The sequence below is a fragment of the Mustelus asterias genome, chromosome 4 (assembly GCF_964213995.1).
Source record: "Mustelus asterias chromosome 4, sMusAst1.hap1.1, whole genome shotgun sequence".
NCBI classification, from domain to species: domain Eukaryota; kingdom Metazoa; phylum Chordata; class Chondrichthyes; order Carcharhiniformes; family Triakidae; genus Mustelus; species Mustelus asterias.
Window position 1 is genome coordinate 56,710,182 of NC_135804.1, and position 256,378 is coordinate 56,966,559.

The 256,378-nt window shown below is 42.3% G+C and overlaps 2 protein-coding genes across 5 annotated transcripts; both read right to left on the reverse strand.

Annotated features, from left to right (window-relative positions):
* Window positions 1-8,512: 8,512 nt before the first annotated feature.
* On the reverse strand, window positions 8,513-70,497 carry pdpr (pyruvate dehydrogenase phosphatase regulatory subunit). 2 transcript variants are annotated; one of them, XM_078211075.1, is made up of 18 exons: window positions 70,367-70,497; window positions 68,097-68,400; window positions 65,314-65,447; window positions 63,137-63,218; window positions 52,180-52,343; window positions 48,156-48,277; window positions 47,112-47,229; window positions 45,316-45,465; window positions 44,091-44,283; window positions 41,039-41,163; window positions 39,879-40,034; window positions 37,353-37,486; window positions 25,635-25,783; window positions 22,581-22,693; window positions 15,580-15,674; window positions 12,594-12,683; window positions 11,555-11,737; window positions 8,513-11,195 (listed from the first exon to the last, which is right to left on the reverse strand). In XM_078211075.1, exons 2-18 carry the CDS (start codon window positions 68,357-68,359, stop codon window positions 10,791-10,793), a joined length of 2,676 nt encoding a protein of 891 aa, XP_078067201.1. In that variant the 5' UTR covers window positions 68,360-68,400; window positions 70,367-70,497; the 3' UTR covers window positions 8,513-10,790. The 2 variants fall into 2 exon arrangements, with proteins under 2 accessions (XP_078067201.1, XP_078067200.1); XM_078211074.1 differs by having other exon boundaries at window positions 8,518-11,195; window positions 11,543-11,737.
* A 29,766-nt stretch (window positions 70,498-100,263) lies between these two features.
* On the reverse strand, window positions 100,264-229,494 carry LOC144492725 (Golgi apparatus protein 1-like). 3 transcript variants are annotated; one of them, XM_078211083.1, is made up of 27 exons: window positions 229,085-229,494; window positions 162,717-162,749; window positions 160,631-160,717; window positions 159,436-159,651; window positions 154,141-154,326; window positions 149,539-149,610; window positions 142,283-142,466; window positions 141,201-141,415; window positions 140,212-140,333; window positions 138,875-138,976; window positions 136,501-136,654; window positions 132,441-132,578; window positions 131,815-131,901; window positions 128,501-128,563; window positions 128,160-128,273; window positions 127,089-127,177; window positions 125,963-126,080; window positions 120,414-120,506; window positions 116,026-116,163; window positions 111,789-111,912; window positions 109,940-110,082; window positions 108,509-108,610; window positions 108,270-108,377; window positions 106,147-106,267; window positions 104,572-104,678; window positions 102,714-102,877; window positions 100,264-102,603 (listed from the first exon to the last, which is right to left on the reverse strand). In XM_078211083.1, the coding sequence occupies exons 1-27, from the start codon at window positions 229,484-229,486 to the stop codon at window positions 102,534-102,536; spliced, it is 3,552 nt and encodes a 1,183-aa protein (XP_078067209.1). In that variant the 5' UTR covers window positions 229,487-229,494; the 3' UTR covers window positions 100,264-102,533. The 3 variants fall into 3 exon arrangements, with proteins under 3 accessions (XP_078067209.1, XP_078067208.1, XP_078067210.1); XM_078211082.1 differs by having other exon boundaries at window positions 109,889-110,082; XM_078211084.1 differs by having other exon boundaries at window positions 102,572-102,877; window positions 109,925-110,082.
* Window positions 229,495-256,378: the final 26,884 nt, after the last annotated feature.

Here is a 256,378-nt window from a genome sequence, read left to right on the forward strand (position 1 = left end):
GATAGGACAAACAAAAGTCTACCGCCTTTCCCCTCCCTTTTCTGCCCTTGATCCAAAAATGAAACGCAGGACAACCTTCATTCAGTTCCATGGTGAGACATAATTCTCTAACAGGTCATTTCCTCATATCAAACCAAAAATATTTCAGCCTCTGGCCCTTAACCAAGGTCACTGGGAATAATTATCTGGTTCTTGTCTCATTGCTGTTTGCAGGGACTTGCTGTGTGCAAGTTGGCTGCTGTAGTGACTACATTTCAAGCAGCATTTTGTTGGCTGTTGGCTCTGGGACATTCAGAGCTCACATTTGGATGAGACATCTGTCTGTTTGGATTGTGTTAATATCTGCAGGAGATACCGGATTGCTGAGGAGCTGATTGCCAGCGGTGAGCTGGGTTATCAATTCTGAGGCATGATATTTCCAGAGTCCTTCAGGCAGTACATGTTAGTTGCACTCTAAATAGATATTGCATTTACTTATTTCCATGCAAATCATGGGTTTGGTGGATTCAAATGCCAGAATAAACTGCTCAAGAATTATTTTCAAACAAATCCAATGTTTACACAACCTAAAAATAACCTTGAGAATTAAACATCTTCAAGTTCTCAGTCCAATCCAAATGCAGGATCTTGTTTGGCTTTGAAAAATGGGATTATTTAGCCCTCTTCACCTTTAATCCCCCCCCCCTCCCCCCCACCAGGATACTTTGAATACTCATTTTCTATGAACAGGAGAAAATAGAATGCAATTAAAACATGTATTGGGTCCCAACCTACTCAGATGACACGACCATCTTCTTCTACTTTTATCCTGCTCCTTCAAGAAATGGGGGAGAAAGTGGCGACTGCAAACCTGTCAACCTGACATCAGGAGTGGGGAAAATGCTAGAATCTAATATAAAGGTGTGATAATCAAACAATAAAAGTAGGCTTGGCCAGAATCAACATGGATTTAAAATATGAAGTTGTCCACTTTGGTAGGAAAAACATAAATGCAGGACATTTCTTAAATGGTGGAAGATTGGGTAGTGTTGATGTCCAAATGGACCTGGGTCACTGAAAGCTAACATGAAAGTGCAGCAAGCAATTAGAAAGGCAAATAGTACATTTGCCTTTTTTGCAAGAGGATTTGAGTAGAGAGTAAAGATATCTTGCTGCAACTGTACAGACTGCACCTGGAGTACTATGTAGTTTTGGTCTCCTTACTGTTCAAACTTAGATTCATTGGGGGTGGCATGGTGGCACAATGGTTAGTATTGCTGCCTCTCAGTGCCAGAGATCTGGGTTCAATTGTGAATTTGGGTGACTGTGTGTAGAGTACATTCTTCCCATGTCTGCGTGGGTTTCCTCCCACAGTCCAAAGATGTGCAGGTTAGGTGAATTGCCCCTTAGTGCCCCATGTGTAGATGAATTAGTCATGGTAAATGTGCAGTTACGAGGTGGAGGAGAGGGCCTGGGTAAGACACGGTCAGACTTGGTGCAGACTCGATGGGCCGAATGGCACTGTAGGGATTTTATGATTGATTGAAACATACAAAATTCTTAAAGGCTTAGAGCAGATGCCCCCTGACTGGGAGATCCACAACTCGGGAACACAATCTCAGAACAAGGGGTAGGTCATTTAGAACTGAGGAATGTTTTCATCTTTAGAATTCTCTGCCCTAGATGGCTGTCGAGTATGTTCAACACAGTAAGAAGTCTAACAACACCAGGTTAAAGTCCAACAGGTTTATTTGGTAGCAAATGCCATAGCTTTCGGAGCGTGCTGCTCCGTCGTCAGGTGGAGTGGGAGATGTGCTCACAAACGGGGCATACAGAGACACAAACTCAATTTACAGAATAATGATTGGAATGCTAATCGAGCAAATCAATGCTAATACAGCTAATCAAGTCTTAAAGGTACAGACAATGTGAGTGGAGAGAGCATTAAGCACAGATTAAAGAGATGTGTATCGTCTCCAGACAGGACAGCTAGTGAGAGTTTGCAAGTCCAGGCAAGTTGTGGGGGTTACAGATAGTGTGACATGAACCCAAGATCCCGGTTGAGGCTGTCCTCGTGTGCGGAACTTGGCTATCAGTTTCTGCTCAGCGACCCTGCGGTGTCGTGTGTCTGCGCTACAACATCGGCTGAATGAACACCGCTCGACAATCACCAGGCAAGAGTGTTCTCTTCCTGTTGGGGAGCACTTCAGAGGTCACGGGCATTCAGCCTCTGATCTTCGGGTAAGCGTTCTCCAAGGCGGCCTTCACGACACACGACAGCGCCGGGTCGCTGAGCAGAAACTGATAGCCAAGTTCCACACACATGAGGACGGCCTCAACCGGGATCTTGGGTTCATGTCACACTATCTGTAACCCCCACAACTTGCCTGAACTTGCAAAATCTCACTAGCTGTCCCGTCTGGAGACAATACACATCTCTTTAACCTGTGCTTAATGCTCTCTCCACTCACATTGTCTGTCTGTACCTTTAAGACTTAATTAGCTGTATTAGCATTGATTAGCTTGATTAGCATTCCAATCATTATTCTGTAAATTGAGTTTGTGTCTCTGTATGCCCTGTTTGTGAGCACATCTCCCACTCCACCTGACGAAGGAGCAACACGCTCCAAAAGCTAGTGGCACTTGCTACCAAATAAACCTGTTGGACTTTAACCTGTTGTTAGACTTCTTACTGTGTTTACCCCAGTCCAATGCCGGCATCTCCACATCATGAGTATGTTCAAGGCAGAGATTTCTACACATTAAACGTCAAGGGATTAGGAGGACAATATAGAAAAACGGTGTTGAGGTAGAAGATCAGCCATAATTTAACTGAATACAGAGTCAAATGGCCTTCAGTTCCTACCAGTGGTTTCTTTGTTTACCCTTTTCAAGATGAGACCTTTGTCACATTGTCCACGGAGCTGCTCCTCCAAATAGATCACCTGCAGTCTGCATTAAGTGGGCTCCTTTCAACATAGTGAATATCAACAGGTGTTACCAACTCAGATTGGGTACTCATCACCCTCAAATCACTGCATGTAATAGGACAGAAAGAGAATCCACACAAGAGGTCAGTGTTCTTTTGAAAATATTCTCTACTTTGAAGTCAGACAAAAGAGTAGAGGTACAGTTGTTGTTTCACATTCACTTCATAGAAATATGACAAAATGTGTCACTGCAGTAACCAACACTACATTAATGTAAATATTATGCATGTTTTTAAAACATTTACATTTTAATCACTTTGTACACACTTGCATGATTAGCTGATTCATTGCTCTTGCTTCAAATCGCTTGCATTACAGCACCAATGTTCAGAATTCAACTATATGTACATGAAGAAAGACCATTGCACCCTTGCAAAAATAGTGTTAAAAGGTACAGGCAGGTTAAGTCCATTTCTCACGCGAGATTGTCAATGTGTCTTTCTCCTGAAGTTTACTTAACTGGCCAAACTCTCTCTTCATCTGAAGTTAAACTGTACAGTACTTTGATGTACTATTTACACTGCACTGCAAGACTTTACACACAATTTATCAATACTAGTTGGATTCATCACCTGAACAAAGGGTTTAAGGAATTGCTTAGTTAGAGGGTCACCTAGTTGATACCTAGAAACAAGGAACACACCCCCACCCACTCTCTCTCTGATGGCAGGAAAAATATTAAGTAATCTTTGAAACTACTTTTCCTCCTTGTGATCTGGAATTTAACTGAGAGAAGAAAGAGTTAGTAAGTTCCATGGCACAGAGCAAAGTAAGTTGTCTAATTTTTCTATAGTACCGGTTGCTGCACAGTCACATCTTTACCAGCACACAGGTGCAGACGGATTTACTGCCAAGCAAAATAAGCCCATAATAATGTATGTATTTTTGTAAATTCCCTCTATTGGGAGCAGTTAAGTTAGCAACACATTACTCCGAGATATAAACATAGACACTGCATTGTAGCAAGTTATTCAGTAATCAAGATGTCAAAACTCAGATGCTTTGTTCTCGCCCACTATCTACACATCTCTTTCCAACAGGAGTCCTGGGTCAGGGTAAGCAGAGTTTAGGAATTCTTAGGACAACTGTAACTTGACTCTCAGTTGGCTAAGTCAACATAGCACAGCACAATCTGAGAGCTTCCTGGTCAGTATGACCTGGTTCCTTGCTCAGCAGTACATTTATGCACTTGTCCATTGGAGGACTTTAACAAGTACGTTAATACAATAGAAAGAATCCAGACTCTGTGTGCACAGTATTCCAATAATGTGCACTGCTTCCTAAATTCCACATTAATGTAGTGGAGTCCTCCATGTGTGTGCGCACTTAGAACCTCAGAGGTGTTGGTATCATGTCCTCGAGCATTGTCTCATGATTATGACAGGTTTACTGTAGATTCACATAGTGAATTAATTGTCCATCTCAGTAATGCCAAAGGAATGGTACACAAAGCAGATGACAGGCATTTGCTTGCACCACAAAGGAAGAGAAAAATCAACAACTAGGATTGGATTACATACCTCATAGGTGGGTAACAACTATTTCAGTAGCTCCAAAAATAATTAAAATTAGACGGGACTTTTCCATTTCCTGCCTCTCAACTATATTTCATATTTTGCAGTTTTCATAAGACCAATTGGGACATTGCATTTCCTAATCTCTTGTAACATCCACTGACAAAATCAGAACTATCATTTTACTTACAGATAGAGCTGAACATCATACAGTTCAATATTATTTGATCAGTTAGAATAACAACCAGCAAGTTGCAAAGGCTTAATTCTGTTCACAAGTAAAATGTTCCTTTGAATCACGAGATCAACCTGTTCATTTCATCAAGCTGCATTAGGGGGAACAAAATATGAGACCTCCTGAGATAAAATTAGCATTTGTAAAGTTGGAATGGCAACTAATTTGACACTGGATCTATGAGCAATTCTGCAAAATGTCCTTCCAATGAATGTCGCTCCCCACTATGAGTTCAAGCCCATCAAAAATGCCTGCAAGTCTGAATCACACAACCACAGTAAACACTTGCACATTGCAGTGAATGAACATGCAAGCATGACTCTTTCAGTTTTATACATGGGCATTAGCTGATCATTTTCTTTTAATCTCTGTAATGCTATTAACCATGCCTGTGGAAAGTTTTCCACCTGATATCAAGCTACCTGTGACTCATTACAAGAATAGCCATCATGTTAATTGAAAATCCTGGTAATATTTTCCTCTAAGACTTTGTACCCTTACTAGAGGCACACAGGCTCTACAATCTCTCACAACTTGCACTTCTTTTTCACTTGCACTGTACTCTTGACAAGGGCAGCAGCACAAATGTAGACAGAATTAGCAACGAAATTAGAAGTGAACCAGATGGAAGATGGCATCAGTCCTCAAGTATTCTTTATCAGATGTCCAAACAGATACTGTAATATCTACTTGGCTTGAGCAAGATAGGGCTGGCAGTGAAGTAACGGTCAGTGTTGGTCAGGATCATTGCCATTTACACAAATGAAACAAGTTAACAGAAGAGCTTCACAACCAAAAATGTAATGCAAGGTGAACTCATGAGATACCAGATCACTGATGACTACAGATTAAGTCCTTTATTTCAAGAAAGTTTCAAAAGCAGGTTAATGACTGAGCTGTAAGCATACAGATGTTCAATCCTGAAACAAGTAACTAGGCATGACTACACTGCAATTTGAGGAGTACTTTTCAAGACCTGCAACATGCTTCCTGAAAGGTTGGTGGAAGCAGGTTCATTGTTAATTTTCAGAAGAAAATTTGATAAATACTTGAGGGAAAACATTTGCAGAGGCAATTGGAAAAAGCAAGGAAACAGAACTGCTTCTGTATTCTATGATCTGACAATATGTACAGGAACTATACAAAACCAAACCAATAAGGGCATTGGCTCAGCCAACAGCTCTACAAACTCAAGGCACCTTTAACAGAAGAGTAAACAGTGAGGTCGGTGTTCTTTACTGGACAATGGGCCGACATTAGGCAACATAAACCATGAAATCTACTGGATTGTTGTAAAAATCTCACGAATATCAAGGGAATCTGCTAACCTTACAGGGCCTGGCCCACACATACTCCAGTACACGTTGCGTAGCTGGCTTTTCGTGGTCAGAAACCAAATATCTGCGTTTGTAGAAGCCTTGAAAAGTGCTTTAATTTGACCCTTCACCTTGAAAAGTCCTTGAATTTCAATTTTTCGGCCTTGAAAATGCTTCTCAAACATTGGCAGGATCTTAAAAATGAAAACAAAACTTGGCCTAAAATTATGTTTTGATTTGATGCATTGAAATTGTCACCAGCCGCTTAAGGCATCACATACATTGCACGCTTTCAACTGTAGGTTGAATTTTGATCAAAAGCTCATATAATACTGTCTTCATGGCTGACTAAAATCTCTCAATAAAATGCATGCCAGAAGGGCTGTACTCCCCAATCACCACTATGCAAAAATGCAATGCAAGGTACGCATACATGTTATGTAAAAGATCACATACATGCAACCTTTGCTTCTCTTTTTTGATTACATGAGCACTTATCCGTTTGTTTAAGTAAACTTGGGACGAATGCTACTGCCTATTGAAAATTATTAGTTGAAATATCTTTGTTTGATGCCATCAATATATTCCCACATGCTGCGAGATGAGGATTTACAATTAGAAAATCAAATGGGAACTGGGTGAGAGGGAACAATAGCATAAAAAAGTGGAGCAGGACTAACATTAGTCAACAAAACTGACTTGGAGAATCTGGATAGGAATAATGACAGAAAAAAATGAGAATAAGGAAATTATGAATAGGAGGAATGGGAATGAGACAAATGAATTGAGAGATGGAGGAAGTGTGATACAAATCGGATCGGGACAGGGCAGGAGTGGCATGAACAGGTAAAATAATAGGAAGGAGTGTGCTTACTAAAATGGGACAGGACCAGAAAGTCACTTGCAGATAGGGTTCCATGCTGCAGTTTGTAAGAAGAGTTATTACAACTTTTAAGGTTATTACGCCATACCAGCATTTGAATGACAGTAATTATGGACATTAACGCAATTGATGTGGTTTGTGCCCACATCTTGCACTTCTAGTTAACCATGCATCGTGTGATGGGAAAGGGACTTTCATTCTGCTGACACCGTATGACAAAACAGTAATGTTGCTACATTTAATCTAAAGTGGGTGGAATTTCCTTAAAGCGATGAAGCACGTTGTATGATGTAGGGATGAAAATTCAGGGTGTATTTCATACTTTTTCCCCCACCCTCTCAAAACAAATGTACAAGATTTGAAAAGAGAGACATGTTGCAGAAACTTTTCATCTTGCACTCATCAGGAAAAATGCAAGCGTGCCAATTTCAAGTGACCTTAACATATAATACTACAAGAGAAAAAGAGATTGGTAGGTAAGTAAACTCTGATTGACTGAGACATTGCCTTGAAAGCAATGAGGATCTATAGGTTTCCCAAGCTCCTGAGTAATTCAAAAAAGGTGCAAGGCTTGAACAAATTCCTTTTGTTTGCAAGGTCCCTGCATGTGAAAGATGTAATTTCTAGCAAGCGTAAATGAGTCACATTACGAGTTCAATTAATTATATTAAATTGTTTGTGCAGTTATTAGCACTTTTTCAGACACCTTAACAGTAGGAGTTTTGTTTTGGGTTTTACAAGCATGATCTGTTGAGTACATTCTGTAAACTGCCTATTACGAGCAAGCAAATGAACCATTCTGCCTACCATACAATTGAGCAATATTGTGTATGGATTTTAGTGCCGTGCGATACCAGATATAAAATCTATATATCCCAGCAACTGGCTGATCAAATCAAATAGCACGTTCATTCACTTAAATGAGCTAGATATTGGACTCAAAGGGCAGAACCTGACAATATTTGAGGTCCAGAACAAAATTGAGGCCATGATTAAAAGCTGGAATTTTGAACTTGTTGTGTGGCGGAAAACAACACCAGAATATTTCCAAGTCGACATAGGTAAAGTCGCCATAGTCCCGAATGAGCACAGACTTGACTGGTGCTGAGGATCACCACACCTCAGGCAAGGAACGAGATTGAGAAGGTGGGCCTTCATGGATAACCTCAGGCAGTACGGGAATTGAACCCACATTGTTAGCACCATTCTGCATCACTAACCAACTGTGCTAAGCCACTGCTGTAAGGAAGAGTTGAAGTACTTTTCAGAGTACATGGCAGATCAGGCATGCACAAAGCTGTTTGACATTGTCAAGTCACTCCTTGTGTTATCACATGGCCAAGTTAACATGGAAAGAGGATTTTCAGTCTTAGAGGTTGCAGCAGGAAACTTGAAAGAAAGATCCATTGTAGCATAACTGTGTGATCATGTGAATTTTTTAGATTTGACCAATGTAAAAAATTAGCAAGAAACTACTGGCTTCTGTGGTGTCTACAAGAGCAGGCTAGATGAACCTTTGGAGCAAAGCTGAAAAGAAAATCCCAAGTGGAAGGAATTGCATAATTTAAAGAAGAAAGAGTTCATACGATAAAAATGCTTTGATTATGTAAACAGAGTTTTAATGAGAAGGCTGAGTGTACTGGCAAGTTAACATTCACCAGTCATTAAAACTCCTCAAGGAGAACCTCCAAGAAGAAACAGCAGGAGCTAGACAAGTTGGAGCAAGAATTAAACGACAAACTGCAAGAACAGAAAATGTAATCTAACTTGATAAGTTTATGTTTTAGTATGTTTAGTTCATTGCAAAGGCAATGCAGAGGGGCTTAAAAAATGGGCAGAGGTTTAGCTATTAGGTTATGATAACATTTCAATCCAAGACATTGCAATGGCACTGAAAAGGTAAAAATCTACACTAAAAAAGGGAAAAATAAAATGGGAATAAATAACAGCTAACTGCCAGGTGAATATGCATACATCACTGTTTCATCTATTTCTGTCTTGTATGTCACTGTGAATAAACAATTAAACATAGCTTAAATATATGTTTCATCACAATTATTGGAAACGGATAATATGTAGGTTGTTTGAACATATTGTCTCATGACTGAAATTTTGCAAGGGAAAGAACATTTTCGCACTTGGCCATTCTTTTAGCAAAACAAGTCTGGACAATACAGCTCTGTACCCATTGCATAAGTTGAATTGGCCAGTAGTGGTTTCCATGGTTCTAGTAAAAAGTAAAGGCTCTGTTAATCATCAAGGGAGGAGGTTGGCCATTTTAAGTGTACGACTGTTTTAAAGGATCTTGAAAAAGGAAATGTGAATTTTCTACAAGATCACCCCAGGATAGCTGAATACTTATGTTCCATGTTGTGTAATTTTGCCCTGAAGAAGTCGATGAGAATGAAAGATTTAACTTGAAACGGCCTTGAATTTCAACAGATTGTACGAACCCTAAAATATGGATGGCCAATAAATGCAGTCTTGCCAGTGTCACCCACAACCCACAAACACATTGGGAGGATCCCAATTTTCTCAAATTACACCTGACATAGCCCATGGACAACGTAACCTCCAGTAGCACCTCTGCCACAGCCACAAATTGGATTAGCTAACATGTTTCAGACAAGAGATGCTCTTAGAATGCATTGCAATATACCGTGCAGTGACCCACTTGAAGCACGAGTACAAATTCATTATAAGCAGTCTAAACGCAGATGGGATTATTGTTACAAGCAACTTGAACCCCACAAATGGCACATGCTCGATGGATCAGCTTTTTCTTCCTGTTCTCTACTGCATATTTTGAAGGAATTTTCTAATTTTAGAAATATCATTGAGCTTTGTTAAACAACAGCCTGTCTCTACCTTACAAAACAGCTGCATAACTTCGGGAATTTGGAGGAGGAGGAAGTAGATGGAAAAAGACTCGGGAAAAGTCTTTTTCCATCTACTTCCTCCTCCTCCAAAATCATCAGAAAACTGTTATTCAAGTTCATCTTGAATCTGTTATACAAGTAATTTTTAAAATTACCTTTATATTTATTGCCCTTTTCACTTCAGTGTCAATATAATCACAAATATTCCACTCTGAATGGGTGGATTATATCGACAGGGTTACTATACATCAGTTAAATATTACTGGTTAAATATTACTGGTGTGCTCCTAGAATTTCCCTTTAAAATTACCCTTGTAATTGAGTTCTCGGACAAAAAATTACAAAGACACACTGCAGACTTGGCAGGATCTTATCCTAGAGTTTCAGATTGCTTGCACACATTTGGCTCCTGGAAGCTGGATAAAGATGATTCTGCTGGCACTATTCTCCAGGGAAAACGAGCAAAGAAAAGAACATTTCAATCAGGGTACTTAATTCAGTGAATCACTTGCAAATTGGAGGGGTGGTTAAGTGCCCCTCAACCTGTGCCTACTGTTTCAGAGGCCTGCACCATCAATACAATAGGTCTGTGCCCATGTGCCATCTGGGTGCTAGAAGCAGAGGTCAGCACCTACTTCCCAAACTCAAAGTTCATCAGTGTGAGAGAGAGAGAGATATATATAAGATGTAGACAATTCTGAATTCCACTCTCATAATAATACTCTCCTTTTCTCAGGAGAGCAGCGTTTTCCACTGGACCTTAAACCAAGAAAACCCAGGAGTGATGCCTGCACGTGACACTGGATGTGATACAGAACAATTCTTTTATCTGTGCAGATACACACACACACACACACACACGCACGCACACACACAGAGTGTCTGAGAGGGGTAGGAAAAATTAGCTTTGCAAGCCAACACCAGTATAATGGTCTCCCTTCTGGGGAGTGCATGGCTGACCCATTGTCACCTTGAACTGATGCTGCTGTGGCTCTTATTTCCCTTGAAAGCTGCTCAGTTCCATCTCATCTTTCCTCCTCCTCTGTGTAAACAGCGAACTAAATGGGTAAAGTTTGGCCTTCGCCCGGAAGCGCTGTCCAGCAATCTCAATCTCATAGTCTCCACGATTGATGAAGTCTGGGGTCACCACCAGTTTGGCTCCAGTGTCTTCATCATACTGGTGAACAAAGCCCAAGCAGACATGGCGGGCCAACGTGTAACTGTAAGCACTACTGGTTGTCATGCCAACATAGTGGCTATTCCTGTATATAGGCTCTCCCCACCAAGGCCAAAGGTCAAGGTCAGTGTCATGATCATCCAGGATAAACATAGTGAACCGACGGCAAACTCCCTCCTGTCTTTGTTGCAACAAGGCCTCACGTCCAATAAAATCAGTCCCCTACAATTAAACAAAGAGGAGGTTAACCCCAGAGACACAGACACAAAATGAATAGCACCGCTCTGCTCCACGCTAGAACATGCGCAACTTTACAAATAGATTTCAGAACCATCTGTGTTTTCTTGCCCTTGCAAATCAATTCAGATGAGTCTGACAAGTAGGTCACATTCACAGTTGATCTCAGATCCCTTTCCACTGGGTCATTCCATTGTTGTGCCCTCTCTCCTTGCCAGTAGAGAGGAAAGAAGAGGTCTTGTGTGACACTCACAGAACGTTACATTCTCTTCCATCCCACTCGACCTCGCAAAATTAAGAATATATTCTGATATCTTCCCAGTTAAACTCACATGGTTAAGTACCTTGTCAAACTTGACTCGGAATTCACGACCACACTCCAGAGGTGTTGAAAACGTATCCAGATCCTGACCCCAAAACGCAAAAAACTTTTCAATCCGCAGGCTGCGCAGTGCATAGTACCCAGCATTTCGGATTCCATACTTCTGTCCCACATTCATGATTTCATTGTAGACGTGAAGTGCATACTGAAAAATGGAACAGAAGAGTCCGAGACATGACTACTCAACCACCAGACGGGCTACTGCCAAGTCGAAAGATGCCAACATGCCTGAACCTGGACAAGTTATTCAACCTGTCACGCATACTCTCTTCCCCCTTCTTCCGTAGGAAAAAAAAAGTACAAAAAATCTGAGATCATGAACCAAACGAACTCAAGAACAGCTTCTTCCCTGCTGCCATCAGACTTCTGAATGGATCTGCAATTTATTAAGCTGATCTTTCTCTACATTCTAGCTGTGATTATATTCTGCACTCTCTCCTTTGCTTCCCCCCTATGTATTCTTTGAAGAGTATGTTTTGTCTGCATAGCACATAAAAAGCAATACTTTTCACTGTACCCCAATACGTGATAATAAATCAAATCAAAACCTGTGGAATCTAATCCCGAGGGTCCCTAATGAAAACATGGATCTATTTACCAGTAATATTCAGTGGAAATCAGTCAGGTACATGAGTCCTGGCTGATTTTTACCCTGTCTTTAGCCAAAGGTACTGAATCCAAGGGCAGCCGTGCCACTATTGCCCGTTCAGTGGAGATTAACAGCTCAGGCTGGGATTGAACTGCTCCACATGGTTCAATGTTTTGTCAACTAAACCATCACATTGTAATATTTGAAATTTGCTAAACATAAATCTGTGTTCTCGTTATGTCCACACCGAGGTAGTTCCAAACATCTTCTAGTCTCCCTGAACAAATCCAACTGAAAAGTTACACTTAGGCAGTTATTAGATATTTATTATAATGGAGAATTTCAGGCTACTAATACAAAAAGCAACATAAGCGTTTGTCACCCAACTTATTAACTAAACTTCAGTGCTCACCTCAATGGGGATATACAGCATGAAGCCAGGCTCTCCCGTATGTGTCATACTCATCACCCGGATTCCATTAGCATAACCAACACTCATCTCCTGTTAATTAGAGGCACACAGTAAATATCAGCCCACCCGGCTTAGAACATAGAACAGTACAGCACAGAACAGGCCCTTCAGCCCACGATGTTGTGCCGAGCTTTATCTGAAACCAAGATCCAGCTATCCCACTCCCTATCATCCTGGTGTGCTCCATGTGCCTATCCAATAACCGCTTAAATGTTCCTAAAGTGTCTGACTCCACTATCACTGCAGGCAGTCCATTCCACACCCCAACCACTCTCTGCGTAAAGAACCTACCTCTGATGTCCTTCCTATATCTCCCACCATGAACCCTATAGTTAAGCCCCCTTGTAATAGCTCCATCCACCCGAGGAAATAGTCTTTGAATGTTCACTCTATCTATCCCCTTCATCATTTTATAAACCTCTATTAAGTCTCCCCTCAGTCTCCTCCGCTCCAGAGAGAACAGCCCTAGCTCCCTCAACCTTTCTTCATAAGACCTACCCTCCAAACCAGGCAGCATCCTGGTAAATCTCCTCTGCACTCTTTCCAGCGCTTCCACATCCTTCTTATAGTGAGGTGACCAGAACTGCACACAATATTCCAAATGTGCTCTCACCAAGGTCCTGTACAGTTGCAGCATAACCCCACGGCTCTTAAACTCCAACCCCCTGTTAATAAAAGCTAACACACTATAGGCCTTCTTCACAGCTCTATCCACTTGAGTGGCAACCTTTAGAGATCTGTGGATATGGACCCCAAGATCTCTCTGTTCTTCCACAGTCTTCAGAACCCTACCTTTGACCCTGTAATCCACATTTAAATTAGTCCTACCAAAATGAATCACCTCACATTTATCAGGGTTAAACTCCATTTGCCATTTTTCAGCCCAGCTTTGCATCCTATCTATGTCTCTTTGCAGCCTACAACAGCCCTCCACCTCATCCACTACTCCACCAATCTTGGTGTCATCAGCAAATTTACTGATCCACCCTTCAGCCCCCTCCTCTAAGTCATTAATAAAAATCACAAAGAGCTGAGGACCAAGCACTGATCCCTGTGGCATTCCGCTAGCAAACTGCCTCCAATCTGAAAATTTTCCATCCACCCTCTGTCTTCGATCAGACAGCCAGTTACCTATCCAATCTGCCAACTTTCCCTCTATCCCACACCTCCTCACTTTCATCATAAGCCGACCATGGGGGACCTTATCAAATGCCTTACTAAAATCCATGTATATGACATCAACTGCCCTACCTTCATCAACACACTTAGTTACCTCCTCAAAAAATTCTATCAAATTTGTGAGGCACGACTTGCCCTTCACGAATCCGTGCTGACTATCCCGGATTAATCCGCATCTTTCTAAATGGTCGTAAATCCCATCCCTAAGGACCTTTTCCATCAATTTACCAACCACCGAAGTAAGACTAACCAGTCTATAATTACCAGGGTTATTTCTATTCCCTTTCTTAAACAGAGGAACAACATTCGCCATTCTCCAGTCCTCTGGCACCATCCCTGTGGACAGCGAGGACCCAAAGGCTTGTGTGAATCCCTCTCATTAAAAACAGAATTACTAAAGGTGCAGTACATGCTACCCCCTCTCCACTGTAAACACATACATCCACTCAATAAACGATCGTAAATACATGCCCTCCCACCCCGCTAGGTATCTTCACCTACACCCACCCCATATCAGTAATATTGCTTTTCATTCTAATACAGTAGATTCAAATGCTGCAGGACTTGTGCAACTATTTGATGAGTATATAACTTCCACCCACTAAAGGGATTAATGTAGCTGTTTCTATATACAGGAGTCGATGGGACAGACTGATTTCTAGTACCACCTTTCTCTCAATGGAAACAAAGAAATGGCTGTTCGTGTGTGTTAATTGAAGAGACAGAAAAAGGGGATGTGGCAGGAGTGGAGAATGGAAGGTAGAGAAAATTGGGAAGAAGCTGTCCCTCATCCAACTGCTACCTTCTGGTTGAGACAATAGGTTTTGCCACCATCAAGTTGGGCTTTGCAGTCCTGTTTATGTTGCAAGTAACTGAGACCCAGCACTACACTGCATGATAAGACAGCTGCTGTTCTAGCCAACCTTAGTTTCTGATCCCGAGATGTAGAATTGCCAATTTTGCTGTACTTAGCAGGAACAGGAATCCATAACAAAAAAAGGGAGATTATTCTCTCCTCCCCAATGCAATAGGCAAGCAGCATTCCCTCCTTGTGCTGGGTTGGTGCGGGGAGGTTTGGACCAACACAACAAATGCCAGACGGCAAGATCAAGCTGGATACAAACATGATATCTGCAGCTGCCTTGGGGAAAGAGTACGGAGGTAAACTTAGGAAGATACTGTGCTATTTCGATTGAGATAAGCTTCCACAATATAACAGAACAAGAGTGAAGACTCCTCTTTTTCAAATCATCATTGAATCAAGGAGAAAGTTGATGGGTATTGGCATAATCAGCTGAAATTTCTGGCTGTCAATATATTAAGGTGGTGTCTAGCAAGATGACAGCACAGTGGTTAACATTGCTGCATCACAGCACCAGGGACCCAGGTTTAATTCCAGCCTTGGGCAACTGTGTTCTCTCTATGTCTGCGTGGGTTTCCTCCCACAGTCCAAAAATGTGCAAGATAGGTGGGCTGGCCATGATAAATTGTCCCTTAGTGTCCAACGATGTGTAGGTTAGTGGGATTAGTAGGGCAAATATGTGGGATTACAGGGATAGGTTCTGGATGGGATGCTCTGTCAGAGGGTCAGTGCAGACAAATGGGCAGAATGGCCTTCTTCTGCACTGCAGCGATTCTGTGATCATTTGTAATTAGCATCAATTTCATTCCAAATGCACAAGTTACACAGCTATTAGACTGTTCTGTGCTGACACACATGTACCGACAATAAAATTCTATAACCCACCTTACAGAATAACGAGGGGAAATGATCTGGAGTCATTGGCACATAAGACAATTCAGAAAGGACATCCATTGCACGGGGACCAATCAAATTCAATGCTAAAGTGAAAGAAAAACAAAGGGTTTTAAAACATTAAATTGTTCAATTCTCACAAACCAACACCCCAAAATCTACATCATAGAACATAGAACATAGAACATAGAACATTACAGCGCAGAACAGGCCCTTCGGCCCACGATGTTGCACCGACCAGTTAAAAAAAAACTGTGACCCTCCAACCTAAACCAATTTCTTTTCGTCCATGAACCTATCTACGGATCTCTTAAACGCCCCCAAACTAGGCGCATTTACTACTGATGCTGGCAGGGCATTCCAATCCCTCACCACCCTCTGGGTAAAGAACCTACCCCTGACATCGGTTCTATAACTACCCCCCCTCAATTTAAAGCCATGCCCCCTCGTGCTGGATTTCTCCATCAGAGGAAAAAGGCTATCACTATCCACCCTATCTAAACCTCTAATCATCTTATATGTTTCAATAAGATCCCCTCTTAGCCGCCGCCTTTCCAGCGAAAACAATCCCAAATCCCTCAGCCTCTCCTCATAGGATCTCCCCTCCATACCAGGCAACATCCTGGTAAACCTCCTCTGCACCCTCTCCAAAGCCTCCACATCCTTCCTGTAATGTGGGGACCAGAACTGCACACAGTACTCCAAGTGCGGCCGCACCAGAGTTGTGTACAGTTGCAACATAACGCTACGACTCCTAAATTCAATCCCCCTACCAATAAACGCCAAGACACCATATGCCTTCTTAACAACCTTATCTACTTGATTCCCAACTTTCATAGATCTATGACTTCTAATTCACCCCTCAATCTATGAAAGCAAGGTTAATTACCTGCAGCATTACATATACCTGACAAATATATTTGTGCAATTTATACCTTGATGGGTCTTTGACATCAGCATTTCATTCAATGCAGAATAAATGAAGAAATACCAATACTTTTGGAAACCAATCATCTCAGTCCCAGAATATTTTGATTTGATCTGGTCATGAACAAAGCCCAGTCCATCATGCAAACCAGCCTCCCATCCTGTTATAATTCAGGTCAGAAACTCCTAAATGTTTTATGAAGCCCGCCTGGATCGTAAGTTTTGTGATATGTTTTTGGCTAGGGTGGGAATGAGATGCTTTACTTCAGGTATTGATTCAACTGACCCGCTACGGAGCTTTTATCAAACAAAGTTTTTTTAAGTATACAGTTAACATGTATAGAAAGAAAATTAGCAATAACTTTTACCAATTACAAACAAAAAAAATTGTATAACCCTTAACAAGTATACAAAATGTTCCAAACAAACAAACTTCCTCATAGAAAACCCTTGCCACAGGTTTAGCACAGGAAATACGCACGCTCACGTGACGTTGGAACTTAGTCCTTTGGGTGGAGAATTGAAACTCTGACTTCCCAGCCTAACTTCTAGCAGCCCTATTGATATACACATAGACTAGCTTGAAGTCAGAACAGCTTCCCAAAATACCACGGAGACTGCCTCTAGGCATGCCAACCACCAACAGCAGGTTTTTTTTTTCACTGCAGGAAGACAAAAAGCCTTGCTTTCTGGTAGCCAGCAGAACTTTGAATACCAGAGAGAGAAAAAGAAACACTGCTTTTCAGTCTGATGTCCACCCCCTTCTAAACTAAAACTTAAAATTAATCCTTAGATTCTTCTAGGGAGGAAACACTTGACTTTGTCAATCTATTTTCCCTCTCACAATCCAGGGGCATAAAAGATTCCAGAAAGTACCTGAGGCCCAGAGTAAAACTAAACAAAACCCCATTTAAACTACTGAAGCAGCAATAAAAGGACTTCAAACCAGACAGCCAGGCAACAATAAAAAGCAAAGCTGTTTAACTGCAGAGGACACGATTTTTAAAAATAAATTTCTTGAAGGTACTCTCTTCCACCTTCTTCATTGGGAAAAACATACAAAAGTCTGAGGTCACATACCAACCGATTCAAGAACAGCTTCTTCCCTGCTGCCATCAGGCTTTTGAATGGACCTACCTTGCATTAAGTTGATCTTTCTCTACACCCTAGCTAACACTACATTTTGTACCCTCTCCTTTCCTTCTCTATGTACAATATGCTCTGTCTGTATAGCGCAAGAAACAATACTTTTCACTGTATACTAATACATGTGACAATAATAAATCAAATCAAATCACACAAAAAGCGATGCATGTGGACAACAGGCTGTCCAGGGACATGGTAGAAGTCAATGATGTTGGCAACTTCAAGGGAGAAATTGCTAATGAAGGAAGTCAATAAAGTATGATATTTTTGAACTTTCTCAGCAGCTAACTGTAATTTTTAATCCTACATGTTCCAAACTTCAAATCCAACATGATGATCACATGGATGTGGCCCAAGGACAAGTAGATAACAACTGCCTAACAGTAAATTCAACAAAGCTGCAGTTATATAAACTCAGAGCCCCACTGAAGTTTCCAACCGTTTCATAAATAATCTCACAGCTGTTGTCTTCACTATATGGAGATGCCGGCGTTGGACTGGGGTAAACACAGTAAGAAGTTTAACAACACCAGGTTAAAGTCCAACAGGTTTATTTCGTAGCAAAAGCCACACAAGCTTTCGAAGCTCTAAGCCCCTTCTTCAGGTGAGTGAAGAACTTCTCACCTGAAGAAGGGGCTTAGAGCTTCGAAAGCTTGTGTGGCTTTTGCTACCAAATAAACCTGTTGGACTTTAACCTGGTGTTGTTAAACTTCTTACTGTCTTCACTATATTCAGAGGTTAGTTTCGCAAACATTGAAAAAGAGCTTCCTAATACGTGCCATAAATTAGACTTTTACCAGTTAGTACCAGGAAATCTTTGGCCTTCTGTGAAGGGTTTAGGGTCTATTGGGTAGATACTCTCTACAGTGGATGATACGGATCACTCCTGTAACCAATCTGAATACACTGCGTCTAGGGATGTGCTCACACTGCCCAATATATAATCATGCAAAAGCATAACCCAGCGTTACAACCTCATGATCTGAACTAGACATCTGTGTATTTCACATTTCTGCTTAATAAAAATTTTCAAAGGTAGACTTAGCAAAAAAAACAAGGAGACTGGACAGATAACTGAGTTGTGCATTGGGACCCAGTGTAAGTACCAACATGCAGGAATTCTGCTGGAAGTTTCAACTTCTGATGGGCAATTCCCTGCTCTTCAAGACTCTGAGAAACCTATAGAGGACAACAATGGAATTGACTGGATTCCTATAGAGGACAACCTATAGAGGACAACCTATAGAGGACAACCTATAGAGGACAACCTATAGAGGACAACCTATAGAGGACAACCTATAGAGGACAACCTATAGAGGACAACCTATAGAGGACAACCTATAGAGGACAACCTATAGAGGACAACCTATAGAGGACAACCTATAGAGGACAACAATGGAACTGACTGGAATCCTATAGAGGACAACCTATAGAGGACAACAATGGAATTGACTGGAATCCTATAGAGGACAACCTATAGAGGACAACAATGGAATTGACTCTCCAGAGAGCCAACATGGATTTGATGGGCCAAACAGCCTCAGTCTTTGCCATAATCACCCACCCATGTTAACTCACCAACATTTGGATACTTAAACTAGTCACATAACAGCTAATGCTGTAAAGAAGGGTTGCATTTTCCTCTGACTCATGATTCAAAATGATTATGATCCTCTGAGGACACTGCGCTTTGCATTTCTTGGATGGCTGGGTTCTGAAGACCTTGGAAAAAGTGTGCAGCAACATTTGGTTAGGTAACTGTCTGGATGCAGCGGCAATCCGACGATGACTGCCACTCCTTGGAAAATCCAGGCCATGATAAAATGAGACCAGGTACTAATCACTCAGCGGTTCATTTCACAAGAAATAAGGGTAGAAATTCCAGGGATACTGGATATTGAGAGTTTGGGCACAGAACTGGAGAATGACAAATGTTATACATGTGCTGAAATAAAATGGGTGCAAGCATAAACCCAGCAACTACAAGTCACTCAATTTAACCTCCACGATAGGAAAGTTTTTGGAAGCAATAATCTGGGACAACTTTGACAGTCACTTGGATAAGTGCGGATTGATTAAAAAAAGCCAACGGAAATTTGTTGAAGGCAAATTGTGTTTAACCAACTTGACTGAGTTTTTTGATGAGGTAACAGAGAGGATTGAGGAGGGTAATGTAGTTGATATGGTGAACATGGCCTTCTAGCAAAGTTGAAGCTCATGGAATAAAAGGTACAGTGGCGCCATGGATATGAAATTGTTTGAGTTGCAAGAAATACAGTGTAGTTGTGAACAGTTTTTTTTAGACAGGAGAAAGGTGTATTGTGGGTTCCTCAAGAGTTAGCATTCGGACTGCTACTTTTCTTGATCTATATAAGTGATCTAGACTTGGATGTGTAGGATACAATTTCAAAAACTGCTGATTGCAAATTGCGAGGAGGATATTTTAGGACTTGAAGAGAATATAGACAATGTGTGGACCAGCAGCAGATAAAACTTTAATGCAGGAAAGTGTGCAGTGATACATTTTGGTAGGAAGATTAGGGAAAGGTAATATAAAGAACACAATTCTAAAATAGATGCAAGAACAGAGATCTGAGTTCGATGTGCTCAAATTGCTGAAGGTGGCAGGGCAGGTTAAGAAAGCATTCAAAAAGTTATTCGGGATCCAGGACTTTACAAACAGAGGCATAGAGCACAAAAGCTAGAAAGTTATAATACTGGTTTGGCCTCGACTACTGTGCCCAATTTTGGGCACTGCACTTTTTGAAGGTTTGATGACTCAATAGGGGGTGCAGAAAGACTTAAAAATGTTTCTAGGGTTGAGAGACTTCAGTTAAGTGGGTAGAATGGAGAAGCTAGGATTGGTCTGTAGAAGGTTGAGAGTGTTCAAAATCATGATGGGTCTAGACAGAGTACACAGAGGGAAACTGTCCTATTAGAGGAAAGGTTGAGAACCAGAGAACACAGATTTAAGGTGATTGACAAAAGACCTAAAGGTGAAATGAGGAAAACTTTTTAAACGCAGCAATTAGTTACAATCTCGAATGCAGTCAGAAAATGCAGTGGAGGCAGATTCAACCATGGTTTCCAAAAGTGAATTGGATACACACCTGAAAGAAAAACAATTACAGGGTTCCAGGGAAATGGAAGGAGAGTGGGACTAATTAAATTGCTCTTGCAAAGAGCCTGCACAAATGGCTTCCTTCTGTGCCAGAACAGTTTGATGAAATGAAATAGCAACTGGTTTGACAAAACCCATTTAGTTCAATCAATACGTAATACCACAAAACAACGAGGACAACATTTTTCAAGTAGGTCTTCAACTTTTTAAAAACCTGCTTTCTCCCTCTGAATCTGTCCAAAGCCTGCTCTTGTCGGTTTCGGAGTTAAAATCCTGACTGGCTTTACTGCCTTTACAGACTTGTCAAATTATTCATGTCTTTGTCTCTATTTGCCTCTGCTCACAGATAGAATGGGTGGGTACAAGATGCTTATTGACTACCAAGAAAGGCTGAGGAATTGCTTTTTATTTGAAGAAATGATGCAACGACACCAATGTTTAGTATTTAATCATCGAGCATCTGAATTCATTAAAAACCCAATACTTAAAAGTGAAACTCCACCTCAAATCATTCCTGTGGCAATATGTTTTTTTAAAATCCTAAGATGTGGCAATTACTCTTGACCTTCAGTCTGAAGTTTTCGGTTTTAAATTCTCCGTATCTTTTAATATTTTACATAGATCTATAAAATCACTTTGCAGGCACCACCCCTAAAACTTCTGATCTATGACCCTAAGGATTGACTTACATGATCTTTCTGTGAGCCATACTCAACTCAACTCCAAACTGCATCTAGTTCTGTGTCCAGCACTGTACTTCCAGGTCATGTCCTCCAGCTGTAGCTGACTGTCTTTGGGCATCTAGTGTGTCTCTGTGTCCAGCACTGGACGTAGCACTGGAAATGAGTCATATTTGAGTACTGTTTTAAACATAACTTCCTCCCTGCCAAATTCATCCACATAATTCAGCATTCTCTTCGATCCGCTGATTATTGTTCTGTTCTTTGCACACAAATGTGAAAAAGTGGGGAACTCTACGATAGCAAGCAGCCTGCAATTAAACCTACTTCTGTAGACAAACCTAAAGTACAAGCTGAAGCCTATAGTGTCCATGCAGTAAGTAATCCTGCTGTTCCGATGACAGCAGCAGGTTCTCAACACTTTCCGAAAAGCAAGGTCAAAAATAAAAAGTCAGAAGGGAGTCTTCCAATGGATTTGGTCATCTAGTAGTCAGCAAGGGCAGGTCAATCATTAGCTATGACAAAAGATGTTATGTAATAGATCCTGGATACTTGGTGGAATCTGGAACTCTGCCACCTTATGGGACAGTGTCAATTTAACATTTTATTACTACAGAATACAAGTGGAACAAGGAATTATCCACATTCTGAAAAATCTAGATCAATGCCTAATAACTGGGGCTGACTGTGATTCACTGCTGCTAAAACACTAAGTATAACAATTGTGTAAGTCCACCTCTGGCTCAAGTGAAGCTATTGAGGTCACAGAATATTAAATCACTCACTCCAGCTTCAAATGCATTTCATTTTATTTCAAAGGGTTCTAGTAGGAAAGGCACGTAATTAACTGGAAAAAAGAGATCTTCAAAGTTTCTGCTATTTCTTTTTCCTTACACTGCTTTGGTTAACTCTCTGTCCATATGTAGTCAGCACAATGCTGTGAAGTTACTGAAAACATTTCTTCCAACATGGCAAGATTCAACAATTTTTTTTAAAAAGGGAGCCCTCCATTCTGAAAGAGCAAGTGCTCTGGCCTGAAAGTAGCACTAGGTTAAAATATGAGTTACGCCTCTTAGAACAGCCAAGTTAGGTGTGGCAAGTAACTTCAAGTACAATACCTGTGTACTTCCAGGTCACGTCCTCCAGCTGTAGCTGACTGTCTTTGGGCATATGCAGTTTGAGCCAAGACCAACAGTGTACCTGCTGGTCTGTGGGAGAGATGATAAAGAAGCTGAGAATTGAACAAAAGCACATATTAATTCCAACACAATTTACTCACCTTGCAGCGTATAGAAGATTCAACATTACTGCAGAGAGGAATGTTAACACCTTCGCTGCCCCATTCACTCAACACAAAAGGTGTGGCGAACAGTGCCAGAACAAGGAGGATTACATTTTAATGAACGCAATTACTTCCATCTCTGAGGGCCCTTTTATCTGAGACCTCTCCTCTGTTGACATTTGATTGTCCAGTCTCCATGAATATCCTTTAAAGCAGCCCTCCTTACTGTTCAGTGATACAGTGTTCCCTCTATTTATGCAAGTCAGCAACAAACAGGGAACAAATTATTTTTATTGCAATACACTGCAATTCTTTACAAGACTTTTCAAAGCCAACAGGCACAATCTTAGCACGGGTGGCAAAAAATTAATGACTTAATTAAGTTTGTTTAGCATGCATCAACAAAGCAAAATATAATGAAGCACATTTAAATATAATATATTTTACTGCTTTATGGAGAGAGGTCTCAACTCTCTCAAATGAGTTCAGCATCTCAGTGTCAAACATCACCATATAATGGACTGAAATGGGACAAAATGGCAAAGTGAATCTGAAGGTGCCAGCAACAGATGAGCTCAGCTCAGCACAACAGTCTCCACAGACATTGTCATCCAGCAGGCACCCAGGTTCTGCTCAAGTGCATAAATGAAATTTGGGGATGGACTTGCATTTTTCAACTACACCACCATTCCAACTTGTGGCCCATCTCTTTAAATTGATTGGACCTCGTTGAATTTCCCATTCTTGTGCATGGAGTGTCCTGTGCCAACATTTTACTTCACAAATCAAAAAACTGTATTTATAAAGCACCTTTAATGTAGTAAAACATCCCAAAGCAAGATAAGAACATTATCAAACCAAATTCGACACCGAGACATTAGATAGTCAGGTAGTGGACCCAAGGTTTGGCTAAAGATGTAGGTTCAAGGAGTATTTTAAGAGAAAAGAGAGTTACATGGACAGAGTTTTATGGAGGGAATTCCAGAGTCTGGGACCTTGGCAGCTGAAAGCACAGACAACAGTGGTGGAGCAATTCCAAATTGGGAATGCTAAAAATGCCAGAATTAGGAGAATGCTGACACTCGAGGGCTGGAGTAGATTAGAGAGATCATGCAAGGCCATGAAGGGATTTGAAAACATAATGGAGAATTTTAAAATCATGACGTTGCTCAACCAGGAGCTAATATACACCAGTGAATAAAAGGGTGATGGGTGAATGGGACTGGGTGTGAGTAAAGAAATGGGCAGCAGAGTTTTAAATAGCTTCAAGTTTATGAAAGCATAATATGAGAGGCTTGCCAGAAATGTCTTGGAGATAGTCAAGAGACATGGATGAGGGTTTCAGCGGCAGGTGAACTGAGGCAGGAGTGGAACCAGGTGATATTATGGAAATGGAAAGAGATGGTGTCAGCAATGACAGATGCATGGTCGGAAGCTCAACGCATGGTCACATATGATTCTGAAGAAGGGGATTCCTAACCAGCTAATAAGATTTATAGGCAGTACGCAGTCTTTAAGAGGACATGAGATCAGTAAGGAGTTAAATGATTATTAGATAAGCTAACACAAACAGTTTATACATACATGAATGCAGTAAGAGAATCAAAACAAGTAGTTGTAATTTTAAAAGATATATGCTGATATTTTAAATGTATTGTTCACTTTAGCCAAGCAAAGTTACAGAAATGCATGGTGGTAAATGTCAATAGTTTAAATCCAAAGGTTTGGGAACCGGCTAGTCAGCAGTAGTCATATTGGGAGGATTCCTATGAGGGGACTTACTTTGCAACATTAATGAATAGGTACATTCACTGCCTAGACCCAAGGATAGATATGCCTCTGGACGCAGGAAAATATGTCTATTCAACTTGGCAATGAGCCGGTGGGAATGTTCACTTTGACCTTACGGTAGCATCTGCCACTACCAGGCAACAGGGAAATAGTTAGAGCCAAGAAGGGAGGCAATGTCCGGACTTGATAGACAAATAAAATATCATGTTATGAAGTATCATATGGTTGGCTGAGGTACCTGACAGAGATTTGTATTGATGTATGATTACTAAATAAAACCGATTTTAAGCTAATGGAAGGTGGAATTATTGATTAAGAAAAACTATAATTGATCTGTATTTGACTATGTATGTCAGATCTTTTGGAGTGGTTTTGTTGCTTTATTCCCAGAGCCATTTAACTCTGAGTGTCTTTGGTTGGCTGTATGTTTGTTCTATGTAAAATAAATTTGTTATATCTTTGCACAGAGATTTTTGCCTTGCGAGTTTTGAATTGTCTAAGTTGAGACACAATTGGCCACCTTCAAATTTCTCCACAATAATTCCAAGGTTACAAACTGTCTGGTTCAGCCTCAGACTGCTGCCAAGGAGTGGCATCAGTGTTAGGGAACAGAGCCTGTGGCAACAACAAATACTTTGATCTTTCTAATATTTACTTGGAGGAAATTTTTGCTCATCTAGTATGGGATGTCCGATAAGAAGTCTGACAATTTAGAGACGGTAGAATCAAGAGGGTTGGTGGTGGCATAGCTGGGTGTTGTCAACATACATCAGACATTGAGCTCTCGAAAAGATGGACACAGATTTGGGAGCTGACAGCATGCTCGAGGAATTTGAAGGGGAAAGCAGGTAGAAGATGGTAATTTGCAAGGACAGAAGAGTTAAGGGTGATTGTTCTTTTTGAGAAGTGGGATGATGATAGAAGATTTGAAGGAGAAGCAGTCACACCTTCTGCTGAACATTCCTTCAATAAAAACTGTTGCAGGCATTGTACGTTAAGGAAGCTATAATGATATTCTGATGGCAGGTGTCAATTTATAACATTTGTATTCCCTGTTGAGGGCCTTTAGTGGCTTCTGGGCAAACATGTGGACAAGTACCTGCGTTTGTTGAGTCGCACTACACTGCAGTCATTCTGGTAGCCACCCCGTTCATTCAGCATTCCTGTGTGCACAATGTGTCCCACAGGAACATCCAAGTCATTGGAGCAGAGGTGCTGCAGAATCTCGAGTGCCTGGCCACCTGAGGACTTGAGCAGAAAGTCTGATCAGCACACAATGCATACACTGGAGAACAAACTGATTTTTAAACAGATTTTCACTGATAAGTTCCAAGATATTTAAATTGAGAATCTGATCTCTGCCCAAAATTTTCCAAACTTGTCAATGGGTCTTGATGTTACAAAATCAGACCTAGTTAGTGGATCTGACCAACATTCCCTCTAATTTCCTTACGCTGTGTGCAGCCTGCTCGTTGTACTATTGCATGGTCCCTTTAAGATTGCTGTACAACTTAAAGAAGTGGCTTTCCGTGCATCTAGGCTTCTGCGCAAGCATGAACCTACACAGCTCAGAGGAAATGTTGGTCCTGATCAATATTTGCCACGCAACCATCAACTCCAGAGATAGGTTAACACAGTCTCCTCTACATCAGGAAGAGTAACTGGGAACTTGTGCTATGGAATCTTCCTATTCACACAACAACTGCTGCTTTTACTCACATAACAGTCACTTCAAAGCAATTCAATGCACATTAAGAACATTCGCACACTGCTGAAACATAGTAAGGCACTAAAGAAATACAAGACATTCTTTCTCAGTTATGAGATTTGGGTCTGCACATCATCACTTGCTCCTGGAGATGGCAGCTGGTGTCGTCTGAAAAGGTCACTTCAGCAGATCAAAAAAACAATATGTTGGCATGACATCAATAAAGCCATTGCATAACCAGCAAACAGGATTACATAAAAACGTACTCAAAGACTTCAACCTAGATCTTTTTTTTTTAAAAGAGTGAATTTTCATCCCTCGGATTTTTGTCTGGATTTAATCTTTTAAAACAAGGTTGACAGTGAAGAATTCCAATTCCACTGCATGTCCCTTGGGCAAATCCACTTAACCAAACTTACCTCAGTGATGGAAAATTAATGATACCGATGAGATGAAATGAACAAACACTAAAAAAGGCTAGCATGGATTTCTAAAGGGCAGGCTGTGTGTAAATAAGTTAATTAATTCTCAAAGAAAATCCCAGAGTGTATAGCTAAAAGGAATATGATGGCTGGTGCACAGGTGGATTTTCAGAAGGCATTTGATAAAATCCCACCTTAAAAGAAATGAAGGCACAGGATATTAAAGGGAATGCAGCTGCAGGGATTAAGGTAGCTTAATCTAAAATAAATTCCTGATTAGCCACACGTGATGGCTACAAATACATTGTTTTAGTCACATGCATGAATACTGGTTCAAAACAACTTAGATACATTCTCACATCCAGATAAACATACTTCACATGTAGGCTTATTTAGTAACACCATTCTGTATATCAGATGCTAAAGACTCAATCAAAATGCTTGCACTTTCCATTTTATTTTTATAAAGTTTATTTTATTAGTATCACAAGTCGGATTACATTAACACTGAAATGAAGTTGCTGTGAAAATTCCCGAGTGGCCACACTCCAGTGCCTGTTCAGGTACACTGAGGGAGAATTTAGCATGGCCAATGCACCTAACCAGCACGACTTTCGGACTGTGGGAGGAAACTGGAGCACCCGGAGGAAACTCACGCAGATACGGAAAGAATGTGCAAACTCCATGCAGACAGCCAGCCAAGCCAGGAATCGAACCTGGGTCTCTGGCTCTGTGAGGCAGCAGTGTTAACCACTGTGCTGCCCCATTTTACCAATAAACATGCACAAAAAAAACTAATAAACATTCATACATCATGTCGATATGGTGACAATTGCTCATTCTTGTATTTTAATAATCACAAATGCAATTAGCAATATCTGGATTCTCTGCTGACCCGGTATATTGGACATCACTGCATTAAGAGATGTATAAAGACAGCTCAGAAAGTAGTGTGTGGGTGTATGTAGATGTTTTTCAGATTGGTGAGACAGGGTCGTGCTGTGCAGTAGAAACTCTTTTGTTCCCATTTATCCAAATGATTTTGACAGACACAAAAGGAAGGATATTTGCTACTGACATCAGATTGCAAGCATGTCAAACTCACGAGGACTGCAGTCCGGCAGACAATTTAGTTCAGTGGGCCAAAGGTTTGCAAATGCAGTTCAGTTTTACACAACAAAAATCAGTCAAAAGAAACATGCCAATAACAGCAAAAATTAAAAGAATGAAGGAAGATGGCGATCTAAGACCGCTGGTGCATTTGTCTCTGATGTTCAACGAGGGTGGTGAAACAACAAACAGGTTTCTGGTTTATACAGAGGAATAGTGAAAGATTGAAGGAAAATAGAGGCAGGTTGTTTCCTCATTACTGAATCTATAAAGGAGCAAAATTCTGTGTCATTTATAAGTGTTTTTACACCGGGTTATTAAAACGATGAATCATTTAGCACAAGTATTTGCTGGGATAGACACTATGGGCGGAATTTTACAAGATTGATTTTATGTGTCCAGCTAGCATGAAAATGGGAGAGTTCCTGATCTGTTTTTTGGACGAGTTTTCACTCCCAATTTTATGCACTTGGTCTCTGAAAAGATGGGCTGGTCAGTTTCTAGCCACTAGAGGCTGTGAGCTGGAGTTAACTTGCCAGCCAGCCTGTGTAGGGAGGTATTGCGCACGTGCAGAGTTCTGATGCTGCACATGTGCATTAGCAGCAGCAGGGATCTGACAGACAGAGAGAGCGCCGTCAGGCCCCTGCTACTGCAGGCTGCCTCAACCGTCCCCCCCCCAACCCCGCAATCGTCGGGGCCCTCAGCCCAAGACGCAGCCCCCCCTGCTCAGACCGATCGCGGCCCCCGTTCCCTCCCCCCCCCCCCCAATCGCAGGCAGCGTGCCCCTCTCCCTCCACCAGCGATCGCAGGCAGAGTTGCAGCAGGCTTCCCCATCCCCCATTGGCCCCACCCCTGTTTCCAACCCCCCATTGGCCTCACCCCGGCACTGCCCCCACAGACCCCACCCCCTGCACTGCCGGGTGGACAGTGCCAAGGTGCCCAGTGGGCATTGCCCAGGTGCCAATCTGGTGCTGCCCAAGGGGCACCTCCGCCTTGCCCCAACCTCCCTGGGGGGGGGCCTCAATGGCCTCCGGTTCCACTGGTGAGGTCAACATGACTGTTCCCCGTTCATAGGGAGCAAGTTTTTCCTTGCCGGAGAGAACCTCTCCCGGCGAGACCATAAAGGCAAGTTAGCCCAAACAGTTGATTGCCGGGCTTGCTAAGCAGATGTAAAACAGCATTTAAATAAATTATTCAGCCTCTCGCCCATTTCCAGCGAGAGAGTGACCACACCGGAAATCTGGGTCTCGTAAAATCACGAGAACTGAGAAATCGGGTGTGATCCTGATTTCTCGACTCTCACGTGATTTTACTGGCTCGCTCTGCCCATCAATGCACGGGATGAGCCGGTAGAATTCCGCCCTATATCATTTAAAAGGAGCTGGATAAACATTTGAAAAGGAAGAATACCAAAAAAATGGGTATTAGAATTGGATTGTTAAGGAGCTTGAATGAGAAAAGGCCTGAAAGGCCAAATGGCCACCAACCTTTGCTAAAACCTCTCAGGTTCTAGGTCCTGGAACCCCAGTCCCTTCCCACTGTGTATCACAAAGGACACTATACAGATGCAAACTCCAGCACCTCTCATTCATGAGGTCACTCAACCCATTTAGTTCATGCCAGCTCCAAGTGGAGCAATCCAGTCAGTCCCATTCCCCAGAGCCCTTCAAGTTTGTTTCCTTCAAATGCCCATCCAATTTCCTTTTGAAATCATTGATCATTTCCATTTCCATCACTTCTAGAATCATAGAATGATCACAGCACACAAAGACCACTCGGTCCATAAGCTGCATCTCCATTCAGAAGAGAATTTTATTTTACAATTAAATATGATTGAACTGTTGATGACAATTATTGACTGAGAAATTGCATCAATTTTGAATTCCAATAACGTAAGATCCTCAGTTGTCAAATGAACACTTGGTCTTAAATACCCGATGGTTCCAGAATGTGTCACTGTAGTTTTTTTCCTACTGAAAGCCTCCTCCCACAAAGTTTACTTCTCAAAAGGACCAGTTATGCATTTACAATAATGGCAGAAAGAAGGCACTCAACCTATCAAGCCTGTTCAGGCTCTTTGAAATAGCAGGATAGTGAGATTAATTGGTTTTCAGTGCCCTATCATTTTTTTCCTTTCAAGTATTTATCCAACTTTCTTTTGAGTGTTGCGATTGAATCTGCTTCTTTCACTCTTTCAGTCATTCCAGGTCACTGCAACTCTTATTTTTTTTTAAATGTTTTATTCACTCTTTTGCCAATAAACTTTAATCTCTGTTCTCTAGTTGCCAACCTTTCTGCCAATGGCAACAATTGCTCCTTAGTTAATCCTATCCAAATCATTAAATTTCATCTATTTCTTTTAATGGTCACTATTACAAGACTCTAACAGTCTATCCTTCTCAATGTTTATTACATTTCTGAGTTCTATCATCTGTGAAGTTTGAAACTATGCTCTACACATGAAAAAAAGCTGCAGTCCTGATACCAATCTCTCAGGACCATTACATAACATCCCACCAGGCTGAAAAACAACCATTCACTGCTACTTTCTGCTTTCCACCCATGCTGCTCCTGACCCTTGAAGTCCCATGGGTTTTAATTTTGGTAACAATTCTAACCGGTATGTCATCAAAAATCTTTACGTCCATACACATAACATCAACCACACTACCCTCATTAACCTTCTTAATTCAAAGAATATGCTTCATTGGAGGCAGCACAGTGAAGATTCACTAATTTGGGAAAATGTGAATGAATAAAAAAAACGCTAAATATTAAAGCACTATAAAACTCAAACTCATTGCCTGCTGCATTTTAAGTTCGTCAAACACAATTTGCAATTTAACAAATCCAAGCTGACTTTCATTAATTAGCCCATACTTTTTCAAATGCCAATTAATTTTATCCCGAATTATTGCCTCTAAAGGCATCCCCACCATCACAGTTAGGTTGACGGGCCCACAGTTTCCAGGTTTACCCCCTTCCCCTTTTTAAAAAAAATTTCACAAGTAGTAGGAGGAGACGACCATAAGGTCCGACAAGCTTGCTCCACCACTCAATATGATTGTGTCCGATTCTGGGCTTCCTGTGTGCTTCCCATATTCTTTCATTCTCAAACACCACAAATTGGTCTATCCGAGCCTTAAATATATTCAACGACAAGAGCATCCACACAACCCTCTGGAGTAGAGAATTACAAAAATTCATAACCCTTTGAGTGAAGTGATTTCTCCTTGTTTGTAAATGACTAACCTCTTATCTTGAGACAGTGCCCCGGTGTTTTAGATCCCACAGCCAGAGAAAAGAATCTCTCGGCGTCTACCCTATCAAGCTCTTCAGAATTTTGTAGGTTGCATTGACATCTCGCTCTTCTCAACTTAAAAGAATATAAACTCAATTTACTTAGCCTCTCATCCTAGGTGAACTCCTCTTCCCAAATTAGTGAATCTTCACTGTGCTGCCTCCAATGAAGCATATTCTTTCTTAAATGTGAAAACCAAAACTGCATAGTGTTCTAGATGTAGTCTCACCAAAACCCTGTACAATTGTAGCAAGACCTCTGTATTATTGTACTCCAATCCCTTTGCAATAAAGGTCAACGTGCCATTTGCCTTCCTAATTGCTTGCTGTACCACATACTAACTTTGTGTTTCTTTTATGAGCATGCCCAATTTTCTTTGAACATCAACAAAGTTTCACATTTTTTAAAACACACACGAGATAGAAGCACAGGCTCTTCAAGCCTGCCCTGCCATTCAATACAATCATGGCTGATCTATGCCACCTTCAACTCCTTTCCTGTGCCATTTCTCCATGGCCCTCCATTCCTTGATCTATCAAATATTTTATCCACCTCCACTTTAAGGTCACCCCTCACTCTCTAAACTCCAAGGAAATCAGACCAGATTATTTAGTGTCTCTTAGAGTCATAGAGGTTTACAGCATGGAAACATGCCCTTTGGCCCAACTTTTCCATGCCGCCCAGTTTTTACCACTAAGTTTTGCGTTTGATAAGGTGCTCCATGCAAGGCTTATTGAGAAAGTGAAGGGGCACGGGATACAAGAGGACATTGCTTTGTGGATTCAGAACTGGCTTGCCCACAGAAGGCAAAGAGTGGTTGTAGATGGGTCTTTTTCAGCATGGAGGTCGGTCACCAGTGGAGTGCCCCAGGGATCTGTTCTGGGACCCTTGCTCTTTGTGATTTTTATAAATGACCTGGATGAGGAAGTGGAAGGTTGGGTTGGCAAGTTTGCTGATGACACAAAGGTTGGTGGTATTGTGATAGTGTAGAGGGATGTCAGCAGTTGCAACGATACATAGATAAGATGCAAGACTGGGCAGAGAAGTGGCAGATGGACTTCAACCCAGATAAGTGTGTGGTGGCTCATTTTGGCAGGTCAAATAGGATGAAAGAATATAATATTAAGGGTAAGACGCTTGGCAGTGTGGAAGATCAGAAGGATCTTGGAGTCCGGGTTCATAGGACGCTCAAAGCAGCGTCGCAGGTAGAGGCTGTGGTTAAGAAGGCGTATGGAATACTGGCCTTCATCAATAGAGGAATTGAATTTAGAAATCGGGAGATAATGCTGCAGCTGTATAGGACCCTGGTCAGACCCCACCTGGAGTACTGTGCCCAGTTATAGTCGCCTCATTACAGAAAGGATGTGGAAGCCATAGAAAGGGTGCAGAGGAGATTTACAAGGATGTTGCCTGGATTAGGTGGCATGCCTTATGAGGATAGGTTGAGAGAGCTAGGTCTTTTCTCCTTGGAGGGGCGAAGGATGAGAGGTGACCTGATAGAGGTGTACAAGATGTTGAGAGGTATTGATAGAGTGGATTCTCAGAGGCTTTTACCCAAGACTGAAATGGTTGCCACAAGAGGTCACAGGTTTAGGGTGCTGGGGAGTAGGTACAGAGGAGATGTTAGGGCTAAGTTTTTCACTCAGAGGGTGGTGGGTGCATGGAATCGGCTGCCGGTAGTGGTGGTGGAGACGGATTCGATAGGGTCTTTTAAGAGACATTTGGATAAGTTCATGGAAGTTAGTAAGATAGAGGGTTATAGGTAAGCCTAGTAGGTAGGGACATGTTTGGCGCAACTTGTGGGCCGAAAGGCCTGTCTGTGCTGCAGCTTTTCTATGTTAGTCCCAATTGCTCGTATTATAATAAGATCCTTTCTATAACAGGGTGACCAGAACTGTACACAGTATTCCAGGTGTGGCCTTACTTATGTCTTGTACAACTTCAACAAGACATCCCAACTCCTGTATTCAATGTTCTGACCAATGAAACCAAGCATGCTGAATGTCTTCTTCACCACTCTGTCCACCTGGGACTTCACTTTCAAGGACCTATGAACCTGTACCCCTAGATCTCTTTGTTCTATAACTCTCCCCAATGCCCGACCACTAATTGAGTAGGTCATGCCCCGATTCGATCTACCACAATGCATCACCTCACATTTATCTAAATTAAACTCCATCTGCCATTCATCAGCCCACTGTCCCAATTGATCAAGATCCTATTGCAATCCTAGATAACCTTCTTCACTGTCTACTATGCCACAAATCTTGGTGTCATCTGCAAACTTACTAACCATGCCCCATAAATTCTCATCCAAATCATTAATATAAATAACAAATAACAGTAGACCCAGCTCCAATCCCTGAGGCACACCACTGGTCACAGGCCTACAGTTTGAAAAGCAACCCTCTACAACCATCCTCTGCCTTCTGTCATCAAGCCAATTTTGTATCCAATTGGCTACCTCACCCTAGATCCCGTGAGATTTAACCTTACGCAATAACCTACCATGCGGTACCTTGTCAAAGGCCTTGCTAAAGTCCATATAGACAACGTCGACTGCACTGCCCTCATCTACCTTCTTGGTTACCCCTTCAAAAAACTCAATTAAATTTGTGAGACATGATTTTCCACTCACAAAGCCATGCTGACTGTCCCTAATCAGTCCTTGCCTCTCCAAATGCCTGGAGATCCTGTCTCTCAGAATACCTTCTAACAACTTACCCACTACAGATGTTAGGCTCACATATCTGTAGTTCCCAGGCTTTTTCCTGCAGCCCTTCTTAAACCAAGGCACAACATTTGCTATCCTCCAATCTTCAGGCACCTCACCTGTGGCTGTCAATGATTCAAATATCTCTGTTAGAGGATCTGTAATTTCCTCCCTCGCCTCCCACAACGTCCTGAGATACATTTCATCAGGTCCCGGGGATTTATCTACCTTGATGCGCTTTAAGACTTCAGCACCTACTTCTTTGTAATATGTACACGCCTCAAGACATCACTATTTGCTTCCCCAAGCTCCCTAACATCCATGCCTTTCTCAACAGTAAATACCAATTGAGAAATATTCATTTAGGATCTCATCCATCTCGTGTGGATTAGCATATAGATGACCTTGTTAATCCTTAACAGGCCCTACTCTCTCCCTAGTTACTCTTTTGTATTTGTAGAAGCTCTTTAGATTCTCCTTTGCCTTAGCTGCCAAAGCAATCTCATGTCCCCTTTTTGCCCTCCTGATTTCCCTCTTAACTCTATTCTGACAACCTCTACACTCTTCAAGGGATCCATTTGATCCCAACTGCTTTTGCATGTCATATGTGTACTCCTTCCTTTTGACCAAGGCCTCAATACCCCAAGTCATCAGGGTTCCTTACTCCTACCAGCCTTGCCCTTCACTCTAAAAGGAATGCGCTAACCCTGATTAATGCACTTTTGAAAGCCTCCCACTTATCAGACGTCCCTTTGACTGCCAACAGACTCCCCCAATCAACTTTTGAAAGTTCCTGTCTATTACCATCAAAATTGGCCTTACCCCAATTTAGAATTTATCTTTTGGGCCAGACCTATCATTCTCCATAGCTATCTTAAAACTAATGGAATTATGGTCACTGGTCCAAAGTGATCCTTCACTAACACTTCTGTCACCTGCCCTTCCTTATTTCCCAAGAAGTGGTCAAGTTTTGCCCCCTCTCTAGTCGGGCCATCCACATACTGAATGAGAAATTCCTCCCGAATACATTCAACAAATTTCTCTCCATCCGAGCCCCTAATACTATGGCTGTCCCAGTTAATGTTGGGAAAGTTAAAGTCCCCTACTATTACCACCCTATTGTTTTTGGAGCTATCTGTAATCTCCTTTTAGATATTTGCTCCTCAATATCCCGCTGACCACTTGGGGGTCTGTAGTACAATCCTATCAAAGTGATCTCTCCCTTCTTATTTCAGTTCTACCCATTTAGACTCAGCGGCCGAATGCTTGGATATATCCCCTCTCAGTACTGTTGTGATGTCCTCCCTAATCAAAAGCGCCTCCTCTCCTGCCTCCTGTTCTATCTTCCCTATAGCATCTGTACCCTATTCCAGGTTTCAGTATTAATAATCTCTTGATAGGACAACCCCCCCCATCCCAGGAATTAGCCTGGTGAAACTCCTTTGGACCGCCTCCAATGTTACTATATCCTTTTTAAGATCAGGGGACCAAAACTGTATGCAGTATTCCAGGTGAGGCCTCAACACCTCATACAATTACAACAAAACCTCCCTATTTTTAAACTCCAACCCCTTTGTAAAGGCCAAAATGACATTTGCCTTCTTAACTACTTGTTGGAACTGCTTGCTAGTTTTTTGTGTTCATGCACTGGAACACCCTAGTCCCTCTGTACTTCACTTACCTGCAGTCTCTCTCCATTCAGATAATAATCTGCCTTTTGATTCCTCCTACCAAAGTGCATGACCTTACACTTACGCACACTAAACTCCATTTGCCAGGTTTTCACCCAGTCACCTAACCTATTTGTATCCCGTCGCAGAAGCACAATATCCTCATCACAACCTGCAGGTTTGCTAACTCCCAATCTATGAGACCATCTCAGAATCCAATGGGACAATTTCTTAACCTAAGAAATCTCATGTCCCTTAATCTAAGAAATTGTGCAAAATCACAGCCAGAACATCCGCTGCCTCCTTCAGAACCCTAGGGTGTACACCATCAGGTCTCAAGGATTTGTCAGGTTCACCACTATTTGTTCTCTGCTGATATTAATTCCCATAATTTCCTCAATAATATTTGCAACCCTCCAGGCCCCCGGGACGATCCCTATATTCAAGGAGAATCGGAACATTGTGGTCAGAGCCTCCACAATTTCCCCTTTACTTCACTCACATGCTAGCATTGCATTTATTTGCAAACCATATTTCACTTTCTTTGAACAACTTCTGAAATGCTTTTCATTGAAGCTGTGTAGGCTTCTCATTTCCTGAAATCTCTCAATTTATGTCAACTTTGTAACATTTGGCTCCATGTTCTTTTGCAACTGCAGGGTGCGAAATGCAACCTATTCTTCTCCCGTACAATAGCAAATTAATTAATGTGACTGTGGTCCTTTCAACTTTGCATTGCCTCAGTGACTGACAGCCTGTTTCTGCGCAACACTGGAATTCCCAGGGAGATTATTCTAGACACGTTCAATCTTACTGGCTCATATTCAGGACAGGTTCATCTCCTTGGGATGCTTTATCTCAGGATTACACCAAGTAAAACCAGTGAAACACCTGTTTGAAAAGTCCCTTTGGACTGTCTGCTCAACGGTATGAAGCTGAATCCCCATTTGTAACAGTTACTTTATTTAAGCATTAGTGAGACCTGATACACTCAGTATTTGAGCTTCACAGAGCCAGCACAGACAAGATGGACCAAAGGGTCTATTTCTGAGCTGTAAACATTCTATGACTACTTATTGCCCACGAGCATAGTGAAAGAAAACAATGATATTCAAAAAGATAGGCACTTGGAAGGAACCAAACTTATAGGGCTACGGGAATTGAACAGGGGAATGGGACTGACTGGACTGCTTTGCAAGGGGGAGGAATGAACTTGATGAGCCAAATCATCTCTTTCTGTGCTGTAAATGACTATATGATTCCACAACCTTCTTCAACTTGCACTAGAAGCAGTTCAGAGAAGGTACACTAGCTTGATTCCTGGGACGAAGAGATTGCCTTTAGCTAAGATTCAGCAGGTTGGGCCTATGCTCATTGAAATTTAGAAGCACAAGATGTCATCTTATTGAAACAAGATTCTGAGGGGGCATGACAGTGTAAAAACCCTCTTGCAGGAATCTAGAACTCGGGGCAGAATTTCAAAATAAGGGATCTCTAAATTAAGACGGAGGTGAAGAGGAATTTATTTTCTCAGAGAGCAGTGGAGGCTGTGTCATTTGACTTGGACAGATTTTCCATCAACAAGGTTAGATACTCCTGATCCTATTTTATGTTTTAATGTTCTCTTTTTCCCCACAATCTGTGTGACCATTTTGATGGATTTGAGCTGCACAGAAGTAGTGGAGAAGGGATCCACAATACAGGTTTGGAACTTCCAGTTGCTCAGGTCTTCAGCTTCAAATTCATGCTCCAAAGTCTACAGAAAAGTATTGCTATACTTCACTTGCCTTAATTACACGCTGCCCTCTTGTAATTTTTCAGCCACTGACATTTTTTGAGGGGATCAGTATTGATCCAGCTGTAGCACGCATTCCAGCTTCAGCAGAAACTTACACTGAGTTCAAACTTGGTGAAAGATGACATGTCAATGACACAAACAGCTTCTTTACAGCACTTGACCTCTGCTCCTACAATGTCAAACCAGTCTGGTTTGTAGAACGTCTTACTCTGGTCTAATTCCAACAAATCTGGAAGACAAAAATAAGTAGTTCAGAGATTGAAATTTCAGATCAACATGGGGCAGACAATTACAGAAAATGCACAAGACACTATAGATAAATGTGGGACAGACAAGGGGAGAAGATACACACACAAAACCACAGACCAATTGTGGGACACACAACAGATGTTGGACATCACAATCATGTCCAAAGGGTTGAAAATTGGTATACCTTAGGGGACAATAATGGCTCCCATTTTTGCTCATATGTATGAGCTGTACGTACAGATGACTTACATTTGGGTATAGACAGCACCACCTTGATATTTTCTAACAAGATAAAAATAGGAGGTTCGACAAACAACAAGGGGACAGAGAAAGAGAGACATTTTAGCTAGTTGGGCAGACAGAAAGCAGATGCAATTTAATGTAGATCATTTGAGAGAAAAGCAGAGGTATGAATAAACAGAATAGAGGGGTTCCCAAAAGCAGTGAGAGCAAGTACAGAAAACCATTAAAAATGGCCAGTTGTGAAGTGGGTTTTATAAAGAAGGGAATAGAATACAAGAGTAAAAAAGTAATGATAATTTGTACAAATCATTGGTTAGCCCACAGTTAGAGGATGCAGTTTTGGGCACTGCATAATAGAAGACATTGAACCCATAGAAAAAGTAGATTCACAGAATACTATAGTGAAGAGGCTGTTCGGCGCATGAAGGTCCTGACCTGCCCACCTAATCCCACTTGCCAGCACTTGGTCCATAGCCTTGAATGTTATGGCATGCCAAGTACTCATCCAGGTACTTTTTAAAGGATGTGAGGCATTCACCACTCTCCCAGGCAGTGCTTCCAGACTGTCACCACACTCTGGGTGAAAAGGTTTTTCCTCAAATCCTCCCTAAACCTCTCACCCCTCACTTTTAACTTATATCCCCTCGTAACTGACCCTTTAACTAAGGGGAACAGCTGTTTCTTTTCCACCCTGCCCATGCCCCTCACAATCTTGAACACCTCAATCAGGTCACATCTCAGCCTTCTCTGCTCCTGAGAAAACAACCCAAGCCTATCCAACCTCTCTGTATAACTTAAATGTTCCACCCCAGGCAATATCACTGAATCTCCTCTGCACCCCTTCCAGTGTGATCACATCCTTCCTACAATGTGATGACTAGAACTGCACACAGTACTCCAGCTGTGGCCTCACCAAAGTTCTATACAACTCCATCATGACCTCTCTGCTTTTGGAATCTACACCCCAATTGATAAAGGGGAGTGTGCCCATATGCCTTTTTCACCACCCTATTATCCTGCCTTTCAGCCTTCAGAGATCTATGGACAAAGATGCTAAAGTCCCTTTGTTGTTCGGAACTTGCAGGTGTCAGCCTTTCATAGTAAACTTCCTTGTCAAATTACTACTTTCAAAGTGTATCACCTCACACTTTTCAGGGTTAAATTCCATCTGCCATTTATTCGCCCATTTGACCATCTTGTCTATATCTTCCTTTAACCAAAGACACTCAACCTCACTGTTAACCACCCAGCCAATCTCTGCATCATTGGCAAACTTACTGATCCTATCCCCCACAGTCATCTACGTCATTTATATAAATGACGAACAATGGGGGGCCCAGCACGGATCCCTGTGATACGCCAGTGGTCACTGGCCTCCAATCACTGAAGCAACCGTCTGTCATCACCCTATGTCTCCTACCGCTAAGTCAATTCTGAATCCAGCTTATCAGATCACCCTGTATCCAATATGCATTTGCCTTCTTAATCAGCATCCTATGTGGGACTTTGTCAAAGGCTTTGCTGAAATCTATGTAAACTACATCAACTGCACTACCCTCATCCACACACTTGGTTACAAGTTCAAAAAATTCAATCAAATTTGTTAGGCATGACCTCCCTTTGACAAAACCATGCTGACTATCGCTGATCAAATCTTGACTCTCCAAATGGAAATAGATTCTCTCCTTCAGAATCTTCTCCAATAGTTTCCCAAGATTCACCAGGATAATGACAGAAAGTACCAAAGATGGGAACCTGTAATTATGAGAGGAGCCTTTGGACTTAGAACAGGAATGGATGTGAAGATTTGACTTACTTAAGAGTCCTCCATTACAACAGTAATTACACTTCAAAAGTACTTCACTGGTTGCAAACCATTTTTAAATGCCCTGAGTTATGATTTAACCACGTTACTTAGTTCCTCTCTGTAGTCAGTTACCATTATTTATCGTTGTACAGATCACCATCTCTGAAGTCATCCTGCTCGCCCAGTAACCTGCACCATTAGTGGTGTATATCCAGGTTCAAAATTTCATACAACCTCCCAAAACCACATCTGACAGCCACAATACCAACATCAGGAAGGAGTGTTGCTTTGCACATTGATGAATTGCAAAAGATATACTCACCCTTTCCAGGCGGGACAAAGTGCTTGACTCTCTCAAAGCCGTGCTTTTCCATCCAACGTGCACCTTGTGCATCCAGGCGATCATACAGGGGAGAAGTCCTGAGCTGTCGGCCAGTCTGGAAATCCCAACGAGGAACTTTCAGTTCATACATGAGAGCTGCGATCAGAGAGGGCAACAAAAAGTGAGCTTATTTTCTGCGTCACCCTCAACTTCTCCCTAGCTGTAACCCAGGTCAGTCACAATGCACAAAGAATAAAGGGTTCTGTGAAATGATCAGACAACACAAGTTACAGCTGCTCATTTAAGTGGTTTTAAGAAGTGAACTAAGCAAAAAGACTTCAAAACAGTATATAACAACAACTGCTTAGATAAAACATATCAACAATTATTGAATGAAGAAAATCAAATTAACAGGTCAAATTAAACAATATTGCATTGCATTATTGTGGGAAAAAACATTGGAATGCTCTTTGCATTCATTTTCTTTCATTTCTCCCTCTTCACTGTCAAAACCACTCGTCATCCCGGATGATAGGATGGAATCCCCTTATATTGTATGCAGCTGGACACAGAGCCATGTGGGAGTCAAAAAGGACAACTTGGTTTGTGGGGTTAGTATAAGGTGACTGACCCAATAAGCTCCTGTCCTTTCTCCTGGGGCTAAAGTTAGACAAGTCTCCTGGCCCTGATGGAATGCATCACAGGGTGCTAAAAGAGATGGCAGGGGAAATAGCAAATGCACAAGTGGAAATTTACCAAAATTCGCTGGACTCTGGCCTGTTTCCTGCAGATCGGAAAACAGAAAATGTGAAACCGCTCTTTAAAAAAGGAGGTAGCCAAAAGACGATGGGGCCCTGGCTGGATTTAGAAATTCATTCTGTGGAGAGCAACAGTCAAGAATCCCACTGAACCATTTCCCTTACACCTGGTAATTCCATAAACACATCCCCAAGCCTCCAATCAACAGAACCTCTGCCAACACCCCCACCCTAAAGGAACTTCAGCGAAGACTGGAGTTTCAGTGAACAATACTGCCGGATCCTTCATGCAGCCAGCTACATCTGATATATTCATAGATAACGGTCTCTTCAAAACAGCATCAGGCCCAACTCCTGCACCCAGTCACTGTTCCTTTGCATATCAATTCCTTGGAAACCTACGCATCACTTCCATGACACGATGGCGGAGGAACGTGCGGCTGCTCTGTAGCACCCCAAAGCGTTTGATATCCAATGGCCAGACATTTACCGAGGGATATCCATGCACCATCCATTCAGCCAAATATCTGAAAATGGAAAGAAGACAAAGTCAAAGCAACAAAGAGCTTTTCTGAAATGAACATAAAAAGTAAACCATCGAACTACTGGACCTGCAGAATCACAAGGAACAGAAATCTAACATGAAAATAAATTAGTTAAGCAAGGAAACAACTATGTTCAAGCAATCAGTGGTAATAGCATCCTCATATCTTGTCAGTGAACATCAGATCAAAACCAACTAATCAAAAACTCTCTTCCACGATAGTCTGGGCTAACATTATGACCATTTTTACCAGATACACCAGTTAAGATCCCTATTGCAACAGAACAACCTGAACATAGAGCAACACCTCTATCAAGCCAATGCACACATACCATAGGTGACTAGAGGACTCTCTAACCCCACCTTCATACACTCAGTGAAAGATCAGTACAGTTGTCAGGACTGTGGGACACTAATCCCACCTGTATGTTCAGAGAGGAACAACAATATGTCTCACAGCCAAGCAGGTCTCTGCAATCCTAACACATAATGCCCAGTCATGCTTGAACATTTCACATCACGTCCATCTCAGGTCACAATAAAATTGGTAACCAACAGCTAAGTCTGAGTTAATCTAACACCATGCATCTCAGACTTTCTCCATTTGAAAGAACTTTGCTGAATTCACCAAAAAGCCATATTATGACACTACTGTGTCTTTAAGAAGTGTATTTTTTTATAAACATGATCTCTACAGTTATCAGCTGGCACCAAGATGCCTAAGCAGATGTTGTTTTATTGCTGCTTAAATGGTGTAAATGGTGTTTTGTATATTTTTACTCTGGGCCTAATGCACTTTCTGGAAGTTTACGATCTTTTGAATTGTTAGGGGGAAGAATGATTGACAGGTCAAGTGACAGGAGTTCTTTTGCTTTCAGTTTGGTTCAGTTTCAGAGGCTGTTCTGGTTTTCAAGCTGCAAGCAGGTTTGTCTCTCTCTCACTGGTGTTCTGAGAAGCTGTTGGACTCCAGAATGAAAAGCAGTATTGCTGTGCCCCTCACCCTGGTATTGGGAATTCTGCTGGCTGTTGTTTAGTTAGGTGTTTGGACATCAGGCTGGATGCAATGTTCTGTCTCTCTCTCTCTCCCCCCCTGGTGTTTTCGGAAGCTGTTCCGACTTCAAGCTTACCTTGGTAAGTGTCAAGAAAGCTGCAGAATCCAACAGTGTCATGTGAGCATTCTTATTTTTTGTGCTAAACCTGTGGCAGGTTTATTTTTAAAAGGAGGTTTTGTTGTATTGGAACAGTGTATTTTGTTGTTAAGGTTTATACTATATCATAGTTGCTTTTTCCTGTTTGTAATTGGTAGAAGTTACTGCTTTTGTGTGTTAACTGTATTCTTAAATAAACTTTGTTTGATAAAAGCTCCCGAGTGGATCATTTGAATCATACCCGAGGTGAAACATCTCATGCTTACCCTAGCCAAATTCAAGTGCAAAATGTATGGTCTAGGCTGACTTCATAAAATACCTTGGAATTTCTGTCCTGGGTTCTAACAATATGCTTTAGGTTCTTTTAATTTAGCAAACCTTGGATTGGAGGGTCTGGTGACACAGATAGCCAAAAGGTATCTGCTTGATAAGGTCTGTGAAACTAAAAACAGATCATGTGTTCTCCTCCTCTGTCCAGTTCCCTCCTAATCTCAGCATGCTGCTATCATACGCTTCAACAAAATATTCTGCAGAGTTGGTAAGAGGGAAAAATATTCATCAAGGACTGAAGATTTGACAATTAAAATGCAAATTCCCAATAGCATTTAGGAAAATTTGAAGTAGTGGCACGAGGGGTGGGATGTGTGCAATGAGTAATGTTACTTTCACCAAGGTCCTCACTGCATACTACATACAATTCTCTGACATAGGCATATATACTGGTTTCCAAACTCTGCCAAAGAAGCACATGGCCAGTTTAGAGATAGAGAAGAAAAAAATCAATTAACTTTTCCCTCTTAAGAACACAGCTGATAGCAAATGTCAGTTTATTCCAAATCCCAGAAGGGACACTTGAAACAACTGTATTTTGCAATTTGATACAATGCGAGGAAACGTTTGAAATCCAAAGAATGATGGCCCAGACATTGTGAGGATTTTAAATAAATGTTTAGTAAGCAATAAAATAAATGAGAAGTACCTTTAACTAAGACAATAGCTACACACCATATCGCTAATTTCACCCAGTTCCAAATACCTTTATTTCACTACCTTCAGAACTAATTCTGCCCAAGTGTTCCACAACATCTTACAGATTTTAAAGAACTATTTTATTTTAATCCAGTGACAGTTACTACACCAGGCAGTTATATCTCCTTGGGGTTTACTTCTGAGGTAAAACAAATACTGGTTTCTCAGGACAGGCTTTCTTCAGAGACTGCTATTCCTTCTGTGGCTGAGGTCTGAAGCAGCTACCCTTGCAGAGGTTTAATCATCTCCTGATGTACAGCTTTTCCTTTTTGATCTTCGCTTATCTGAACTAGGCACTTCAGAAGTCAAACTTAATTACCTTCATTCATTTACCTTTTAGAGTGCAAGTTCAAAGTTCACACCTTGTCTCCACCTTATTCAAAACACTATTCTTCTGTTTCCCATTGTTAACAGCTTGTCTTAGATAAACATCTGCTTGCAGTGTTGCTAGGATTCAATATATCAAAAGCATAGGTTTCATTAGCCTAACCAATTTGTCCCTGCCTTGAGCACCTTACATTTTCCCATTATTTTTAAAAATATATAACCAGCAGAAAACATTCCAATTTATCGGAGTTCCCTGACATTTTCATGTCATCACTATTTTTCCTGATACCTCTCAATGAATTCATGACCCATCGTATCTGCTCTATGGGCACGCTTGCTATGAAACGTTTCACCCATTCATGTAAATTCATTGTAACTGTAGCACAGTGGTCAATGAACCACTCACTTTCCAGCTCCGCCTGCGAAAGATGAGCCACTGGAGTTCATTCCCGCCAAAACAAAGTAGTTCCGCACAGCTGCTGACTCTCCCATGATGCACCTCATGTCAGCAGTGAAGGATTCTGGACAGTTCACCAGCTGCAGGATCTCAGTTGACTCCAGAGTTGGCATCCGTCGTAGCAACGCACTAAGCAGCGGCTCTGGCAACACAATACAGTTAAACAATAAATTGGAGCATTCAACCATATTCATCCTTCAACATCATGTCTCTGGGGTCTGATAGCTCAGGCCTCCAGAGTATTTGTATTCAGTAATCATCATATTCACTTCTCCCAGGCTCGTTTCTGGCACACCTGCACTCCATATCCATGTTGAATGTGCTGGGGTACAACTGTAATGACACATCTACCTCTCCCAAAAAGCCATTGTCAAGCTATCCACCACACAGTCACTGGTGGGTGATGAGGGGCAGGACTCCCCAAATGACCTTTACCTTCCAAGGCAATATAGATTGGTCAACATGGAATCCGGACTAGTTTTGATCATGATCTGAGACGAACTGGCATTGCATCGAGTTTTTATTTTTTGCCTGCCCGGGTTACATGGTAGGGAGATGTCCAAACACAATTCTAAGCTTCATGACTGTATAGGTCAGGTTTGATGGAACAAATGGTCTACCATGCTTGTCATTTCTGAATGCTCACAGCACTGACAATGCCAACACCATGTGGGATAATTAGTCCAAAGACGGATGTGATATTGTGTCAAGTCCATGGCACCATCTCTACCAGCTGCATAAAATTATACAATTTTATGCAGCCCTTTAACAATCTTTGAGATAATGCACGCTCTACAAAGCAAAGAAGAAAAGTTGCAGCCGGAAGTGATGGGGGAGGAGGCATGTTAATGTCTTGTCTATTTAGAGAAAAATCAGGTGGTGTCAGTAGCAGTTAATCCCATCTCTAAGGGAATGAAAATAAAAGATTCAGCTACTAGTTAATGGCTGTCGCAACTTGCTATTTTTACATGACTTTTCAACCTTACCTTTGTCTTTCATCTTCCATTCAGTAGGCTCAGACATGTATATGCATACACAGAATTATCACCTGGCTGAGAGACATATACACTGAGGTGTCATGCACTGAATCAGCCACATCCAAGCTATATTTTCCAATCCTTGCACTTGCCTGTCTGAAGTCCAAACGCTGCACAATTCCCCCCCATCCACATACCATAGTGATCCCAGTCCTCAAGCATGCTTTGGAACTCCAGCTGGTTCCTGCCCTCTGTGAAGATAGGTTTTGGGTTCTTTTCAAAGCCACCAGAGAGCACGCCACCCTGCCAGTTGCGGACATAGATCCTACCATCCAGATCCACGATTACTGGGAAAGGAAGGAACACAGTTCATCAGAAAGGACACAGCCCTGTGAAAGATGTGGGGAGGAGAAGATTAAAGGCTATGCAGATAAGATTTAAGACACAAGATACATCAGTGTAAACCACAGCCTGATAAAGACTATTTATGTTCTCTAAAGATCAATTCCTACTATTCAGGTTTTTGAGACAGTCAAATCATCAGTAAGAGATGAGTAGGTTGGTCAATATATGTCGCCAACATGTAGACCACCTCACTCTCCAATGGGGACTCACCCCACCTCACCTACTTCTCTGCAGAGGGACTAGCCCTGCGGCAGGAATCAGCCACCCCATCACCCCCCAACCCTCTGCAGAAGGGACTCACAACCACATCCTTCTCCTGAGCAAATGTCTGAAGCTGAAATAGACTGTTTGGACTCTGGTGCCATATCCAACTGTTGCTTCCACGAACTTTTATCACATATCCATGCTGTAATTAAGAATGCTTATTTCCACCTCTGCAAGATCAATCAACTCCATCCCTTGTCCATTCCTTTGCTGCTGAAACTCTCATTCATGCTTTTGATACCCTTGGACCTGATTATTCTAACACACTCCAGGCCAGCCTCCCACATTCTACCCTTCATTAACTCGAGGTTATCCAAATCTCAAATGTTAAACAGCTCATTTTTGTTTTCAGTCTCCACCATGACCTTGCCCTCCCTGTCTCATCTCCTCCAGCCTCACAACCCTGAGCTATCTGCAATCCACTAACTCCAGCCTCTTGAGCATCCCTAATTTTAATCACTCCATCATTGCTGGCTGTGCCTTCGGCCTAAGCTCTGGAATACCCTTCCAAACCTCTCCACCTCTCCTTCCTACTGTAGAAAGCTCCTCAAAACCTCTTTGACCAAGATTTTGGTCACAGGGCCTATTTATTGCCTTTTGTGGTTTGGTGCATTACTTGGTTTTGCAATGCCTATGTGATGCCTCTATGTTGTTTTATTGCACTGAAAGTGCAATAAAACAATAAGCTGTTGTTGTTCTAATGTTGCCCATTAGCCAGCATGGACAGAGTACTGGTGTGTATTTCACCAATGCATTATATGGTTAATGTTGTGATTAATGTTTAATCTTCACATACCTAAAGTTAGCTTCATAAACTAAAGGACACAGTATTTGAGCCTCAACTCTGCCAAACACTCCAGCAATGTGGACACAGAAGTCAGGAGTGTTCTGGCCTGGATGGTCCAGGTAACAATCCTCAGGTTCTCTCACCAGGTGAGGGCTGAGCACTTGAAACACAATAGCTACTGCCTTAGCTGACTAAGTAGCAAAGGTTGTGTGCATACAAGAATTCCACTAGAGGACGCAAAGCGGAATTCGCAGGGGAAATCAACAAAGGAAGGTCCCCATTGCCTTCAATCCTATTCTTAATGAGATGTGTCCAGGTCAGCCTTAGAGCCTTTAATTGATCCCGCATTAACCGCAGTTTGAGTCTCATTGTTTGAGCTAATATACAAGTTCCAACAGATTGAAAGCAAAAATCATTGTTTTCTGAAAATGTCATCAACCTGCTCTGGGAAGTACACATTGATTCATATTTTAAAACTATTTTGATGTAAATAAGCTGTTGCTTCCAGCCAGGCATGTGTAAAGTTAGCCTCCTTACCTGGCGTGTCAGGACGCAGACCCTGCTTGAGTGGCCGTGTCACCAGGTAAAAGTGTTCACATGGATGCAGTGGAACAGTTACAGGCTCCTCACTCATTAAACCAAGTTCATAGGCCCACTGGGTGAGGGAAGAGAGAGAGAACAGTGTTGGCATCATATACGAAACCCAAGCATATTATACGCACTGTAGCACTTCAATTCTACAAGAGTTCAACTATAAGAACCTTGCCCAACTTACTCTACAGATGTTAATTCCTCTCAGAGCAGTTGATGCTGAATAGTATGAAGTTAAAGTGGGAAGTGGAAAAAAGAAAACTGCTTCAATATAAAGCAATTTTTATAACAACCCATGAAAATGCAAGTCATCGAATTCAAAGTTTGGAACATGGAATTGTGAAGTTTAGGCACGAGGTGAAAGAGTCCAGTTTATGACTGCCTATTAAAATGAATCACCATGAAGCTGTCAGTCTTGTTTTGCAGTAGGCATCTCTGTGGGCAGGAGAGTCAAACTTAATAGGGGAGGCATACTGCATCATCCACCCGAGTTACACCAGCCTTCAGCTTCTCCTGGAGTGCCTGCCCTTACATATAATGTGTGTGTGTGTGTGTGTTTGTTTCTTTGTGGGGAGGGGGGAAAAGAGGGCAAAGGGGCATAAGCTCAGGGAGGCCTCCCAGAACTGCCACAGAAGCTAGCTACCATGCTGACATTTTAAGTCGAGGCTATACCACAAAGGAACAGTATTACAGTAGAGGTCAAAATTGTAAACGTGGAGTCAGTCAAAGATCATGGAACATCATTGCTTGTTGCTCATGAAATGTAGAATATTTTCCACTGTACTCCACTTGAAATTAAAGAGCAACTTCCAATAGCTTTTCACAACTCAAACATATTATTTGTGATAGAGCTCTCAATATTTCATTTTGTTTGCAAATTGGGTTGTGTTCTGCTTCTCTGAATGGTAAGAAGGGAGGTCAGTAGCTTCATAATTAGTACAAATGACAGAATACACAGTTCCACTGATTCATGGTCTGTGAGTTGTTTACCTGGCCTGCACAGTTCACAAAGTATTCGCATTCTATGTGCCCTCTGTCAGTTTCAATTCCAGTCACATGACCCTTGTCGACCATCACATGACTGACACTGGTCCCTTCATATATCTGGACACCTGCCGTAAACAACATTTAAATAGGTGTCAGAATTCAAAACATTACATTAATAACTTTCATATGACCTTAACATAGTAAAAAATGTCCAAGGTGCTTTACAGGAGTGTTATCAAATCAAATTTGACATTGCAGCACAGAGTTAGAGATATTAGAACATCAAAAGTTTGATTAAATCAGTACACTTGAAGAAGTAACTTAGAGGAGGAGAGACAGGTGGAGAAGTAAAGAAGGTTTGACTAGACATTCCAAAGTTTACTCTGGTATAATCACTGTAGGCGTTTAGAGTGCTTTTAACGTAGAAAACTATCTCTAAGTGCGTCAGTGAGGCGCGAGGAAAATAGACCCTTAGCTCAAGAGGAAGAGATTCAGCAAGGTGACCAAAAGACTTGTTCAAAGAAGTGGATCTTAAGGAGCCATAAAAGGAGGTTCAGGAAAGAAATTAAGTTTGAGAGCAACATTCTTGAGCTAACAAGAATGGAGCAACATTCTTCAAGACAAAAATCTTAAACAAATAAATTTTCTAGATAGGAGGTGAGGTAAATAAACAAAAAATGTTAAGTGTTTCCAACTGTTTAAAGTAGTTATTACAAATTTAATAAAAATACATTCCATTAAAAACAAAAGTTCACCAAAAATGACCCATCTTCTGTTAAGGTTGCTACTAGATTGAAAAAAGGATGTTGAAAAGAATACTAGTTAACCTGAAGACTGAACTTTAAAACATGATTAAAAAGAGGGGGAAAAAAATCAGTAAATAGCCAGATAAATTTTTAAAAATAGATTACAAGAGCTTTTAGAAGTAAATAAAAGCAAGGAGAGAAGCTAAAGTAAATGTTGACCTCAGAGACCAACACAGGACATCATCATGGGGAAGGAGGAAAAGGCAGAAACGTCAAATAATATTTTGATTCTGTCCTCACAGCAGAAGACACAAGTTACATATCAGAAATACAGGGTAACCAAGAGCGAGAAACTTAGGGTAATTAATATCAGCAGAGAAAAAGAGAAATAAGGAATTAAAGTTGACAAATCCCCAGAATCTGATGATCTACATTTTAAGGTTCTGAAAGAGGTAGCTGCAGAGATGGAGGATGCAGTGGTTATTTTTCATAAGTTCCCAGAATTCTAGGTCCCAGCGGATTGGAAGCTAATAATGGAAAGCGAGCGCAAACAGGGAACCATAGGCCAGTTAGCCTGACAAAAATCATCGGGAAAATGCTGGAACGTATTAAGGAGCAGAAATAGGCTATTTGGTCCCTCAAGCCTGCCAAGCCACTTAATAAGACCCTGACTAATTGGATTTTGGCCTTATCTCCACTTTCCTGCTTGCTCAGCCTTTCCTCAAAAAAAAACAACTCCTTCACCCCAGGAATCAGTCGAATGAGCCTCCTCTGAACTGTTTTTTTGCCTTGAATAAGGAGACCAAAACTTTACAGTATTCCAGACATGGCCTCACCAAAGCCCTACACAAATGTAACATGACTTCCCTACTTTTGTATTCCAGCCCTCTTGCAACAAAGACCAACATTTCACTTTCCTTGCTAATTATTTGCTGTACCTGCATGTAAACTTTGTAATTCATATATTCAGACAACCATATTCCTCAGGACAGCAGCATTCTGCAGTCTCTCGCCATTTAAAATTTAAATACCATTTTGCTTTCCTACTATTCCTACCAAAGTAGACAATGTCACATTTTACCACATTATATCCCATCTGCCAAATTTCTGCCCACTCAACTTATCTACATTAATTTTGCAGAATCTTAGTGTCCTCCTCACAACTTGTTTTCCTACCTATCTTTGTACTGCAGAAAATTTGGCTACAGTACATTCTGTCCTTTCATCTAAGTAATTAATATAGATATTAAAATGATCAGAATGATTTGGTTTTATGAGAGACAAATCGTGCTTCACAAGTTTATTAGAATATTTTTGAGGATGTAACTAGCAGGGTAGATAAAGGGAGCTGGAAGGTGTAGCATACTTTGATTTCCAAAAGGCATTCAATAATGTGCCATGTATAAAGGGTTGACTCACAACATAAGAGCTCGTGGGAGTTGGGGATAATATATTAGCATAGATGGAGGATTGGTTAATTTCCAGAAAGCAGAAAATAGGGATAAGCCGATTCAAGCTTATTCAAGCATCCTTTTCAAGCTGCAGGCCACAACTAGTGGAGTGCCACCATAATCAGTTCAAGGCTCTTAGCTATTACAATCAAAATTAATGACTTAGATTGAAAGACCAAGTAATATATCCAGGTTTGCTGACGATACAAATCGAAGTGGCAATATAAACTGAGGGGTTACAAATAGGCTGCCAAGATAAACAGGTTACGTGCATGAGGCAACAGGTGGCAATGGAGCATTATACAGGGAAGTGCAAGGTTATTCACATTGAAATTAACAGTAATAAAAAAAGCGATTTTTTTTTTAAAAGCGTGTAATTTCTAAACTTCAATGATGAGAGAAGATTGGGTATACCCATACAAGGAACACAGAAAACTAGCATGTACGTGCAGCAATAAATTAGCTTTGCAAATGGCATGTTGGTCTTTGTTGCAAGGGGATAGGAGGATAAGAATAAGGAAATTTCATCACAATTTGCTTTGATGACACCATGCCGAGGGCACTTTGCAGTTTTGCTCTCCAAATATAAGGATGTACTTGACAAAGGTGGCATAATAAGCTTGCTAAATTCTTTCCTGGAGTGAAAGTGTTGTCCTATAAGGAGTTGAGTAAATTTGGCCTACGCTCTCGAGTTCAGAAAAATGAGTGGTGATCTCATTGAAACGTACAAGATTTTGAAGGGGCTCGAGTGGATACAGAGGCCGTTTCCCCTAACTGGGGAACCTAGAACACACAATGGCAGTGTCTCTGGAATAGGAATCAATCATTTAGGACTGAGATGAGGAGAATTTTCTTCCTTCAAAGGGTTATGAATCAGAGGGTTGTAAATGATCCACCATTGAATATTTCAAGGCTGGAAAAGATTCTTTTTCATCTCTCAAGGAATCAAGGGGTATTGGGGTAGAGTTGAGACAGACCCAAAATCGCATTGAATGGCAAAACAGACTCAAGGAGCTGTCTGATCTTTGATTTGATTTATCATTGTCACATGTAATAACAGTGAGAAGTATTGTTTCTTGCGCGCTATACAGACAAAACATACCATTTATAGAGAAGGAAACGAGAGAGTGCAGAATGTAATGTTACAGTCTACTATGATCTACTATGTTCCTACTTCTTTGGTTCACCATAGTGGCAAACCAATAGTGGGACAAGGAACACCGGACTCAACAGACCCTCCACAAATCCAGCATTACATCATGTAGCCAGCCTACTGAACTCACCACCCAGTAGAGTGATAAAGGTAGGTCAAAGTGTTGTAAATGGCATGATGATGAGCTTCATTTTCACCTACACTTGGAGAATCCCTCTCGAAATCCTCTCAGAGGTATACAAAGTACACTGAAGTTTGACTAGGGAAAAGATTGTGAATACCCTAGGTTTTGTATGTGAAAACCTGCTATGTCCTTCTCTTTGATGCCAACATACTAATCATATACAAGGATTGGTAAGACAATAATGCGTGTGAATTATTTGAAGTAAGACTGCATACAAATAGATTTACTCAAAGGCTAAGAATCTGATCTTATCCTGCTGCTTGCCAACTGTCTACCAGTTATGGGAATATTACTTAACTACCTGTGTATTGAATGACAATCGTTTTAAGATACAACTTGCCTCAAAGATGTTATGTACATCATGTCACTAAGTGAGCCAAATATCAGGATAGATCATATAAACTAGTGTATACGAAACAGAATTCTTCTATGGAAGTATCATTTGATTGCTCACCATTCAAAAATTATCAGACTGAAATGGGTGGAAACTCACCATTGTGCACAGCAGCTGTCACAAGCGCCTGAACAACATCTGGTGGTGAAATGACTGCATCTCCTGGGACGTGCATTGCTCCAACCAGGTCATGGATATTTACCAAAGGATGCAGCTGTGCTACCTGTTTCGGACTGATGATGTCACAAGGGATTCCCATAACCCTGATAACACACGTGGAACATCACATTTAATACTTTGTGTAATACATATCTTACAAAACACATACTTCCAAGTGGGAAAGTGAGCAAGTTGGTGTGCACTGATGGACGCTATCAATACAACTTGACAGCAGTGATGATCACAGGAGCCAGCACTATGGACCATCATATCTCATTGTGAAGACTTCCAAATACATTTCGCAGATATACAATTCATGCAAAATTACCCTTACACATTTTCACAACAAACTGGGTTTACTTAAGCGAAGCCTGTGATCTCAAAGCAGCTCAAACAAAATCCAAGGTGTCAGTTAGTGCCAGAACATCATCAAGACTGCTATAGAGATCACATATTCATAAACTGAACAGCTTAATGTGACTTCATGGTTGGTCCCTTGAGCCACTGCGTACTGTTTTATTTTTGTACATTGTTGCCCGGTGGAAGTTAAACACCCCTTTCTACTCCATCAGCTCCTCCAAAAATCCACATATTTCTATAGTTATGAGTGAAGATATGTGATTTGCCATTCCATCCATCACCCACAAGTACATGCATTGGAATCATGTGTCTATAACTCTCCTCTCTATGGGGAAATGTCCAGGCTCAGCCAAGATCAAGGAGAGAAAACGCTGGAAAATCTCAACAGGTCTGGCAGTATCTGCAAGGAGAGAAAAGAGCTAACGTTTCAAGTCCAGATGACCCTTTATCAAAGGCTCATCTGGACTTGAAACGTTAGCTCTTTTCTCTCCTTACAGATGCTGCCAGACCTGCTGAGATTTTCCAGTGTTTTCTCTTTTGGTTTCAGATTCCAGCATCCGCAGTAATTTGCTTTTATCCAAGATTAAGGAGTGTAGGTCTTGAACCTGCATGTTTGGTACTGTGCATTGCAGATGCTTCCAACATAAAGTATCATTACACCACAATATGAGTCTTCAGAAATTTGTACCTGTATTCAGCACAAATTCGGGTAAGAGTCACACATTCAAAATTAATAACCTATGAATGCAGAGAAACATGACTGGAATGTGAACTTTAGAACCTACATTCAATAAGAACAAGGGAGTCATCCCAAGGGTCCTGGCCAATATTTAACCCTCAATCAACATCACACAAAAAAAAGGGTTCATCTGGTCATAATCACATTGCTGTTCATGGGAGTTTGCTGAGCACAAATTGGCTTCTCAGTTTCCCTTATTATAATAGTGACTGCGTTTCCTATATTACAATAGTGACTACACTCAAAAAAAAAACATCATTGGTTGTAACGCACTTCAAGACGTCTGGCAATTGTGAAAAACACTATATAAATACAAGTATTTTTGCTTTAATAGCAGGTTACACATACATTTCTTCTGACCTGCGTTGTATGGCCAGAAGGACAAAGATTCAAATATATTAACCAGTTAATACTTCTGCACCAACTAAGTCAAGTTTGCATGTTGCAATGTAAACAATTTATGTACCATTTTCAGACTGAGCCCTGAAATTCTGATGACCTAAAACATTGAATACACGGCCGTATGGAGGTGCTAATCAATAGCTACCGACAACCCCACACATGCACTCTGTAGGTCACTTTAACCTACATCTCCCTCAAGAGGTCTGAAAGAATAAGAGCTTGAGCTTATTTTAGAACATAGAACATAGAACATTACAGCGCAGAACAGGCCCTTCGGCCCACGATGTTGCACCGACCAGTTAAAAAAAAAACTGTGACCCTCCAACCTAAACCAATTTCTTTTCGTCCATGAACCTATCTACGGATCTCTTAAACGCCCCCAAACTAGGCGCATTTACTACTGATGCTGGCAGGGCATTCCAATCCCTCACCACCCTCTGGGTAAAGAACCTACCCCTGACATCGGTTCTATAACTACCCCCCCTCAATTTAAAGCCATGCCCCCTCGTGCTGGATTTCTCCATCAGAGGAAAAAGGCTATCACTATCCACCCTATCTAAACCTCTAATCATCTTATATGTTTCAATAAGATCCCCTCTTAGCCGCCGCCTTTCCAGCGAAAACAATCCCAAATCCCTCAGCCTCTCCTCATAGGATCTCCCCTCCATACCAGGCAACATCCTGGTAAACCTCCTCTGCACCCTCTCCAAAGCCTCCACATCCTTCCTGTAATGTGGGGACCAGAACTGCACACAGTACTCCAAGTGCGGCCGCACCAGAGTTGTGTACAGTTGCAACATAACGCTACGACTCCTAAATTCAATCCCCCTACCAATAAACGCCAAGACACCATATGCCTTCTTAACAACCTTATCTACTTGATTCCCAACTTTCAGGGATCTATGCACACATACACCTAGATCCCTCTGCTCCTCCACACTATTTTGGGGGATTAGTCACATATTAGTCGCAATGCCTAAGATTTCTTCTGAAAAGCTTCTGTGAAAAACGCACTACCATGGATATACTACTGACTTAAGGTTCTAGGTGTGAAAGAAGGGGCATTGATGCTACAAAAACATACTTATCACTGGGAAAAAGAATCCTCTTTTCTGAATGTAGAAATACACAAAACCTTCTGTATACAATTGAAATATAGTCAATTCCAAATGCTTTTTACCCTAATTTCCATGCATTAAGCTTTGATAGTTTCAAGATCTTAGGTGTGTCACTACCATTGAAATAGAAACAAAGAACAGGAACAGCTTGTGCTAAAGGAATCCCGATGCCTATGCCTGGAAACAGAAATACCCAACCACATAACTGGGTAGAACGAGAGTATTGAAGATACATGACGGGATGAAGTTTTCTGTAGTGTCTGTTCTTAGAGTATATCAGAAGGTTTGCAACATTCTCAGTAGGGCCAAGAGAGAACTGGTCTGAACAGATGTAAACACAAATGCAAGTAAGAGAAATAAGAATATGGTTATGTCCACAACCCAAGGGACAACAATGTGCAGTACAAATCTCACTTAAACTTAAATAACATATGGGGTCAGCTACGAACTTTGAACAGAAAAAAAGGTACTTCAAATCAATGGACCTGAAATATAGTGGCCAACCAGGAGCTGACCAACTCCAGCCCTGTTCAGAGGGCAGTCAGAATAGCCTAGTATGCCAGGCCACCTATTAAAGATTGCATGAAGTTCCCTTATTGTTGCTCCACTATACCTGCTGCCATTGTATTATTCAAGTTAGAATTCTCTCTCCTCCCCCATCCTGGTACAATTCAGATGTCCACATCTAGTGCCCCTTGTTGGAGAAGGGTTACAAAGGGAAAACCAGGGAACTATAAAGCAGTTAGCATAACATTTATTGTTGGGAAGTTGCTAGTATTTACAATTGAGGGGGCAACTGAACTCCTAGACAATTGTCAGCAAATCGGTGTGTGTCAGCATGGATAGGTAAATGGTATGTCATGCCTGCTGAATTTGATTGAATTTTCCAAAGGGAATCTAAAGTAGTGGACCAGTAATGTATAAGGATGTTATTTATATGGACTACCAAAAGATATTTATTAAAGTTTCTCATAAGTGACTATTAGCTGAAATTGGTTAAGAAATTTGTTGAGCGACAGGAGATAGAATGTACAGAAAATGGGTAAGTGCTCTCACTGGCATGATGTGACTAGAGGTGTCCCGCAAGGATCTGTAAAGGGGCCTTAATTATTCAGTATATTTACTCATTTCTTAGATATTGGAATAAAAAGCCACCGAACCAACTTGTCAATGACACAGAGATAAGTAGTATTTTAAGAGGTGTAGCTAGAAGTGCAAAGTGGCAAGGAGATGTTGACAGATTAAGTAAATAGTTAAAAGTGTGGCAAACGGATTTCCATGCCCGCAAATGTGAAGTCACCCACTTTGGAGCTAAAAAGGAAAGAACAGCAGTACTTTTTAAATGGTAAACAGGTAAAAAAAGTGGAGGGCCAAAAGAGACTTGAAGGTTCAGGCACACAGGTTATTAAAATGTCATTGACAGGTACAAAAAATAATCAACAAGGCTAATGGAACGTTGGCCTTTATAGCTCAAGCACTGGAATACAAGAGGGTACAAGCCATGCTTCAGCTATAAAACGCCCTGGTCACAATACACTTGGGAGTAGCGTGAGCTGTTCCATGCCCCACAGTGCAGGAAGCACGTTTTGGAGTTGGAGATAGTGCAGTATAAGTTTACCAAATCCAAGGTTGAGAGGAAAGAGATTGCACAAATTTGGGTTACATTCTCTGCAATTTAGAAGATTTGAATAAAGTTTAAGATATTAGTGGCAATCTAAGGGCAAGAGAAATTTGCAGACAGATTACACCAGCTCTTTTCACAGGACTCTGAAAGGTAACCAAAAATAGAATAGGTAAGGGTGGAACAGTGGATGTGGTGTATTTGGATTTTCAGAAAGCTTCTGATAAAGTCTCACATAAGAGGTTAGTGTGCAAAATTAAAGTGCATGGGACTGAGAGATGGCTAGCAGACAGGAAACAGAGCCAGAATAAATGGTGTGGCCAGGGGGCCAATGGCCTGAGCAATGAGGGCCAACACAAAACTGGACGATCTAAATTAAACAGCAATCAACAGCCTCCGCAGCCAGGCCTGATGGGAATTTGGAAGGCCAAGTTTAAACACAAACATAGGTCAAAGGCAAGCAAGGGCATGCCTGGACTTGCCTTGGAGGCTGGAACCGGAGGTGCTCAGCCCTGACCAAATAAGGATGGTAACTGTATATTTTCCATTTTCAGCCAGACTTTCCGATGACTTGGATTCCCTGTTACCTTATATGAAAAGGGGCTACATGCACCCCACGCATCTGAGGATGGACACCGAGGAGGCCCTGGTGTCTTGCACATATGGAATCGGCAATCCCTTTGGGAGCTGCGACCCCCACCCGGTAACCTCATTGACTGGAAGCCAAAGAACCTTCCAGAAGGGCTTGAAGAGAGGGATAAGAAAAGACATCTGGAGGCTACTCCCAGTGAAGATTCGACCTACAGCGAAGACTAGGCAGAGACCCAGTGACGACAGAAGAGGACATGTGGGACCAACCTTCACGAACAAGATCCTGAGTTTGAGAGACAGCAGAGCTCAGCAAACCAGACTCGGCAGCTCGGTCAAGTTCATCGACATGGATAGTAACAGAAATCTCATTAGAAAGCATTCAGTTATTGTGGGAATTGAGAGTTATTTTTGCACAGAGTTTGAGAGATAAAATTAACGAATCAACTCTTGTCCTTTGTTCGTCTCATGAGTAAGAGCATCTGGGGAAACAAGTTTTAGTATAAACTGGTCTAAGTGCCTAATTTCCAGACAACAATGGGTATTTTTTGAAGTGGCAGGCAGTGGCTAGTGCTTGGGCCCCAACTATTCACAATATACATCAATGATTTGGATGAGGAAACCAAAAGTAGTATTTCCAAGTTCGCTGATGACATGAAACTTTGTGGGAATGTAAGTGGTGAGAAGGATACCAAGAGTTTTCAAGGTGATTTAGATAAGTTTAATGAGTGGGGAAATATATGGCAGATGAATATATTGTGAACAAATGTGAAGTTATCCATTTTGAATGGAAGTATAGTATTTAAATGGTGAAACATTGGGAAATGTTGACATACAAAGAGGACCTGGGTATCCAAATACACCAGTCACTGAAAGAAAACATGCAGGTGCAGTAAGCAGTTAGGAAGGCAAATGTACGTTGCCCTTCACTACAAGAGGACTCGAGTACAGGAGCAAGAATGTCTTATTGCAGCTATACAGGGTCTTGATGAGACCACATCTGGAATAGTGTGCACAGTTTGCGTCTCCTTATCTAAGAAAGGATTAGCTTGCCACGGAGGGAGTGTAGCGAAGGTTTACCAGACTGATACCTGGGATGGCAGGATTGTCGCATGAAGGGAGACTAAGCCTGTATATCCTGGAATGAGAGGGGATCTCATTGAATCGTATAAAATTCTGACAGGGTTGGACAGACTGGATGCAGGGATGCTGTTTCCTCTGGCTGAGTCGAGAACAAGGGGTCGCAGGCTCAGGATATGATGCAGGCCATATAGGACTGAGATGCCGAGAAATTTCTTCACTCAGGATGGTGAACCTGAGGCCACATCACTGAGTATATTTAAGCAGGAAATAGATTTCTCAGCCCCAAAGGTGTCACGGGTATGGGGAGAGCACTAGAAAATGGTGCTGAGATCAAGGAACAGCTATAATCATGTTGAATGACGGAGCAGGCTCAAAAGGGATGAATGGTCTACTCCTGCACCTATTTTCTAATGTTTCTATGTAACATGTCTTGGTTATGACTGACTTTTTCTAAATGAGATTAGGCAGCAAACAGCTGACATTGAAAATCAGTTTGAGAGAAAAGGGATAAATTAGTTTGATGCAAGAGAGAAGGAGAAACATTACACAATGCAGTGTCTTAAACATGGCTGCATAAACATTGAACTTATCTGAAAACCAAACATTTTTATAATGCATCATGTGTCAATTTTAATGAAAAAAAACAACATGCCTGGACAATTCAGCTCGATGCTGTATTGGAGCGGTGTGGGACCCGACTGGTTATCAGCTTTGCCACTTTGTATGCCACAGTATTCTCTCGCTCAGCGACGTTTGATCCCACCTGAACTAACATGACCCAAATTGCTCATGACCCAAACCAGCTGACTGGAAATCTAGCAAGATCAGAAATCCAGCTTCCGTCCCAAGGTCGCCAGTTTTGAGATGCTACTTGTATCTCTTTACTTCTGTTATAAGCTGCAAGATTTCAGTGTACTGTTTTCTTAAAACATTTGTGTGAATGTTTCAATACTGTTGGCTGTTCCCTTCAGTGTAAGGATGTTACAAAAGTTTTGTTGAGCTGTAAAAGCAAACCTTTTCTTCAGTCACTTAGCTCCGAGTTAAACTGGAATTAGAGATTAATTAATTTATTAAATTGTAAAAAAACAGACTCTTAGGGCTGCAATGAAGTTCTGGTTACTGTAAATTGTATAAGAGTCTCTAATTCCAGACACAAAATCATCAAAGAAATTAGTGGCAATTTTGGATTTCTGATGAATGCCAAGAACTCAATAATTTAAGGCGATTCTGACCATCTATTCATTTCAGTGATATTGAAACGCACTAAAAATGATAATGCTACTGCTATCCAACAGGACAATAACGAGCTGAAAAAAGTTAATAATGGTGCTGCTAACACTTCCTGTTTTTAAAGCTGATTTTTACTTCATAGTGGTAAGAACATGGTAACATTTTTGTGCCTTTGTGGTTTACGTTTTGAAAACAGTACATAAAAGTTCTGAAATTTTAAAAAGGTACAAATGTTGGGAAAAAAGATAAATTAGCATATTTTTAGACTGCTAAGGTTTCTTAAATTTACATTAAGTGGTGCAATGCCATTTCACATGGCAGCTTTTAAAAAATATATCTATGTTAAGTTCATTTTTGGGAGACTCTTATGTTCTTGATACAAAGCCAAACACCAACCGTTGTCCGATTCAAAAGTTCTTTATTTGTCTTACATATATGCAAGCTGGCAAACCTTTGCTATGTAACTTCCGCTCAGTGCTGGGAGTCAGTTAGCAAAAGTTTGCCAGCTTGCACATATGCAAGACAAATAAAGAACTTTTGAATCGGACAACGGTTGGTGTTTGCCTTTGTATCAAGAACGCAAGATTCTCCCAAAAACGAATTTAACATTTGGAGGCACCGCTGGGATTCCAACATATACAGATTTCCTCCGAGGTGGACTGAATAAGTGATTGTCTGAGTGTCGGTAATGTGAGACAGACGGGCCCACAAGGTAAGATTAACCTTGGTCTCTCTCACTGAACTACTACTCAGTCAACCCCTCATCCCCCGAGGTTCTGTATTGACAGAATCCGGAGACGACTTACGTCCTTGAACACTGACTAGTCTTAAACTGGGAGGTTCGAGTCCCCCGGTGGACCTGGTGGTTAGAGTCGCCAGGTGGATGGGCGGTTAGAGTCCCCCATATGTATTTGGAGGTTAGAGTCTCCAAGGTTTTGATATATTAAATAAGGGTGGTTAGAGTCCCCTGGTTTGGGGTTAGAGTCCTCAGGAAAAGGGTGGTTAGGATCCCCCGTTTAGAGTCTTTCGGTGGCCGGGGTTCGAGTCCCTAGGTCAGTAGTAATTGAGGTTCAAGTCCTCGGAAATATTATAAATTAATTGGCAAGATGGGAAATTGAAGAGAGAAAATCTAAGGTCGACCTAATAATTTGAGTAGTTTTTGTATTTCAATGTGTTTGTGTGGTCTGGTTACTTGTCGAATGTAGGTGGTTGTTGTTGCATTAAATTGAGAGCAGGAGTTGTTAAAGCCTGTTTGCCTTTGTGGAGTATTTATTAAATTGTTTTCAGAAAAAAAAGTAAAGGGTGGGAATTAGGTGAAGTTGGAGACGTGGCTACTTATGCCGATCGAAAGAAAGCGCCTGTCTCAAACGCGCAGCCTTAGACCGGTTGTCAAGAGGGGAAATCCCCCACACGAAGGTCAGGACACTGAAGTGTGCATAGAGGCAACACGGCACTGAAGATCGTGAAGCACAAGCGGTCAAAAAATCTCTTAACAATGGGTCAAATTTTGGATCAGTCAGGGGATGGGACCCCTTTATATAAAATGTGTCGGGAAAACCCAAAGGACGAGGAGCGACTCAGATGCTTGTCAGGGTGTTTAAACAAAAAATTGGGAAATGAAAATTGGCCATTAGGGGGAACTTGGGATTTGGATAAGTGTATTAAAACAGAAGAGGCTATTAGAGAGCCGATGAATTAACTGAAAAATCAAAGCTGGCCAGCTGGGGGTGGATAATGCACGTAGGAGAGGGATCAGTGAATGTGATGAAGAAGGGAAACCCAAAACTTGGGAAATGTTGACAAGAGAGATTGGGAAGGGAAAGGCGAGACCGAGACAAAGGATTAGAACAGCAAGCCGAACAAAAAAAAACAGAGGTACCTCCTGACATATCTGGCTTGCCAATGTTGTTCCAAAGTACTGACACTGAGGAACAGCAAGAGTAGGAGGATTGGGGAAGTCAGCCTAGCGCTCCGACCGCTCCCCAACTTCAAGTCTAACCTGTCCAGGTCCAACCAACTCCACCTCCCCCACCTTATTCCCCAAAATCCGAAGTTCCCACTCAACCTCCTGTTTTGCCGACCCCGGCAACAATTGGTGTCCCCGACCAACAAACTCCCTCGGGACCTGGCACGGGACAATCCACTTCTCCGATAGCCTGTAGAACCCAATCCCGTGCTACCCAAACGAAAGATCGGACTGAGGAAAAGCCGCACCCCTTTAAGACCCATCGGCACTGACGAGATAATTACTCTAGTGATTCGGAAGACAGTGAGGATTATGATAGTCCCGAACAGCAGCTGCTAATATTACCCTCCACCAGCCCCTCACCCCACCACCTCATGTATCACATTTCTCCAGTTTAATTCCAGAGAAATCTATGTTCTCTGGACACTTTCCATTATATAAATTGGAAGCTATGTACTTCATCTAAAATCTAATTAAGCTAAGTTGGAGAAGCGTTTGCGTGATTAACCACACACGGTTTCAATGATACATACAGATATTCATTCATCACTGTCATTTGCTTTGTGCCCACAATAGATAATGCTAGGTTATTTTTGAATATTTGTAACTTTTTTTTTTAAAAAGTGCCAACAGTTTACTCATGGTTTCGGTTCCTCTTTTTCTTAAGCTAAGCAGACCTCAAAGTCTGTTTTCTTTTGTCTGTGCTGGAGTTTTTTTCTATACACTGGTTAACCACATTTTTTGAGCCAAGAATAACCATGCCTGCTTCATACTATGTTGCAAAGCCAGCTTAAGCCTGCAAATTTTGCAAGACCCTCAGAGTCTGCCTGCGATATTAACCCTTTAATATCCCACCTACAAGTACTTTTTCATCCATTTATGGGCTGTGGATGTAGCTGGCTCGGCCAGCATTTATTACTCATCCTCAATTGCCCTTGATAAGGTAGGTGGTGGTGTTATTACAATTATATCCCACAGTGCTATCAGGGAGGGAGTTCCAGGGTTTTGACGCAGTGATAGTGAGGAAACGTATTACTGAATCTAAATTCTATATGTCATTTAGTTTCTTAATTTAATTGGCTTTTCTTCATGGTGAAAATCATCAACTGAAAAACAAACACTTGGACTCGAGTCGCACATAACAGATTCTCTGCTTCTCTTTCCGTATAAACAGGGGCCCAGGGCTTCTCAGGTCACTTAGAGGTTGATGAACCATCATCAGTTTTAAGAATTGAAGAAATAAACTGTGGACGTTGGCAGACAATATCACCGCATGAAGATTTGAAGTCAAGGCTCTGCCATTCAAAGACCTGGCTTAACCCACATCTATCTTCTAAAACAGAATGCTCAAGAAGGGAAGATATGAAGCTACTTCCAAAATAATCTCTAATGTAAAACCACCAAGCCTCGCATGATAGGTGGAGTTATAGTCATTTACAGCATAGCAGCAGACCATTCAGCCCATTGAGTCCATACCGGCTCCCTGTGGAACAATCTGTCAGTCTCATTTCCCCGCTCTGCAAGTTTGCTTCTTCAGATGACCACCCAATTTCCTTTTGAAATTATTGACCATTTCCATTATCGTAGAATGGTTACAGTACACAAATAGACCAGTCAGTCCATCTCGTCCGTGCTAGCTCTGTGAAGCTCAAATACAGGGTACTAAGTGTATCAAGTCTTACTTATGTTAAAATAAAGTAACTGCGACAAATGTGGAGTAACATGGAATCACTGAACACTACAAAGTGACTCCAGATTATTTATTTCAGGCCTGCTTTGGTTTTACTTACTGTAATCGTGAGACGAGACGACGCAGGGAAATGAGCCTGTCTTGTGTATGAGCCAGTGAGATTGAACCAGTCTGAATGTAACCTGATAAGTGCAAAGAGACAGAGATTAAGCGGCATTTCTGTGCTGTCACTTCAACTATGCACAACTTGCAAATGTTATAACAACCCCTATGTACACATGTAAATAAAAACACGTAACCTCGCCCCATTGAAAGGAAAAACTGTAATAATTTAGCAGCTTTCATGACTATAGCAAGTCCCAAAGCACATTGGGGCCAAAATACTTTGAGATGTAGTCATCACTGTAATGTAGGAAAACCGGCATCCAATTTACGCACAAGCTTCACAAACATTAGTGTGATGATGACCTGTATCTGTTTTTGTAATGTTGATTGAGGGATACATATTGGACAGAATAATGGGGAGAACTCACTTGCTCTTCTTTAAAATAGTTCTATGGGATACTTGCTGTTCTCCTTAGAAAACACAGTACCTCAATTTTTCTTTTCATCCTGAAGAGGTAACACCAGAAGCAGAGCACACCCTCACTATTGCACTCGAGTGTTAATTCAACTTTTTGCTCAAGTTCTTGGAGTGGAACAGAACCCTTAAACCTTGTGACTCAGAGGCTATCATTGAGCCATAGCTGACACTGTGGAAAGGACTGTAAGAAATGAATGAGTCCCTTTAGACTCTATGGTTCCAAGCTGACTTCATTATTCCCCACATTAAAAAAAACAGGTACAGTATTAACCTCCCTGTGCAAGTAGAAACACTAACTGCTCACAACACAAACAGAAACAATGGGGCAATTCTCCTATTCCAACCCGCTAACTTTTTTGGCGGATTCAGTCGAGAGATGCGCACGTGCGCCGATTCGCAGGATTCAGGCATGCATCGTCTCCCACCTCCGGAAAGTAGGTGCGGTCAGGACCACGCAGGAAACTGGCAGGAAGACCAGGTAAGTACTTTAAATCTATTCTTAATGTTATTTGCATGTGATTATCGGGCCCGGGACTGAATTCTCCAGGCCCGATAGCATCTCCCACCCTGTCAGTGCAATTTCGCTTCGGTGGGATTTAGAGTAGCTCCCCATTTTCGGGGAACTAGCAGGACGACCCCGCTGGAATGAAGGGGGGGCAACTTGGGCTTCCCAAGGGGTCGGGCGGCAGGGATGTGGTGCCCCCTGGGCATGGGCACCCTGGCAGTGCCCAAGGGACACCTTGGCACTGTCCATCAGGCGGGGCCTAGAGGGCGATCAGTGGGAGTGAGGGGGTCCCATTGCCACACTGCCATTGGGATTGTTCGGGGCTGGTTTCGGGGGGGGGTGGTGGTCTGCCTCCCGAGTGGGGTGGGGGGGTCATCACTGCTGGGGAGGGCTGGAGATCGGAGAGCTCCAGGACTGGGAGGGATGGGGTCGTATGTGGTGTGTGTGTGTGTGTGTGTGTTGGTTGCACGCGCGCGCTGGAGTGGCAGCACTGCGGGGGTCCCGGGCTGGCCAGCAAACAGGAGGCTGACAGTTCGGGGCCACTGCGCATGGACAGAGTTCCAGAACTGTCAGACTCCATTGTGAATAGGCCCCGCCCCCCCTAGCTTTCAATGAGATTCACCATTGTGACCTCTGCATTGCACAGAGTGGGGAGATTCGAGTCTGAGCTCCCACTCAAAAAACAATTGTGATTTACACCTTTTTTCCTGTGAATTCAGCATTTAAAACTTTTTTGGGAGAATCGTCCCCAATGTAACTGCTCGTCACACAAACAGAAACACTGCAACCGCTTGCCACAGAAACTGAAAACACTGTAATTACTTCCTAAATAGACCATAAATAAACAGTATAAACAGAAATATTGTAATGATGTACTGTGTAAAAAGAAGCACTCTAAATGTGACCTTTACATGAATCATCTCTCAACAATGCGTGCCAGTTCTCCCCAGCTCCAAACACCAAACCAACAGTTTATTATTCTCCGTCATATCTTAACTACATACTTGCATAAAAATCCCAAAATATGATTTATGTATCCCAATTACAAAAATAATTGAAGTACTCCGATCAGCGAACAGATAGCCCTGCTCATCGAATATGATCTACCAAAACACCCCTCCACTCTCCCACCCACTGAAAATGATGGTGCCAAAGAAAATACCAAGCAATACCAAATGAAAGTCTTTACCTGTCTGGACACCAGTTTCTTGTGCCAAATGCTGATAAAGTTTGTTTGAATAATCAGCCATCTTGGTTTCTATGCTGATGTGCTTGACCGTGCTTACAATCCCTCCACAGAGTCGCGTGGTTCCTGCAGCCAACCTATCAACATTAACAAGAGGCACACAGGTTGGAATTAGATCATCTATCACAACCACCCTCCCCAACTCCCATGAATTAAGAGGCTCAATAATTAGTGCTACAGTTTGGAACAACTGCGGCGGGGTGGCTGGACGCCAGACTCTCTCACGCCCGATGAATTTAACCAAAAAAATCATTGTGCAGCCATGACATCACTTTACTGCATACCATAAAGCTTGTAATTTATATTCTTTAAAAGAAAATTTGCCTTGTGAGTTGATAAATAAATGACACGGTATGACTGAACCATACAAACCATGAAGGTTTGACACCTCATGCGTGGTCAATTGGATTACCTCAGCCACGAGTAATAGAAATGACCTCTCAAGTGGCACTGGACGAAGGGAGGTCAACGACAAAAACTGGAGGGAGAGGGAAGAGAAGGTTGGTGGAAAAGGAATTGGCCAGTAAACCCATTCGTCACTGTGATACACCACAACAGCGCCAACTGAATAAGAGCAGGGTCCTTGTGTGGTGAATTACAATATTTATCCTCGCACATGGAAGAATTGTGCTCAAAAACGGAAAATGCTGGAAAAACTCAGCAGGTCTGGCAGCATCTGTGTAGAGAAACAAAGTTAATGCTTCAAGTCCGCATGACCTTTCTTCAGAGCTAAAGAGAGGTAGAAATGTGATGGATTTTATACAGGAGAGGGGTGCAGCAGCTGGAGAATAGTAGAAAGTCAGCGATTGGGAGGAGTGAGGAGAGATTGCAACAAAGATGCATAGGCTCGTGAGAGAGGAAGCAGTAATGGCAGGAAAAGGTGCAAGTCATTGCACAAAGGTAAGGGCCAGAATTCTCCCATCCCACCCGCCACTGGAATTCAAGTGGGTGGGGGGTGCAAACCACATAAAGGTCCATTGAAGTTAGGCGGGAATCTCCGGTTTTCAGGCAAGCACGGTCGGAGAATCCCGCCCAAGATATCAGAATGCGTTAACGGGAGAATAAAAGTCAGTGCTCAGTGAAAACAAAACTTAATCAGTGGCAAATGGCCCAGTGGGGGAGAGGGAAGGGGTTGAATTTTGCATCACGGCAAGTAATATTTTGAATATATAAAAAACAATTTAAAATTTAAATAAAGGATAGAGGAGAAAAGTCACAGTCTAAAGTTGTTGAATTCAACATACGAGGGATTGCATTGGGAGCAGTGAAAACAATAGACCAAACTGAAGCTGCAAGTGAAATGTTGTTTCACCTGAAAGGAGTGTTTTGGGCCTTGAACACTGAGGACGAAGAGGGGCAGCTGTTGTACTTTCTTCAATTGCAAGGGAAGGTGGCGTGGGGAGGCGATGAGGAGTTGGGGAGTGATAAAGGAGTAGACCAGGGTGTCACAGGGGCAATGGTCCCTGCAGAATGCTTACGAAAAGATGTGTTTCATTGTGGCATCATGCTGGAGGTGGCAGAAATGGCAGAGGATGATCCTTTGAACATAGGGGCTATAGTGGGGTGGAAATTGAGGACAAGAGGGACTCTATCATGGTTCTGGAAGAGAGGGGAAAGCGCAAGGGCAGAGGTACAGGAAATGGGTTGAACCCATTGAGTGTCCTGTCAACCACAGGGTAGGAGAACCCTGGATACGGAAAAAGACAGACAAGTCAAAAGTGCCATTTTCCAAGGTGGCATCATCAGAACAGATGTGACAGAGGTAGAGAAACTGGGAGAATGGAATGGAGTTTTTACAGGAAGCAGGGTGTGAGGAGCTGTAGTTGAGGTAGCTTGAACTGTAACTGAGGCATTTGCGACTGTGGAACAAAATCACATTCAAAATCACAAGGCAAATCGGGGAGGAGATTAGAAATTAAAATTCACTTAGAAAACTATATCGACAGCATTCCCAGATGGCAATTCCAGACACAGACAGGACAGGTCTGCACTTAAAATCCTACCCTCATGTTAATTCATCTACACTGTGGAAAAACGATATTAAAATTCTGCCATTATTAATCGAGTGTACAATGGACAGAGATTCCTCTGAATATCTGCTTTACTTCCAGTGTTGTTCCCTCCACGCCAGAAATATAGTTCCCATAAGCACTGAAAGACTTCACACTCTTCATGCAAATGATTATTTTTCATGTGCGAGTCTAGACCTGGAATGATTTTCCCACATCAACAGACAGCCTCTTTCAGACGTCACCTAATGTCCACACACAGTTTCCACTGAAGATCACGGGATACAGTACAAGAATGGGTAACCAGGCTAATATTTTACCTCGCTGGCAGAAGCATAGAGACTGTAGTACCCCCATTGTCTGAAGTTTTCCTGGTCAATGTACCACTATGTATCTATTTATATACGAGAGGCAAGCTTTGACTAATGTCCATTGTGCTATGTTAGGTATGCTTTAAAATTGCAGGACTGACTTTCTTGTGACACAAGTTGGCATAACTACTAAGAGCAGCCTGAGGTGATGACAAAATTGAACGCGCTCTTATAGAAACACTGGTATAACCACACTAAAATACCAAATTGCAGGTTTAAATAGCCTTTTTTTTCCTCCTTTTAAAGGTATCTGAATTTATTACAGTAGTATGAAATACAATACAGAACTAGACAACAAAAATATTTCCTCCACACACTTTGAAAGCTGTACTCTATCAGTGCTTACCGTCCTTGCTCCAGTAACACAACATCATTCCAGCCCAGTTTGGAGAGGTGATATGCCACTGAGGAACCTACGATCCCTCCTCCACAAATCACAACATGGGCCTGGGAAGGCAACGGGCTCACGTTTGACACAAGCGCCGTTGAGCTTCCCCTCCGACAGCTACTGGACAAATGGCGTCGCAAAGGGCAGACAACATCAGACAATAGCCGAGGAAACATCTCAGCCCGAAGACAGCTCCATACAGGCACAGGGCAGCTCCTCATTGTTCACCATGAAATAAACAGAATAGATCGGGCAGTAATACCTGAAACAGCAAGAAGCAAAATTTCACAAATGGAAATTCAGAACAACTTGCATTTCTACAATTTTAACTTAACAAAACAACCCAAGGCACTTCACAGGAGCATTATCAGACAACTATTGACACTGAGTCAAAGAAAACAGAGAGGTGACTAAAGCCCTGGCCAAAGAGGCAGATTTTAAGAAGAGTTTTAAAAGGATCGAGGCAGAGAGGTTTCAGGAAGCAACTGCAGACCTTAGGCTGAGGCATGGCCACACTTGATGGGCCAAAGTTGTACAACAGGCCAGAATTGGAGGAACACATTCCCTGCAGTTTGTAAAGCGGTGACACGGATAGAGAGGGGTGAGGAGATTGCAGGGTTTGAACAACTAAAACAATTCTGTGTAGTGCTCCAGATGAAGCTATTCATCTAACGAAACTCACTGTACCTTTTAATATAATGCAAACTCAGCTCTGACATATTATCTAATTCCATAAAAACCCTGTGAAGTGAAACATGTGTCAGCCTCGTTTTGTGTATGTTACACAGTATTAGAAATACACAAACTTGCAATTGTACAACAAATTTTACAGCTAATCAATTTTGCAGCAAAATATATGCATGATTTTCAAACTGGAGAAAGGTTTATAGTTCCTCAGGGATCACTGTTAGGACCCCTGCTTTTCCTGATATATATTAACAACCATGATGCACAGGGCACAAATTCAAAATTTGCGGACGATGGAAAACTTGGAAATGTTATGAACCATGAGAAAGATAGTGTAGAACTTAAAAATAACATAGGTTGGTGGAATGGGCAGACGTGGATTCATTTTGGTAGGAATACAAGGACAATATAAAATAAAGGGTACAATTCTAAAGGGAGTTCAGGAACAGAGGGACTTGGTTGTATATGTGCAATAATCATTTACGATGGTAAGAGAAATTACAATCAAGGTTTAAAAAAATTGACATCCTGGGATATATAAATTGATGTAGGGAGCACAAAAGCAAGGAATGACGGTACACTTGTATAAAACTTGTTCACTCTCAACTGGAGTACTGGGCATCATATGTTAATAAGGATATGAAGGCATTAGAGCGGGTGTAGAAAAGATTCATGGGAATTGTTCTAGGGATGAGGAACTTCAGTTACATAGAAAGATTGGGGAGGCCGGCGTTGTTCTCCTTGGAGAACAGTAAGTGGAGATTTGATTGAGGTATTCAAAATCATGAGGTTGCCTGGACAGAGTAGTTAGGGAAAAACTTCCCATTGTTGGAAAGCCATGATGTGGAGATGCCGGCATTGGACTGAGCTGGGCACAGTAAGAAGTCTCACAACACCAGGTTAAAGTCCAACAGGTTTATTTGGTAGCACAAGCTTTCGGAGCGTTGCGCTTTCGGAGCGTTGCTCTTTCACCAGATGATGGCCCCGAGTGGTTCACTCACCTGATGAAGGAGCAGCGCTCCAAAAGCTCGTGCTACCAAATGAACCTGTTGGACTTCAACCTGGTGTTGTGAGACTTTTTACTTTGTCAGAAAGTCCTTGAACCAGAGAACATAGATTTAATTAGCAAAATAAATATGGTGATATGAGAAAAAAAAATCATGCGCAACAAATGGTTGGGATCAGGAGTGCAATGGAAGCAAATTCAACCAAGTCTTTCAAACGGGAATGGAATCAAAGGAAATAAAATGGTAGCACTACCAGAAAAGGACAGGGGAAATAACACTAGGTGAAATGCTCCTTCAAGAGCACCGGGCTAGCACAGAGAAGATGGGCACAAAGGCGTCCTACAGCTCTCCAATTAGCATGGGCTGAACGGCCAGTCAGCTGCTCTCCAGGACCCAAAGCCCCGGAGCTGCCATGGCGACAGAGAGCTGGGCCCGGCCCTCATGCCCGGTGCCCTTCACACTGACCCTGGTCTCCTCCCCTCCCGGGCCGGGCTCACGGTGCCTCCCCAGCCCTTTGGCCGGTCTCTCACTCACCAGGGCCACTCCGACTCCTGACGGTGTGGGTCTAGGAAACTCGGCACAAAGCCGCCAACCACAACACAGCAACAACTCCACCCGGGGGCTCCGGCAACCCGCTCCCCCTCTCCGCACAGCCCCCCCGCCGTGCAACGTCATCACGCACCAGCACCGGCCCCGCCCATGGAGGGGGTGGGCGCGGTCTCAATGGCCAAAGACCACGCCCCCCTCCATTCACTGGGTGCAGATGATTGGCAGGACAACAAGGAGCAGACTTTGTTGTGCTGTCACCTCTGAAACTTGGGGACTCAACAACAATCACCTCAAATTACATTTATATTGCGCCTTTAGCATTGTAAAACCACCCAACATAGAACATAGAACATTACAGCGCAGTGCAGGCCCTTCGGCCCTCGATGTTGCGCCGACCAGTGGTACCAATCTAAAGCCCCTCTAATCTACACTATTCCAATATCATCCATATGTTTATCCAATAACCACTTGAACGCTCTCAACGTTGACGAGTCCACCACTGCTGCAGGCAGGGCATTCCACGCCCTTACTACTCTCTGAGTAAAGAACCTACCTCTAACATCTGTCCTATATCTCTCACCCCTCAATTTAAAGCTATGTCCCCTCGTGCTAGCCAATACCATCCGAGGAAAAAGGCTCTCACTATCCACCCTATCTAATCCTCTGATCATCTTGTATGCCTCTATTAAGTCACCTCTTAACCTTCTTCTCTCTAACGAAAACAACCTCAAGCCCCTCAGCCTTTCCTCATACGATGTTCCCACCATACCAGGCAACATCCTGGTAAATCTCCTCTGCACCCTTTCCAACACTTCCACATCTTTCCTATAATACGGCGACCAGAACTGTACACAATACTCCAAATGCGGCCGCACCAGAGTTTTGTACAGTTGCAGCATGACCTCCTGACTCTGAAACTCAATCCCTCTACCAATAAAAGCTAACACACCGTACGCCTTCTTAACAACCCTATCAACCTGGGTGCCAACTTTCAGGGATCTATGCACATGGACACCCAGATCCCTCTGTTCATCCACACTACCAAGTATCTTACCATTAGCCCAGTACTCTGTATTCCTGTTACTCCTTCCAAAGTGAATCACCTCACATTTTTCCGCATTAAACTCCATTTGCCACCTCTCAGCCCAGCTCTGCAGCTTATCTATGTCCCTCTGTAACCTGCCACTTCCCTTCGCACTGTCTACAACTCCACCGAATTTAGTGTCATCCGCAAATTTACTAATCCATCCTTCCACGCCCTCATCCAAGCCATTAATAAAATGACAAACAGCAGTGGCCCCAAAACAGATCCTTGCGGTACACCACTAGTAACTGAACTCCAGGATGAATATTTCCCATCAACCACCACCCTTTGTTTTCTTACAGCTAGCCAATTCCTGATCCAAACCACTAAATCACCCTCAATCCCATGTGTCCGTATTTTCTGCAAAAGCTTACCATGGGGAACCTTATCAAACGCTTTGCTGAAATCCATATACACCACATCAACCACTTTACCCTCATCCACCTCTTTGGTCACCTTCTCAAAGAACTCAATAAGGTTTGTGAGGCACGACCTACCCTTCACAAAACCGTGCTGACTATCCCTAATCAAATTATTCCTTTCTAGGTGATTATAAATCTTATCTCTTATAATCCTTTCCAATACTTTGCCCACAACAGAAGTAAGGCTCACCGGTCTATGATTACCAGGATTGTCCCTACTCCCCTTCTTGAACAAGGGGACAACATTTGCTATCCTCCAGTCTTCTGGCACTGTTCCTGTAGACAATGACGACACAAAGATCAAAGCCAAAGGCTCTGCAATCTCCTCTCTAGCCTCCCAGAGAATCCTAGGATAAATCCCATCCGGCCCAGGGGACTTGTCTATTTTTACCCTTTCCAGAATTGCTAACACCTCCTCCTTATGAACATCAATCCCATCCAGTCCAACAACCTGCATCTCAGTACTCCCCTCAACAACACTGTCCCTCTCCAGTGTGAATACCGACGAAAAATATTCATTTAGTGCCTCTCCTATCTCTTCAGACTCCACGCACAACTTCCCACTACTGTCCTTGACTGGCCCTAATCTTACCCTAGTCATTCTTTTACTCCTGACATACCTATAGAAAGCTATCAGTGGAGTGTTTGTGTTATTCCACAGCAGATGGTAAGTGCCCACTGCCCAAATCTGAAAAGGAAATTCGAATAGCTACCTGACCAGTTTTGCAATTTGTGTGTAATGAGGAAGTTTTCTGAAATCAGAAGTCACTTCGCTGACCAATTATGATGATTTTATATTAACGATAAACATTTATTAAAAGTGATGAAAAAAAGTTACACTGAAAATACAAGAATACCTTAACACAGTTAACAGTACTTTTAAAAATCTTTTCAAACAGATCTTGGTTTAAATAACTCAGAACGAAACCCCCCCTTTAGATGACAACAGTCCTTATAGGTTTTTTAATCTATAAAATTCCAGTAACTTTACAACACAATGCCCTGCTACTCTTAGAGTGTTCTTTGAGGGTGACAGCAAACTGGTACTCCCAGTCTGGTTTCGTCCACACCTCTGTCTTCTTTGCGATCTCACCAGCTACCCCACGCACATAGTCTTACTTGTTTTCTTTAATCTGTTTTCCTCTTTTCATCTTACCCTCTATGGTTTCCTACAATCTCTTAGAAGTTCCCAAAATTGATCAATTTTTTTACTTTATGGTGACTATATTTTAAAAGTACACTTACCCTATCTTTCTTCATCGATTTACAATCTTTCAATTTGTATATGTTCCCCATTGAAATACAACAATCATTTTCAAATTACTTCTTTCATTGCATTGTGTAAATTTTTATTTAAGCGCTCCAGGTTTTCTCTGTTCATTGTCATATCAAACCAACTACCTTCACACCTTCTCATTGATCTTTGACCTTTGCAGTCTTTTGCTCCAATACAATTCTCATTTTTTTGTTTTTTTGCTATTTTATGCTGCTTCCTTTCTTCAGATTTCTTTACAAAATAAGCTACTTTGAAAAGCACAATCATGTCATTGTCCTTGTATTTCAGACCCGGCATTTCTACAAATTTTGTGGCAGAATCTGTACTGTCAAAGATCACAAATACTGATCCCTTAAATTGTCTCTGCAATGTCCTTCTCATCTGTATGTTTTACACAGGCCCAGTTTCATCAAACCAGTCCTTAATTTCATTAAGAACAAAGAACAAATAACAATACAGCACAGGAACAGGCCCTTCGGCCCTCCAAGCCCGCGCCGCTCCCTGGTCCAAACTAGACCATTCTTTTGTATCCCTCCATTCCCACTCCGTTCATATGGCTATCTAGATAAGTCTCAAACGTTCCCAGTGTGTCCGCCTCCACCACCTTGCCTGGCAGCGCATTCCAGGCCCCCACCACCCTCTGTGTAAAATATGTCCGTCTGATATCCTCCCTACATTATTTCTACCAAAATGCATCACTTCGCATTTATCAGGATTGAACTCCACCCATCTAGCCACCGCCCCCTTTATCCCATGAGATCCAACCTTTTTCACCAACCTGCCATGAGGGACTTTGTCAAACGCTTTACTAAAGTCCATATAGACGACATCCACGGCCCTTCCCTCGTCAACCATTTTGGTCACTTCTTCAAAAAACTCCACCAGGTTAGTGAGGCATGACCTCCCTCTCACAAAACCATGCTGACTATCGTTAATGAGTTTATTCCTTTCTAAATGCGCATACATCCTATCTCTAAGAATCTTCTCCAACAACTTCCCGACCACGGACGTCAAGCTCACCGGCCTATAATTTCCCGGGTTATCCTTCCTACCCTTCTTAAATAACGGGACCACATTAGCTATCCTCCAATCCTCTGGGACCTCACCTGCGTCCAGTGACGAGACAAAGATTTGCGTCAGAGGCCCAGCGATTTCATCTCTCGTCTCCCTGAGCAGCCTTGGATAGATTCCATCAGGCCCTGGGGATTTGTCAGTCTTTATATTCTCTAACAAACCTAACACTTCCTCCTTTGTAATGGAGATTTTCTCCAACGGTTCAACACTCCTCTCCGAGACACTCCCAGTCAACACATCCCTCTCCTTTGTGAATACCGACGCAAAGTATTCATTTAGGATCTCCCCTACTTCTTTGGGCTCCAAGCATAATTCCCCACTTTTGTCCCTGAGAGGTCCGATTTTTTCCCTGACAACCCTTTTGTTCCTAACGTATGAATAAAATGCCTTGGGATTCTCCTTAATCCTGTCTGCCAAGAACATTTCGTGACCCCTTTTTGCTCTTCTAATTCCCCGTTTGAGTTCTTTCCTACTTTCTTTGTACTCCTCCAGAGCTCCCTCCGTTTTTAGCTGCCTGGACCTAACATACGCCTCTCTTTTCTTTTTGACCAGTCCCTCAATTTCCCTGGTTATCCACGGTTCTTGAATCCTACCCTTCCTATCCTTCTTTTTTACAGGCACATGCCTGTCCTGTAGCCCTAACAACTGTTCCTTAAAAGACTCCCACATGCCAGATGTGGATTTACCCTCAAACAGCCTCTCCCAATCAAGAGCTGCCAATTTCTGCCTAATCCCACTAAAGTTAGCCTTCCCCCAATCCAACACCTTACCCTTGGGACACCACTCATCCTCTTCCATCACTATCCTAAAGCTAACAGAATTGTGGTCACTATTTGTCACATGTTCCCCTACCGAAACTTTGAAGACCTGACCGGGCTCATTCCCCAGTACGAGGTCCAGTATAGCCCCTCTCTAGTCGGGCTATCTACATATTGTTCCAAAGAACCCTCCTGAATGCATTTTACAAATTCCTCCCCATTCAGAGTCCCTGCTCTCAGCGATTTCCAGTCTATACCAGGGAAATTGAAGTCTCCCACTACAACAACCCTATTTTTCCTGCACCTATCTAGTATCTCCTGACATATCCGCTCTTCCACTTCCTTTGGGCTGTTGGGGGGCCTGTAGTACACCCCCAACATAGTGACTGCGCCCTTCCTGTTTCTAAGCTCCACCCAGAGTGACTCATTACACGACCCCTCTGAATTGTCCTCCCTCTGCACCGCTGTAATATGCTCTCCAACTAATACTGCTACTCCCCCACCTCTTTTGGCCCCTCCTCTGTCTCGCCTTAAACTCTTGTACCCCGGAATATTCAGCTGCCAGTCCTGTCCCTCTTTCAACCAAGTCTCTGTCACCGCAACCACATCCAAATTCCTCGTGAGCATTAAGGCCCTAAGTTCGTCTGTCTTACCTGCTACGCTCCTTGCATTGAAGTAGAAGCACTCCAGACCTCCAGGCCCAGTGAGGTCATCCTCCCCCAGAGTGCTCTTCTTCTTTGCCAGCCTTGTCCCAGTCCCAAGCTCGTCCCCAGCCTCTACACTTCGTATGGCACTTGTGGGAAAGCCTTTAACATATACAGATTTCACAGAGTTTTTGTACTCCTCAAATTCAGGAAGAGGCTTGCTTGGGGAACGACAAATTTTGGTTTTATCTTCACTTATTTCCAGAAGTCCACTTTTTGATTTCTTGAGTCCTTCAACTATTACAGTGAAATCTGTTGTCAGACAATTTAACCTGTTAAATTTAATATCGTTTCCAGAGGTACCCAACTATCATCCAACCTGATCTGTTCTTTGAGAAATTTATCGCGTGGCAAGTTGTGATCACCAAAGTAATATTCAATCTGTTCACATATTTTCTTCTCCAACTGAGTTATTTCTTGAGCCACTCCATTCTCTGCCATCTTAGCAACCTACTGCGAGACAGTTCGGTGCCACCTTCACCATAGGTTTAAGGTGAGCGGGGAGAGATACAAAAGGGTCCAGAGGGGCAATTTTTTCACACAAAGGGTGGTGAGTGTCTGGAACAAACTGCCAGAGGTAGTAATAGAGGTGGGTACAATTTTGTCTTTTAAAAAGCGTTTAAACAGTTACATGGGGAAAATGGGTATAGAGGGATATGGGCCAAATGCGGGCAATTGGGATTAGCTTAGGGGTTTAAAAAAAAAGGATGGCATGGACAAGTTCGGCCGAAGAGCCTGTTTCCATGCTGTAAACCTCTATGACTCTACAATTAAACCAGTCACACCCCCACAAGCTTGTTTCCTAGTATATGAGAAAATGAGAGTGATTTACAAGAGAAAAAAATTATCATTTTCTGGACACCTCTATCTTTTTTGGAAAACTAACCATCATAATTATAAAACAGCTTCATTTCCTTAACCCCTTTTGCATGAATTACTAATTATCTCTATAAACCAACCTATTAGATTATAAAATGCATGCATTAATTTGATAATATACACAGGTTTGCTTGCTGTGTTCATAATAAAGTTCATTTCAGTCCCTTCTTCAAGTTTCAGATGTTCAATCTACCTTGAATTTTAATCTCTTGACAATGCAGTGCCCCGTATATTGTTTGAATCCTAGTTGATATTGGAATAGTTAAAGTTTCCTTCTATGCCCTCTTTTGACTTAATTTGATTTATTATTGTCACATGTATTGGTATACAGTGAAAAGTGTTGTTTCTTACATGCTATACAGACAAAGCATACCGTTCAAAGTGAATGAAAGGAGAAAGTGCAGAATGTAGTGTTACAGTCATAACTAGGGTGTAAAGAAAGATCAACTTAATATAAGGTAGGTCCATTCAAAGGATCTTAAGGAGTCGGCTGGTACGTGACCTCAGACTTTGCCTACATATTTGTTCTTCTCTCTCCCTTTCACTATTTGGGCATCTGTAGTATACTCCCAGCGGTGTGCCTGCCCCTTTTTTTATTTTTAAGTTCAATCCATCAAGCCTCAATTTGTTGACCGGTTTAGTATATCACCCTTCTCACATTGGGATTTAGTTAGGAACATTGTTTCTTACCAAACACTTCCATTACCTACCTCAGTATTTAACAATTAATTACTTTAATGGATTGAAAATACTCACCACAACTTACTCACCAATCAACTACTTTGGTTGGTCCCAAGTCACTTTCTAAACTGGCGTTTGTTGACTGCTCTTCCTCCAGTTGAGTATGAGGTCCTCTGCAATCACTTCCATCCGCAGTTACGGTGACCAGGCTGAGTTTTCCCAAATGCTCCTCAGTGACTCCTCACCAATGGCGCTCTTATATCCGCTCTCAGTCTCGCTCTTTTATCTCCCGGCTCCACTCTCAGTCTCACGCTTTCTCTTGCTCTTTTTCCTCTCCGGCTTTGCTCACTCTCACTTCTGGTCAGGACCAAGAGATTGAGAACTCCTAAGCCAGTTGGGTGGCACTCCGTACTATTGTGACTTGTCTTCTCCTGACCAGACAATGGAAAGTCTCTTCAGCGTTCCATCTTCCTTGAGGAGCATTCCTCTCACACGGGAATTCATGTTTTTAAAGTTTATTTATTAATGCTACAAAGTAGGCTTACATCAACACTGCAATGAAGTTACTGTGAAAATTCCTAGCTGCCATTCTCCAGTGACTGTTCGGGCACACTGAGGCATGGCATTTAGCATGGCCAATGCACCTAACCAGCACATCTTTTGGACTGTGGAAGGAAACTGGAGTACCTGGAGGAAACCCACGTAGACATGGGGAGAATGTACAGACTCCACACAGTCAATGACCCAAGCCGGGAATCAAACCCGAATCCCTGCATTGTGAGGCTACAGTGCTGACCACTGTGCCAAGTGGGCCATTTCACTGTGGCAAACCTCCCCCCTCCAATGCACTGTGGTCTCTTGTGTTGACAGTTCAGCCTTGGCAGGGCAGACTTCAGTGCCAGTTGACACCATCATTAAGACACCTGAATGCATGGGGGAATGGACACCTGACTACTCTTTCCATCAAAGGTCGATGCCATTGCTGCACTTACCCTTGCCAAACACAGGAGATTATTGAACCTTTTGTGGCACTGCAGTAAAATTATTGATCTTCAGCAACACAGCTCCTTAGTCTCCCTGACAACTTCTGGCAGCATTCAGGGAGCTGCCTCCTCTGGTTTCAACCGCTCCCCCCCAACCAGGCCCTCATTGGATGTTTTCCTGCTGCCGCCTGCACAGAGACCAAACTGACAGATGCATTACACACTGGGTGGGCCTTAACTGGCTACTTGTCTAATATTATATTAACAATGTCATCTCGAGATAGAGGGAGTTTCACATCCACTCCCTCCTGCACTGAATTTGGGCATGCCCCAGGGGTAAAATTCAGGCCATGGAAAGACTATCTCCTCACTTATAAAATCCTTGTACATTTCTGTAGCCTGCCTTTCAACATTCCATTGGGTAGCTTGTGACATATTTTCAGCATAATACCTGCCCTTTCTTTCCCCTTGCACAAAACTCACTGGTTTGCCTTGCCCTAAAGCCCCTGAACTCACAACTTTTCCTGCATATAACCCGCCAGCACATTAATTTTATGTACCAACCTTATCACAATGAAAACATTTCAGCTTTCTCATGTCACTTCCAACATCAGCACCTTCCTTTCTAGTCTGAGGTGAAATTTCCCTCAAATCTCTAACTGTTCCTTCTCTTCCTCAACTATCTGCCTTCCTTTCACCTCCCCATTTTTGCATTTAAAAGGGTGTCAAAACAGTTTCTGGTCTATGGACCAGCTCATAATCATCTGCCATCTCTGCTGCTTCGGCCGGTGGCTCTGACATCCATCATTATGAAGTGCTTCGAAAGGTTAGTCATGGCACAAATTCCAGCCTCCCAGACTATCTGGATCCACTACAGTTTGCCTACAGCTGCAACAGGTCCACAGCAGATGCCATTTCCCTGGCCCTGCACTTAACCCTGGACGCCTAGATAACAAGGACACATATGTCAGACTCCTATTTATTGACTACAGCTCAGCCTTCAACACCATTATTCCCACGAAACTCACCTCCAAACTCAGTGCCTGGGCCTCGGCACCTTCCTCTGTGACTGGATCCTGAACTTCCTAACTCACAGACTACAATCAGTAAGGATAGGCAACAACACCTCCTCCACAATCATCTTCAATACCTGTGCCCCACCAGGCTGTGTTCTCAGCCCCCTACTATACTCCTGATACAACTATGACTGTGTGGCCAAATTTCCCTTCAATTCGATTTTCAAGTTTGCTAACGACACCACCATAGTGGGTCGGATCTCAAACAATGACGAGACAGAATACAGATAGAGAATCTGGTGAACTGATGCGGCAACAATAATCTCTCCCTCAATGTCAACAAAACGAAGGGGATTGTCATCGACTTCAGGAAGCGTAAAGGAGAACATGCCCCTGTCTACATCAATGGGGACAAAGCAGAAAGGATCGACAGCTTCAAGTTTTTAGGTGTCCAGTTCACCAACAACCTGTCCTGGTCCCCCTATGCCATGCCAAACGATAGTTAAGAAAGCCCACCAACGCCACTACTTTCTCAGAAGACTGAGGAAATTTGACATGTCAGCTACAACTCTCACCAACGTTTACAGATGCACCATAGAAAGCATTCTTTCTGGTTGTATCACAGCTTGGTATGGCTCCTGCTCTGCCCAAGACCGCAAGGAACTACAAAAGGTCGTGAATGTAGCCCAATCCATCACGCAAATCAGCCTCTCATCCATTGACTCTGTCTACACTTCCCGCTGCCTCAGCAAAGCGGCCAACATAATTAAGGACTCCACGCACCCCAGACATTTTTTCTTCAGTTGGGAAAAAGATACAAAGTCTGAGGTCACGTACAAACCGACACAAGAAAAGCTTCTTCCCTGCTGCTGTCAGACTTTTGAATGGACTTACCTTGCATTAAGTTGATCTTTCTCTACACCCTAGCTATGACTGTAACACTACATTCTGCACTCTCTCGTTTCCTTCTCTATGAACGGTATGTTTTGGCTGTATAGCGCGCAAAAAACAATACTTTTCACTGCATGTTAATACATGTGACAATAATAAATCAAATCAAATCAAATTGTCCAGCTGTTTTACCCCTCTGTTTCTCCACATGGGTTCTTACTACTGAAGAAGTGAATCTTTAATTTCTTCCAAAAGAATTATTTCTCTAAGAGCTTCATATATTACCTCTATTGTAATGCCCTCATCTACCAGTCAAAATGATTTTGTTTGCATTTCTCAAATTCAATATAAATTTATCAGACTGTTCTCTGGAGCCAACTCATATGCACTCAGAATAGCCTGTTTTACTGCATCATATTCCCCAAATGTCTCTTCTGATACAGATACCTATACCTCATGAGCTCTATCCACTAATTTATCTTGGCTATTTCATCTGTTTAGCTATCTTCTCAAACGAAATAAAGAGTGCTTCCACATCACTTTCCTTAAAGTTTGGAAGAGCATGTACAAATTTAAACATCTCCCACTGGGCTCTGATCTGGAAATAAGTCCTTCCCCATCTTCTGATGTCTCTCCTTTAATTGTCAGCCTTCTCAGTTAGAATTCTCTGTCTCTCTTCTTTTCTCTTTCCTCTTTTTCTAACTTCACTCTTTCCAATTTCATTTCCCGACATTTTTCTGTCTCTTGTCTTTCTGCTTTTTCACTTTGAAAGGCACATTCTCTCTCCTTTTCTTTTTTGCTTGCCTCCCTTTCTTGCTTTCTCATTGCTCTACCTTTGTCTCTTTTCTTTTCTGCCGATTCAAGTTTTTTTCATTTGCAATTGAATCTTAGCTGATTCAAGTGCCTCCTTTGAGAACTTGGTCTTTTGGGTATTTTGTTACATTTCAAATTCTGTGCTATTCTTTCAATTATGTCTGTTTTCCTTACCCCTGCAGGTAACTCTAACATATCCGCTAATTCTGTTAATTTAACTTGATTCACCTTTGTAATCCACCTACAGTTATATCTTCTACTCTCAAAAAGTCTTAGCAATTGTCAAAACCATTTTGCAGTCTCCCACTTTAAAATCTCACAATACCACTCCTGGTTCAGTATTTTCCTCACTCTTATTGCCTTTAACTCATCAATTCCAAGGAATTTTAAATCCCACAAAGAGCTTCCAATTTTGTTATGGCACAGCAGTGCCAGCTGCCCAAATCCCAAAGGGAAACTTGAAACAGCTGCCAGACTGCTTTTGCAATTTGTGTATTTTGAGGATGTCTTCTGAAATCAGGAAGTAACTTCTCAGACCAATTGTAGTGATTTTATATTAAAATTAAACATCTATTAAAAATAAAGAAAAGAAAAATATGTTTAAAACACGGGAATATTTTGACACAGCTAACAGTAGGTTTTATTTTTAAAAAACCTTTCCAAAACGCTAAAGTCCCCTTTGGATGACTACAGTCCTTATCTATAAAACTCCAGTAACTTTACCACTCAATGCCCTGCTATTCTTAGGGTGTTATCTGAGAGTACTTTGCCTTCTTTGAGATCTCACCAGCTATTCCCCCCCCACCCCCAGCTCCCCGCCACACCACACACACACAGAACATTAATGTTTTCTTAAATCTGTTTCCCCCTTTTGATCTTACTCTCTATTGTTTCCTACAATCCTTTAGAAGTTCCCTTTTCCCCAATTTTTTTAACTTTATGGCTAAGAGTACATTTACCTCATCTTTCTTCATCTATTTACAATCTTTCGATTGGTATATGTTCCTCTTTGAAATACAATGGCCACCTTCTTTTGTTGCCTTGTGCAATATTTTTATTTAGGTGCTCCAGGTTTCCTTTGTTCATCACCATATCAACTACCTTTACACCTTCTCATTGATATTTGACCTTTGCAGTTTTTCTGCCTCTAATCTAATTAAACCGGTCACATCCCTACAAGCCAGTTTTTTGGTTTATGAGAATATGAGATATTACAAAAGAAAAAAAAACAAACTCTTGTTTTCCTGACAGTAATCATACAAAATAAAGCACTTGAGCCTAATGAGAAGGACAGGTGGCCAAAGGGACAGGTGTTAAGAAGCATCTGAAAATACCAGAGTGAAATGAAAAGGTTTTATGGAGGAAATGCTGGAGTTTAGGTTTAGCTGAAGGCATGATTTCCAGTGGTGGAATGATTAAAATCAGTGACATTGAGGAACCCAGAACTGGAGAACTTCAGATATCTCAGAGGATAGTGGGGTAGGAGAAGGTTACAGACATTGGGAGGGGCCAGGCCATGAAGGAATTTAAAAACAAAAGTGAACATTTTAAGGTTGACTTATTGCCAGACTGGGAACCAATAATATAGGTCAGCGAGTAGATAGCTGACAAGAAAACAAAACTTGGTGCAAGTTAGGATACAGACAGCAGAGCTTCAGGTGAGCTCAAGTCTATGGAGGGTGAAAGATAGGACCACTGCTCTGTTTGACACATAATAATCTGATCAGAGCATCATTTCAAAATTTGCAGAGGACATAAAGCACAGAAATGTTGTAAACCGTGGAAATAGTGACAGACTTCAAGGGAACATAGAAAGACTGGTAAAATGTTGAGACATGGCAAATTAAATTTTACACAGAAGCGTAAAGTGTTTAATTTTAGTAAGATGAAAGACAGGACTCGCATTCCAACCATTATTTTGTAAATTGAGTTTGTGTCTTTATATGCCTTGTTTGTGAACAGAACTCCCACTTACCTGATGAAGGAGCAGCGCTCCGAAAGCTAGTGGCTTGCGCTACCAAATAAACCTGTTGGACTTTAACCTGGTGTTGTGAGACTTCTTACAGAAATAGTCATTCAGGATGAAGCCTTGGCTAGAAGATTATTTTGTTTAATTTATCTGTGACAGAAGTAGGTAGTTCAGTTTGGGTATTATGAGGAAAAATAGTTGGAAGTTTTGGTCTGGCTTGCGGCTAGTAGAAGAAATTTACAGTGGTCTTCATAGAACCTTGTGGCAAAAAGCAGTCAGCTTGATTGGCTGGCTTGGAAGGAGCTGCACAGAAGCTGTAGGAACAGACTGGGGAAAATCAATCTACATCTGCACAAAGCCCAGACAAGGAGCTGAAGAATCCCTAGTTATGAGGTCTGGAAAGAAAAATTGGAGTATTGCCTATCTAAAAGCTAATGGAAGGATTCCCATAATTTATGCCTCCAGGAATAGCTGGAATACCAAGGAGAATGAAAGTAAATTCCAGAGGACTGTGACGTATCTTTGGATTGTTCCTAAGAAAATTAATGAACCCTCAAGATCGTGAATGATAAGGAAACTCTTGGGGTTGCTAAGTAAAAAGGAGTGCTGAGTTTACAGCATATGTCTTTATAAGCTACAGTGCTAAGTTAGTAGTGCTTGCTTTGTTTAATTTCACTTTATGTACATTATTTTTGGTTAAAATGTGAATTTCTCTGTCTATTAATTGTTGGGGGTTTGTATTTCTTCTTAGAACATTTTAAAAAATTCATCAGTGGCTAGGCCACCATTCATTGCCCGTTGATTTTGATTTGATTTATTATTGTCACATGCATTAGTATACAGTGAAAAGTATTGTTTCTTGCGTGCGATACAAAGCATACCGTTCATAAAGAAGGAAACGAGAGAGTACAGAATGTAGTGTTACAGTCATAGCTAAGGTGTAGAGAAAGATCAGCTTAATGCAAGGTAGGTCCATTCAAAAGTCTGATGGCAGCAGGAAAAAAGCTGTTTTTGAGTCGGTTGGTACTTCTCCTCAGACTTTAGTATCTTTTTCCTGACAGAAGAAAGTAGAAGAATGTCCAGGGTGTGTGGGGTCCTTAATTATGCTAATTAATTGCCCTTGAGAAAATGGTGGTAAGCTGTCGTCTTGAACAGCTGCAGTCAAGATCAAGGAAGCTGTTGATTTAGCTATACAATGTTTCACACAAACAAACAGAAGGGTTATATGGAAATCAGCATGGAAACTAGAGACATAGGAAACCTGGTGAGGGTAAAAATGTTAGTACCAAGGAACAAGCCAAAGGATGCCAGTTTCCTAAAGTTGGAAAGGTAGAACATAAAGCTGAAGGAAAGAAAGTAATATGTTACCTTTGTAATAAGACTGGACACATGAGGTAAAATTGTTGGAGGCTAAATGGAAGTCCTATTGTAGTAATAGGGAGTCAGAAATTTCTGAGAGTAGGAGTACTGTGGGCTCTGAGACTTTGTTACAACACAAGCCAATAGCTTTTTCACAAGTGGACAGGAAGGGATTAGTAATAGAGAAGTGGGAATGTGTTCACAATCTACCCAAGGGAAATTTGAAGGGTAGGTTACAGAGATATTTTCAGATTTAAAATGCAAAGGGAAAGTATATTGACGTGTATAGGGAAGAGCAGGAAAAAAATGTTTGAATTTGGAGGGACACGGCGATTGGTCAGTCCTTAATGTTATGGGATAGTGCTATCTGCTGTCCAGAAGGGGTATTGTAGGAAAGAGTATTAATCAGTGGAATTCATAGAGATGCCAAACCTATTCCATTGTGTAACGTAAATTTAAGAAATAATCTGAAAACAGGAGAAGTGATTTTTGAGGTAATGGAAAATAGCCCATTGCAGGAGTTCAGTTTATCATAGGAAATTATATTGCTGGGTTACAAGTGTTGATGATGCCTACAGTAGTAGAGCAGCCCATTGTGACACAACTAACAGATTTTGCAGAAAGAGCATCCTGGGTTGTTTCCAGATGGTGCTGTGATAAGGTGACACGCTCACAAGTCTAAACAGGAAGAAGAAGAATTTAAATGACAGGGGGCATAGTGGCACAGTGCTTAGCACTGCTGCCTCACAGTGCTAGAGACCCGGATTCAATTCCTGGCTTGGGTCACTGTTTGTGCGGAGAATGCACGTTCTCCCAGTGTCTGCATGGGTTTCCTCCAGGTGCTCCGGTTTCCACCCACAGTCCGAAAGATGTACTGGTTAGGTGCATTGGCCATGCTAAATTCTTGCTCAGTGTATCCAAACAGGCATCAGAGTGTGGTGACTAGGAGATTTTCACAGTAACTTAATTGCAGTGTAAATGTAAGCCTAATTGTGACAATAATAAATAAACTCTGAAAAGGGGAGGATACTGAAATTCAGTTAGCTGGATCTGTCTTTGAGAAGATTACTCAGAAAGAAATGATTGGAGAGAATAAGACTGAAGTATTCAGTTCAGTGAAATTAGTAGAGTTTACAGCAGCAAGATCCAGACATCAGGCACTTATTCCAGTCAGCTTAATCTTAAACTGAGGCAGAATGCATTCCAGAGTGTTACTAACTTAAAAATAATGAGTTGATGGAGACTGCCTCATATTCTGGCCAATGAAAAGTGAGCAGTAGTGCACCAATAGTGATACTACCTGGGTACCAAAATAAAACATTGGGGTGGCTAATGAAATTCCAATGGCTGGGCAATTACGAATTAGGAAAACTCAAGCTATAATACCAAAACATTTCTATTGGCCCCTAGATATAGTCAAAGATATAGTCAAATGTTGTAAAACACGTCACACATCACGTGACAGGAAAACTTCAAGCAGTAATGAAACCTGCACCTTTAATTCCAATTCAAGTGTTTGAGGAATCTTTTAACAGGGTCCTGATTGATTTTGTAGGATCCCTTCCTTCGAGTGGAAACCAATATTTGCCGACAATCATGGATACATCCAACAGATTTCCAGAAGTGATACCTTTAGGAAGTATTCAGCAAAGGGAATTGTAGAGGAGTTGGCCAAATTCTTTGCAAGATATGGATCACTACAATACATAGCCAGATGAGGGTTTGAATTTCACGTCACAGCTATTTAAAGTAATGAAAAGCTTGGGAATAAAACAGTTTAAGGCTTCAGCCTATCACCCTGAATCACAAGGTGCCTTAGAGAGGTCGAATCAGACTATGGTGAGAGCATATAGTCAATGCTACCCTCAGAACTGAGATCCAGGGACCCCATTCTTGTTGTTTGCTTTTAGAGATGCTCCTATAGAGAAAACAGGATTCAGTCCATTTTAGTTGGTTTATCATCATGAAATAAGGGACCACTCGAGTTGATTCAGGAGAAATTAGTAAGTCAAACTTCTGAAACTACACTCCTGGATTATGTGACAAAATTCAGAGAATAATTGAGTAGACCAGATGAGTTAGCTGGGGAACATTTAAATATATCACAAACAGTGATGAAGGCAAATATGGGTAGAAGGGCAAAGGATCATAGTTTTGTGGCTGGGGAAAACCTGTTAGCATTGTTGCCAGAGTCAGGCAAACCATTCAAGGTAAGGTTTAGTGGACATAACCAGATAGAAGAGACTGAGTGACGTATAAACTATTTAGTATATACCCCAGATAGGAAAAAGAATCAGAGAACGTAATATGCTTTAAAAATACTTTTGTCAGGGAGAAAAACCAGGAGAAGATACTGGTATTTATAAATAAGGGAAGGAGGGTTGGAATGAAGGATTCTGAAATTGACTTTCCTCTAATTAAGTTGGACAATGAGGAAATGCTTAGTAATCTAACTGTGTTACCAAGTTACCTGCAGAAATGTGTCAGTGATTTGAAAGAGCTAATGTGGAAATAAGCTGAGGAAAACAGACTTAGCTGTACATTATCTGAAAGTGAGGAACTCAGTATCAATATGGTAACACCCCTATATATTAAATCCAATAATATTAGGTCAACTGCAAAAGAAAATTGAATTTATGTTTCAGGATGACATCATAGAGCCCAGTTGCAGTAATTGGAGTTAACCCATCGTGATGGTGCTGAAACCAGATAGATCAGAAAGACTGTGCATCGATTACCACTAAGTGCGCCCAATAACAAAAGTGGATTCAGATCCTATTCCATAGTTAGAGGATTATATTGAGAATGTGAGACAGCCAGTGTTTATCACAAAAACCGATTTGCTGCAAGGATATTGGCAAGTACCATTATTAGAAAGAGCGAAAGATATATCAGCTTTTGTATTTGGTTGCGCCAGCAACTTTTCAGAGATTAAGAGAATAATTCAAGGACCGAGTAATTGTGCTGTTTATATTGATATCTTTGTAGTATTCAGTGAAATGAGGGAGGCGCATTTGCAACATTTAAAGTAATTGTTTGATCGCCTGCAGGAAGCCAATGTAAACTTGGTTAAAAGTGAATTTGCGAAAGGGCAAAAAGAGTGATTTTATTTTTCAGTTAAACAGGAAACCGGAAGTAGGCCGCGGGGAGGCCTGGGAAGGTTTTTTTTTCTTTAAAAGTTACTTACCTTAGAGGATCGACCTCATTGTTCCACCGGAGCAGAGTAGAGAGGGAGTGATTCGTGTCAGTAGTGGCTGAGGACAAGAGTGATTTTTTTTTTACCTTACTTTTTAGCGGAGTTTTTTTTTCAGTTAAACAGGAAACCGGAAGTAGGCCGCGGGGAGGCCTGGGAAGGTTTTTTTTTTGCCCAATAAATTTGAACGGGGAGGTAACCCGAGACTCTACACCTGTAGAGTGTCCCCCCCCCCCCCCCCCCCAACCTAAAAAAAAGACTCGGAGTGAGAGCAGGTAAGCTTTTTTTCTCTCTCTCTTTCGTTTCTTAGTAAGGGAAGTAGCAGGGATGTCAGTGCAGGCAGTGCAATGTTCCTCCTGTAGGATGTTTGAGGTGAGGGACACCAGTGTCCCAGCTGAATACACCTGCAGGAAGTGCACCCAATTCCAGCTCCTTGAAGACCGTGTTAGGGATCTGGAGCTGGAACTGGATGAACTCAGGATCATTCGGGAGGCAGAGGCAGCTATAGATAGAAGCTACAGGGAGGTAGCTACTGCTAGAAATTATGATATGTGGGTGACGGCTAGAAGGGGTAAGAAGCAGTCAGAGCAGCGATTCCCTGGATCCCCTGTTCCTCTGTATAACAAGTATTCCATTTTGGATACTGTTGAGGGGGGGGACTTAACAGGGGTAAGCTATGGGGTACAGGTCTCTGGGACAGAGTCTGTCCTTGTTGCTGAGGAGGGAAGGGGGGAGAGGAGTAGAGCATTAGTCATTGGGGACTCCATAGTTAGGGGGACAGATAGGAGATTCTATGGGAACGAGAGAGACTCGCGGTTGGTGTGTTGCCTCCCAGGTGCCAGAGTCCGTGATGTCTCGGATCGTGTTTTCGGGATCCTTAAGGGGGAGGGGGACCAGCCCTAAGTCGTGGTTCACATAGGCACCCAATACATAGGTAGGAAAAGGGATGGGGATGTAAGGCAGAAATTCAGGGAGTTAGGGTGGAAGCTGAGGGCGAGAACAAACAGAGTTGTTATCTCTGGTTTGTTACCCGTGCCTCGTGATAGTGAGGAGAGGAATAGGGAGAGAGAGCAATTGAACACATGGCTAAAGGGATGGTGCAGGAGGGAGGGATTCAGATACCTGGACAATTGGGGCTCATTCTGGGGTAGGTGGGACCTCTACAAACGGGATGGTCTACACCTGAACCAGAGGGATACCAATATCCTGGGGGGGGGAAATTTGCTAATGCTCTTCGGGAGGGTTTAAACTAATTCAGCAGGGGGATGGGAACCTGAACTGTAGATCCAGTGTACAGGAGGTTGAGAGTAGTGAGGTCATGGATAAGGTTTCAGCATCGCAGGAGTGTACTGGCAGGCAGGAAGATGGTTTGAAATGTGTATACTTCAATGCCAGGAACATCCGGAATAAGGTGGGTGAACTTGCAGCATGGGTTGGTACCTGGGACTTTGATGTTGTGGCCATCTCAGAGACATGGATAGAGCAGGGACAGGAATGGTTGTTGCAGGTTCCGGGGTTTAGATGTTTCAGTGAGAGCACGGAAGGTGATAAAAGAGGGTGGAGGTGTGGCATTGTTAGTCAAGGACAGTATTACGGTGGCAGAAAGGACGTTTGATGAGGACTAGTCTACTGAGGTAGTATGGGTTGAGGTTAGAAACAGGAAAGGAGAGGTCACCCTGTTGGGAGTTTTCTATAGGCCTCCAAAAAGTTCCAGAGATGTAGAGGAAAGGATTGCAAAGATGATTCTGGATAGGAGCGAAAGTAACAGGGCAGTTGTTATTGGGGACTTTAACTTTGCAAATATTGACTGGGAACGCTATAGTTCGAGTACTTTAGATGGGTCAGTTTTTGTCCAATGTGTGCAGGAGGGTTTCCTGACACAGTATGTAGATAGGCCAACAAGAGGCGAGGCCACATTGAATTTGGTACTGGGTAATGAACCAGACCAGGTGTTAGATTTGGAGGTAGGGGAGCACTTTGGTGATAGTGACCACAATTCGGTTACGTTTACTTTAGCGATGGAAAGGAATAGGTATATACCAAAGGGCAAGAGTTATAGCTGGGGGAAAGGAAATTATGATGCGATTAGGCGAGATTTAGGATGCATAGGTTGGGGAAGGAAACTGCAGGGGATGGGCACAATTGAAATGTGGAGCTTGTTCAAGGAACAGCTACTGGGTGTCTTTGATAAGTATGTACCTGTCAGGCAGGGAGGAAGTGGTCGAGTGAGGGAACCGTGGTTTACTAAAGAAGTTGAATCCCTTGTGAAAAGGAAGAAGGAGACTTATGTAAAGATGAGACGTGAAGGCTCAGTTAGGGCGCTTGAGAGTTACAAGTTAGCCAGGAAGGACCTAAAGAGAGAGTTAAGAAGAGCCAGGAGGGGACATGAGAAGTCTTTGGCAGGTAGGATCAAGGAAAACCCTAAAGCCTTCTATAGGTATGTCAGGAATAAAAGAATGACTAGGGTAAGATTAGGGGCAGTCAAGGACAGTAGTGGGAAGTTGTGCGTGGAGCCTGAAGAGATAGGAGAGGCGCTAAATGAATATTTTTCATCAGTATTCACGCAGGAAAAAGACAATGTTGTCGAGGAGAATACTGAGACACGGGCTATTGGACTAGACGGGATTGAGGCTAATAAGGAGGAGGTGTTAGCAATTCTGGAAAGTGTGAAAATAGATAAGTCCCCTGGGCTGGATGGGATTTATCCCAGGATTCTCTGGGAGGCTAGGGAGGAGATTGCAGAGCCTTTGGCTTTGATCTTTATGTCATCATTGTCTACAGGAATAGTGCCAGAAGACTGGAGGATAGCAAATGTTGTCCCCTTGTTCAAGAAGAGGAGTAGAGACAACCCTGGTAATTATAGACCAGTGAACCTTACTTCTGTTGTGGGCAAAGTTTTGGAAAGGATTATAAGAGATAGGATTTATAATCATCTAGAAAGGAATAATTTGATTAGGGATAGTCAACACGGTTTTGTGAAGGGTAAGTCGTGCCTCACAAACCTTATTGAGTTCTTTGAGAAGGTGACCAAAGAGATGGATGAGGGTAAAGCAGTTGATGTGGTGTATATGGATTTCAGCAAAGCGTTTGATAAGGTTCCCCACGGTAAGCTATTGCAGAAGATACGGAGGCATGGGATTGAGGGTGATGTAGCGGTTTGGATCAGGAATTGGCTAGCTGTAAGAAGACAGACGGTGGTGGTTGATGGGAAATGTTCGTCCTGGAGTTCAGTTACTAGTGGTGTACCGCAAGGATCTGTTTTGGGGCCACTGCTGTTTGTCATTTTTATAAATGACCTGGATGAGGGCATAGAAGGATGGGTTAGTAAATTTGCGGATGACACTAAAGTCGGTGGAGTTGTGGACAGTGCGGAAGGTTGTTGCAGGTTACAGAGGGGCATAGATAAGCTGCAGTGCTGGGCTGAGAGGTGGCAAATGGAGTTCAATGCAGAAAAGTGATTCACTTTGGAAGGAGTAACAGGATTACAGAGTACTGGGCTAATGGAAAGATACTTGGTAGTGTGGATGAACAGAGAGATCTCGGTGTCCATGTGCATAGATCCCTGAAAGTTGGCATCCAGATTGGTAGAGGGATTGAGTTTCGGAGCCAGGAGGTCATGTTGCAGCTGTACAAAGCTCTGGTGCAGCCGCACTTGGAGTATTGTGTACAGTTCTGGTCACCACATTATAGGAAGGATGTGGAAGCATTGGAAAGGGTGCAGAGGATGTTGCCTGGTATGGTGGGAAGGTCTTATGAGGAAAGGCTGAGGGACTTGAGGTTGTTTTCGTTAGAGAGAAGAAGGTTAAGAGGTGACTTAATAGAGGCATACAAGATGATCAGAGGATTAGATAGGGTGGATAGTGAGAGCCTTTTTCCTCGGATGGTGATGGTTAGCACAAGGGGACATAGCTTTAAATTGAGGGGTGAGAGATATAGGACAGATGTCAGAGGTAGGTTCTTCACTCAGAGAGTAGTAAGGGCGTGGAATGCCCTGCCTGCAGCAGTAGTGGACTCGCCAACATTAAGGGCATTTAAATGGTCATTGGATAAACATATGGATGATATTGGAAGAGTGTAGGTTAGATGGGCTTTAGATTGGTTTCACTGGTCGGCGCAACATCGAGGGCCGAAGGGCCTGTACTGCGCTGTAATGTTCTATGTTCTACAGCAAGTTACATATTTAGGCCATATTGTTGACTGGTCAAGTGGCCCCACGAGATGCAAAAGTAAAAGTGGAATTCCCAATGGCTACACCAAAACAGACGTTTTGAGATTTCCAGGCATGGGTGGATTTTATTGGAAGTTTGTACCAGATTTTATGTGACTGCTCAATTGACTGAATTATTTAAAAAGAACAGGAAATTCCAATGGTTATAGGGAAGTTAGAATGCATTTGACAGCTTTAAAGCTGTACTAACTACTACATCTGTTCTGGCCACACCTAATTATGCAAAACATTTCAAGTTGGCTATTGATACCAGTGATGTGGGCGATGGTGCTGTGTTATTTCAAGAAATAGAGAAAATAGGAGGAGTAGGCCATTTGGCCCCTCGAGTCTGCTTCACCATTCATTGTGATCATGGCCGATCATCCAACTCAGTAGCTTAATCCTCTCCCCCCCCTGCCCCTTCCTCCATATCCTTTGACACCCTTCGCCTCAAGAGCTATATCTAACTGCTTCTTGAAAACATACAATATTTTGGCCTCAACTACTTTCTGTGGTAGTGAATTCCATAGGCTGACCACTCTCTGGGTGAAGAAATTTCTCCTCTTCTCTGTCCTAAATGGTCTACCCTGTATCCTATGACTGTGACCCCTGGTTCTGGACACCCCCATCATCAGGAACTTCCTTCTCACATCTACTCTGTCTAGTTCTGTTAGTATTCATAGGTTTCGATGAGATTCCCCCCTCATTCTTCTGAACTCCAGCAAATACAATCCTAATCAACTCAATCTCTCCTCAAATGTCAGTCCCGCCATCACAGGAATCAATCCAGAAAACGTACTCTGCACTCCTTCTACAGCAAGAACATCCTTCCTTAGATAAGGAGACCAAAACTGCACACAGTATTCCAGGTGTGGACTCATAGAGGCCCTGTATAATTGCATCAAGACGTCCTTGCTCCTGTACTCGAATCCTCTCGCTTTGAATGCTGACATACTATTTGCCTTTTTTACTGCCTTCAGCACAGTGACTAACGTACAAGGATACCCCAGGTCTTGTTACACATTCCCCTCTCCTAATTTATGGCCATTCAGATAGTAATCTGCCTTCTTTTTTTGCTACCGAAGTGGATAACTTCACATTTGTCTAACCAAGTAGGGGGAATGTTCTGTAAGACAGGTTTTAATGTGTAAATGTAACCTTGTGTATTTAAGTTTTTTGTTAATAAATCCCCAAATTGTTACTGGAATTTGTGGCTTCTGAATTCAATACATGTATCTTCTTGTGATCGCAATACACAAAGAGTTATGATAGCCAATAAAGTACCACGTCCCACCTCCGTAGGCAATTTACATGCTTCAGGAAATCCCATCACCATGTGTGGAGGCATTTAGGTGAAACCTGGTGCCCTCCCAGTGCCTACCAACCCAGTGGGGTGGTAATGGGGCAGGAGCTGAGAGTGATAGGGGCATGGGTGACCCTTCTTTATGGGCATTCCCATGGCCCATGGAGAAGAACCCATGGTGACAGAAAGCATGCAGGTACAGCAGGCAGTAAAAAAGGCAAATGGTATGTTGGCCTTCCTGGAAGAAGATTTGAGTATAGGAATAGGGATGTTTTGCTACAATTGTATAGGGCGTTAGTGAGACCACACCTGGAGTATTGTGTGCAGTTGAGGTGTCTTTATCTGAGGAAGGATGTCCTTGCTATACAGCGAAGGTCTACCAGGCTGATTCCTGGGATGGCATGTCTGTCGTATGAGGAGAGACTAAGTCAGTTAGGATTATATTCATTGATATTTAGAAGAGTGAAGGGTGTCAAAGGATATGGAGGAAGGGGCGGGGGGGGGGGGGAGAGGATTAAGCTACTGAGTTGGATGATCGGCCATGATCACAATGAATGGTGAAGCAGAAGAGTGAAAAGGGATCTCATAGAATCTTATAAAATTCTAACAGGGTTAAACAGGGTAGATTCCAAAAAATGTTCCTGATGGTGGGGAGTCTAGAACTAGAGATCATAGTTTGAGGATAAGGGGTAAACCTTTTAGGACTGGGGTGAGGAGAAATTCTTTCACCCACTGTGTGGAATTCACTGCCACAGAAAGTGGTTGAGGCCAGAACGTTGTCTGATTTCAAGAAATTAGACATAGCTCTGGGGGCTAAAGAGATCAAGGGATATGGGGGTAAGGGGGGGAATCAGGATATTGAATTCCATGATCAGCCATGATCAAAATGAATGGCAGAGCAGGCTCGAAGGGCCAAATGACCTACTCCTACTTTTAGTTTCTACGTTTTCTATAAACTCGTCAAGTTTCCCTTTGAGATTTGATTTGCATGGCAATTGCCACCTGCTGGATCAACATGACGTAGATACACTCTCCGTGCTGTTAGAGTGGGAGTTCCAAGATTTTGACCCAGTGACAGTGAAGGAACAGCAATACATTTCCAAGTCAGGATGGTGTGTAGCTTTAGAGAATTTCCAGATGGTGGTGTTCCCATGCATATGCTGCTCTTGTCATTCAGATGGCAACAATTGTGGGTTTGGAAGCTGTTGTCTATGGAGTATTGGATATTTCCTGCAGTGCATCTTCTGGATGGTGTACACTCCCGCCACTGTACATCAGAGATGAAAGGAGTGAATGTTTGTGGAAGGGATGCCACGTCCTGGATGTGCACTCATCCAAGCAGGAGAGTATTCCATTGCACTCCTGACTTGTGCCTTTGGGGAGTCAGGAGACGTGCTTCTCTCTGCAGAGTTCCTAACCTCTGACCAGCTCTTGTAGCCACAGTTTATATGGCTGGTCCAATTCAGTTTCTGGCCAATGCTAACCCCCAGATGTTGATGGTGGAGAGCAGGGTGATGTGTTGAAATGGCAAACGATCTTCCTAAATCGTGGTTTTCCATCCACTGTGGTTGACAGGGCTCTCAAATATGTCCAACCCATCTCCCGGGCCACTGCTCTCACCCCCTCCCCAGAACCAGAATAAGATTCCCGCTTGTCCTCACTTTTCACTGCACCAGCCTCTGCATTCAAAGGATCATCCTCCGCTATTTCCACCAACTCCAGCATGATGTAACGACTCAACACATCTTCCCCTCACTCCCCATATCAGCATTCTGCAGGGACTGGTCCCTCTGGGACCCCCTGGTCCACTCCTCCATCACACCCAACACCTTACCCACTTTCCTATGCCATCATAGAAGGTACAACACCTGCCCCTTCACCTCCTCTCTGCTCACCATCCCAGAGCCCAAACACTCCTTTCAGGTAAAGCAGTGCTTCACGTGCACCTCCTTCAATCTGGTTTATTGTATTCACTGCTCCCAATGCGGTCTACATCAGAAAGACCAAATACAGACTGGGTGACCACTTTGCAGAACACCTTTGGTCCATCCACAAGGAGAATGCAGATCTTCCTATCACTTGTTATTTCAACACACCACCTTGCTCTCCTGTCCACATGTCCATCCTTGGCCTTTTGCAATGTTCCAGTGAAGCCCAATGCAAACTGGAGGAACAGCAACGCATCTTCCAATTAGGTACTTTACAAACTTCCTGACTGAAATGGAGTTCAACAACTTCAGAGCATGAAGTCCCTCCTCCACCCTATTATTTTATTTCATTTCTTTTCATCTTATTCATCCATTTTTATTGCTTTATATTCTTATTTTTCCACTTCTACAATCTTGCTTTCCACCTTGTGTCCCCACCCCCTCAGCCAACTGCCACATTCCTACACTGTGCACCTTTGTTCTGCTATTTGCACATTCCAATCTCTTAATGGATGCTCTTAGCACCATTCTCAGCCTTTATCATTCCCATTTGCACTTTTGTCTTTTTGTCTATGCCATTTCTATCAATTACAGCCACCCTCCACCCCCCTTCAATGTAAATCTTGTCCAATTTTCAGAAGGGTCATCCAGACTCGAAACGCTGGCTCTATTCTCTCCACAGATGCTGTCAGACCTGCTGAGATTTTCCAGCATTTCCTCTTTTTGTTTCAGATTTCACCATCCGCAGTATTTTGCTTATATTTTAATATCTAGACTTGGACTGTCAAATGGCAAGTAACATTGTGCCTCAAGCCTGCCAAGCAACAACCATCAGCACTTGATATTCAAGGGCATTACCAACAATGAATCCCTCATTAACGTGCTGGGGGTTAGCATTGACCAGAAACTGAACTGGGCTAACCATATAAACACTGTGGCTGCAAGAGTAGGTCTGCGCCGAGGAAACCTGTGGCAAGTAATTGGCCTCCAGACTCCCTTAAAGCCTGTACACCATCTACAAGGCCGATGTCAGGAGTGCAATGGAATACTTTCATGGAGAAGTGCAGCTCCAGCAACACAAGAAGCTCGACATCAAGGACAAAGCTGTCTGCTTGATTGGCACTCAATCCACAAACATACACTCCCTCCACCACTGATGCACTGGCAGCAGTGTATACCATCTACAAGGTGCACTGCAGGAATTTACCAACGAGACAGCAACTTCTAAACCCGCAACCACCACCAACACTTTGAAGTTCCCCTCCAAGCCAAACACCATCCTGACTTGGAAATGCTTGTTGCTTCATGGTCACTGGGTGAAAATCCTGGAACTTCTTCCCTAACAGCACTGTGGGTGTACATGCACTACGTGGACTACAGCGGTTCCAGGCAACGCACCACCATCTGCTGAATGGCAGTTAGGGATGGGCAATAAATGCTGACTAGCCTGCAACACCCCCATCCCATGAAAAAAGGACAGCTTCTTGACTAACAAGGCAATTAAAGGAAATCGGGTGTAGGCAGGAATGTGGATTTGAGGCCACAACCAGATCAGCCATGGTTCAGGCTTCCAATTCATATGTTCATATGTAAAATGTCTGTAAACATACTTCATCAGTACTTGGTAAATTAGTACAGCTAATTAACATTTTCACAATCACAAATGTGTGGACCATACCAATAAAGGGAGTTAAGTTCATTATAATTTTAATTGTAATTTATGATTGCCTTCACCCACTTATTGACCTTGTGGGACCATCACACCATCTGAAGTAGAAATTGCAATTCCTCACCATAAGCTCCTGTGCATGTATGCAATTCAGCAACTTCAGAGTGAGCATGGCCATCACAAACTTTTTCACATGGCGGCACAGTAGCACTGCAGCTTCACAGCTCCAGGGACCTGGGTTCGATTCCCAGCTTGGGTCACTGTCTGTGTGGAGTTTGCACATTCTCCTCGTGTCTGCGTGGGTTTCCTCCGGGTGCTCCGGTTTCCTCCCACAGTCCAAAGATGTGCGGGTTAGGTCGATTGGCTATGCTAGAATTGCCCCTTAGTGTTCTGGGATGCATAGATTAGAGGGATTAGCGGGTAAAATATGTAGGGATATGGGGGTAGGGCCTGGGTGGGATTGTGGTCAGTGCAGACTCGATGGGCCGAATGGCTTCTTTCTGTACTGTAGGGTTTCTATGATTTCTATTACAAGGGTAACAGTAGAATGCAAACGCAGCAGTATCTGTTAGCAATAACAGAACAAAAAAGTGTGGATTCTGGAAGTCTGAAACAGGAACAAAAAATGCTAGAAATCATCAGGTCAGGCATCACCTGGGGAGGGAAACGTTTCTAGACAATTACCCTTCCTAAAAACACTGATGGATGAAAAACAAAAGACTTAATTTGAGTTATAAACTAACAAGTTTGGATCAGTTTGTGCATCACTTCGGGTGGACACATTTGTACTAGGTGTTCTGCTTGCATCATATGCCTGAGAGTGTACGGCGACAACAAAACATTTAAACTTTAAGGGAGCTTAGAAGACAGACAATATACCTTGACAAAATGGAGTCCTGAACAGTGGGTGGCTGGCGGTCAGTTTACTTTTATGGTTTCCGTACAGACAGGGGCAAACATGTCTGGACATGCCTCTGGAATATCATTAAAATGTAAATGATCTTTTGGAGGACTTTACATTGAAGAGACATCAGAATGCAAGTGATCATTCGTGAAATTAACCGTTACCACTGTCTGGCTATACCTGTTTGCTGTTTATGAGCAGAACTTCCACTCACCTGACAAAAGAGCAGCGCTCTGAAAGCTAGTGGCGTTTGCTACCAAATAAACCTGTTGGACTTTAACCTGGTGTTGTTAGACTTCTTACTGTGTTTACCCCAGTCCAACGCCAGCATCTCCACATCATATTTAAAGAAGCTCAGATACAATAGTCACCTTCGATTTTTGTGCCTGTAAACTATTTAAACAGAGGGGTGTGAAGGAACCACTTTATCACAAGGTGCAAACGGCCATCATTCATTCACCTGTGTGTGACAATGGCTTATGCCATTTGTGTAGACAATGAGTGCATTGATTCGGTGGTCACATGACAGAAACTGGCCTAAGATTGCAGGTATTTAATATTTTAACAGCCCAGAGAAGTCAGTCTGGGACAAGGAAGTCAGAGGGAAGACTCTTGCTCAAAAACAAAAAGTCATGTTTAAGCAGAGAGGTGGAACATTTCTTACACCTGTAAGATCAACCAGTTTTGACTGGAAATCCTAGAAACCTGCTATTTTGAGTATTATAAATCCATCAGCAGAAAGCTCCAACTTTAATTTTTCCTTCAGTGAACCAAAATTGAATTTTCAGGCCTGCAATGACTAAACTGTAGAAATAACAGTGAGTTTGGAATTCTATTCTGAAAAGCCATCAGTGCATGCTATCTTCTTTTTGCAATTACATGCGGTTGTTTGTGACTGCATTCCAAATATTGTGCAAATCAATGTTGATCTCTTAGATTTAAACTTTCCAGAAAACATGTGTTTGTTCTTTAAAATCACAAGTGCCTAATGGGGTTAAATCACTTCTCTAAAATACATCTAGTTGTGATTAATTGAGAGGTGGGAAAAAGGGGGAAATTATCCTCCTTCAGTCGCTCCAATGTCTCAAGGGTATTAAAAACCTTTAATAGTTTAGCTTAGTTGTTAATAAGGAACCAAACTCAGTGCAGGGCACTCCAAGTCTAGGTATGGGGCAACAATAAAGCTGTTTCCTGTACACTAGTCTCAACTGTAGAATAACATCGCGATTACAGCCCTATTAGCTGCATCTATAGAGAGAAGGTGGTTAAGAGGTGACTTAATAGAGGCATACAAGATGATCAGAGGATTAGATAGAGTGGACAGTGAGAGCCTTTTTCCTCGGATGGTGATGGCTAGCACGAGGGGACATAGCTTTAAATTGAGGGGTGATAGATATAGGACAGATGTCAGAGGTAGGTTCTTCACTCAGTAGTAAGGGCGTGGAATGCCCTGCCTGCAACAGTAGTGGACTCGTCAACATTAAGGGCATTTAAAGGGTCATTGGATAAACATATGGATGGTATTGGAATAGTGTAGGTTAGATGGGTTTTAGATTGGTTTCACAGGTCAGCGCAACATTGAGGGCCGAAGGGCCTGTACTGCGCTGTAATGGTCTATGTTCTACATCACTTTCACCAAATCAGTTTACTAATCATTGACAAATAGGAACAGATGTGTTCTGGCCCCATGTTTACTTCAAAATGGATCAAGATTGTCTAATGGTTAGGGAATTCAAACAGCAGTCCATCTTGGCCAGATTTGAATCCCACTATGTACTCATTCCCTGCAAGAGGCCAGACTACATGTCCATTGATGCAAGTTTTGTTCACTGAAGACTTGTAGCAACAATTTTCAGATTTTCCTTAATGGCTTCAGAAATAACTGTAGATCTACCATAGGATGTAGATAATGGAAAAATAAATTTGCTATAATCATGTAAATAATTTAGAAGAAAGTGGACAGGTCTTGGGAGAGAGAGAAATACTTGAATATTAAGCAAATAATAACTGGGAGTTAAGTTCTGGGGAGGGAAAAGCAAAGATATTGTTTTGTAAAGTGAGACAGGTAGTCTCGATGTTTCAGCAATGCAGAGTAGTACTTTTACTTTTTCTATTGCTTCAATAAATTTGCCGTGTAGAGCAATAGATGAACTGCTCTCACATCAAGTTTGCAGTGGAATCATGATAGACATCAGACTCTTTACTGCAGGTCCAGGATTCATATCCAAGCATCAAACAGAATTTTAAAAATTATTTTCAGGTGTAGGTTAGTTTTAAAGACTATTTTGTATTAATTGCAAAGCAAAACCAATAGCAATCATCAAAAGCATGAACAGGTGACTTCCCGAGGGGTGAGTGAAAGCGAGAGCGAGAGAGAGTGAGAGAGTGAGTGAGAGCGACAGACAGAGAGAGAGACAAGAACTACCACGGAAAAGGCGCATACCTGTGGGCTTGCAAACTAAAAGAAACACAATGCTGAACCTTTAATAGTTTAGCTTAGTTGGTTGGCTGGCTGGCTAGTGATGCAGAATGACGCCAACAGTGTAGGTTCAATTCCCGTATTGGTTGAGGTTATTCATGAAGGCCCGACCTTCTGAACTTTGCCCCTTGCGTGAGGTGTGGTGATCCTCAGGTTAAATCACCACCAGTCACAACCTATGGCAACTCTACTTTTAGTACAAGAATATTTACATAGAAAACTGGTCAAAATCCACAAAGGTTGAACTTAAACAAGAAAAATGCAGGAATGAACAACTCAAAAGGAAAGGACAAAGTTTAAAAACCTGCAGACCTTTTTATTAATAAATTCTGCCATTTCATCTGTACAGAACAAAGAGCCTGTATGTTAGGATTTCATTAACATCTTGAATTACACAGCATGATCGGGAACAAGTATCTTGTACGTTCATGAAGCGGATTTTATACACAAAAAATTTACAAAACCCTACAGTTTGTAAATTTTACTTCAAAGTGACATCAACACCTATAGCAGTACAACGCACGACTTTTCGCGTCTTGTCTGTGCAACAGGGCGACGCCAAAGAGTCTCACTGTACACAATTTCACTACAGATATTCTGTATTAAAAAATTTTAAACACCCCTAATACAAAGGAAATTTAAAAAAAAACAGATCATCCCAAGTCTGCAACATGCAGGCCACCCCTTCACCATGATGGCAGTCACCAAAGTAACCAGGCAAATCCACACGAGAACTTAAAACAGAAGGCAACAGAAAAGAGTCGACAATTACAGGCTGTGACCCTGCTAGAATTTATTAGTAAACAATAAATAAGGCTGAAGATTTAACACAAAAGGAGAAAATAAAGTGTGTGTGATACTTCTGTTAGCAGTCAAGAGATCAGTATTTAAAATGTACATTTCCTGATTAGAGTGTTGCAAATTGTTCAGAAGCATTTGTATAGAGGACTATGGCCGAAGGGATTTACAACACAGTCTAGTGGAATGGTGTCGATCACTGGTAGCACCCCCAGGTGCATCCAACAGAGATCCTGTCAATGACTGAGGCTGATTAAAACAGCCAGCTCACTTTGTGCAAATTAACCTTGCAATAATGACCACACTGTATACTCGCAGTTTAAAAAAAAGACTTCACACTGGTGGGGTTTGGCAATTATTCAAACAGAATTTTTAAAACCAGCAAAAATACTGCCACAGTTTTACTTCTCTCCAGATTTATTTTTATTCCAAATCAGTGTTACTTTCATACAACATACTGATGTGCAAAAGTTTAATGCTATACACCTTACGTCACCTAGTATGTACCAATGTGACTGCATAATTCTGTGTGCATGTGAAAATGCACCTCATATGAAATTACTTTACTCTCCTAAACTTCAACTAAATAACTGGAGGCTGCTTTGCTTCCTACGAGTCAGCCTTTACCCCAGAGTACCATAATCAGAATGCAGCTGTGAAAAAAAGTGCACCCATGTAGAGAAATACACAAACATCTTAATGAACTATGGCTTAACTCAAATAAAGGTCAGTTCCTAGCCTCACCCAAAATATAAAAAGTGACTTTAATATATTTAATAGGCACGGTGGCACAGTGGCGAGCACTGCTGCCTCTCAGCGTCAGGGACTCTGGTTCAATTCCGGCCTAGGGTCACTGTCTGTGTGGAGTTTGCACATTCTCCCCATGTCTGCGTGGGTTTTCCCTGGGTGCTCCAGTTTCCTCCCACAGTCCAAAGCTGTGCGGGTTAGGTTGATTGGCCATGATAAATTGACCCTCATGTCAGGGGGATTAGCAGGGCAAATATGTGGGGTTACGGGAATAGGGCCTGGGTTGGATTGTTGTCGGTGCAGACTTGATGAGCTGAATGGCCTCCTTCTGCACTGTAGGGATTCTATGGATTTGCAGGGTAAACCATTCTTAAAAGATTCAGTGGTGAACTTTTTCCTAATTTGTACTTCAATTGAGCAAGAAAAAAAAAATCTATAACAGACCTCTGAATGAGTGCCATCAGCCCATCATCTGAAGCTGACAGTCCAAGTAGCCCAACCATCAAAGCATAGGATGTAGATGAAAACAGCTACCACAATTGTATGTAACGTCAGACATTTCAAATATACTGCGAGTTAATGTTGGCCTGAATACCTTTAGGCACCTTAAAGGGTGGCTCAAACCTCTCAATCTGCACAAATAGGTCCTTTTGAACCACCACTCAGTATTTAATTTATAACATGGGCTAGTGGGTGGAACTATAGCCCGCTTTTCTCCTCCTCCTCCCTACCATCACCAAAAGAAAGTGTGAAAAGAATATAATCTCCAAAAAAAAAGAGAGCAAGACCAGTAGGTTTTGTACAATCAAAAAAGGACAAAATAAGAGGCTGAAGTAACTGTGACTGGATCCTACAATCTACATGTACTGATATAAATCTTTGGAGTCATTCCATTTGTGGCAGTTACCTTTCCTACAGCTGAGAATCTCTGTTGGATGAGACTGCTACCAGTAAGACTCGTTTGATCTGGGCGAACGTGATTCAGATACACAATGGGAACCATGTCTACAGGAAACTAAAGAGAGGAGTCCGGCTGGAGCTGAGGCAGCAGCTGTTGGCTCGCACATTTGTTCTGCAGGTAAAATCTGTGCAGAACAAACAGAGAGAAAGTGTAAAGGATTGGATTGCATCTGCTGCTCTTATTTAAGGAGACTATACAGAAGCTGTACAAAGGCAGGCTTGGGCCATGCTCTACCTATCCTTCAGTTCCCGTGTCACTCGTTTGGTGATCCGGCCGCACGTCATACCCAGTAGAAACAGGATGCAGACTCCAAGTGCCAACAAGCCCATAAGGTAATTTTTGGATGGAGACGTCATAACTTGATAGGCCAAGTCTGAAAATCCCTCAGCTGGAGCAACCTACAAGAAAAACAGCAATGCTACATTAACGGAGGAGCTTTTAGCCTATATTGTAAAGCAAGATTATACACCATGGAAACCAGGCAACAGATGCTTGTTGAGCATTTAAAAGTTTTATGGACATGAATTCCACTGGCCACACAGAAATTTTCACCCAACCCTTGCAGAGCACCATTTTCCAAATAGGCAGAAATCACACTGAATTCCCCATGACTTAAATTGACTTGTCACAATTCTATTACTCTCCTCCCAACACCTATTTGCCAGCCTTGCCAAAAAAAACTGTTTGCTCCCTGACAATATTGTTCACATCAGAAATTTACTGCAAGAAATCAAATTTGTGGCCAACATCTCAATCAATTTTGAAAGTCAAGGCTTGCTGAAGTACAGGGCTGTTAATAAGCTTCACCCTTCCATACTCTCACAGTTGGAAAATAATCCAGTGCTAGCAACAAACAGCAGAGTGGAGGGGGAAAAAAAAAAATCAGTAATGGCTTTATGGCCTCCCTCCACAAGGAGAATGGTTCACTGTTCATTCTTAGCCCAACTACCCAGAATTGGTATGACACAAGTAGAGATCCATGTCCCCAAACAGTGCTTTGGACATGACTGCTGTTTCTCCTCAACCGAGGTTCCACCCCCACAGGGTCCTCAACCATTTCCAACCCATCTCCCGGACCTCTGCCCTCGCCCCTTCCCCTCCTTCCCAGAACCAGAACACGGTCCCTCTTGTTCTCTTTTAAACATAAACAGCCTCTGCTTTCAGAGGATCACCCCCATCATTTCTACCATGATGCCACAACTAAACACATTTTCCCCTCACACCCCATCAGCATTCTGCAGGGATCACTCCCTCTGTGACACACTGATCCACTCATCGCGCCCAACCCTTCAGCCTCTTCCCACAGCTACTACCCATGCAATCACAGAAGGTACAACACCTGCCCCTTTACCTCCTCACTGTCTAAGAGGCCAAACACTCCTTTCAGATGAAGCAGCATTTCACTTGCATCTCCATCAACTTGGTCTACTGTATTTGCTGCTTCCAATGTGGTCTCCTCCACATCGGGAAGACTAAACGCAGACGGGGTGACTACTTTGTGGAACACCTTCGCTCTGACCGCAAGAATGACCCCAGCCTTCTGGTCACTTGCCATTTCAATTCAGTATCTTGCTCCCATGCTCACTTGTCCATCTTAGACCGGCTGCAATGATCCAGTGAAGTCCCACGTAAATTGGAAGAACACCATCTTTTGATTAGGCATGTTACAGCCTCTGACTCACTGAGTTCAACAACTTTAGACTGTGAACTTTCCCCTCCATCCTGACACCCTGCTTTTGTCCCCTGGCTTGTCTCAACACAACCCCAACTTGGACACTGTTCAGTTTTGTTGCCACTGAGCACTGACCTCTGTTCTCCTATTAACACATTCTACTATCCTAAATTTGCCATTTTTAACACACTTCAGTTCCTAATGGCACCATTAGCAGCCCCTCTGTCTCATTTGTTAATCTCTACTAAACTCCAACTTTCCATACTGCCCCACCCTCCTCTTCAAGTATATAATTCATTGCATTCATATTCTTTTTTATTCTATAGAAGGGTCAAATGGACGGGAAACATTAATTATGTTTCTCTCTCCACAGATGCTGCCAGGCCTTTCCCAGCATTTTCTCTTTTTACTTCACATTACCTTGGCTGCGTAACTCCACATTTCCAAGCGATCTTGTAATCTCTTCTTACAGTCTGGCTGCAACCTAATCGTTTTATCTTCCAGTGCCTCCAGCAAACATGACATTTCTGAGGAAAGATGAGAAATATATTCAATAAATGACAAACCTTTCCCATGAGTTCACTATTTGAAGCTGGTGCCAGGAAGCAGACTCCACAAAGGAGGCCCAACAACACTGCTGCTAAATTATGTGCTTGGATTATCCTCAAATATACAGAAAAAATTGAAGGAAATATGAATTTATTAGGATGAGTTGGAGGATATTTTTTTAAAAAATATAATTCCAGAGACTGAAATAGCGTTCCTTATACCAGCTAGAGCAAGGACAGTCAGGACCTCTTGCATTGGAGCTATCATCAAAAGGGAAGTGGACACCTGGAGTCCCACTGGTGCTGGAAATACTAGAACAGACAAATCTTTTGAGAGGCTATGTATATCAACAAAGGAGATTACTAATGCATGATCAAAGGTTAAAGCCCACTTTTTAAACGATTCTTGAACTTGTAAAACACCTTTTAGCATCTCAGGACATCCAAAAGTACTTCATAGCCAATGAAATGCTTTTTAAGTGTACAGAAAAACATTGTGGATGCTGGATACAATATACTGAATTTAAAGGAGAACAATATTTTTAATTCCTTCAAGGGATGTGGGCATTGCTGCAGCATTTATGACCCATCCCCAATTCCCTTCAGAAGGTGGCCTTCTTGAACTACTGCAATCCATGTGGTGTAGGTACACCCATGGTGCTGTTAGGGAGTTCCAGGATATTGAACCAGCCACAGTGAAGGAATGACAATATAGTTTCAAGTCAGGATGGTATCTTGACCAGGTGCTGGTGTCCCCATGCATCCGTTGCCTTAGTCCTTCTATGTGGTAGAGGTCATGGGTTTGGAAGGTGCTGTCAAAGGAGCCTTGATGAGTTGCTGCAGTGCATCTTGTAGATGGTACACACTGCTGCACTGACCATCGGTGGTGGTGGTGGATTTTGATAGTAGTGGATGGGGTGCCAATCAAGCAGGCTGCTTTGTCCTTGATGGTGTTGAGCTTCTTGTGTATTGTCGGAGCTGCACTCATCCAGGTAAGTGGAGTATATTTCATCACTCCTGACTTGTGCCTTGTAGATGGTGGGCAGGCGTGCGTGCGTGGAAATGAGGGAGACAGATTTGGTAGGTGGCGGCGGAAATGGAACAGGATTATTTGTTGAATGTGGAGACTTGTAGAGGGCATTCATTCAATTTCCTGCACTACTGCATAGCGGGATCTTTGGAACCTCCTTTACGGCTCTGAAAATTCATACTGTACTTGAAATGTTAATACTCGATTCTGCCAGACTTGCTAAGTTTTTCCAGCATTTTCTGTTTCTATACCCTTTCCATGCCTGCTGCATGACAGAAATACATTATTATGGTTAAGTAGCAGAATTGAGGTAACCTTACTGACGTACCAAATTATCAGTTTGGATAGCAGATAAAACAATCTTTTCCATTTATCCCCCCCCACCCTCCATTTACAGCTCCAGTCTGATTCACTTACGGCGTCCCTTGCCAGGTAGGATTGAAGCACACTGGTGTTTGATATCTAGGCCACAGGCTGCATGTAGCACTGGGTCCACAAAGATGTCAGCTTTACTCTCTTGCAGCATATTCAACACCTCCTACAGAGGAATGAAAATTCCATTAAACAAAACCAAAGCAATCTCTGCTTTCTAGTCACATCCTGAAACTGATTCACAGCCTTGCGCTCTTCTGTTGGGTCGGACAATGTGATGATGAGCTATACGTACTAGAACAAACCTCATCTGTCACTTCCAAAACTGGGAAGGACATTTATATCAACTATATGGTGGATGCAGTGCCATAAGTTACCACAGAACCATAGAATTCCCACAGTGCAGAAGGAGGCCGTTCAGCCCAGAGTATCCACTGACTTTCCGAAAGAGCATTTTACCCAGTGCCACCCCCACCCCCATAATCCCGCCAATGTAAAGTTGTAGTTATATCCTTTCACACTAGTACAAACATATACACAATGACAGACAATATCCTCTGAGCCATCCAGTTTGTCCCACGTAATTAAATATATACACATATCCTATATATATATATATATATCTTACACATATCTTATATATATCCTACCCCATGTGCAATACATAGCATTATTTAGTGTAATAGCCTGCTCAATCTTTCCTGATCGGTGTCATTCTTCTGAATTTTTTTTGCAACGTCTCCGGTACCTCTGTATCCTTTTTGTAATTATGGAGACCAAATTCTTCAAGTGTAGTTTAACCAAAGATCCACGAAAGTTTCACATAACTTCTCCGCTTTTTGAATTCTATTCCTTTGGAAATGGACCGATGTGTATTGATTGCATTTTTCATGGCTTTGCTAACATGTGTTGCCACTTCTAATAATTTGTCAATCTGCTCTTAGATTCATTCACACCTCTTTCCTTGAAGTACTTGCTTTGATCTGACACCAAATTCTAAGTTGTTGCAAGATCGGATTAGGGACCAATAAATGTTTTGTTAAAAGGAGACAAAGTTTGCAATTCTAAAGAGAAAATGCTGGAAAATCTCAGCAGGTCTGGCAGCATCTGTAAGGAGAGAAAAGAGCTGACGTTTTGAATTCTGATGACCCTTTGTCAAAGCTCGGAGCTTTGACAAAGGGTCATCTGGACTCGAAACGTCAACTCTTTTCTCTCCTTACAGATGCTGCCAGACCTGCTGAGATTTTCCAGCATTTTCTCTTTTGGTTGCAATTCAAAACACTTGCTCAATGGATATAGCCACAAGATTCCATCAGCTTTGAACAAGCAAAAATAAACTATTATACAAGGTCAGAAAGAGAAAACAATTTACAATATCTATATTATACTCAGTTAATAAACACAGTACGTGTTAATTAACAGGCAAACTGTGGTCAAACACACAATGCTGCACACTAAATCGCAAATGTGACCAAAACAAAGTCCACGGAATTCTCAACAATCCGCACAGTCATCCATAACATTGAGTTAACCAATTTCACTGAAACTCTGTCTTACTCAAGGGATTTCAATATTTACTGAAGATCTAACCTGAGAATTCCCTGCAAAAGTTGCTCCAACTTGAAGGCAACAATGATGGCCCACCTTAGAGGGTTCCAATCTTGCCTCCCGAGATTCCATTCGCCTGGATTCTAAAGAATTCATTCAAGCACCAACTCGAGTAGAACTTCAGCTCTCCGGCCACGCCAAGCAGGTCACTACTGCTCCAAAGAACTTTTGCCTCAACGACCTGCAGCACAGTCACCAAACTTTGGCTGCCTTCTTTGAACTTTAGGGCTTCGCCTGAGTCCTCTGCAATTACCCACAGCCTATCTGCTAATTTGAAGTCTGCTAACTACTTTTTAAACTTAACAGGGATCTCTTCCTGCACCAGCCACAACCCACCCCCCACCTCCCCCCCAAAGTTTTCACGTCATTTTCTATCTCTATGCAGGCACACTGGGTCCAAAAGACTTACAGATTTTGATCTGCACATGTGCAAACATTCTTGTGGTTTGTCAGGATTTAAAGTCCCAAATTTCAGGTGTCGCTCTTTAGGAAAATTGGACTTCCAAACACCTGAATAATTAACTTTTAAAACCTACAATTCATTATGAAAATAGACTTACCTTTTTGCAAGATTCTCCTGTAATCTTCAGCAGGTTGATTTTCAGGCACTCCTCCACCTGCCCAGTCTGTTCCTGTGCTGCTGCTTCCTCTGCACATAGCATAGTAATCTGCAATTGTAAAGGGAGGACACAGTATGATCCCACTTGCAATCTCACTCCAAGCTACACTTCATTATCCCAGACATTATTCCCCATGATATACAACCCCCCCACCTTCACGTCACCACGGTCTGGCTCACCTCTTTAGTGCAGTGTATCTGCAGTTGAGGGTCCAGCCTGTAGTCCAGGGCTGACTCCTGGATAATCACACGGATCTGATCTTCACAGTCAGAAGACAAGCGCTGCCAAGAAATGAGAACACAGTCAGCTGGAGCTCAGTTACTAACATAAGGTACTGCTAAATTCATGCTCTCAGCACATTCTTAAAGGAAAATTGAAGATTCACAATAGCTCAGATCAGGTCACTGCCAGGCAGACTAAATATAGCTTAGAAATAAAGAAAAAAATGCCGATCAGTGGAATCAGCCTATTATTTCTACTCACTGCAGGGCAAGTAGAAAGGATGTGTGCACAATAAGTACAGGCAGAGCCTCAGTGGAAACAAAATCTGTCCATCTGCACAACTCTAAAAGGCAAGTCAGTACACCAAGGTGTGATGAAGCTGGCTGATATCCAAAAAAAAAATCTAGGCCCTAACCAACTTCCGTTTTACACACTTTGCTTATTCATCCAACCCACCAGGGCTTCCACTTACTATTGCATTCTCCAATCACTCTGGAAACATTAGTTGCCTTCAGTCACCAATCTCCGGTTAATAAGGGGCTGTGTTAAACAATTTGGAAATAGAGTTCTGTGCAGTTTTTTGTAAATCCTGTCAGGAAGAGGTGGCCATTAGCACACAGAAAGCTCCTTTGCTGCTTCACTGCTGACAAGAACTGCAGTTCATAAAATGTCACATTACGGGATTATCTGCTATCTCACTAAATGTAGCTTCTGCAAATAAACGATCTGTCAAAATAGTGGGAAGCCTGCCTCTAATTAACAGTTAGCTTTTGCTCAGTTCTTGAATATGTGTTCCTACAAAGCAAGGCTGGAGATGGTCAGTAGGACCATACTCACGATGCAGGTCAGTGAAGTAACTTCTTGGGGAAGTTATTGTCCTACAAACTTGCATTAAGCAGGATATGAAGGCTCAGTGAAATTTTTTTAAAGTATCAGAATTTTTCTAAACAAATGGAAAGGCTAATATAAAATATGACAATGGTTTCTGGTACGTCTACTAAATGGCAAAAGAAAAACAGATGGACTTCTCGGACAGGCCTGCTGATACTCAATGATGAGCAAATTCTGCGCACGGAACAGAATCATACAGAAAGGAAACAGACATTTGACCCATCAGGCCTATATTAGTTCTGTGAACGTGTTTTCCATTTTATCCAATCCTTTTTTAAGTCTTTTTCCAACTAGTGTGTCCAAATTCCTCCTCATTAATAATCCTTAAAGAATCTAGTTACTAAGCAGTGAAATTAGTTTCAGTTCCTGATTTACTTATCAAAGCTTCATTTCTTAGTTATGTAACAATGAGCAAAGGAGGATAGGGAGTAAGAGAAATGACCAACATGTCGTTCAGGAAAACGGTCTCCTTCGTGGCCCACCTGTCCTGTCAGTACCTGGTCAGCATATTTCAGTTTCAGACAGGAGACGACCTGACCCTCCAGCTCTTTGCCATCCTTTACATTATTCAAAACAGACTGGCAGAACTTGGGGATGTCAGCCTTGCAGGCTTTCCTCAGAACTGGATTTAAACGGTAATCTGAAACAAGCACACAAAACTTAAATGAAAAATGCACAATAATATGTGGAGGAAGAACTGATTTAAGGCGTAAACTCCAGTTGTACGGCTGTGCTTGCAGTCAGCTTGAAAGCTTTGACGTGGATCATGTGCAAGTTAACATTTCAGCTAAGTTGGCATGAAAGGTTGTCTGAGACCAAGTGACCTTCCATTGGGAGGAAAAGGAAAGGTGAAATTACCCTGGACTCTGCCCCATTTCGCCCTTTGGTTGAAGTTGGTCTGCCGAAAGAGCTCCAAGAAAGAAATGAAAGAAAATGCACTATAAACCCAGGAAAGAAAATGCCCTAAATAACCAAGGCTATATTTATTAATACAACATCTGGTAAATTGGTCAGGCATTTAAAATCAAGGTTTCATTGACATCTTCATTTAGACTTGCATGAATTTTTAGGAGTTGAATTAAAATAAATTGTCAGGGGATATTGGAAATTCCTCCCACACAAAGCTATTGAGAATATGAGTTGAATGAAAATTTCCAAAACAGAGATTGATTTTTGTTAGGGAAGGGTGTTACAAGATATGGAACACGTTGGTGGGTGAATGGAATTTAGATACAAATCAGCCATGACCAAACTGAATGATAGAACAGACCTATTGTTCCTAGATCTCCAGGGACAGCCTATCTGTAAAAGGAGTTGCAACATTCCCCTCATGGCCAACTATGAATAACTGGAGTCATTTTCAGGCAACTCTTTCATTCATTCTGTTGCAAGCAAGATCAGAGGATAATATACTCCAACTTAATGAAGCAAAAGTGTGAACCCCACTGCAGATTAATAAACTCTGCTCACTTCAGAACAAAAAGAAACTTGGGACAGCATTAACAGTCCTTGGAGTTTCAATGTGGAATCAGATCATTCCTAAAGCAGAGAACCAAAACACCAACACTGAAAAGCCATGAAAAGCCTTGTTAAACAATCATGCACTAAAATTACCTTGCTACACATGGAGAATTGAATGCTACACGATTGCACATCTGTCCATGAAGGAACTAATCCAAAGGCAATGTTCAACTCACCACTTATGCTTCCTATGTTTCTTTTCTTTCCTACAAAAAATCCCCTGCAGATTGGAAGCAGTGTGTTCAGGACTGAGCTTGGGCACCCTGAAACCACCATGCATTGAGAGATAAATGTTCCCTCTTGGCTGATTGCAACTGTCATAGAAACCCTACAGCACAGAAAGAGGCCATTCGGCCCATCGAGTTTGCACTGACCACAATCCCACCCAGGCCCTACCCCCATATATTTTACCCACTAATCCCTTTAACCTACGCATCTCAGGACACTAAGGGCAATTTTAGCATGGCCAATCAACCTAACCCGCACATCTTTGGACTGTGGGAGGAAACCGGAGCACCCGGGAGGAAACCCACGCAGACACGAGGAGAATGTGCAAACTCCACACAGACAGTGACCCAAGCCGGGAATCGAACCCAGGTCCCTGGAGCTGTGAAGCTGCAGTGCTAACCACTGTGCTACCGTGCCGCCCACGGTTTCCTGCGGAAATTAATCTGGGCTATGTCAATTCTTGCTCCTGACAGGTGGGCCTACAGTACAGAACTGTCATAATTCCACATAAATTTGGCAGACAAGGCTGCAGTTCCTGACATGGAGTTTTCCAATCCTACGAATGTTGCCAGATTTCCTGGCATCAACAACACGTACCAGTGTTCTGTGTGATCTGCCGCTTGGTTATCATCTGCTTGCACTTAGGGTCCATCAGTTCAGCATTCTTATTCTGCTTCAGGCACTGCAATACATTCTTCGAGTCAGCATCAGCACAATAACGCTGCAAATAAAAGGGAACATGCAACTGTCAGTCAACTCACCTCGACCACCTTCTGAAATCCCTACCGCCCCATATGCTGTTCTTCAGCCAATTCAATTCACTCCACATGCTATCAAGAAATGGTTGAAGCCACTGGATAGTGAAGGCTGTGGGCCCTGACAACATGTCAGCTATAGTAAAAACTTGTGCTCCACAAGGAGCTGCATCCTTGGTGAAATTGCTCCTACTATTCAGTTACAACACTGGCCATCCAGCCAACAATGGAAAATGGCCTAGGTATGTCCTGCCCACAAAAACAGGACAAATACCATCCCAGTCTATTCTTGATTATTAAATTGATGGAAGATGATGTTGACCGTATTCTGCCAGACCCTCAGCTCCCGACCTCATTGCAGCTTTGGTGCAAACTTGGACAAAATAATTGAATTTCAAATCCAATGACGTGGAGCATGTGATCATGTGTGACATCAAGCAGCCCTGCAAAATTTAAGTCAATGGGAATTGGGGGAAAACTACTTCCACTGGTTGGAGTCACATCCACCACACAAGTTGCGGGTGTTGGGCCCAATCATTTCAGCCCCAGATCATATCCTAGGCCATAATATTTTCAACTGCTTCATCAATAACCTTCCCTCCACATGATAGGCTCAGATGTGGGAATTTTCATTATTCAGTTCCATTTGCACTTTCAAGTGGACTGAAGCTGTCCATATTCAATTCAACTTTGTCATTGTATAATGCACAAAGAAAGAAAAGTGAGCTTGCAGGCTCCCAAGATACAAAGGAAAAAAAAGTAAATGCAGTAGTCATTATAAAATAGTGCCAATAGTCATTAAGTGTATACACGCATATTGCACAATGTCCATCGCCTGGGAATATATTAAAGATGTGGAGATGCCGGCGTTGGACTGGGGTAAACACAGTAAGAAGTCCAACGGGTTTATTTGGGAGCAAAAGCCACGAGCTTGTTCCGAAAGCTCGTGGCTTTTGCTACCAAATAAACCTGTTGGACTTTAACCTGGTGTTGTTAGGCTTCTTACTGAATATATTAAAGGACAGAATTCAGCTGGGTAATAGCTCTGGGGAAGAAGCTGTTCCTGAGCTTAGTTGTGCAGGCTTAAATGCATCTCTAGCACCTCCTAGATGGCAGGGGGGGCAAAGAGTCTGTGGGTGGGATCTCTGGTGATGCTAAGAGATCTGCACAGACAGTGTTTGAGATAAATGTCCTGGATGGCTGGTAGCTGGGTGCCGATAAAGTATTGGGCAGTTTTGACTACCCGCTGCAAAGCTTTCCGGTCAGAAATGGAGCAACTGCCGTCCCACACCGTAATGTAGTTTGACAATATGCTCTTTATTGTGCGCCAGTACAAGTTTGAGAGAAGCTTGGGGGTACAGACTGGCTCTCTTTAGCCTCCTCGGGAAGGATAGGCACTGCTGAGCCTTCTTCACTAGGGAGAGGAGTTGAGGGGCGATGAGAGGTCCTGCGAGATGTGGACACCCAGGAATTTGAAGCTGCAGACCCTTTCCACCTCTACCCCATTGATGTAAATGGGGCTGTGCGTGCTGCCTCTGGACTTCCTGAAGTCCACAATGAGTTCTTTGGTCTTCTTATTGTTGAGGGCCAAGTTGTTTCCAGCATTCCATATCACCAGATGTTGGACCTCCTCCCTGTAGGCTGACTTGTTATTAGTGATCAAGCCTACCACCGTAGTGTCGTCCACAAACTTGATGATGGTATTGGTGTCACAGACAGGCACACAGTCATAGGTGAAGCAGAAGGAGAATGGGGCTCGGTACGCATCCTTGTGGAGCTCTGGGTTAAGGTGGGGGAAGTGAGGTTATCTAACCTAACAGACTGGGGCCTGTTGGTTAGGAAGTCCAGGATCCAATTAGAGGGAGATGTTGACTCCTCGGGTATGGAGTTTATGGACAAGCTTGGTAGGGGTGATGGTGTTAAATGCTGAGCTGTAGGAGCTGGACAACATTTAAGCTTGGGATGATAGGTGACAAGTAACATTTATGCTAGACAAGTGCAAGGCAATGGCTATCAATCTTCAACAAATGAATTTAACCACCATCAATAGCATTACCATTGTAAAATGCTCCACCATCAACAAGAAACTTAACCGGACCAACCACACAAACATTTTGGCTGCAAGGTCAGAGGTTGTGCATTTTGTGGCAACTTACCTCCAAACTCCCCAAAGCCTGACTGCCATTTACATAACATGGACTCTAGCAGTTCAAGAGTTCATCACCACCTTCTGAAGGGCAATTAGGGAGGGCAATAAATGCTGGCCTAGCCAACAAAGCCCAAGTTCCACGAATTAAAATATATATTTGGATATTAGAAAACAAACTTACGTGCAATAATAGCAGCAAAGGGCCCAATCGCCTGACTACAATATGCTCCCAAAAGCAACGCCTGTAGTCAGTCTCTTGATCAATGCTCTAAAGTGACTTTAGGTTTAAATTAATTGGAATATCCTTGCTTTCACAGATCATTTTTTCCTCTTGCAGACTCAAACCACAGGCTTAAACAATCCATTGGACTTTGAAAGCGACACATTCCCTAGTGGCGCTGCTGCACGAGTGGATAGGTTGTCAAGTGAACAGAAACAGAACAGACTTTGATTTTGAATAAATTAATATATTGTGCCTGTATAAAGATCAAGCTAAGACAGGCAAAGCTTCCCAATCCCAGCATGTCTGGCTTCCAGAAGGCGGCTTTTGTCTTTGGCTTCCAAACAGCATGAATGTGCTCATTAGGCCAGTAAGACTACTTTTGGGGATCCAAACACTTATCATCTAGTGGATCATGCAACCTGGAAATAGTTAGAACTCCTCTCTGCATTAGTTCATGCCTGCATGCATATTCATGGACTCTGCAATTTAACCTCCAGACAGAAACAGGTAACGTGAGCCAAACTGGCATATCCCCAGCAAGATTTAACTGAAAACATGCTGACTGTTAAAGAATATACCTATACTGCTGACAACAGAGCAGTTCAGTTTGAAAAGATAAGGCCATTATCCAGCTTGTGGTATTCTGTAACGATTTATTTGTCTAATGTACAAATAAATCTAGTTAGTTAACTTGGAAACTGAACCCAAGTGTGTGTTAATAATCACGAGGGGCTCAAAAATAAATCACAGGTGGCAATGAAGGACTCAATACAAGAACTCTACAGCCATCAAAAACTGCAGCAGCTGCTTTTCATTCATAAAGGGTACAAGATTGGCTGCACAAGTGCAATGAGACCACATCAGAATACCTCAAAAGTACATCGCACTTGGGTAAATGCCCACCTTCCATCTTGAGGATGTGGCCGAGTCAATGAAACAGCTTCTGTTTTAGGAGTTGTAACAAACTTGGAAGCTCTGTCTTTTGAGAGGACTGCCACATTCGTGATTTTGTTCTCCCAAGATATACCCAGAATGTGGCACAGGCAGCAAAGATAGAAACTTCAGCTTCTTTTCTTGATAGCTGTAATTTGTTCATGTTTCACAACCATACAACAAGGTGCTGAGAACACTGATCTTATAAATTATCAGCTTAGCCACAAGTCAGCTCGATTCCTAGTGGGGCATTATTTAGAGCAATCAGAGGCTGAGATGCAACACCTTATCCCATGATCATGGTTTTCTTGATGCTAATAGCCAGGGATAAGCAGTTAGAGACATGGGAGACAATCCATGAGTTTCATGTAGGCACAATCTACTCCATGTGCCTGCTACAGCAGAAGTGTAACAAATAGGCTACACATCTTTACCTTACTTTCATAGATCTCACTAAAGCACCCAAAACCATTTGAAGGGTAGGAGTCCGCAAGAATTTTGGGAAGAGAAGTTGTCCAAAGCTCCTCAGTTTCATCTGTTCCTTCCATTTCCAGACAAACTCGGAATTTCTCCACTCACTATATAAAGTAAAACACTGCCTTCAATAACATAGCAGTGCCCTTCAAATCCAAACCACACTTCTCTCTGGTGACAAGTTCAGGATCACATTATAAACAAGCCCAACCTTCTGTACAGTTTTTATTATATAATCTTTAAGGGTATAAACAATGAAGTCTCCAGACTGAATATTTCTCTGAAGTTCTGACCACTTACCTTAATCATCTGCTTGCAGACCCTCATGAGGGTATAGTCCAATTCAGGGTCACTCATTTCTGTCTCCTGTAGTTTGAAAATTTTGTCATGACAGCGGGTGGACAGAAGCTTCTTAACATCTTTAAGACACTCAACCACCTAGCAAGAGGAAGAGCACACACAGGGCTACTCAGTCAGACAGACCCAAGAAAGTCTCCATTCTAACTCAAAACTAAATGTATTTCTTAAATTGTATCATTGTTTTTCATAAAAATTAAACAACAGGGTCCAAGACACAACAATGCAACTAGGACGTGGGGCAAGAGAGATAGAGAAAGGTCAAATGGATAGAGGTATTGTCTCATAATGAACAATCTCAGTACCGAGACAATGCTGAATTTCGGAAGGGTGGTTCAGAGCATGGGCAGACCAAGCTGAGGTCAAGGGTCATTTGGAGCACAGGACTAGACTGGCATGCAAGCAGCAAAGTGGACAACTAGTCCGGTACCATATCGTGCCAATGCAGCACCCAGCCTAATTGTCCAGGTTAATTAATTATTTTTTATTTCACTCAATTAAAATTGATGCATGGCACATTCTTAAAAAATGCCCGTTTTTGAACAGCCAGATCGGAGACACTGCATCTGTACTAGATGCAAAATACATTTAACGGCTAGAGCACAAAGCAAAGCCATGATGATGCATCCTAGACCTTCAGTTTATCATTAAACAGGTAACTGAGCAGATTATTTATTTAGATTCAGAATAACTAACCATCTCTCCTTAACATTCCCATCACCATCGCTAATTCTGCAGGTTATCACTGTCTAGAAAGTGAACCAGCCCTATAAATACTGTGGCTACAAGAGCAGGTCAGAGGCTGGGAATTCTGTGGTGAGTAACTCACCTTCTGATTTCCCGAAGCCTGTCCACCATTGACAAGGCACAAGTCAGGAGTGTGATGGCCTAACCTGGATGAGAGAAGGTCCAACAAGACTCCAGACGCTTAACACCTTCGAGCACAGAGCAGTCTGCTTGATCAGGACCCAATCCACCACCCTAAACATTCACTCCCTGCCACACCGATGCACAGTGGCAACAGTCTACGAGATGCATTGCAGCAACTACCAAGGTGCCTTCAATAGCACCTTCCAAACTGCAGCCTCTATTACCTAGAAGGACAAGGGCAGCAGGTTCCCTCCAAGCCACACATCATTCTGACTTGGAACTATATCGCTGTTCATTCACGATTGCAGGATCAAAATCCTGGAACTCCCTTCCCAGCAGCACTGTGATGTACCTGCACCAAGTGGACTGCAGCAATGCAAGGCAGCCATTCACCACCAACTTTAAGGGCAATTAGAATGGGCAACAAATGCTGGCCTTGCCAATGATACCTGCATCATATTAAAGAATCAAACACTAGAGAAAGAGGTTGATTTTGGGGTGCTAAGAGAAACAGCAGCTCTTAGAGGCACAGCTAGGTGAATTTACAATATTCTTTGTTGTACAAATTTATGAGTAAATGATGTTGAGTGATACAAGAGCACTGGAGGCTCATGTGACAATACTGCGCCTTTAAGAAATGTACTTATATAATGTTTCTTGAGGGGTGTGTTTAAAATTCAGCTCTGGTTGACCTGGAGCAGATCTGTCTGCAAGCCAGGTAGCTCCATGCTGAGAATACAGGAGAATAACTGATCCTAGATAATGGGCTGTTTACTTTGACCTGAGCTAATGCATTTTGGGGTTCAGAGTAAGATTTAATTAGGTCAATTGACAAGAGACAGTCACATGAACGAGTGTAGTTAAGCTTACTGGGGAAAACAATTTAGTTTTCTGCTTAGTTTTGAAAAGAGCAAGAGGCATCTCTCTCTCTTTCTCTATGAAGTCTGCTGTTTGGGGCCTGCTAGGAGAAAAAGGTCTCTCTCTCTAGAGGTGTTCTGGAAGCTTGAGGACTGGCAGCCCATGTACCAGCATGTAAGCCTGTGTTTGCCAACTGATTTTGAAGAGGGGTCTAAGTTATGAGTTATATTGCTCAAATTGGAACGAGAGATCAGTTAGCAGTTAAGAACTGTATCTGGTCATGTTTAAGTATTTTAATTGGTAAAGTTAGGCTAGCTATAGTTAAAATGCATTGTTAAATAAAGTTGGTTTTGATAAAAGCAAAGCTTCCTAGTGTGTCAGTAGAAGCACACCTCGAGCAAAACACCTTATCCTCACACTAATGCCAAAAAAAAAGTAAGGGTCTAGTCTAACTTCATAACATACCTTGGAGTTTCTGATCTGGTCCCTGACACTCAACATTCTCATGCTAACTGCTCTTTACATGGTACTCTGTTGTCCGCAACTCCAAATACTTCTCTTGTCTGGAATATTTTTCAATTCTTAAACACATCAATCATAGTGCTACAATCACCCTGGACTTACTGGATTGATGTCACCCACAGGGATAGGTAACAAATGCAAGGAACACTTTAAGCTTTGAAAACACGTCTAACAATGAATGCCAAGTGGTCCGGGATGACTGAGAGCTGACTTGGCACAGGTAAGTGTAACTTGCAGAATAACATGCCTGGAGTGTGGAAAAAAAACAGGGAAGCCATGCAGCTGAGCTCAGATCCTAAACTCTGGAATACCTGCCATGCAACTCTCCGCCTTTCTAGCTCACTTTCCTCCTTTAAGACACTCCTTAAAACCTATGTCTTTGACGGAGTCTTTGGTCGTTTGATGCAACACCGCCTTCTGTGGCTCAGTGCTATATGTTCTTTGCTAATGCTCTGTGCAGTATCTTGAAACATTTCATTATGTTAAAGGCATTATATAAATATAAGTTGCATATATACACACACCAGGTCTGTTTCTGCACCATCTTTAAAACTGTCTCATTTCCTCTCCACATTCTTTTAACCAAAACACATCACTTTACACTTCTCTGCATTCTGCTATGTGACTGCCCATTTCACCAGTGTATGCTCATCTGATATTTGTTACTCTCCTCCTCATTGTTAGCTGCATTTCTTGGCTTCAGGCCATCTCCAAACTTTGACAGTGTACACCCAAGTCTTGATCATTAAGATTAACCAGTAAGGGCAGTGGTTCTAATACAGGCTCCTGGGGAACCCTATTTTATGCAGAAATCCCCATTAATGATTCATTTTGAATTGCAGCTTTGGGTGCATCCAGACTTCATCTATGAGCAAAGCCCAATATGATAATGTCAACCGAGTGCGAGGAAATATTTTGGGTTGGTGTTCAAACACTTTCCAGGCCAAATTTTGTATTGGCAGGTCAATCTTCAACATATTGATTTATCCCTTTTGCAATTTAAATTTCTTGTTTAAAGGCATTTCTAATTTGTCTTCAGCACTTTACATATTTAGAAACGTTTCAGTTCCGCAATTTGTTCTTTGTTAACCTTCTATTGCTCCAAATTTAAATTCTGCTCCAAGCTCATGAACTTGCATAGATACGTGAAATTTACATTTCATAACCTCAAAAGTGTGTAGATGAAGAAATCTGTCGAAAATGTGAACAGATGTTGCTGAAGGAGTTGAAGCCCCACACATATTATCTACAAGATCTAAAGGATTGCACTAACAGATCTAAAGGCAAAACACAATCAAAATAGCAAGAGAGAAATCCATCATATTGGACACTACTTTCTGGCTCAAAAGCATCGTCGGCAGACAAAGGCCCAAAAGGATTTGATGCTGACTCTCTGTAGGTCTCTAAAGGTATTCATTCTATATTTCTGGCTGCACCAATGGCTCTCATCTGATAGCGAGATGCCAGGTGTATCAACAAATATCAGTTCATAAATTCCAAGTTTTATCCAAAATTAAAATTCAAAGGGTATGCTCGAGATAAAATCAACAAGAGCTGATTTGAACAAAATGAATGATCTGAAATTAATCAGATCCAGATTCCTGTCAGAAATATAATTAGGTCGAGAAACATCCAATTTCCCAACGTGGAATGACTCAATGTATCCAGCTTCAGAATGGCTAAATAACTAATTATTGAAAGTTAAAGAGCAATCCACCTCACTACTCATGCTACTTTTTTGAAATGTCTTACAAGAGGCAATACTTTCAGAAACAGTCAATTCATCTGTAAAGTGTAGACTTCAGTTTTGAAAAGCCATTTGCCAAGGGAGCTAATTGTGCTGTTGACCAACATTCCCTCCAAGCTTTGCAACAACCCGAATGTCAGCCATGCAGGCCACACACAAATCAGCTACTGTAATCTACAATGCAAGCACTGCAGAGCAAAAAAAGGGCCTGTGCACATTCAAGGAATTAGAACATTGCTCTTAACATTTGAAAATATTTCCCCTCTCCCATATTGGCTTTAAAACCCTCAAAACAGTTTTCCAGGTGAAGATCCTGGGTTCCTCAGTTGCTTGCCTGTGCATTCCCAAATGGTACGTTCTGACAGTACTTATCAATATCTGCTTTGCAAGATACATAGAGCTCAGGCTCCAAACGGATGTCCTCAGTCTGTGGAGAGATAAAAGAAGTGTGCATAAAAATACATGACTTTCCTTTATATGTTATATTTTAGAGTGGCACAGTGATTAGTACTGCTGCCTACAACGCCAGGGACCCAGGTTCATTCCAAGCTTCAGGTGACTGTGTGTGGAGTTTGCATATTCTCGCTGTGTACGCGTGGGTTTCCTCCGGGTGCTCCGGTTTCCTTCCACAGTCCAAAGACATGCAGGTTAAGTTGACTGGCCATGCTCAATTGCCACTTAGTGTCAGGGAGATTAACAAAGTAAATATGTTAGGGTATACATGGGGATCGGGCCTGGGTGGGATTGTGCAGGCTTGATGGGCCAAAGGGCTTCTTTCTGCACTGTAAGGAGTCCATGATTCTATTCTATGATAAGCAAGTTTGTTGTACACTTAGCAAGGGTCCACTTTCCTTTGAATTCCCTAGTTCTTCTTCCCAAAAAATTAGAAATTCTAGTCAACACCCTGGAATTTCTCAGACAAATTTACCATTTGTTGTGTCTTCTCAACACACACTTGAGAATTTTTAGCAAATTTCTGACTAAGAGTAAAATCACACTCAATTAGGACCTCTATATTTCTTGCAATGCTCCCCCAATGGCCTATCAGCTTCCCAAATGAAGGGTTCAGGAAGGTACTATTTTCAGAAACAATGTCTCACAAAGAGAGACTCGCATACTGTTAAAGGTTTAGACGGGGTAGAGTTTGTAAAATGTGTTCAGGAGAATTTTCTACATCAGTATATAGAGGTGCCAACTAGAGAGGATGCAATATTGGATGTCCTATTGGGAAATGAGTTAGGGCAGGTGATGGATGTGAGTGTGAGGGAACACTTTGGATCCAGTGATCATAATGCCATTAGTTTCAACCTGATCATGGATAAGGATAGATCTGGTCCTTGGGTTGAAGTTCTGAACTGGAAAAAGGCCAAATTTGATGAAATGAGAAGGGATCTGGGAAGTGTGGATTGGCACAGGCTGTTCTCTCGTAAGGATGCAAATGGAAAGTGGGAGGCCTTCAAAGGAGAAATTTTGAGAGTGCAGAGTTTGTATGTTCCTGTCAGGATTAAAGGCAAAGTAAATAGGAATAAGGAACCTTGGTTCTCGAGGGAGATTGTAACACTGATTAAGAGGCAGAGAGAGTTGTATGAAATGTACAGGCAGCAAGGAACAGATCAGATGCTCGAGGAGTATAAAAAGTGCAAGAAGCTACTTAAGAGGGAAATCAGGAGGGCGAAAAGAAGACATGAGGTTGCTTTGGCAGACAGAGTGAAGGAAAATCCAAAGAGCTTCTATAGGTATGTTAGGAGCAAAAGAATAGTGAGGGGTAAAATTGGTCCTCTTGAAGACCAGAGTGGTAGACTGTGTATGGAACCAAAAGAGATGGGGGAGATACTAAATGGCTTTTTTGCATCCGTATTTACTGAGGAAACGGGCATGGAGTCTACGGAAATAGGGCAAACAGGTAGGGAGGTCATGGAACCTTTACAGATTAAAGGGGAGGAGGTGCTTGCTGTCTTGAGGCAAATCAGAGTGGATAAATCCCCAGGATCAGACAGGGTATTCTCACGAACCTTGAGGGAAGCTAGTGTTGAACTTGCAGGGGCCCTGGCAGACATATTTAAAATGTCAGTATTCACAGGGGAGGTGCCGGATGATTGGAGGGTGGCTCATGTTGTTCCGTTGTTTAAAAAAAGGTTCCAAAAGAAATCCGGGAAATTATAGGCCAGTAAGTTTGACATTGGTGGTGGGCAAGTTATTGGAAGGTGTGATAAGGGATAGGATCTACAAATATTTGGATAGACAGGGACTTATTAGGGAGAGTCAACATGGCTTTGTGCGTGGTAGGTCATGTTTGACCAATCTATTAGAGTTTTTCGAGGAGGTTACCAGAAAAGTGGATGAAGGGAAGGCGGTGGATGTTGTCTATCTGGATTTCAGCAAGGCCTTTGACAAGGTCCCGCATGGGAGGTTAGTTAGGAAGGTTCAGTCGCTAGGTATACATGGGGAGGTTGTAAATTGGATTAGAAACTGGCTCAATGGAAGAAGCCAGAGAGTGGTTGTGGAGGATTGCTTCTCTGAGTGGAGGCCTGTGACTAGTGGTGTGCCGCAGGGATCGGTGTTGGGTCCATTGTTGTTTGTCATCTATATCAATGATCTGGATGATAATGTGGTAAATTGGATCAGCAAGTTTGCTGATGATACAAAGATTGGTGGTGTAGTGGACAGTGAAGAAGGTTTTCAAAGCTTGCAGAGGGATTTGGACCAACTAGAAAAATGGGCTAAAAAATGGCAAATGGAATTTAATGCAGACAAGTGTGAGATATTGCACATTGGAAGGGCACACCAAAGTAGAACGTACAGGGTAAATGGCTCAGGGCACATTGCCCATCCATCCCCATTCAGTTGGATGTACTCAATCCAAGCTGCTGGAGAGACTTTAGATTTACACCCAGGTTATGATTTTATGAGTCAATTTTCTTTTAATTTGTCATTATCTTATGCAACTTGGCCCTGTCAAAGACACTAGATGAAATTCTTTAAAGTTTTTCATTTATTCATGCCACAAGTGGGCTTACATTAACCCTGCAATGAAGGTACTGTGAAAATCCCCTCGTCGCCACACTCCAGCGCCTGTTCGAGTACACTGAGGGAGAATTTAGCACCGTCAATGCACCGAACCAGCATGTCTTTGTGGACTGGAGGAGGAAACTGGAGCACCGGAGGAAACCCATGCAGACGCGGGGAGAACTTGAAAACTCCGCACAAATCACCCAAGTCAGGAATCAAACCTGACCTCTGGACAAATTCTCCAGTCCTCTGGCACCATCCCCGTCGACAGCGAGGACCCAAAGATCAAAGCCAAAGGCTCTGCAATCTCATCCCTTGCCTCCCAAAGAATCCTAGGATACATTTCATCAGGCCCAGGGGACTTATCGACCTTCAGTTTATTCAATATCTGACACAATATGTGGATAGGCCAACAAGAGGTGAGGCCACATTGGATTTGGTACTGGGAAATGAACCGGGCCAAGTGTTAGATTTGGTTGTGGGAGAGCACTTTGGAGATAGTGACCACAATTCGGTGTCTTTTGTTATTGCAATGGAGAGGGATAGGGCCGTATGGCAGGGCAAGGTTTACAATTGGGGGAGAGGCAATTATGATGCGATTAGGCAAGAATTAGGGGGCATAAGTTGGGAACAGAAACTGTCAGGGAAAGGAACTAATGAAAAGTGGAACTTTTTCAAGGAACAAATACTGGATGTCCTTGATAGGTATGTCCCTGTCAGGAAGGGAGGAAATGGCCGAGTGAGGGAACCATGGTTCACGAAAGAGGTGAAATGTCTTGTGAAAAGGAAGAGGGAAGCTTATGTAGGGATGAGGAAACAAGGTTCAGATGGCTCGATTGAGGGTTACAAGTTAGCAAGGAATGAGCTGAAAAATGGGCTTAGGAGAGCTGGGAGGGGACATGAGAAGTCCTTGGCGGGTCGGATGAAGGAAAACCCCAAGGCTTTTTACTCTTATGTGAGGAATAAAAGAATGACCAGGGTGAGGTTAGGGCTGGTCAAGGACAGTAGCGGGAACTTATGTATGGAGTCAGTAGAGATAGGCGAGGTGATGAATGAATACTTTTCTTCAGTGTTCACCAAGGAGAGGGGCCATGTTTTTGAGGAAGAGAAGGTGTTACAGGCTAATAGGCTGGAGGAAATAGATGTTCGGAGGGAGGATGTCCTGGCAGTTTTGAATAAACTGAAGGTCGATAAGTCCCCTGGGCCTGATGAAATGTATCCTAGGATTCTTTGGGAGGCAAGGGATGAGATTGCAGAGCCTTTGGCTTTGATCTTTGGGTCCTCGCTGTCGACGGGGATGGTGCCAGAGGACTGGAGAATGGCGAATGTTGTTCCTCTGTTTAAGAAAGGGAATAGAAATGACCCTGGTAATTATAGACCGGTTAGTCTTACTTCGGTGGTTGGTAAATTGATGGAAAAGGTCCTTAGAGATGGGATTTACGACCATTTAGAAAGATGCAGATTAATCCGGGATAGTCAGCATGGATTCGCGAAGGGCAAGTCGTGCCTCACAAATTTGATAGAATTTTTTGAGGAGGTAACTAAGTGTGTTGAAGAAGGCAGGGCAGTTGATGTCATATACATGGATTTTAGTAAGGTGTTTGATAAGGTCCCCCATGGTTGGCTTATGATGAAAGTGAGGAGGTGTGGGATAGAGGGAAAGTTGGCCGATTGGATAGGTAACTGGCTGTCTGATCGAAGACAGAGGGTGGTGGTGGATGGAAAATTTTCGGATTGGAGGCAGGTTGCTAGCAGAGTGCCGCAGGGATCAGTGCTTGGTCCTCTGCTCTTTGTGATTTTTATTAATGACTTAGAGGAGGGGGCTGAAGGGTGGATCAGTAAATTTGCTGATGACACCAAGATTGGTGGAGTAGTGGATGAGGTGGAGGGCTGTTGTAGGCTGCAAAGAGACATAGATAGGATGCAAAGCTGGGCTGAAAAATGTCAAATGGAGTTTAACCCTGATAAATGTGAGGTGATTCATTTTGGTAGGACTAATTTAAATGTGGATTACAGGGTCAAAGGTAGGGTTCTGAAGACTGTGGAGGGACAGAGAGATCTTGGGGTTCATATCCACAGATCTCTAAAGGTTGCCACTCAAGTGGATAGAGCTGTGAAGAAGGCCTATAGTGTGTTAGCTTTTATTAACAGGGGGTTGGAGTTTAAGAGCCGTGGGGTTATGCTGCAAATGTACAGGACCTTGGTGAGACCACATTTGGAGTATTGTGTGCAGTTCTGGTCACCTCACTATAGGAAGGATGTGGAAGCGCTGGAAAGAGTGCAGAGGAGATTTACCAGGATGCTGCCTGGTTTGGAGGGTAGGTCTTATGAGGAAAGGTTGCGGGAGCTAGGGCTGTTCTCTCTGGAGCGGAGGAGGCTGAGGGGAGACTTAATAGAGGTTTATAAAATGATGAAGGGGATAGATAGAGTGAACGTTCAAAGACTATTTCCTCGGGTGGATGGAGCTATTACAAGGGGGCATAACTATAGGGTTCGTGGTGGGAGATACAGGAAGGATATCAGAGGTAGGTTCTTTACGCAGAGAGTGGTTGGGGTGTGGAATGGACTGCCTGCAGTGATAGTGGAGTTAGACACTTTAGGAACATTTAAGCGGTTATTGGATAGGCACATGGAGCACACCAGGATGATAGGGAGTGGGATAGCTTGATCTTGGTTTCAGATAAAGCTCGGCACAACATCGTGGGCCGAAGGGCCTGTTATGTGCTGTACTGTTCTATGTTCTAAACAAAAATCATCTTTATACAAAATGCAAGTATGCCAATCATTTCTCTATTTAACAGACTATTTCATTAGAAATGCATGACAAGGAAGGAGCAATGGTACTGACATAGCAGCACAGTGAGTGGCACCCACCATTTCTAGTTCCTCCACACGAAGCTGTTTGCGACATTTTATGGAGACACGCTGTTCCTTGTTGTCCTGAAGTGTGTCATTCCGAACTGTGGTACTCAGACAGATCACTACATCCACCCTGTGCATAAAGAGGGTGAAGGGTCAGAATTATTTTACCCAAGGTTCCTTTCACCACTCTTGTTTGTTAAGTTTCTCAGTCAGAACTATGTAGCGTGTGGTTCCAGAAACATCCTTTGATATCTCAAGTGGCTATTAGTCATTTGTGCACTTCAATAGCGATTGTCAAAAGGCTATTTGCCTATGGGCACATCACAGTTGAACTGTATCCTTGCTTGACTTACCCACAATTAGGGATTGTTTCATGTTGGAGTTGGGTTTCTGACCACTTTTTCCTTCCTAACTAAGGTACTTATCGAGCATAGTGTAACAGTTATGAAATTGGATTAGTAATTCAGAGGCTTGGACTAATAATCCAGAGAACATCGGAACATAGAAGCAAGAGTCAGTCATTCTGCCTCTCAAGTCTGCTGTGCCATTAATTTACATCATGGCTGCTGTTCTACCTCAAAGCCATCTTCCCACATTATCCCTATAGCCCTTAATGTCATTGGTATCTAGAAATCTATTGAACATGTGCAATGACTATGCCTCCACAGCCCTCTGCGGTATAGAATTCCAAAGATTCACCACCCTCTCACTGAATAAATTCCTCTTCATTTCAGTCTTAAACAGCTTACTTCTTATTCTAAGATTGTGGACCCTCCATCATCCTCCCCTCACCAATCAGACGAAACATCCTTCCTGCATACACCCTCTTGAGCCTTGTAAGAATTTTGTACATTTCAACAAGATCACTTCTTATTCTTCCAAACTCTAGAAAATACAGCCCAGTCTTTAATCCTAGGACAATCCTGCCGTCCCAGGAATTAGTCTGGTGAACCTATGTTGCACTTCCTCTATGGCCAGTATATCCTTCCTTGGGTAAGGAGACCAAAACTGTAAGCAATAATCCAGGTGTGGTCTCACCAAGGCTCTATCAATTTCAGTTAGAAAAAGGATTTAAATCAGTCCTTTAAATTACGTTGAAACCAGAATCAGTGTCCAGATAATAAAGGCATGAACTTACTTCTTCTTAATATTTGGACACAATTTCAACACATCTTCTTTACACGCCATCTTAAACTTATAGGAGAAACGGAAATCTTTCATTTGGATCTGTAACAGTAGGCAGAATTAATGTGTGCAGCAAAACAAAAGGAGTCAGATTTTCTCAGCTTTGAACATCAACTGGATTATATATACTGAAGGGAAAGTTTGGGTCAAGTGGCTAACAATTATCTTCTCGAAGCCTATGGATGATTGAACAGTGCTGCCCTCCCAGAATTCTTCACATGATTGAGCAAATATGATCACTTTCCTTTGATCTCAGGAAGCACAGGGAAAAGATATTGCAGCACCATTCATTATAAGTCATATATCTCACCTTCATTAATGTTTTCCCACAGTTTCATTTTCGAATGAAAACCATTTTCTGTAAAGATTCTGACTTTGTCATTGTGTTGCCGAATCTACCCTCACAACAGAGCTGCATTTCATATAGCACTCTCAAACTGTGACTCATGTTGATTATGTTACCTGTGTATAACTACAGAAGATGTATTGCCACATATAGCATGTCAAACTTCAGGGAAACCAAGAATATAATAACCAGCTGCACTTGCATTAAAGGAAAAGTAATGGCAGAACGGAAGAGGACAGATGAGCGCAAAAGAGAATTTAAGGTTAAAAAATGTCCAGTGAAAGCACTTAAGAATTTGGAACATTGGTAGATAAACAAATATATTGGATCATTTGCATCATGTGTTAAAAGACTACTCAATGGCATTCCTACCAAGGGTTCACATCATGATGGGTGCTGGATCCACATGACAAAAATACATTACTAGATGAATTCAGATTCACCAACTGGTAGTGGAGCACTTACGTGCAAGATGGCCAACAAACTTAAGAGACTTTGCCAAGGGAGTGGAAAAATCACACCAGCAGGCAAGAAGAAAGTTTTTGCAAGTACACAATCTGCATGGATGGAAATTAATAAGCTACGAGTTTTAGCAATAACGTACACCACCTTTTAAAGGAGAAAAACTTCAGATGACTCATCGATTCTCCCACTAGTCTAATAAGAATTATCTCTTACCAACTGGAAGTGCGTGACTCCAACGACACACTTCTCGTTCATCTCCTTCTGATGCTTATTTTGAACCAGGCACTCCATCAGGTCCCCACTATCAATCTGATTATCTGCTAACTCCTGCAAGAGGAGAAACACAATGAGACCACTGTTTAAAATTAACAAGGAAAATGCATACTGATACCATTGTTGCTGCCCAGGGAACAACAGATCACCACATTTTAACATTGTTACTTTCACTGCTAAGATGTATGAGGTTTAGGAATTCCACTTTAAATATAAACTATAGACTATTTGAAATCTTTTGGCTTCTGGCAAATATCAGGAAGCATGTCTCAGTTACTCACGTGACAATATGTCTGAATGACAGGATCACAGGCCCTCATCAGTAAGGCCTCAATCTGAATATCCTAGAAAAGGGATGGGGAAAACAAGATCAGTTCACTTATTGTCACACTCGCATTAACAGATTAGAGAAAAAAATGTTGAGTGAACATGATTCTCGTTTTTAAAACAAAGACAGACAGACCTGTTAGCTAATTTATAAGAGATGAGAAAGATCTACAGCTGCTCAAGAAGGGGGCTGAAGGTCAAGTACAAAGAGAATCAACAGTTGTTTGTACAGCTCCCACTGTGCAGGGACCATGGAAACATTAAGGAAAGTGCTTGACCAAGGTCTAACGTGCAAGTTCTATTGTAATGCTAGTATCCTGGGATATTCTTGTTCAACTACCTTCAGGAGTTGGGGAGCAGTTTCTCTCTGCTCTCATAATTTACGTGATTATTGAGGTTCTTAAAAGAGAAGGAAAATCCTACCCGATACTTGTAATTCCAAGTAAAAGTTGTGTGAGAAATGTCAACTTCCTCATCCTTAAATGAGGCCTGCTTAAATGAATCTGCTCCAGTGACATCAACAAGGAATAAAATTCACCCGAGTCCATGATTTTGATGTCAACACAAAATGGGTGAACAAGAGTGCTCATTTGAGATTGAGTTGGTGTACACCATTCACTTGAAACAGGTGCAATGGACTGAATGATCCTCTCATTGAATGTTTTATAAACTTCACAACAGTTGCACAAAACAATGGAACATTTCAAGTCACAGCTGATGTACCGTAAATATTCAAAAATCTTAACTCAAATTTTACAATATTCCTCTGCCCAATTGGATGGCAACAGAAAATAACAAAATGAGGATTGGTGTAATTCCTTGCACAGAGTACAGAACATGTGAAAAGGACTTATGAATAAAGGTAGCAGTGGGGAACAAGTCTTGACTGTTTGAGCACTAGAGGTGGGTGAGCCAAGAGGGACTGAACGGCTTCCCTACTCATGATCTGAGGAAGGGTGACAATTCTTTGTGCAGTCACGGTTTAAGTGCTTTCCTTAGTGCAACACAGAAATACCCTGCATGGCATATGGGTATGGAAGTATCACTGACACAAAAAGGTGAAGCATTCAGTCTCAGTATGAACAAGTGAAAAAACTACTACTGCATTAGTCAGATTCAATATACAGACAACGAATTACAGAAAGACAAATTTGCAGAATGGCAATTACTTGGCAAATAAAGTTCAACACAGATAAATAGGAGTACATTTGGGGGGGAAAAAAGGGCAGTCACTTATTGCTTACAGGATGAAAGCCGAGGTGGAGTAGAAGAGCAAGAGATCCAAATAAGTCAATCACTAAAAGCTGTACCACAGGTTTAGCGAAGTCCACATAAAAAAAGCACACCCAAGCACTAGGTTTCATTGCTAGAGGGATGGAGTTGACAAGTAGTGAAGTTATGCCAACCTGTATCGAACCTTCGTTCGACTACACTTGGTTTACTGCGTGCAGATCTGGTCACCCTATTATAAAAAGAGCCACTGGAGATGGTGCAGAGAACACTTACAAGGATGATTACAGAAACACATGGGTATACATATCAGAAAATAATTGACAGGCTGAGTCAGGTTTTCTTCTTGGAAAATAATCTGAAGGGCAATCTAATGGAGGTCTTTAAAATTATTTAGGTTTTAATTTGAATGGAGAGAGAGAAATGCTTTGTCTTGTGGGGAAGGACATAATGAGAGGCCATCAATATAGGATAGCCACCAAGAATGCATGAATCCAATGAATTAAAGACGGTTAAAGTCACATTGAATCTTTACCCAAATTGTGGAGAGAATGTGAAACTTGCTACCACAGGAAGTGATTAAAGGGAATAGCATTTAAGGGGAAATTAGGCAAGTATATGAGGGAAAAGGGAACAGAGGGTCACAATGATAAATTTAGATGAGAAAAGATGGGAGAAGGCTCTTATGGACCAGTTAGGTGAATGGCCCATTTCTGTGGTGAAATCCTATCCAAGGCTATGTAATCCAACACTATGCAACACAATCCTATGCATGAATGGATGTCTTTGGACTGAGTAGCAATTATAAAATTGCTAAATAACTATTGATCTAACTGATATCGTGATGTATTACAAATGCAGCAAATGAAACAGATCAATACGAAGTACAAACTGCACATGATATGTAGGATGTTAAGAGTGCTGGTAAGTGCACAACAGATTCCATGACTCCAAACATCTTAAAAGGAGGGGCAAATCTGAGGAGAACGCAGCGAGATGCTATTCTTATCTGAAGTGCTCTCTTCCTTCATAGTATATCATTTCAGTGATTTCTCATGGGATGCCGCAAAACAGGCAGGGAGCAGAATCTACTTTCGCAATCACATGGCACTGACAGCACTTCAGCTGTTCTGTTTGAAGTCACAGTCTCCATGGTTTAATACAGAACCACTCTGGGAAGCAGAGACTCACTCAGTGACACCAGATAAGCACCATCACATGGTTAGAGACTTCATTGAACATTGCAGGAATTTCTTGTACACCAATTATAATTTCTTTTGATAAATCAAGAAGTACTATGGAAAAAAATGTCTCCTTTTACAATGTATGGAGGATGCTAGGATCCAATGAATTAATGACAGTTAAAGTCAGATTGGGTCTTTAAAACTCTCAGAGCAGGGGGAGAAAAAAGGGTCACAAACCATTATACGAGATTCTCCCTGGGTTCTCTCAAAGGATTTGAAGCACCGAGGGATACAACTGCAATTTAGAAGCAAGAGCTGACCTAAAGTAATTGAATGTGCGGTCAACAGTACCACAATACTAATCTGTTCAAGTGGATAAGCTGAATAAATTGAAAATCAAGTTATCAGATTATGGATTCAGTGCTTAAGGAAGGCTTCTTGGTTAAGGAAGAGCCTGTCCAAGCAGTCAAACAACATTCCAGAGAGAAGCAATTATCACAGGAGACAGAGAAAAACAGTTAATAGCACAGCCTATATCTTAGGAATGAGTCACAGCCACTGAAGTGGAGGGAAGCAAGCAAGGACGCCAAGGTGGGGGGTGGGAAGGGAAGAGGGAGGGGAGAAAACGAGGATCACCAGCCCACTGTAGAATCCAAGGGAGATCTCAGAAATTCGCAACCACTCAATATAAATATTGTGGGCGAATATCTGACATCCAAAAAAATCTAATCCCAGTAATGAGTTCAACAATACCTCTTGCACGTTGTTAAAGTCTCTGAGAATAGTGTTTTCATTAAAATTAGATAAATCTGGTGACCCACTTTGTGAAGTTACTTGCTGATGTTCTAACTTACCTCCGACTCCAGCTCTGTCAGATTACCCACAACGTCTCTACAATCTACTGCCAAATCATCAAGATGATCCTGGAGACACTCCAGTTCCTATAAACATAGCAATGCAACCAGGAATGAACATCAAGAATGCACCGTTGAATCATTAATTTGAAACAAACACTGGTCTTGCTCCCATTCCAGATTCAGCAGCAATGCTGGGGAAAAGGCCTGCAACAATCCAACAGGGAACCATCACGAGGACCACTTTCTAATGAAATCACATACAAGTGTTGAGGAAGAGTTATAAACTGTATAAATACTCATTTTCATTTTGGACGTAACACATGACAACCCAAGTCCAAAGTGAGGTGCTCATCACACCATCACCATGCCCCCAGGGTTGTCCAGACACATTCTTCACATGTGACTTAAATTCAGAGGGCAAGGGACAGTAGGTTTTCCACACCAGATACTTTCGTCAAGTGGACACAGTAGTTCCTCTGAGAAACCAGATCGAATCCAGTTATCAGATTAGCTGTAAACGCCTCCCTGCAGAATGCATACACGTCTCGTTTGACCTTCCCACTTTTCACCCTCGAGGACAACCCCAGCAATACTGCAGATAAGTACATCCAGTTTGGCGTTACCTGTCCAGGATCTGTCTTTTCACTGCACCATTTCCCGAGGTCTATTATGCATCGCTCTTGTAATGCAGGTTCCAACTTCACGTCCAAGGCTCGCTGATGAAGAATTCGCTGAATCTCTGCTCGGCAGTCTCTGGATAACTAGATGGAAAAAAAAATCTTCGTCAGTTTGCTTTTTGTCATTTCTAAACAATGTTTTACCTAGCCCAACAGGTACGTGCTGGTGTTTATGCTGCACACAAACCTCCATCCACTACAAGTATCCTTCTCTGTTCCTTTCTGCCTCATGTACTTAATTAGGTTCCACTTATGTGCCTTAATGCTATTCACATCAACCACTCAATCAATCTCTACATTGGTAATATAGAAAAAAATCAGCAGTGACTTAAACATGATTTTGAACAGTTACACAAAACATGAACAAATTGATTCCTTAAAAGGAGGTTCATAATTCAGTGCACTGAGGTCCAACCACACATTGGGGCAGCATGGTGGCACAGTGGTTAGCACTACTGCCTCACAGCTCCAGGGACCTGGGTTTGATTCCCAGCTTGGGTCACTGTGTGAAGTTTGCATGTTCTCCTCATGTATGTATGGTTTCCTTCAGGTGCTCCGGTTTCCTTCCACAGTCCAAAGATGTGGGGGTTAGGTTGATTGGCCAGGCTAAATTGCCCCTTAGTGAACCAGGAAGTGTAGGTTAGAGGGATTAGCAGGGTGAATGTGTGGGGATACAGGGATAGGGCCTGTGTGGGAATGTTGACGGTGCAGGCTCGATAGGCCGAATGGCCTTCTTCTGCACTGTAGGGATTCTATGATCAAATTAGCATCGTGACAATAGTACTTACTTTAAATGTACACCAAGTCCATAATACCAAACTAACATAATCCTCAAAATGAAGCCTCAAGACTGATTGTTTGCAAGTGTACCGTTACAAAACCCAGCCAGCAGCTGAGGGACTTTATTACTACAAGTTAAACACAATGGATTTTTGTTATAAAATGAAAAGGATACGAACTGAATGTATTGGCTATTAAATACATGTATTCCAAAACAAAACAGTGATTTCAGCTTTAGTAAGGGGTTGAGGACAGTTTCCACATGTTGAGGATTCCAACAAAGAAACATATTACACGGTATGATATAAATACTGAAAGAATACACGGAGCCAGTACAGATTATAACACTGCAGCACATCAGTTTATTTCCCTTATGTTCACTAGGAGAACTGCACTGTATCCACATTGAGATTATTGAAGTCTTCAGCTGTCATCAGTAATAGAGGAGCAGAGACAAGGCACTGCTCAACTCTCATAAGCTTAGTGGTGCAAACAGAAATCAGCGTGTGAACACTTGCATTGATTCTGGAAGGTATAATCATCTGCAATTGGCTTACTGAAAGCAACATGAAAAAACATCTGAGCATTCTATCACTGCTTTTAACATATTGAAAAATTTAACATTCACAGAATCATAGAATCGCTACAGTGCAGGAGGCCATTTGCATCGACAACAATCCCACCCAGGCCTGCTCCCCCTAGCCCCACGTATTTACCCCGCTAATCCCCCGAACACAGTCAATTTAGCATGGCCAATCAGCCTAACTTGAACATCTTTGGAGTGTGGGAGGAAAGCGGAGTACCTGGAGGAAACCCACGCTGACACGGGGAGAATGTGCAAACTCCACTCAGACAGTCACCAGAGGCCAGAATTGAACCTGGGTCTCTGGTGCCGTAAGGTAGCAGTGCTAGGCCACCGTGCTGAAGGGCAAGTGACGTAATTTTGCAGCTTTTATTGTTGGCGATCATTTCAACCTATCCAGCTCTGGAAGGGTCAGGTCACATTGGAATGCATCACTTTCCATCACCAATAACCTCTCCAAGTTGCAAGCACAAATCTACAAACAATGTCAGGCATGGAAAATCAGATAAATATCAGAGTAATTTAAAAAAAAATACAGCTAATAAAAGGTAGCTTTCAATTTCATTTATCATGTTGGATGGGGGAAGTAGGTTACCCTCCCCCAAGACACCCCTTTTGGGGAGTTATGGACTGCTCTCGTTCCTGGGACTTGGCTCCCCTGGGGATGTAGTGTTGTTTGCAGAGCCTGAGGGCTTTGGTTCAACGTTAGAGTCTTTCTTTGGTTGGAGATTAGGTTGGTTGGTTAGTTAGGTTAGGTTGCCTCCTCCAGTCTGCCGTGTTCTAGTATGTTGTTCTGTTCCGGGTATCCTTTGTATGTGTACGTGGAAAAAATAACAAGTGGTGTCTATAATTCTGACGCTCCTCTCTTTTGGGACTTCCTTTCTTCATCTATGTATGTGGGTTGTTGATATAGGCTCTGATTTGTTCTAGTTTATCCTTGAAGATTTCCCTTATCTTGTCGGAAGGAGGGTGGTATCTCTCATGGAGGGTGGTACCTCCCGAGATAGCCTGTTGATGGGCGTCTTGACGATTTTTTTCATTGTTAGTGGAGTTTCCTTGGTAGAAACAATTTCAATTTTCCCAGTGATTGGGAGCCTAACCAGTGCCTCTGATATGGCTGTTGAGGAGGGAGGTTTGTTGCGCTGCGAGCCTAAGCGAGGTGTACAATCCTTGCCTTACTGGTTCCTGTATACAAGAGTCACATGCCACATCCTGTACGATGGCAGTATCCTGAGGTTCACCTTTTCCTGGGATGTCCTTTCATTGCTTGGGCATCCTGGGATATTGAGTTAGTCCCACTTGGTTGCATATTACTCCACAAAGGATCTCATTGTGCACTTCAGTCTTCGTTATCCTGTGGAGGGGGGTATCGGGCCACAATTGTATCCTGTTATCCTGAGATCCCCGTTCTTCTTTGTATCCTTTCTTTAGCCGTATGAGAGGAGCAGAGTACAATGATTGCAATGACTGATAATTGGAATAATTTATATGAATATTCGTTGGTCTTCTCTGTATATTTGTGTGGAATAATGGTCATTGAAAAGTACTAGATTTTGGGGATTTGTTGCATTTTGTGGCAAATGTATAATGAAAACTTCAAAAACATTTTTAAAAAATTCACTCCCTCTATCACCAGAGTGGCAGCATTGTGTACCATCTATTGGACGCACTACAACAACTCACCAAGGCTCATTCAACAGCACTTTCAAAACCCCTGACCCCCCATCACTGAGGAAGACAAAGGCAGCCGCTGCATGGGAATACCACCACCTGAGAGTTCCACTCCAAGCCACACACCATCTTAACTTGGTACTATACCACCGTTCTGTCACTAGGTCAAAATTCTGAAACCCCCTTTCTAACAGCACTGTGGGTGCAACTACACATCACATGGACTGCAGAGCTTCAAGAAGGTGGCTCACCACCGCCTTCTCAAGGATGGCCATTAAATGCTGGCCGAGCTAGGAGAACACATATCCTATAAATGAAAAAAAACAAAACCCAGTGCATTAACTGGACACCTTTCAGACCACACTCTAGACTTCAAGGTCAGCATTTACCCAAAAAAACCAAATGCAGACACCACTAACACCTTGAAAGATCATCTACAGAGATCAAGGTGGATTTTGGATTTCAGTATCAAAACCAACATACGTTGATGGGTGAATTTATTAGTGGGGATATCTTTTGACCTTCAGCAATGCAGGACTGAGCTGTTCAATTCAAGTGACTTAAATTTCCAAGATGGAAAACTTCATACCATAATGAGGTAGGTCAGTGCAACCTGATGATGAAATACTTTTTAGCTTTTTAGAGCTAGGCAAGTTCAGTTGGCTCTTGGAAGTGGCTACTTAAGACACTACTCAACCATGCCCGTGACTTACACCAAGTATCCTATGCCAAATGAAAACTTTCACCACCCTTTGAAATAAAGACAAGTCTTTGTTGGAAATGACACCTGGATAACCCATGGCCAAGCTCAACTGTCCACATGCTCTCAAATAAAATAACCCTGGGCTGCAGACATCTTCAGCTTAAGGGGGTGTGAGGGCTGCATGGAAAATTTGCTGAATCGATACTCCCCTTCAAAACAATCAAAACATGTTTAACATCACACAGAAATGGACGATGTGTCATTCTCACCCTGCGTCCTTGTTCTTCTGTACGATAAGCATGACGATATAGACAAGAAAACACTGCTCCAGGGGGCAGCATCTCACTGGTTTGATTCCAACCCTGAGTGTGGCAAAGTCTGGAAGCATCACCCTGGCACTTGCGATAAAGTACAGGATCCAGCCTGAAAATGGATGCCAGGAGGTATTGTTAGAAACCGCGACAATTCTATTTTATAATCAAGATTCCCAATAAAGTTACTACCCACTCTAACAGCACTTGGATCGCTCATGCAAAGACAAGTTTACAACCAGGAAACTTTGCACTGTACAGAACTCTTAACATACAAGATATCTCAAGGCATCTTACAAAGAGTGTCAGCTGCAACATTTCACTGAAATCTCAGTGACAACATAATCCTAAGTGACCTATACACGCATTTTACAAGGGTGAGATTAACGTTTGGTTTGTGTCATTTATTGAAGTTAAGAATTATACTATTCCTCACACAATGAGAGAGAGGATCATTCCATCCCTACTAGTTCTTGGCATTTTCAGCATAAGTTCGCACCTTGAGAGAAGCAATGAAAATTGGTGGAAGCTCACTCCTCTCAAAATGAAGTCATGGTCTTGCTTAATGTCACACTAAAATGGACAACATTATCCAGCTGTCATTTTCTGTACAGCAGGCATGCCCACATTCGTATGACTGCGAAACAGACAATTTAAGTTCCAATCTAATTTTCTATTACATGAAGCATTCAAAATATTTCAAGCCGATGCTTTTATTTAAAATATGAACAAAAACGGAGTTGATGCAAGAATCGTGATCAGTGAATCTGAAACACCGGGCCCAATTCTCCCAACCCGACACCAAGATTTTTGGCACTTTGGGTTGGGAGATGCGCTTGTCGGCCATTTCCCGGGATTCGTGCATGCTCGTCTCCCACAGCCAGAGAGCAGGCGCAATCAGGACCGCACTGGAAACTGGCAGGAAGACAGGTCAGTGATTTAAATCTATTTTTAATGTTAATTAAATGTCATTATGGGGCCCGGCACGGAATTCTCTGAGCCCGATAGCATCTCCCCACCCCGCCAGGAATATTTCACTCAGGCGGGCTTTCATAGAAATCATAGAAACCCTACAGTGCAGCAGGAGGCCATTTGGCCCATTGAGTCTGCACCGACCACAATCCCACCCAGACCCTACCTCCACATATTTACCCGCTAATCCCTCTAACCTACGCATCTCAGGACTCTAAGGGGCAATTTTTAACCTGGCCAATCAACCTAACCCGCACATCTTTGGACTGTGGGAGGAAACTGGAGCACCCGGAGGAAACCCACGCAGACACAAGGAGGATGTGCAAACTCCACACAGACAGTGACCCGAGCCGGGAATCGAACCCAGATCCCTGGAGTGTGAAACAGCAGTGCTAACCACTGTGCTACCGTGCCGCCCTAGAGTAGCTCCCTACTTATGGGGAACTGGTTGGAGATCCCGCCGGAGTGAAAGGTGGGGGCAATCAGGGTCCCCCAGGGGGTCCAGCAGTGCCCCGGGGGGGGGGGGGGGGGGGGGGGATATTCACGATTGTGACCTCTGCATTGCACAGAGTGCGGGAGAATCGAGTTTGAACTGTCACTGAAAAAAACAATCGTGATTTACACCATTTCTCCTGCCAATTCAGCACTTAGAATGTTTTTGGGAGATTCGGGCCCACCAACTGTAGAGTACTTATTCATCAGGTATTGGTTTAGTAACTGTATGGAGTTCTTGTTTGTTCTTCAGGGAAAGGAGTAATCACTGCATGAAGCTGCCCTTTATTCAGCATTTACAATCTATTTTAATATGTTCAAATTACTACATCATAGAATGGGTTCACAAGCTACTGGACAAGAAAAATGCCTATTTACGGTTTTCTTTGTGAAAGTGGTCAATATTGTCACTATGTTTCACCAGTACTGTTCCCCAGATCTCTCTTGTAATGATCAACCTTTCCCTCCCGATGCTGGTGTCAAACAAATGGAAGGTAAATGGGCCGTAAGGAAGTGCTCTCAGTCACCACTGTCACCTGGTGCTACTTGCTTGCTGTAAACAGCAATTTCCCCAACCCTCCTAACATCTGCCAGATTATGTGATTGCACAGAGGTGATGGCACAAAGTTGACACCATGCCAGGAGGGGACAGGTTAAATTGACCAGGTAGTCTTCCAGACATTTTCCATACATTTATCTAGTCATTAAATGTTTACCTTTCTTTTTCACAAGCCGTTGATATTTAGCGCATTCTTTGTTTTGACTTCAGATTTCCAGCAGTTAATGTTTGATTGTAAACTGTTCATGGTTTGGTTACCACATACTTAACATTAGGTTACAAATGATAATAACAGATGGCAATGCTTACTTCCAGTCACGGGAGATGAAGTACTGCAGCTCAAGCAGGCGACGCTCACACTCCTCCACCATTTTTTCTGTGTAAAGGTGTTCCATCAGACATGAGAGGATCCTGCCAATAGAAAATACAGCCAGTATTAGCACAACAGACCCATTCTCAAATACAGGACCTTCACTGATGAAGCGCAAACCATGTCAAATCAGCAGATTGCCTCAGTAAGCTCAAAAGACAGTAGCAAAGTTCGAGTTACAATCCCACAATGTTAATCTATGTATGCAGTTTTCAGCTTAACAAAATGCACTTTGCATGTCAATGGTTCCACAGGCAATAGTAGCTTTTTCATAAAGACACTCAGGACTAGAAAGAGAAAGCATAAGTTGAATCCAATGCAATCTTCTGTCAACATGCACATTTTCCATTGGGAACCATTGGATAGTGAATAGGAACAGTGACGCCAAATTGTTAACAGTACTAAAGCATTCTAATTAGTTCCCTGGTTGTGCTTCAATATTTGTCACAAATTGAACCTAGGACACCAGGCGTGTGTGGCTTCATGTTTCTCTGGATGATGCCAGATCACAGGAGAAGGTTATTCAACCATTCAAGCCTGTTCCATCAATCCACTAAATCAGTACCTCACACCATTTACCCATCTTTGTTCAATATCCCTTTATGTACCAAAAATCTAGCAACCTTAGCCTTTTTGACCCAGTACCCACAAGTCTTGTGGACAATGACTTCCATATTCCCAATGTGACTAATGTGGAAAAGCGCTTCCGGAATTCATTCCAAAATTGCTGTACTGTAATTTTAGGACTGTGCCTTCTTGCGCATTTTTTAAACTGGACTCGAGATTCCCAAATTTGCTGCAAAGGAGTAGAAATACATAAAGAAGCCCAAGTCCAGTCTTGTACATGGACTCTATATACCCATGATTAGAGCATATGAACTAGGAGTAGTAGACCAGTTGGCCCTTCAATAAGATCATGGTTCTAACTGTAACAACCTACTTCCTCCAAGTCACCTTACAGCACCTTTTTTAAAAATCAAGAACTTATCTACTTCTGCCTTGAAAACATTCAAAGACTCTGCTTCCACTGCCTTGAGGCACGAGGTCCAAAGACGCTCTACCCTTCGAAAAAATTCTTCACATCTGTCTTAAATGGGCGAATTCATGTTTTTAAACAGTGACCCCTAGTTTTAGATTATCCCAGGAAACATCTTCTCCACATCCACCCTGTCAAGACCCCTCAAGATCTTATATGTTTCAATCAAGTTGCCCCTTACTCTTCTAAACTCCAGCAGATACAAGCCTTGCAACGAATACCATACTTTATCTTACTTACATTGGATCTCCATTGCGGATGTGTTTACAGGCTGTTTGGATAACAGACTCGCAAGCTTCATTCAGTGCTCGATCAATACGGTAGTCTGCACCAGGGTCTGTTTCTTGAATTAGGGACTGAAGCTGGAATAGGAGTAGAAGGGGCAATAAGCATGCATAGACTAACTAGAAATCTTGTCCAACATAATGAAGTACTGTTTACAGGTTATCAATTCCTTCCAGCTCATGAATCTTTGTGTGGAAAGTGGACACAAAAGTTCTTTGTGTCTCCTTTCCACTTACTACCACTTATCTTGAATCCATGTCCCCGGTTCTAGAATTCTAAACTTCATATGTCCATGTTAAAATCTGCCACTTTACTGCCCGCCCCACCAACCCATCAATATCATTTGAGATTTGAATTACTTCTATTAATGATCAAATTACATCAATACACCCCTGGCTGTACCCTCTGCACAAATGAGAAACTTTTGAGCGGTATTGTTTTTGTGGCGCACATGGTATCCAGGTCATGACACTAATTTGCACTGCAGTCAAACATCTACTTCCTTATTCATTAAGAGATGGCATTCCATTCGCTGATATTAAGACAACATTTCTGCTGGGTTTTTTTAAAAATTTAAAATGGTCCAGAATAGGCACACACACACATATCCCCACACACACATTATGTTTAGCCACTGGTGGAAAACCAAACGCCTCATTAGAAGTACACCCTCCTGTGCTGACATTTAGCTTCCCAATGTAATCTCAATAGGAGCAATGCACTGTCTTCCAATGAAAAAGGCCAACATCTGCAGAACTGTCAACATCTGCTCTTGGTGTGCTGGAAATGCTCCCTTTGAAGCTGCTTTCCTGTGCTGTGCAGTTGCTCGCTTCAAGCAGAAAATGATCTAACATCACTCCCCAACTGTCAAATGATATGCCATGACTCAAAAACACCCATTCCACATAATAAAAGATCATTTTTCATTCCATCAAAACACTCACCGACTGCTGGCAGTTCTGTCCTAGACTACCCTTATCACCTCGACCCATTCTCATCAAGCAGTGTAACGTTCGACCTTTCCGGTGCAGGCCTGAACAGTGGAGTTCGATTTCACTGCGACAGTTGAGGACAATTTCAGGGCTTAGTGAGAAATCTTCCATCAGCATTCTACGATAATCCAACATCTCACCTTGACATTCGCCGCTCACCTGTCGACCTTTCCGGTCAGAGAGATAACCAGTGAAACATCAGCACCGTTGCACATTACACAAACCCAAGAGAGGAATTATCAGAGGCACACCCCATTCCCTAGAATCCTCTTATAGATTGCAAGCTGACTATCCCCTCCTCCTTCTCCATGGGATGCACACAGAATGAAACTTGGCAGCTCATGCACTGTGACTTTTCTCTGTGGTCAAAGGGCAAACACCAAGTTCCAATTACTTCTCAAAATAACTTGAATTTGGTTTCCAGAAGGTACAGAACAATGATCAAATTACACACCTATTACTCTATGCATTTCGCAATACAGTCTGGATTAGAAACTAGAGGAATCACACATTCTGCAAATGTTTTATGACAGCTCGGACTAGGCCACCTGTTTTGATTATGAATCTGTCAGCCTGGTTTTTTATTGGGCTGTTCATAACCTTTTAAAATGTCACTGCGGATTGCCTGAAGTCCCCCCCTTTTTGGTTAGGTGTGCAAGTGTCAATAGACAAAGAACACATGAGAATGTAACTATGGTTCCACCCCTGCCCTGCTCCCATTTTCCCTCTCTTCAGTTTTAACCTTTTTTTAAAAAAAAATGGGAGCCCTCCCCCTTCAGTCAGTTGCTACTTCCCGATTCAGAAAACTCAAGTTTCTGCTCAGGAAAAACCTAAGCAATGCAACGCTCCAACTTCCTAGTGCATGCACCATCCCAGGGCAAAGTCCAGAATCACACTTGTTAGATTAGATATCTCTTAAAAATCCATTGCAACCGACAGATATAATCAATACTTAATTAACTGAAATATTCAATGCCCTGGGCTCAGACTAAATGCCTGATTTGAGACCAGTGCCAGTAAACATTAAAACTTACCTCTATGCACTGAAGATTCCAGACAGAGCAATAAGTAGGAAAGTCGAGCCTCGCGGGCACGCGGCAAGTTCTCTGCATTGCACCGATATTTCCTGAGATCATTTTTACATGCTTTGGCCAGGGAGTAACTCACTTTGTAATCCTGAACAATCAGCTTCTGTCGTGTTGTGAGTGCCTCGCGACACTGGATAGAGAATAGAAATTATCATACTCTAGAAGTCCTTAAAGTGAAAATACAGTTTTACAGAACAGTAATACTTTTAACAAGATCAAGCAGCAGCTGCAGAAAGGATGCACTTCAGATTTAAACAGGAAAAAAGTTCCAGGATCCAAAACTTGTATTTAATACACACAATACTCCTTGAGTATCTGCATTACCCAAATTCCATTTAATTTTGTAAATAAAACTTTCCATTTACTGTTGCAGCATTTCAAACTGGTAAAAGTAGAAATATTAAACTAGTAACATGTTCAAAAGCCTCCATCTTGATATCAAAATCGCTCTCATTTACAAAATTCCTCAATGATCTGACTTCACACTACTCATTTAGTCTGACAATCCAGTTCACAGAAACCTGCCTCTCCAACTCTTTTGAACCCACTCCCATCTAGCCACATCTCTTGTCACTACCATTACACTTGGCTACTTCCTTATGGTGGTCCTCCTGATCAGTGCCTGTTCCCTTCTTTTTATTATGCAGTGCTGTGGGACCTTCTGCTTTGTTAGAGGTGTACTCAAGTTTAGCTGTTAATGTTGAAACTACAAGCGCAACTTAGAGCAGTGAATTTCAGGTACTCATGTTGTGAAAACAACATTCAGGACCAGAAGGGCTGAAATCAAAGTATCCATTAGCGCACACATGATCTCTCTGGTTAATAAACAAAGAAAGATGGGTCTTCAGCTTTGAAAGCTTATAACTTCATGCTGCATCTTCCAACCCTAAAAAAAGTGATGACTGTTAAATTTTTAACAGCCTTGCTGAAGGAAGTGACCAGAAGTTAATCTGGATTCAAATTTAGATTTATTCAGTGTTTAGCTCCTGCCTTACTCACCATCCCAATGTCAATGAGTGTCTTTGTGCATGCTCAACTAATGAATGCCCTTGACCAGCTTATTCTTACTCTTAATGTATACAATTAACAACAATTCTTGCTGCTAAGCATTATAATTCCATGAAGATCTATAATTTCATGCATCTTACAGGCAAAATATTTCATAATTGTAATTCTTAAGGCAACGGCAAGGCAACTTCCACTCAATAGCCTGCTGCTGGATTGATACAAGTCTGGTCTAAGGAAAGATCTACCACACAATTGATTGCCAAAGGGCAAGACTTCAGAAAGGGTCTAAGGGGGTGCATGAGAATTTCTTAGCCTAACCAGGTTTAGTTGGAGTAACTGCAACAAGGACAGATATTGCATTAAAAGGGGTAGACACTTGGAGGATCTGCACAGGACTTTGGTCAGGCTACTCAGCCAGAATTGGTGATGAGACAATCTGGGGCATTGACTTTTGGGTATAATTCGGAGAATATGACAGTCAAGCTGTTGCTTGATGAGTCTGAGACAGCATCACAATTTTTGCAGGTTCTCAGATATTAGGACTTTGCAGGGTTGACTGGGCTGGAAGTGCTTTTTTGTATTTGCTGCAGAGGCTGATGCTGGATATATTGTTCATTTGATTTATTCATAGCAGTTTAATACAACTGAATGGATTGCTAGAAAATTTATATGGAAGGTTGAAGAGTGTGGAGTCACATATAGGCCAGCTGGGTAAGGATGGCAGGTTTATTTCCCTAAAGGACACGTGGATTCCTGCAACAACCCAACAGTTTCATGGTCACCATTACTGATATAGTATTAGCTTTTTGTTCCAGATGTTATGCTAATTAATTGAATTTTAATTGTCTTATTGCCATGGTGGGATTTGAACTCATCTCCAGATTACAGTCCAGGTGTCTGGATTATTAGTCTATTAACATAACCATTATGCCACCGCACAAACATTGATACGATTACTGAAATTAGTGTGCGCATCAATAATCTGTTAATGAATGCATTAATAGCCTCACAAAAATTGAATTTTGTGACCTGCTGCTGAATGTTGATTTGCAAAATGCAGTTCATTGAAAAAATTAGATCCCCAACAATTATTGTCTCTCCTGAAGCTGATCTCACTCTGCATGTTGGAACCTGTTGTAGGTATATTTTAGTTTTCTGAATTTTACAATGCTTTACTGTAAAATTGCAGCATTTTTGTTTAAAATCTGTACATTTTCAGTCAGCTTCATATCATTGATAGGCACTACTTTTTAAAATATATTTTATTCAAGATTTTTCCCATTTTTACAAATAAACTCTAGTACTGCTTGGTCATTTTTCCACATATATAATAGACAGAAAAAAATCAGAACACAGTTTGTTCGGATTATTCATTGCAACTGGTGCCTTCTACCATAGAAACAATGAAAGGATATTTCTGAGAATGGGGAAAATAACAGGATAAAGCCATGAGTATATAGTGTAGTGGTGCACACCCTCGCTTACAGGATAACAGAGACAGAGCTCTACATAACCTATTTGAGAGAAGGGCCCCTATCTTCCGGACTGTATCTGATTTGGCTTGAAGTGTACAAGTCAGGTATTCCATTGGGACACTTTCTGTATTAATTTCATGCCAATTCTGAATTGGAGATTTATCACTAATCCATGAGCAAAGGATGTTTCTCCATGTTGTAAATGTCAGGATACTGTACAGACCCAGAATTAAGAATAAAGGATCAAACTCTAAGGCTGTATCAAAAAGCTTCAAGCTCTTTAAGGATATTAAACCAATAGGATTTAAATTCGACACAGGGCCAGAAGCAATGCACGTAGTTCCCCCGTGCCCACCTTGAACTTCTGGCATAATGAGGATGTAGTAGGATCAAATTGTGTCTTAAGCGTGGAGTAATATGCAGCCAGTGTAATATTTTAATTGAGCCCTTGTTCTATTACAATCTGAGATTTTATTGGCACATTCCCAAATATTACCCCCTTATCACTGTCAATTCCAGGAGCAAATTTTTAAACTAGCTACTGCCATTGCTTTTTCAGCTGAAGAGAATACAGGATATTGACAGGTATAAGAAAAGCCGATTAGCCAGAGATTCTCTCACCACACTTGGACATGCACCAGAATATACTTCCCCATCCCCAACGACACTGGAGGTGCCACTGAAACAAAATGTATTTTCCCAGGAGATGTGATGTCTGTACCTTTACAGAAGTCAGGGATTCTTTTGTCCCCAAAATAACAAATGCAAAAAATATGCAACACTATTAGGGCTGGGTGGGTGGGGGGTCTTCCTCACCAACTGAGGACTCCATCTTAGCCCTTCTGCAATTCACATCATGTTCCAGCCACATAAATACTGTGGCTACAAGCATAAGCCAAAGGTCAATTATTTTGTAGCAAGTGGCTCACCCCCATGACTCCCAATGCCTTTCCACTATCTAAAAAGGCACAAGTCCAGAGTTTGATGGAATATTCTCTACCTACCTGGATGACTCCAACTCCAACAATATTCAAGAAACTTGACATCATCCAGGACACTTGATTAGTACCCCATCCGCCATCTTAAACATTCACTCCTCCACCAATGTGAGCTGTAGCCATTTTTGATTTATTGTCACATGTATTAGTAAGCAGTTAAAAGGATTGTTTCTTGCACGCTCTACAGACAAATTACACCATTCATAGAGAAGGAAAGGAGAGAATGCAGAATGTAGTGTTACAGTCGTAGCTAGGGTATAGAGAAAGATCAAATTAGTGCGAGGTAGGTCCATTCAAAAGCTGATGGCAGCAGAGAAGCAGCTGTTCTTGAGTCGGTTGGTACATGACCTCAGAAGTTTGTATCCTTTTCCTGATGGAAGGTGGAGGAAGAGAGTATGTCTGGGGTGCGTGGGGTCCTTGATTATGCTGGCTGCTTTTCTGAGGCAGTGGGAAGGGTAGAGTGTCAATGGATGGGAGGCTGATTTGAGTGATGGACTGGGCTTCATTCATAATTTTTGTAGTTTCTTGCGGTCTTGGGCAGAGCAGGAGCCATACCAAGCTGTGATACAACCAGAAAGAATTCTATGGTGCATCTGTAAAAGTTGGGAGTCGTAGCTGCCATGCCAAATTTCCTTAGTCTTCTGAGAAAGTAGAGGCGTTGGTGAGCTTTCTTAACTATAGAGTTGGCATGGGGGAACCAGGACAGGTTGTTGGTGATTTGGACACCTAAAAACTTGAAGCTCTCGACCATTTCTTTTTTGTCCCCATTGATGTAGACAGGGACATGTTCCCCACTACGCTTCCTTAAGTTGATGACTATCTCCTTTGTTTTGTTGACATTGAGGGAGAGATTATTGTTGTCGCAACAGTTCACCAAATTCTCTATCTCATTCCTGTACTTTGTCTTGTCATTGTTTGAGATCCAATCCACTACGGTGCTGTCATCAGCAAACTTGAAAATCTAGATGGAGGGGAATTTGGCCACACAGTTAGAAGTGTATAAGGACTACAGTAGGGGGATGAGGACACAGCCTTGTGGGGCACTGGTGTTGAGGATGATCGTGGAGGTGGTGTTGTTGCCTATCCTTACTGATTGTGGTCTGTGGGTTAGAAGCTCAGGATCCACTTGCAGAGGGAGGAGCCGGGCTCCAGGCCACAGCGTTTGGAGATGAGTTTCATAGGAATAATGTTGAAGGCTGGGCTGTAGTCAATAAATAAGAGTCTAATATAGATGTCATTGTTATCTAGGTGTTCCAGGGTCGAGTGCAGGGCCAGGGAACTGGCGTCTGCTGTGGATCTGTTGCAGTGGTAGACGAACTGTAGTGGATCTAGGCAATCCAGGAGGCTGGAATTGATTCGTGCCATGACTAACCTTTCGAAGCACTTCATAACGATGGATATCAGTCACCGGACGACGCCACAGCTCCTTTTGACAGCACCTTCCAAACTTGCAACAAGTTTGAAGGACAAGGGCAGCAAGTGCACGGGAAGGGCACTGCTTGCAAGTTCCCCAAGTCACACTCCATCCTGGCTTGGAACTAAATCACTGTTGCTTCATTGCTGCTGAATTAAAATCCTGGAACTCCCTCACTAACAGCACATGGGCGCACCCACACCACATGGGCGCACCCACACCACATGGGCTGAAGCGGCTCAGGAAACCAGCTCACCACCACCTACTCAAGGTTAATTAGGGATGGACAAAGAATGCTGGCTTTGCCATAACATGCACATCCAATAAACAAAGAAAGAGCAGTGACCTCAATTTTAAGAAGTTTCACACCTGGTGATCTATGGTTTAGCATCCAAAATTCTCTTCATGTAGAAGATTTGCATCTCAAAAACAAAGACCGTGCGCACGCATTTTAGCAAAGCAACAGATTCACTAAGTAACACCATGTGGCAGGATGGCCTATGATATTTGTTTTCTTTTTGTCGTGGTGAGTGAATTCCAGTGAATGAGGTGAATTTTTATGCAGACAATATGTACATTTCTGCCAGCAACTGATACAAAATATTTGAGTGATTCAAGGGTCCGAATTTGTTCCATAATGGAAGAATGTGAAATGGGAGAGGGAATGTTAGGTTGCTGCCTCTTTTATTTGGCTCCAGTAGCAGTCTTTAATTTACTTTCCATCCTTCAAGACATTGCACTGAACTGACAGAGGACAATTATAAAAGTAACTAGATACCATTTTCGTTTATCATGCATGCCTGTTTAAACAATTTAAAATGGTATGTCAGAAAATTGTCAGGCTGATCCTGCTTGCCATTTTGTAAATATACGCTTGGTGCTGCTCCTTAACCATGTATTCAATTTAGTTCTATAATTCGGAGAGCCTGTACTTAAGCAACGCTCACTCTGGAGAAACACTGCTAATGATTTCCAGCATCGAAAACGTGGCACATATAAAACTGCAAGAAACAGTTAGGCAATTTAACAGACATATTGCAAACAAAACCCATCTGTTTTTCATTTCCTTTAACAACTTGGCCACATTTAGAATGGTATGAATTTAATCTTTCTGTAACTCAGTGGTCGCTTCATTACCAATCAACCTCGATTTTGGGGACGTAGGTTTTATTTCTACAAAGAATTTCAGGCTGGTAGATACTGTACCCATCTTTAAGCATACAACAAAGAGAAGCACTTATATACGCATTTGAATTAATCCAACTCACTTTTATAAATGTAAGCAAGCATTGCTGCCTCACAGTGCCAGGGACCCGGGTTCAATTCCGGCCTCCGGTGACTGTGTGGAGTTTGCACGTTCTCCACGTTGGTTTCCTCTGGGTGCTCCGTTTCCACCCAGAGTCTGAAAGACATGCTGATTAGGTTGGTCGGCCATGATAAATTGCCCGTGTGTCAGGGGAATTAGCAGGATAAAAACGTGGGGTTACAGGGATAGGATCTAGGTGGGATTGTCATTGGTACAGGCTCAATGGGCCGAAGCAGTAAAAATAAATAAGACCCAGTTATCCAAGTCAAGGTTATGGGCATTGATTCTTGTACAGAAACTGTGGGCAAATACCTGTGCCTTAAAGACTGGCTAGGGCAAGATTCAGGTATTGACTCCTTACTCTTCACTCATCTTTGTTGAAGGCTGTACAAAGATACAAAAATATTCATATTGTGAAAACTAACAATGAATGTGCAACCTGTTAACTTGTGAAAGCTAACATGTTGAGTTTTGTAAGGAGCACCTGCCCTGCTCAACTTTGTCAAAATAAAAGAATAATTTGAGAGGGTGGAACATTCTAATCCAGGTGACTTGTAAGTGGATGGATTTACATACACAAGTGTACAATACCAGGGTCACTTTGCAGTCAGTTATTGTTTAGTCAGCTGCACAGGTGTACATCTGAGCAAAAGGTAACAAACATTCAATAAAGATACAAAACAAACATTACTCTTCAAAGTGCAACTTGGAAACCAAATACAAAAAAGGACTCCGCTGAAAAGATCAGCTTGACACAGTTAAATGTCATAATTCAAATCAAAATATTAACAGGAGTAACGCTAAACAAATGAGAACATCTAATTTGGGCCATATGTACAGAAACAGTGGTTACGATCTCTGCAGAATGAAACGTCAGTGGGAAGTGACTATTGGAACACCTTGAACCAGCAACTCAAAACTTGCACTTATCATTTCAGATGAGGTCAAGCATACAAGTGGATAAGAGGACAATAATACCCTTAAACCAACTGGCTGCTTACCTTATCACTCATGGCTTCTTCGAATTTGTGGTTGAAAAGGCACTTGTACACACGGCCCTCTCCACCCTGAATCTATGGAGTTAACAAAAAGGCAGAAGATTAATGATCTATTATAAGGCATAGTAGTTAAAGCTGATTACATTCTGCCAGTCCCTCAAGAATTAAAGGACAGCTTCGTAATTTTGGCTTCAGTTTTAACAAACAATTTTAAGTGTTACCAGAAACCCCGAAGGCCCCATTACCACCAGGTTAACATTGTAGGGTTTCTCGGGTGGAGGGGACTAAAATTTCCAATGCCAACCACTCAGGTTGAATAACCAACACAACACTGCACAACGTTACGTTAGGAGCCATTATTCCTATTTCTAATCACCCACTACAGATCAAGGGAGACTGAATGGAGATTCCTCCAACACCACAAAATGATAAATCAAGTCAATGCTCTTCTCTCTACGACTTCCCACTTCAGAGGAACATAGGAATTAGGAGCAGAAGGTGGCAAATTCAGTCCTTTGGGTCTGCTCAGTCATTCAACCAGATCATGGCTGATCTCTCCCTGGTCTCAAATCCACCTCCCCACCTGTCCTCCATATCCCTTTTTTATCAGAAGCATATCTATCTCCTTCTTGAAACCATTCAACAATTCAGACTCTGCCATGCTATGGGTCAGCGAATTCCACAATTCATCACCCTCTGTGAGAAGTAGTTCCTCCTTATCTCAATTTTAAATCTACCACCTCTCAACCTATACCTATGACTTGTTGTGCGAGATAGCCCCATAAGAGGAAACATTTGATCCACGTTTACTTTATCAATCCCTTTTAAAATTTTATTTACCTCGATCGGATACCCTCATTCTTCTAAACTCCAGCAAGTATAAGCCCAAACGGTTTAATATCTCCTCATACATCAACCCTTTCATCCCTGGAATCAATCTGGTGAACCTCCTCTAAATTGCCTCCATTGCCACCACACCCTTCTTCAAATAAGGAGATCAAAACTGGATACAATACTCCAGATGTGGTCTCACCAACACCCCGTACAATTGCACCAACGCTCATCTACTTTTATTCTCCAGTCCATTTGCAATAAATGTCAACATCTCATTTGCCATTTTCATTACATGCTGCATCGGCATACTGACTTTCTGCAATTCATGAACAGACACCCAGAGCCCTCTGCCCAGACACTTTTGAATCTGCTTTCCATTTAGGTAATTTTCTTTTCTATTTTTTTCCTGCCAAAATGGATAACCTCACACTTATCCACATTAAACTCCACCTGGCAAATTTTGGCCCATTCTCCTAGCCTACCTATACCCGTCTGTAAAATCTTTACTATCTGCTTTCCCAGCTATTTCAGTATCATCTGCAAATTTTGCTATGTTACACTTTGTCTGTGCTTGCAGAACATTTATACAGATTGTAAACAGTTGAGGTCCGAGGACTGACCCCTACGGCACCCCGCGAGTAGGATTCATTTATCCTGACCCTCTGCTTTCAGTCAGCCAATCCTCAATTCAATCTAGGAACCTATTTGCAATCCCCTGCTATCTCACTGTCAAAAGCCTTCTCGAAGTTTAGATATACCACATCCAATGGTTCCCCAATATCCACCTTGCAGGTTAGGTCCTCAAAAAACTCAAGCAAGTTTGTCAAGCATGACTTAGCCTTCATAAAACCATGCTGACAATGGTGGATGGAGCGAGAGAGAGAGAGGGGGGGGTCAGGGAGCAGCGAGAGAGAGAGGGGGGGGGGGGGGTCAGGGAGGAGCGAGAGAGAGAGAGGGGGGGTCAGGGAGGAGCGAGAGAGAGGGGGTTCAGGGAGGAGCGAGAGAGAGGGGGGGTCAGGGAGGAGCGAGAGAGAGGGGGGGTCAGGGAGGAGCGAGAGAGAGGGGGGGTCAGGGAGGAGCGAGAGAGAGGGGGGGTCAGGGAGGAGCGAGAGAGAGGGGGGGTCAGGGAGGAGCGAGAGAGAGGGGGGGTCAGGGAGGAGCGAGAGAGAGGGGGGGTCAGGGAGGAGCGAGAGAGAGGGGGGGTCAGGGAGGAGCGAGAGAGAGGGGGGGTCAGGGAGGAGCGAGAGAGTGGGGGGGTCAGGGAGGAGCGAGAGAGAGGGGGGTCAGGGAGGAGCGAGAGAGAGGGGGGTCAGGGAGGAGCGAGAGAGAGGGGGGTCAGGGAGGAGCGAGAGAGTGGGGGTCAGGGAGGAGCGAGGGAGAGTGGGGGGGGGGGGGGGGGGGGGGGGGGGGGAGGAGAGAGAGAAAAGAAAATTGGGCTAGCACTGCTGCCTCACAGCTCCAGGGAACAGAATCAATTCTGGCCTTGGGTCACTGTCTGTGTGGAGGTTGTACATTCTCCCAGTGTCTGCGCAGGTTTCTTCCAGCTACTCCAGTTTCCTCCCACAGTCCAAAGATATGCAGATTAGGTAGATTGGCCATTCTAAGTATCCCCCTAGTGTCCCAGATGTGTCGGTTAAATAGATTAGCCATGGTAATGGTGGATTGAGCGAGAGAGGGAGGACAAGAAAGGGGAAGAGGGCCTGGGTCAGATTCACAGAGAGTCGGTGCAGATTCAATGGGCTGAATGGTTTTGCACTCTAAGGGTTCTATTGATTGATGAATCCAATGAGGAATTAAACTGAACATCTTTCTCCAAAGAGTAATTTCAATGTGTAATTTGCTGCCACAAGAAGTTGTGAATAGCATGGAAGTATTTATTAGGAAGGTAGAGAAATACATGAGGCATAAAGGAATAGAAGGATATGCTAACATAATTTGATGGAAAGAGGCAGGAGTTTTTTGTGGAGCATTAACACCAACATGGGCCAACTGGGCTGAAGGGCCGGTTTCTGTGCTGTATATTTAATGCCAATAGGAAGCCACTTTCCAGTTCTGAACTTCGTTACAATGCCATTATAGAATTTCTTCATCTGAATGCCTCTGAAGATTAAATGTGCTGCAGTCCTGCAATTCCAAGAGCAAACATTAAACCACTGAAAATCTCCAAACATTATCAAATTCCCATGTCTATGAGCAACCTCCCAAAAAGTCCGAATTATTACAGGTACTCGCTCTTAAAGTATTATCATTGAACAGGCAGGTTACATCATCTTCTGCTGAGTGAGACATGCAGTCTCCAGCAAGTTAATTGCCCCATCAGGTAAGCTGGTCTTTATTTGGTGACCATCCATTTTCCTCACGCTGCAGGTGTGATCATGCTTACACAAAAATATTTAGATACTGAAAATAGAAGATCTCCTAATCTTGCAGATATAAACCCCAGAAACAATACATGTTTCATAACTGCTCCAAGGACAATCCTTCACCGTTACATGCTGATGTTCAATTATTTTTGCCAACTTTATTTGTTCTCTATATCTATTTGGAAAACACGGGATTGGTTGCTGTGATACCATATGAAGCCAAGAGTGTCTTTTTGCAATACTCCCAAGGTGTCAGACATGTACTATTTTCTGCTGGCTCATGTTCAGGAACCAACTTGGGTTTGATAAATATTTGAAGATAGATCAAAACCCTAATAGGCCAGATAAAGCAGGCTTGATACCATGCCCTACTTACTTAAGCTCTCCTGTCAGCAAAAAGTAGTTAACTATGGAAAAACCAACTGTCAATTTATGAGACATGGAAATCAGGCATGAGCTTCATTGCCATGACACCATTTTTAGCTGCATGCTCAGTGCATGGATTCCAGTTCCAAAATTTACCACGGTGGAATTACATTCCTATAAGGTGACACTGATGAGATGAAATCATTGTTTTCACACTCTTTCATATTCATGATCCCTTCAAACATCCTCGAATGTGAAGTAACATCCAAAATATTTCTTCAACGGCTTTCAATACTGGGACAAGTTTCATATTCCATTTGACAATAAATGCTACTGCAAACTGAAAGCAAAGGGTTACCTTACACAGGCACTTTGGATTCTTCTCCTTTATTCCTTTCTTCTTTCCCTCCCACCCTCACTTCAAACCCTTCATCATTTTGTTCCAGCAAAGTAAATTCTACAACATATATAAAATCTATTATTAAACATTACCCTTAGTGGATAACACATTTATAGATGTAGTCACCCTGCTACTTAAGGCTATGTAGCTAGAGAGGGAATGGGTGACCACCATGCAATTTAGAAGGGAGGAATTGAAGGAGTTTCCAAGTGCATGTCACTCTCAACCCGCATTCAGTTCTGGGATGTGCAGTCAGAATCCATGGCACAAGGCTGGCTTGGCCATAGAGGGGCAAAAGGAAGAATGGAAAAACAACAGTGATGGTGATTTGGTAATTGGGGAACAGACGGGCATTTAATTGGCTTTGGACATGAATCCAAGCTGGCATGTGGTCTGTCTGATGCCAGGGTCAAGAATGTCATTACACAGTTGCAGAGCATTCTGAAGGGAGTGGGTGAACAGCCAATGGTCATTGTCCATATTGGTACCAACAACATAGGTAGAAAGAGGGGTGAGGTCCTGCAAGCAGAGTTGAGTGAGCTTGGAGAGAATAGTTAACTACCTGACTCGAGCAGTTTTAAATTTCAATCAGAACACCATGGCATTAATGTATAAAATCCATCAATTAAAACAACAACTTACATCTTCACAGAAGCGCTCTCGATCATCTCTGCAGGCAAAGTACAGATGTCTGTCAAGGTGGAAATCATCTGAAGAGAGTTCAGCTACACGCAAAATGGCCTTCTTACAGTTATCAGAAATCATTTTGTCTTCGCTCACCAAAGCCTTTTCCAAACAGGATACCACTTCTCCCTGTGAGTGTACATCCTGTTTGGAGAGAACAAATAGTTTAAAAATGTTCCACACCACTCCAGGACAGCCAATCTGTCTTAGTTAATTGCAGATCTTAATCTACTGGCCAGTTGCTAGAAGCATATGGGGAGATTCTCATTGTACACGATACTCTTTACTTTCATTCAAAATTCTTTGACAGCAGATTTTGTGAAGGAAGATCTGCTCAAATAGCCTCCCTGCCTGGTTCAATAATATCTGCACCCTTAAGAGTCTAATTTCCAAAGATAACAGTACTAGGAGAGATATAAAATAAGATGTCACTTTCAACAACAGCCATACAGAATAGTTTCATGATTGTGAGATCTACTCAAAAGGATTTTAATTTTGTTAGTATAATCTGCATGCTGCTTGGCTAGCACATTCACACACTATTTCCTCGAATTCAACTCATCAACTTTCATATCTAGATACTTGTAGCTGGTAGCTATTTTTCAGTGGAACAATATCATTAAATGGCATTTCCCTAAAGCCTATAACTAGTTATTTTGCCTTGTTTCCATTCCATCAAGAGAACTCTTACTGGATCATTTTACGAACTTAGAGTCCTTGTAGTTTTTGTTATTTCTTACAAGGCCCGCAAGTACCATATCATCTGCATATTTCAGGATTATGTTGCGTATTCAGATCAACAATCATTTGTTTAGAGGATGAAAAACAAAGGTGAAAGTATACAGCTCCAAGGGAATTCAGTGTTCATTAACGTGGGCTCCAAATAAATCCCAGAAACTAACATCCGCTGGGTCCTGTTATGAAATAACTGATCCAAAAGTCGGGGAGTGTGAGACTGACGCCAAGGTTTTTCAATTTCTCAATAAGCTTGAATGGTTGCATGGCATCAAAGCTGAAGAGAAATCAACAAAGTTAGGGCAAACATAGTTGTCTAATCGGTGAACTGTTGGATCAAATGAACCAAGGTCAGAACAGCATCGTCCATTGACTTACGGGGTTGATAAGCAAAGTATAACCGATCAGTGTGTGGAACAAGAGGATCTAAAAGACATTTTCACAGTCACGTGGCAAAATGAGATGAAAACCTAAAACTGGCAGCATTCCCTGGTGGGTTTCCCCTTGAAGATAATGAAATTAGTTATTTATAGAGACTTGAAAAAATCAAGTACTTAATTTCAAACACAGTTCTGTGAACTCCTGCACTCAACTGGGCTAAATTTTAGTTCATCTTCAGTATCTACATAGTGTGATATTAATAGATTTGTGCACAGTTAATCTCATTTTTGTACTGCCTGTGCTTTAACACTGTTGACACATCCAATAGTTCAGTCAGTAAAAAATACCGGCCAGCAAGAAATGGAGCCATAGGAACTAGGAACTTCCAGAGTTCAATTCTTACTCTGTATTGAGGGAATTCAATGGTCCCCCTCTGTGTCCTCTGAAAAAAGATAGAAAAGTACAGAACTAAAGATGGAGTTGTCACTCCTTAGTAAAATCAAGGAGGAATAGAAGTTACACTGCACTTTAGGAAGGATGTGAAAGCTTTGGAAAGGGTGCAGTAAAGATTTATGAGAATGGCCCCAGAAATACATAAATAGATATGTGAAGCTAAGGCTGTTCTCCATGAGGAGATCAAGATAAGGCATGCTGGAGGTGTTGGAGAAACTATTTCCAGAGGACACAGGTTTAAGATGATTAGCAGAAGAACCAATGGCAACATGATGTTAGGAATGCACTGTGTGTCATGGAAGCAGATTGAATCGTAGCTTTCAAAATAGAATTGTATAAGCCTCTGAAGAGAAAAGATTTGCAGGGCTATATAGAAAAGATGGGGGAGGGGGACTAGCTCAGTTACTCCTGCAGAGAACTGGCATGGAGACAACAGCCCAAATAGTCTTCGCCTGTGCTGTAAAACCATTCTGTGATTCTATACTGCAGGAAGAGATCTATTTAGTTCTGATCCTCAGAGACTATTAAAAGTACCTCCATTTGTTTTCTGACAAAAATAAACATTGCAAAAACAAACTGATATATCTTTGAATGTTTCCAACCTATTTTTTGATAAAACTGCAGTTGTGTCCAGGGACAATTGCCAACATAGAAAATAATTCAATTTGGAGGAAACAGATGTCATCAATGCCTTTAATCTTTTTGCACCATCAGGGACAATGTTTCCTCACCTCTGTAAAGATTTGAGGCTTTAAAGCATCATATCACCACTGCTGAGCACAGCAGGACTTCTTAAATAATGACTACACATATGCAATCACTTAAGATGAGCAGGAAATCCAATGCACACCCAACTGCCTTCGACCAAGATTTGCTCAAGTCAATTGTCACTGCCAACAATACATTTGAACAATGACATCTGGATCTGCACTTCTTCCAACTTTTCTTGGGCTAGGCCTGCAAAACAAAAGCTCAGCCTCTCACATCCCAATAGCTCCGATTATCAGAAGTGGCCAGCCTGTAAATTTTGTGTCCCAGATGCTTGCACCCGTCACTATTAACTTTCATTTTTCTGTCCCCAACACCTTCCCTTTTGTTCCTGTTTTAAACAAAGCAGGGGAAGCTGATCATTGGGAAACCAACAAGCCCGAACTTTAAAAAAATACACAGTAGAAAGTAGACAATTGCCTCCTTCCCGAATGTCTGAAGCATTCTGGGAATGGCTGTCAACATTCAGTTATTGCTATTTTGGTGAATTTGCCCTCAATGGGACAATGCTAAATGAGATCAGAGAAGCAGACTTCAGATCAACTTGGATCAAGTGAAGGCAATGGCATCTCAGGTCAGATCAATAAATGCTCATTTATTACAGTCTATCAAGGAATGGCCAAGTGCAACATACCCAAGTTTGTTGACAATTCAAAGTTAGGTCTGAAAGTGAGCTGTGATGAGGACAAATGTCTGCAAATGGATTCAGTTAAGTTGAGAGAGGCTAAAGTGACAGATGTAGTATAACACAAGGAAATGAGGTTATTCAGTTTTGTTGGAAGAACAGAAAAACTGAATTTTTTTTTAAAACAGTGAGAAACTATTACATGTTGGTGTTCAAAGGGATTTGGGTACCCTTGCACAAGGAACAAAGTTAAAATGCAAGGTACAGTAAATAATTGGGAAACAAATAGTATGTTAACCTTTATTACTGAATAATATTGCCAATGTGGGTGGAATGAAGGCTCACCAGGTTGATTCCAGGATGAAAGGTTGTGTGTTGAGGAGATATCCAGCAGAATGGGTCTATATTCTCTGGAGGTCAGAAGCAAGCAAGCTGATCTCTGAAACATGCAAGATTCTGAGGGGGATTGACATGGTTAATGCCGAGAGACTGATTCTCATGGCTGAAAGAATCTAAAACTAGGGGCTGTAGCCTCATGATAACAGGACAGACATTTAGGACGGTGGTGAAGAGAAACTTTTTCCAGAGTTGTGAAGCTTTGGAATTCTTTACCCCGAAAAGAGTTATAAATGCTCAGTTGTTGAGTGTCTTCAAGGCAGAGATCAATATGCCTTTTTTGACACTGATGTAATCAAGGGATGTGAGTATCAGACAGGAAAATAGAATGGAGGTAGAATATCGGTCATGATCTTATTAACTGAGTGGGACCAAGGAGCTGCTCCATTTCTTATGTTCTTATAGATGGAGCTACATTTTAAGTTTAGCTAAATAATTTTATTAACAGTGGGCAGCTGGATCCTGGAAAATGTTTTCATGCCTTTGCAAACAACTATAAAGTTTGAACCATAATCTCAAAGTATCATTCTCAATCCTTGCTTCATAGACCAGAGTACATTCAATCTTGAAGATACTACAGGTCAAGTGTACAGCAGAGAATTTGAAGTTGAGACAACAATGCAGTTCAAGAATCAGCTCAAATACAACCACAGGCAGAGACCTAGGGTTGATCAATTCTTCTCCCAGGTCAGAGTTTGGTTCAAGGGGGGCTGATAAGGAGCATGCATTAAAGGTCAAAAACTCTCCAATCCATTGGTTTTCAGATAAACTGGCGCCACCAAAGTCATATTTCATCTCTATCATGCCTATAAGGGGCTATTTACTCTGTATCAAGCTACTGATTACAAGTTCATATATTAATGGGACAGCCTTATGCACCAGCCTTGATGTTGTACAGTAAGAATTAGAGTAGACATTAGAGCAAGCAATTAAAACCATTTTCAGTTCATCAGCCACTCTAATGGGCTATAATTAGGTTTGTGTCTATTGCTGAGGAGCTGTAGTTTCAAAGGGTACCTCTCCAATTAATGCATGGAGTTTCATAATGCAGCTGTATTTTCCCGATGGAAAAGCTTCACTGCTCTTTTAACTGGGTATAATCAGGGCACGTAGATAGGAAGGTGCAAAGCGACCACATTTTGAAAAGCAAATTAAAGTGATAAAGACAATTAAAGGGGAGAAATTGCTCCCAAATGCTAGCCTGCGAAAGGCCAGAAGGAATTGCATTGTCACACAAAGATGAGTATTCAACACAGATCAGGTTGCAGGATCTTTTCGACACGCTGATAGAATATGTACAGTTTCATTTTTTTTACACTCAAAACAAAATGCACTCAGTCAGCAGACATTCATGATTTTGAACAGCTAGTAAAGTTGGGAAAAGGAGGAGTATTGGCACTAGCTTTAAATTATATATTTTTTTCAGGTTTTGCCGAATTTTTGGCATTAAAGAATCCGTCATATCTGACGGAAAATGATTCCAAATACAAAGCTCTGCATTGGCATCAGCCAGCAATGGATTAAATATTTGCCACATGGTTTCAGTCTAATTCTACAGCTGCTCCTGCAAAGTATTCAATTTCCACATGCTTTCAGTCCATTGGCAACAACTCGTATGTTTAAAAAATGAATCTGCATCTGAAAACTAGCTTTAATGAATATTAAGCAGATTGTCTGTGAAAAGCATTCATTTTATAAAACACAACAACATTTGCACTTCACGAAACCAACTATTTGTAACTTTATAATATTTTTAACATAGTACAATGCCCCACCGCACTTCACAAGTGTTATAAAGCAAAATTGGACACCAAGTCACAAGAGGAGGAATAACACACCCCAACCTGCAAACAGTCAACACCACAGTGGCTCTAGCCACTGAGGCAGCACAGTACCTTCTCGCCAGGTCGAATGCTGCCACATTTGAGCTGGTTGATGTCATTCTTGCAACTGTCCATGAAACCACAGATGAGCTGGTAATCACTGAAAATGATGGCTGTCATTTTGGTTATGAATTGACGGCACTGGTATTCAGTAATGTTTGCACGGTGTTCAATCAAGCAGGAAATGACATAGCCTTTCCCTGGCTCCTGATCAGCACACTCTTTCACCTACAGAACAGAGAGGAGGTATTATAAAGGAACACACATCTACAAACATTATGCTATCTAGCAAATATTTTGCATTTCTATTTCTTGAAAGGTCCAAAGCTTAACTGCAGCTTTCCCCAGACAGGACCAGGCTAGTGGAATTGTACCAGCAATGAAAGCCCACCAAAGGTTCCTGAATATGCAAGCCATACTCTCATTTAAGTACTCTTAGTAGTAGGTGCATTAAAGCAGATAGAGGGAACAAGGTTCCTTTTCTCTTGACAACTCTCTGGATTGGTACTAGCAATGGGTTCTGCCACCAGTCTTCAAAATGGTGCCAGACATAGGTTGACCTGTAAGGACTGGGTCCCGAGACTCGGAACAATGCTCATGTCACTTTCAAGGCTGTTGACTATTTGCTTTATAGCATTTGCATATATTATTTCATATTTCTTGATCTGTTAAGCTAAATTCAGCTCAAAAGGAATCAAATCCACAAAACACACCCTGCTTCAAGGATCACATCATTCATTTGGGGAACGATTATGTTTGATCAGCAGTTCAACTGGCCAAGAAACAAACTCAGAGCAGTCAGGTTACAGATCAAATCTTTGGCTTCCTGTTGAATTGAAAGGAAAAGAAAGGAACAATCTGCAGAAGAGTATGAAGTAGGATTTAGAGAGCCTGCTTCCTAAAATTAGATCAACAAAATCCCTTGCGCAAATTAGTTCCATGAAACTAAATTTAGCCAATTTGAAAGAATACTGCAAACCCAACTTAATATAGCAGCTAGTAAAATCCTGAAAATGCATTTGAACCCACAGAAGAAACTCGCTGAGTGCCAGATTAAGAGTTAATGATGAAAGCTGGGTTACAAAAGTGCTTTCACAAAAAAAAAATCAAAATATCATCATGTCCAATTTAAGAGCATTGTTTTATTTTTGATCTAGTGTTTTGTGGTGCAGAGATTGACTATTTTAGATTCATGCACTTTACTTACTTCACTTAAGGTGGCCTTGCAAACTTCCCCTGCTGCAGCTTCAAATTTAGGGTCTGTAGTCAGGTTAAACTTGTAGTTCCACAACAGCTGAAAGAGAAATTGAATTAAATGGGGATCTATGGTAAATCACTTCATTAAAAGCACTGCTAAAAAAATCTGTCTTGTATCATCTTATGGCACGTGTGCATTTATTAAAAACAAATCTTGTGATAGCATTTATCTAATATCAACAGAAAATGTTAACATAGAGATCAGTATCTCAAACAGAAAGCAAATAATTTACTCAAGGACACATGAACGCTCGTCGTAGATACCAACAACCAGATACCCACACTCAACTGACTTATATCACACAGCTCAGTGCCAGACATTTAGACACTCCAGGGGCAAAATTATCAAACTCTCAATTCTCATTAAAACTAATTGCATGTACTACCAAAGCAGGTATGAGAATCTGTCTAAATTGGCAATATCCAGAAGCTTCGAGGAAACGTACACAAAACTGTCTCCTGGGTGAGTACCATAGTACTTTTGTTGTAAATTAATTTACAGGATGCGGGCATCACTGACGAGGCGAGCTTTTATTGCCCATCTCAAAATATCATTGAACTGAGTGGCTTGCTAAGCCATTTCAGAATATTTAAGCGTTAACCACATGACTGTACATGTACAAATCAGGTGGCAATTGATAATGGTTTCATGGTCATTAGATTTTTAATTCCAGATATTTATTGAATTCAAATTACATCACCCATAGTGGGATGTGAACCCAGGTCCCAAGAGTAGTACCATGGGTCTCTGAAAACTAGTCTAGTGACAATACCATTACACCACGCCTCCCCTTAATGCAAGTATGAAGGAATCGCTCATTTCCACATTCTCTTATTCATTTACTGTAAGACAGACAGAGACATGAGCAGGGCATATGGGGGTAGGAGGAAGTGCTACTTTTTCTCCACCTCTCTTTCCCCCCTCCCCCCAAAAAAGCCGATCCAGCAATGTGTAATAAACCAAAGAAACCCTACAGTACAGAAAGAGGCCATTTGGCCCATCGAGTCTGCACCGACCACAATCTCATCCATGCCCTACCCCCATATCCCTACATATTTACCCACTAATCCCTCTAACCTACGCATCTCAGGACACCATGGGCAATTTTTAGCATGGCCAATCAACCTAACCCGCACATCTTTGGACTGTGGGAGGAAACCGGAGCACCCAGGAGGAAACCCACGCAGACCCGAGGAGAATGTGCAAACTCCACACAGACAGTGACCCAAGCCGGGAATCGAACCCAGGTCTCTGGAGCTGTGAAGCAGCAGTGCTAACCACTGTGCTACCGTGCCGCCCCATGGTGTAATGGTTCACATAGCTTTGAAGAATATTTAATGAAAATCTAAACTTCAAGTGATGTACTTTCCAATTCACAAAACTACATAACCAAAATCTCAAATGAGTCTTTTTCTTGCCACCAATTTTTCCCTCCTCACCTGAAGGCATCACTGCATAATGGTACGGTGCATTAGGTCTGTTATCTTCCAGTGTCTCATCCAGATCATTTCTACAGACCCCAATCATTATCCAAAACCTTACCAGGTTGTTGTCTATGTTAAACAAGGGAATGCTTATTGTCTATGAACCTATAAAGTCAATGTTCAGCATGACAAAACAAAGCCCTGTTGACAAGTATCGCCTAAAATAGATGTCCCCTAGTATAATGACTGGGAGTGGGACTGTTAACTGCCCTTCCTTTTCTAGTAGCCCAGGTACCAGGTCTAACTGCACCCTCCCACTGGCAGAGATCATCTTACATGGCAGATTATGAAATGAACCTGGAATTTACTGGTCTGGATGAATCAACTGTAAACTGCTTTAAGCAACTGAGCAAATGGCTGGACATAAACTTAAATTACTATGATGATGAATAATGGCTATGTTTATTCACCATGGCTCCTGATACTGCCCTCCAATAAAGAAAGATTAAACAGTTAAAATGACAAAGCCAAAAATGTAGAAACCTTAAATCAACAGAATCTGAAAGATGTTTCAATACATGTAAGAGCATCTGAAGATTTGGTTTACTCACATGGTTGCAGTCAGAGGAAATCTCATCATCGACCTGTGAAAGAAGATAGAAACCATCAGTCTTACCACTGAACTTCAAGGAGTTTTGAATGTGTTTTTGAAAAATCAAATCATGTTTTAAAATGTCCAATTGAGATAGATTGTGCAGATTTTACATTCAGTAACAAACATGAATTACCTCGATAAACTTGACTTAAAAAAACACTTCTCAAAGCCAATGCAATTCTGAGCACAATTTGTACCCAGGTTGCCAGTTGCATCCAGATCAGAATATTTACATCTTATAACTGTTATTCATAAGTCTTGGCCACAATCTTAGCCATCTCCTCCACATGGAAGCAGAGAACTGGCAACAGGAATTAATTCACTGCAATCGAGAAACTCAACCTGACTACTGCAGACCTCTGCTTACATGAAAGGAGGATTTTTCTTTTAGGTTGGAGTCTTTGAGAAGGGTGGCAACTCATAGGACACTACAATGTTAAATGCATAACACAAAAAAGAGCCTTGGGAAGTATTTACTTGTGGGTGTCTTCCAGCTTTTAAAGGGAATGTTAAATGTCACCTGTAAGCAGGACCTTCTGGTCTGCGGGTTCAATAAAAAGCAATGAGTACCAAGTTTGATGGAACTTTATTTCATCTGTAATCACAATTCAGATATCCAGCATTTGACTTTGTAAACACAAATGCCTGCAAAGAATTTCCTGCTGTTATTGCTCCAGCCATGGTTCCATGCAGATGCAAACTGCAATAGTCTTATGGAACTGCCCTTGTTAAACATACCAAGCAAAAGCAACACATCAGCAAGTTTAAGTGAACAGCTGTTTTCACAATTCAGCAAGATAACCAAAACTCCACCTTCTCTGATATACACCCTCCGGGTCAGGTTTGGAATATTTAGTGCTTGTGTCCCAAAAGCTGACCATCAATCCTCTAATAGGATTGGTTGACGACACAAGCAAGCTGAACTGGAATTACATAGTAAGAGAAACATGCCTCAAGAGCAAGAATGAGGAGAAAGTCAACAGTATAACTTTAGTTGTACAACTACTTCTACTAAAAAACAAGACAAGTTCTTGAAGCTAAAGATTTGTCACCAGATATCATGGTCTTACTGTTTAAAAAGCAGTGTTGCTGGCCATGTCAATTTGTTTTAATGTTGTTGACAATCAGCCATTTCAAATCATAAAAGCTTTCATCAAATGTTATTCCAATAATGAAATGGAGTCCACAAAGGGCAGTGACATATTAAAGAGATGTGTTTTTTATTTGCAAATGAAAACCTGAAATATCCGAAATGCTTTTACTATACTTGGACTTATTGTATGATTTGATTCTCACTATAAAGGGAACTAGGACAAAACGTAGGTGGTCAAATGGCCTTTCATGTATGTTCCTTGAGAACATGCGGAATCCACTTGGGATCAACATCTGAGAATAAACCTCACCAATCTTTGCTAATTGACATTGTTCTGCCCCAAATGTCACCCAATAACTCACTGCATCTATCTCCACTCCTTAAGCAGTAGCTCAAACTACTGCTTCCAGGAATCCAACCCTTATGAATAGGAATGTGGGGGGGAAAAAAACACTGATTTTGATCTGACCATCCAGGGAGCTGCAGGAACATCAATGCCCTAGTTGTAAGGAAACTAGAAACAGCAGAAATCAGTGAGGTGACCATAACTGTTGAGTGAATAACCTGGTGCTGCACTAATTCTTTTGGAATAATGGACTATAGGCCAACAGGATGGTATGATAATGGATGCAAGGCATGACATGGAAAACAGATCAACGGTTTATCAATTGATTCACTGTCACACAGCATTATCTGCTGTCCCATTATACACTGTCACAAACTTGCATAGTGTCACCAAAAGCCACAATACTTCAGAAATGCTGAGGCCACTCATCATATTTAATTGGCAACAAATTAGTGCCTATAAGAAAACATTAATCTATCATGTGTTAAGTTAACTTTTAAAACCCAATAAATATAACTAGTCATTGATTTAATCAGTTCATCTGTTTATATTTTCATCCCAAGGTGGGGGAGACAGGTATGCATCTGAAGGTCATGAGGGCAATACAAAAAGATTGGGGAGGAGGGTACAGGAGAAATAGGTTCCGTTGTTTTACTGTGCAAAAGATTTTCCAGTTTATCGAATCATGGCATCAGCCTACAGTCCATTATGCCAAAGATTACTGTAATGCTGGATTATTCAGTGTCAGAGTTCTTCACATTCCCATTTACAAGTTTTCCATTCCTAGAAGCTGCAGGTTGAACTGTTACTTAAGCAGCGTAAGTGGTTAGGGTGAACCATTGGGTGGCTTTTAGGTCAGAAAATGCCAAAACCAGTGCTGTTTCACCAGAATGGATAACTGGACTAGAAGATAACTCAGAATTAAGTATTCTTTATTGAGCTGTACAAAGATATCCACCATGCTCGATTATATTAGTCTGTTACAATTATATTGTTACGCAACAATAAATGCAAGACACAATGGAGAGTAGAAAACAGCTCATCAATTGATTCACTGTCACAATGTTAGTTGCAGACCCATTATACGCATATCATAATGTTGCATTTACAAGGCTATCTAAAGGCATAGTACTCTTAGAATGCTGTGACTGATTTTTAATCGGCGATAAGTATGGAAATAATTCACTAATCTGTTCAAAATTGATCTAACATACACTGAAGAGCATTTAAACCTAATGAATAGAACCAAGTTGTTGATTCATCTGGATTGATATCATGCGCTCAATACAATCAATAGCATATGGGCCTAGTGAATGAATGCAGGCACTGATGTAAGAATACAGCAAAGCACGGGCCATTCTCAAGCGAGGTATTGGAAATGCAACTAACAGGAAATCCGGCTGATAATACAGACTTGAATTTGAAGAATAGCATGGCCTTGAGCAGCATAGGTGATGCAACTCAAAATAAAAACACCACATTAAAAGGTTACATGAAATATAAACCTGCCCCACAGATCTTTCTTAAAGAACGACCCTTGAAATGGCAATTTTCCCTCTGTCTCAATATAACCAAAGACTTGCCTTCCTTTTCCACCTAATTATTTTGCTTTCTCCTTTAATAAAGGCATCAACTACTTCTCAGAATACATACACATGTAATATATGCTTCATCAGTACGTTGTCAAAACAGGCAGTGTTGGCAATCTATTCAACTTCAGTTACACATACAGTTCTGTGCAGCTTAGTCACCTTGAACAACTAAGCTCAGCCCAGAATACAAGGACACAAGCAATGGGAGTAGATGTTATGGCCTGTCAAGCCTGTCCCACCATTCAATCCGATCACAGATTATCTTGGCTTCAACTCTATTTTTATGCTCACTCCCCATATCCCTTAATTCCTGAAGACACCTAAAATCCACCTATCCAAGCCTTAAATGTATTCAGCGATGGAGCACCCATTCTCTAACCCTTTCGGTTAGAGAATTCCAAAGATTCATAACCCTTTGAGTGAAGTAATTTCTCATTTCAGTCCAAAATGACTGACCCCTTACTCAGACTCTGTCCCTGTGTTTAAGATTCCCCAACCAACAGAAACAAACAATCTTTTAATGTCCACCCTATCAAGCCCCTTCAGAATTTTATAGGTTTCAATGAGATGAACTCTCATTCTTTTAAATGCCAGGGAATACAAACTCAATTTACTCAGGACAATTTAATTGTAGGACAAACCCCCCATCCCAGGAATCAATTTTATGAATCCTCGCTGTACTGCCTCCGATGCACGGTACTCTACGTAATTGTGGAAAGACTTGTACTCCAATCCCCTTGGAATAAAAGCCAACATGCCATCTGCCTTACTATATTTCTTACTGGTTTGCATTCATGTTCTATTTTTCCCCCTCAACTTTTTGGTGGCCCGTAGCTGGTTTCTAAAACACTCCCAATCCTTAGACTTGCTACTGGTTCTTGCAACATAGTAAGCCTCTTCTAATCTAATACTATCCTTAACATTCTGGATAAACCATGAGTTTTTTTTTAATGGAATGTATTTTTGTTGAAGATTTTGAATTGTTCTAAATGTTTCCCACTATTCATTCACCTCCATTTACCCAATTAACTTTAACCAGTTCTCCCCTTAACTTTGCAATTGGCTTTGTTTTAAGTTTTAAGATTTTTGCTTACAATGGGAGCATGTCACTTTCAAACTTAACATGGAATTCAATGGTATTATGATCACTATTTCCCAGTGGATTTGTCACTACAATATTAATTAACCCTGCTTCATTACAAGATTTAAGATAGCTTTATCCCCACAATGCATTGCTGCAATAAATGATCACAAAAGCATTCTTCAAACTCTTCTCCATCCACTCTTGCCAATTTGATTGTCCCAGTCTAAGATGATTTAACTGCCTCACAATTATTATGCTTCCTTTGTTGCAGGCTCCAATTTCTTACTGAATGCTCTGTTTAGTGTCATAATTACTGTTTTTGTTTTTTTTGGGGGGGGGGGGGCTGCTATAAACCACTTCCACTGGTTTTGCTGACTCGTCATTCCTAATTTCCAACCATATTGATTCTACTTACTCATCATCTGAAGCCAGATTCTTTCTCACTAATGTCTGGAAGCCATTCTTTACTATCAAGACTACCCCTCTCTATTTGCCATTCTGTCTTTCAGAAATATTGTGTACCCTGGAATATTTATTTCCCATACTTGATCATCTCGTAATCATGACTCAGTAATGGCAATTAAATCCAAATTATTTGCCTCTATCTGTGCCACTAATTCATCTCATCACAAATGCTTTGTGCATCCTGATAAATAATCTTTAATTTTTTTTTTACTATCTATTCCTTGCAATGTATTTATTGTGGAGCCCATCCCAATGGAACAGTTCACTCTTCCCCAAGAATGTCAGTTTCATGATTTACAATTATCCTCAAGTGCACACCAGTGTTACCAGCTCATCATTTCCTTAATTTTCAAGATGGAAATCAGTTTTAATATTGAGATAAAGATGTCAAAAAAAGTTGAACCATCAGATCAACTTGAAATTCCAGCACAGCAAGCCAGAGAGCATGATGTTTTTGAAGTCCAAGAAGAGTTAACAGCCAAGAGAAACACTCTCCTTTGGGCGAGTCCAGAACAAGAGGTAGAAGATAGCCATTAAGAGATTTAATATAGAATTTCGAAAAGCATTCCTTTACACATGGATGAGAATGTGCTACGGCATAGAATGTTTGAAACAGATATTAATACTTTGAAGCGAGTCTTAATGCATAGATGGAGAAAACTTGTGTGAAATGCAAATACCAGCATAGACTAGTTAAATCAAATTACCATTTCAGTACTGTAAATTCTGTTTTTCTATGCAATATTAACTGATTAACTCAGATTTTCTCTGTTTGGCTATGATATAGAAGGCATGCCATTTTATTTTTCCCTACCAGTATCACAAGATCATTGAAAACTTATCTACTGGTTGGGACTGTGCTACATTGTGGGCATGTGCCTCTTTTTCACATCTCATTTTACCCTACCTCTATCAAAACATGCCTCACTAAAGCTTTCTGAATTGAGTCAGAAAAACAAAGACCCAAAAGGGGTTAAGGAAAAGTAGGGGCATTGACTCTCAACGTTTAGAGTAAATTGGACAGCAACGTCTAGAGAACTAGACATGTAGTTCAACGCAGCAATCAGAGTTGCAGTCCATTGCCCTGCTCCTCCAGTAGCTGCGCTATACTGCATTTTACTGAGACACTGTGTTCAAACATATGAAATAATATCAAGTTATTGTACTTACCCATGAGATGCAACTAAAGTCACGAGAAAAAAATTACAATTTGTCTAGTCTATTGCAAAAGTCTCAATTCACTCAAACCTCTCTCACCGAAAATTTACTTTTACAAGTATAGAATCTCATCACTTCAGATTTTAATTGTTAGTGACCTGATTTTGTAAATATTATATATCTGATCTCTCAGTGCCCCTTTCCTTTCCCTCTACATTTCTCTATGTGAATTAACTATTATAAATTAACTTTCCTGGCTTGGACTTGACAGTTCATTAAGAGTTATTCAGTCTGATTGGATAAGGATAAACAAAGTTGCTTGCCCTGTTTACAGGTCCCAGATCATTTCGAGGGCACCATGCTGAAATGGAATTTCATTACTGTACTGCAGGTTTCAGTGCAAAAAAGCCATAGAAAAGTCAGTTAAAAATGCAGGCCATTGAACTTAGGAGCCCTTCACAATAATGGAGAAAAATCAGTCCAAACTCAATTTTATCACTTCAAAAGTGTGAAGAACTCGCACCACGTCCAAAGAACTAACACCATTCAGAAATGACAACAAGCAATGAGACAAATTAAATTTGCACTTTACATGTCAGTGCTTCCTCCATTATTGGAGCAACTTGCATCCAGTTCAATTATGTTGTATTGTAAACAGGCTAATATCACAATCAAAATCAAATTATTTAATCCTGCAGTGGAAATCTTTTTTAATCCCATGACAGTTTATATTCTCTTCACATGTCAAACAGGGCCCCATTGCAATCTAAGCATTCCAATTGACAATATCCTACTCTGCCCAAATTAAATGGCCATGTATGCAATTCTTCCTCATCCCAAGGCCATCTCTGGAAATCTAGGATAGGAAAGGTGAACAGAGTGAACAGATCTCATGAGTCGATTCTGTATCAATTAAATAAATGGTGGAAATATTCAGCAGGTCTGGCGGCATCTGTAGAGAGAAAGAGTTAATATTTCAGGTCAATTACCTTTTGACAGAATGCTTTCCAATCTGACCTTTTAGCTATAATAAAAAGGTCACTGACCTGAAACATCAATTCTCTTCGCAGATACAGTCTGACTTGCTGAGCATTTTCAGCATTGTATTAGTTCAGATTTCCAGCATTCACAACATTTTGCTTCTCTGATCTATAAATATCCTCCTCAGTTAATTCCCTCTACTTACCCATTCTTTGGCCATCAGTTTCACATGGAGCTGATGGCTTTTTAAAATAAAATGCAGGCCATTGAACTTAGCAATTCCATGGAGGTACAGTCAAGCCATCCTTGTATGATGTTGCAGTTATAAATAATTTTTTAATAAACTCCATTTCCAAAACACACACTGGTGATGGAGTTCATTTTTAAAGACTGAAGTAGTTTTATTTTTATCTATGTCACTGTGGTTTTAACAGTGACTGCAAACGGCAGAAACCAAACTGAAACTTGATACCCAAGTGAAATGCAATGAAACCCATTGCCTTGATGCACAAGTCTCAAAAAGCCATCACAAATTTTATAATCAATAATGTAGTTTCAAAACAGCAAACAAATGACACACAACATAAATATTATGTCTAAATCCTGCAAATTACAGTAAGCTATACAATGTTGTGTTAATTTATGGATAAATTACTGATTTATTTGGTCTTCCCAATGTGTCAGAAACTACACACTTTTTCACTATCCTGTGTGCCAGTATAGATGGGAGATGATCCAGCTTTCAGTGAAGCAGTGACAAGTTTATTATGCAACTATGCATTAGCGTAAAATATTGTACATTCAACCTTCCATCTTTTGATTTACAATAGGCACTTTCACAGTCCAAAAATAGGAAAATAATGTATGTTCATTTAACAATTGAAACACTCACTGAACTGGCTCAAATTAGTCTTAAACCCACTGTCAGAAAGAAACATTAATAGAGTCAGTGCTGCATGCTAGGTATTGTAATATCCTAAAAGTCAATTCACAGACAAATCCTAGATGTTTTTTGATTGAAGTGTGATGCCATCTTATTCAAAATGGTTCTGTGACAGGACACAAGGTAATTTTAAAGCGGTTCTGGAGCAGGGCCCATATTGAATACTGAGATCAACTCCTTTGGAAAGGTGGGAGAGAGTTAAAACCATTACAGTAAGATTGACATTGTGTGACTTCGTCCTACAGGCCAACATCAGCACAGTGGGGCACCAATTTGTAAAACCAGTGCGCAATTTAGAGCCTGGCACCACAGGTAAATTGTCACACATTAACCAGCAGCCAAGTGAACAGAAATGAGAATATGCCTGGGAATATGACTTCAACGGTTATGGGAGGGGAAGAGAAAGTGTATTTGCAAAATAAATAGCTTTTCTGAAAAAATAATCCAACTGGGACCTTCAGTATTTCAGTTAAGGCAAGTACCATGAGCCATACAGATCAGAAACCTACTAGTTATCACCAAGGCTCAATATAATGCCAACTCAGGAGTGGAGCTGAAGGATATTCATTGACCCTCATCTCAGCAAGTAATCAATATCTTCCAGGTTGAGGAAAACGGACAGGTCAAAATAGGAGGAAAGAAAAACTGCTTGCAAATATACAATCAATGCACCACTGCAAATGAACTGCAACTACAGTTGTTCATTATTTCCATATTTAAACTGGAATAAACTAATAGTCTGTTTTTATAACAATCTATTAAAGCATTTTAAAATCTGAATTTAGCCAATAAAAGCGAAGAACAGTTTGAATCGCGCGCACAGCCTTCTTTTAAAAAAGTTCACAACTGCATCACTATTATCAACACTTTGACTTTGAGGGAGCTTGATTACAACGGGAAGTCAGCTCACATTGAGAAGTTATTTATGAAGTAAACCCAGCCTGTAGACCATAAGATAATTAGGCAATTCAGTCCATCAAGTCCGCTCCGCCATTCAATCATGGCTGATAAGTTTCTCAACCCTATTCTCCTGCCTTTTCCCCTTAATCTTTGATCCCTTTACCAATCAAGAACCTGTCTGTCTTAAATATACTCAATGACTTGGCCTCCATAGCCTACTGTGACAATGAATTCCATAGATTCACCACCTTCTGGCTAAAGGAATTCCTCCTCATCTTGGTTATAAAGGGTCATCCCTTTATTCTGAGGCTGTGCCCTCGGATCCTAGTCTCACCTACTAATGGAAACATCTTCCCCACGTCCACTCTATCCGGGCCTTTCAGTATTCTACAAGTCTTTAAGGAACAGTTGTTAGGGCTGCAGGACAGGCATGTGCCTGTAAAAAAGGATAGGAAGGGTAGGATTCGAGAACCGTGGATAACCAGGGAAATTGAGGGACTGGTCAAAAAGAAAAGAGGCGTATGTTAGGTCCAGGCAGCTAAAAACGGAGGTAGCTCTGGAGGAGTACAAAGAAAGTAGGAAAGAACTCAAACGGGGAAAAAATCAGACCTCAGGGACAAAAGTGGGGAATTATGCTTGGAGCCCAAAGAAGTAGGGGAGATCCTAAATGAATACTTTGCGTCGGTATTCACAAAGGAGAGGGATGTGTTGACTGGGAGTGTCTCGGAGGGGAGTGTTGAACCGTTGGAGAAAATCTCCATTACAAGGGAGGAAGTGTTAGGTTTGTTAGAGAATATAAAGACTGACAAATCCCCAGGGCCTGATGGAATCTATCCAAGGCTGCTCAGGGAGACGAGAGATGAAATCGCTGGGCCTCTGACGCAAATCTTTGTCTCATCACTGGACGCAGGTGAGGTTCCAGAGGATTGGAGGATAGCTAATGTGGTCCTGTTATTTAAGAAGGGTAGGATGGATAACCCGGGTAATTATAGGCCGGTGAGCCTGACGTCCGTGGTGGGGAAGTTGGAGAAGATTCTTAGAGATAGGATGTATGCACATTTAGAAAGGAATAAACTCATTAACGATAGTCAGCATGGTTTTGTGAGAGGGAGGTCATGCCTCACTAACCTGGTGGAGTTTTTTGAAGAAGTGACCAGAATGGTTGACGAGGGCAGGGCCATGGATGTCATCTATATGGACTTTAGTAAAGCGTTTGACAAAGTCCCTCATGGTAGGCTGGTGAAAAAGGTTGGATCTCATGGGATAAAGGGGGAGGTGGCTAGATGGGTGGAGAACTGGCTTGGTCACAGAAGACAGAGGGTGGTAGTGGAAGGGTCTTTTTCCGGCTGGAGGCCTGAGACTAGTGGTGTTCCGCAGGGCTCTGGATTGGGACCTCTGCTGTTTGTGATTTATAGAAACGATCTGGAAGGTGGTGTAACTGGGGTGATCAGTAAGTTTGCGGACGACACAAAATTGGCAGGACTTGCAGATAGTGAGGAGCATTGTCAGAAGCTACAGAAGGATATAGATAGGCTGGAAATTTGGGCAACGAAATGGCAGATGGAGTTCAATCCTGATAAATGCGAAGTGATGCATTTTGGTAGAAATAATGTAGGGAGGAGCTATACGATAAATGGCAGAACCATAAAGGGTGTAGATACGCAGAGGGACCTGGGTGTGCAAGTCCACAGATCCTTGAAGGTGACGTCACAGGTGGAGAAGGCGGCATATGGCATGCTTGCCTTTATACTCTATGCCCTGTCCTATAAAAGTTGGGGTCTGATGTTGCCGATGTATAGAACGTTGGTTCGGCCGCATTTGGAATACTGCGTCCAGTTCTGGTCGCCACACTACCAGAAGGACGTGGAGGCTTTGGAGAGAGTACAGAGGAGGTTTACCAGGATGTTGCCTGGTATGGAGGGGCTTAGTTAGGAGGAGAGATTGGGTAAACTGGGATTGTTCTCCCTGGAAAGACGGAGGATGAGGGGAGACTTAATAGAGGTGTATAAAATTATGAAAGGCATAGATAGGGTGAACGGTGGGAAGCTTTTCCCCAGGTCAGTGGTGAAGTTCACGAGGGGTCATAGTTTCAGGGGGGAGAGGTTTAACACAGATATCAGAAGGACATATTTTACACAGAGGGTGGTGGGGCCTGGAATGCACTGCCTGGCAAGGTGGTGGAGGCGGACACACTGGGAACGTTTAAGACTTATCTAGATAGCCATATGAACGGAGGGATACTAAAGAATGGTCTAGTTTGGACCAGGGAGCGGCACGGGCTTGAAGGGCCGAAGGGCCTGTTCCTGTGCTGTATTGTTCTTTGTTCTTTCCATGAGATCCCCCCACCCCACCCACCCATCTAAACACAATTGAGTACAGACCCAGAGTTCTCAAAAGTCCTCATACATTTAAGGTTTTCATTCCTGGGATCATTCTCGTGAACCTCCTCTGGACCTTCTCCACGACCAGCACATCCTTCCTTAGGTATGGGGCCCAAAACTGCTCACAATATTCCAAATGTGGTCTGACCAGAGCCTCCGCAGTACATCCCTGCTTTTGTATTCTAGTCCTCTTGAAATGATTGCTAACATTGCATGTGCCTTCCTAACTACCAATTCAACCTGCAAGTTGACCTCAAGAGAATCCTGAATTAGGACTCCCAAGTCCCTTTGTGCTTCCGATTTCAGAATTCTCTCCCCATTTAGAAAATAGTCAATGCCTCTATTCTTCCTACCCAAGTGCATAACCTCGCACTTTCCCACAATGTATTCCATCTGCCACTTCTTTGTTCACTCTCTTAACCTGTCCAAGTCCTTCTGCAGCCACCCTGTCCCTCCACCTATCTTTGAGTCATCTGCAAACTTAGTCACAATACCCTCAGTTCCTTCATCTAGTTCATTGATGTATAAAGTGAAAAATTGTGGTTCCAACATTGACCCCTGCCGAACTCCACTAGTCACTGGCTGCCATCCTGAAAAGGACACTCTATCCCTACTCTCTACCTTCTGCCAGTCAACCAATTTTCGATCCATGTTACTACCTTGTCTCTAACACCATGGGCTCTTATCTTGTTCAGCAGCCTCCTGTGCGGCACCTTGTCAAAGGCCTCCTGGAGATCCAAACAGATAACATCCACTGCCTCTCCTTTGTCTAACCTGCTCATTATCTCCTCAAACAATTCTAACAGATTTGTCGGGCATGACCTCCCCTTGATGAAACCAAGCTGACTTTGCCCTATTTTGCCCTTCATACACCTTTATTTACTGCAGCTCCCTCAGGAACATTTTTAGGTTTAGCAAACCAACCACTGCTTTCAACCTTGAGGATTCTGGGATCACATTTTAGATGGCATGTTCAGGGTTAAGACCCTGGAACAAGGCTGCCAGCTCAACAAAGTCAGGTTTCCAAACATATGAGCAGCAAGCATTTGCTCAATCTAAAGCAGTGTTTCTCAAGTGCAATCCATGGCCTGCAAAGTCCTTCAGGTGATCCGCAGGCTGGTCTAAAATGCAAGTCACTGATGCATAATGCCATCGGCTTGAGGCCAGACAAGAGAACAGGCCAGCATGATGTCACATAACCAAACTGTTTCATGTGCATGCAGCATGATTTGCCATAAGCATGAGCGGCAATCAATACCACTCAGTTTTTGTCAGCTTGCTCTTTTCGGATTGGTCAGTGGGTTGATTTGGTGTGCAAAACCTGTGGCATGTGGTGCTGCACAGGACAAGAGCAAGTGAGGCTCATACTGTATTAATTCAGGGCACAGAGAGCAGCTAAATCCAGGCATCACAAAACAGTTTCTTTGTTATGTTTTCACTTGTTTGGAATAATTTCTGGTTGACCCAAGGCTCTTCAGCTGACAGGTCAGGCAGGTCTCAAAGCTGGTTCCCCAGCCTCTAAAAAAGCCCCTGCAGCCTGTCAAATCCAGAACCTGCCAGATGTAACTCTTCAATCTAATTTTCAGCTCTCATTATTTCCTTTTCCTTCCCTCCACGGATGGGAAAAATTTAAACTTCTCCTTATTAATACAGGTTGAGTGATCTGATGTGGTGTCAATGTGAGGTCTGCCAACAAAAATGGGGACAGCCTGGGTCAGCATGCCATAGGAATGGGGAGGTGTGTGGCAGGGAAGAGGGGTGTGGGAATGATATGAGAGGGATTAAAGAAATAGGGCAGTTATGGCATAAGGATAAAATGGCCTGGGGATTTAAAAATAATTTCACCACAACTGCAATATCATTTTTAACACCCGAGAGGCTGAAAATGAACATAAACTGGCTGTTCAAATTATCTTATTTGGGTTTCATCAAAAGCAGCAAGTAGCAAATCAAAATTGGTGGGATAGAATCAGCTCGGTGGCGCAGTGATTAGCAACTGCTGCCTCGCAGCATCAGGGACCCAGGTTCGATTTCAGCTTTGGGAACAGCCAGCCAGTGCATTCTCCCCATTTCTGTGTGGGTTTCCTCCAAGCGCCAAATATGTGTAGGTTAGGTGGATTAGCTGTGGTAATTGTGCAAGATTATTGGGATAGAGGGGAGGGGAGGGACTGGCTGAGATGGATGAAATATCAGTGGGGGATCATTTTGGAGACTGTCTGGAGATTGGTTGACTGGAGTTTTCATATTCTCCCCATGTCTGCGTGGGTTTCCTCCAGGTGCTCTGGTTTCCTCTCAGTCCAAAGTTGTGCAGGTTAGGGTGATTGGCCATGCTAAATTGCCCCTTAGTGTCCCAAGATGTACGTGTTAAGAGAGTGAGCAGGGTACATTTGTGGGGTTACGAGGATAGGGAAGATACTCTTTCGGAGAGTTGGTGCAGACTCTATGGGCTGAATGACCTCCTTCTGCACTGCAGGGATTCTATGAATCAGTAGGTGGCCTGCCAAGGACTTTTGCTTTAGCAAATCGGTCTGCAAATGTTAAAGTTTATGAACCACTGCAGCAGCCATAGATGTTGTCTCAACTTGCAATAATACATATGTGCTAGGTGCTATAAATGATTCTAAACATTTGAACTCACATTGATTGCACTGTTTTTCTACTCTGGTTATTGCCTCAATATCTGCCTTGACATTTTCAACTACCTCAGTTTTGTTTCATGGCTTACAATGCTCTGTAAGCGCCAACCGCCACCTGTAAACATCAAAGAGGAATTCAGAATCTCAAGTGTTATGACATATTCCAGTGAACTGAGTACATACATTTACAAACAACTAAAATTCAATAGTGTTCATGAATACTCCAAAGTGGACAGTGCAGAAGCCTGGAAAAAAGGGCAGTTGCAGAATGGACTTGAAATCTTAAATTTACTCGCATAAACTCTTATCACTCCATTGAAGTCAGCAGATTATGGACTAAATAATAGTTTTCTTTTCATTTGACCAATCTCCAAAATGAAATGTTACATCATAGAAGACAGTTATTTGGCCCACAATGCCTGGCTAATTCTTAGGTTGATCGAACAATTATTCCCTCGTTCATTCCCTATAGCCTTGCAAATGTCATCCCTTCAAATATCTATCCAATTTCCTTTCATCAGCTACTGTTGAATCTTCTTTGACTGTCATTTTAGGCAGCACATTCTACACAATAAAACAAAAATACACCGCATGTTTCTAGGTCCCTCTGGTACTTTTGACATTTACCCTAAATATGTCCTTCTAAGAAGCCCACCAACACCTCTACTTCCTCAGGCGGCTAAGGAAATTTGGCATGTCCAATACGACTCAACAACTTTTACAGATGCACCATAGAAAGCATTCTTTCTGGTTGCATCACAGCTTGGTGTGGCTCCTGCTCTGTCCGAGACCGCAAAAAACTGCAAAGGATCGTGAATGAAGAAGCCGAGTCCATCATGCAAACCAGCCTCCCATCGTTGACTCAGTATATACTTTTCGCTGCCTCGGAAAAGCAGCTAGCATAATCAAGGACCCTGCGCACCCAGGACATTCTCTCTTCTACCTTCTTCCATCAGGAAAAAGATACAAAAGTTTGACGATATGTACCAACCGATTCAAGAAACAGCTTCTTCCCTGTGGCCATTAGGCTTCTGAATAGACCTACCTCCTATTAAGCTGATCTTTCTCTACATTCTACCTATGAATGTAACACTACATTCTGCACTCTCTCCTTTCCTTCTGTATATGCAGTGTGCTTTGTCTGTTTAGCGTGCAAGAAACACTTTTCACTGTACATTAATACACGTGACAATGAATCAAATAGGCATACTATTCCAGTGTAACTGCTTAGTTTCTGTACTTTGTCTCTATTAATAAAGTCATGAATTCCCTGCCACCTTCAAACATTTGTGTACATGCACCCAACTCCCCTTTTAAAATACCATTTATTTTGATAGTAAAAATAAGCAGGGTTGGGAAGGGACCGAGAGTTCAGCAAAAGTAATGGGGCATTGGTGACTATGGAGATAGTAGGGAATAGAAAAAGTAAAGCTAAAAACACCATTTGAATTTGCAAAACAATTGCAACAATATATAAATTAATAGCACAGATAGAAATTAATGGACTTGATCTAATAGCCATTATGGTGATGTAGTTTCAGTGGCCAGACTGGGAATTTAAACATTCTAAGTTGCTTCACTTTTAGTGGAGAAATAAAATGGAAAAGTAGTAAAGGATGAGATAAAGACTGCATAGAAAAAGGATCTTGGCTCAGAAAATCAGGATGTAGAATTCTTTTGGGTGGAGGAAAGAAACAAGGGGCTAAAAACAATGATAGGAGCACTTGATAGACTCCCTAACAGCAGTTATGATGTCGGGCAAAGTATACATCAGAAAATTAGAGGTACATTTAACAAGAATACAGAAATCATGGAGGACTTTAATCATCATATAGCTGGGGCAAACAAAATTTCAGTAATAGTGCAGAGGATGAACTCATGGAATACATTTAAAATGGTTTTCTAGATCAGTGTGTCAAGGAACCAGTTAGGGAACAGGCAATTTTAGATTTGACATCGTACAATGAGACCATGTTCATTAATAACCTTCTGGAGAAGAGTGAACATGACAGAATTTTATATCGAGTTAGAGAGCAATTTAGTTGACGCTGTGTTTTAATGTGAAAAAAGCAAACTATGTGGTTATATGGGGAGTATTGGCAAAATGGATTGGGAATCGAGATTAAAAAATGGTGGTGGATAATGGCAAATATTTATAGTAATACTTCATAATTCACAACCATTACACATTCCCATAAGGAATAAAAACCTCACTGGAAAAGTGGTCCTACCATGATTAACAAAGACATTTAAAGGATAGCACAGAGGAAAAGGATTATAATGTTGTCATAGTGAGACAGGCCAGGATAGAAAATGTAAACAAAAATATGCAACAAAGCAAATCGCGTTGTAAACAACTGTAAAAAATCAAAGCTAAATGGTCTTCATCTGAACACAAAGTATTTGCAACTAGATGAGTTGATAGGACAGACTGCAACATATATATCAGCTACTACAGAAACGCGGCTGCAGTGTGACCAGGACTGGGTGCTGAACATTCCAAGGTATGAATGTCCCGAAAGAACAGCCCAAAGGGGAAGGAAGGTAGGGTAGCGTTGTTAATCAAGGAATGCTTCTGAGCAGTGTTTCGTCATGATATAAAAGGCAGTGGAAAGAGATGTAGAATTGGTTTGGGTTGAAAGCATGAATAGCAGGGGAAGGAGGACATGGGTGGGAGTAGTAAGGGCAGGTTTGAAGGGAACTGCAATTATCATGGGAGATTGTAATCTGCATATTGATTGGGCAAACCAAACCAGCAAGGGTAGCATAGAAGAATAATTTGTGGAATGCATCAGCGATCACTTTTTCGAGCATTGTGTTGTGGAACCTACCCAGAATTGGGCTATTTTAGATTTGGTTTTGTGTAATGAAGGAGGATTAATAAGGGATCGTATGGCTATGGATCCCCTAACGGCATAGTAACCACAATATGATAAAATTACAGATACAGTTTGAGGGTGAATGCCATAGGTCCTTAACCAGTGCCTTTAACTTAAATAAAGGCAATTATAATGGCATGAGGGAGCAGTTGACCAAGATGAACTGGTAAACAAGATACGAGTGAGTGGATAAGCAATGGCAGATACTCAAACAATTGGTCTATAATGCTCAGCAGAAGTTTATCCCAATCAAAAAAGGAGATTCCATGAGAAAGAGGCAAAATCCATGTTTAACAAAGGGAGGTCAAGGATAATGTTAAATTGAAAAGCAGGATATACAAAGTGGCAAGGGATAGTGGTAGACCAGATGAGTGGGAAGTTTTAGCATCCAGCAATAAAAGATTTTAAAACTCAAAAGGAGAAAATGAATTTTGAGAGAAAACTTGCATGAAGCATTCAAACAAACAGTAAGAGTTTCTATGGATTTATAAACAGGAGGCGGGTGGCCAAGGTAGATATGGGACCTTTATTGAACGAGGTTGGTGAATTGTTAACAGCAAACAAGAAATGGCCGATACGCTAAATAATTTTTTTGCAATAGTCTTCACTGTGGAAGACATTGCAAATATTCCTAGGATATCAGATGGCTGATTTCAAATACCATGGATAGAACTTATAAAAATCCCAATTACAAGAGACAGAGTATTAGCGGAACTCAAACGGCTAAAGGCAGACAAGTAGCCAGGATCCAACGAACTGCACACTAGGGTTTTAATGGAAGTGGCTACAGAGAGAGTGGATCCATTGGTTGAAATTTTTCATAACTTGCTAAATTCTGGGAGGAGACCAGAAGATTGGAAAACAGCCAATGTGACTCCTGTGTTCAGCCATCTGATATCCTAGGAATATTTGCAATGTCTTCCATAGTGAAGACTATTGCAAAAAAATTATTTAGCATATCCGCCATTTCTTGTTTGCTGTTAACAATTCACCAGCCTCGCTCAAAAAGGGAGAAAGACAAAAGGCAGGGAACTATAGGCTAGTTAGTTTATCAATTTTTGGCAAGACACTAGAGTCAATAATTGAAGAGGAAATAACTAATCATTTAGGAAAGCTGAACATAATCAAACATGGTCAACATGAAAGGTTTGATCAAAGGTAAATCATATTTGACAAATTTGTTTGACTCCTTTGAGGATATAATTGGGAAACTAGATAGAGAACCTGCAGATGTAGTGTATTTAGATACACTAGTTAGATAATGGCATGGTGGCAGTGGTTAGCACTGCTGCCTCACAGCACCAGGAGCCCAGGTTCGATTCCTGCCTTGGGTGACTGTCTGTGGAGTTTACACATTCTCCCCATGTCTGCGTGGGTGTCCTCCGGCTGCTCCGGTTTCCTCCCACAGTCCAAAGATATGCGGGCTAGGTCGATTGGCCATGCTAAATTGTGCCTTAGTGTCAGGAGGTTAGTAGTGTAAATAAGTGTTATGAGGATAGGGCCTGGGTGGGATTGCGATCGGTGCAGACTCGATGGGCCAAATGGCCTCTTTCTGTGCTGTAGGGATTCTATGATTCAAAAGGCATTTGACAAGGTGCCACAGACTAGGCTGGTGCATAAAGTAAAAGCTCATGGAATTGGAGGAAGTGTGGTGGCATGAATTGAAAACTGGCTGTCAAATATAAAACACGAGTTGAAATAAATGAGTCCTTTTCAACATGGAAAGATGCAACTAGTGGAGTGCCACAGGGATCATTTCTTGGCCCGCAATTGTTCACTATTTATATTAATGACCTGGAGGAAGGAACAGAATCCAAGGTTTCCAAATTTGCTGATGATACGAAAAGAAGTGGAAGGGCATGGTTGTGATGAGGATATTGTGGTTCTACAACAGGATATAGATAGATTGGATGACTGGGTGAAAAGCTGACAAATTGAATTTAATGTGGGTAAGTGTGAAATCATGCACTTCGGTAGGAGGAATTAAAAGGCAAATGATCTAAATGGAGAGACACCGCAGGTGAATGAACTACAGAGGGACCCAAGTGTTCTCATGCTCAAAGCACAAAAAGCAGGCAGGTCCAACAAGTAGACATTTTGGCCTTTATTGCAAAGGGATTGGAATTTAAAAATAGGAAGGTTTTGTTGCAATTGTACAGGTTGTTAGTGAGGCCTCAGCTGGAACACTGCATGCAGTTTTCGTCCCCTTACCTCAAAAAAGGATATAGTAACACTGGAGGCAGTCCAAAGGAGATTCACCAGGCTAATTCCTGAGATGAGAGGGTTGTCCTATCAAGGGAGATTAAATAACTTGGGTCTGTATTCCTTGAAGTTAAGAGTGAGGGGGTGACCTTATTCAAACATACAAGATCCTGAGGGGGCTTGACAAGGATGGTGAGATGTTTTCACTAGGGGGGGACTCGAGCAAGAGGACATAGGTTCAAGATAAAGGGCCAGTCATTTAAAACTGAGCTGAGTAGGTATTTCTTCTCTCAGAGGGTGATGAAATGTCAGGAATTCTCTGCCCCAGAGGGTGGTGAAGCCTGGATCATTTAAAGTGGAGGTGGATAAATATTCAACAGATTGAGAAATAGAGGGCTCTGGGAAATGGCGCAGAAAAGGAGTTGAGGCCAGCATAGATCAGCCATAGTCGTATTGAATGGCAGGACAGGCCTGGTGGCCTACTTACTCCTGCTTCTATTTCTTGTGTTGTGTTCTAAACTTGTATTTGTTTAGAGGCAGATACAGGATAAATAATAGTGAGTAAAGAAATGGCAGAAATATTGAGCAAATTCTTTGTAATTGGCTTCAGAAGGCAGCACAAAATCTCCCAGAAGTAGTGGGGAACTAACAACTGGGTGAAAATGAGGTGCTTAAGGATTCAAATTTAAAACAAAGTACTGGAGAAACCAGTGCGACCAAAAGTCAACAAGTCTCCTGAACATGGAAACCTGCAGCCAAAGGTTTTTAAAAAAAAGAGTGGTGAGGGGTACCGGATGCATTGGTTTTGATCTTCCAAAATTCCCTAGATTCCAGAACAATCTGTGTAATGCAAGCAGACAACCCCAATAATCAAGCAAGAGGAGAGAACAAGGCACTCTCGATCAGTTAGCGTGGCATTAATAGGGAAAATGCGAGAACATATTGTTAGAAACATAGTAACAGGGTGCTTAGAGTCTACACAATTCATTAAGCAAAATCAACTTTTGACAAATTTCTTTGGGAATTTTGCTGAAGTTGTAACTAGTAGGGCAAATAAGGGAAATGCAACATATTTGGATTTTCAAAAAGCATGTAATGAAGGCAGCCACACAAAATTAGGGTTCATTGGATTGAAGTGGTTGCCAACAGCATGATTTGAGGATTCATGTAGTGGAGGCACCGGAACAAACAGGGCATTTTCAGGTTGGCAGACTGTAACGAGTGGGATACTGCAAGAATGACTGAGATATTGCATTCGATTCCCCTCATCGAAGTTTGCCAACAATACAAAATTTATAAGAAAGGCTGCAAAAGGATTTAGATAGGAGAGTGGGAAAGAATGCAGCAGATGGAATATAAAGTTGAGAAAGATTAATTTATCCATTTTGGCAGGAAAAGCAGAAAAGTGAAGAGAGACTGGGGAATGTTGGTATTCAGAGGGATGAGGTTCCTTATAGGCAAAATGAATAAATAGATAAATAGCAAGCAACTGGAAAAAGCAAATAGCATGCATGACTTTTTTTCCCCCCCAAAGGAATTGGAATAAAACTGTCTTCCTCCACTACAATTGTATAGGGCGAGGCTGACATCACACCTGGAGTACTTTGTACAATTATTGGTCTCCTTACTCAAGAAAGAATGCACTTGCGTTATCAGGAGTGCTACTGAGGTTCTATGAATTAATTCCTGGGATGAGGATTTTTCTGTCAAGGAAGAACTAGATTAGGCCTATATTCCACATTGAGAATTTAGAACAATGATAGCTGATTTAATTGAAGCATAATATTCTTAAGAAACTTGACAGACTGGAACAATGTCCCTCCTGGCTGGGGTGTATAGAACTAAAAATCAAGTGCTGAAATCTTACTGCCGTTAATGCCAGTGGGACCTTTCCCCTACCGGCAAGGGGTGCATTCAACAGGGAACCCCGTTGACAATGGGGGACCATAAGATCCCGCTGCCAGTGGATGGCGCACCGTGAATCCACCCCCACAATCTGAAGGGATTGACCATTTCAAACTGGGAACAGGGAAAAAGAAATTCCACGCAAAAGGGTTGTGAAGCTTTGGAATTCTCTACCCCAGGGAGTTGAATACTCAGTCATTGTGCATATTCAAGTCGAAAAAAATCAGATTTTGGATATTAAGGACATTAAGAAATATGAGGATAGTGAAGCTAGGTATAGCTAAGGAGATGATTCACTTTGGTCATACTAAATGGTGGAGTAGACAAGGGACCAAAAGTTTACTCCTGCTTACATTTCTTATGTTCTTACTATGTTCCATGTTTATTACACTTTAAAGCTGTCAGCTGTAAATTTTAAATTATATCCTATACCCACAGGATCAGATCATAAATATGCAAAAGGAGCAGTGATCCTAATTCCAACCCTTAGGAAACATCACTTTACACTCCAGTTAGAACAATAGCAATGGACCATTATTCCTTGCCCCTCAGTCAATTTCATGCCAATGCTCCAATATTCATCTTGTCCCATAGACTATAATTTTGCAATCAAGTCTTTTATGTTGTACTTTTAAATTGCCTTTCAAATATGGTCCATATTGTAGGTCCATCGACTGCACTTCCCTCAACAATTCCTCGGTAAAATGAAGAGCAGGCTTCAAATGACATGCACGTGTCACTGTTGCCAACAGTTAGACTGTTCCTTAAACTGGGTGGGGAGAAGAAATTGCTCCACAGCCATTTGCAATTTGACCACTTCCCAGATGTGCAGGTACATGCAAGATGACACTAGACATACTGTTACGATGGTTCATCTAGAATGGATCTAGCTAAATTGGAGATAAACATAGGTGTACTGTTACATCTATATAATCCCCTAAAAATTATTTTAATTATATTAACACATCTGGAGGCCATGATGCAATTTCTGTAGTTTGCATTTCTGTAGCATTAAAGTCCATGGCATATTGAAGAATAAAGAAAGCATGGAGCATTGAGAGAGAGAACAGTGATTAAATGTGTGAAAATTCAATTTTACAGCGACCTTCCTCCCCCTTTACGTGTAATAGAACCCGGTAGCCTGCAAAGAAGGCAAACATACACATTCTAAACGTTCCTGGGGTTTCCTTTAGCTTCTCCTGTTATCTTAATCATTACTGATTATATGTGCCTCCACTGGTCGCAAAACTACTAAGGGTGAGGAAGGTCAATCAGTCCAACTCAGTTCAACTACCAAGACCTTGCATTCACATACTGAAGTATCACATTGTTTCCGGTGTCATTTTATTCAGAAGTCCATTCCATTTATTGATCACTCTGCCCTATTACTTCCCAACAGTTCTAAAGTTGCTTTTTACTATTTTGAACCCACAGCCTTGCTCTGCTCTTGCAATTTAGTTATTTTCCAGCTTGACATTTTTGCATACAGATTACTATTTTACATACATCATTAAGATTGCCTTTCAGATTAGTTCTTGAAAGACCGAGCAGCTCAAATACATCCAGCTTTCCTCCAACACACGTGACATTGTGCTGCTTTCAACGTTTCAATTTTGCTTCCCTTGTTTCTCAGTGACCAGAACTGGGCACAGTACTTGAGATGTGGTATAACTAGCACATTATACAGTTTGAGCACAACTTCATTTGATTTGTACTATTCTGTTCATCATTCAATTGCCTTCCTTCATCGTTCTATATTGGTTGAACATAAGTATCAAGACCAAGATGCCCAAGACTCTTTCAACCTTATTTACTATTTCAGCATTCTTCATTGTACAAATGCACCAATTTATGTACAGCATGCTTACCACAGTAAACCTGTTCTTTCTGATATGTTTTGTCAAATCCATTTTGTGATTTGAACTACACCCTCTGAATTTGTCTTTCCTAGTTTTGGATCCTCTACAGAATATCTGGCCAATTTGTGGTGATTTTTTTAAAACAAAAGTTTTGTTCATTCATTTACAGCATGTGGGCATCACTGGCTAGGCCAGCATTTATTGCCCATCCAACTGCCCTCAGAAAAGGTAGCGGTGAGCTGCTTTCTTGAATTGCTGCAGTCTATGTGGTGTAGGTGCTCCCACAGTGCTGTCAGGGAGGGAGTCCAGGATTTTGATTCAGTGACAGTGAAGGAACAGTGATATATTTGAGAGTAGTTTATAAGGGGAAACTTCTAGGTGGAGGTACTCCCATGTGTCTGCTGCTCTTTGAAAATCTAAGTAAAACATATCACTGTTTTTCACAGTCCCCTTGGGATATCACTTCCTCAAGTCATTGAGGAACGCTAGTCAACAAGCATTCCCCCTTCTAAATTCATGCTATTCACTTAATTACTGTACACATCATCCACAATTGATCCCATTATCTCATGCAGGATTGGGGCAAGTCGAATTGTTCTATGGATGCTCGCGTCTATAATGTTGCTTTTTTTTTTAATGGGCATGTTAACCATCTTCAACCCACAAATCTCAACCTTCCAGTCTCATTTCCTCCTTTATAAATTTGAATGCTGAAATAGTAAATTTCAAGTTTCGATTCAGCTTCTATTCCATTGATAATCCCATCTCTGTTAGAGAGCAAACACAAACTCCCAAGAGTTTCTCAAGGAATAGGAGACTCCTTGTGCAACTGCAGAACTGCTGTTCATACAGTAAACTACTGAATATAGTACAGTTGCTTCTTCACAGTATGACTGAAATAGTGAAAAAGTAGACGGCTTCATTCTGTCAACATTAAAATTTTAAATTCCCAACTGCTGCTGCTGTTTAGATTGGACTCTACACTACGAATCCACTCTCACTTGACAGCTACTGAAAGTGTGCTCTCACTCAGAACCAGCTTAAAAACTGGATCCTTTAAACAATTACCCAATATGTTTTACTTCTGCAAATGTGCAAAACCAACAATTCCTGGAAAAGACAGTGTTAATATTAATATCCAACCTTCAAACCAATCTGCACAACTGAATTTAATTCAGTGTGAAGATCTCCAGGGTGCACATTCCTGCATCAAAACTATTCATATGAAGTTTAAGTATGGCAATTCAGACAGTATTGGCATCAACTTTAGAGAATAAAACAGCGAGCTAAATCTCAATTTCACACAGTTAGCAACTCCCTGCCTAACAATATGGGAGTACCTTCAAAGGTTGCAATGGTTCAGGAAGGTTGGTTCACTGTCCATGGCACAGCAATGGGGAATGGGCAATGCTGCCCTCATCAACATCCTGTTAATGAACAGCTAACCATGAACTGTTCATCTAATATTATCAAAACTCTATGACAAAAGGGGCAGAAAATTCTTCTTTAAACACCTCTATCATATAGAATATACTGATATTACTTAATCCAGCCAATAATTTCACACACCAGTCTGAATAAACAGAGCAAGCTGCAAGGGCACAGCACTGCAACACCAGAGAAGCACAATCTCAAGAGTTGAATTTAGATATTTATTTTGCTCCAACACTGCATAGGATCAAATTCAGATTCAGAAGTGACATCCTTCCATTGCAAATAAATCACTTACCAGCAAACAGGCTGGTAATGCCAGTTTGATTTGTTTTTTTAGCTGTAGAGTTGCTGATTGTTTAGAATTCATTGGATTATGTGTTACATAAATGTGCAGAATATTTATTTTTCTGAGGTACAAATTCACACTAATTGAAGGACATTCAGGGAGAGGACTAAATTACTACAAAATCCTAGCCTGCCCAAGTTACTATACTAATTACAAAGTCATTGCTTTGCTTGTGTCTCCTGGTGGAAGAGTTTTACTTGTGCTGGCGTAGAGATCTATAAAAACTGGGAGTGTAATGATACCTCACCCAAAGGCTAGTTTTCATCTGCAGAGACAATGTATCCAAATATGTTCATTTGTCAACGAGTCACTGACTGGAAAACTTGCGTAATTTTTTCTCTCCCTCCAAATAATTAAGGAAAATTAAAGCCAACTGCACCACTGCCACCACATAGCTGAGATCAGCTGAACCAGAATATAGCAATAATCAAAGTAAGGACCTCCTGTGTCGCTATGCTAAGTACATAAATCATTAGGTTTCAGCCTTTGCTCACCGATAGCACTTTGGTTTTGGGCAAGTAGGTTGGAGGTTCAAGTCCCACTCCAAAAACGCAAGGACACAATCTAGCTTGGTACCTCTGTGCACTACTGAGGGAATGAGGTGGCATCTTAAAGGTGTCAAACCGAGGTCCCATAAGAAATAGGAGCAGATGTTGAACATTCAGCCCACTGAGTCTGCTGCGCCATTGAAATGAATCATGGCTGATCACTGACCTCTACACCATTTTCCCAATATCCCTCGGTGTCATATTAATTTCTATATTGAACATGTTCAATGATCGAGCTTCCAGTCCTCTGCGGCAGAGAATTCCAAAGATTCACCACACAGTGAAGAAAGTCCTCCTCATCTCAATCTTAAATAGCCTGCCCCGTATTCTAAGATGGTGTCCCCTTATTCTAGAATCACCAGCCAAATGAAACATCCTATCCACATTTACCTTGTTGCACCCTGTAGGATTTTTCTAAGTTTCAATTAGATTACCTCTCATTCTTTGGAGAATATTGGGCCAGTTTCCTCAATCTCTCCTCCTACGACAATCCAGCCATCTCAGTCTAGTGAACACCTATTGCACTCTCTGTGACAAACATGTCCTTCTTTGGATAAGGAGACCAAAACTGCACACAAAACTCCTTGTTGCAGCAGTATATCTTTACTCCTGTGCTCAAATTCCCTTGCTATGAAGGCTATGAAGTCCAAAGATGTGCGGGTTAGGTTGATTGGTCAGGTTAAAAATTGCCCCTTAGAGTCCTGAGATGCGTAGGTTAGCAGGATTAGCGGGTAAAATATGTGGGGGTAGGGCCTGGGTGGGATTGTGGTCGGTGTAGACTCGATGGGCCGAATGGCCTCCTTCTGCACTGTAGGGTTTCTATGATTCTATGATCTAACCTACCATTTGCCTTCCTAATTACTTGCTGCATCTGCATGCTATCTTTTAGTAATGCATGAACAAGAACACCCTTTGGACATCTCACCATTTAAGAAAAGCTCTGCCCGGTTCTTCCAAAGTGGATAACTTCACACTTCTTCACGTTATCTTCCACCTGCTTTATTATTGTCCATTTACTTAGCCTGCCTAAACTCCCTTGAAGGCTCCTTATAATCTCAACTCATTCCCAACAAGTTTGTCAGCAGCAAATTTGGGAATGCAAAATTTCATTCCAACATCCAAATCATTTGTAGAGATTGTGAACAGCTGTGACCCAAGCATTGATCCTTGCACTGCTACCCCACAACTAACAGCCTAACATCCTGAGAATGACCTGTTAATTCCTACGGTTTTCTGTCTGTCAACCAATTCTTACTTCATAGCAGTATATTACCTCCAACCCAGTGTTCTAATTTTTTTTACTAACATCTTGCAAGGGGCCTTATCAAAGGCCTTGTGAAAATCCAACACCATCATAGCTCTGTTTTTAAGAATCTATAGAATTTTGAAAAATAACTACCAATGCATTCATCATCTCTACAGCCACCTCCTTCAATACCCAGAATATAGTTCAATTGCTCCAGGGGATTTTCAAACTTACAGTCCAATTAATTTTCATCAATCTAATTCATTTTGATTAATACTTATTTTATATTAAGTTCTTTCAGTTCCTCACTTTCACAAGTCTCTTGCTTTCCCAGCATTTCTGGGAGCTTTTCTACATCGGCCTTCATGAAGACAGGTGCAAAATAATTTAGTTTCTCTGCCATTTCCCTAGTCTCCATTTTAAATTCTCCTGTCTCTGCCTGTAATGCACCTACATTTGCCATTATTAATCTTTTCCTTTTCATATATCTAAAGAAGTTTTTACAGTCTGCCTTTATGCTACTTGTTAGCTTGCATTCATATTCTCTTTGCCCTTTATCAGTCTTTTAGGCAGCCTTTGCTGCATTCTAAGTTGCTCCCAATCCTCAGGCTTACAATTTTTTCCAATCTTATAAGTCACTTCCTTTGATCCAATCCAATCTATAACTTATTTTGTTAAGCACTCTTCCTTTTGGGAATTTGCATCTTAGAGGAATGTATATTTATTGTTGGCCATAATATACTGGCCAACGTATTTTCCCAATCCATCGTAGTCAACTCGTTCCTCATGTATCACCCCTCACGTTTCAGGAATAAATTGTCATCTGCCACTTATCTGCCCATTTCACCATTACATCTATATCTTCTTGTAGCCCAAGACACTCAGCTTCATTGTTAACCACCGAGGCAATCTTTGTGTCATTAACAACAGAAAATACTGGATAAACTCAGTAGGTCTGACAGCATCTGCGGAGAGAGAAATAGTGTGAAAGTTTTAAGTCCATTCTTTATGGTTTTCTTTGAAGGCATGGATTTGTGGGTGAGTGTTTTTGCTCAAAATATTGGTTGACTATACAATGTTAGTATCAGAGTTAATCCCAATTCTTTCCACACACTGCGCACGCTTCTGGCAGGTAGCAGCGATCACTGGATTGTAATCCCAGTAAGACCCCCGTCTACCTTTGGTAGGTTGGAATTTTGGGTACAATGGGCTCTACTGATATTTACCAAGTAAGAAGTTTAACAACACCAGGTTAAAGTCCAACAGGTTTATTTGGTAGCAAAAGCCACACAAGCTTTCGAGGCTCTGAGCCCCTTCTTCAGGTGAGTGGGAATTCTGTTCACAAACAGAACTTATAAAGACACAGACTCAATTTACATGAATAATGGTTGGAATGCGAATACTTACAACTAATCCAGTCTTTAAGAAACAAAACAATGGGAGTGGAGAGAGCATCAAGACAGGCTAAAAAGATGTGTATTGTCTCCAGACAAGACAGCCAGTGAAACTCTGCAGGTCCACGCAACTGTGGGAGTTACAAATAGTGTGACATAAACCCAATATCCCGGTTGAGGCCGTCCTTGTGTGTGCGGAACTTGGCTATCAGTTTCTGCTCAGCGACTCTGCGCTGTCGTGTGTCGATGAATGAACACCGCTCGACAATCACCAGGCAAGACTGTTCTCTTCCTGTTGGGGAGCACTTCAGCGGTCACGGGCATTCGGCCTCTGATATTCGGGTAAGCGTTCTCCAAGGCGGCCTTCGCGACACACGACAGCGCAGAGTCGCTGAGCAGAAACTGATAGCCAAGTTCCGCACACACAAGGACGGCCTCAACCGGGATATTGGGTTTATGTCACACTATTTGTAACTCCCACAGTTGCGTGGACCTGCAGAGTTTCACTGGCTGTCTTGTCTGGAGACAATACACATCTTTTTAGCCTGTCTTGATGCTCTCTCCACTCCCATTGTTTTGTTTCTTAAAGACTGGATTAGTTGTAAGTATTCGCATTCCAACCATTATTCATGTAAATTGAGTCTGTGTCTTTATAAGTTCTGTTTGTGAACAGAATTCCCACTCACCTGAAGAAGGGGCTCAGAGCCTCGAAAGCTTGTGTGGCTTTTGCTACCAAATAAACCTGTTGGACTTTAACCTGGTGTTGTTAAACTTCTTACTGTGTTTACCCCAGTCCAACGCCGGCATCTCCACATCATGATATTTACCAACCCATTCCTATCACAAGGCCACTGAGCCACACATTCCATCTTGGTGAGTAACAGCCATTGATGCAATTCGTCAGTAAGCACAGCTACAATTCAATGCCTGACAGATCACAAATTAAGTGGTACCTAATTGTTCACAAATTAAACAGTTAAGAAAGGAGCATAAACAGAGTATTACACTGTGTAAACGTAAACCTTGGTAACAGAAATATGTGGTCTTTCAGGCATTGATTTCAGACTTTAAAAGCCTGAAAAAACTTTCAATAGTTGTCATAATTTAAATCCTACATCTGTGCACCAAGCAGCAGCTTGTCAAATTAGCAGGGCTCTCTACAGTTGGCTTTTAAACCTTTTCTCCTTAACCAGGCATTACACTGCTTTTGCACAAATAGCTTCCTGGAAGGTTTAAAGTCATAGCTGATGTTGCTCTTGATGCCTTTTTTAATCCTTTGCTGATACAAACACGACTAATGCAGGTGTACTCAGCCTTCAGAATACAAGGTCCTTCTCAGAAAATTCTCCAGGTGCAAGTCAAGATAAGATTGTTAAATTTCACTGTATAATTGGAGTCAGGACTTCAAACAAATGGAGCCCAAGTGCTCAGGACACCACCTCCAATATCTGTTCTCTGCAGAGGCAGGCAAGTTAAAATCAACTGACCCATACCTCTGAGCTAGAGAGATGAAAATTTGTTAAGATTTTTGTTCCCGCTGGTTTTCTGGTTGCTCCTACTGGAAATGTAAATTCAGGACAAAACCAGACCATTCCTATAGAGCTGAATTGAACACCAATATTCGCCACCTCAATTGAGTATTGTTCTCAAAAATGGTAATTAGAAATTAGCTTCTACTCTCACATTGATTGGTACATTTAAACCAGTCCCAGCAATTAATATCAAACTGATACTAATGCACACATGCAAACAGGCCAAGATTTGTAACCTGGGGTTTTCTGGTCTGCACACTGCAACACCATACCATAAAGTGCATTTACTCCAAAATAGCCAAGAGAAGGTACAAAATGTAGCTAATGTAAACTATAATTTCCAAAACACCCAGATTAATGCACATCTGTTGTTCTTCTAAAACTAAACTATCCAACTTAAAAAACTTCAAATCACTTCTTTTGCTCCTTCGCATGCTCAACAAATCACACAAGGAAGTTCTAAATGGAAATAATTGCAGTAGCGTTCTTATCTCAAAGTAATTTCCATAAACTCTCAGCCAGTTTTGGAATTACAAGTATTTCATTTCACAAGTAAATTGATTTGCATTGTTAAAATTCAACCAGAATACATCACATAGCAACTAGAACCTGCATACAATTTGTGGAATTTACAGATTCTGTAACAATTTCAAACATATCCACTTGACCAGGAGATGGTAAAATGATCACACCCACGCTCAACATTAAGAATGCTAAAATTCAGCCTGAGGCAGCTACAAAAACAAATTAACACCTCTCACTCGCATTTGCTTTGAGAAATTGAAAAAAATCAAATTATTTCCCGTTAGTCTGATGATAGCCCACAAAGTGAATGTGAACGGAGGACTGCAGAGTGATGGCCTTTGCATGTGTTGGAGAGTGATGAATCTACAGTGCTAGCTGAAATAAAACTTTTATATAAAGGCTGATCAGTGCTTCAGCACAACAATGCTTACTTGGACATAAAACAGGCTTTCACCTCCTCCCGTCAAAATGAACCCATTTAAATGCAATCCAAATATTTACATAATTGTTATGGGCAGTATTCATAATCACCCAAAACCAGAGGATACATGAGACACTGTACACAACTGGTCATCCATTTCTATTTGTGACAGGATTATTAAACATCCAGCACTCCGTAGATGCTTTAAATTAAGTCCATTCTTCAGACTAACCTTTAAAGGAAAGCCCTGTTTAGTTAGACAAGAGAATATAAACAAAATGCTGGAAATGCTCAGGTCAGGCAGCAGTTGTGAAGAGAAAAATGGGCTTAATTTTTCAGCTCGATGCCCTTTCTTCAGAATTGGAAACAACTCCCTTCACGACACCCTGGTCCACTATTCCATCACTCCCTCCCCCAAACATCCATTCCTTTTCAATGCAAGCACAGGAGATGCAACATTCACCCTTTCACCTGATCATTTCCCATCAAGCAGGGTCCCGAATATACCTTAAAATGTGCAATGTACTTCTTTCAATTCAATACTCTGTATTCACTGCTCATGATACGGTCTCCTTTGCATTGGAGGAGGCCAAATGCAGACTGAGTGATCACTTCGCTGAACGCCAGTCCACAAACATTACCCAGAGTTCTCAGTCACTAGCTATTTTAATTTTGGTATTCTATTCCCACTCTTTCCCCTGATCCTACTCCAATGATAACTGGGGAACAGCATCACATCTTTCAATCAGGCACTTAACATCCCAGGCTCAACACAAGTTCAACAAATTCAGATCATAACCTCAGTCCCCTTTTTTTCTGTCATTTACACCTCTAGGCAAAGCATGTTTCTGTATTTATCCCATTATCACTTCCTTTAAACCTGCACCATCATTCCCATTTGTCATTTAATCTCGCCTGTCTGCTATCCTCCTACAGACAACCTGTTTATTTTTCTCCTCTTTTGCTTGTAACATTTTCTAAAGTGAAGAAAGGTTATTAACCTGAAACATAAACCCTCATTTCTCTGTCTCTGACCTGACGAACATTTCCAACATCTTCACAAAATTCTTCACTGAAGGAGACCATTAGATATAGGGGTAAGTATTCTGAAAGGATGAAATTAAAGTGGGCTCAACTGGTCTTAATTGTCACACAGGAAGAGACAACCTGGGCAGTAAATATTGCATGAAAAAGGTGGATAATTTCCATGCAATGTTTAATCCATTTTAATTTATTTTTGGACAGATGTATGTAAAACATTCTATGTATGTTATCAGATGATTAAGCTTTAATCATGAATTGGCACCCTTTAAATACTGCTAACCACTACTTGCCTGGACTTTCCCAGTTTTCTCCACCTCTCATTTGAAGCAGATAACCCACAAAAACAAGAGGGGAGCAACTCACCTCCCTCAGCTAGGAAAGGAGACAAGAGTGATAAGCCAACTGCAGTCTAGGAAGTGATCAGCTAATGTACAGGATCAAACCTAGGATCTTCTTGCCATTAGGGGTGCTAAATAGTGACTAATTTCAAAAACAATTCTTCAGCTCTGGTTAAGATACTGCTGGTCATTGCTCCTGTAATTATACCACTGGGGCTACTTTGGAAGTTTACACTGACAACTTCATCCTTTTCCATCGATGCACCCGATTGCTATAAATTTCCCTTAGATCACAATCCAGATTACTATTTTGAACTAGTCCTACAGTTGTTTGCGTGGAGTGAAACAACAGCTGGAATATAGGATTGTTTAATTTTAACCTCTAGCATTATCACAGAATCCCTACAGTGCAGGAGGCAGCCATTTGGCCCATCAAGCCTGCATCCAGGCCCTATCCCCATAACCCCACATATTTACTCTGCTAATTCCCCAACAGCAAGGGTCGATTTAGTATGGCCAATCAACTTAGTCTGCACATCTTTGGACTGTGGGAGGAAACCCACGCAGACACGGGAAAAATGTGCAAATTACACAATCATCCAAGGCCGGAATTGAACCCAGGTCCCTGGTGCTGTGAGGCAGCTAACCACTATGCCACATAAGTGAACTTTACAACTGCAAGATGAATCCTGGTGGTAGAAGGTTTGCAAGAAATCAATGCAGGAGAGTAAACACTTTTTATATTGTCAGGGCATATCCATGACAAAACTTTGCTATAAATCTAGTGGGGTTTGATAGTATAATAGGCAAACGCATGTGGCCTAGCACTGACAACCGAAATATCAGGTCTGCGGATTAATCCTTCCCACGTCAGAGCAACAGTGGCAATGGTTTAATTTGCCTCAGGTTGGCCAGCAAGGGGCAAAATAAAATCTTGTTGCCAGAATACTAGTATTTATCTCAACAAGCATGAATATAGGCACCTTCAATGTAATGAAACATTCCAAGACACTTCATTGGAGAATGATAAAATGAAATATGACACCAAGCCACGTAAGGAAATACGAGGTCAGATGAAATAAGTTTGAGAAGTGTCTTAACAAAAGAAAGTGAGGTCGAGAGTTCGAAGGTTCGAAGGAAAGAATTCCAAGAGCTGTGGGCCTAAGCAATGGAAGACATGGACACCAATGGAGAAGTAATTATGACTGAGAGCGTACAAAAGGTTAGATATAGAGAAAAGCAGGTATCTCAGTGTTGTGGGGTTGGAGGAGGTGGTGTGGAGATGCCGGCATTGGACTGGGGTGAACACAGCAAGAAGTCTCATAACACCAGGTTAAAGTCCAACAGGTTTATTTGGTAGCACAAGCCACTAGCTTTCGGAGCGCTGCCCCTTCGTCAGGTGAGTGGGAGTTCTGTTCACAAACAGGGCATATAAAGACACAAACTCAATTTACAAAATAATGGTTGGAATGCGAGTCTTTACAGGTAAGCAAGTCTTAAAGGTACAGACAATGAGAGTGGAGAGAGTGTTAAGCACAGGTTAAAGAGATGTGTATTGTCTCCAGCCAGGACGGTTAGTGAGATTTTGCAAGCCCGGGCAAGTCGTGGGGATTACAGATAGTGTGACATGAACCCAAGATCCCAGTTGAGGCCGTCCTCGTGCGCGGAACTTGGCTATCAGTCTCTGCTCAACGACTGTGTTGTCATGAAGGCCACCTTGAAGAACACTTACCCAAAGATCAGAAGCCGAATGCCCGTGACCGCTGAAGTGTTCCCCAACAGGAAGAGAACACTCTTGCTTGGTGATTGTCACTAGGCATGTGTTCTCTTCCTGTTGGGGAACACTTCAGCGGTTACGGGCATTCAGCCTCTGATCTTTGGGTAAGCGTTCTCCAAGGCAGCCTTCACGACACACGACAACGCAGAGTCGCTGAGCAGAGACTGATAGCTATGTTCAACACACATGAAGACGGCCTCAACCGGGATCTTGGGTTCATGTCACACTATCTGTAACCCCCATGAGTTGCCTGGGCTTGCAAAATCTCACTAACTATCCTGTCTGGAGACAATACACATCTCTTTAACCTGTGCTTAACGCTCTCTCCACTCTCATTGTCTGTACCTTTAAGACTCGATTACCTGTAAAGACTCGCATTCCAACCATTATTTTGTAAATTGAGTTTGTGTCTTTATATGCCCTGTTTGTGAATAGAACTCCTACTCACCTGATGAAGGGGCCGCGCTCCGAAAGCTTGTGGCTTTTGCTACCAAATAAACCTGTTGGACTTTAACCTGGTGTTGAGACTTCTTACTGTGTTGGAGGAGAATACAGAGACAGGGAGAGGCATGGTCACAGTGCGATTTAAAAACAAGAATGAATTTTAAAATCAAGACATTGCTTGACCAGGAGTGAATGAAGGTTAGGGAGATAAAGGGACCGGCTTGCTACAAGTTAAAACATAGGCAGCAGAGTTTTGGATGACCTCAGGTTTACAGAGGATAGAATGTGGGAAAGTGGCCAGGAGTGAAGTCTAGCGGTAACAAAGGCATGGATGAGGGTTTCAGCAGTAGATGAGCTGAAACAAGGTGAAGTCGAATGAGAGATTCAAAGATAGGTTACAGTGCAGAAAAGGGACATTCAGCCCATCATGCCTGAACTGGCCAAGAAAGAAACCTGAAGCTCATTTTAATCCCACTTTCCAGTACCTGGTCCATAACCTTGCAGGTGACAGAACTTCAGATGCAAATCCAGCTACCTTTTAAATGATTGAACATTTCAGCCTCAACCAGCAACCTGGGCATTGAATTCCAGATGCCCACAACCCTCTGGGTGAAAAGGCTTTTCTTTATGCCCCCTCAATCCTTCTACCAACCACCTGAAATCCACACCTGCTAGTAACTGACCCTTCAGCTAGGAGGAAATAAATCTTTCCTGTCTAGGCCGTTCATAATTCTGTACACCACAATTAGATCACCCCTTAGACTCTTCCATTCTAAGGGAAACAACCCCGCCTATCCCATCTCTCCTCAATCTCTACAATTTAAGCCTGGACAACATTCTTTTAAATCTTCTCTGCACTCCCTCCAGAGGAATTGGGTCTTTCCTGTAATGTCATGAGCAGAACTGTACACAGAATTCCAGCTGTGACCTAACGAGCGTTTTATACAGTTCCATCATTATATTCCTGCTTTTGTATTGAATACTTCACCCAATAAAGCAAAGCATTCCATATGCTTTCCTGACCAGCTTGCCCACCTGTCCTGCCACCTTCAAAGGCCTGTGGACATATACTCCAAGGTCTCATATCCTCAACCCCTCAATATCTTCAGGTTTATTGAGTATTCCCTTGCCTGCCTCTTCAAACACTCATTTTTCAGGATTGAACTCCATTTGCCAGTTCTCTGCCCAATCAAAGTAGTGGGTAAATTATTGGACATTCATATCATTCTGAAGTCAGCCATCCTGTTCACCATCACCTACACAGCCAACTTGTGCATCAGCAAATTTACCAATCGTGCCACCCACATTTAAGTCTAATTATTAATAGATACAACAAACAGAAAGGGTCCCAACATTTCGGTTCTGTGGAAAACCACAAAATTATTTCCTATTCGCAAAAATATGCATTGATCATTCACCTTTTCCTGTCACTAAGCCAATTTTGAATCCAATCTGCCACCTCCCCCTGTATCCCATAAGATGTCACTTTTCTGACCAGTCTGTCATGTGGCACCTTGTCCAATGCCTTGCTAGAAAATATTTACTGCATTACCCTAAGGCACAATCGCCCCCAAAGAAAATCATGCTGATCCTTGATCAATCAGTGCCTTTCAGAGTAACAGTTTATCTTGACTGTTAAAACTGTGTCCAATAATTTACCCACTACTGAAGTCAGACTGACCAGCCTATAGTTTTCTGGCCCATCACTGGAATCAATTGTAAATAATGGTACAACATCCACAGATCTCCAATCATCTGGTACCTCACCTATATCTAGTGAGGATTGGAAAATGTATCCTCCGAGCATCTGCTATTTTCTTTTTGGCTTCCTTCCACAGCTTGGGATACAACCCATCAGGCCTTGGTGATTGATCCACCTCAAGGATGCCAGTCTCTCCACTACTTCCTCATAGAATCCAGACAGTGCAGAAGGTTATTCAGCCCAGCAAGTCTGCACCGACTCTCCAAAAGAGCATCTTGCCTATCCCCAGAACCCCACACATTTACCCTGCTAATCCCCCCAACCTACACATCTTGGAACACAAAGGAACTATTTACCATGGCCAACCTAACTTGCGCATCTTTGGACTGTGGGAGGAAACTGGGGCATCCAGAGGAAACCCACACAAACACAGAATATGCAAGCTCCACGCAGTCACCCAATCTCTAGACGGTCCTCAAAATAAGCCCCCACTGCTCCTTCATCCACTTGCCCAGTTTTATTTCCTAAAACTAAATCTAGAATTGCTTGTTGAGCTTGTTATGGGCTGGCTAAAAGAGTTTGCTTGAATGCTGTTCAAGAACTCTGCACCTTCTGTGTACATCACACTGTTTGTATCCCACATCAGAGTGGTTGAAGTCCCCCAAAATTTGCACACAGAAATATGTACATATTTGCTCTAACTCCCTTCCACTATTTGGGGATTTATAGTACAGTCCTGGCAGTGTGGCTGCCCCTATTTTATTTCTGAGCTCAACCCACGTGGCCTCATTTGATGCTTTATTCAGTATATCATCCCTTTTCACAGCTGTAATTGACCAATAATGTTATACCCCCCCCTTTTTTATTCCTCTCCCTGTCCTGTCTGAAAACTCTATATTCAGGGATGTTGGTCTGCCATTTCTGCCCCTCCTCAGGGAAAGTTTCCTTACAGCAATATAATGGAGGTGGAAATAGGCTGTCTTAGGGAAGGCACAAACGAGGTTGGAAATGCACCTCAGGATCAAATAAGATACCAAGGTTGCAAACAGACAAGCTTACTTTAGATTGCTGCTAGGGCAACAGATGGAGCCAGTAGTTTGGAAATGAGAGTTTTTAGGCATTAGAAACAATAGCTTTAGTCTTTCCAATGTTTGATTGGAACAAGTTTCTCCTCATCCTGTACTGGATTGTCAGAGAAGCAGCCTAATGACTTGACAGTGGAGAAGTCGAGAGGTAGTGGTGAGGTAGCACTGTGTGTCAGTATACATGCGAAAACTAACATTGTAACTTTGGGCGATGTCACCAAGGGGCAGCATTTTGTAAGTAGGAGGAGCCAAGTATTGATACTGGGGGCACCAAAGATAACAGTGCTGCAGCAGGAAGGCAAGTTATTGGAAGTGATTCTCTGGCTATGATTAGATAAAGAACAGAGCTACCTGAGAGCAGCTGGGTGATAGTGAGGAGACTAAACTTGTCAAAAGCTGCAGATAGCTTGAGAAGTTTATCTTTGTCACAGTCACACTTCTGCTGGAAAATGCACGTGATTGGCTCAGCCATGATGTTTGCACAGCTAATCAGGCTACCAATGTCTGTCATTTGGCATCTCACCAAACTGAGCCAGTGATTTTGGAATCCTAACAAGTCACTAATTAGTTGGAGTGCAGGTATAGATCGGCCTAGACAGTTAGAAATTAGTTTGACTTGACCATTTTTATACTATATTCACTAATAGCTAACAAGATCAAGGAAACCATTTTAACACCCGTGTGGCTGAAGAAGCCATTTTGTATCCTGCATTTACTACATGTATCAAAGTATTGGATTGAGACATGGCCAATCATGAAACAGATAACTGTAAAAGTAATTAATCTGATTGAGCTATAACCAACAAATCAATAATCGTATTAGAAAGACTGAGCTTTCCTTTAAATACTAATGAAAAAAAATGCATGAGAAAAGTGCACTTTAAGCTAAAGCTGCACACACAGCTTCTGGAAATCTTCTGGAACCCTGATAATATACATGAACGGTGCACTACGACATTGCAAGAGTGAAAGTGAGAACTAACCCATTGTATCCCTGTTATAGATATAGGTGCCTGATGGTCTTGGGACGAAAAATGCAAATGAAAGCAAACCAACTTTATTTGGAAGAACTAGTACCAAGCATTAAACCAATAGTCTGACTGTATAACTGTAGGATGGTCATACAGGGGTCAAATACAAGAATTCCAAAAGGTTTTGTTGATTGTCACAAATTGAAGGCTCCCAAGGCAAGAACCACACATTAATCTACACAAGTGGTTGGAATTGTGTTAGAGATAGAGTCAAAAGGAGGTGAAACTAACATACAATTCACAATGTGGAACCAGATGAAACTGTAAAGTGACATTGGCCAAAAGTTTCCTCAGTATACCATATTCATTTAATAAACAAATTTATAATTTAGAGTCCTGTTTTGCCTTAAATGGTCATCTTCTGCAAAAAGTAGATGTATTAAATCACTAACAAAGTGCTGGCAAATTGGACTAACTAAAATTAATCATGAAACAAACCAAATTACAAACAAAATCAGATTACATGGAGAATGAAAAATCAACTACAAACATTTGAAGCTTATAGATGAGTGCAGATCCCGTCAGATCATTTTCCAATTTTGTAACCACAAATTTAATCCAACATGGAGTAGATTTGGCTTCATATTGCTCCGATCATCAAAATTCAGACAAAAGGAGAGCATGCACCACAAAAAGGTATTAGCCTACGTGCATGAAGAATTTTAAATCAGATGTGAACTTAAAAACAGTAAATAGGACTAAATAATGGTACTAAAAAGGAATGCAAAGAAAGTGACCACAACAGAAAGATCCCTGGCCATGGAAAAAATGTGAAAGCCTGGTTACCAAAGGGGGACAAAAAGATATCTTCAGAATAGTGTTAGAGATAGAAATAACAAAGAACAATACAGCACAGGAACAGGCCCTTCGGCCCTCCAAGCCCGTGCCGCTCCCTGGTCCAAACTAGACCATTCTTTAGTATCCCTCCATTCCCACTCCGTTCATATGGCTATCTAGATAAGTCTTAAACGTTCCCAGTGTGCCCGCCTCCACCACCTTGCCTGGCAGCGCATTCCAGGCCCCCACCACCCTGTGTAAAATATGTCCTTCTGATATCTGTGTTAAACCTCCCCCCCTTCACCTTGAACCTATGACCCCTCGCGAACGTCACCACTGACCTGGGGAAAAGCTTCCCACCGTTCACCCTATCTATGCCTTTCATAATTTTATACACCTCTATTACGTCTCCCCTCATCCTCCATCTTTACAGGGAGAACAACCCCAGTTTACCCAATCTCTCCTCATAACTAAGCCCCTCCATACCATGCAACATCCTGGTAAACCTCCTCTGTACTCTCTCCAAAGCCTCCACGTCCTTCTGGTAGTGTGGCGACCAGAACTGGACACAGTATTCCAAATGTGGCTGAACCAATGTTCTATACATCGGCAACATTAGACCCCAACTTTTATACTCTATGCCCCGTCCTATAAAGGCAAGCATGCCATATGCCTTCTTACATAGAACATAGAACAGGCCCTTCAGCCCACGATGTTGTGCCGACCTTCATCTGAAACCAAGATCAAGCTATCCCACTCCCTACCATCCTGGTGTGCTCCATGTGCCTATCCAATAACCGCTTAAATGTTCCTAAAGTGTCTGACTCCACTATCACTGCAGGCAGTCCATTCCACACCCCAACCACTCTCTGCGTGAAGAACCTACCTCTGATATCCTTCCTATATCTCCCACCATGAACCCTATAGTTATGCCCCCTCGTAATAGCTCCATCCACCCGAGGAAATAGTCTTTGAACGTTCACTCGATCTATCCCCTTCATCGTTTTATAAACCTCTATTAAGTCTCCCCTCAACCTCCTCCGCTCCAGAGAGAACAGCCCCAGCTCCCTCAACCTTTCCTCATAAGACCGACACTCCAAACCAGGCAGCATCCTGGTAAATCTCCTCTGCACTCTTTCCACCGCTTCCACATCCTTCTTATAGTGAGGTGACCAGAACTGCACGCAATATTCCAAATGCGGTCTCACCAAGGTCCTGTACAGTTGCAGCATAACCCCACGGCTCTTAAACTCCAACCCCGTTAATAAAAGCTAACACACTATATGCCTTCTTCACAGCTCTATCCACTTGAGTGGCAACCTTTAGAGATCTGTGGATATGGACCCCAAGATCTCTCTGTTCCTCCAGTCTTCAGAACCCTACCTTTGACCCTGTAATCCACATTTAAATTAGTCCTACCAAAATGAATCACCTCACATTTATCAGGGTTAAACTCCATTTGCCATTTTTCAGCCCAGCTTTGCATCCTATCTATGTCTCTTTGCAGCCTACAACACCCCTCCACCTCATCCACCAATCTTGGTGTCATCAGCAAATTTACTGATCCACCCTTCAGCCCCCTCCTCTAAGTCATTAATAAAAATCACAAAGAGCAGAGGACCAAGCACCGATCCCTGCGGCACTCCGCTAGCAACCTGCCTCCAGTCCGAAAATTTTCCATCCACCACCACCCTCTGTCTTCGATCAGACAGCCAGTTACCTATCCAATCGGCCAACTTTCCCTCTATCCCACACCTCCTTACTTTCATCATAAGCCGACCATGGGGGACCTTATCAAACGCCTTACTTCACCACCTTCTCTACCTGTGACGTCACCTTCAAGGATCTGTGGACTTGCACACCCAGGTCCCTCTGCGTATCTACACTCTTTATGGTTCTGCCATTTATCGTATAGCTCCTCCCTACATTACTACCAAAATGCATCACTTCGCATTTATCAGGATTGAACTCCATCTGCCATTTCGTTGCCCAAATTTCCAGCCTATCTATATCCATCTGTAGCTTCTGACAATGCTCCTCACTATCTGCAAGTCCTGCCAGTTTTGTGTCGTCCGCAAACTTACTGATCACCCCAGTTACTCCTTCTTCCAGATCATTTATATAAATCACAAACAGCAGAGGTCCCAATACAGAGCCCTGCGGAACACCACTAGTCACAGGCCTCCAGCCGGAAAAAGACCCTTCCACTACCACCCTCTGTCTTCTGTGACCAAGCCAGTTCTCCACCCATCTAGCCACCTCCCCCTTTATCCCATGAGATCCAACCTTTTTCACCAGCCTACCATGAGGGACTTTGTCAAACGCTTTACCAAAGTCCATATAGATGACATCCACGGCCCTTCCCGCGTCAACCATTCTGGCCACTTCAAAAAAAAAACAGATAGGTTAACAAAAGATGTGGAAAAATGTATGTATAATCAAGGATGCAGATGGAGGAACCTTATTGAAAGAGGATGAAATCAGAGAGCTGGGGTCAACATATCAACTGGCAAATGAACGAAGAAAATCCGAGAACAAAGCAGGAGTAGCTGCAAATCAAGGATGACACCGAAATTCAAATCTAGAAGAAACCAGAAAAGCACAATAGAATAAAGCAAGAGCAAAACAGTAGGGCTGGATGGGATATCTGAATATGGGGTCCATGTCCTGAACAATGTCATGTTCCCAAGACAAAGAGAACATGCTGTTCAAATCAAACCTCGGCTTTTTGCTTATTTACAAAATGGACCTTCCTGAACCAAAAGTTGGTTGTCACAGGTCATGTGATTCACAAGTTAGCTACTGTTTCTGGAAACTTCCAACAGTAGCTCAATCCTCTTCCTTGTGGAACCTTAGAACTATCATTGTGAGGACACATCACAAATCAATGAAACCAGGGACCTCATCTTGGACCTTAGCAAAGGAAGAGCCATTGAAACGTATTATACCTGCAGAGGCATGGGTATCTCCTCAGCTGAATAATGGACTTTGACCAGGAGACAAAGTGGATTGTTAGCCTGCAACTGACTTATTAATTGGCAATATTACATGACACAAGCTTCTGGCCTCTGGGAAATGTTCATTTTACATGTCTACACCCGCAAATCAGTCTACTGTTTAAACTCCAGCCTGCAAACAGCAAAGCAAAACGCCAGGCTGAGCAACAGCCTGGAGCAAATCTAAGTCCTCGAAGCTTGTTTCTTTGCCTGCTGAGCAAACCAAATCTCTGCTATATAAAATTCATATTGCTTCGCCATTAAAAGAATTCCACAAACTCCTGCTTCAGCTGGAAGAACCGACTTGAACTGCAACCTCGTGAAGGAGCCCTAACTGAACTCTGACAATCATGTTAACTGACTTCCATATCTGTGGTGCTTTTCTTTCAAGTTATTAATTGTTATAAAAACTCCTATCTTCTTGTGTGCTCATGAAGTTGAGACCATTTACCAGGTTTGAATGTGTGAATAAACTAGACTTGAGAGTTTGCTGCGAGTCACTTTAAAACTTAACTTCACAAACAGTGGGTTTGGGGAATAGGCAGCACCTTATCTCAAAAGTTAAAACACCTCTGTTACATTCAGATGGGAAGAAAGTAAAGGAATTCCATCGTCCCCCTCTGTCACAATAAGTTACTCAACTGTGTTATAATGGAGAGAAAGTCCGTAACAATAAGCTACTCAAGTGTGTTATGATGGTGAGAAATGGAGACAAAGTGTTTTGGTACCAATGTCAAAAGGGAGACATTCAAAATTGCAAAAACTAAGGAATTGAACACATGCAGGATAGGATTAGAACAGTAATTGAGAAAAAGACAAAATCCATGAAGTTCAATTTGGATTCATGTCTGCAGGAAGCACCATCAACGTTGTTTTTGGGACAAATTATGGAGAAATATTGGGAAGCCCAATGGAACAGGAGGTCTGTATTAAATGATCTCATGAAGGGAGAAGGTCTGGACATTTGGTAGAAGTTGGAGTCCCTGGGTAGTGCATCTGATAATTACAGGATACTCACTAGTACAATATGGGGTGAGTGAGAAATTTTGAAGTCAAAGTTGGATTGCACCAAGGATTGGCACTGAGCTGCTTCCTGATTGCCATGGATGTTTTAAGTGAGCAAGTATATGCTCAATGATGCTCGCAGGTGACATTGAGCTATGAGGTGGAGTTGATGAAAACATGCCCAAATAACTGGAGAACACGAGAAGCAGTGGTAGGCAGGGGTGTGAACATCAATTGACCAAAGACCCAAATACGACTCTCAGTTTGAACCGAGAGAAGATGATCAAAGTAAAAGTGCAAGGATTATGGGTGAAGACTTGAGAGTGAGTAGTTTTAAGTAATTGGGGTCAGTTGTGGCAGAAGATGGGTGCATAGAAATAGAAATGAAGCTTTGGATTATCACTGGTTGGACTAACTGGAAGAATTGAAGATGTAACAGAAATGTTTCACTTAAACTGAAAAGAATCCACAAGACTGTTGAGAGACTGGCCTTTTATCAAGTGCAGAAACTTGGGTAACACCAAGAGGAGCAACAATGAGTAGATACTAATATGATGAAGATGCTGTGATGGGTGTGTGGAGTAACAAGGGCAAAATCAGCACTCAGCACAGCAGAGAGTCAGTGGAGATTGTGAAAACATCAAAGAAAGTAGTAGAGCTCAGGTTAAATGGGTATAACCTGGTGTTGTTAAAACTCTTACTGTAAATGGGTATAGTCAGACACTGGCAAGAGGAGATGATGAAAGAGTGATCAACCAGCATAAAGGCCAACCAATTAAAAATGGGAGAATACAAAAGACAATGACAACAGATGTGTGAACTCAAAAACACCACACCCTAGTGAAAATATTAATGACCATGTTTAATTCACTATTTTCACAGCAGTGGTTTGACTCACTCAGATTTTAACAACTTTAACTTTGTTTTACAGAATGCAATTGAGAAAAGGGAGAAGCAAACATTCCACAACTCATGCCTTCATCTCCTTTTCCTCTAGGGTTTTTACTGCGATTCAAACAACGAGGACTATGAAATTTGTCTTGGTCTCTTTGCTGAGGAAAGCATTCCAAGTGCACTTCACAACTACACGACTGTAAACGGAATTGAACAAAGGGCAAAACAACAGCATAATGAGAGTCTATAGTGCACTTGCATGAAACAAAGTTATGAGTCAAAGCAGCTTTCACACAAGATATTAAACGCAGTAGCAATCTTTGTCCTTCCTTTATCTTAACTGTCAACAGAACAAGTGTGATACATTGCACTTGCCTGGTGTGCCTCAGCCTGGAATTTTCAACCTGTTTCTGATTGATGGATCACATTTTGCCCAAATGTGATGTGGAAACTAAGGCTACGGATACTATCCTCAACTAACTAAATTACAGAAATGCACTCATTACAATCTTACCTGACCCTAATATGAGACAGAGATCCCAGAGTGGAACCTGGCTCGATAGATCCTAACTTTTCTTTCGAAACCACGGAGACGAGTTACTGAACAAACTCAGGAGTCAACCGAACTTCTAGCACAAAGATCAAAATATTTTATTAAAACAAGAAAAATGAACTATGTATTGCACCAAAGGCTGGAAAGAACTTTACAGACATATACAAACACACAGGTGAAACAATTTACCATTCATATCTTGTTCTGTGAATCAACAGGTGAATTGTGGTCAGATATACCACACTCCCAAGTAAAAGACAGTCGCAACCAAAGCAGGTTCTGTGCATTTCTCAACAACCCACCCAAACGTTTGTCACGTTGAGAGCCAACCAATCTCTGAAACTTTGTCTTTCCCACAAGGGATTTCAATCTCCACATTTGAAGACCTTGCCTTGTAATTGTCTTTAAACATCACTTCCACTCGGATGGCTTCAACAAGGAACCACCTCAGTGGTGGATCTTTGAGATTTCTTTTCTCTCCAAAGTGCACTCAAACATCAGCTTTCCAGCAATTTCAAATCTTCTAACATGCCAATTCGAACACCACTGCTCCAACAGGCCATCAGTTAGGAGTCACCAACCTTCAGCGCCTCAGGGCTTCTCTCAAGCTCTCTTCACAGCTTTCGATTCAACTGGAATCCAATTGCTCTATTCTTTTCTTTCAACTTGACTTATGGCACTCTTTCTGATCTTTGTCTTTGTCCAAGCCTAAAGATGACACCATAGTCTATTCCTCGATCTGTAGCTGTTTAATTCAATTCAGAATTTAATTTTAGATAGAGAGAAAGAGGTGCACTGTATCTTCTGAAGATTGCTTAGTTCGTACTACTGAATTAATTTATTCCCCCCCCCCCACCACCAAATATCCATTTTGAATTGACAGGGACAAATTAGGAAGCAATAATACTTGTCAATACGATCAGCAAACTGGTGAATAAGCATTACCTGCAGTATTACTTTTCTTTGTGACCAATGGGTGAACAGGATTTCATCAGAATCCATGTCCTCACAATAGTGCCCTTTTAATAGCCCATTAATAAAGTTGGAAGTAGAAGCTTGCATTTCGCACATCTCCAATCAGAGGATCCAACATGTGGATTGGCAGTGTGTTTATATTAGAGTGCATTGTTGATGGAACTAGCATGCATGTTTGCTGTCAAAACCAAATGTGAACAAATGTGAAAACGTTAAAAACACTTTGGCAATTCACTTCTGCATTAAGCTTTCAAAATCTAAAATTACAAATGTTCTTCAAGGAGAAATGCAGAAAATGTACCTTTACCAGCACAGTTCTGTCCCATTTGGAAAGTGTGTTGCTGGCGTGGTTTCTTATCTCTCTTCCCACTCCACGCAAAAAGATGCCAGTGTTAGGATTACTGCTCTTAATATATTAATAACCCGACTATACTGGGCATAACTTCACAGCCTGCAAATGACTTAAAACTTAAATGCAAGTCAGACAAATTTAGCCAAGAGAAGCATGAAGTGCTTCATTTTTGGTTGGAAGAATGATGAGCAATATCAAATGAACAAGTTTCCCCAGAGTGGGGATCGTGGTGCTGCAGCTGCCATTACTCAGCCAGAGGCCAGTCTAGAAACTCCTGGGGCTGGAATGAAAGCTGGGATGGAGATGGGGCAGTGAGCCCACTCTGACACAAAGGACATGTGGGCAGTCACTGGAATTGGGCAGCATGGTAGCACAGTGATTAGCACTGCTGCTTCACAGCGCCAGGGACCCGGGTTCAATTCCCGGCTTGGGTTACTGTCTGTGTGGAGTCTGCACGTTCTCCCCGTGTCTGCATGGGTTTCCTCCGGGTGCTCCGGTTTCCTCCCACATTCTGAAAGACGTTCTAGTTAGGTGCGTTGATCCAAACAGGCGCCAGACTGTGGCGACTAGGGGAATTTCACAGTAATTTTATTGCAGTGCTAATGTAAGCCTTACTTGCGACTAATAAACTTTAAAGTGGTCTCCTTTTGCACTGTATCATTCAATTATGCTGTTGCCAGAGATGGTAAAAAGACAAGGAGTTTCTACTTGCCATCTGCTTTGCACTTAACTATGTGAAATGTTAGTGCTCCTTTAAGAAGTTTTTTAAAAAAAATCATGGCCACAACCTTGGGTGATGTCATTGTGGGAGGAGAAAAAACTGCAGGTCAGGTAATAGTCAAACAGTGTAGGGGTGGGTTAGGAACAAAACAGAATCCCACATGTTGTCAATCATACTACACTTATTTACATCTTGAACATAAATTCTTTTTAATGCCACTAGCTAAAGAACTCTGTACTCACAGGTAGAGGATGTTCCAACTCAATGGTAAATAAATTGCACAAGCTTAAGAAATCATGTCCTATGCTCATGCATGTTTTCTTGATAATTTCACACCCCTCATTGTTATTGCTGAAGGTTGCTATAGACTTATGCACGAGAGGCCAGCAAGGATATCACACTAGTTTTGGAAACCACCCCAGTACAACAGGTCCATTTAACAATGCGACAGGAAAGTGATCTGAACGCAATCCTGTTTTTGGCACTCAAGCCGCAAATTAATTTTACACCAAATTCAAGCAAGAGAATCATAACATCTCTGGACAACATAATACCCATTGAAACTTAATATTGTCTCTTTATGCAGTTGATAAAAATCTGCAATACAGTAAACAAATGAGAAACCAACAAGACAGCCAGCACCTCCTACAAACTGTGTCCCTCCGTTTTTCTAGTATACTGGTTCCACATAGAGACAAGTAAATTGTATCTGTGGGTGTTAGGAATAGGTATAGCTTTAAATTTAAGCTTAATTTGTATATCTGCAGCTGTGTATTAAGACTTGAGTTACAGTTTCACTTTAAAAGATGCCTCCATTTTAATAAGGTTTTATGACAAAACAAAACATGGCATAAACAACTGGACTGCTGCCTCGCAACAGAGGGGCCAGAGAGGAACATAAGGTAATTTGAGGTTCGGTTGGCAACTACGTTTGCTGGAGAGCAAAATAAGCCTCTCTCTAGCAGGACATGAAGGGCGCCTGTGGAGAGTAGGCCCACACTAAAGAACAGAAAGGTTCCAAAACCAGGGAGACTATCGTAAGGAAGTTCCAAGAAAACCCTCTCTTCAAAGGAAAAGAATAGGAATCTGGAAAAAAAAAGGCCTGTTAAAGTGGGGAGCAGAGGCTCCAAGTTAGAAGACAGGGTTGCAAGATCTGGAACAACATGGACTTGGCAGAGGCCAGAGATCCAAGGACAAGGAGAATCTTTACAAAAGGCCTGTGGAGCAGTGGTATCCTGTTGGCATGGCACCCGAGATTACGTAGAAGGTGAAGCTTTAATTCAGGGCAGAGGCACACCAGAAGAAGAGGTTGAATCCCTGGAGGTGGATCCTTGGTGAAAACAGAAAGTGTCCTGTGGGAGGAGATTCCAAGACCTGTTCTTAGAGAGTAGATGTTAGAAACCCCCATGTGAAAAGCAGAGTTCCAATAAGACCAGTTGACTCTAACAAAAGTCCAGGGAAAGTTGAGGAGCAACCTGTAGACGTTGATGCGGGTGGCATCTGTCACTTGGTTTTATATCAGCTAGGATCATAATAGCCTAGATCTAACAGAATACCCACAACACTCCCTGGTCATCTCAGAATAGAGCAATAATGATATTTTTCAACCATTTTACCCAAGTAGGTTTTAAAAATAAGTGATTCACAGAAGCAAAAATGGACATGGCATAAACTGGCAGTTATACTCAACTGCACTGTTTTAGGATATCCACTGCTTACCCAAATCTTTCAGCAAATCCTTCAAAATGAGAGATGTATATGATTCACCCATCTTGCAAAAATTGAACAACGATAAACAGAAGCCAAAGAGCAATAGATGATGCCTTCATTAGAAGGTTCAAGTAATTTTCTTGAAATGCCTGAATAGTCACTATAGTGTCAAATTAAGTGTTTGGGGACCATCTTAGAAGGAATTTTTAAAAAGATAGATGAGTATGAGTAACAGGATGAAAATTAATTTTCATTACAATCAGTTCTATAAAAAGCACAGCAAGTTACCACAGTTCAAGATGACTGTAGCTAGGCACTTCAGTGCCCACAGCAACCGTATGTATGTAGCATTTGAATGATTAACATGTCATACTTTTCTTCAGGTTTTTACATTGCCACTTGTCTGGGTTCTCAGTATGATTTTGTTCATTATTCTAAACACCTCAACTGCAAACTACTTTAGAAAGGAGAGGAAACAACTTTGAATAAATAGCTCAGAGACTAGCCATGGTGTTCAATCTACCCAACAGTTTGGGAATAAATGATTGTCCCTCCTTTGACCATTCAAAACAGAGTGGATGGAATCTAGCTCTTACAACTTAAAGTGGAAAAGCTACAGAACAACTAGAAGGCAGAAAGCTGAGTGATTCAAACCATATTAGAAGTGTTCAAGCAGAGTTAGTGAAACCACAAGATTCTCACAATGACACCCACATAGTATCATAGAATATTAAAGAGCAGAAGCAGCCGTTTGGCTTCTTTGGCCGAGCTATCCAATTTGTCTTTTGTCATGGCGCAATAATATTTTTAAAATATACATCCAATTCTTCTTTAAATATCACACTGAATCTGCTTCCCTTTTAGGTGCTATAGGATCAGTGAATGGTTACGGCACAGAAGGAAGCCATTCAACCTGTCAAATCCACTTGGCAGCTGCCTGAAAGAGCAATCTAGTTAGAACCACACCCCGTCCTTCCCCATAACCCTGCATTTTTCCTATTTAAATATTCATCTAATTCACGTTTGAAAGCCACAATCGAATCTACCTCTACCACCCTTTCAGGCAGCATATTCTAAATTATATCTATTTGCATTTCCTCATGTTGCTTCTGGCTTTTCGGTCAGCCATCTTAAATCAGGGTCTTCTTGTTCTTGAGCTTTCTATCAATGGGAAAGGGTTCTCTAATTTAGAAGGATGATTTTCAGCACCACAATCAAATCTCCTCCCAAACTTCTGGAATTGAAGGAGAACAGTTGCAATTCACTCACGATAACTGAAGTCCCTCCCCCCTTGGCACTAACCTGGTAAATCCTTTTTGCACCCTCTTGACAGCCTTCACAAAGTGCAGTCTCCAAAAATTGGACACAGTACTCCAGTTGTGACCTAACCAGTATTTTATAAAAAATCATTTCCTTGTTATTGTATGCTTCCAGTTATAAGCCTGTGCCTGGATACTTTTTTAAAAAATACTTCCTCAATCTACCCTGCCAATGATTTATGCACAAATACCCCAAGGCTCCAACCAAAATGTACTTCAAACTTCTCATCTGCCATGAGACTGCCTATTTCCCTTGTCTTCTTATGCCCTCCTGAAGTCCTTTTTCCTCTGAGTTTATGACATTTCTAACTTTTGTATCATTTGCAAACTTTCAAATTGTATCCAAGACCAGGACGTATATTTCCCTCTAGTTTGAAGAACATTTACCACTAATATCTGCCTTCCATCAACCTTTTTAATCATGCGACCCACTATCTTTAATACCATAGGCTTTAAATTTGCAAGCCAGTCTATTATGTGGGCATCTGCCAATTATCTTTTGAAAGCCCATATGCCCATCAATCCTCTCCATTATTGCAAGTATCCTATCAAAGTTAGTGTAGCATGATGTGCCTGTTGTCTTTCATTTATCCTATATTTTTCCAAATAGCAATTAATTTTGTTCCTGATCACTGTCTTTCAAGGTTTATCCACCATCAAGCTCACCGGATTGTAGTTGTTCTTTATTCTATTTTTCCAGGCATGCAAGATTTGTAATCCTTCTTTCCTCTTGCACCACCCTCATATCCAAGGAATACTGATAGGTGATGGCCAGAGCCCCTGTAATTGGCATCCTTCTCAGTAACCCAGGATGGATCCCATCCAGAACAGGTGACTTTTCTATTTTGAGGACTTTTCAGTACCGCATCATTTTATTCTTATCCAATATTGCTGCTGCCTCCTGCTTCATTTGTACTATGCATCTATCTCCACTGGTGATGACAATGGGCAGTACAGTGGTTAGCACTGCTGCCTCACAGGACCAGGGACCTGGGTTCGATTCCCAGCTTGGGTCACTATCTGCATGAAGTCTGCATGTTCTACCAGTGTCTGTGTGGGTTTCCTTCGGGTGCTCAAGTTTCTTCCCACAGTCTGAAAGACATGCTGGTAAGGTGCATTGGCCATGCTAAATTCTCCCTCAGTGTACCCAAATAGGTGCCGGAGTGTGGTGAGATGGGGATTTTCACAGTAACTTCATTGCAGTGTTAGTGTAAGCCTACTTGTGACACTAATAAATAAAGATGCTGCCAGAGCACTCATTTAGTACCTCAGCTCTGCACTCAAACTTCACAAAAAGATCTGTCCACCCTTCCTTCGATTATCCTTTTACTTGTGTAGCAAAGATACCCTTTTATGTTAATAACCAACCTATTCAGTCTCTCTCTCTACCCTTACATAAAACACTTGCAACTGCACTGCACATTTTCATTATCCCAGAACTCATACACTCAAGTCTTTGTAAGATATACTCTATAGATTTTCAACTTCTTAAAATTATTTATTGTTGGTACATTTTCCTACAAGCACCTAACTACTGAGCTGACATCCCTGACACCACTAACAGTAGTAAAGCTGTTTTTACAGATATACGCCTTTCCTGCTGTTTCTTTGAGCAGCATGACAGCAGAACTTTAGTCCACATAAGAGAAAAAAGTTATACGTACAGTAATCTTAACCACCCAAGAATACCCATTACAAAAAGCACTCACTAAGCCATTGACTCATTGGACATTATCTGCAAAACAAAACACTGCCTGCAAATTTGGTTGGAGATATTTAAGCTGATTCAAAGTTATACATAAACTAAAGATTCATACATATTATAAGTTGCTTTTACTGTCAATCTTTGACTTGTCTAAACTGCAGGACAAAAGCTTCTGGTTTGATCTGTAACTGTTGTTTCATATATGGTTTCCCAAGTCCTGCCAATGCATTACTACTCCAAGGCCCATTCTTCTAACTTGAGGTATGTTAATGTCTAAAATTCAAGCCCAGATAGTGTAGATCTTGACAGTGCAGCAAGAGCAAGGAGTTCAGGATGAGGCACCACAGCAATTTCCTACATTTGTGGCATATTCGCCTTCAACAGCAAGAGCTCAACACATTTCCCTTTCCCATGCCAGACATCAGAGGGCTGGAATCTAATTAGTATCCACACAGACATGTAAAAGTTAGCACCATGGGGCAAGCACACAAATAGGCTGCTTGAGCACTTTCATCTCAAACAGGCTTGACTGGTAAATGCACCATGAAACTGTAGATGGGAATTAAAAGCTCAAGAATCAACCTGAAAGCAGCATAGCTACTCAAAATATTTGCTTCACAAGTATTCATGTCTATTACAGTTCTAGAGGTGATGATTTTTAATTACATTTGAAAGGATAAAAAAATCTCTTGTATATCAGCCTATCCTATTCAAAAGCAGCAAATCAAATATTTAACTCCCCAGATGATTTTACACTGTCACTTTCAAGGTATTTTCCAGAGGCGTGACCTTGCAGAGGGCTGTGGTAGAAGTGAGAGCTCATCCCACTTAGCCCAGACTGCATGCTGCTGAAGTTCCTCAAGCTTGGTTACAAAGCAGGATGTCTGATAAATTTTGCCCCGAGCCCTTGGCTTCCAGAGGCACCATCCATCGAGAAGTTGGTGCAATCAAAATAGAAAATGCTGGAAATACTCAGCAGGTGTGGCAACATCCAAGAACAAACTGTTAATGTTTGTTTTAGGTTGATGAGCGTTCACAGTCATTGACCTGAAAAGTTCATTCTCTCTCACTCCAGGGATACTTCCAGACCCGTCTTCCAGCTTTTTTTGGTTTCATTTCAGTTTTATAGCATCTGCAATATTTTATTCAAAGATGGATTGGTTCCTCCTTCACATATTACTACATGCACTTGTACTGTAACCCAGATTCAACATAAAGCAGTCTTCTGATCATTCGTTACTCTTCTATCCTTTTCTGTTGCTCTTTCCACGCACAGTGACTTGCACGTGAACATACATAAGGGTAAGTTTAAGTGGCCATACTCCCAGATGACAGGAGGCGGAGGCGGAGGCGGAGGCGGAGGCGGAGGCGGAGGCGGAGGCGGAGGCGGAGGCGGAGGCGGAGGCGGAGGCGGAGGCGGAGGCGGAGGCGGAGGCGGAGGCGGAGGAGGAGGAGGAGGCGGAGGAGGAGGCGGAGGAGGAGGCGGAGGAGGAGGCGGAGGAGGAGGCGGAGGAGGAGGCGGAGGAGGAGGCGGAGGAGGAGGCGGAGGAGGAGGCGGAGGAGGAGGCGGAGGAGGAGGCGGAGGAGGAGGCGGAGGAGGAGGCGGAGGAGGAGGCGGAGGAGGAGGCGGAGGAGGAGGCGGAGGAGGAGGCGGAGGAGGAGGCGGAGGAGGAGGCGGAGGAGGAGGCGGAGGAGGAGGCGGAGGAGGAGGCGGAGGAGGAGGCGGAGGAGGAGGCGGAGGAGGAGGCGGAGGAGGAGGCGGAGGAGGAGGCGGAGGAGGAGGCGGAGGAGGAGGCGGAGGAGGAGGCGGAGGAGGAGGCGGAGGAGGAGGCGGAGGAGGAGGCGGAGGAGGAGGCGGAGGAGGAGGCGGAGGAGGAGGCGGAGGAGGAGGCGGAGGAGGAGGCGGAGGAGGAGGCGGAGGAGGAGGCGGAGGAGGAGGCGGAGGAGGAGGCGGAGGAGGAGGCGGAGGAGGAGGCGGAGGAGGAGGCGGAGGAGGAGGCGGAGGAGGAGGCGGAGGAGGAGGCGGAGGAGGAGGCGGAGGAGGAGGCGGAGGAGGAGGCGGAGGAGGAGGCGGAGGAGGAGGCGGAGGAGGAGGCGGAGGAGGAGGCGGAGGAGGAGGCGGAGGAGGAGGCGGAGGAGGAGGCGGAGGAGGAGGCGGAGGAGGAGGCGGAGGAGGAGGAGGCGGAGGAGGAGGCGGAGGAGGAGGAGGCGGAGGAGGAGGAGGCGGAGGAGGAGGAGGCGGAGGAGGAGGAGGCGGAGGAGGAGGAGGCGGAGGAGGAGGAGGCGGAGGAGGAGGAGGAGGAGGAGGCGGAGGCGGAGGAGGCGGAGGAGGAGGCGGAGGAGGAGGCGGAGGAGGAGGCGGAGGAGGAGGCGGAGGAGGAGGCGGAGGAGGAGGCGGAGGAGGAGGCGGAGGAGGAGGCGGAGGAGGAGGCGGAGGAGGAGGCGGAGGAGGAGGCGGAGGAGGAGGCGGAGGAGGAGGCGGAGGAGGAGGCGGAGGAGGAGGCGGAGGAGGAGGCGGAGGAGGAGGCGGAGGAGGAGGCGGAGGAGGAGGCGGAGGAGGAGGCGGAGGAGGAGGCGGAGGAGGAGGAGGAGGCGGAGGAGGAGGCGGAGGAGGAGGCGGAGGAGGAGGCGGAGGAGGAGGCGGAGGAGGAGGCGGAGGAGGAGGCGGAGGAGGAGGCGGAGGAGGAGGAGGAGGCGGAGGAGGAGGCGGAGGAGGAGGCGGAGGAAGAGAGCTGACTGGTGGCAATTTAACTGGAGGATCACCACACCTCAGGTGAGGGGCAATGTTGAGCAGGTGGAAGGGTCTAATAAACAATTCCATTGCATTCTCAACCACATCAAAAAATAGACTATCCAGTAAAGGTTAAGTGTTTGAAATCAGTAGTGAAGACACCATCAAGGGACTGTGCCTTCCAGAGTACTAACAGACTGAGGATAATTGCCACAGCCTCACTCACCACTTGCCTAGCTCAGACTAGATAACCCAGCAGCAATTGACCAGCAAATCTCCTGATCTACATGGCCTAATACCACACCATAAGATTGTACTAATTCATCACCAAATGACTGAGATGACTTCCCAACAAAACAAGAGAATCCAAATACATGAAGGAGCTTTCGTAATTGATGACTAACAGGGACAAAGGCTCAGCTCTAACCAACTGAGAAGCAACTTGGCCAAAGCCATTAAAGATGAAATCAGACTAAATGAGAGATTAAAGAAAGCGAATATACTGCAAAATAGATCAACCTAAAAACTGCACAAGTCTACAAACATTCCCAAAATATAGAATTATCAACACTGATATGCTGCAACCTGCACAACACAGCAGTGACATGGACCAAAAGCATCCCAACTCAAATGCAAAGGACAAATGTATGGAGGAATAAACAGGAAGTCATTTCAGTAAGGACATCAGAATAGCCATATGTTCTCAGAAAGGATCAAGAATAGCAAATTTTCTAACAGGGATGAATCAGATGTTTGGGCAGACAGGGGTACCAAGTCTGGGAGAATACTTCTGACCAATAATTTAGAATTTCGTAACTTTTCACAAACCAAACTTCCAACTAAAAGAATGAAACCAAGTAAACCAATGACTCGTTAGGGTTGCATTGCAACTTTTAAAAACAGACAAGTGGTGAATTTCCATGAGTTTGTTTGCTAAGACTGAGATATAGGCCGGAATTTGACCACTCCACCCGCCGCAGGAATCGAAATGGGTGAGGGGAGGACAATGGAAAGATCCATTGACCTCGGGTGGGATTTTACGGTTTCTAGAACAAGGCCATAAAATCCTGCCCATAGCGTCCAAATTCCTCCTGTTGGAAGGTACTAGCCAGATATAATGTATTTAAGATATAATGCATTTAAATATGACTTTACAATGAGGGTTGCATGACAGATCACAAATTATTAATATAACTTCAGTATACCTATCCACAGCGTTCTATCACTGGATTCAATTTCTCTTGGCTATTCCCTCTCACCTCAGTCACATTCAGAGTAGGCCACTGCCAGAAGTTAATTATGGCTCTCAACTGATCCTGTAAATTATTACAAATCCGCCATTCTGTGGGGCAGAGTCAATAAATTAGAATTAGACCTGGGCACCTCATGTTCATAATGTCAGCTAGCCGGTGCGGCCATTCCTGACTGAAAGACATCCAAACAGTGCAAAGATACACACAAATGATGGGAAAAGTTAGTTTTATCATTGTTGGCATCAAGTCAATTGATGTACCTTGACATTCCTGTTCATCAGGCTTTGCTGCATTTGACAACATTATAGATACAGGGTCAGCTTCAGTAAGATATACTTCAAAGTATGTTGACTCAATGAATTTATACAAATTATAAAAATACTGAAGGCAAATACACCTGGGGCAAAATTGTAATGTGAAGAACCGATGCCCAGTAGCCTGTACATTTATTACTTTCTAAAGTCATGTCCAAGTCCACAGCACCTTCAATTTTACAGATCTGTAACAAACTAATCTAAAATTATCAAACTACCTGGAGTGAGTGCAGCAATCTGTATGTTTAAGAATAATGCAAGAAATAATATCCAGAGAAAAGATTTTAAAAATCTAGATGAAGGCATAGGACAAAAGATTATAGAGGAAAGAGCAGAATTTTGTTTATAGGAAACAATAAGAAAAGCAGCCAATCTTAACTAAAACAACAAAACACATAATATTGATAAGTTATGATAGAACATAAAAACTAGTTGCAGGAGTAGGTAAATCAGTCCCTCGAGCCTGCTCCGCCTTTCATTGCGGTCATTTCATCTCAACCTCCACACTTGCTTGCCCATTCTCCATAATCCTTCAACCCAGTACTAATTAAAAATCTGCCCATTTCCTCCTCAAATTTACTAATTGTCCCAGCATCCACTGCACTCTGGGTTAGTGAATGTGACCCGTAGAGAGTAGTTTCTCCTCATCTCAGCTTTAAATCTGCTACCCCTCAAGGCTAAACTATGACCTCAATCTAGATTGCCTCACAAGAGGGAGCATCCACTTTGTCAATACTTTTCATCATCTTATATACCTCAATTAGAGCTCCTTTCATTCTTCTAAACTCTAGCGAGTATAGGCCTAAACTACAAAATCACTAAGACAAACCCCTCATCTCTGGAATCAATCCAGTGAACCTTCTCTAATGCCACTACATCCTTCCTCAAATAAAAACTAAATGCTGCACACACTAGAAACCTGAAATAAAAGTAGAAAATACTGGAAAAACTCAACAGGTCTGGCAGCACCTGTGGATGAATAGAGAAAACAATTAACATTTTGAGGCCGCATTACCTCTTCAGAGCTAAAGAGAGTTGGATTTTATAGAGTTTAAGAGGGATGATAGAGCAAAATAGAAGGTCAAAGATAATTGACAGCTCAGGAAAGATGTCAAGGGCACAAGACGAAGTGAGTGGCAATAAGAGTTTGTTAAAGACGATAGAAGGTGCTGATAGTGACATAAGGGTAAAATGTGTTAATAGCAATACAAGGGTAAGCACTCTATGAAAGCCGAACCTTAGAACAAATGACAGACAGCCCTGTGAAGGTTTGGGGGTGAGGTGAGCAGAAAAAAATGGATTAAAAAGAGAGGGGGTTACGGTGGAGGAGAGAGTTCATGATCTGAAGTTGTTGAACTCAATGTTAAATCCAGAAGATTATAAAGTGCCTAATCGGAAGTTAGGTGCTGGTCCTCCAGTTTGCACTGGGCTTCACAAGAACATTGCAGCAGGCCAAGGACATAGATGTGGGCATGAGAGCAAAATGGTGAGTTGAAATGGCAAGCAACAAGATACAACTGAGCCAAATTATGGTGAAGCATCATAACACAATGCAATGAAAAGTTTTTGAAAGGATGATGCCTGCAGAGAAACTACTCTGCATGTGCAACATTCCACAAACATGATTTATTGGCCAGTACGGAGACTGAACTAGCGATAACAGCATTATCAATATCACATTACCATCTGAGCAAATGGAAGGTAATGCTGAAAAGGACATTGAAGAATTTGTTGCTGTTCCAATGAGCAAATTTTAGCACCTGATCCAGAGGGTTGGTCTAGCTTAGTTGAAACCCTTTAATGGTTGCCCAAACACACTACTTTATGACTGCACAACTAACTCAACCAATTCAATTCAGGAGAGGGTAGATGATTGCTCAGGTCTTTTGATCCATGTGTTATAAAGGAAGTCACAAGGTTTAGGACCAAATTGTTCAGGCATGCATGTATGGAGCTAACTGAGCTTTAAGGGCATTTGATTTAGTCATAAAATCAGAGGTTTATAGCATGGAAACACGCCCTTCGGCCCAACTTGTCCATGCACCTTTTTTTAAACCCCTAAGCTAGATCCAATTGCCTGCATTTGGCCCATATCCCTCTATACCCATCTTACCCATGTAACTGTCGAAACCCTTTTAAAAAGGCAAAATTGTACCCACCTCTACTACTATCTCTGGCAGCTTGTTCCAGACACTCACCACCCTGTGAGAAAAAAAGTGTCCTTCTGGACCCTTTTGTATCTCTCCCCTCTCACCATAAACCTATGCCCTCTAGTTTCAGACTCCCCTACTTTTGAGAAAAGATATTGACTATCTAGCTGATCTATGCCCCTCATTATTTTATAGACCTCTATAAGATCAGCTACACTTGAGAAAAAAGTTCCAGTCTATCCAGCCTCTCCTTATAACTCAAACAATCAAGTCATGGCAGCATCCTAGCAAATTTCTTCTGCACTCTTTCTAGTTTAATATGCTTTCTATAATAGGGTGACCAGAACTGTACACAGTATTCTAGGTGTGGCCTTACCAATGTCTTGTACAACTTCAACAAGACGTCCCAATCCTCTATTCAATGTTCTGACCAATGAAACAAAGCATGCTGAATGCCTTCAGCACTCTGTCCATCTTTGACTCCATTAGTCACCTGTACCCCGAGGTTTCTTTGTTCTGTAACTCTCCCCAATGTCCTACAATTAACTCAGTAAGCCCTGCCCTGTTCAATCTACCAAAATGCATCATCTCGCATTTATCTAAATTAAACTCCATCTGCCATTCGCCAGCCCACTGGCCCAATTGATCAAGATCCCGTTGCAATCCGAGATAACCACCTTCACTGTCCGCTATGCCACCAGTCTTGGTGTCATCTGCAAACTTACTAACCATGGTCCTACATTCTCATCCAAATCATTAATATAAATGACAAATAACAGTGGACCCAGCACTGATCCCTGAGGCACACCGCTGGTCACAGTCTCCAGTTTGAAAAACAACCCTCTACAACCACCCTCTGTCTTCTGTCATCAAGCCAATTTTGCATTCATTTAGCTGGATCCTGAGAGATTTAACCTTATGCATCAACCTACCATGTGATACCTTGTCAAAGGCCTTCCTAAAGTTCATGTAGGTATCAACTGCATTGCCCTCATCTACCATCTTGGTTATCCCTTCAAAAAACTCAAATCAAATTTGTGATGCACGATTTTCCATTCACAAAGCCATGCTGACTGTCTCTAATCACTCCTTGCCTCTCTAAATGCCTGTAGATCCTGTCTCAAAATACCTTCCAACAACTTGCCCACCACAGATGCAAGGCTCACCAGCCTGTAGTTCCCAGGCTTTTCCCTGCAGCCCTTCTTAAACAAAGGCACAACCCACCCTTCAGGCACCTCACCTGTGACTATCGATGATTCAAATACCTCTGCTAGAGGACCCGCAATTTCCTCCCTAGCCTCCCACAATGTCCTGGGATACACTTCATCAGGCCCAGGGATTTATCTACCTTGATGCGCTTTAAGATTTCCAGCACCACCTTCTCTGTAATATATACACTCCTCAAGACATCACAATTTACTTCCCCAAGTTACCCAACATCCATGCTTTCCCCAACAGTAAATACTGATGAGAAATATTCATTTAGGATCTCACCCATCTCTTGTAGATCTGCACATGGATGACCTTGTTGATCCGTAAGAGGTCCTACTCTCTCCCTAGTTACTCTTTCGGCCTTTATGCATTTGTAGAAGCTCTTTGGATTCTCCTTTGCCTTATCTGCCAAAACAATCTCGTGTCCCCTTTGTGCCCTCCTGATTTCTCTCAACTCTATTCCTACACCCCCTATACTCTTCAAGGGATCCACTTGATCCCAGCTGCCTATGCATGTCATGTGCCTCCTCCTCCTTGACCAGGGCCTCAATATCCTGAGTCATCCAGGGTTCCCTACTACTATCAGCCTTGCCCTTCACTCTAAAAGGAACGTGCTTACCCTGAACCCTGGTTAACACACTTTTGAAAGCCTCCCATTTACCAGACGTCCCTTTACTTTCCCACAGACTGCCCCAATTAACTGTTGAAAGTTTCTGCCCGATACCATCAAAATTGGCCTTGTCCCAATTTAGAATTTTAACTTTTGGGCCAGACCTGTCATTCTCCATAGCTATCTGAAAACTAATAGAATTATACTTACTGGTCCCAAAGTGATCCCTCACTAACACTTCTGTCACCTGCCCTTCCTTATTTCCCAAGAGGTGGTCAAATTATACCCTCTCTCTAGTTGGGCCATCCACATACTGAATGAGAAATTCATCCTGAATACACTCAACAAATTTCTCTCCACCCAACCCTCTAATACTATGGCTGTCCCAGTCAATGTTGGGAAAGTTAAAATCCCCAACTATTACCACCCTATTTTTCTTGGAGCTATCTGAATCTCCTTACATATTTGCTCCTCAATTTCCTACTGACTATTTGGGGGCCTATAGTACAACCTTATCAAAGTGATTTCCCCCTTATTTCCCAGTTCTACCCATATAGACTCAGTGGCCGAACCCACAGATATATCCCCTCTCAATAGTGCCATGATGTTTTCCCTAATCAAAAGTGCAACTCCCCCTCCTCTCTTACCTCCTGTTCTATCTTTCCTATAGCATCTGTACCCTGGAACGTTAAGCTGCCAGTCCTGTCCCTCCCTTAGCCATGTTTCAGTAATTCCTATAATATCCCAGTCCCATGTACCCATCCATGCCCTGAGTTCATCTGCCTTGCCCGGCAGGCCTCTTGCATTGAAATAAATGCAAATTGATTCATTGTCACAGGTATTAGTATACAGTGAAAAAAGTTTTGTTTTTTGCATGCTATACAGACAAGGCATACCGTTCATAGAGAAGGAGTGCGCAGAATGTAGTGTTCCTGTCATGGCTATGACAGGAAACTGCGGACATGTCGATGACATCCTTGACATGTCCATCTCACAGGAGTACAGCTCACTAGTATTCAGCCCAGCGGGATACCCGTTTATTTCTGTTGATGAGCACTTCATCTATTCCCCACTCTGGCTTCCTTTGATTTGATTTATTATTGTCACATGTATTAGTGCACAGTATTGTTTCTTGCATGCTATACAGAAATCATACCATTCATAATTTAGGAAGGAAAGGAGAGAATGCAGAATGTAGTGTTAGTCATAGCGAGTGTGTAGAGAAAGATCGCCTTAGTGCAAAGTAGGTCCATTCAAAAGTCCGATGACAGTAGGGAAGAAGCTATTCTTGAGTCACTTGGTATGTGACCTCAGACTTTTGTATCCATTTCCTGACGGAAGAAGGTGGAAGAGAGAATGTCCGGGGTGCGTGGGGTCCTTAATTATGCTGGCTGCTTTACCAAGGCAACAGGAACTGTAGACAGAGTCAATGGATCGGAGGCTGGTTTGCAAGATGGATTGGGCTACATTCACCATGACCTTTTGTAGTTCCTTGCAGTCTTGGGCAGAGCAGGAGCCATACCAAGTTGTGATACAACCAGAAAGAATGCATCTGTAAAAGTTGATGGGAGTCGTAGCGGACATGTCGAATTTCCTTAGTCTTGTAAGAAAGCAGAGGCGTTGGCAGGCCCTCTTAACTATAGTGTTGACATGGAGGTGGGGGGACCAGGACAGGCTGTTGGTAATCTGGACACCTAAAAACTTGAAGCTCTCAACCATTTCTACTCAGTCCCTTTTGATGTAGACAGGGGCATGTTCTCCACTATGCTCCCTGAAGTCAATGACTGTCTCCTTCGCTTTGTTGACATTGAGGGAGAGATTATTGTTGTTGCACCAGTTCACCAGATTCTCTATCCCATTCCTGTACTCCACCTTGTCATTGTTTGAGATCCAACCCACTACGGTGGGACACAAGTGATTTTGTATGAGTTGTCTTGCTGAATGAGGGTATGTCCTGACACTTGAGTTATGTTTATGCTTCATCCTTGCTGCTGGTTTATCCATTGCAACCAGCCACAAACAAAGAAAGTTAACAACGCAAGGTAAGTGAACAAAGCATCAAAGTTTGGACACTCATTGTATCATTAATCCAACTTTGATGCTGGAATCAGGACTTTCCTTTGATTCCACCACATCTTCAGGGAAGAAAAATCTTCATGTTAGATTTAAGGACTTCACTTTTTGAGGGCAAACTCAATTATCAGTAACATTTTTAAGGATAATTGAGAATGGGCAATAAATGCTTCCCTAGCCAGCGAAGCCCACATTCCCTGAATGAATGTACAATGAAACTGCCATTTTACCCCACAGCCAGAATACAGAAAAATTGACCTTAATTTAAGAGCCTTTTAAGATACAAGTTTTACAGAAAAGAAGGAATATTGTATGGTGTTGATCAGTGTTACTCAAATCCAGATCAACTGCTGAATTTGGGAAGCAGGCACATCTCCAAATTCTGCTAAGCCCTGCACCACACTGGATTCAGAAGTGGATACAAATTCATTGCTTAGATAAGCATCACTGCTGGCCTTGCCTCATTTCCGTCAGTCTGAACGGTTGTCACAGAGCTTGTAACAGTATAAAATTTAAAAGCATATACAACCACTAGGTCGATCATGGGGTGTAATCCTTTCCTGAAGTATCCTAATTAGTGCCAGGGTAAATGATCTAGATGTTTAAACACTACAAGCACAGCTGGTGGAAACAAACTGAACATGATGTGGGTGGGGGGGGGGGGGGGGGGGGGCAACTATACAAATGCTGGAAATCTGGAAAAATAAAACCGGAATCATTCCTGCAGATCAACCAGCATTTGTTCAATTGTTAAAAAAGAGTTCAAAGTATTGATTGTTATTTCCATAGATGCTGCCCGTAAATCAGAAAAACCCTGAAAGAATACAAATTCAGATTTTTTTCTGCTAATCTGAGTAAATATCAAGAAGTTACAGTTCAAGCACAAATAGTTAACATACTCAATAAGTCAATGCATATAATGTAACAAAAGTATGAAGAAAATCAGCCCATAGCACCAATCTGAAGCTTCAGCATGCATTAAAACCACAACTAGGAAGCTGCCAGCAACTGACAAGGACAAATTTAAGAACAAGGTTGCTGGCAAAAAATTGGCTTAATTCAGTCAAGTAAGGAATTAAACAGGGCTCCTACAGAACCTCGAACAGAATGTCGGAGCCATCTTCAGATTTACTTTCAACTCTCAAAAAACTACCCAAACCAGCAGAACATGCTAATGAGCTTTACCAAAATCAAAGCCCCTGACTTGATCTTTGGACTCTACCAAGAAACAGAAGGTTCTGGTTGGGAAGAGGACAGCCTCTCTGAAATGGAAAGGAGGAAGCCTCATGTTTGCTCACTGTCCTCCCGGCACCATGCCTGTCTGTACATCTGGTGCGAATACGGAGTTCAATTGTGGTGTTCCCTCCCCCCTCCCAGCTGAATAATCTACGACTGCTCGTTGTGTAAACTCACACAAAGAAAGACCATTTGAATAAGGTATCAACAGCAACAATGAAAGCAGTCAGGAGTAACAAGCAGAGGCCAATGCTTGGAAAAAGGGGAGGAATATTCAAAAATGATAAGAGTATTTTGAAAAACAGCAAGGGTCAATTGATCATTAAAGGGTAAACTTCAAATCTCTAACCTGAAACAGGAAAAAGGCCGAAAATATAAAACGTGCTTAAGAAATAAATAAACACTCGGGTTTAGGCGACCAAACAATGAAGCACACTAATATGGAAAACCAGAAAGAAATAGATGATTATTGTATCTTGTCTGTGATGTTTCAACAGTTGAGAGTAGCAATTTAGGAGTAGTCACATCCTCTGGAGCAATGACAGACTCAAACCATTACCCTCACCCATAGCGTCGCTATTAACTTTTGTCTGGTTTATTTTTGGAATGTCTGCGCCACTTCTCCACAGTGGTTTATCACTCATGCCTCCGCAATCTTAGTGTTATTCCATTGGTGTGTACAAAGAAAACAGTGTACCATACCAAGTTTGTTTACACAAAGGCACTTCAGTAAATTGAAATTAAAATCAACGTCAAATCCACATAGCATCTGAAGGTTAAAAGATGCAAAAGCAGCCAAATTCATGTTCCTTGTTAATAATCCCCATACGAAAGCACCCAACTGAGGTTGTTAGTCAAGGACAGCACTGTACTTACCTGTGATGCCCATCACCAAATAGCCTACCAAAAGAGCATCATATGAACAATGATCTCCTGGGGAAGATAATGGAAGTGGGCCAATGCCACACTGCCCAAGTAAGGAGTCACTGCCTGTCAGCCATGCCGAGGGGCAAGAGAGGAAAATTTTTTTTTTAAACTGTGGCTGTGAGCAAACAGTTTTTGCACTGCGATGCCAGATCCTTTCATGCACCTGCCCTTGCAGAATAGAAACTGCTGAAGCACAGAAGATTTAGTTATTCAAGATCAATTGAATGGCCAAGTGCACATGCTGGTCTTCATTTACAGCACAAGATTACTGCTCACCGTACAAAAATAGGTCTATCTGAAGCGATTGTGATTATCCACTTCACAGACATAAATAGCCAACACTGCACTTGGGAGCCAATTACACAACTACATCCACAGCCCAAATCAGCAACACCATCCATAAAGATCTACAATTAGTATGCAGGAAAGAGAAGCAAATTGATTGATGCAGCTCAAAAACTTCATTTAACAAATGTTCAATTCAAAACTCTTACCAATGCAGTGATGTTTTAAGTGACCATGCAGTAAGTAATTAACTGCACTGGGATGACAAATCCCAGTGGTAACGTTCTACCAGGATGTTGCCTGGTATGGAGGGTCTTAGCTATGAGGAGAGATTGGGTAAACTAGGGATGTTCTCCCTGGAAAGACAAGAGGATGAGGGGCAACCTAATAGAGGTGTATAAAATTATAAAGGGCATAGATAGGATGAACAGTGGGAAGCTTTTCCCCAGGTTGGAGATGACGAACACAAGGGGTCACGGGTTCAAGGTGAGGGGGGGGGGGGGGGGGGGGCAAGGTTCAACACAGATGTCAGGGGGACGTATTTTACACAGAGGGTGGTGGGGGCCTGGAATGCACTCCCAAGCAAGGTGATTGAGGTGGACACGCTGGGATTGTTTAAGACTTATCTAGATAGCCACATGAACAGACTGGGAATAGAGGGATACAAACAAATGGTCTAGTTGGGCACATGAGCGGCGCAGGCTTGGAGGGCCGAAGGGCCTGTTCCTGTGCTGTATTGTTCTTTGATAAAGATGAGCAAGAACACCACCATATGATACAAACCAGTTCTGATTACATGGGAAACCATCTATTAGTAGGGCTGCTGGTCTTGTTTAGGAGGCATTGCCCAGACTTCACTAAGTGCAGCATGTAGGAAAGGGGGAAATCTAGATTATAACCGCACCAAACATCTCTATCTTCAATTGAATCAATTCTCCCATCCGACTTCTGTGGACTCACTCACTCATTGTCAATTGGCATGACAGTTCTCAGTCTCGGGCACCTAACCTAATGGTATTCAAAGCTTGACAACTGGGTTAAAAATTTAGTGCAACTTCTGGAATTTAACAGCTGTAGAATCACCATCAAAACTCTGTCAGAGCCAACACTGAGACTGACTCTTGGGATGTGGAATACAGGATAGATATATTCCACATCACAACATAATATGCAACTTTCATAAAGTATTGCAAATGTAAAGTGAAACGTTACAATTCCTAGGTAGTTAAGTCCAAGGCTGGAATCTGTATGGAGTGCTACGATTTCCAAAGCCCTTCATTTATTATTTCTTACTTGTGTGTGCAATGCCAATGGCCAATATAAAGACCCTTTGTTGTTGTGCTGCCAACTTCCACACCCACGAACTACAGAAATGGACACCAGAGTTAAGATTTGTGTATTATTTGCATATGGCATACTGCCAGTAGAGGGAGCGCATAAAGATACACCTAGTACGTCCTTTCTGACTGACTCATTTTATTGTTACTTGCATTTAGATCAGCTAAAGGCTGAAGCAGGAAGACCAGTTTTAAAATGTATACAGCATTCAACATTAGGTAAGCAAGTCACTGAATTACATGCAAGTGTGCAAAATTTATCAGCATACTGAAATATAGGTAGATACTGCAGCTACCAGCAACTCCAGCTCATTAGAAGAGTCCAGCTAGTAGCAGCTGATGCAGGGTTTCCCCAAGTCCCACTGTTAAACACAGACCATTTACATGGACATTTTCCCCACAAACAACACTATTAGAATGAGAAACTTTGTACAGAAATGCCTGCACTTCAAAGTGCCATAACACAAACTTTGTTACTGTGAATTGCCATCCCTTTTGCCTCAGCTAACCAAACTTTATTCAATCCGATTTAATATGTATCTTTTTCTAAGAGAACATTTCATTATGTTCTTCCATCCCAATGCTGTGAACTGCAAAGGACTAAAGAAGTCTCCTTCCAAGTTCTCCACCTCATCAATCACAACCTTGTCAATCACTTATGAGGCATTCTCCTCACTTTCACTTGAGTTGAGTTTTATTCAACTGGAAGGCATCTCACCCCATTCAAAATTGCTAACATTTTGACAAATTCAGTACAACCATTTCAAATGCGCACATGATTCTGCCTCATCCCATCACCATATCTGGGTCAGTTTGAAAAACTAGGGTTGCAACAGCATTGGAATTGTACTGCATTATCTTGTGCATTCAACAGTCTAAGAAAAAAAAAGTGTCCGACACCTGCAGACCCTAATCTATAAAAGGTCCATACAAATTTCTCTGCCTAGTGAACATTACGAGATAGCACACTGAGTGTACCTCAAGTAACCTGGGAAGTTTCAACCTTTAAACTTCTCGATGTGAAATTATTTCAAAAGAATAGCTGTTTAAAAAATCCTTCATTCTGCACCAAACTGCGAAGAGAAGACCAACAGGAAGACGCAAGCTCAATTGGTGAATTCTAAAATCTAAATGCAAGTAAAATGTATGGCCAATGGAGATGTGCAAGATTCTTGGGGTGATGGGGTTTGGCAGGGTGGATGCTGAGGGGATGTTTTGCGCAGCAAACAGCTAGGATCTTTAATGCACTGCCTGAGTGTGGAGTGCAGGCAATTTCAACCAAGGGTTCCAAGAGGGAATAGAATCATTATCTGAAAAGGAAGAATGCGCAGAGTTACAAGTGGGAAATGGCATTAAGTAAATTGTTCCTCCGAACAGCCAGTGCAGACAACATGCTGAATGGTCTCCTTCTGTGTTACAATAATCCTGTGAATTCAATTTGATTGGTAATCCCAGGCAAGAGCCTAATTACCAGTGAATATCTTAAACCGCAAAATTCAGAAGGATAAAGAAATAAAGGTAAGCGTCAAGTCCAGAGTAGACCATCTGACCTCCAGTCGTGGCCAGCAATTGATATGCTTCACGTATACTTCACAATACATAGCAAACCCCTCCCACTACAACTGTTGACTCAGGAGTCAGAATCTCTCCCATACTAACTGGCCATTCTGGAGGCAGTTTACTCCTTCACCAGCCTAAGTGTCTGCCAGTGATCAAAAACCAATCTGAGACTTGATTGGCCACTCTGGAGCATTGTCTGTCAGCCAGGCCGCTCACCCAGTCTGGCCACTCATGAGATACTCCCCAACCCCTCAGTGCGATGCTCAGCGAACTCCAGTAGCCAGCCCGAACCCACCCCCCTCTCTCCCCCCCGCCCCCCCCAAAGGGCTGCTGCTTACCTCCCGTACGTCCTGCAGACATTCGAGCACCGCGAAGTTGTTCTGCCAGGTGTGTTTGGGGCAGAGCCGGACCACGTCTTCGTGACAGAGCGGCTCCTCTGAAATCCGCCAGATGTTCTTCCGCGGGGCCTGGAACTGGGCCTGACCCGGAGGACGGGGCTGGAACTGAGCCTGTCCCTGGGGCAAGGCCTGGAGCTGAACCTGGCTTTCGCCCTGGCTATGGAGTCCCACATCCGGCGAATTCGGGTCCCGGCCGCGATTGCGGTCTAACGCCGGTTGCGCGGCGTAGTGACCCGGGAGGAGTAAAGGGAGGATCGCCACCAGCAAACAATGCGAGGCCCGCAGCCATCGCCAGTCCCCCGCTGCCGCCAACACCAAACTCCCACGTCCACAAGCCGCCATCTTGTAGTGGCAGCCGCAGCCACTCCGCCCTTTTATAACGTGCGGCGTTGTGACGTCGGCACGTCCCCAACGTTCCTCACGTCGATCCTATACATCGACGTTTCGGACACGCCCCCCTCACACAGTGGTCATGATGCAGCCAACAGCTACATTCAGCTGCATTCATCTGTGGCAGCAAGTTTCACATTCTCAGCATTCGGAGTAAAAACCCTTCATTTATTGCTTTTGATCTTTTTTTCCTAAACTAATAATGATCAAATAATTTAAATTAAGCAGCATGATTAATATTTGTTAAATAATAATTTGAACTACCTGTTAAATTGAATTAAACTGTTTTGAATTAAAAGACTGTAATGACAAAATTTGTAATATTAGAAGCTAAGTACTTTCCAATTATTCAAAATTTTCCATAGATAATTTAGTTCCACTATTGGTAAGTGAATGGTTGTCTCTTTCAAACATTGATTTAATTTGATTTATTATTGTCACATGTATTAGTATACAGTGAAAAGTATTGTTTCTTGCATGTATGTACAGACAAAGCATACCATTCATAGAGAAGGAAAGGAGAGGGTGTAGAGAAAGATCAACATAATACGAGTTAGGTCCATTCAAAAGTCTGATGGCAGCAGGGAAGAAACTGTTCTTGAGTCGCTTGGTACGTGACCTCAGACTTTTGTATCTATTTCCCGACGGAAGAAGGTGGAAGAGAAAATGTCCAGGATGCGTGGGGTCCTTAATTATACTGGCTGCTTTGCCAAGGCAGCGGGAAGTGTAGACAGAGTCAATGGATGGGAGGCTGGTTTGCGTGATGGATTGGGCTACATTCACGGATCACCCAGAGGAAACCCACACAAACATGAGGGGAATGTGCAAACTCCACACAGATAGTCACCCAAGCCGGGAATTGAACCCGGGTCCCTGGCGCTGTGAAGCAATCACTGTGCTACCGTGCTGCCCAAGATTTAACAAACAGCAATAAGGTTAATAAATTGTTTCATTGGCATTAGTTGAGGAGAAAGAAATGAATAATTCTGTTGAAGATTTTTATCTTACAGCCATAGGTTAGAATAGATAGGTGCTTGATGGCCGGCATGAACAAAATGGGCCAAAGGACCTCTTTCTGTGATGTAAAACTCTGAGCAATCAGGACTGCCACAGGAATGTCAAAATTCAAAGGGAGTAACAATTTATACAACATGGGTGAACAATAGTTCCCTGATGTATTCCCATTGGTCAAGCCTCAACCAATCAGAATTCGATAAGGTCCCCCATGCAAGGCTTCTAGAAAAAGTGAGAGGGCATGGGATCCAAAGGTGCTGCTGCCCTGTGGATCCAGAACTGGCTTGCCCAAAGGAGGCAGAGAGTGTGTATAGATGGGTCTTTTTCTAAATGGAGGTCGGTAACCAGTGGTGTGCCCCAGGGATCTGTTCTGGGACCTTTGCTGTTTGTCATTTTCATAAATGACCTGGATGAGGAAGTGGAGGGATGGGTTGGTAAGTTTGCCGACGACACGAAGGTTGGTGGGGTTGTGGATAGTCTGGAGGGATGTCAGAAGTTACAGAGGGACATAGATAGGATGCAAGACTGGGCGGAGAAGTGGCAGATGGACTTCAACCCAGATAAATGCGTAGTGGTCCATTTTGGCAGGTCAAATGGGATGAAGGAGTACAATATTAAGGGAAAGACTCTTAGTACTGTAGAGGATCAGAAGGACCTTGGGGTCCGGGTCCATAGGACTCTAAAATCGGCCCCGCGGATGGTGGAGGTGGTTAAGAAGGCATATGGTGTGCTGGCCTTTATCAATCGAGGGATTGAGTTTAGGAGTCCGGGGATAATGATGCAGCTATATAAGACCCTCGTCAGACCCCACATGGAGTACAGTGCTCAGTTCTGGTCGCCTCATTACAGGAAGGATGTGGAAAAGATTGAAAGGGTGTAGAGGCAATTTACAAGGATGTTGCCTGGATTGAGTGGCATGCCTTATGCGAATAGGCTGAGGGAGCTTGGTCTTTTCTCCTTGGAGAGACGTAGGATGAGAGAAGACCTAATAGAGGTATATAAGATGTTGAGAGGCATAGATTGGGTGGACTCTCAGAGGCTTTTTCCCAGGGTGGAAATGGCTGCTACGAGAGGACACAGGTTTAATGTGCTGGGGGGTAGGTACAGGGGAAATGTTAGGGGTAAGTTTTTCACACAGAGGGTGGTGGGCGAGTGGAATCGGCTGCCGTCAATGGTGGTGGAGGCAAACTCAATAGGGTCTTTTAAGAGACTCCTGGATGAGTACATGGGACTTAATAGGATGGAGGGTTATAGGTAGGCCTAAAAGGTAGGGATATGTTCGGCACAACTTGTGGGGCCAAAGGGCCTGTTTTATGCTGTAGTTTTTCTATGTTTCTTCTATGTTTCTAACTGGCCCACCAATCAGCACCCTTTTCTCATGCAGCATAAACTGTTGCTCCTTTGAATTTTGGCATTCTTAAAATTTTTAATTTAAATTTAATTGTCACATGTAGGCATACATTAACATTGCAATTAAATTACTGTGAAAATTCCCTAGTCGCCACACTCTGGCACCTGTATGGGTACACTTAGGGAGAATTTAGCACAGCCAATGCACCTAACCAGCACATCTTTCGGACTGTTGGAGGAAACCTGAGCACCCGGCGGAATCCCACACAGACACGAGGAGAACGTGCAAACTCCATAGAGTGACCCAAGCTGGGAATCGAACCCAGGTCCCTGGTGCTGTGAAGTAGCACTGTTAACCATTGTGCCACTGTGCCATCCATCTGTCCTAATTAATGCAAGATGAAATGCTTTGACAGTATGTCTCTTTTTTCAACAATGGCTATGCTTGTACTGCAACTACTTATGAATAATGTCATGGGCTTTTATTGTCCACTTTATTGAACAATCAAAACACAATGGCTGTACTGAGTTTATTCAAGGGTGGAATATTTTTGAACCAATTGGGTAATGTATTCTGGCAGACAAATGTCAGATGAATTTTAAAAATCAAGTGACCAAACACATGGCTACAGATCTGAAATTAACTTCCTCAGCAGTGATCTTATTGAAACATATAACATCCTGAGGAGACTTGACAGGTTGGTGCTGAAAGGATGTTTCACCTCATGGGAGAGAGTAGAACGAGGTAACACAGTTTAAATATAAGGGATTTCCCATTTAAGACAGAGATAGGGAGAATTTATCTTCCTGATAGATCAGTGGAAGCTGGATCTTTGAAATCTTTTAAGGCTGAGTTAGAAAGATTCTTGATTGACAAAGGAGCCAAAGGGTATAGGGGGCAGACATGGAAAAGAGATGAGGCCACTCTCAGATCAGTGTGATTTTATCGACTGGCAGAGCAGGTTTGAAGGATTAAATGACCTACTCCTGCTCCTTGTTCATTTGTCCCACGTCACTCACTGTGGCAATTATAAGCAGAGTCCATGGCAGATGTATAGGTTGACACATTTTAACCAAATGCACTAATTTTAGAAGGAAACGCCTTACATTACACTCACATAATACAGATAAATATGTGCATATGTATTTTCATTGATAAATATGAATACCATTCGATCACCAGGAGAGTAATGTACTCACAATGATCGTGAAACATCTGCACACTTTGCTTTTCACTTTACTACTCTACAAATGCACAATAAAGGTTAAAGCAGACATGGGTCCACCATGCGAATATGAGTATTGAGATCACATCCAGAGATGATTACCAATTTTTATTTACGAATCAGAAATGTAATCAGCATATTTGGATTTCCAATGAGCTACATGCAGCTAGTTGCAAATATTCAACACTGGCCTATAGCACAACATTTCGCCAATTTTCTCATCCTTTCTCCCCTGATGGATTGTATAGATCATTGAAACATGATGATAATCTATCTTTGGTCATTTAACATTTTCCACTGCTAGTTTTATTTCTTAATAAACTCGATGTGTGATTTGCAGCCAGTGTTATATGGGGCATTCTATTTCGGATAACTTTGTGCATAATATCACATTTCCATTCATAGCAAACATGGACTCCTCTATGGAAGCTGATCGTTACAATGGGCACAGTAAATGTATTAAGAGTTCACCCGAATTATTAACATAGACAAGAATGGAACATTTCCATTGTAACAAGGAACATAACTTCTGAGGATTTGTACTGCATTTTTCTGTTTATGCCCTTTGTTCCACCAGTGGCGGCAGTGCCCTCAGGCATTTAGGAACCAAACAATTTCCTGCCGTTTGGCCATTCACACCCTTTATTCTCTCTGTGGACAGCCATTAGCAGTCTTTTCCCTTGGTTTCTGTGGCTATGACTCATCTTTCATTCCCTCACCCTGCAGTATAAATATCTCCCACTTTCTATGCCTTTTAGCTTTGACAAAGGGTCATCTGGACTCAAAACATCAGCTCTTTTCTCTCCTTACAGATGCTGCCAGACATGCTGTGATTTTCCAGTGTTTTCTCTTTTGGTTTCAGATTCCAGCATCCAAAGTAATTTGCTTTTATCCAACCCAAATTTCTTCAATTTTCTATCTCGCTATTCTCCTTCAAACCAAGCCTTTGGTCACCTGTCCTCATATCTCCTTCTTTTCGCTTTTTGGCAAATTTTGTCAGGTAAAATTTCTGTGCAGCATTTTATGATCTTTTACTTTGTTAAAGATGCTGCCTAAATGAAAGTTGTTGTGGTTGTTATTTACCTATGACAGCATTCAGTTTACCTTATTAAGCTGCTTCACCATTCTTCCGAGACATTGAAAATGATACATCTCATCTCATTTCCAAGTCTTTTTCTCAGTCTCTCAGGTCCATTAATTGAAACTCCATATTTTTCAACTAGCGCGTAACACTTTACATTTATTGATGTCAGATTGCATTTTAGTGTTTGTTTGCCAAATAATATTACCCATTTAAATCCTTCTGGAAATCTTTAACTATACTGTCTGACTCTTCTGCTTTTTTAGCTTTGGTGTCATCAGCAAATTGATACTCAGTTTCGATACCAAGGTCATTTAACGCTGATTAGAAACAACATGATTCCAAGTGAAACCCCACTCACTCCAATCTGCCAATATACCGATCACAAGTACATTCACTGTTCCCAGGGTCTAATTCACAAAATCCCTCGTTCATTCAGACAAAAGCCAGAAAGAAATTATAGAATCCCTACAGTGTCGAAACAGGCCATCCAGCTCATCAAGTCGGCACCGACCCACCGAAAGAGCATCCCACCCAAGCCCTCCCATCTGCCCTATTCCCGTAACCCCACACATGTACCATGGCTAATCCACCTAACATTCACATCTTTTGACACTGGGGTGGCACAGTGGCTAGCACTGTTGCCTCACAGCACCAGGGACCTGGGTTCGATTCCCTGCTTGGGTCACCGTCTGTGTGGAGTTTGCACGTTCTCCCTTTGTCTGCGTATGTTTCCTCCGGGTGCTCCAGTTTCCTCCCACATTGTGAAAGACATGCTGGTTAGATGCATTGACCCGAACAGGCGCCAGAGTGTGGCGACTAGGGGAATTTCACAGTAACTTCATTGCAATGTGAATGTAAGCCTTACTTGTGACTAATAAATAAACTTTTAAGAAGCAATTTAGCATGGCCAATCCACCTAACCTGCACATTTTTGGACTGAGTGGGGAAACCGGAGCACCCAGAGGAAACCCATGCAGCCACAGGGAGAACTTGCAAACACCACACAGTCACCCACGCAATTACCATGGCTAATCCACCTAGCCTACACATCTTTTGACAGAATGGGGCAATTTAGCATAGCCAATCCACTTCACCTGCACATCTTTGGACTGTGGGAGGAAACCGGAGCACCTGGAGGAAGCCCACGTAGACGTGGGAAGAACGTGCTAACACCACACAGACAGTCACCCAAGACCAGAATCAAACCCGGGTCCCTGGTGTTCACTGTGCCACCGTGCTGCCCAAATGTGTCATATTATTAAAGCCAACTAAGTACAAAACTCTAGGTTATTGAATGGTATAGTACACAACAGCAATTAATTTTTTTTAAAAGGTCAGACAGCTGAATATGGATAATTGTATTTTTATGCCAAAACAAGAGATAATTTCACTTATGGTACCTGTGTGTAAATTAGACATCCATGTGTTGCTCATTCGGGTAGTTGAATATTATTGAATTTTATGTTAGAAGCTGAGCCCTGGGATGTGCCTATATATCGCTTACAGGGCCAGTGGAAAAAGTCTTATCTTTTGATGGCCACAGACTATGTAAATGTGTTTCTTCTGAGGACCCAGTAAACAGCGCTGTGGCCAGAGGCAGCAGCCAGGATTTCATCAATAAGGCCAAAGCTCTGCTGGAGAGGCAGGAGGAACAAGTGCAGGCTGGTCTGAATGCTCTGTCAAATTATTTAGTGGCAGGGCATGCAGAACAGTCAGCCTCAGGTTGTAATAGCAATCTCTACTCAGTTGGTCTCATCTGAAGCAATGGTACATTAGGGCGGCACGGTAGCACAGTGGTTGGGCGGCACGGTAGCACAGTGGTTGGGCGGCACGGTAGCACAGTGGTTGGGCGGCACGGTAGCACAGTGGTTTGCACTGCTGCTTCACAACTCCAGGGACCTGGGTTCGATTCTCGGCTTGGGTCACTGTGTGGAGTTTGCACATTCTCTTCGTGTCTGCGTGGGTTTCCTCCGGGTGCTCCGGTTTCCTCCCACAGTCCAAAGATGTGCGGGTTAGGTTGATTGGCTATGCTAAAATTGCCCCTTAGTGTCCTGGGATGCGTGGATTAGCGGGTAAAATATGTAGGGATATGGGGGTGGGATTGTGGTCGGTGCAGACTCGATGGGCCGAATGGCCTCTTTCTGTACTGTAGGGTTTCTATGATTTCTATGATGATAGTTGGCCTCAGTACCCCCATTCACACTCGCGATCACTATTTTCTGACTCCTGCAGGAAAATACATGTGTAAACATCAGATGGGAGTAGAGTCAAATATGGATGTGATGCACCAATAGAGGATGGTCTGTCTGCTCTGTCTAAGCTTGCACATGGCCATAATGGAGCCACACACATCCAGCAAGGGTCAGTACTTTGAGGGAAGAACAGATATAAGTCACTGAGGCACATTTGGCTCAATAGTGTTAGACTGGGAGTAAATTGTAATGTTTTAAAGATAGTAATCAAGCACAACAGAGTGGTGTTTGAATTGTATAATTTTAATGGGTGATCAGGAATAAAGATACCTGGTGGGTTCACATGCACAAATCTTTGTACTGAGGGAGAACAACACAGTCAAAGATGCTGTCTCTCAATTGAGGATTGGCTGACTGACAGAAACCAGAGGGTTGGGATAAATGGGTCTTCCTCTGGCTGCTGAAATGTAATATCCACGGGAATATCTTACGGAATATCCACGGGGCTGAAATGTACATCCTTACTTGAGAAAGGATATACTGGCACTGGAGGAGGTACAGAGGAGATTCACTAGGTTGATGCTGGAGTTGAGCCGGTTGGCTTACAAAGAGAGACTGAGTAGACTGGGGCTATACTCATTGGAATTCAGATGAATGAGGGAGATCTTATAGAAACATATAAGATTATGAAGGGAATAGATAAGATAGAAGCACGGAAGTTGTTTCCACTGGCGGGTGAAACTAGAACTAGGGGGCATGGCCTCAAAATAAGGGGGAACAGATTTAGGACTGAGTTGAGGAGGAACTTCTTCACCCAAAGGGTTGTGAATCTGTGGAATTCCCTGCCCAGTGAAGCAGTTGAGGCTACCTCATTGAATGTTTTTAAGGCAAGGATGGATAAATTTTTGAACAGTAAAGGAATTAAGGATTATGGTGAGTGGGCGGGTAAGTGGAGCTGAGTCCACAAAAAGATCAGCCATGATCTTATTGAATGGCAGAGCAGGCGCAAGGGGCCAGATGGCCTACTCCTGCTCCTAGTTCTTTTGTTTTTATGTTCTTATGTAACCAGTGGGGTGCCACAGGGGTCAGTCCTTGGACCTCAACTGTTTACAATCTACATAAATGACCTGCAAGCAGGGACAGAGTGTAACATTGCAAAATTTGTGGATAATTTAAAATAGGTGGGAAAGCAGGCAGTAAAGAGAATATAGAGATTTTACAAACAGATATAGATAGGCTAGGAGAATGGGCCAAAATTTGGCAGATAGGGTCTAATGTGGATAAGTGTAAATTTGTCCATTTTGGCAGAAAAAATAGAAAGGTAAATTATTACCTAAATGGAAAGCAGATTCAAAATGTGTTTGGGCAGAGAGATCTGGGTGTTTATGTTCATGAGTCGCAGAAAGTCAGTATGCAGGTGCAGCATGTAATAAAAAAGGCAAATGGAATGTTGGCATTTATTGCAAAGAACTGGAGTATAAAGGGAGAGAAGTGTTGTTGCAATTGTATAGAGTGTTGGTGAAACCACATCTGGAGTATTTTGTCCAGTTTTGGTCTCCTTATTTGAGGAAGGATGTGGTGGCATTGGAGGCAGTTCAGAGGAGGTTCAGAAGATTGATTCCGGGGATAAATGGGTTGGTGTATGAGGAGAGATTAAACTGTTTGGGCTTATACTCGCTGGAATTTAGAAGGATGAGAGTGGATCTGATTGAGGTATATAAAATTTTAAAAGAGATTGATAAAGTAAATGTAGACCAAATGTTTCCTCTAATGGGGCAATCTAGAACAAGAGGTCACAGATATAGATTGAGAGGTGGTAGATTAAAACTGAGATGAGGAGGAACTACTTCTCACAGGGGGTGTTGAACGTGTGGAACTCGCTGCCCCATAGTGCGGTGCAGTCTGAATCATTGAATGGTTTCATGAAGGAGATAGATATATTTTGAATACAAAAGGGATAAGGGGATATGGGGAACAGGCGTGGAGATGGATTTGAGACCATGGAGAGATCAGCCATGATCTGATTGAACGGTGGAGTCAGCTCAAAGGGCTTAATTTGCCTACTTCTGCTCCTGTGCTCCTAGATGAAACATGAAATCAAGGCTCCATGAACACTCTGAAGACCAGCAGGGTAGTTTTCCTGGTGTCTTGGCCAATATTCATCCCTCAATCAACATTACGAAAACAGATTGTCTTGTCACTTATCTCATTGCTATTTATGGGACCTTGCTTTATGTAAATTGGTTACCTTGTTTTCTACATTCCACCAATGACTACACTTCAAAAGCTCTTCATTGATTGTAAAGTGCTTTGGGCATTCCTGAGATCATGAAAGGCATGATATAAATTCATGTCTTTCTTTTTTTTGAAGGTGGCAGGACAAGTTGACAATAACAAGTTGCATTTTTAAAAAAGCACTTTGAACAGTAAATGTACTAAGGTGAGGCAAAAGATAATATCACAGGTGCATTGTCAGTCAAATTTTGACTTTGAAGCACACAGGGGATTAAAAGTTTGGTCAGAGATAGATTTTTAAGTAATGTCTCGGAGGAGCGAGAGGTAGAGGTGAAAATGTTTCAGGAGCGAATTGCAGTTTTAACAACTGATGATGGAGCAATACTAGCAATGTATAAGAAGCCAGAATTAAAAAAGCATTGAGATCCATGAGTGTTGTAGTGTTGAGGGATGTTACAGCAAAAAGAGGGATTGAATATATTTTTAAATTGAGCTATTTTATGACTGGGAGCCAATGTAGGCACAGGGGGGTGAGTGAATGGGACTTGGTGTGAGTAAATTTATGGACAGCAGAGTTCATATTTATGAAGAATGGAAGATGGGAGGCCAACCGGGAGAGCATTAGAATAGGCAAGTCTACAGATGGGAAAGGCACAGGTGTTATTTCAGCAGCAAATGGAGTGAGGCTGGGTAGAGAGCCGTGGTTACGATAGGAAATAGATGATCTTTGTGATGGAGCAGATGTGTGGTCTTCGAGTTCGTGGCTAGGGAATAGAGTCTAGGACAAGAACCAAGGACATTGGCTTTGGCCATAGCATTCATAAGGTGGACAAAATTTCTGCTCAATCAATACTTAATGTCAGACAGTGTAACAAATCAGAGGCGATAGTGGCATTGAGAAAAATGGTGGTGCGGTAGAGCTGGGTATCGTCAATGTATATGCAGAAACTAATGTTGCTTTCATATAAGGTAGCATGTAGATGAAAAATAGAAGGGGACTAAGGATAAATCCTTGCTGAACACCAGAGGTAAGAGCATACTAGCAGAAAAATATGTCAATACATTTGAACTGTGGGGGTGATTAACATCCTGGCGGGGAGGTTTGCGAGAGCCACTCGGGAGGGTTTAAACTAGTTTGGCAGGGGGGTGGGATCCAAAGCAGTCGGGAGACAGAAGAGAAGTTTGAGGACAGCACGGAAGTTAAAGAGAGCACATTAATTAGTAAAGGCAGTGTCAGTAATCCTAGTACCAGACAGATCAGACAGAAGCAAGACAGAGAGCAAGGGAAGTCCAGATTAAACTGCATTTATTTCAATGCAAGAGGCCTGACAGGCAAGGCAGATGAACTCAGGGCATGGATGGGTACGTGGGACTGGGATATTATAGCAATTACTGAAACATGGCTAAGGGAGGGACAGGACTGGCAGCTTAATGTTCCAGGGTACAGATGCTATAGGAAAGATAGAACAGGAGGTAAGAGAGGAGGGGGAGTTGCACTTTTGATTAGGGAAAGCATCACGGCCGTACTGAGAGGGGGTATATCTGAGGGTTCGGCCACTGAGTCTATATGGGTAGAACTGAGAAATAAGAAGGGGGAAATCACTTTGATAGGGTTGTACTGTAGGCCCCCAAATAGTCAGCGGGAAATTGAGGAGCAAATATGTAAGGAGATTACAGATAGCTCCAAGAAAAATAGGGTGGTAATAGTCGGAGATTTTAATTTTCCCAACATTGACTGGGACAGCCATAGTATTAAAGGGTTGGATGAAGAGAAATTTGTTGAGTGTATTCAGGAGGAATTTCTCATTCAGTATGTGGATGGCCCGACTAGAGAGGGGGCAAAACTTGACCTCCTCTTGGGAAATAAGGAAGGGCAGGTGACAGAAGTGTTAGTGAGGGATCACTTTGGGACCAGTGACCATAACTCTATTAGTTTTAAGATAGCTATGGAGAATTATAGGTCTGTCCCAAAAGTTAATATGCTAAATTGGGGCAAGGCCAATTTTGATGGGATCAGGCAGGAACTTTCAAAAGTTAATTGGGGGAATTTGTGGGAAGGAAAAGGGACGTCTGGTAAGTGGCATGCTTTCAAAAGTGTGTTAACCAGGGTTCAGGGTAAACACATTCCTCTTAGAGCGAAGGGCAAGGCTGGCCGAAGTCGGGAACCCTGGGTGACTCGGGATATTGAGGCCCTCGTCAAGAAGAAGAAAGAGGCACATGACATGCATAGGCAGCTGGGATCAAGTGAATCTCTTGAAGAGTATAGCGGGTGTAAGAGTAGAATTAAGAGAGAAATCAGGAGGGCAAAAAGGGCACACAAAATTGTTTTGGCAGATAAGGCAAAGGAGAATCGAAGAGCTTCTACAAATACATTAAGGGCAAAAGAGTAACAAGGGAGAGAGTAGGGCCTCTTAAGGATCAACAAGGTAATCTATGTGCAGATCCTCAAGAGATCCTAAATGAATATTTCTCATCAGTATTTACTGTTGAGAAAAGCATGGATGTTAGGGAACTTGGGGAATTAAATATTGAAGTCTTGAGGAGTGTACATATTACAGAGAAGGAGGTGCTGGAAGTCTTAAAGCGCATCAAGGTAAATAAATCTGCAGGACCTGATGAAGTATATCCCAGGACGTTGTGGGAGGCTAGGGAGAAAATTGCGGGTCCCCTAGCCGAGTTATTTGAATCATCAATAGTCACGGGTGAGATGCCTGAAGATTGGAGAGTGGCAAATGTGCCTTTGTTTAAAAAGAGCTGCAGGGAAAAGCCTGGGGACGACAGGCCAGTGAGCCTCACATCTGTGGTGGGTAAATTGTTGGAAGGTATTTTGAGAGACAGGATCTACCGGCATTTAGAGAAGCAAGGACTGATTAGGGACAGTCAGCATGGCTTTGTGAGTGGAAAATCATGTCTCACAAATTTGATTGAGTTTTTTGAAGGGGTAACCAAGAAGGTAGATGAGGGCAGTGCAGTTGATGTTGTCTACATGGACTTCAGCAAGGCCTTTGACAAGGTACTGCATGGTAGGTTGTTGCATAAAGTTCAATCTCACGGGATCCAGGGTGAGGTATCTAAATGGATACAAAATTGGCTTCTTGACAGAAGCCAGAGGGTGGTTGTAGTGAGTTGTTTTTCAAACTGGAGGCCTGTGACCAGCGGTGTACCTCAGGGATCAGTGCTGGGCCCACTGTTATTTGTCATTTATATTAATGATTTGGATGAGAATATAAGGGGCATGGTTAGTAAGTTTGCAGATGACACCAAGATTGGTGGCATGGTGGACAGTGAGGAAGGTTATCTCCAATTGCAGCGAGAGCTTGATCAATTGGGCCAGTGGGCTGACGAATGGCAGATGGAGTTTAATTTAGACAAATGCGAGGTAATGCATTTTGGTAGATTGAACCAGGGCAGGACTTACTCAGTTAATGGTAGGGTGTTGGGGAGAGTTACAGAAGAAAGAGATCTAGGGGTACATGTTCATAGCTCCTTGAAAGTGGAGTCACAGGTGGACAGAGTGGTGAAGAAGGCATTTGGCATGCTTGGTTTCATCGGTCAGAACATTGAATACAGGAGTTGGGACGTCTTGTTGAAGTTGTACAAGACATTGGTAAGGCCACACTTGGAATACTGTGTGCAATTCTGGTCACCCTATTATAGAAAGGATATTATTAAACTAGTAAGAGTGCAGAAAAGATTTACTGGGATGCTACCAGGACTTGATGAATTGAGTTATAAGGAGAGGCTGAATAGACTGGGACTATTTTCTCTGGAGCGTAGGAGGCTGAGGGGTGACCTTATAAAGGTCTATAAAATAATGAGGGGCATAGACAAGGTAGATAGTCAATATCTTTTCCCAAAGGTAGGGAAGTCTAAAACTAGAGGGCATAGGTTTAAGGTGAGAGGGGAGAGATACAAAAGTGTCCAGAGGGGCAATTTTTTCACACCGAGGGTGGTGAGTGTCTGGAACAAGTTGCCAGAGGTAGTAGTAGAGGCGGGCACAATTTTATCTTTTAAAAAGCATTTAGATAGTTACACGGTGAAAAATTACAACATGCCACTGTGCAGAGGGACCTGGGGGTCCTTGTGCATGAATCACAAAAACTCAGTTTGCAGGTGCAGCAGGTAATCAAGAAGACAAATGGAATGTTAGTCTTTATCGCGAGAGGGATGGAGTATAAAAGCAGGGAGGTCATGCTGCAACTGTACAGGGTACTGGTGAGGCCGCACCTAGATACTGTGTACAATTTTGGTCCCCTTATTTAAGAAAGGATATATTAGCTTTGGAGAGGGTGCAGAGAAGGTTCACCAGGTTGATTCCGGAGATGAGGGGGTTAGCTTATGAGGAGAGATTGAGTAGACTGGGCCTGTACTCATTGGAGTTTAGAAGGTTGAGGGGAGATCTCATAGAGACATATAAGATAATGAAGGGGCTAGACAGGGTAGAAGCAGCGAGGTTATTTCCACTTACAATGGAAACAAGAACTAGGGGGCATAGCCTCAAAATACGGGGGAGTCAATTTAGAACAGAGTTGAGGAGGAACTTCTTCTCCCAGAGGGTAGTGAATCTTTGGAATTCTCTGCCCAATGAAGCAGTAGCGGCTACCTCGTTAAATGTGTTTAAGTCACAGATAGATAGATTATTAACCATTAAGGGAATTAAGGGTTATGGGGAGCGGGCGGGTAAGTGGAACTGAACCCATTATCAGATCAGCCATGATCTTATTGAATGGTGGAGCAGGCTTGAGGGGCTAGATGGCCTACTCCTGCTCCTATTTCTTATGTTCTTATGTAAAAAAAAAAGGGCGGCATGGACAAGTTGGGTCGAAGGGCCTGTTTCCATGCTGTAAACCTCTATGACTCTATAATTGAAAGGGTTGAAACTGTGAGGATGTTTCCACTTTTGGAGGAGACTAGAACTCAGGGAACTGGTTTAGGAATAAAAAAAACACCCTTTTGAGATGGGGATGAGAAGAATTTTATCTCTCTCAGAGGTTTGTGAGTACGTGGAATTCTCTTCCCTGGAGAGCAGTGGAGGCTGGACCATTGAATGTATTCACGGCTGAGTTAGATAGATTTTTGATGGACAAGGCAGTCAAGAATTATGGGGGCCAGCCAGCAAAATGCAGTTGAGACCACAACCAGATCAGTCATGTTCTTATAGAATGGTAGAGCAGCTTGAAGGGCCAAATGGCCTACTCCTGCTCTTATGTTCCTTTGATTCTTCCTGTGAGACATTTCTGAGTCAAGTAACAAGGCACTATTAAATGCAAGCTGTCTTCTTGCCATCTCTCATTATCTCTGATCTTTCTTCGCTACTTGTGGTGAACCATCGTTGGTTCCCACTAGATAGTACTGAGCCAGGGTCTGGCCAGTACTACAAGTATGTATATATGTTGCTGTTGGGGTTAGGGATGGGTTGTTCTACTTGTTGCTGTTGGGGTTAGGGTTGGGCTGTTACACCTTGTATTATAGTTATTGTGGTACATCCCAGTCGGGCTCCGCCTCCTGGGAGAGGTATAAAGGTCTCTGCTCTGTCTGGGACCCCTCAGTCTGGGATCGTGTATATAATTAGTAGCTTCGTTGTCCAGCAAATAAAAGCCTTTATTTCCTGAGCATCGCAAGCCTCGTGTGTGATAACGCGCATCACTACTGTCCAGTTTTTATCTTCTTCCAATCCTTTACTTTGTCTTAAAGTTCACCCTCTCTATGATTACTCTTGTTTCTATTTCTCCATCTCTTAACTTCTCTCACTCTTTGACATGGTGCTATACTCTAGCTCCTTACCAACTATCTGGATTTCTCTGTTTTATCTTGGATCTTCATTGTTCATCATTCAATCAATAATTATTCTGTCTTACAGCCTGACCCTCTCTAAATTTCCATACCATACATTTTTATTCACAATGTTAAAAGGCTGAATATTAACTTGTAGGTGGGAAAAGGGGTCTGGATCAAGGCCAGAAAATCCAGAAGGTCAGAATTTGTTTCCCTCCGGCCCTGCTGTATTGAATGGAATGCCTGTTTCCAGGCGCTGTCTGTCTGGATGCTGGGTAGGCATTTGGCACCTGGTCAGCAGCTGGATAAGATTGGGGTAGCTCGGAATGTCGGTGGTGGGAAAAAAGATCAGAGTCTGGAAATGGATAAGATCAGGGAGGCTGGAGCAGGGCTTGGTCAGAGTACATGTTCAGGCAACATTGGGTAGGGCAGGATCAATATAGACTGGAAAGGTGAAGGGCAATTGGGGGGTCAGACTGGAGGTGTCATGGGCAGGGTCGGGGGAGGGGTGATGGGTGTAGGGAGGCTTTAAGAGGATCAGATGTGTTAGCTGTGGGTAGGGGTGACACATCATAGGATGTTGGGGAAGCTGGTATACTGGATCCAGAAGGGAAGTGGAAAAACTCTTACCACCTGGGTGCAGCAGTTCTCACCTCCATTCAGCCACTGTGGGTGCAATCTTAACAAAAACAGTCTAAGGGGATGATCTTACCAAATTCTAAGTGTCAAACAAGCATGAAAATAGGAGAGAATTGCACCAATTCTTTGGGTGAGCTCCCATCCACTATCTTATGGCGCTTAGAAAAAATGAGGCAAAGTGTGATTTTCGCCTGTAGGGGGAGTGGACGGAGTCTATTCATGCTGGGAAGCTGGCTGCAGACTGCTGGATGGTGCTATTGCGCATACGCCCTGATCTTCCAGTGTAAGCGTGTCCCCCCACCCACCTGGACATCGCACTCCCACACCCATGATCGTGGCCACCCCTTAATTGCGAAGCCCCCAATCGCGACCCTCCCGATTGCTGCATCTGTTCACCTCCCCTCCCCCAGGCCACCCTGTTCACCTCCCCAATCGCTGTCCCCAATCCACCCCCGTCCAATTGCTGCCCCTGATCCCACCCACTGGACGACCATCTCCCCCGGGTCCCCACCCCTCTGGCTGACCATCGCCCTTGATTCCCCCACCCCTTGCCGATCACCGCCCCAATTCCACACCCCCCCCCCCCCCAACCCCCCAGCCGAGCACCGTCTCAGCTATCAGCGATGCATACACAGCCCCAAGCTCTACTCCCTTTCAGGCCTTGCCCCCTTTAGACCTTGTCCCTCACAATAGGCTCTGCCCCTCCTCTTAAGCCCCACCCCTTGCATTGCCTGGTGAACAGTGTCACAGTGCCTGGTGGACACTGCCAGTGTGGCAGGCTGGCAGTGCCAGGGTGTCAGGCTGGCAATGTCAGAGTGCCCAGTAGGCAGTGACAGGGTGCTCAGTAGGCAGGGCCAGAGTGCCAGGCTGGCAGTACCAAGTTGGCACTGCCCAAGGGGCACTGCATTCCTCTACTCCCTGACCACCCGGATGGCTCAATGGCAAGGCCATCACATCAGGTCCCCGTTGCTGGGGACTATACATGATCATCACCATATTAAAATCAGCCTCGCATCCTTCCAGGGCACAAGGCTGATTACGCCTGCAGAACAGGGCCAGTAATATCGCAAAAGGTGAGAAATCAGGCGTGAAGGTTGTTTTTCAATCGACCAACGTGACGAGCTGGTAAGATCACCCCCTAAGTGTCCAAGAGGTCTGAAAATGGGTGTGTTTCACACCAGTTTTTGGGTGAGTCTGGCACTGCAATCCTGCCACACACTGTCAGTTTATTTGATGGCAGGGAGATTCGCATTCGCAAAGCTGGGGTGGGGGGCTGAGCCTAATCCCGCCAGGGAAACAGCTTTGGAGTACTTGGGTGCCATTGCACAGAATGTCACAATCTCTCAGTGAACTGGAAAACCTTCTCACACAGCCCCCCCACAGGCATTGGACAACCCCCCCCCGCCCCATCATTGGCAGCATGTTCTCTCCCCACACCAACATGTGTCTCTAGCATCAGGGTGTCAGGACCTTCCTGATGACTTCCCTGACAGACCCCCTATGTCTCTCTGCTCAGAGGCCGAATGCTCGTGACCACTGAAGTGTTCCCCAACAGGAAGAGAACAAAGATCAGAGGCCGAATGCCCATGACCACTGAAGTGTTCCCCAACAGGAAGAGAACACTCTTGCCTGGGATTGTCAAGCGTCATCTGTTGTTGTTCGGCCTCTGATCTTAGGGTAAGTGTTCTCCAAGGCAGCCTTCACGACACACGACAACGCAGAGTCGTTGAACAGAGACTGATAGCCAAGTTCCGCACACATGAGGATGGTCTCAACCAGGATCTTGGGTTCATGTCACACTATCTGTAACTCCCACGACTTGCCTGGGCTTGTAAAATCTCACTAACTGTCCTGGCTGGAGACAATACACATCTCTTTAGCCTGTGCTTAACCCTCTCTCTACTCACATTGTCTGTACCTTTAAGATTTGATTACCTGTAAAGACTCGCATTCCAACCATTATTTTGTAAACTGAGTTTGTGTCTTTATATGCCCTGTTTGTGAACTGAGCTCCCACTCACCTGATGAAGGGGCAACGCTCCGAAAGCTTATGGCTTGTGTTACCAAATAAACCTGTTGGACTTTAACCTGGTGTTGTGAGACTTCTTACTGTGCTTACCCCAGTCCAGTGCCGGCATCTCCACATCATGACTCCAATCCCCCAGCATGGCCATCGTGTCTGGTCTCTTTTGATGACCATTAGTGATTCTCAGCAGCGTGAGGCCACACCAGTGAGGTGGTAAGCATACATGAGGCCATGTGGGATGCATTAATGTCATACAAATCATGACATTGATCTGCTAATGGGCTTTGCGCTTTTTCTGGGCATGAAACCAGTCCTGCCAGCAAACGGGGCTGGGAATTACGCAAGTGGCGCCAAACCAGGCGTGAACTCAATTTCTGGTTCCCCACACAATCGTACCAGCTTGCTGTGCTGATCGATTGCATGATGAGCCAGTAAGATAGTGGCCTGTATTTCCCAAGGTCCAAGGAAAATCCAGCCCGCTAAAGTTTTGAATTTATAAGGGTGGATGAATAAAAGTCTTGCAGTCTCATTATTATGTTTAAATCACCATTCCCCCTCTTGCAAGAGGGCTGTCCACTATCCAACCTTCATTAAGACAGACGATTCAAACATTTAACATTTTAACATCCTGCTCAACTCAAACCCTCCCTTTTAAGGGGTTAAAATTACTATATGTGTCAGTCTCACTTTTGATTTCCATTACTCAGGACATACTTTCCTCTTTCCTTGCTTCACTCAATGTTTTATTATATTTTAATTCTGTCACTTACCAGAAGTTCTCAATGGTGAAGTTTGCCTCCTCCATAATTAAGAAAAGGCTTGCATTTATCTTGCATCGTTCATGACCACAGGACATTCTAAAGTGCTTTACAGCCAATTAAACCTTTTTGAAGTTTATTCCCTGTTGTAATGTAGGAAGCAAAAAGAACTAATTGCACTCAGCAAGCTCCCAAAAACAGTAATGTGCAAATGACAATATAACATGCTCTCATGGTTTTTGTTTCAAGCATAAAGACAGAAGCCTTCTTCAGTGTCTTCTGCTGCAAAAAGCTTTAGTGAACTGAATAGAAATGACAGTCACATGACTATGAAAAGTGAGTAAGATTGCGTTTTCAAAACCCAAGCATCCCCTTTTTCATTTTGAACACAAGTTGCAATCAGTGTTCACTGAGCAATAAATATTGGCCAGAACACAGGGGGACCTCCCCTGCTCATCTCTGAAATAGTGGCAAGCATCTTTTAAATATCTATCTGCAGGGGGCTGAGAAGACCTTTGTTTATCCAATAGATGGCAACTCCAACAGTGCAACCCTCCATCACTGGAGTGCCACCTTGGATTACACGATCAGATCTCTGAAGCATGCCTTGAACCCACAAACTTTCTGACTTGAGGTGAGAGTGCTACCACTGCTGATACTCTTTCATGGGCATATTTCAAAACCGGGCTCCAAAGCAGATTGTTTCCCTTTCCGATACCGACTGACCTGCGAGCATTGCACTTCTGATTTTATTTCAAACTGTCAGCATTTTTCACATTGATGAAGGTGTACTACTAATGTAGTAGTACATTGGTGTACTGGCACACTCTGTGAGGCACTCAGAGTTCTCACAGAGGCTCTCATCTGGAACATCAACCTCTCTTTCTAACCTGCTGTTTTGTTCCAGTGTCATTTTATTAAAACATCGTTCTTTTGACATTGTTTCTGAGCTTTCACTGACTTAATCTTGGGTTAAAATTTAATTAGCTCACAGTAGGTATTATCTTTTAAGTACAGATTAGTCTTTTTTTTTCAAAAATACATGCATTTCCTTGCCAATTTTCTCCCCCTTCCTCCCCCAAGTGGGTTGCCAAGGTACCATTTCACAAACATATCCTTTAATACCTCACCCAAGTGAAATTTGACACTGGGGCTAATTGGCTGGGCTAGGTGGAAAGAACTTCTTATCCGGGCCCGATCCTGCCTTCATCGGAGTTTCAATAAATGTCACTGGATAGCAATCAAGTCCATTTACAGCCATCACACTGACAGTGGTCTGCAGCCACTGGGGCACTCCCACTACCTTTCCAGCTAAGATCAGTGAACCCAGCATGGAGCCTTCTGATCCTTTTGGTTTACATGATTACTGGATCAGAACAGAAAATTCTGTCAATTCATTCAGCACCTGTAGAGATAAAAGCAAGTTAGATTTTTGGAGTTATACCCGTCATCTGACGTTAATTTCTAATTCTTTCCAGCTGCTCACTCAATTATTGGTTCCTATTTTCAAGAAGGGGAATAGGGATAGCCCAGGTAATTACCGACCGGTGAGTCTAACCTCAGTGGTTGGTAAACTGATGGAGAAGATCCTGAGGGCCAGGATATATGAGCATTTAGAGAGGTTTAGTATGCTCAAGAATACTCAGCATGGCTTTGTCAAGGGCAGATCGTGCCTTACGAGCCTGGTGGAGTTCTTCGAAAATGTGACTAAACACATTGACGAAGGGAAGGCGGTAGATGTGGTTTATATGGATTTTAGCAAGGCGTTCGACAAGGTCCCCCATGCAAGGCTTCTAGAAAAAGTGAGAGGGCATGGGATCCAAGGGGCTGCTGCCCAGTGGATCCAGAACTGGCTTGCCCAAAGGAGGCAGAGAGTGGGTATAGATGGGTCTTTTTCTAAATGGAGGTCGGTCACCAGTGGTGTGCCCCAGGGATCTGTTCTGGGACCGTTGCTGTTTGTCATTTTCAAAAATGACCTGGATGAGGAAGCGGAGGGATGGGTTGGTAAGTTTGCCGACGACACAAAGGTTGGTGGGGTTGTAGATAGTCTGGAGGGATGTCAGAATTTACAGAGGGACATAGATAGGATGCAAGACTGGGCGGACAAGTGGCAGATGGACTTCAACCAAGATAAATGCGTCGTGGTCCATTTTGGCAGGTCAAATGGGATGAAGGAGTATAAAGGGAAAGACTCTTAGTACAGTAGAGAATCAGAAGGACCTTGGGGTCCGGGTCCATAGGACTCTGAAATCGGCCCCGCAGGTGGAGGAGGTGGTTAAGAAGGCGTATGGTGTGCTGGCCTTTATCAATCGAGGGATTGAGTTTAGGAGTCCGGGGATAATGATGCACCTATATAAGACCCTCGTCAGATCCCACTTGGAGTACTGTGCTCAGTTCTGGTCGCCTCACTATAGGAAGTATGTGGAAAAGATTGAAAGGGTGCAGAGGAGATTTACAAGGATGTTGCCTGGATTGAGCGGCATGCCTTATGAGGATAGGCTGAGGGAGCTCGGTCTTTTCTCCTTGGAGAGACGAAGGATGAGAGGAGACCTAATAGAGGTGTATAAGATGTTGAGAGGCATAGATCGGGTGGACTCTCAGAGGCTTTTTCCCAGGGTGGAAATGTCTGCTACGAGAGGACACAGGTTTTGGGTGCTGGGGGGTAGGTACAGGGGAGATGTTAGGGGTAAGTTTTTCACACAGAGGGTGGTGGGCGAGTGGAATCGGCTGCCGTCAGTGGTGGTGGAGGCGGACTCAATAGGGTCTTTTAAGAGACTCCTGGATGAGTACATGGAGCGTAATAGGATGGAGGGTTATAGGTAGGTCTCGAAGGTAGGGATGTGTTCGGCACAACTTGTGGCACAACTTGTGTTTGTGCTGTAGTTTTTCTATGTTTCTATGTTCTATGTTTCTATTGCACATTGACAGAATTTTAACTTCAGATTTCCAGCATCTTTTGCATTTCTTTCAAAAAAGTCTCTGGATAGACTGGTTGGAATCCTACAAAACAGCCTTTAGGAAGTCAGGAGTTATTGGAACAGGAGTAGGCCGTTCAATCACTCTGGCCTTTTCCAATTAATTCTGATTTGTAGCTTTTTATTCATTCATGAGACATGGGCGTTGCTGGATGACCAGCATGTATTGCCCATTCCTAGTTGCCCTTGAGCTGAGTGGCTTGCTAGGTATTTCAGAGGGCAGTTGAGAGTCAACCACATTGCTGTGGCTCTGGAGATTTTCTTCCCTAAAGGACATTAGTGAACCAGATGGGTTTTTCGGACAATCGGCAATGGTTTCATGGTCATCAGTAGATTCTTAATTCCAGATATTTTTTATTGAAATTCCACCATCTGCCATGGCAGGATTTGAATCCAGGTCCCCAGAACATTAACTGAGTTTCTGGATTAATAATCTAGTGATAATACCACTATAATAACCTAGCTAACAGAAAATTTCTTCCCGACTTCAATTTTATAACGGCTCGCCAGTCCCACACTTGGTCAAATAGATAATAAAAGGAGGTGCTGAGAATATGTTTAAATGAATAGAGAATCAAATGGGCTCTCACTGTATTTTCTGCTTGTAACATGAATAAAAGATATCTTTTACTTATGTTTTTAAATGTTAGAATAGGTAAGAAGGCAGAAATAAAAAGAAGATATTATTACCACAGATTAAAGTGGGTAAAAAGTTAGACGTCTTGTTATGCCTGAAAAGTTGTTATAATTCTTAGCGAGTCAGTGGTGTAATGGTAATGTTGATGGATTAGTAATCCAGAGACCCGGGCGAATGCTCTGAGGACATGGATTATGATGGAATTTGAATTCAGTTGATAAATCGGGAATAAAAGTAATGGTGACCATGAAACTATTGATTGTCATAAAAACCCAGTTGGTTCTAAAGTCCTCCCCAACTCCATTTAGCTCCTTATTCCTTAATATCTGACCCAACACAAATCTAAATTCTCTCAGCATCCAGTCTTTTGTTGGGGAGAGTTCCATCCTATTCAAATCCTATTAACATCACGATCAGATCACCCATTCAATCTCCTATACTCACCAAGCTCTTTCGAAAGCACTATCCAAATGCGTGGTGGCACGGTGGTTAACACTGCTGCCTCACAATGCCAGGGACCCAGGTTCGATCACTTGGGTCATTGACTGTGTGGAGTCTGCACATTCTGCCCTTGTCGGCATGGGTTTCCTCTGGGTGGTCTGGTTTCCTCCCATAGTCTGAAAGACGTGCTGGTTAGGTGCATTGGCTATGCTAAAATTCTCCCTCAGTGTACTGGAACAGGCGACTAGGGGATTTTCACAGTAGGATCATTGCAGTGTTAATGTAAACCTACTTTAAAAAATTTATGACCGCTACCATTAGAAAGATAAGGTGGGCAGATGCTTAGGAACACCACTACCCGCAAATTCCTCTCCAAGCTACTCACCATCCTGACTTGTAAATATATTGCCATTCCTTCACTGTTGCTGGGTCAAAACTCTGGAAAGCCTTCCCTAACAGCACTGTGTACCTACAGCACATGGACTGTGGAGGTTCAAAAAGGCCACCAGTTTCTCAAGGGTAATTAAGGATGGGGAATAAACATTGGCTTAGCCAGGGTCGCTCACATCCCATAAATGAATTTAAAAACTCAAAAAATATAGGACAGATTTATACAATCTATTCTCATAATTTAACCCTTTAAGTTTCTGAATCTGTGTTACACCAATGTATACTTCCTGGGGCGCAGTGACCAAAACTGAACACAATACTCCAGAAGTATACCAAGAATCCCAAACCTCTTTGTTCTTCCACAGTTTCTTGTTTCTCACCATTTAGAAAATATTGCAATTTATCTTTCCATGACCCCACACATCAAACTTCTTCTTCCATAGCAGATTTGGAGAATACATACCAAGTTATCTTGTTCCCATTGGATCAATACAAATTCATCCCATAATTTTATCTTAATATCTTCCTTATTTCAATGGGTGGGATGTCGTCCATCGATGTTGTATGCTTCTGTGAGAATTATGGTTTTAAAAAAATATTTTTGGGGAATATTGTGTTATTCTGTAGAGAAGGCTATGGGTGTGTGTGTGCAAATTAATGAATTAAGCTGGGAAAGGTTACTAGAGACAGGTTATCTGGGAGGTTTAAGACACGAAGGATAGAGATGTTAGATTTGTGCATTTGTAACAAGATATTATGATATGTTTGAGGTAAAAGTAAATAGGTTGGATCTAATATTTGCATTTTAAATAAGTTTCAATTTCATTTGAAGAAACATTTTGCATCTCTCAGGAGTTCCATGGGTAAACAAAAGAAGGTATATTACATTTTATTGACTTGAAAGCAGAGACAAATTAGAAACATGGAAGATTCTATATTTGAAAGGATTTGCATTTCAAAGAGGTGCGAGAACAATGGAACCTGAGATGAAAAGGAGAAAAAGCTACTTTAAATTACCGTGGAGAGCATAGATGTTGATACGTGCGGAAGACCTGTTGGAAACAGCTCTGGATTGGAAGATGTGAAGCTTGAATCAGCAACCAGCAAAGCCAGAAAAATCTTGAGCTGCAAAAAGCTGGTGTTTGAGAGGGAATATAGTATACTTTATTAAAGCAATAGCAGCTTTGTTTTGGGTAATATTTTTATCATTAAACGTCTATAAGGGAATGTTGTCTGGAAGGTGTCTATTTGTGTATCTGACCAAGTAGGGAGCTCTTTGGGGAGAGCATTTTGTAGGACCAATTTGCAATTGTAATCTTGTGTGCTTAAATTTTCTTTTCTTCTTGTCAATAACCCTTTTAATTTTAAAATTCCATAGGTGTTACTGGCCTTCTTGCTAATGATATCAGTATTTTTCTTCTAAGAATCCAAAACAAAATACAAAACTTGGTCTGTAAGCCAAAACAAAATACAAAACTTGGCCTGTAAGCCAAGTTTTCCCCTGGAATTTGGTTTGCTCAGCAATTAACACCTGCTGTGGTCATAACACTTCGATAATTCAGTAACTTCTGAACACTTTACTATTTTGTTTACTATGTACCAGTTTGACATGTACAGATTATTCTCCATGCTTTTCCCCAAGGACCATTTCTCATGTGATCCCAGCCTGTTGTTATGTATCATCAGCTTTTACAATTCTAAGATGGATTACAGTTTTCATCGAACATATAGAAACTATATTGTGAGGCAGTGTGAACTTTAATTAGATACAGTTAAAATAGAGAAATCAGTGTGGTGAAGCCAACAGATAGATATAAAGTTGGGTAGCCTCACAGAACAGCAGAAACAAACCATTGCAGAGGAGTCATCAGAGGGGCACAAATGGGATACAGCTTCTAAGATGGGTAGTAGTGAAAGCATTACAGGGGAGGATCACACAAAATATGGGATAAGGCTAAAACAGAGATAATATCCCTGCTCTTCTCTGAAAAAGCACCATGGGATCTTTCACCTTCACCAAGCAAGGCAGATGGGATCTCAGTTTAACATCTCTGAAAGACTGCATCTCCGAAAGTACAGTGTTTCCTCAGTACGGCACTAGAGAGTCAGCTTTGATTTTCGTGTCCAAGTCCTGAAGGGAGTCTTGAACCCAGAATCATGTGATGCAGAGACAACTATGCTACCAACTGAGCCACTGAGACTCAAATGATGGAAATACTCAGCAGGTCAGACAGCGTCATTGGAGGGAAAAACAAAATTAACATTTCAGGTTGATGACCTCCCAACAGAACAAATGGAATAAATGTGATTGGAATTACAGGGAAGGATGAATGATGGTCATTAGTTACAAAGGGGATTGAAGCTATATGAAAAATCAAATGGGACAAGAGTGCTGAGGAAAATATATAATCCCTTGGATTCAGTCTCTCAATTTTGGAATAATGTCTCCTCGTTGTGCGATAGTTCAAATTATGTGACTTACTTAGATGAGTAGCATTCAACCATTTTAACATTAAGGATGTGATTCATATCCACTCTGCATTGGCTTCTCCCCAGTGAGAACAAGTTGAACCAGTCAATTTCAAAGACCCATTTTGCTCTTGTAAACTTGACTGGTCAACGTGACATGTTCTGCTTGATATCTGGTTAGATATAACTAGCAGATGTAAATAGAACAGATGATAGTTATTGACACTCCCTTTAAACATAGCAGGTTGCTAACTGGTAATTAGTTTCCTCTGTTCATCTACCTGGAATGATACCACTGTGTTTTCATGCAATTGGTAAATCTGTTTGACTTTTATACAGAACTTTGATTGTTCAACCCCAGCCAGAGACGGATCCCAGCAATATTACCTGGAGTGAAAAGTTTGGGTGTAAATTAGCACGGTCATTTTTCCATGGCGTGAAGAAGTTTATGCAGCAAGTAGAAATTGTTTCTTTGACCTGAATCAGTTCATCTGAACGCAGTGAATACTTTTGAGATTGTGTTCTGGCTTAGGATTTTTAATGAGATCTCCAAGAGCCACTAGTTCAGGGGTACTGCTGACCGTACTTTGAAGAAATCAGACTTCTGCAGTTCCCTCCTTGTGTGGCTGGTCTGTATTACATTGCTTCAAGTCTGCAGTGCACAGCTTGCAAGAAATTCCGAACACGTGGAACAAACTGACCTTGGATTTGGGAGGTGTTCAAAGTCACTGCTCAGTTTACGATCTCTTCCAAGGTATTCATTAATAATCCATTGTTCCAGTGTGAATGCAAAGGTTGCTGCTGCACTTTCCAACTGTCTGACAAAGTTTTGCATGAGTTGGCACTTCTTTTGGATCAAAATTAGCAGAGCTGATGTCATTCCTTTTCATCTCCCACTTACCTCTAGCTTGGACTGTCTACTTTGTTTCCCCCACTCGCAGCTGGCTTAGTTAACCTCAAATTAGACTGGTGACTGTATGTCTGGTCCATTGCCAACATATTGTCCAATTCACAACTCATTCACTTCTTGAGAGGGTACAGAAAAGATTTACCAGGATGTTGCCTGGTATGGAGGACATTAGCTGTGAGGAGAGGTTGGAGAAACTTGGTTTGTTCTCACTGGAAAGACGGAGATTGAGGGGCGACCTGATAGAAGTCTACAAGATTATGAGGGACATGGACAGAGTGGATAGTCAGAAGCTTTTTCCCAGGGTGAAAAAGTCAATTACTAGGGGACATAGGTTTAAGGTGCAAGGGGCAAGGTTTAAAGGAGATGTACGAGGCAAGTTCTTTTACACAGAGGTTGGTGGATGCCTGGAACTCGCTGCCAGGGGGGGTAGTGGAAGCAGATCTGATAGTGAGTTTTAAGGGGCGCCTGGACAAATACATGAATAGGATGGGAAAAGCGGGATACAGTCCCCTGAAGGGTAGGGGGTTTTAGTTCAGTCGGGCAGCATGTTCGGTGCAGGCTTGGAGGGCCGAAGGGCCTGTTCCTGTGCTGTAATTTTGTTCTTCTGCAATTCTTAATCTATGCCGTCCTCACCTAGCAATCTTCACCACTCCCAACCGTTGCCTAATTCAGAACTCTGCATCCCACAACCCCACCCTTGTTAACAGTTCCAATCACTCCCTC

What these genes read in the sequence shown, in the direction of transcription:
- LOC144492725 (XM_078211082.1), bottom strand. Translation starts at nt 229,486, where the DNA reads ATGGCGGCTTGTGGACGTGGGAGTTTGGTGTTGGCGGCAGCGGGGGAC. An exon ending in ATCCGCAATGGAGATCCAAT is followed by an intron (nt 138,977 to 140,211) that starts GTAAGTAAGATA and finishes TTCTATTGGCAG; the next exon opens with GATCCTCTCATGTCTGATGG. An exon ending in GTGTGGAGGAACTAGAAATG is followed by an intron (nt 120,507 to 125,962) that starts GTGGGTGCCACT and finishes ATCTCTCCACAG; the next exon opens with ACTGAGGACATCCGTTTGGA.
- pdpr (XM_078211074.1), bottom strand. Translation starts at nt 68,359, where the DNA reads ATGAGGAGCTGCCCTGTGCCTGTATGGAGCTGTCTTCGGGCTGAGATG. An exon ending in CGTCTCGTCTCACGATTACA is followed by an intron (nt 52,344 to 63,136) that starts GTAAGTAAAACC and finishes GTGTGTTATCAG; the next exon opens with GGTTATGGGAATCCCTTGTG. An exon ending in TGAGGACTGGGATCACTATG is followed by an intron (nt 44,284 to 45,315) that starts GTATGTGGATGG and finishes TTGTGTTGCCAG; the next exon opens with AGCCGCTGCTTAGTGCGTTG.